The sequence below is a fragment of the Carcharodon carcharias genome, chromosome 1 (assembly GCF_017639515.1).
Source record: "Carcharodon carcharias isolate sCarCar2 chromosome 1, sCarCar2.pri, whole genome shotgun sequence".
Taxonomy (NCBI): domain Eukaryota; kingdom Metazoa; phylum Chordata; class Chondrichthyes; order Lamniformes; family Lamnidae; genus Carcharodon; species Carcharodon carcharias.
In genome coordinates this window covers 167,766,814-168,054,184 of record NC_054467.1, presented here as the reverse complement: position 1 = coordinate 168,054,184, position 287,371 = coordinate 167,766,814, and the positions used below count along the sequence as shown (strand labels likewise).

Here is a 287,371-nt window from a genome sequence, read left to right as displayed (position 1 = left end):
CAATGCATTGGAGCTCTGGGCCATGCAGAATGGAATCTGTGAGATCCTTGCATCCTTATTTGTGAGGGGTTGCCCTTTCATCCACCCACTCCTTCTCATGGGACCCATTTGTGCTGGGAATGGAAGCTAAATGTCTCTTGCCTCTTGGTCCCCGGTATGACACCAGGTCTCTTATTGACTGACCATATGGGATCTCAAGCCTTAGATGCCCCTGCCCTTGATCCTGCGCCAGCTGTTTTTTTTTCAAAAATATAATTTATCTATAAAACTTAGAAAAGCACATTACATGATTGTTCAAAGTTGACATTATATAAATTGAAAAACAAATCAGTCTCCTCCAATACTTTGTTATTAAATATGTTTAGAATTACAGTTAATATTTACAATATTCATTCCATGTCAAACATACAGCCTGAGGGGTTTTATATAATATACAATGGTGAAGAGGATCTTAGACAATGGCTTTTCCTATTATGCCTTTGTGGCAGCTATCACAATCTTTAATGTGTCCCTCAGCATGTGAATGGCAACACTTGGCTATCAACAACTCTTTGCGCTGGAAGGCCATCATATTTTAGGTGGACTAAATGTGTCTTTCACTGAGTTGATGGGCCTCCAGCATCTGTTGATGTTTATCTCAATGTGCGTTTTTGGGAAAAGCCCATGGAGCACAGAGTCCTGCGTTATGGAACTGCTCGGCGTGAACCTCGATAAAAATTACTGCATCTTTTTTCAGACCTGCTTTGTAAAGTCACATTCCCGAAGGAGGTGGACAACAGTCCCATCCCTACCACAGCTGCCTCAAGGGCAATGTTTGGAGGGGGTGAGACTTTGGGTATGCAGGATCTGACAGGGCCCTTCTCACCACAAACCAAACTACATCTTGGTGCTTGTTTGAAAGTTCTGACAATGAGGCATTTTGCCAAATGACTTTGACAGCCTGCTCAGAGAGCTATCTGATACAATCCACTGCTGCCTTTTCCCGCAGGGCCTTGAGGATGTTATGTGTAGACCATTGTCTGATGGGGTTGTGGTCAAAGATGTTTTTCTGCATTAAGCTTTTCACAAGGAACAAGTGGTCCAGCATGGTCAAATTGAATGGAGCTTTCCACAGCAACTTGACCAGACCTATCCTTGGTGTTTGTGTACTGAGGGCCTATGCACAGCTTGTTGCACCCACACACAAAGGTGGCTGTCAGGATATGTTTTTCGCCCCTTATTTAGAGGTTTGTACATTGTGTTCCTGCATACATGGTCTCTTTTTGATCTCCAGATAAATTGGAAGATGGCTAGGGTGACCACCATGGTGCAGGGGTGGGCCAGACCTGCACTATGTAGAGCAATACCAAGATGGCCTTTCACCATATTCTAGCCCACAATGGAGAGGAACATCACTGGCACATGCCCAGCAGGGCCTGGGAGAAGAGGGTGCAGAAAGTGCCAAACACTGGGGCCCAGGGTCTGGGCGCTCAGTGTTTCAAACAGTTTCTCGTGATCCACACTGAGCAGCCAGAGCTGCAGACCCGAAAGACCGGCTTTAAAAAACCGGATCTGTCAGGCTGAGAGCTCCGATATTTTTTAAGCCGGTCTGTCAGTGTCAGTTCCATTTCACTAGTTGCTGTTACTGCTTCTGACTTTAGGGCAGCTTCACAATTCCGATTTATTTTTGAAAGCCCACCAGGAAACCATGAACCTGCCTGGAGGTGAGAAACAGCAGCAACAACTGGGAGAGTTCCTGCTTGAAAAATGATAAGACAAATCCCTGTAACTTTAGAACCTATTGTTTGGGGGTGTGGGAGGGGTTGTGTGTGTGGTGGTAGCATTGGGGGAAAGTTGTGGGGGGCTTTGGGGATGGTTGGAGGGAGGTTGGGAGTAAGGATGGAGGGAAGGGATGGTTGAGTGGGTTGGGAGATGGGGGGGGGTGGTGTTGGGGGGATGGTTGGAGGCCAGTTAAGAGAGATTGGAGTGGGAGTTGGGGGAAGTTAAATGGGGTTGGGGGAAGATTGCAGGGGGGCATTGGGGTGAGATTAGCTACAGATTTGAATTGTTTTTTTAAATGTAGTGATATCTTTTGTAGCCACTTTCCTAAAATCAGTTGATTTATCTGTGATTAATTATCTATAGACAATCAGCATAGGTCCTCCACTTTCACCGTTACTACTGTCACTCTGCCCACTGCATGCAGCAATGGAGAGGACCATCATTTGTACAAAACCTACATTTATACAACATCTTTTGCAATGTCCTAAATCGCTTTACAGCCAATTAAGTACTTTTGAGTGTTAGTATAAGGTAGGCAACATTATCAAATGGCAGAGCAGGCTTGAGGGGCCGAATGGCCTACTCCTGCTCCTAATACGCATGTCCGTATGTCATTCTGGGTTGGATGGGATGAACTAGGCCCGATGGCCTTTGTCGTCCATAATTATCTTGTGAACAGAGGGTTGAATCATGGCTGAAGTTCTGTTTATTTTATCGCTAATGAAGGTTTACTGTGAGTGGGTTTTGTAAAGTGAGATTGCCAAGACTTGGAGTGCATAATTCAGTCATAGTGAATCAGTAACTTGTTTTACACTGCACATCATTCTCAAGAGTCTTTTTCATTGACTTCAATCTTGTCCTTTTGTCTACTTACCTATTATCCCACTCTATCTTGGTGCTTTTTGTGAGTTTTTTAAGATATTCAAATATCGTGATGAAGTATGTTGCATAGTAGATATTGAAAAGATATGAACTGATGAACCATTCTGATGCAGTCATATTAGACTCAAAATGTTAACTCTGTTTCTCTCTCCACAGATGCTGCCAGATGTGCTGAGTTTTTTCAACATTTTTTGTTTTTATTTCAGATTTTTTCGAGCATCTGCAGTATGTTGCTTTTATTTTAGGAGGTTATGGAGGCTGGACTTCAGGTAAGTCCCAGGTATCAGCTGGGCCTGGCTGGCAGATTCAAGCAAGGGGTGTGAGGGGTGGGGGACTGAGTTTGAGAGGCTGGAGGGAAGGGGGAAAGGTGCCTTTGATGGGCACAGGGACCCCCAAAGGAGGTTCCCCTCCATTCCCAACACCAGCTCATCCAGTAAAAGCTGCTGGACTACCCGCTTTGCGTGGGCCTCCCCCTGCCATGATTAACATAGCAGCTTGAGTGAGATGATTGGCTACTTAAGGGCCTCAATTGGCCCAAAGGCAGCTGGTCATCTGATGCCTCCACCGGGTCCCATAAAATGGGAGACAGGCAAGGCAGTGGGCTGTCTACACGCTGCATTTTCTGAGCCCCTGCCACCTTCAAACAGACCAGTAGGGGGGTTGGCATAAAACCCAGCTCGATGCTTTATTGTCCCATTGACCTAAAATATAGTTGAGGCCGGTGTTTTGTGGTTGTGTGATACTGATGAGATTCAGAGACAGGTTTCAAGGGCACCGATATGACAGCTCTATCAAATCTAGTTGAGGCCAAGGAAGTAGAAGTCTGTAAGGTTGAGTACAGGTTATGGTGCAAGAATCGCTCATATTTTGAAGGGAAGATATAAAATAATGCCCACTAGTCAGGTAATGCCAGATGGAGTGATTCAGGGAAATTTCCTGCAAGGAGAATATGTCTGAGTCAAGAAATGTACTAGAAAATAAGGGCAACGAGTTGATAAGTTTGTATTAAGAATGGTTCACATTTCCTCACCTGAGGCCAAAATATTTATTGCTAAAATGTATTTGGCTGCTTCTTACTCTTTTCTGCATTTATTGGTCCGGGTTGGGTAAGCTAAAGATACATCTGTATACCTAACGAAAGAAGTCTATCATATAATGTTGGTTACAAAGTGAAGCAGAGGCAGAACATAATTATGTCAGAAACCCTTTATAGTGCCACGTATCGACACCTACTGCACTCAAGTATTGACATGCGTAAAATGGATTTTCCCATACACAGCCTGATGTAGGAATTTCAATGCATTTTGAAACAAAGTGTTGCAATTCTCTCAGCTTTTTAATATGTAAACAGAGAAGAGACAAATAAGAAAAGGGTATTGCCATAATTATAAAGTAAGACCACAGGAGCTGTGCATAAAGAATAAAGTTAACCTTTTAAGTTAGTACTTAAAGTATTAAGAAATGAAAATTGAACCATTTGAATTCAGAATTATCCATGGGATCACCAAAATGATTGTTGAACACCTTCACATCAACTACCATTTTTGGATTTAGCAGCTGGTTTTACAGCCAGATGCCCTTCCTGCCACTAATCCTAACCATTTATCTGGTCTGGGGACCAGCACTGATACACACTGCACCAGTGGTTCAGTTCTTTCATAGCCAACAAGCCCTGGAGTGGACCTTGAACCTGGTATCTTTTGGGCTCAGAAGCAGGAAACCTATCCACTGAGCTACTCCAGTTCTGGCATGGCTAATAAATATTGATGACAAAATAAAAATTCAGCTGAGTTCTATGTTCATGCCCCATCATTTCTCATTTCTTTAAACAATTTACTTCAATTTATTACCAGTACAGTTGATTCTGATACATATTTGTTATGCATAAACTAATATTATGCAACTCACAAAAGTTAACATTTAGCAAAATGTTGCTGTTGATGGGACTGTTAAAGGGTATCTTGGTTGTCAATACCAGCCACTACACATACAACTGGACAATCAAATACATTTCAAGAGAAACCTTTGACACTGAATTTTGTCTCAAATGAAAGATGTAAAATACATGGTAGTCAGTAGTTTATTGAGAGGTAGGTACTTCAACATGTATATGTTTTTAAAATTCTTTCATGGTATATGGCATCGCTGGAAAGGCCAGCATTTGTTGCCCATCCCTTATTGCCCCTGAGAAGCTGGTGGTGAACTGCCTTCTTGAACCACTGCAGTAAAGCTAGTAAAGGTACACCTACAGTGCTGTTTTGGATAGGGTGTTCCAGGATTTTGATCCAACAACGACAAAGAATGGTAAGATAGTTCCAAGCCAGGATGGTGTGGCTTGCAGGTAAACTTGCAGGTGGTGGTGTTCCATTCCCATGTATCTTTTTCTTATATATTTTTTCTTGGGATGTATGCATTATTGACCATGTCAGCTTTTCTTGCCCATCCTTAATTTTCCTTAAATTAAGTGGCTTGCTGGGTCATTGCAGAGAACAGTTGAGAGTCAACCCCATTGCTGTGGATCTGAAGTCACATGTAGGCCAGGCCAGGTAAGGATGAAATATTTCTTTCCCAGAAGGGAATTAGTGAACAAGTTGGATTTTACAATGATCAATAATAGCTTCATGGTCACCATTACTGAGACTAGCTTTCAAGTCCAGTTTTTTTTAATTAGTTGAATTTAAATTCCCCAGCCACCATGGTGGGATTTTAACCCAAGTCCCCCAGAGCATTATAATCTGCACCTCTGGATTATTAGTCCAGTGACATTACCACTATGCTAACATCTCCCCTATATGCTGCTATTGTCCTTCTAGGTTAAAAGAGGTTGCAGGCTTGGAAAGTGCTGTCAAAGGAGTTTTGGTGAGCTGCTGCAGTGTATAGAGTACACGCTGCTACCATTGCGCATCAGTGGTGGAGGGACTGAATGTTCAGGTTGGTGGATGGGGTACTGATCAAGCAGGCTGCTTTGTTCTGGATGGTATTGAGCTTTTTGAGTATTGTTGGAACTGCATTCACTGAGGCAAGTGGAGAGTATTCCATCACACGCCAGACTTGTGCCTTGTAGATGGTGCTTTTGGGAAGCTTTGGGGAATCAGGAGATGAATTACTGGCCCAGACTTTCCAGGCCCTGACCTGTTCTTGTAGCCACAGTATTCATATAGCTGGTGAAGTTCAGTTTCTGGTCAATGGTAACCCCCAGGATGTTGATAGTGGGGAATTCAGCAATTGTAATGCTGATCAAGGGAAGAAGGTTAGATTCTCTCTTATTGGGCATGGTCATTGCCTGACACTTATGTAGTGCGAATGTTACTTACTACTTATCAGCTCAGTCCTGAATGTTGTCCAGGCCTTGTTGCACATAGACATGGACTGCTTCAGCATCTGAGGAGATACGAATGGCACTGAACATTGTTCAATCATCAGCAAGCATCCCCACTCCTAACGTTATAATGGAAGGAAGGTCACTGTTGAAGCAGCTGAAGATGGTTGGGCCTAGGACACTATCCTGAGGAACTTCTGCAGCAAGAGATGATTGACCTCCAACAACCACAACCATCTTCCTTTGTGTTAGGTATGACTCCAACCAGTGGAGAGTTTTCCCCCTGCAGCCCAAGACTTTCCTGGCTTGACTGGACGGGTGATTCAAACTGCATCCTCTCCCAGCCCAGAGCTCCAGCTATCTCCAGCCATCTCTGGTTCAACAGCTATCCACAGTAACTCCAATATATATTTTTTTTCCTTTCATCTCCATTCCATTGTTCTCACTGCTTTGAAACTCAAACCGTTATAATATTAAGATCATTCATGTTTCTACCTTGTCTTTGTTTTTGGGTCAATAAAATATAATATCCCTACTACTGTTTACCTATGGAACTCCTGCAAGATGCAAACTTGTTTCTTGTTACCTCTGACCCCCCTTTGATATTCAAACAAACTTTCAACTTATCTAAAAATGCAAAGTGTTAGATCTAACCTATTTGCTTATAGCTCAAACTTAACACCTCTGTCCCTTTTCATGTTTCAAATCCCCCCGACAACCTAATAACAACTCAAACTCTTCCCAGTTTAATTAAATCACATACACACACGCATGCACGCACGCATATATACACACATAGACACCCAACCTTCTTTACAGAATATCACAATATTCCCCAAAATATCAAAAAAAACGTCCATTCTCACATTTTTTCTGGTTTGGATTTTTACACTTATCAAGGTAAATGCAAAGGGCTGAAAGACCTTCCTCCCAGGCATTTCCAGAAAACCCCGCCCTCCATTTCAGACAGCCAGCCAAGGATATTTCCCACAGGCGTCAGGATCCCGACATCAGTGTTAAATAGGGGTCAGAAGCCTTCATTGTAGGAAAGCGGTCTGTGATTTTGCCTGAATTTTTAAAACCTATTTAACCTCTTTGACCAAGCTGGTCAAATGAACTAAAACTGCCTTATGTTGGCTCACCCTATGTGAAAAGTTTGACTTTTGAAAGTTTGGGGTTAGGAGCCCTGATTACACTCAACAGCAGTACTGCAAACATTTGCTCCAGAACCAGCCTTCAGTCATTTTTTGATATCGCATGTGCTGTATTGAGTTGGCTGAAGAATGTCACCTGTGGTGCTCGGAACCTCAGGAGGAGGTTGAGATGAATCATCCACTCGACACTTCTGGCTGAAGATGGTTGCAAATGTTTCAGCCTTGTCCTTTGCACTGATCTACTGGGTTCCCCCATCATTGAGAATGAGGATATTTATGGAGCCTCTTCCTCTGGGCAATTGTTTAATTGTCTGCCACCATTCACTGCTAGATGTGGCAAGACTGCAGAGCTGTGATTTGATTTGTTGTTTATGGGATCACTTAGCTCTGTCTATTGCATGCTGCTTACACTGTTTGGGATGCAAGTAGTCCTGTGTTGTAGCCTCACCAAGTTAACATCTCATTTTTATGTATGCCTGGTGCTGCTGCTGGCATGCCCTCTGGATTGAACCAGGGTTGATCGCCTGGCTCGATGGTAATAGTAGAATGGGGGATACGCTGGGCCATGAGGTTACAGTTTGTGTTTGAGTACAATTCTGCCGCTGTTGATGATGGCCAGTTCTGAGTTGCTAGATTTGTTTGAGATCTATTCCATTTAGAATGGTGCTAGTGTCACACAACACGATGGAGGGTATCCTCAATGTGATGACAAGGCATCATCTCCACAAGGACTGTGTGGTGAACATCCTACCAATACTGTTATGGACAGATGCATTTGCGATAGGTAGATTGTTGAGGACAAGGTCAAGTCGATTTTTCCCTCTTGTTGGTTCCCTCACCATCTGCTGCAGTCTGGCAGATATGTCCATCAGGACTTGACCAGTTCAGTCAGTAGTGGTGCAACTGAGCCACTCTTGGTGATGAATATTCAAGTCCCCCATCCAGAGTACATTCTGTGCCTTTGCCACCCTCAGTGCATATTCAAGTGAGTTCAACACCAATCAATTACTATGCTGTACAAACATCCGAAAAAGATCCCATTCATTAAGCCTCCATTAAAAAGAAATATTATGTTTTATAACTTTGATTACAGGTAGAAAAAAAAGTATATACTGGAAATGAAGTGGTTACTGCTCTTTAGAAGTGTCTGCCCTGTCCTCATCTTGCTGTCCTGCACAGTGCAATCTTTCTTGTGGACTCTATTTCTCACTTGAAGCAATTTTTTGAAGTGTTTGCCTGTCCTTCAACAGCTTGTTGTAGAGTGCAGAACATTCCAGGTCAAAATTCACTTGCAAAAACAAAATAGCCTTCATGGTAGAAACACTGACGTAATTTTTCAGGTGACCAAACTGCACTCATTAGTGAAAATTCATATTCAACAGGGAGACTGGTGCTTGGCAAACGCAAAGTGAACTCAACTGCCCTCACCACATTTGAATATTCTACTGCCTTATTGCCCATTATTGAAAAACGTTCCACTGCCTTTCAGAAACAGGTGTTTTCTGAGAGTTCCAATAGACAGGTGACAGGAGATTATTGGTTTTGCATTTACCCATTCATCAAAAAGGCGAGTCTTGTCTATCAAACTTAGGGCGGACCCGTCTGGCCCTATTGGCAGCAGGCGTCATGGGGGCTCGAGGATGGAGAATTCAGAATGAGGGGTAAAAATTGGTTTTATACTGGCATGAAATCACAGCAGGATCATCGATGGTGAAAATCCCACTGGAGGCTGGCATGAACACAACTTGCATCCTGCTAAATGGTGATTCCTCATGCACATGGCTGCACCGCGAAGCAGCTCTCAGAAGGTGGGAGGCCTCCTTTGATACTTTGGGTCTGCTTTGGAACATCACGGTCTTGGCCATGGGCTGCTATGATTGATCAGTGAAGTGGGAGGAGTGGAAAGTCTAGGTGTGAGTGGGAGAGGATGGTGTGCTGGGGCGAGGGGAGGGAGTGAGGTTGGGAGTCGGAGAATGAAGGTGTTGGGGGTGAGGGGGATTGAGGTTGGGAGGAGGATGACAAAAGTGTTGGGGGGGGTTTGAGGTTGGGAGGGGGTGACAAAGGTGTTGGGGGTTGAGGTTGCGAGAGGGGCCCAAGGTGTCAGGAGAGGAGAGAGTACGGAGGGAGGAGGATGTAACAAGGGAGGATGCTGCAAGTGGGGAGGTAGGTTTAAGAGAGTGAGTTGAGAGAGAGGAAGGTGTCTGGAGGAAGGAGGGAATTCAGAGCGGAAAAGGTGTCCTGGGGGAAGAGAGAATAAGGGCGGAGAAGAGAGTAAGGGAGAATGTCCAGGTGAAGGTGCAAGGGAGGTATCTGTGGAGTCAATGACTGCCTCTTAGGGAATGAATTGAGGGTGGGCACGGTAGGAGGGAATGGTGAGTATGAGAAGGGGCCCTGACATCACAGCAGGGTGGAGACAGCCTGTGCAACCGTTGGCCTTGTTGCCTCTGATGACTTTGGCATGCGTCCTCTGGAGAGCCGAGGCCTTGGGGGCTCTGGTTTGCTTTGGCTGTCCTCCCGTGGGTGTCCAGCTGTCACTCCTCCTCCCTTTGGGTGCCTGAGGGCCCCGGCCTCTCTCCTTGAGGGGAAGGAGCACCTGGAGGACGTTGAAGTGCCCTGTTTCCCCCTTGTGCTACTACTGCAGGAACTCAGCAATGGCTACCACAATGGAGTGCAGGTCTGTGCTGCTGGACCAGGGTCTCCGTGCTGTCAGCCATCATTCCCATGGACACCTCCAAACATGCACATGTGGGCACCACTTCATCAGAGAGCAGGTGGATGCACTCTTCCGACTCGTGTACCACTCTGTTGAGGGATTCCAACACTCTGTGTGATGTTTCCCCTCCTTCTGCTAACTCTCCATGATGAGTTGGAAGGCCAAATCCAGAGGCTGGTCATCTGACTCGGACCTCACAGATGCCTCTTCCTCAGCTGTCCTTCGAGTGCCGGGGAGCTTGGCTGAATCTGCCTCCTGCTGCTGTGGACGCATGTCCGTGAGGTGACACCAGGTTGTGAACCCGTGCCTGCTATAGATCTAGGTCTCATCGAAGTGTGTGTCTCTGCGCTGGTGCAGAGTGTGAGTAAGCACTATGAAGGGTCTTCCAGGCTGCTTATTTCCAGCTCTTCAATGGAGGAGGTGTCCTCTTGGCTAGAGGTGAGGTCATCGATGGATCTGAGGGACTGGCTGGCTGAGGGCGTTGGTCGCTTGGCAGAGCTCCCTGTGAACCAAAGTAGACATAATTAGTGCATGGCAGCAGAGTGAAAGTGGAAGAGGGAGCTCTCACATTTGGGTTGAGAGAGGGATGATGTGATGCAGGGTCCTCAAGTTGCCGCAGGCACAATCCACGGCCTCATTAGTCAGCATGATGGCAAACTCCTCAGTGAGTGAGGGGCCTAATGTGGGCCACTCCATTCCCAGTCTGGAACCTCTCTCTGCTGTTGTGAGCCAGCTTCTTCTGCATGAAAACAGATGGAGAGAGTGTGGGCAGGACACAAGGCACTGAGTGGAATGTTTGTGTGATGAGCAGAGCCATGGACAGAATGAGGATGTGAGCTCCAGAGGATATAAGCCTGATAGAGATGTGAGGGTGTGTGTGAGAGTTAGTGGTGTTGTCCCTTGAGGTGTGAGAACTCTGATGATATGTGATGAGTTTGGGAGTGTGTGTTAAAAGTGACTTACCCTGGCAGAACGGATGAGAGCATTTATCCTCTCCCTGCACTGAATGGCTGACCTCCTCTGTGTTCCAGCTGACTGCTGCTGCCACCGCCTCCCAGGCCTGATTGGTGACTCTGGTGGACATCCTGCAGCCAGAGTGGAGCTAGGGGACATTGCAGTAGCCTTCCACTGCATCCAGTAGGCACCCCAGAGAGGTGTCACTAAATTTGGGGGCTGCCGTCTTCCTGGATTTTGGGGCTATATGTTGCCTGGAGCAGTCCTAGTCTGTAGAAATGAAGAAGGCTGCGCTGTAGTGCACTTTAAATATGGCGCCCAGAGCAAGGAAGCATTGAGATCATGATGCGGTGGGCAAATTCGAGCGCAGCCGCCAGCAATCAGACGTGTTTCCTGTGAACGCATCATTCCTGAGGTGGAACATGCTGGAAGGGGATGATATGGTGTGAAAACCTGCCATTGCAGCCGACGGGTAAAACATCTTTTTTCACACTCGCTACCGCACTTAGTGCAAATCTGAGATGATTCTGCCCTTAGGGTGGGAATTCTTGTTTAGCAAGTGGAAAGGTTGCTTTGAATATCATCCCACACTATCATGTTTCTAAACAGGGCCCACACAAGGAAGTTCCAGTATTTTGATTCAGGGACACTATTTTGTCATCGGGGCTGCCATCCCTTTAAAAGGCAACCACCTATCCTCAAGAGATCTTGGCCAATTGGAAGGCAGGCAGATCAGCAGTGCCACCAAGGAGCAGTAGCCATTGCTGGGACAGTGCCGGGAAGAAGAGGACACCATGGATGTATGTCATTCTCCCAACCAGGTAAGTAGAGTGTGGAGGTGCCAGGGCCAGTCAGGCAGGTGCTGAAAAAAGAGGGCAACAGTGGGGGGCTGGTGAGGGAGGGGCTGGTTGCTGCGAAGGGTGGCCATTGCCAATGGGGGCTCCTCTGTGGCTCACGGAGTGCCCAAATAGGAGGCCCCCAACCCCCAAGTCTGCAGGGAGGCTGCCAGTTTACCATGCAGTCTCTGTATGTGACAAAGGGCCCACATGCCACATGTAAATGCCAGTAGTGATGTTTAGAGGCCCTTAATTGGCTTCTTTAATGGCTTAATTGGCCTCTGGGTGTGAGGGCTGTTTCCCACCTTCCCCGCCATTGGGAAAATAGCACGGCAGCACAAAGACAATGGGCATTTCATCCTTCATCTTTCCTTGTCGTTTTAGGGGCTTCCCCTGCTTCCCAGCCTGTCAGAGGTCAAAGATGCTAGAGGTCATTTTCAGACTTAGCACTTCTAAAATTAGACTGTTTTTTGTTTTTGCGTTTGATTGGAGGTTTGTAGGTCAGTTTACAAAGGGAGACGTAAGTCCTTTGAAGCCTTCTTATTGAACAGTGTTTTTCCTTGAGCAGATCTCTTTGGAGGCAACAGAGTGCTTTGCAGGTTCTACATACATAGGATTACATTGGATTGCATGGATATAGGTCATGGAAATAGCCTATTCAGCCCAATCAGTCCATGGAGGTGTTTATGTTCCACTTGAGCCTCCTCCCATTGTTCCTCATCTATTGCCGTAACCTTCTATTACCTTTTCCTTCATATGTTTGTCTAGCTTCCTCTTAAACACATCTAAACTATTCCCATCAGCCACTCGCTATAGTGGTGAGTGCCACATTCTGACATATTTGGGTAAAGGAGATTTTTCTGAATTCCTATTGGATTTCTTATATTAATGGTTTTTGGTTATACTCTTCCCAGAAAGAGTAAACATTACCTCTGTATCTACTCTATCAAAACCTTTCATTATTTTAAAGGCCTCTATTTCATCCCTTAAGCCTTCTCTTTCTAAGAGAAAATAGACTCAGTCTGTCATTCTTTCTTGATATGTATACCAATGCATTTTGGGTATCATCCTTGTAAATCTTCTCTGCAGCCATGTCTGGAGCATCTATGTCCTTCTTACAATATTGCGAATAAGACTATTGCATGTAGTTCAAATGTGGTCTAACCACAGTTTGATACAGTTAAGGATAACTTCTCTACTTTTCAATTCTATCCTTATGGAAATAAAACCTTGTGCTTGGTTTGCCAACCTATGGTGCAACATTTAGTGATTGGTGTATTTATATTCCCAGATCCCTTTGTTCCTCTACCCCACCTAGACCTATAGCTTCCAACTAATAAGTGACTTCCTTATTCCTCCTACCAAAATATACTGCTATACTATCTACATTGAACTTTATTTGCCAATGCTTTGCCCATTCTGCAAGTTTTTTAATGTGCTCCAGTAATTTGTTGCAGTCCAATTAAGTGTTGACTATTATCCACACCCACCCACTTCCCACCCACACCCCCCACTCCAATTTGGTGGCATCTGCAAATTTAGAAATTATGTTTTTGTTCTCATGGTCCAAATTGTTAATGTAAATTCTAAACAGAAGTGTTCCTTGAGGAACATCACTTCTCACCTTCTGCCACTCTGAATAACTACCCTTCACTCCCCATCTCTACTTTATGTCTTGAAGCCACCGAGCAATCCATTCTGCCACTTGTCCCCTGACTCCACATTTTCTGACCTTATTCATTAGTCTATTATTGGCACCTTACTGAAAACCTTTTGAAAATATAGATAAATTTAACCTACTGCGTTTCCATGCAAATATACAAATTAGGAGCAAGAGCTGGCCATTCAGCCCCTCGAGCCTGCCCTGCTAATCAATAAGATCATGTTTGTTGTTTACTCTCCTCAAAAAATTTAATAAGGTTGGTTAAGCAAAGTTTTCCCTTTTGAATCGATGCTGACCATTCATTATTATATTCTGGTGGATGGGAACTTCCCATTGACCTGCTTATCCCGAATCTCTTCTTTATCTCTTCCTCCTGCTGCTGTCTGCCTTCATTATAAGAACATATATAAGAATGCCCAAGAAAATGGTTTGATGACAGAATGGTGGAAAGCAAATGATTTCCCTGCCAGAAATTGTTGAAAGGCAGATCACAGAATCCTCTCTCAGCAGCACAGCTGAAAAAAGATCCTTTTAATCACTTCGGTCAAAGCTCAAATTTCAGACTAAGTTTGTGGACTTTTAAAGTCAGGGATCTCAAACAGGTTTGATAAGTCATGCATTAACTTACCCTCTTTGGAACAGGCTAAAATTAAGTCTGCTACAATTTTGGTAAAAATAATGGAATTTCTGGGATGGCAGCTTTTGCTTTCACCATTCTGTCATTCACAAACATCCACCATTTTGGAACTGGCAGATCTTCTGAATGCTACTGAAAATTAATATACATTTTATAAAGGTTAACTCTGCTGTATCTGATTCAAGCCCAAATTTTGGTCCTCTATGCCAGAACTACTCCACTTTAATCTCAGCAATCTGAGACTTCAGGATTTAAGATGCCCAACTACCTACATATTCTCTGATGGTTTAAATCCTAATACTGCATTCACTGTTATAACATCATATGTAGTCTATTAATAAAAAATGAAAAAAGGGACAAACTCATTTATCTGAACCAGCTAATCAGTACAATGAATAGTGCCGCAAGATCAAACTGTCAAAAATTACTTACCAGAAATTAAGTAACTCATTTTAGTTTAACAATGTATCCTATTTTTATGTATGCCACATTTTTAAGTAAATGAACATAGAAATTCCAATCAACAAACTTTGTTACAAAAACTAAGACCTACAATTTTTTTATGCTCGTGTGAACAGATAAACACATATGTATAAAGAATGTACAGGGGAATGTAGTATGAAAGCGTTTAGTGTTTACGCATGAAGTTCACCAATTGTAGTTTTATCCTCATATGTTTAAGTAGATTTGTAACCCATGTCACATTTGCTGATCTTAAATGTATCTCTGAAAGGCCCACCTAATATTATAGTACTAGTTTAGTATGTTGCAACAATTTAGCTGCTATAAAAAGACCATCAATTTGTCTTTGCACCAGCAATTGTTAAAATTCAGCATGCCGGGTCAAATGAAAAGCCTTCGAAAATTAGAAAAGTTTCTCCGACCTTTGTCTCTCTGTAGTACATTACTACTGAGCACATTCCCTGTAACCTAGGTAAAGGCTGTTTGGTTGACCTTTCCCAGAACAAAAGATTAGCAGCATCAAGCAGACCTAGTGTAAAGCCTCTTCCAGGCTATTTACATAGGAATAAGAACAAAAAAACTGCGGATGCTGGAAATCCAAAACAAAAACAGAATTACCTGGAAAAACTCAGCAGGTCTGGCAGCATCGGCGGAGAAGAAAAGAGTTGACGTTTCGAGTCCTCATGACCCTTCGACAGAACTTGCGTTCGAGTCCAAGAAAGAGTTGAAATATAAGCTGGTTTAAGGTGTGTGTGTGGGGGGCGGAGAGATAGAGAGACAAAGAGGTGGAGGGGGGGTGGGGGTGTGTGGTTGTAGGGACAAACAAGCAGTGATAGAAGCAGATCATCAAAAGATGTCAACGACAATAGTACAATAGAACACATAGGTGTTAAAATTAAGGTTGGTGATATTATCTAAACGAATGTGCTAATTAAGAATGGATGGTAGGGCACTCAAGGTATAGCTCTAGTGGGTTTTTTTTTATTTTTTTTTATTTTATATATAATGGAAATAGGTGGGAAAAGGAAAATCTTTATAATTTATTGGAAAAAAAAGGGGAGGGGGAAACAGAAAGGGGGTGGGGATGGGGGAGGGAGCTTACGACCTAAAGTTGTTGAATTCAATATTCAGTCCAGAAGGCTGTAAAGTCCCTAGTCGGAAGATGAGGTGTTGTTCCTCCAGTTTGCGTTGGGCTTCACTGGAACAATGCAGCAAGCCAAGGACAGACATGTGGGCAAGAGAGCAGGGTGGAATGTTGAAATGGCAAGCGACAGGGAGGTTTGGGTCATTCTTGCGGACAGACCGCAGGTGTTCTGCAAAGCGGTCGCCCAGTTTACGTTTGGTCTCTCCAATGTAGAGGAGACCACATTGGGAGCAACGGATGCAGTAGACTAAGTTGGGGGAAATGCAAGTGAAATGCTGCTTCACTTGAAAGGAGTGTTTGGGTCCTTGGACGGTGAGGAGAGAGGAAGTGAAGGGGCAGGTATTGCATTTTTTGCGTGGGCATGGGGTGGTGCCATAGGAGGGGGTTGAGGAGTAGGGGGTGATGGAGGAGTGGACCAGGGTGTCCCGGAGGGAGCGATCCCTACGGAATGCCGATAAGGGGGGTGAAGGGAAGATGTGTTTGGTGGTGGCATCATGCTGGAGTTGGCGGAAATGGCGGAGGATGATCCTTTGAATGCGGAGGCTGGTGGGGTGATAAGTGAGGACAAGGGGGACCCTATCATGTTTCTGGGAGGGAGGAGAAGGCGTGAGGGCGGATGCGCGGGAGAGAGTCTCTTTATGGGGTATGTGGAACATTCCTTGTTGCAGTCCTACTCCGGCCCCCTTCCACAACTCTTTCTCCGGTACATCGATGATTACTTTGGTGCCGCTTCATGCTCTCGTCAGGACTTGGAAAAATTTATTAATTTTGCTTCCGATCTCCACCCCTCCATCATTTTCACGTGGTCCATCTCTGACACTTCCCTTCCCTTCCTTGACCTCTCTGTCTCAATCTCTGGTGATAGACTGTCCACCAATATCCATTACAAACCCACCGACTCCCACAGCTATCTCGACTACAGCTCCTCACACCCTGCTTCTTGTAAGGACTCCATCCCATTCTCTCAATTCCTTCGCCTCCGTCGCATCTGTTCCGATGATGCTACATTCAAAAACAGTTCCTCTGACATGTCCTCCTTCTTCCTTAACCGAGGTTTTCCACCCACGGTCGTTGACAGGGCCCTCAACCGTGTCCGGCCCATCTCCCGCGCATCCGCCCTCACGCCTTCTCCTCCCTCCCAGAAACATGATAGGGTCCCCCTTGTCCTCACTTATCACCCCACCAGCCTCCGCATTCAAAGGATCATCCTCCGCCATTTCCGCCAACTCCAGCATGATGTCACCACCAAACACATCTTCCCTTCACCCCCCTTATCGGCATTCCGTAGGGATCGCTCCCTCCGGGACACCCTGGTCCACTCCTCCATCACCCCCTACTCCTCAACCCCCTCCTATGGCACCACCCCATGCCCACGCAAAAAATGCAATACCTGCCCCTTCACTTCCTCTCTCCTCACCGTCCAAGGACCCAAACACTCCTTTCAAGTGAAGCAGCATTTCACTTGCATTTCCCCCAACTTAGTCTACTGCATCCGTTGCTCCCAATGTGGTCTCCTCTACATTGGAGAGACCAAACGTAAACTGGGCGACCGCTTTGCAGAACACCTGCGGTCTGTCCGCAAGAATGACCCAAACCTCCCTGTCGCTTGCCATTTCAACACTCCACCCTGCTCTCTTGCCCACATGTCTGTCCTTGGCTTGCTGCATTGTTCCAGTGAAGCCCAACGCAAACTGGAGGAACAACACCTCATCTTCCGACTAGGGACTTTACAGCCTTCTGGACTGAATATTGAATTCAACAACTTTAGGTCGTAAGCTCCCTCCCCCATCCCCACCCCCTTTCTGTTTCCCCCTCCCCTTTTTTTTCCAATAAATTATAAAGATTTTCCTTTTCCCACCTATTTCCATTATATATAAAATAAAAAAAAACCCACTAGAGCTATACCTTGAGTGCCCTACCATCCATTCTTAATTAGCATATTCGTTTAGATAATATCACCAACTTTAATTTTAACACCTATGTGTTCTATTGTACTATTGTCGTTGACATCTTTTGATGATCTGCTTCTATCACTGCTTGTTTGTCCCTACAACCACACACCCCCACCCCCCCTCCACCTCTTTGTCTCTCTATCTCTCCGCCCCCCACACACACACCTTAAACCAGCTTATATTTCAACTCTTTCTTGGACTCGAACGCAAGTTCTGTCGAAGGGTCATGAGGACTCGAAACGTCAACTCTTTTCTTCTCCGCCGATGCTGCCAGACCTGCTGAGTTTTTCCAGGTAATTCTGTTTTTGTTTTTATTTACATAGGAACCTGTGAACAAGTATCATTGTACCCTTGGTACTTTGGGGAGCTGCAATAAAATGTATACTGACAACGAAATATGTTAAAAGACCATCTGGTCTGAAGCTACTGATGGGACATGGTGTTTTCTTAATATAAAGCTAACAGGTTTATACTTCAGTATTTAATGAGTTATATAGCCCTTTCAAAGCAATAGGTGAATTGATGATTAGCTGATAATAATACCAACTGAGAACTGATATAACCAATGAACCAACACTGCTAAGCTTAACAAAAACAGAATTACCTGGAAAAACTCAGCAGGTCTGGCATTGGCGGAGAAGAAAAGACTGCTAAGCATAGTTTTATTAAAGCCAACTTTTTCAGCTGAGATCAAAAGAGTTGGTAAGTTTACAATGCTTACAATAATGCTACATTTTCTTTATTTTTCAAATGCTATTGTAATGCCAGAGAACAATTTGAATCAGGGAGCAGGAAAACTAGCTTGCATGGATTTACTGGTGACTAATGATTTATTGCAATGGGGTAAAGGTCAAATTTCCATAGTTTCTTGAAAAATGGACAGAAGCCTAGATTTTCATTATAACCTGTTTATAAAAATAACCACTAAAGTGCTCCTTAAAATTCTGATAGGACTGAAGATGGAATAAGGGTGGGTTTTTGAGGAGACTGGAAATTTTAGTGAACCCTGGATCTATCGGAGGTCTGTCCATGTCGTATTCTCTGTTCCTGTTCTGTCACTGGAAAGAGATGTGTTCTCTCCTTCTTTGTAAATGAAGGATTTATGATAGCATAATATCTCTTGTTTTAAATCCTGCTATTTACATTCTTGACTCAGCCACTCACAAACTCTGTCAGTATTTAAGTGATGTTTCTCTACTGACCTTGATGACAAAGGTAGGCTTGTTTTCTTAATTGCAAGGCCAAAGTCGATTAAAACGTTTGGATGGTTGGAATCATAAAATGGTAAAAGTATTTATCCTTGAATCCCCTCAAACCTCCACTCACTTAATCTATCAATGTCCTTAGCAACTTTCTGCTGCTGTCTACAATTCTCACTGTCAGTGTTGTAAGCAACCTTGAATATACAGTTCTCTATTCCTTCATCCAAGTCATTGATAGATATAGTGAATTTTTAACCTAAACTTTTTTTAAAAAAGTGACATTTACTAAGTTTATAAAAGCTGGTTTTAAATGATCAATCAATCAATTCCTATTTGTTAGAATATAGTTGTATCTATAGTAATGTCCCTGATTAGCGTGCACATTTGTTAACAGGATAAGTAGCAATCAATCCATTCTTCAAAACTTTCTGCTCTATAAGGAAATTTGGTATATGAGGTGTAAAAATAGCATTGCTTCTGCTCGTGATTACGCACAATTGTAAACTGCCCATTTGATTATAATAATTTACTTCATGAACTTAATGTCTTGTGGAAACAATCGGTTCCTAACTTTTGAAGTTGTGTTGAAGAGTAATTGTAGAAGAAAACAGTCTGGTTCCCAATTCCATTAGTACATTGGGTGAAATCGTCCCAGATTTGCACTAAGCGTGATGGTGGGCGGGAAAAAGGATGTTTTGCCTGCTGGCCACAATGGCTGGTTTTCACGACGTATCATCCCAAACCCACCTCAGTAATCATGCATTCCTGGGAAACATGCTCTTTTGCTGGTGGGTGGCCTCTGATTTGTCTGCCACATCATCAACTCGCTGCTTCCTCATGCTGGGCGCCATACTTAAAGTGCACACACCTCTCAGTATTTCAGTCCATGAGGGCACCGGTGAAGACATGGCCCCAAAAACCAAGAAGAGGGCAGACCCCCGATTCAGTGACACATCCCTGGGATGCCTTCTGGACACCACTGGAGCCCGTCATGGGTCCTGTACCCCCACTCTGACCGCACGAGGCCCATCAGTGTCACCACTCCGGCTTGGGAGGCGGTGGCAGAGGTGGTCAGTGCACAGAAGAGGTTTGCCATCCAGTGCAGAAAGAGGCTAAATGATCTCATCTGTGCCACCAGGGTAAGGCAACCATCTCATTACTCTAAACTCACACCCTTACAAGCCCATCATACATTCACTGGCATCCCATTCACTGCCAGCTCAAGGGACATCACCACTTGCTGTCTCACATATACCCTCACATCTCTACCTGGCCTTATCTCCTGTGGAGACTGCCTCCCAGCCCTCACCCTCTTGAGGCCACTTGCACAGATCAACATGTTTCCCCGCACACACCCTGGGATACCCTCCTTCCCCAGTAATGCCCTAGCCCTGCAGCCTCTTCCCTTGCCTGAGGCCACTTCTCCCCCTTTCCCAAGCAAGCGCTAGCCCTGCAGCCATTGAAAAGCCACCCTTGCCTTACAACTGATCTCCTAAGTAGAGACGTGCTTGTGAGTCCCCTGAAAAGTGATGTAGTGCTGCCTGCAAAGCCTGGCGCTGATGATCGCAAGTACTGCCCGAAGCAAGGTAGGCAAACAAACCTCAAAGTCCTGAGCCAAGTGCAGCTCATCAGATACAGGTCGCTTATGTTCAGTTGTGAAACACATTGGCGTGCAAACAAGTGCGGGGTAGGGAGGGCAGATATGCAGCCCGCCATTGACGGGTGGAGCGGTCGATTGCCGACTGGTTTCACGACATCGTGAAACCAATTTTTGGCCTTCCTGCCATATTGCCTGCTCATGCTGTTGGGCACGCCCAATGGGAGCGGACGATTCTGACCATTATGTTGAAATGTGATACTATGTACTTGACTCCAGAGAGTGTCAGAAGGAAATTCATTGTACATTGACCAATATCAGAACATAATGGGCCTTAACTTCTGAACCATCGATCTGGTAGCATACCCGAAAGGTGGTGTGTTGGGACCCTGTGGAAGTCCTGACGGATGTACATGTGCGTAAATTCATGTTACATTCGAACTTCTTTACCAGGATTTTGCACTGCCCAGCTGTGAATGATACTTTAAAGGGCTTCAGTTTAAAGAGATATATCAGTGCAAAAAGTTATATCAGTGAGGTCAGTCATCTCTGATCCAGGAGATCACTGCAGGAGTTCCTCAGGGTAGTGTCCTCGGCCCAACCATCTTCAGCTGCTTCACCAATGACCTTTCTTCCATCATAAGGGCAAAAGTGGAGATATGCACTGATGATTGCACAATTTTTAGCACCATTCATGACTCCTCAGATACTGAAGCAGTCCATGTCCAAATGCAGCAAGGTCTGGACAATATCCAGGCTTGGGCTGACAAGTAGCAAATAACATTTGCGCCACACAGGTGTCAGGCATTGACAGTCTCAAGGAGGAGAGAATCCAACTATCGTCCCTTGATGTACAATGAGATTACCATCACTGATTCCTCCACTATCAACATCCTGGGGATTACCATTGACCAGAAATTGAACTGGACTAGCCATATAAATACTGTGGCTATAAGAGCAAATCAGAAGCTATGAATTGTGTGATGAGTAACTCACCTCCTGACTCCCAAAGCCCACTGTCTACAAGGTGCAAATCAGGAGTGTAATGGAATACTCCCCACTTGATTGGATGAGTGCAGCTCTCATAACACTCAAGAAGCTTGACACCATCCAGGACAAAGCAGCCCACTTGATTGGCACCACATCCACAAACATTCACTCCCTCCACCACCAATGCACAGTAGCAACAATGTGTACCATCTACAAGATGCACTGCAGGAATTCAGGGCTCCTTCAACAGCACCTTCTAAACCCATGACCACTATCATCCTGCAGGACAAGGGAGCAGACACATGGGAACACCACGACCTGGAAATTTGCCTCCAAGCCACTCAGCATCCTGACTTGGAAATATATCACCGTTCTTTCACTGTCGTTGGGCCAAAATCCTGGAACTCCCTCCTTAATAGCACCGTGGGTGTACCTACACCACATGAACTGTAACAGTTCAAGAAGGCAACTCACCACCACCTTCTCAAGGGCAGCTAGAGATGGGCAATAAATGCTGGCCCAGCCAGCGAAGCCCACAACCCGCGAATGTATATAAAAAAAATTCAGCTGGATTCCTCTAAGATACGAAAGATTTACATGGGTTTTTTTTTTAACACCTTTTCATTCTTGGTTTAACAGCAATGAAGAGAGGCAGCAGACATTTTGGAGAGATTCTTAACATGGGTGAAAACGATCTTTTTTATGGGGAGAATTTTCACCCCGTTGGGGGGCTGGTCTGGAGCGGGCACAGAGCCAATTGCCAAGTTGCCATTTTGCATGACACGCGTCTGGTAGCGCTCACCTGTGTGGGTGGGGGGAGGAGGGAGAGTTGGGGCATGAGCGTGAAAGAGCGCAGAAATCTCCCTGAGGCACGGAGCTGCCTCAGAGAGATTAAGTTCAGTTTTTAAGTTTAAAATAAAGAAAGTTAAAAATCATTTACACATGTCCCCTCATGTGACAGCATCACATGAGCTGGGACATGTTTATGAAATGTATAAAAAATATTTATTAATTTAATAGACCCTTCATGAAACCTCATGGATAAAGTTTCATGAAAAATGCAAAGGCCGCCTGGGCTCTTAAGGTTGGATGGGCAGCCCTGTCAAATTGGTTAATTGTTTTATTAATAGCCTTAATAGGCTTTTGACAGTTTGGCGTGCACACAGCCGACTCCGGTGTGCGCTTGCCGAATGAAAGATTGGACTGACGTGCGGTGATATCGGGATGCAAGCCCAACGTCACCGTGCGTCATTTTACATGTCGGTGTGTGAGGGTAGGCCCCGCACACCGAACAGAAGATTCTGCACCATGTTTAATAGATGTTCAGAGTAATTGTGCGGAAAATGTAATGATGGAAATTTAAATCTTTTTACAACTTTTCCTTGCCATCCTGCTGTTTATTCTTTTAGAAAGTGCTTTCATATGTAGCGCAGGGGTTTAGCTCAGGCTTGTCCAACCTTTTCGCCTTGGGGGCGGCCACATTTCAATTTTTTCTGACTCAATGAGCCAAAGAGCAAATTTAGAAAGATAAGGTTTGGCACAACGTTAAACATGAATTTCAAAACAAAACTGATGTGTGAAAAAGAACAATTTGCTGAGCAAAATAACAGTGTCAAAGCAATAAACTGATCATTTAAAATAATGAGTAATAAATAAAGATGATGATTAGAGTGTGAGAGGGTGTGTATGTGTGTGTCTAGCACACTCCCAGACTTAAGGTGCTCACTCACTCACCCACTGTGAAGGTGGGTGCGTGTGCATGTAGGTGTGAGGGTGAATGAGAACCATGAAACTGGGAGTGAGTCAGACACACACACAAACTTACACTTTCCCCTCTCTCTCCCTCTCTCCGTCTCTCTCTCACACAAACACACTCTCGCCTCCCACTGTCTCGCTCTCTCTCTCTCACACACACACACACACACACACTTTCACCTCTCTCTTTCTCTCACACACACTCTCCCCACACTCTCTTTTCCTCACACATACACACAAACACACTCTCCCCCTCTGTCTCTCTCTCACACACACACATACACACACACTCTAACCCCTCTCTCTGTCTCACATACACAAGCACACACACATACACAACCTCCCCTCTCTCTCTCACACAGACAAACTCTCCCCTCTCTTGCCTCTCTCACACACACACTTGCCCCTCTCTCACACACACAAGCACACACACACATTTCACACACGCCCCCTCACGAAAACACACACACTCTCTATTCCCTCATTCTCTCTCTCACACACACACAGTCTCCCCTTACTCTCTTTCTGACACATACACACACAAACACACAACCTCCCCACAGTCTCTCGCATACTCTCTCACTCCACACGCGCGCGCGCCCACACACACACACACACACACATACACACACACACTCTCCCCTTTCTCTCTCTCTCACTCACACACATACACACACAATCTTCCCTCACTCTCTCTCACACACACAAACACATTCTCCCCTCTCTCACAAACACACACACACACATGCTCTCTCTGTTATGACACAGCAGTTGGTAAAGGCAGTTACTTAAAATCCCAGGGGGAAATTTTAAACAACTGTTATAACATATATTTTCAATTGGTATGTTTGAAATGCAACTCTGTATTCAGAAATGAAACCATCAAGCCTCCAGATGTATTTTATATAAATTAAATGAAACATTTATTAATTTTAATAAGAAATTAAACATATACAAGTCTGCAAATTACTACCATAATAACTATTAAACAAATCTCCAAATTAATCACTCCTAGGTAATCTTTCCCAAGGCAATAATAACCCATAGACTTGAACAGACACCAGGCAAAGCACATTTTATCTTACAAATTCAAAATGAGATTCCTTTCAATTTGTTTCCTTTGCAGACATTTGCAGGCTTACAGGAGTCTTAGATCTCTCATGCCTCTGACTTGCACACAAAACTCTTTGCTGTATGTACTTAGCCTTCCCTTTGAATGCAAATTCTCATTGTATCACCAGGCTCTTTGAACTCTACCTCTCCTAACAATAAAACCTCTTTCATAGCACCAATTTTATTAGTAATATAAACATATTGCTTCGTGTCTCCTAGCTAGGTGCAAGATTTCTCACTCAGTCTTTGAATGGTTTATTCAACAAAATGCAAATGTCCCCTCTTTACCTGACTGTTTAACATCAGAAAACTACTATACATCAAAGCACCCAGACTAGCTGGTTTTAATCCAGTTTGGACACATATACTCACACACACAGGTACAGACCCTACTACAAGTCCAATTTAAAATAATTTCCAATAATATTATATACATTAATATCTCTCATGACACTCTCACAAACACACTCTATTTCTCTCTCTTACACACACACACAGACACACATATATATACACACTCCCTCTCTCTCTTGCACACACCCACATCACACCACACACTCTCTCTATTCCCTCACACACTCACACACACGTCTCCCTTCACTCTCTCTCACACACAAACACACACACAGTCTCCCCACACTCTCACACATAAAACTCAGGCATACTCTCTCACTCACACATGCACACACACTCCCCTCTCTCTCTCACACACCCAAAAACTCTCCCTTTACTCTTTCTCTCACACACACACATACACACACACAATCTCTCCTCACGCCCTCTCACACACACACACTCCCTTCTCTCTCCCTCTCTCTCACACACACACTCCCCCCTCTCTCTCTCACATACACACACACACACTACACACTCACTCTCTCTATTCCCTCACACATCCACACACACATCTCCCTTCACTCTCTCACACACACAAACACACACACACACAGTCTCCCCCCCGCTCTCTCACATAAAACTCAGACATATGCTCTGACTCACACATGCACACACACTACCCCCCTCTCTCTCTCTCACACATACCCAAACACTCCCCCTTTACTCTCACACATACACACACACACACAATCTCCCCTCACTCGCTCTCACACACACAAACACACTGTCCCCTCTCCTATACACATATGCACACACAGACTCGCGCTCTCTCTATCCCTTCACGCACTCACATACACTATCCTTTTATTCTCTCTCTCTCTCACACACACACACACAGTCACACATAAAACACACACACACACAAAACTCACACATAAAACTCAAATCACACACAAACACACAGTCATACATAAAACTCAAACACATAAAAAACACACACACACTCATGCATAAAACCCACACACACACAGTCACAGATAAAACTCACACACACAGTCACACATACAACTCACACTAACACACGCACATATTTGTTAGGACTGTCCCCAGGCAACGTCTACCAATTTGTTATGATCCCAGATGAGATACCCAAATTGTTAACTTCCCGAAGGGTACCCCAATTTTCTTATGCTCCTGAGTAAGGAGGAATGAGCTGGCCCCCTTCTGTATTCAACCCCCTAGGTTGGTTACAACAAGGTTAATTTAAAAATGATCCCACCCTCATGGATACCTTTTCCCAGTCCAAATGTATTTATGTTTTCAAAGGGGCCAATTTAACCAGGCTTTCTTGAGTCAAAGAAAGAGTAAGTTTACAAGTTACTAGGGACAATACCACTATGTCATTACCTCTCCTCTTATTAAGTAGCCTTGTGTGCGGTTCCTTTTCGAACGCCTTTTGGAAATCCAAATATCTACTGGTTCCTCTTTATCTATCCAGCTTGTTACCTCCTCAAAGAATTCTAATAAATTTGTCAGGCATTATTTCTCCTTCATGAAGCCATGTTGACTCTGCTTGATTATGTTATGTATTTCTAAATGCTCTTCTATTACATCCTTTATAATAGACTCTAATATTTTCCCAATGACAGATGTTAAACTGACTGGCCTATAGTTACCTGTTTTTTGTCCCCCTCCTTTTTTGAATAAGGGTGTTACATTGGCAGTTTTCCACTTCTCTGGGACTTTTCCAGAATCGAAGGATTCTTAGCAGATTAGTACCAGTGCATCCACTATCTCTGTGGTCACTTTCTTTAACATCCTCAGATGCAACCCTCAGGTCCAGGGGACTTACCGACCCTCATCCCCACCAGTTTCCCCAGTATTTTTTCTCTAGTGGTAATTATTGTATTTATTCCACCCCTCCCCTCCCCCCACCTTTTCCCCCTTGATTATTTAGTATTTTTAGAATGCTATTAGTGTCTTTTACCATGAAGACTGATGCAAAGTATTTATTCAGCTCCTCTGCCTTTTCCTGGTTCCCCATTATTATTTCCCCAGCCTCATTCTCTAAGGGGCCTATGTTTACTTTGGCCTCTCTCTACCTTTTTATATATTTAAAGAAGCTCTTAATCCCCATTTTTATATTACCTGCTAATTTACCCTCAAAGTTTATTTTCTCCCTTTTTATTGTTTTTTTTGGTCATCTTTTGTTGGTTTTTAAAACTCTCCCATGCTCTGGCTTACCACTAATCTTTGCCAAGTTGTATGTTTTTTCTATCAATTTGATACCATCCTTAACTTCCTTGGTTAACCAAGGTTGGTTTATCCCCTTCCTAGAATACTCCTTCCTCAACTGTTGTGAGTCATGAACTATTTTCTTAAACATTTACCATTGTTCTTCAACCATATTTTCTGCTAAACTCCTTTCCCCGTCCACTCCAGCCAACTCTGCCCTCATTTCTTTGTAATTACCCTTATTTAGATTTAGTACCGTTGTTTCCAACCCGTTTATCACTCTCAAACTGAATACTAAATTCTACCATGTTATGGTCACTCTTTCCTAGGGGATCTTTTACTCTGAGATCACTTATTAAACCTGCCTCATTACACATCCCCAGATTCTACATAGCCTGATCCCTGGTTGGATAGCCAGATTTCCTGGTAGGAAATTGTCCCGAATACAATCTATGAATTCTTGCTTGTGGCTACCTCTGTCAGTTTGATTTTCCCAGTCTACATGAAGATTAAAGTTACCCGTGATTAATGTACTGCCTTTTTTATATACCCTCATTGTCTCCTGATTTATTCTCTGTCCTACAGTATAGCTACATTAAGGGGGCCTATGGAGTACCCCCACCAGTGTCATCTTTCCCTTGTTATTTCTTACCTCCACCCATATGGATTCTGCATCTTCTGATCCATGATCATTTCTTGCTATCATAATTACTCCACTTCATACTAACAAACCTACCCCACCGCTCTTTCCTTCCTGCCTGTCCTTTTGAAAAGTCAGATACCCCTGCATATTTAGTTTCCAGCTTTGATCTCCTTGTAACCAAGGGCAGAATTTTCCTGTTGGCATGCGAGGGCGGGCCCTGCACATCCACACATAAAATGACTCGTGGTGACATCTGCCAAGCGTCCCAATGTCACCATGTGCCATCGTGAAATTTCGTTGGGCGGGCGCGTGATGATATCCGTGGCATGACTGCCATTAATTAACGGGCCGCTTAAAGCCCTTGACTCACCAATCGACGCTGATTTTTCGGTGCCTGTGTAATCTTCGGGTCGGCACTCGGGTGCAACGGGCAGTCGAGTAGGACACATTTGTATAAAGCTCATCCACAGGTGGAATAAGAGGGCTCACCGGGGTCGTGAGTGTGCTCTGTCAAATATTGATTTTCCAAAGTTATTGAAACGTGCCTGTGTGATCTGCAATACTTCAAAAGGCATACCAGCTGCTTTGTCTGGACTCTTAACCTTCAGGTCAGCACTCTGCAGTGAAGAATCTTTTTTGGGCCTGCAGGTTTCAGGAAGCCTTCCCATAGCCTCGGAATGGGAACTGAACTCTCCACTGGAACCACCTCCTTTAAGGAGGAAGGGAGGGCTAGAAAGGGGAGGAGGCCAGAAGTGCACATTCAGCCTCCAGGGGAGTCAGCTTTGGGAGGACAGGTGCAGGCACAAGGGGCGCGGGGCCAACAGGTAGACCAAGGTGGAAGGGACCGCAGAAGATGCCACTATCCTGCTGCCAAGGTATACAGGCGGCGAAGCAGCTAGCTCAATACTTCTGAGGTGCAATGTCAAAGGAGGCTCCGTCTCTCAAGGGAGACAGTCAATTATCAGATGACTGGACCTGAGATCTCCACTAACTGTATGTGTGGACACCCAATGCCAGTGGCTCTGAAGGTCACAGTTGCCCTCATTTTCTATGCTTCTGGCTCCTTCCATGGGTCGGTGGGTAATCTTTGTGGTGTCTCCCAATCAGCTGTCCACACTTGTGTCAAGCAGGTTACAGATACTGTGTACATTGACCTTCATCTACTTCTGTTGGGACCAGGCAAGCCAGACACAGCGAGCCTGAGGCTTTGGGGCAATTGCTGGCTTCCCCCGTGTCCAGGGTGCTATAGACATGTGGCCATCAAGGCGCCAGCAGGTGAGCCCGGTGACTTCGTCAACAGGAAGGGCTTCCACTCCATGAATGTGCAGATAGTGTGTGATCACAGGATGCTGATTCTACAAGTCTGTGCAAGGTACCCAGGCAGCTCCCACGATGCCTACACCTTCAGACACTCCCAGGAGCCGGGGCTCTTCAGTGCTCCAGCCCGGCTTGATGGTTGACTACTGGGTGACAAGGGCTATCCCCTGCGAAGGTGGCTCATGACACCTCTCCGCCATCCAAGAACAGAAGCTGAGCAGCGGTACAATAGAGCCATGGTTCCACAAGGGCTGTGGTGGAGAGAACCATTAGTCTTCTCAAAATGCCTGGATTCCAGTACCCCCCAGACTGTGTGTCGGTGATAGTGGTTGCATTTTGCGCTCTCCACAATCTTGCTCTGGAAAGGGGGTCGCAGTGGACGCAGGGAAATTCTGGGGAGGTAGATGCTGACCCGGGCATGCTCCAGGGAGGCAGAGACACCTGGGAGGCTTTAATCCAATGCACCTTCAGCTAGCACATCACAGATGGACCTCCAGGACAAGACTGGGCTGTAGGCTCCATACTCGATACCTAAGTGCCAAATCTTCCAGGTTAGGAACAGTAGCTATGGGCCTTGTTAATAAAGCACTCCTAAAATTTTTGGAAACCCTACACATGCAGAAGAAAAGAGGCACCCTCAGCCATGGTGACATGTCTGAATTTAATATCACAAACAAAGAAACTTAAGCCAAAAAAATGACAATGGTGTTCCAAATCAAAACAAATTATAAAGACCTCATCTTGGGCCAACACAAAAGCACCAGTTATAAACCTGTGGTGTGCCTAATGTGCCTTATGTTTACATTTTTAGGTGCTACATCTTGGTGCTGCCGCATCATTGGGAGTGGCATCTGAGACAGCCTGCTGATTCTGCTGTCTTGTTGGACTCGATGACCTTGGCGGGTGTCCTCTGGCCCGTGGAGCCTGTGCTGGCTGTGCCTGGGAGGGAGCTGCCAGTTCCACAGTTGGCATTGCTCCAGTCTTTGCAGCCCCACCGGATGCTACGGTCATTGGCAGAAGGGCGGAGGAACTGCTGCCCTCATCCAGAGTGCCCTGAGAGGAGCCCGAAGAGATGACAGGCAGCTGCTGAGCCAGCGTGAGGTCGCTTCGGACCTCCCTGCTCACTGTGGATGGATGGGCACCGAGCTAGGAAACTTGGTACCCAGACCATCTCCCACTGGCAATGACCAGCTGAGGTCAATGCCGATGTGAGTGCTTGCTGGTCAGAGTGCATCTCCAGGAAGCCCTGATGGGTCTCCTGGAGGAGGCTCTCCATGAGGGTCACCACTCTCTCCATGGAGAACGCATGGCACTTGGACATGTGGCTCATTGCTTCGGCAATCATCCGGGTAGACTCCTCCACCGTGGAGACCAGGCCAAGATTTGCCTTATGTATCTCCCCAATATGCTCCTGCACACCTGGCCGCATTTCCTGCATTTGCTGCGTCTCGGACGAGTCCAGAGGCACATCATCAGGCACCGTCTGAGCATGTGCCTGGTCCCCTGCAGTCATCCGACTGCTGGCGCCATGGGCACTCTCTGTCTCTATCAGCTCCTCTAGCGACTGTGAATTGCCCTCACCGCTGTGCCCCGGGACACTAGCCGATGTTCTAACTCCCATCGAGGTGCTAGTATCTGCGCTGGTACCTGCCCAGCAGAGATAGTGTGACACTGGTGAGACTTCAGGCCCTCAGGTGTGAGAGGGGGCCTCTGCTGCTCCTCCTCCCAGCCCTGCTCCGCTGATGCTGCAAGGAAGAACATGGGCATTGGATCAGTTAGCGTGAAGACAATGTCAAAGTGCATCCCTGTCCCCCGGATCATTATGCGCTCATCTTTCCACAACCAATGGTCAAGCCATGTTGCAAAATTAGATCACTTAACATTCAGCACTGCCATGGCTGTTGGGAGAACAATGCTGACCTCACTGCTGGACATACATACCTGGCCGTGGCACCCCAGCCTCACCAACACCAGTGGGCCTGGGCACATGGCGCCTCTCCAAATCCAGGGCCTCCTGCTCAAACCGGCTGAGAATGGCTAACTGCGCCTGGCCGCTACCAGTCCTCACACGCTCTGCCGCGTTATGAGCATTCTCCTCCTGAAAAAGAGAGACGAGCATTGATTTGTGCAAATTGCACATGGACTCTGTTCACGCACAGCCCACCCCAACCAGAGTGGAACATATCAAGGCTCCAGTGCCTCCTCACCCCACTGCTGCCGAACACTCACACAAAGGTGCTAGGCCTGTTCTCCTCTCCCCCCATCCCCCCTTGGCCACATGCTGCCTACATCACATTAGGCACTACACGGTATATCCTTCCATAGCAAGGAGGCACAAGCACATGGAGCACAGAGGGCAGCAGATGGCTCGTTGCCACACCACCTTGAAGCTCCCCTCCCAGCATCTCATCACCCTGACTTGGACATGTCCTGCAGTTCAAACACAGTGCCTAGGTGCAGCTCCTCCAGGTTGCCCCCAGAACAGTCATGTGGGTTTCAGTGTAACACATGCTGCAGGTGCAGAACCCATCTCTTCACCACCCTCTCAGCCTGACCTCGGCATAGGCAATATCTGTTGGCCCACCCAGCGAAGGACACATGCCGTCAATGATTCAATGCAGTCACTGCACTCAGACTTGTGGGGAGGAGGGATGGGGCAGCGGAGGAGAATCTGGCCTGCTGGGTTAAGTGACCAATGCCAACATTGTCCTCACCCTTCCAGAGTGCAACAGGTCGTTGAAGCGCTTGCGACACTGGATCCAGGTGTGTCGCACCATGTTGCAGGAGCTCACCACCTCCTCCCAGGCACGTTTCGTCATGTTGGGCGGGGGGGAGTATCCTCCTCCTGTCCTGAGGAACCAGCAGCTCCCACTTTGCTGCCACCTCCTCGATGAGGGCAGCAAGGCAGTCATCGGAAAACCGAGGGGCACACTGGCCTGGCCTGCCCTGACGGCCTACCCTCTGGACTTGCATCAGCTCCATTGCCCCTCTGCAGAGCCCTTCACCCAGCCATTGTGAGCAGCCTTTCCAAGGCTGCCAGGCCTTCCTTTATACAGGCTGCCGGGTCGCCTTTGGACCTGACGGGCTTAGTGCGCCCACCGCCATCCGCCCACTCCCGCTATGCATGGGAGTCATGAAGTACCCTGGCTGGGCCTTAAATGGCGGTGCGGACCCAATCACGAACGGCAATCAGGTCCACACCTGTTCCCGTTCTGCCCCCCATCCCCCTGCCATCCAGAAAATTCTGCCCCAAGTCTCCGTACTGGCTATAACATCATACCCATTAACCTCTACTTGTGCCGTTAATTCATTTACTTTGTTCCGATTACTATGTGCGTTTAAGTAAAGAGCCATTAATTTTGTCTTTTTCCATTTTTTTCAGCCTTTGACCCTATTTGCTGCTGTTTTTTTATGTTTCTCACACTCCGGGTATCAATACCTAAATAGCTCTGCAATGCTTCCATATCCTTTTGCTTTGTAAGCCTATGTATCCCCTCTCCAGAACCCTCCCCCCATCTCTTTAGTTGAAAGCCCTCTCTACAGAATAGTTATTCGATTTGCCAGGACACTGGTCCTAGTATGGGCCAATGAAGCCCATCCCACTGGGACAGCTCCCTTCTATCCCAGTACTGGTGCCAGTGCTCCATGAACTGAATCCTATTTTTCCCACACCAATTTTTGAGCCATGCATTTAACTCCTTGATTTTATTTACCATATGCCAGTTTCCCAGTGGCTCAGGTGGTAATCCAGAGGTTATTACATTGGAGCTTCTGCTTTTTAATTTAGCTTCAACTGTTCAAATTCTTTCAGCAGAACCTCCTTTCTCGTCCTATCATTGTTGTTGGTACCAACTGTATCCCTTCCCGCCCACCCTACCTCACACTATGTGTGTCACATCATTTGATCATAGGGCTGAGTGGCTCTTGTTCAGTTTAACTCCTCCCTGCCCACCTTGGTAACCCTGTTGATTCAACTGCTCAAATCCAGTTACTATGGTTAGGCTGATTGTTGGGATATTGGGATGTTTTAATGGTACTTTAGCTTGTTTTGGAGAATCTGGTTCAGTGTCTGGCTCAGTCCTAGCACAGCTGGGGCATTCCATTCCAGCTTCTATTGCTTGGTGCTTTGGGTTGGCACTGCAACAGGCAAGCAACCTGCTTTTGATCTTGGGCCAGCCTTTCTGGGCCCAGATGATAGGAAGAGTGCCTTCTGGAAGGGGCCTCTCCTGCATCCATACCATTTACGGCTACAGTGCCTGGTACTTGTTACGGATCATTTTAAATGCAGTGGACAACCCTCAGGTTGCCTCAAGATTCTGCATTAAGGAGGGGGAGAATGGGATACAATCTGGTTGGGATCCCTTTCTGGTCATTTGGGTAATAGGCTCTTTGTCCTTTGGAATGCTACTGCACTCTGGTGAATGGTCAACCCTCGCTGTACCTCTTGGTGGCTTTTCAACGAGTGAGGCACTACCCTCACTCTTTCTGGGCCAATTTGGGAACTTTCCTGGTCCCAATTTAAATTTGCCTTAAAGCTGTCAGCTGAACCAATCAATTGGCTTCCTAGCCGGGGCCTTTGACTTTGAGGGGGCGCTCTCCTAACTTGTTCCATGTCTCCTAGAACACTTCTGCCCTCAAGTGGATGAGTAGCTCCGGGTATACTTCCTTGTGGCTTTTCAACTGGGTGAGGTATCTCACTCCCTATCTGTTCATTTGTTTGGGGACTCCCTTTGTTCCTCCTTAAATTTGGAAAGAAGATGTCCTGCCAGCCATACTTCAGGCAACTCCTTAACAATTTTCTTTCCTGGTTTAAAACATTGCCTTTCTTCAGGGTCTTAAACTACGTGGGGCATCTCCCTCACTATCTCCTTCCCTGCTCTGGGACTTCTCTGGTCCCTCATTAATTCTGGGAATTAATTCTAGTAAGTTTATTTTTAATTCTATTGGCCCGTCCTGGACCTGGTTTAACTTGACTGGCCTGACTTTGATCTTGCTACATTTAAGCAGTTCTTGGTCAAGGTTTATGGATGCTACATCTCCCTTTTGGGCCTCTGGACCTCCCCAGCTTTCTGCTGTCCTGCAGATTTCTGTTGGTTGACTCTATCCTCCTTTCTTTCACTGGCTAACATTTTGCTGCCAGTCAAATCGTTACTGAGGAGGAAATTGACCCCTGCTTCTGGTAGTTCAGGGTGAACTCCTACCATGACAGACCCTGAAACGAGGCTACTGTTCAGGGTCTTTGGCCTTCAATGTGGACTGGGGGGGAAGGGTGGGGAATGGGGGTAGGTTTAGGTTTCCCTCCAACGTCAAGGACTGAGTGGCCCCAAGTCGCCTGGACTTGCTCAAATATTTGGGATGGTTAGGGGGACATTATTTCTGAAAGGACAAAACTCCAGAAGCTCTCTGGGAGGTTGTTCAGTTGAGATGCACATAGTGCCTTGCCCCCAAAAGGTAGTTTTTGGGAACAAGAGTCTCTATCTGTTCTGTTGTGCTACTGATTGGGTGCCTTTCCTGGGATTACTCATAAATTAAACTTGAGGGCCTCGGAGAGTGGTTCTGGGTTACAGAGATAGGGGTGCTAATGGATAGAGAGAGGGTTTTCCCTCGCAGCTTCCAGCTGTCTGCTCCCTCTCTCCCTTTCAGCTGCTAGATCCATTTCCAATTTTTGGAGCTGAAATTCTCTTTCCCTTTCCTGTTCCCTCTCCAGAGATTCTAGCTGTAATCTGAGCTTTTCCAATTTGAATTTGGCTGGCGGTGGGGAGGATGGGATTTGGAGTCATGGTTGACCTCTACATCCAACTGCTCTATTGGTAACGTGAGATCCAAATGTTCTACCAACAACTAGATCAGTTCAATTTACTTTACTGGGTAATTTTAACTGTACCTCCCTAGCTACAGCTTTCAGTTGCTCTGACCTAAGGGATGCTAATGTTTTACTGTTCAGGTCTCCATGTTTGACCCACATCTGGGCATCAAAAGTTGCCATTTTCTTAGTGTGAGGGAAAAGGAATTTGCTTTGGTAAGTTACTGTGTTTTAAAATTCGTTCCTGGCACCGGGTTTTTGCTTTTGGCTTCCAATTGACTCTTTTATATCAGATTTTGCTCATCTTAACTTGCCGTCTGGCCAAATTCAAATAGGTGTTCCCAGATTTGAGCTCCCAATTTCTGTTACGGAGTGGAGGGGTGTTAATTTAAACAGCACTAATTTCTCCTTTCATCACCAGCCCATAAACAGAAAGGAGTTTTGCTTTGTTTCCCTCTTTATAAGCAGAGACGTATTTCCCAACCCCTCGGTTTTGGTGTGATCCGATTTTCTATTAATAACCCCAGAACAAACTCGAGATAGGATGAACTCAAAGGGTTAGTTTATTTGCACACACTCAAAACATAGGTGGAGGATTGCAATGTTGCCTCCTTTGCATTCACACAGTAAAATACGGATGGAAAAAAGAAAAATTTAAAGCTCAGAGACCACAGATAAAAGAAATATTTTATGTGGGCTCCAGAGTCCAGAACTAAAGCCCAGTGAGGTATCCCTTTACAGATGTCAGCAGATTGAAGACCGAAGCTCTATAAATCAGTTTCCCAGTGGTCTTGACTTCACATGATAAGATGACATGCAGAGATGAATCAATCTTGTAAGCAATGGTACAGAAGTTCCAGCAAAAACAATGTAAATGGGGCCAGGTATTTGATCTGGGTAGAACTCCTTTTCTGTGATGCTGCTTGTAAACCGCAGACTGACTTTGCAGTTCCATAAAGCAAGTACTGATTCTACAAACCAGAGGCCATGTCACATGACTCTCATCCCTCCACACTGCTTTTACCAAAGGACGTGTATCCCTCATCTGGGTCCCCAAGATTGTTGAATGTCTCAACCATTAAGAGGTGAAAGGAAGGTTGCAGGGTCCTTGGTCTTAGCAGATAAGCAGACCCCGACTTGCCATCCTGGCTTATAAAATGCAGATAGCCGTTGTATAGCTCTTTTTGAATTTGGTCTGTGCAGTCCACAATGTGTTGTTAGTGGGTCTTCAGTGACAAGGATGTGCGAGTTTCCCTAATGCTGCCAGATAGCTCCTTTTGTTCGAGGGTCACAGACAAATATAGTTTCAGTCATTTGAAGGTCTTTGTCCAGTTTTAAATTTTGCAGAGATAGCAGTGAGAATACCTCTCTACATATATATCTATTATAAAAAATATACAGGGTGAGGTCTCTGTCCCCTCATAATTATTTTTTATTACAAATTAACTGTCATTTTGATGGTGTGAGTACTCTGCATTTTTTACATCGCCCTCATTCATCCCCACATCTGATAAAGCACCGTTTATCATGGAGTTGGACTCACCAATCAGCCTCCATGCTTGCACCTCCTGTTCTGTTAGGTCCTTAATGTATGGCACCCCCCTCCAGTCAATGAGTGCTCCTGGGTACTGTGGGCCAACTTTGTCCAAAGGAAGAAATAAAAATTTTTTTAAAATCTTGCTGTCCTGTCCTGTGACATATTTTACGACTTCTGGAGACAGCTGAAAGCTTGGACCCTGGGAGACTTCTTGTTCCCCGATAAGCCTTATAACAAAGGCAGAGTCATCTTCAAGAGAACTGTATTTTATGACACTTCAGAAACTTAATACTCTACCTTTCTCTGTATTGTCAAACCAACAATATTGGTTGAAAGTAATTCAAGGCATCTCCAAGGCAATGGCATTTTACGAGACCTCTGATACTTAGTACACAAAACAACATTTGTGTGCTTTTTGAATTTTTAAACTGAGACTAGGATTTTAGATTTCAGAAATTCCTTTATGTATTGTTAAGACTGGTACCCAGAAAAGGCCCCTCAATTTGTTAACTTCCCAGACAGGACCCCAATTTTGTTACATAACTGGGTGAAGAGGAATGAGTTGGCTCCCCTTCTTTACTCAATCCCCTTGGCTGATCACAAAAAAGTTAATTTAAAAGGGATCCCTTCCTCTTACCCTGGATACCTTTTCCCAATCGAAATGTGTTTATTTTTTGAAGGAGTCAATTTAAGCAGGCTTTCTTGAGTCAAAGGAAACATCAGCTTATTTGTCACTAAAACCCGAGCAAAATAATAAAAACGCAACACACATACACACAGATCAGAAAGGAGTAGTTAAGAGTCCAGATAAAAATTAAAAAAAGGAATCAGTCTTTGGCTTGTCTGTGAGGCACAGATGACACTACGTTGCAGCCGTTAAGTTGGGTGATTCCAGTAGAGCTGACTTTGGCAGTTTTGCAGTTAGTTTGGAGACACTTGGCTCTGCAGGGTGGCCAGAAGGCTTTCCCATTTCCTTTAGATTGTGGCTTCTGCTGAGCATTGCCTCCAGCAACAGAGATAGAGAAAGTGATCTTTTGCCTTTAAGCTGCAAGGATGTGCCTATCTTGTTCTCTTACTTGCTGTCACATGCCAGCACACCAGCTTTTTAACTGATTTTGCCCTGTGTATTCAGAAGGGAAAGACTATAACTCGCACCCAGAATCCATGTTCTTTTTATCTCAGACCAATTACACATTCTGAGATATAAATCAACAGGAGGTGGATTTCGGAAGTCTGATGAGACGTGTAAACCAGTCTTTTGTCTCTGCAACCACAGGAAATTAAAGTTCAGTCTTTTCCATCTTTCTTTTATCTCTCTTTCAAGTGTCTCTGCTTGAAGAAGGCCATGACACCTTTTCAGATGTGACATTCCATGTTCCTTCAAGACAAGTCTGTTGGTATAATCCAGACAGAAATTTTCCAGAAAGTGGTCACTTTACATTATCAGCCATCTTTTGCACAGGTCTTGCCTTAAAAAGTTCAAATTGCCCATAGGTATTTTGTGCTGTTAGTCTGCTGTCATAACAGTATGTAGATATATACATACCCTGGCAGAATGCATTAAATCATGCAACTTCTTATGGCACTGATCCACCATCCTAGGCATGATGCTGTTTGCATTGACTATGCTGCCACTTCTTTCCATGCAGCACTCTGAAGCTTCCTTGGTCATTTTGACTTCCCTCGCCCTAAGATGTAGGTGTGCCTGCCTTCCACCTCATTTAAGAGGATATTCAATTCCTCATTAGAAAAGTTATGACTTCTCTTCTTCATCACAATCTCCTGTGTTGCCATTTTCTACTTGCAAAAATATGAAAACATTGAAGCATGCTACACATAAAGCCACTTTACAGATATAAAATAAATAAGAAAAACTAAGCTCACTTATAAGTATTGACTTACAATTATATTCAATCACTAAAGGAAATACAAAAAATTAAACTTTGGACTAGTCAATAACAACAGCATTAAAGGTTTAAAAGAAATACAAAAAATAATTTTAAAAAACTGTGCAATACCTGTGAAATTGCAAAGATTCTTCAGAACTTAAAACTCTTTAAACACCTGTATTGTCTGGGGCTGCCCTCTTGGGGCACTCCCAGGTCAGTTTACATCATTGGGTGACGTGGCTTCGATAATCTTACACTTTGCTGTGGCTTGTGTGGATTCCTTCGCTGCAGGCCCCAGGGAGATGCAGGGATCGGGAAGATGAGGGGAACAGTCTCGTGTAGGTGAGGGTGTATGTACTTCTTTCAATTCCGTTGGTCGAACTTGTTCTGGTGCCAGTCAGAAGTTACAGCCCAATGTCTAGAGGAGCTAAAGTGCACTTAAATCCCACAATAACTAGGAATCTTTTTATTCTGAGTTCACCTGAAACAGAATTAGCATCCTGGACTGATAGGCACCGGTTTGATGGCCAATAATTCATCATTTTATTATTATCATTCTAATCCATGTTATTTTACCACCAATGAAATTTAGTGGTGGAATCAACAAATTTAATAGCTGTTCAGCAAAGTATTTTGAATCAGTGTGTAATAAAACCAAATAATCAGAAATAATGGTGTGCAAGGTAGCTACAGGAATACTAATCTACAGGGGCCCAGGTTAATTTATAAAATACTCAAGTTATGCTCTCATGAATTATGAAATAATTGTATTTGATCCAGCTTTAAAACACATACATATTTTACTGTGATCTCTGAAAGACCTTGTCTTTGAATTATATAAAGACAAGAGCCCAGAAACTTAGCTCTGTTTTGGGGCTTAATGCAGGCAGAAGAAGAGAGACGAGAACTTTGGATGGAAGTTGACTATTGATTTTCTTCCCATACAAGCAGTGAAAGCAAATCACAACTCAGGTGTGTGGGGGTGGAGTGGACACTTTTTCTGTTCACACCCTGGTAAGTCGCAATTTTGGTTTTGGAGCATTCCCAACAGGAATCCTGCCAGTTATGCTGCCATCCTGAATTGGAAGTGAGCTGCAGCAGGAAAGAATCAGATTGTCATTTGATCCCGGGTCTGTTAACAGCAACAAATACCTTTCAGTCTTTGGTTACCAACCTGTGGACCCCCTCAACCACCCCCGACACTCCCGCCCCTCCCCCCCATCTTGAAGTGACAGGATTCATTCACACTGCTGGGTGGCACCCCTGTTGCATCGCTGCTGCTACAGATGTATGCCTCTATTATGTTACTGATTTGGGGCAGAGTCCTGGTGGAGCCACGTTCCAACCACCCTCTGGTTGAAAAAATGTTTCCTCAAATCCCCTTTAAACCTCCTGGCCTTTACCTTAATCTGTGCTCCCTGGTTATTGACACCTCCAAAAAGTTTCTTCCTATCTATTCTATCTATGACCCCTGGTTATTGACACCTCTGCTAAGGGAAGTATGAGCTAGATGAAGCAAAGCAGATAGCAAACCTAAGCAATGCCAAAGATAAAACAGTGGAAATATATACTTTGAAGGAGAATGGAAAAGCTGAGTCCAATGCCTCCCTGGTGGCACTGCCAAGCAAGGAAGAGCTGCCAACCTCTGATTGGCCAGCAGCTCTTTGGTAGGCAGGACTTCCATCTTTGGGGTCCTTGATCCCAGAGAAGGCCTGTCTTTGCCTACTTAAGTGCCTGCTTGGCACTTAATTTAGAAGGTCTTCCCGAAAAATGGTGACGTGGGCTCTCTAGCTGACAAATGAGATCCCCGTGTCCTCCATTAAATATTGCTATTGTTAGAATTCCTACTTCAAGTTATTTCAAGAATTAGAAATTACTTTGTTATCATAAGAAAAAATGATTTTAATTTATGGCGAGGGGTGCATTGTGTAGCCAATATCTATGTTTGAAGTAACCCTTACATAAAAATAACTCAAGGTATTACCACAGCCAACAATTTATATACATGTTGCTCAACACGGATGTGACAAGATCTAGGCCATTCTACCTTCATAAATAAGGCAAAGCTAATTCAAGGGCTAAGTACAAATATTTCCACCAAACAACAAAACAAAAAGGTTAAAATTTATATCTTCACTAAACCTAGTGAAAAATTAGATATGTTTTATCAATCTTTCTCTTTTTTCACTCTAAAATGAATGATTTTTTTGCTTCAATAAGCTGTTTCTTTTACATAGCAATGAAATAGAAGCACTTCCTGAATAATGTTATGGAAGTCAGTGATCAACATTAGTGTAAGAATATCTAATTTCTGTGATGAAAATAATTTACAAACAATCACATGCTGTCAGTGTTAACTCTGCACATTAAGTGACATTTTAACAAAGGAATAGGGCCTATTTAATTTGGTTGATCAACTGATGTGTGGAGAGATTTTCAGTGATTCTGGCTCTCTGATGACAATGAGAATTCAATTCACTCTATGGGCAGTATTTAATGGAGGACACGGGGATCTCACTATGTCAGCTAGAGAGCCCACGCCAACATTTTTCGGGAAGACCTTCTAAATTAAGTGCCAAGCAGGCACTTAAGTAGGCAAAGACAGGCCTTCTCTGGGATTGAGGACCCCAAAGGTGGAAGTCCTGCCTACCAAAGAGCTGCTGGCCAATCAGAGGTTGGCAGCTCTTCCTTGCTTGGCAGTGCCACCAGGGAGGCATTGGACTCAGCTTTTCCATTCTCCTTCAAAATATATATTTCCACTGTTTTATCTTTAGCATTGCTTAGGTTTGCTATCTGCTTTGCTTCATCTAGCTCATACTTCCCTTAGCAGAGGTGTCAATAACCAGGGGTCATAGATAGAGTAGATAGGAAGAAACTTTTCCCCTTAGCGGAGGTGTCAATAACCAGGGAGCACAGATTAAGGTAAAGGCCAGGAGGTTTAAAGGGGATTTGAGGAAAAAAGTTTTCACCCACAGGGCGGTTGGAACCTGGAACACACTGCCTGAGGGGGTGGTAGAGGCAGAAACCTTCACAACATTTAAAAAGTATTTAGATGAGCACTTGAAATGCCATTGCATACAGGGCTATGGGCCAATTGCTGGAAAATGGGATAAGAATAGATAGGTGCTTGATGGCCGGCACAGACATGATGGGCCAAAGGGCCTGTTTCTGTGCTGTATAACTCTATGACTTCTTCTGCATTTTTAATTCAGATAGCTTTACATCGTTTCCAACTGTGATTAATTTTTCCTTTATAGCCTGCAGATGCTCCAATGTACCTTTAAAATTAGATGGCTGTCGTTCCAACTCTTTGGATGCATCTTTAGTTAAAACACTAATTCCCGTAGCAGGTTTACAGACAGTTGTGGATTCTTTTGAGTTTCACAGCTTTTCCTGTACAATTTCAGATTCAACAGCCTTTATGGGAATTTCCTGAAAGCACTGGAGTCAGCAATATCTCAACCCCGGCCAAGCTGTTTCCTAATAAGAAATCAACACCTTCACTGGGTAAAGTCAAACAACGCCCACAGTAACAGGGCTAGTGACCAAACCACATTTTAAATTAATCTTATACAAAGGAACGGGTAAACAATTTCCACCAATACCCCGAATCAATACCCTTTTATTCAGCAAACCTTTTGGAGAGAACTTGTATCCCAAAGGATAATAACCTGCCTCACCAGATGAACATGGGGACACTTTCCCTTCAAACAGAAAACTCCTATAATTACCTGTGCCCTGATTCACTCTATCAGTAAACATGGAGAAATTATTTGTTTGTTATAAGCTCTACCCACTTGGACAGTCTTTTCTGGAGCGGCACTGTGCAATTGTTCCAAGGCTACAGGCTTGATGTTTTTAATTTCCAACATTCAGTCCATATTTGCCTTTTCTTGTGACAGAAGTAGCAGGTTGGCCCCTTGAACTAAACCTGTCCTCTGATCCTTCACTTCTAGTAACCCGAGAAGGGCTTGGGCCTTTAGATTTTTCACCTTCCTCGGTAGGGACTGACCTCTCCTTATCAATGACCTTCCTTTCATTCAGTTTTTCTAGAAGGTTCCAAAGTGGGTCCTTCTATTAATCATCTTATGAGTTAACAAAGCAGCCCGCTTGACCCCACCCACAAACGTTCACTCCCTCCAACACCAATGCACATTAGCAGCTACAAAGCGCACTACAGAAACTCACCAAGGGTCCTTAGACAGCACCTTCCAAACCCATGACCGCTACCATCTAGAACAAAGGCAGCAGACGCGTGGGAACACCACCACCTGGAAGTTCCCCTCCAAACCACTCACCACCCTGACATGGAAATATATTGTTGTTTCTTCACTGTTGCTGGGTCAAAATCCTGGAACCCTCTTCCTAACAACACTGTGGGTGTACCTGCACCACATGGACTGCAGCAGTTCAAGGAGGCATCTCACCACCATCTTCTCAAGGGCAATTAGGGATGGGCAATAAATGCTGGCCTGGCCAGTGACGCCAACATCCCATGAATGAATAAAAACTAAATTTTTAAAAATCTGCCATCAATTAGGTATCCCTTATTTTATGGTCTTTGTGGTCTTCCAGTTGAGAGCTCAGCCCAAAAGTGATACTATTTTTGAGTTCATCCACCAACATCACCCCCCTAAGGTTATTGAAGTCAAGTTTTGCCTTCATCAACCTACACCACCTATTGAATGCCTTTTCCTTGGAAAATTCTATGTAGGTTTGCCCTGATCTCTCAAATTACTAAATTTCTGTTTATAGACCTTTGGTACCCAGTTGTAAGCATTGAGTACAGCATTCTTCACTTCCTCGTAACCACACGAGGGTTTTGCTGAAAGAGGTGAGCACACCTCCAAGGTCTTCCCTATCAAACCACATTGTAGGAGCATAACCACTGCTCTTTCAGCCAATTCAGCTTTGTGGCAATTTTCTCGTTGGACACTAAGTACATTTCCACTCCTTCCTCACTAAATTTAAGCATTAAGTGAAAATTCTTCACAAAATCAAAATTAAGAGGACAAAAGCAAAACACTGCAGATGCTGGCGATCTGAAATGGAAACAGAAAGTGCTGAATAAAAAACAAAAACAGAATTACCTGGAAAAACTCAGCAGGTCTGGCAGCATCAGCGGAGAAGAAAAGAGTTGACGTTTCGAGTCCTCATGACCCTTCGACAGAACTTGCTGAATAAAGTGCTGAATAAAGTCAGCTGATGTGGCAGCATCTGTGGGAAGAGAGATAGAATTAGCATCTTGAGTCCAATATGGCTCTTCAAAGAAGAAGAATCATATTGAACTGGAACCACTGGTCTGAATAAAATGGGGTGTGGGTAGGCCCCCTGACCGAAAAGTAATGTCAGCGTGGAGCCTACCTGCTGCATGTTGGCCCAACCCGCAGGTTTAATAAGGACAATGTGGAACTTCTGCCCCTCACCCGGGAAGAACTTCCACCCTCTGGAGCTGCTGGTCCATCAGGTTAGCCAACAGCTCCATCAGCCCCAACAGCACCAAGGGTGCATGAATGGCCACTGCTGGGACTGCAGGGAGAAGACAAAGAAGGCCCAGGGCTCCCCGAAAATGGTAAGTCTGGGGTCTTGACCATGGAGGGTTTTAGCTGGTCAGAAATGAGAGTGGGGTGTGGGGTGGTGGGTTGGGTTTAAGGCTGGTGAGGTGGTTAGGAAGATGGGGGGTTTTTGACCTTGGGAGGGGAAGCGGGCCATCCCGATCCACAAAGGGTAGCCCTGATGATCAAGCTCCCCCCTTCTTGCCCTTTGAAGTTTCCTTTTAAAAAACCAGGCTGCCTACTCTAGCTTGGCTGCCCATGCCAAATGTTTTATGCTGTGGGCAGCATATTATCAGGGCCAATTGGCTTGGTACAAGTTTAATTGACCCTTGATTACCTATTTGAATATTGTAGGCCGGCAACCAATTTTGGCGCCTGCCCGCTTCCCATATTATTGGGGTGAGTTTGGGGGCGGGGGAAGGTAGTGGGCCATTTACCATATTTTCATGCCCTCCCACCAAAACACACCTGCTAGGGCACATTAAGTGCAGCTCATTACCTCTGCTTCTCCCTCCACAGATTCTACGATCTGCTGAATTTTTCCAGCACTTTCTGTTTTTATTTCAAGATTAAAAGGGGGTATCTTTGAGTCAGCCTCACCCTGCTCATCAACTCAAGCTCACGTAATCAGAACTAATGCTCTGTTTTGAGTTTTTTCATCTGTCTCTTTCCTTACCTCGTTCCAGTCTTGCCAATTTCTCTCTTTTTTAAGTTAATCTTTCTTAGTTCAATTTTTCTTTCAATTCTTTCCAGTTGCACTCAATCACCAACTGGCCCTTTGTTCCTTGAGCCCCAGGTGCCTAGCCAATTTTTCAAGGATCCCGTATCTCTTAGCTCCTGGTCTTACATTAACCCCCATATGCTCTGCCACAACCTGTAATTTATCTTTTCTCAATTGTTTTATGTCTCTGACAGTCAGATTCTCCCTTTTGACAAAGGCTTGAGCCTCAAAGGTACTCATGTCAATTTCATAATAAAATATAACAAAAGCAAATGTGAAATGTGGTTTGGTTAAATGCTGGAAAGTTCCAGTGAACCGGTTTTACGGAGTTTGGGTTCGATCCCAGACTCAAGCCCCCAATTTTGTTATGATCCTTGTGGGAAACTGTAAATCAAAATAACCCAATTTACCAAATGATGCCTAAAGAAGAAATTACCAACAAGATTCCACTTTTTGTAACTTTTACTTTAACACGAATCAGAATCTGTGTAAAGTAAATCTGAATTAGCAGTCACATTACCCTCGGTACGAACTATAAATCATACATGGAATAACAAATACAATAAAGACTATCTCATGAGATTTCAAGCATTTGTACCACTCCCCACATAAATGTGGCACCATGTGCAATCTCACAGTGGTTCCAACTTAGCCTCCAGAATGTAGGATCTCTCAGTTTTCTTACTCAATGAATTTGGTCCTCAAGTCACATGCAATGGTCGCTCCACTCCATCCGAGTCCCCAAAGGGTACACTCCTGCAGAGCCTCCTTAGCTAAATTCACAACAGTCTTGATGGCACAGATTCCCCAGAGACTCCTTTGTCTTACATCATTAATTAACCTTGTTAAACATTCTGGTCGACTCCAGCAAAACTGAAGCATAGCTATAGAATTGTCCACATCACAATCCCCACTCTAATACTACCTTCAGATTTCTGTCCATTTTAACTGTTTTACACACACAGCTTCTCGTAAATGTGCCTTCTTTGTTCTTACCCTGCTGCTTTATTGCATGTAGCTCTCCTTTGTGTCTGTCAGCCACACGGCTTCTGGTCTTAACTTCCTTCCTATTGGTGCTGCTTCCAGATCAAGGGTGTATATAGACCAGTATTGCTTATTATCCAAAAAAAATTACAACCAATCCCTTTACAATAAATGCCAACTCATTCTTAATTACAGATTCCACTGACATTTTGAAGGAATTACAAATTTCCCTTATTATACTGCCTCTGGGTGAAAGGTTATCACAGCCATTGAGAGTGGAAGATTGAAAAATGATCCCTTAAATAATTTTATGCTTAGAAATTTTCTGTGCATGCATATTCGATTAATGTAGTGCCAGTGACTTTAGTATTGGAGGAGAAAATTGAGGTGGACATGAATGTGAAATGAAATGAGCGGCTGGAAACGAAACAGAAAATACATAAGGATCTGTACTGGGCAGTCTCCTGAGTCTGTTCTATTTCCTGTTCTTTGATTGCAAACCCCTCCCCCCAGATTCATTCTTTTTACGTATTTGATTATATTATGTGTATATGCATACAATTCAAGAACAAAAAAATTTTTGAAGAACAAAACTGACTGATTAATGATTTTGCCATGATAATGAAGGAAAGACACTGAATTGTATCAGAAATATTGGGCTTTAAAAATAAGACCTGAGTTTTTAAAAATGCACTCAAGCCACTGGCTGGAATGATGCAGGGTAACTCCCTAAGAGGTAACGGAACCCCACCCTGTTGCCAGACAAGGTACTCCTAAAGACATCCAGAAACCAGTTGCGCCCTCCAGTAGAGGCAATGGGATATAATGGGCCATGGAGTGTTAACTCATTAAGAAATCCTGTGGGCAATGCCCAGATAGATTTGTGAAGTTGCTTCTCACTTGGAATATACAAAGAAGGTGTTAAAACTGAGCTAAAAAGCTGCTCCGGTTTCTGTCTGTTGGTGGGTGTTCTGAGAGAGCACAAGTGCTGGAATTTGACTCAGAAGTAACAGCCACACACAGTACCCCTGCAAATAATCATTTTGCGGGTATCCTGTTCTCTCTCCCTCTCTACCAAATTCAACACTCCTGGAACCTCAAAACTGACTATTGCCTTTCCGAGTCAACTCTATTGGACCTTCAAAACCAACTATTCATCTATCGGAGTCAATTCTACTGGAATCTCGAATCGCAATGGCTGCAACACAATCACCTACTCCCCATGAGTCAAGAACTGTTCCGTATGCCTTTTTAAAATATATATACATTCACTTACTTCAAGATAAATTTTTACTTTTAACCTGTGTGACTGTATTAGCATATGTTTTATCCTTTCTTGCCTTTAGTAGTTAATAAACTCACTCCTACCTTTAACTCAAGAAAGTCTGATCAAATTGGTTCCTTCAAAAACCAGAATGATTGGGTCTGGGAAAAATGTATCCACGAATGGGATCCTTTTTAGATTAAATCTTGTTGCGATTAACAGAAGCGGGAGAGGCTGAATAAAGGCAGGAGGCAGTTCATCCCTCCTCACCTGGGCCATAACAGTTTGGGTGTACCAGCTAGACGGTGACAAATTAAGTGGTCTCGCCTGGATCAACAACTTTGAGGAACCTCACCTGGGGGTGGGTCATAACAAATTGGAGTGCTCATCTGGGATTTGAACAAATTGGGGGCTCGTAGCCTGGAATATTTTTTCCCAGAGACAAAATGAACGAATTGGAGTGGAGAAAGTAAATTGTCCTTTTGAAATCAATTTCTTAGAAACTGCAAATCTACTTTCTTCAGCCTATACCGCTGAAGTGTTAAAATGTCCACTATTGATGCCAGTCCTTTTCCAGTAGAACCAGAAACAGTTACTTTTGAGGATCTAAATGTTCTGTCCCTCGAACAGTTATAAGAGTTAGCGAGGCATTTAGGATTAGAATTTCGGCTGAAAGCCAGAAAATGTGAAATTTTAAAAGGGGTGGCCAATGGTCTACAGGTGGAATTGGGGACAATGAAATGGAAAGCTTAGCAGCAGAGAGATTAAAATTGGAGCAGTGCAAATAACACTTCAGGAAAGTGAACTTCAGGAAAGGGCACGAAGGAAAGCGAGAGAATTTCAGAAGAGAGAAAAGAGAGGAAAGGGAGTTTTAACTAAAACAGCTTGAACTGTGGAGTAGTCAACCCGCTGGGTCCCTTGAAGACACCATTAGCTCGGACTTAACGATTGAGGCAACCCAGTTTCCTCATCTAATTCCTAAGTTTTATGAAGCAGAGGTGGGGAAGCCTTCGTTAACTCTTTCAAGCATTAGCACAGCAGTTAAAGTCGCCAGTCCTTATTACTACAGAGTAAACTTTCAGGGAAAGCTCACGAGGTTTACTCCCTCTTGCCTAAGGAAAGTGCCACTGACAATGAGGCAGCAAAAAGGGCTTTTTAAAATGTGTATCAGTTAGTGCTGGAGGTGTACTGTCAGTAATTCTGTACCCTCAGGAAATGGCCTGGAATTTGAAAGGCTGAAGCAACTTGCCTTTGATCAATGGGTGCAGGCACTTAAAATAGAAACCAATTACAAAAGCCTCTGTGAAATAATTCTCCTTGAGGAGTTTAAAAACTCCCTACCCTTCCCAGTAAAAACACACCTAGAGGAACAGAGGGTAACTGGGGCCAGGCAGGCAGCTGCAGTGGCCAACAATTATGAGCTGATCCACAAACCCTTGTCCCAGAAGAGACCCTTCCCTAGACACCCCCAACTAACTGGATAGGATAGAGGTGGAGAGAGCGATAGGAAACTGAGCACCCATGGGAGAGAGGGAAATGCTGCGGGCCCTCCTCAGGACAGAAAGGGTGGTGCTGAGATGAAAAGTGAGGCCAAGAAGCCTGTGTGTTTTAACTGCTGAAAGATAGGACATCTCTGGAGGTTACAGGAAAAACCAGTGGGATGTATCAGGGCACATACACCCCGTGCACAGAATGGGAATCAATTAGACAGCATAGCAGACCAGGGTATGGCGCTGACTGCGGCTGCGAATCCCTGTAGAGGCATTCCTGAGAGTGCGGATGAGGTTAAACAAATCCCTGAGAGTTACAAGGATTTTGTATCCGAATGAAAGGTGGCCACATTTCCCCAGGATAAGGCGGATAAGCCTGGGGTGATACTGAGGGATATAGGGACCATCCAAACTCTACTGCTGGGAAAAGGCATGATCTATCCGCCAGAGAGTGCAGTAAATGCCAATGTGTTGGTAAAGGGATTTGAAGGAGGGTACATACCCATTCCTCTATACTGAGCACATCTGGAGTGCGAACTTGTATCAGGGCCAGTGACCGTGGGAATCGTCCCGTTTGCCTGTGGATGGGGTTGACCTGCTCCTCGGCAATGACCTGGCAGGATCAAAGGTAATAGCATCTCCAGTGGTCTCAGAGAAGCCCATTGGGGTGAAGGAGACAGAACAGCTGCAGGAGAAAGTACCTGGCATATTCCCTGACTGTGTGGTAACCCAGCCTATGGCCCAACAAGCTCCAATAGAGGAAGCTGAAGTGGCACTGCAGACAGAAGACCCTCTGGTCTCGTTATCTGAAACCTCTTTTGGGAGTCCAAGAGACCCTAAGGAGATGATAAATAAATCTGCCTTGGTAACAGCCCAGCAAGCCGACCCACAGTTAAAAACATTAGCTCAGACTGCCCACACTGAGGCCGAGGCAGAAGCAGTCCCTGAGTTCTACTATATTACGTATAACATGCTGATGAGGAAATGGAGACGCCCCCTCATGGACCTGAAAATGAGAAGTGTACAGTGATCCACCAGGTGGTAGTGCCGCCGAGGTATTGTGTGGAAATCTTGCGGCTAGCTCACAAAATTCTGATGGCTGAGCATGTTGGTATATGCAAAACGCAAACCCACATCAGCTACACTTCTACTCGCCCACACCTCCACAGGGATGTAGTAAGGTTTTGCAGAACCTCAACCTGCATTATGACCTGCACCTATGATTCCCGTACCAGCTTTTGGGGAACCATTCAGCAAGGTGTTAGTGGGCCATGTGGGGCCTCTATCCAAAACAAAAGGGGGCCACAGGTATATCCTTACCATCATGGACACGGCTATCCGTTTCCCAGAGGCGGTTCCCTAAGAACCATATCCACCAAAACAGTGGTGAGGGAATTGACCCAGTTCTATGCCAGGTGTGGTCTACCCACCGAGATCCAGTCAGACCAGGGCTCAAATTTCATGTCCAAGATATTCCAGGAAGCCATGAGTAACCTAGGCGTGACCCAGCTGAAGTTTTCAGTGTGTCACCCACAGTTGCAGGGGGCAGGAGAATGGTACTACCAGACCCTAAAAACGACAATCAGTGCATACAGCCACGAGTACCCCCATGACTGGGATAAAGGACTAGGTTTCCTCTGTTCACTACCAGGGTATCATCCAATGAAACCACTGGGTTTACTCCGTTCGAATTAGTTTATGAGCATCAAGTGTGGGGGCTTCTGAAACTAATCAAGGAGAGGTTTTTAAAACAGGAGGAGGGGTTCTCCATGTTCAATAATGTAGCAGTGTTCCAGAAGCAACTCATGCGAGGCTGTGAGGTGGCCCGAGAGCACTTGAAAATCTTCCAGATGGCCTATGAGAAAACAGGCCGAGAGACATGGCAAGACCCAAACCTTTCAGTGAGGAGACTACGTGTTAGTGCTCCTACCAATACCAGGTCAACACTTACAGGCCTGATTCAGTGGCCCATACAGAGTAGCAAAACAACTCAGAGAAGTGAACTAACTAATAGAGACAGCAGATCAGTGGAAAAAGCACTGTCATGTCATGTCAAAATGATAAAGCGATGTCAGAGTCAAGGAGGGGACAGCAAGTAGCAGTCTGTCCCATTGTCACTGACATGGAGGAGGAGGGTAGCAGTAGGGATGAACTCGAGGGAGACGTGGGTGAAGTCCACATTGAACCCCCTATTAGCCGGCTAACCAATACAGAAATACTAGCGAACTTAGGCTCCTTGCTCTCCCACCTAGATGCAGAACAAAGAGCAAACCTGATGGGGCTGCTCACTGCATTTAAAGGCTTGTGAAGAGACAAAACAGGCTGTACCACACTAACTGTAAATGATGTGGATGTGGGAGACACCCCTCCCATAAGGCAACTTCCCTATTGTCTAGGCCCAGAAAAGCTGGCCCAGGATACTGGCAAGTTCCCTTGATGGCCCACGTGAAAGAAATCTCCTTTGTAACTCCAGACGGGTTATATCAGTGTCAGGTTATGCCCTTCTGACTCTGAAATTCCCCAGCTACCTTCCAAAGATTGAAGAAAAAGATGGTGGCATGCATATCCAACTGCGTCATGTACCTGGACGACCTCCTAATGTATAGCGTGGGAAAACCACATAGAGCAACTGGAAGCCCACTTCCAGAGAGTACAGTCAGCTGACCTAGTGGTCAATCTCGCAAAGAACGAGTTTGCTAAGGCTAAAGTGATTTATCTAGGACACGTAGTCAGTCAAGGGCAGATACAGCTCAGGGCTGCCAAGGTACAAGCCATAGCCCAGTTCCCCATTCCCACCACAAAATGGGAAATCATGAAGTTCTTGGGGATGTGTGGGTTCTACCGCAAGTTTGTCCCAAACTTCAGCACAGTAGCCTCCCCGCTGACAGACCTACTACAAAAAAAGCAAAGGTAGTATGGACTGAGAAATTCCAGACAGCCTTCGAAAAGCTGAGGCCATTTTAATAAGCGAGCCTATGCTTAGAGCCCCACACTTTAATCAGGCATTTAAAGTAGCCATTGGTGCAAGTGACATTGGGGTAGGACGAATCTGGAATAGAGAGACCAATCGATACGTTTCTAAGAAGCTCAACAAGCATCAGAAACGGTATTCCACAGTAGAGGAGGAGAACCTCAGTTTATCACTAGCCCTCAGGCACTTTGAGATATATGCTTAACATATGAGAAACGTTTGAGGACTCTGGGTCTATACTCGATGGAGTTTAGAAGGATGAGGGGGGATCTGATTGAAACTTACAGAATACTGAAAGGCCTGGATAGAGTGGGCGTGGGGAAGATGTTTCCATTAGTAGGAGAGACTAGGACCTGAGGGCACAGCCTTAGAGTAAAGGGAAGACCTTTTAGAACAGAGTTGAGGAGAAACTCCTTTAGCCAGAGAGTGGTGAATCTATGGAATTCATTGCCACTGAAGGCTGTGGAGGCCAGGTCAGTGAGTGTATTTAATACTGAGATAGATAGGTTCTTGATTGGTAAGGGGATCAAAGGTTACGGGGAGAAGGAGGGAGAATGGGGTTGAGAAATTTATCAGCCATGATTGAATGGCGGAACAGACTTGATGGGTCAAATGGCCTAATTTCTGCTCTTATGTCTTATGTCCAAAATGGGTACAGAGAGACCCACAGTCTTTACTGATCACAATCCATTAATTTTTGTGGAAAGCTTAAGACCCGGAATGCCAGGATAATCCATTGGTGTTTGTCTCTCCAGCTGTATCACTTAGAAATCACCCATATTCCTGGGAAATCAAATGCGATTGCAGACACCCTGTCCAGAACTTAAAGGAACCTAGTTAGAACTGGAGAAGATAAATTGACCATTGTTAGAAGAATGAATGTGTCTATGAGAGTGCTTTGTTGTTTATAAGTTTATGAGAAAGAATCTCATTTCATTCTGGGGAAGTGGGGAAGTGTTGTGATAAGGAAGGAAAAACACCAAATTGCATCTGGATATATTGGACTTTAAAAATAATACCTGAGTTTTTAAAAATGCACACAAGTCACTAGCTGGAATACTACATGGTGTGTCCCTAAGAGGTAATGGAAACCCACCCTGTTGCCAGACAAGATACCTCTAAAGACATCCAGAAACTAATTGCTCCCACTGGTAGCGACAATGGGACATAATGGGAGATGAGTATCACCTCATCAAGAAATCCTGTGGGCAATGCCCAGGCAGATTTGTGAATTTGCTCCCCACTTGGAATATACAAAGAAGAGGTTAAAAGTGAGCTGAAAAGCTGTCCCGGTTTCTGTCTGTTGGTGGTGTTCTGAGAAAACGCAAGTGCTAGAGGTTTTGACTCAGAAGTAACAGCCAGACACAGTACCCCTGCAAATTGTCATTTTGCAGGTATTCTGATCTCGCTCCCTCTCTACTGAAATCAACACTATTGGAACCTTGAAACTAACTATTCATCTACTGGATTCAATTCTACTGGAATCTCGAATCGCAATGGCTGCAACACAATCACTTACTCCCCCACGAGTCAAGAACTGTTCCGTATATCTTTTATATATATATATATATATATTCACTCACTTCAAGCTAAATTCTTACTTTTAACCTGCATGACTGTATAAGCATGTGTTTTATCCTTTCTTGCCTTTAGTAGTTAATAAACTTACTCTTACCTTTAACTCGAGAAAGTCTGATCAAATTGGCTCCTTCAAGAACCAGAACAATTGGGTCTGGGAAAAAGATATCCACGAATGGAATCCTTTATAGTTCTTGTTGCGACTAACAGAAGTGGGGGATGCTGAATAAAAACAGGGAGCTAGTTCATCCCTCCTCACCCAGGGCATAACAATTTGGGGGTGTCCCAGCCAGATGGTGATAGATTGAAGGATCTCACCTGGATCAACAACATTGGGGAACCTCACCTGGGGGTGGGTCATAATGATTTGTATACTGTCTAAATCTGTAATCTGCAATAATCATGTAATCAGATAATCTTGTGATTCTAAGGAGGCAAATTGGCCCTGTTCCAGTTCTTGAAAGGTCTTGCAAATTGGTCCCACTCTCCCTGCTTTTTTCTCCATAGCCCTGTAAGATCCAGAATTCTTGGCTTTCAATACAGCAACAATGAAACTGTTCTAAAATTAGTCAGCATCAGTGCAACCTTACAACTTACATGAAAGGCATCACAAGGAACAAATGGCACATAATTGCATTGTTGCAGCAACATATTTGTAGCATGATGTGAGAACTTGCAAGTAAAACCTGCTTTGAATTTCAAGCCAAATGACAGATCTTAGGCACAATACTTGATGTAACAAGCCCCTACATGCAGAAAACAAAAGCTTTGTGACCAAGTGACATTTTGTTGCCATTGGATCGTGCCTAAAGCATTAAACCAATATTGTTTAAATATTCAGTTATTTAGGGCTGTCAGGATGTTTCTGCTGTTGTGACATCATGGTTATATAATGACTGCAGTATTTGCCTTAGATTTAATTCCTTCACTCAGATGCTATAGCAATCCAAATGTACACAGTATAAATCTTTCTATTTTAGATGGCTTGCCCGCGTGAAACTTGGCAGCTACTTAAACAGATTTGTTTGATGGCTTGGAGTGGTTTAATTGTAACTTGTTTTGTATGTCCTATTCTCAGCTGTCTTTGTAGCCTGTCTTTCTGCTGGCAGACCCAGCAGTTCATCCCACAGCAGTGTTATTATATGTGAGCTGACAGCAACAATGCGTTTTCTTCAAATTGGCAAAAAAAATTCTGAATTATCTGTGATACCAACAACTTCCCAAAGATGTTTATTTATGTCATGTCTTCCGTTAGAAAGCACTTGGCAAAACTAGAAACTTCAATCTAATACTCTCAGCTTGTCTATTATGTCAATTGCATATTCATTGTTTTAATTATATGCTGGAGATGGACATTATGGCAGGGGGCGAGATGGGGGATGGCTAGTAAGGCTGGGGGTTGGGGAGGGGTGGTGTGGGGGCAGGGGTTTTTTGGCAAGACCATGGGAGTGGGTGGGGACTGCTTGGGGCATGACCTCTGGGGGTGTGGAGGGTGGTAGGGAGGGTCTGGCATGACCATGAGAGTTGGGGGGCAGGGGTTAGGGATAAGTCCTCGGCTATCATGCCAACCCTGCGACCCACTCCAAATCTGATACTCCCATCCCTTGGACACTCGCTGGACAGGCCCAAACACAAACCACTAACCTGCCATGGTCTTTGCTTACGCAGACACGAAGCCTCCATAGATGGAAGAAATCTGGGACAAAAATCATAATACAATCAGAGAGAGTCAACAAAGTTTTGTGAAAGGGAAATTGTGTTTAACAAGTTTATTAGCGTTCTTTGAGAATGTAACAGTTAATGGTGGGCAAGGAGAACCATTCAATTTAGATTTCCAAAAGTCATTCGATAAGTTGCAGCATAAAGATTACTGCACAAAATTAGAGTATGTGGTATTGGGGTTGACATATTTGCATGGATAGAGGGATGGCTAACAGGAAGCAGAGATTTGGGATAAATGGAGCATTTATAAGTTGACATACTGTAACAAGTGGAGTGCCACAGGGGTCAGTGCTGGGGTCTGAACTATTTACAAGCTATATCAATGACTTGGATGAAGGAACAGACTGTATTGTAGCCCCGTATGCCATAAGGTAATCGCAGGAATTTGTACCATCCAAAGGATGTGTTGAATGTTGTCAACAGCAAGGATTCCACAGCAAGCTTCATGTTCCAAGACCTATTTCTTGTGTCAAGGTGGCTGAAAACCTTCCTCCCTGCCAGGGCTGGTGTGATCTTTTCCAGTACTGGAATAGGGTAATGATTCCTCTTTATTGCCTGATTAAGATTTTTGGGATCCAGACAAATTCTTAGCCATCCATTTGGCTTCTCTCTCACAACGATAGAATTTACCTAATCTGTAAGTTCTATGGGTGGAATCTTCCACTCTAAAATCTAAGTTGTAATGTAAAGCTGCGGAAGCACAGATGATTCCTGCTGAGGGGGGTGGGAGGTGGCGGTACAGCTGAACCTGTGCGATCTTATGCTGTTCAGCTCATTACTTATGCATCTGTAGGGGGTAGTGGTGTGTGTGTTAGCTTCACCTCTGATTTCTGAGCGGTTCGAATCGCTCCCACTCCATGGGTTCTAGACCTTGAACTTATTTGGGGGTTGTGACAAAGTGCAGCAGACAACTGGTTTTGGTACAAGAAAAAAACTGAGTTTATTGAAGTCACAAATGAACTTATAACTTTAGGATTACACAGATTATACAGACCTACATAGTATACTTAGTTAAGAATGGGGAACACATGGCATAACGAGGGAAAATCACGCCACTAATCCCCTTATCCTTGTCCCACCCCCAAAACCTAACTAAATTGAACTAGGAGAGGTCAGGGATCATGCTCACCAACCAGGGTTCCTTGACAGTTCGAAATCCAGCCAGGTAAGCCGGTTGCAGTTTTGGGGTACTCTCTTTGTGGCTTCTGGGGCCTGATGTCCCCATGTGGTCCTGGTCTGTGGAATCTGTGATGGTTCTTCAGTTGGGTGGAGGGCGCGGTTGTGGGTGGTCGATCTTCGTGGAGGGCTGCTGGTGCGGCTTTGTTGTCTTCGGTTGAGCCTGCCACCCTGTACCCCTTGCCGTGATGTTGCCTGCGGGGCCTGCAAACCTCCAGATCTCCTTCCTCCGCTTGGCTCAGCCACCTGTTTAAACTCTGCAAAACCACTCCCAACTGCTCACTGCCCAAAACTGCTTTCAAAACTGTTCATCCTTCTGTGTCCCTGCCCAAAACCCTGCTCACTTCAGATCTCCTGGCCCAGTTATAATGTTTTTTTTCGAATTTCTTAGCTCAATCCAAATCAAGGTTAGTTTTTTGTTTGATTTTGGTGGGCTTCCCCAGGTGATTGTTGTCTCGTTGTTTTTAATGAGCTCACATGATGTTTATCATTGTCTTCCTGCCCCCGTAACTGGTCTTGAACTGAAAGCCATTGTATGTGTGGAGTATTGATGGGTTTGCATAATTGCATTGATTGTGGTCTTCCTGCCCCCTTAGTTAGTAGCGATTATTTATGCAAGATTTTCATGGGCTTTAGTTTCATGTTGAATGTTTTAAAGGGAAGAATGCATATTCTGTCTCCTCTCGTTGTCTGGATTCAGGTAAAAGTCCTAAAGTCGTATCCTTGTTGATGAAATGAAAAATGTGGGCATTTTGAAAACCCTTCACATCATTGCAAAGCACTGCAAATCTCGTTGTGGGGGCAGGCAGGAAGGCACCCTCCCCACTGTTACCTCATCGGGTCTGGGCACCATATTTAAAGGGCACCTGGATAGCCTGTCTCCCTTCCCCCCTTTGCCTCCCTCCTGTTTCCTGCTTCCATTCCACCCTACCCCCATACCTCCCTTTGAGCCTTGCTGCAGCTCTACAATTTGTGCTATTAGCACTCTATATGACTGAAGTTATAAGCAGTCTCCAAGAAGGCAAAAACAGTGTCTACTGACCTCAAAGTCGTGGAAGAAGTGATGCTCACCATGTGCATGTCACTTAGATATAGTCGTAAAAGTGAAAGTTTTAATTTCCCACTTGGGGGGAGCTTGATTTAGAAGGGGAACTTAATTCTGGCGAGGTGGCCTTTTAACGAACATGCATGACATGCAAAAGGGCTTCCCAAAATTGTTCGTCAGGAAGCTCGACCCACCTTTAACCTGCCTTTAAAGTACAGGGAACAAAATTCTGGCAGTTCATCCCAACATTGGGAAACTGAGTTTTGGCGTCATACCAAATTAAGTTCCCCTGCCTGCCACATTTCCCACAGCTGGTGGGACCAGGAGATTCCATCCTGTGACTCTGGCAATTACTTTCTTTTCTTCCATCTCTTGGAACTCCCTCTTTAGCTTTCCTTTAGTTCTTCTGGTACTTTACATGTGGGATGAATCACTGGTTTCCTAGATAGATCAATGGTGATGTGATAACTCAAAATTGTCAAAGCATCTAACTGCCCCAATAAAATACTCTGGATACATTTGGACCAGATCTTTCTTGCTCCTGATCGGAGGTTGCTTTCCACTGAGAGTACTAACTTCAACCCTCAGTGATTCCTCCTTCATCTCATGGGTTACTGAGATCAACTTCAGCTGCTTAACCACGACTGCTTAACCTCAGGATAGCAGGATCATCCTTTGCTTTTCTGTGTTCCTCTCATTCTCCCTATTGCTCTGTCTCTGATAACTCCTTCACCATCTTCATTCTTTGTTCTGCACACCTTTTCCCAGTGATTGATTGGGCTTTGCACAAGCTGTAAAGTTTGATCTGTATTCAGGACATTTTCTTCTATCTATTCTGTCCACAGCTCTTGTGCATCTTTCTCGCTGTCTGGTATGCATTCTTTTGTTGCTGCTTTACTATATCAACCCTGCTGCCTTTCTCTTGCCTTACCTGAAGGCCAGCCATTTGGGTAGTCAGTGTCCTCATCTGTCTATATATGGCTTTAAGTGCTCTAGCAGTGTCAACATCCTATGATATTGTGAGCTTGTCCTGTCCAATCAGAATTTTTTTTGTACATCTGGATGTCCAGAACCCTAAGTAAGCTGATCTGCCAGCCTTTCATCCATTTCTTTGAATTTACATTTACTGGCTACATTACTCAATCTTATTAAGAAATTGTCAATAGTCTCACCTTGTTCCTGCCTCAGACTTTGAAATTCATATCAGCGGATCTGATGGGTTGACTTTGGTTGGAGAATTGTGCTGAATGTCTCAAAAATTTTGTTTTGGTTTTTACTGTTGTCCTCATTCATCTCCCAGCTGTTGAAAAGACCAAAAGCTTATTCTCCTGTCCACAAAAGAATGCAGTTGATCTTTCCTCTTCATTAGTACCTTTTGTAACACTACTGAATGTCAAACATTTGTTTAAACTTCTCAAATACCTCTAAGACATCATCAGCCACACAATTCATCCTGATTGGCATGCTTAAGCCTTTGGCAGCAACCATTTAGTTTTTGCATGATTCAGTCAATTTTTTGTGATCTCCAGTACTAATTCAGGTTGATTTTTTCTATTCAATTCAGCGTTAAATCCATTTAAAATGTTTGTGTTTTACTCACAGACACCTGCTGCCACCATGTTATATCTTGTGGTTCCAAGAAGTCTGAAATAATCATACTTTTAGAAGCAGATATTGGAGCTTACATATATATATCTCCAGATCTTACTGTGAAATGATACATTGTTGCTTTGGTACGATCTCTGTAGTTTTTTTTTAATTCAAAGGATGTTGGCATCGCTGGATAGGCCAGCATTTATTTCCCATCCCTAATTGCCCTTCAGAAGGCGGTGGTGAGCTCCCTTCTTGAACCACTGCAGTCCATGTGGTGTCGGTATACCCACAGTGCTGTTAGGGAGGGAACTCTAGGATCTTAACCCAGTGATAGTGCAAGAATGGAGATATATTTCCAAGTCAGGATGGTGAGTGACTTGGAGGGAAACCTCCAGGTGGTGGTTGCCCTTGTCCTTCAAGATGGTAGTGATCGCCGGTTAAGAAAGAGCTTTCAAAGGAGCTTTGATGTGTTTCTGCAGTCGGTATTGTAGATGGTACACACTGCTGCTACTGTGCGTCAGTGGTGGAGGGAGTGAATACTTGTGGATGGGGTGGACTGCTTTGTCCTGGATGGTTTCAATCCTCTTGACTGTTGTTGGAGCTGCACTCATCCAGGCAAGGGAGAATATTCTGTCATACTCCTGACTTGTGCCTTATAGTTTGTGGATGGGCTTTGGGAAGTCAGGAGGTGAGTTACTCGCCACAGGATTCCTAGCCTCTGACCTGTTCTTGTAGCCAGTCCAGTTCAGTTTCTGGTCAATGGTAACCCCCAGGATGTTGATAGTTGGGGAATCAGCGATAGTAATGCCAATGAACGTCAAGGGCATGATGGTTAGATTCTCTCTTGAGGTAATGTGGCATCCTTGATATACATGTATATATGTGCACAACAATATAGCTCCTAATTCTTTTCAAATAATATAACAATATAACAAAGATAAATAATTCAAAATGAATTACAAGGAAATAGTGCAAATTGTGTTGTAATATTTTGCCGTCACTTCAAATAAGGGGCAACTTGAATCTAAGCAGCCTGTCAGAAAAGTGACAAGATCGGAGGCAATGGTTTTGCACTCTGCTTGATTTTATTGTCCATTGCTAGATATGAGGGGCTAAATTTTCCTGGCTCTGTGGAGTTGGATTGGAAGCAGTGGGGCCGTGAATCAAATGGGAAACCCTGTTGGGATGGCTCCCCAGTGCTATTCCTGCCTCCAGGTGACTTTCCCAGGGCAGCCAGCCATGGAGGCGAGTAGACAATGAAACCAATTAATGCCCCAATCAAGACCCATTGTTCCCCAGTGCTGCAACTCCCTCAGTTTTGCATGGACCCTCCTGCCATGTCACGCAACTGGCAATGCTGCCGAGGTTGCCTCTTGGTGGGGATTCGTCAGGCCCTGGGTGGCTGAATTAAATGGCAGTATCAGGGGGCTGAAGAACTCACAGGGGTCCAAGAGGTTAATTCTCCACCCCCTCATAGTACTTTGTCATCTTTTTTACAGCTGAAGTAATTCAGCTTTTCACCAAAAAAAGATTGAATTTTTTACATACTATTGTACAATAGAGCTTGACTCCAGAGTGTGAAGCTAAAAGCAGCTTGATTCATTTACAATCAAGCTGTTAAATGAAGACTCCATAATTAAAGAAAGCAAATTATTCCAGCTGCTATTCATCCATCTCATCTTCCATTCTGCCTTTTCTTTGCAGGTGATAGTATTCCTGTCTGAAATGAAATACCCTGAAAGATGAGTAGTTCGTTAGATCAGTTCCATCAGCTAAAGGTCACACAGGAAACCTCCACTTTGTTCTATTTAAAGGCCAGTTATTTTTGTGAAATTGTCAAAGAGAATTAGGCTTTTGGAGAAGTATAAAATCGTTAATTGCAATGCAGTGAATTTATTTTATCAAATAACTTGGTATTTTATATAGTCGATCATTTTTAAAATGATTCTTTCATGGAATGTGGGCACCGCTGGCTAGATCAGTATTTATTGCCCATCTCTAATTGCCCTTGAGAAGGTGGTGGTGAGCCACCTTCTTGAACCACTGCAATCCGTGTCTTGTAGGAATACCACAGTGCTGTTAGGAAGGGAGATCCAGGATTTTGACCCAGCGACGGTGAAGAAACGGTGATATATTTCCAAGTCAGGATGGTATGTGGCTTGGAGGGGAACTTGCAGGTGGTGGTGTTCCCATGCATCTGCTGCCCTTCTAGGTGGTAGAGATAGTGAGTTTGGAAGGTGCTGTCAAAGGAACCTTGGTGAATTGCTGAAGCACATCTTGTAAATGGTACATGCTGCTGATACTATGCGTCAGCGGTGGAGGGAGTGAATGTTGGAAACACTTGTCAGCCCAAGCCTGGATATTGTCCAGGTCTTTCTGCATTTGGACATGGACTGCTTCAGTATCTGGGGAGTTGTGAATGGTGCTGAACAGTGTGCAATCGTCAGTGAACATCCCCACTTCTGACCTTATGATGGAGGGAAGATCATTGATGAAGCAGCAGAAGATGGTTGGGCCAAGGACACTAACCTGACAATGGAGGATCATTTCAGAAGTTGTGAGGGTTTTACTACTTGTACTTCTGAATGATCACATCCAGCATGACACCTCAGAACATCGTGTTCTCAGGAATAGGAGGATCATCTGAGTATTGGTTGTTTTGGGGGGGGGGGGGGCGGTGGAAGAGGGGTGTGGGAGGAGGGGGCTAGCAAATGAACAAATGACCCTGGATCCTTACTATCTTCAGCAGTTACATCAACATTGCCCTTGCTCTTTAATGACCGAGGGTACTTGCAATTAATGCCTGTCGCCTTTACGCCATTAATGCGATAGACACAGGTTTCTTTGATCATTTCAGCAGCTTTAACATTCTGTTCACTTATTTGTATCAGGGTGTCACTCACCTGGTTCTGTGCTGTGAATTTCCTGTTTGCACGCTATTACTGCATTCTGAAAATATTAGATCACTATAAACCAAGTGGAGCTGTTTCACTCTCACCTAATTAAGTCACAAGGGAACTTTGCTGACTGATTTCTGCCTCACAGACTTCTATCAAATGCTCCTCAAGACCTCACAAGTGCAATCTGTATTGCTGCCACCCTGAGACCCTCACCCTACCCAATTGCGATCCCTTCCCCCACCTCCCTTGCAGTCATCTTTCTGGCGGCTGGAGTGGCCCAATATTGGGAGGTCACAATCCGTTGAGCTGCAATGGGATGCCCGCTTGCTGCCCTGTTGCCCACAGCCTGATGTTAATGTGGCTAATGCCTCACGGTCTCCTCCCCTGAGGGTATGGGCAGGCTTGGCCTTCTGAGTGAAAATTGTGGCACAGGAGCTAGAGTCAGTGCAAATTCACTGGAAAGAGAATCAGCAGCAACCAGAGCTTGATAACATGGGAACATATATACATATGTGCTATGCAAGTGCTATATCAATCCTTCATAGCTTCAGAATCAAGAAATCTGTTTCCTTACATGTTAAATAAGAAATAAGAACCACCCCTTCATTATTGGTAACAGACCAACCAGAAGTAAGTGTTTTGTTTTGCATAGCAACCTGTGCTGCTGCTGTCACCTGACAGGCATGCTAGCCAGCCAACTCTGTTTTTGACAGCAATCTTTTGTTCTTGTCCTCTGAAGAGAGTTATTACTTTACAACCAGCCAAGCAAGCAGGAGGGTTGCAGTTATTTCTTCATCTTAATAGCACAGCAGACCAAACAGCAAACTGGCAAACAAGATTGTGTTTGTTTTCTTAAACCATACCATGGGTACAGTGCGGCCTATTGGCAAGAACTGCAGTTTCTGTTCGAAAAAAGAAAAACTTCACAGTCCCTTGGAGACTCTGTAAAATCTACAAGACTGATTTCTGAAGAAACTGGTCTTTTATTTTTTTTCTATTGCAACTGATGGGAAGGTCAGATTGCATCAAATTTCTTCAACTAAAAACTGCAGGGTTCCTGTTACTTGGAGTCCTGCGACCGAAGCTGGCTTGCTTTAGTTTTCTTTAACAAAAAAATGAAGCTTGCAGTGTTGGACTTGGGAACCATATTTGCAAAGATTTTCAAGACTTCTGCTTCTCCGGTTGTCCCTCCAGCTAACTCCCCAAATAGCGGACCTTCAACCTCACCTTATGGACCATCACTGATATCAATACCTTCATCTAAAGCAACACCTCTCACTTCTTCCTTGTTCAATGTCTCAGGAAAAGCCTCTGTATTTTCTGGAACTGCCTCTGCTCCCGGTAGCCCTGCCACTGTTAAAAACAGTAGCACCTCTCTTCTAGCCTTGGCTAGTGCCACTAAATCAACCGGGCTGAGTATTGGTGCTGCAAATCAGTTAGCAGTCCGGCCAGCTCCAAACTCCAGTCTGGTCAGTTTAAATACAATGAAAACCATGCAGGCTCAGACTGGATCAAACAACAGTATCGCATCTGGTTCGGGAAGGTCCTCGGTATACGTTGCAGATAGCGTTACATGGAACTCGCCTAACAAGCAACAATTCACTTTGCCTGACATCGGTGAGGAATGGCTCACAGATACCGATTCAGTAGAAAGTAACAATGAAAAGTAAGGAGTTTGAATTCTATTCGGGCAGGGGATTTGGAAGGCGGGGAGGGAGAGACGCGCTGTGGATTTACTTTTTAAACGCAGGTTTGTTTTTATTAAGTCTGCAAAGGTTGTTTAACAGCTGCCCCGCCTTAAAACTAATCTTGATTCATTGGAGTTAATCCCTGGTCTTTGTTATCCTGTGATCCCTGATGAGAAGTGTTTATTTTTATATAATAACAACAACTTGCATATATATTGCACCTTTAATATAGTAAAATGTTCCAAGATGCTTCACAGGAGTGTTACCAAACAAAATTTGATACTGAGCTACGTAAGGACAGAAAAACAAAAGCTTGACCAAAGATGTAGGTTGTAAGGATGATCTTAAAGAAGGAGAGAAGCAGAAAGGTTTATGAAGGGAATTTCAGAGCTTAGGGCCTAGGCACCTGAAGGCACGGTCACCAGTCGTAGAGCAATGAAATTTGGGAATATGCTGGTGGCCAGGACTAGAGGAGCACAGATATCTGGGAGGGTTGTGAGGCTAGAAGAGGTCGCAGAGATGGGGAGGGAATTAAAGCCATGGAGGGGTTTGAAAAGAAGGATGTGAACTTAAAAATCAAGACATTGTTTAACTGGAAGCTAATGTAGGTCTGTGTGCATAGGGGTGACAGTTGAACATGACTTGGTGTGACAGATGGGCAGCAGGGTTTTGGATAACCTCATGTTTACAAGGAAGAGAGCGTGGGAGGATAGGGGGGGGCACCAGGAGTGTGTTGAATTGGTCAAGCCTAAAAATAATAACGGCCTGGATAAGGATTTTGGCAGCAGTTGAGCAGGGGTGGAGTCAGATGACGCTCTTGAGGTGAATAGGCAATCTTAGTGATTGCATGGATATGTGGTCGGAAGCTCATCCCGGGCTCAAATATGACACCAAGGTTGTGAACAGTTTGGATCAGCCTCAAAACAGTTGCCAGAATGAGGGATGGAGTTGGTGGCTAGGAAATGGAGTTTCTTGTGGGGACTGAAGTCAATTGTAGTGTGGTTACTGCATAGAATGAGGCCATTCGGCCCATCATGTCTGTATCACTCTGCAACAGCAACTCAGCTAGGCTCACTACCACTTCTCAAGGGCAATTAGGGATGGGCAGCAAATGCTGGCCTAGTCAGAGACACCTGCATCCCATGAACAAACTTTAAAAAGTCCCATTCCTCTGTCTTTACCGCATAGCCCTCCAAATTTATTTCTCTTCAAATAACTATCCAATTTCCTTTCTCAAGCCACGATTGAATCCATTCCCCACATTGTCAGGCAGTGTAATCCAGTTCCTAACTATGTGCTGCATAGAAACCTTCTTCCTCATTTCATCTTTGGTTCTTTTATCATTTACCTTAAATCTGTATCCTCTGTGTCACAACCCTTCCACCAATGCAACAGTTTCTCTCTACTCTATCCAGAGCCCTCATGATTTTGAACACCTTTCTCAAATTTCCTCTCAAATTTCTCTTCTCCAAAGCAAACAGCCCCAGCTTCTCAAATCTATCCATTGGATGGAAGTTCCTCATCCCTGGAACTATTATAAATCTTTCTGCACCCTCTCTAATGGCTTCACATCCTTCCTAAAGTATGGTACCTAGAATTGGACAAAATACTGCAGCTGAGGCCAAACCAATGCTTTATAAAGGTTCAACATAACCTCCTTGCTTTTGTACTCTATGCCTCTATTTATAAAGGCCAGTATCCTATGTGCCTTATTAACCACTTTCTTAACCTTACTTGCCACCTTCAGTCATTTGTACACATATGCTCCCAGGTCCCTCTGTGCTACTTTAGAATTGATTTTATATTGCCTCTCCTTGCTCTTCCTTCCAAAATGTAACACTTCACACTTTTCTGTATTAAGTTTCATCTGCCTGCCCATTCCACCGGCCTGTCAATGTCCTATTGTGATTCATCTCTATCCTCCTCACAGTTCACAGTTCCTCTAAGTTTTGTATCATCTGCAAATTTTGGAATTGAGCCCTACACACCTAAGTCTAGTCCATTAATATATGCTAAGAAAAGCAGTGGTCCTAATACTGATCCTTGGGGAGTCATACTGTATACCTTCCTTCAATCTGAAAAGCAAATATTCACCACTACTCTCTGTTTCAATGGTTTTGATCTTGCCAATATTAAGTTGGAGGAATTTTTTTCTCATCTAGTACTGGATGTTGGACAGACAGTCTTATAGTTTTGAGACAGTGGAGGGATCTAGAGAGGTAATGATGAGGTAGAACTGGGTATCACCAGTTTATACGTGGAAACTGACTTTGTGATTTTAGATGCTGTCGCTGAGGGGCAGCACGTGGATGAAAAATAGGTGGGGGCCAAGGATAGATCCTTGGGGAACACCAGAGGTAATGGTCCAGGAGCAGGAAGAGAAGGTGATTTACTGGCTATGATTAAATAGATAAGAAGTAGTAAGTTTGCAGACGATACTAAGGTTGGAGGAGTTGCAGATAGTGAAGAGGATTGTCAAAGGATACAACGGGATATAGATCGGTTGGAGACTTGGGTGGAGAAATGGCAGATAGAGTTTAATCCGGACAAATGCGAGCTAATGCATTTTGGAAGGTCTAATACAGGTAGGAATTATACAGTAAATGGCAGAACCCTTAAGTGCATCGACGGGCAGAGGGATCTGGGTGTGCAGGTCCACAGGTCACTGAAAGTGGCAATGCAGGTGGATAAGGTAGTCAGGAAGGCATATGGCATGCTTGCCTTCATCAGCAGGGGTATTGAGTATAAAAGCTGGGAAGTCATGCTGCAGCTGTATAGAACCTTGGTTAGGCCACACTTGGAATATTGCATGCGATTCTAGTCGCCACATTACCAGAAGGATATGAAGATAAGCTATTCTTCCACATCCTTCTCAACCCATCTGTAGCTTTTGACATGGTTAACCTCCAACGCCTCTCCACCATCATCCATCTGGATGGGACTTCACTCACTTGGTTTCATCCTTACATATAATATGGAGGCATTGGAGAGAGTGCAGAGGAGGATTACCAGGATGCTGCCTGGTCTGGAGGTTATTAGCTATGAGGAGAGTTGGAGAAACTTGGATTGTTCTCACTAGAGTGATGGAGATTGAGGGGTGACTTGATAGAAGTTTACAAAATTATCAGTGGCATGGACAGAGTAGATAGTCAGAAGCTTTTTCCCAGGGTGGAAGAGTCAATTACCAGGGGACATAGACTTAAGGTGAAAGGAGAAAACTTTAAAGGAGATGTGCGGGGCAAGTTTTTTACGCAGACGGTAGTGAGTGTCTGGAATTCGCTGCCAGAGGAGGTGGTGGAAGCAGGTATGATAGTGGTGTTTAAGAGGCAGCTTGACAAATACATGAATAGGATGGGAATAGAGGGATACGGACTCCGGAAATGCAAAATGTTTTAGTTTGACAGGCAATATGATCGGCGCAGGCTTGGAGGGCCGAAGGGCCTGTTCCTGTGCTGTACTTTTCTTTGTAAGAATGAAATCAAGTGAGTGAAGTCCCATCCAGATGGATGACGGTGGAGAGGCGTTGGAGGTTAACAATGTCAAAAGCTACAGATGGGTTGAGAAGGATGTGGAGGGATAGTTTATCTTCATCACAGTCACACAGAATGCCATTTGTGACTTTGATAAGAGCCATTTTGGTTCTGTGGCAGGGGCGGAAACATGGGCCAGGATTTTCCAGTGGTTGGGTGGGCTCGGCAGGTGGGCCCAGGAGTGGCCGGGAAGCTGCCCGCCACCTGCGATTGGGCTCCGACTTCAATTTTACGCTGGTTGGCCAATTAATGGCCAGCCAGCATGAAAAGCACGCTGCAGCACTGCTGGGGTGGGGGCAGGAGGAGTGTGAGTGCTGAAGTTCACGCATGAGCTTGGATGTTTGCAGTAAAAGCTCCCTGAGGCAGCTCGCTGCTCAGGGAGCTGAAGATTTTCAAAATAAAAAAATTAAAAACTTAAGCAATGTTAAAAACATGTCCCCTCATGTGACCCATGTTATAAATGAAATTTAAAAATTTTATTTAATTTGTATTTGCAGTTGGAAACCTCATACCGCTCGTGGATGAGGTTTCCTAAAAGATCCAAAGGCCACTTGGCCTTTTTGCCTGCCCACCAACCGTAAGGTTGGATGCACGGCAAAAGATTTCATTCAATTATTACTTTATTGGCCTTAATAGGCCTGTTAATCATCAGTGAGCATACAGCCGACTCCCACACGCGTCTGCTGACCAAAATATTGCGCGAGTGCACAATGACATAGGGAGGCTCGTCTGGCATCATCGCGTGTCATTTTACACTCATTCGGGTCGGGCTTGCCATGATTGGGGGGATTCAGCCATGATGTTTGAGGGACGATAGGCATGGATTTGGGAGAGTACAATGCGTTCAAGGACTTTGTACATTTTGATATCGAGATCAATACTGCTGTCTCCATTTTCATGGGATGGTGGACTGAATGTGTGGAATTGGCTGAGTGACAGGAAAGCTAGAGCAGTGGTTAATGGATGTTTTTTGTACTAAAGAAATGTTTGTAGTGGAGTTCCTCAAGGGTTGATGCTTGTTCTATCTGATATATTAATGACTTAGACCTTGGTGTATCGGGCACAATTTCAAAATTTGCGAATGATATGAAACTTGGGGCAGAATCTTGCCTTTGTTGGGCGGGCTCAGTGGGGGTGGGCGGGACAGCCAGGAAGCTGCCCACGATTGGGACCAGAAGACCAATTCAGGCCCGTCGAGCGTGAAACATGAGTGCCAGCGCTCAGCGCTGTTTGAGATAAAGAGCTGCCTCAGGGAGATGAAGAGTTATAAAAAATAAAGAGATTAAAAATATAATAAAACATATCCCCTCATGTGACAGAGTCACATGAGCAGGGGCATATTATTAATTAAATTTCAAAATTTAAGGTTGAACGGGCAGTGATAAATTTAACTTAATTGATAATTTTATGGCCTTAACAGGGCTTTTAATTGACAGCAGGCCCGCCGACCAAAATTTCGTGCAACTGCGCATTGACGTCAGGACACTCACACGACATCATCACCTGTCATTTCACGCTTTTGCGGGTCAGACAGGCGCCTGCGCGCCGAGCTAAAAATTTTGCCCTATGTAGCATTGTGAACTGTGAAGAGGAGAATGTGGAGCTTTAAAAGGACAAAGACAAGTTGGTGGCATGGGCAGACAAGTGGCAGATGAAATTTAATGCCAATAAATGTGAAGTGATTCATTTTGGTGGGAAGAACATGAAGAGACAATGTAAAATAACGGATTCAATTCTAAAGGGGGTGCAGGAATAAAAGGACCTGGATGTATGTGCGCATAACTCATTAAAGGTGGTGGAATAGGTTGAGAAAACAGTTCATAAAGCATACAGTGTCTTAGGCTTTATTAATAGGGGCACAGAATAAAAGAGCAAGGAGGTTATGATAAATGTGTATAAAACACTGGTTTGGCCTCAGCTGGAGTATTGCATTCAGGTCTGGGCACCACACTTTAGCAAAGTTGCAAAGGCATTAGATACAGTGCAGAAAAGATTCACAAGAATTGCTCCAGAGATGAGGACATTAAGTTACATAGATTGGAGAAGCTGGGACTGTCTTCCTTGGAGAGAAGGTTGAGAGGAGTTTTGGTGGAGGTATTCAAAATCATGTGAGGCCTGCTGTTGAATATAGCGTACAAGTATTTGGGGTGGGGGTGTTGGTGGGCGAGGGAAGTGGCCACACATAAAGTCACCACTCCTTTGCAACTGAGACTGTTCAGGTGCAGCCACATTGATATGATTGGAGTCAGGCTTCTAGCTTATCAGCCCATTCAAGCAATGCAGAGGCATCAAAGTGCTACCAAGTGCTCTAAAGCTTTGCAGTGTGGGTTAGAAGAATGTCTGCACCTGAGCTGACAGGACAGCATGCAGCCCAGTGGGCAAAGTTACCACCAATTGATCAGGTGGAGTGAGGCGGAGGTGGGTGGGGTTTCAGGCAGCCATGCAGCGCACTAACCTCTGGCCTTTCAAGTGGTGGCCAGCATTCTCTGGGAATCATTAAAGGGCCTTCACACTTAACCAGGACATGTTCTTAGTACACCCTTGCTGACCACGCGTCTGTCTCTTCCATCCTACACGAGTAGTACATCAGGATCATGGAGCCTGGTGAACTAGCTGTATGCTTCATAGAGAGTGAAGACGGTGGAGGACAGAGTGACTGAGGCTCCTGGCTGTGCAGAAGCAGGAGCAGCAACCTCAGGAAGAAGGAGTGGTTGGGGCTCCCGCACATGCTGCTGAAGGGCTACAGTGAGCCATTGCTGGTTGGTGTCTAGCGACACCCAGGGTCTATAGATGCCACCTGTCATTCCTGCAGATGACCAAGAACCAGTGTCGCCAAAGACTGCACATGCCTAGGGAACTGGTCACTCACGTCTGCTAGTTACTGTAGGATTTGGTGCCATGGGGACATGGAGGGCATCCACAGCCAGTGGCTGTGAAAGTGACCGTGCCACTTAATTTTTACACCAGTGGCTCCTTTCAGGGCTCCACAAGTGACCTCTGTGGATATCACAAGCCTCCACCCACAAATGCATCCATGAGGTCACAGATGCCAACTTTGCAAGGACACACACTTTGTGCATTTTGCCTGGGACCAGGACACAAGAGTGTTTGGATTTGCCCAGATCTTGGGTTTTCCACAGGTGCAGGGTGCGATCAACTGCACTCATTTGGTACTCAAATCTCCATCGCAACACACGGTCAACTACATCAACTGCAAGGAGTTCCATTGGCTGAATGTGAGGCTGGTGTGTGACCACCACAAACACATCCTGCAGGTGTGCGCATGGTTCCCAGGGAGTGTTTCCATAGAGTGCCTACATTCTCAGTTAATCACAGATCCCTGGAGTCTTCCAGGGTTCATAGAGGCTGCAGGGATGGCTCCTCGGGAACAAGGGCTATCCACAGAGGCTGTGGCTGATGACACCCGTGCAGCGGCCTCAGACTGCAGCAGAGCGACGTTATAATGAGGTTCATGCAGCAACTTGCAACTTGGTGCAGCAGACTATTGGGATGCTGAAGATACGGTTCTGATGCCTGGGCCGGTCTGGTTGAGCTCTGTAATATAGTCCACAGAGGGTGTCATGCATCGTCATCGTCTGCTTACAACCTGGTGCTGCAATGGGGCAATGAGCTGACTGTGGAGGAGATGGAGGAGCTGGAGGTCTCCTCCAATGAGGAAGATGCCGACAGGGATGAGTTGAGGGGGTCCACGGAGGGGACAATGATGGGGATGAAGCCCTCTCACTGCCTAGATGAGGCAGGCACACTCGGGAGGCCCTCATAGCTCCTAGATTTGTGGAGGATGATGGTGACATGCAGTGAGGTGACTCCTTAGATCCTCACGGCACATTTGTGAGCGTTTGACTCCAGTCTGACTTATGGAAGCGCGAATACCCTCTGTGAGAATGCTCCTGTCATGGAGATGCAGTGGAGGCTCTAATAGTCATTCGATCACAGGAGGATGATGATGACATGCAGTGAGGACACTCCATAGATCTTCACATAGCCTCTGAGAATGTCTGACCTCTGTCTGGCTGAGGACAACTTACTTGTGTTCTGTAAACAGGCTCATATCATAGAGATGCAGCCATAAAACATTAGATGCATCTGATCCTTTATCTGCCTTCAGCACAGCATCACTGGTCACAGATGCTAAAGAGATGGGGGGCAGCCCCACCTTAAAGGTGCTGAGAGCACACAGAGAGAATGGTGGAACTCTGTGATGCCTGCCCACTACATTCTGGCAGCAATGACCAGCACTGTCGAGGTGCAGGCATCAGTAATGTTTCCAGTGAGTGTGAGGCTGGACCATCACTGTGGTCTAAAGGCTGCACAAAGCACAGAGAAGAGGCCCTGGACTGAGACACCTGCCTTTATCTTGTGCAGAAAGCTTTTCACATCTGAGTGACAAGAACACTGCTCATCAGAACAAGGAGCCATAGACAGGGAGACAGTCTTGGGGGTTTATTGACAATAGTGAACATTATGTACAAGTGATTAACACCCATGCCCAGGCTGTGCAACTAGTTCTTAACTTTCCTAACCCTGCCGCTACGTCTTGGTGCTCCCTGGACATCCACAGCGGAGGTGGAGGCAGCCTGCTGACTGTGATGCCCTGTCTGTGATGACTTTAGTGGGTGTCCTCTGAAGGGCCGAGACATGGAGGGCCCCAGCCTGCTTTTGGGGTCCCACTGTGTGACAGTGGCACCCTCCTCGGCCTGTGAAGCTGGAGCAGGTGAGGGCACAGGAAGAGGGGAATCGGATGGGCCGGCACTCCCAGAGTCACTGGATGGATGGCCCTGGAGTGTGCACCTGCTGATCCCCCTCCCTATCGGTATGTGAGGGCCCCAGGCTGACACCTTGAGTAGAAGGGGTAGCCGGAGTGAGATTGAGCTGCCTGGCACACCCCTCTCGCGCATATACTGTTGGAGGCTAACTCTGGCACCAGTGATGGAGTTGAGCCCGTGCAGCAGTGCAGGAGCAATGTCCTGGACCAAGGTCTCATGTTAGTTGCCATCCTACCATTGTTGACCTTGGTGCATTGGCATGCTGGCACTATTACCTCAGCCTGAAGGTGGATGGACTCCTCCATTGTGCTTTTCAATCTGAGGAATGCAGCGGGCACCCCTTCCTGATGTTCTCTAGCTTGCTTTTGCAGCTCCAGCAACTGTGACATGGCTGAGTCCAGCTGCTCATCATCTGACTCAGATTCAGCAAACTTCTGGCCTCCAGCAGTCATTGGAACACCTGGGAAGTCCCTGCTGCCGCCTGCTTTGGATCAGACAGTGTGATGTGCTCACCAGATTGTGATCCCGAGGCTACTCTAAAGCTACACACCGAGGTACTGTGGAGGGTGTGGGTGAGCCCTCTGATGGGACTTCAAGGATGGTGCCTTCAGATTCCTCTTCAGAGGTTTCTTCGGAGCTTGATTGGAGGCCCTGGGCTATGGACTCTTGTCGGCTGTTTCCCAGATGTGCCTGCGGGAACAAGGGGAGATAATTAATGCATGGCAGTGGCCTGTGAAAGAGGACACATCACTCACAGCATGGTTGTCTGATGGATGTTGCACTGCTGGATCCTCACGTGGTAGAGCACCGCTGACCTCACCATCTGTACAGGACCGGTACAGATTATCACTGGCCAGCTGGATGGCTGTTTTTAAAGTTGATGAGGACCTTGATTTCAGTCATTCCTCCACTAGTCTGCGACCTCTCCCTCTTGTGTGCCAGCTTGTCCTACATGAATAGAGTTGGAGAGAGTGTGAGCGGGATGCCTGCCAGGACAGATGATAAGTATGCTTGGCCTGTGTGGGTGGTGAGTGGTCCCATGGATGGGATGAGGACAATGACGGTGATTGTGAGAGAGTGAATAGTGATGTCCTTTGAACTGGCAGTGACTGAGACCCCTGTGGTTGTGTGATGGGTTTGTGAGTGTATGAGTTGAGAGTAATGAGAAGAGTGACTTACCCTGGCGGAACGGAGGAGCCCATTCATCCTCTTGTGGCACTGAGTGGCTGTCCTCTTTTGAAGGCCATTGGCGCTGACCACCACTGCCACCGCCTCCCAGGCCAGATTAGTGAGGTTGCTGCCCATTGTGCGGCCAGAGTGGGGGTAGAGGACATCCCGGTGGGACTCCACCCAACCAAAAGGCATTCCAGTGACATGCTGCTGAACCTGGGGGCTGCAGTCTTTTTGCCTTTCAGGACCATGTCTTCTTTGCAGCAGTCCTGGGTTGGAAGCACTGAGATGTGAGCTTGCAGCTGCACGTTAAATATGGTGCCCCGCGTGATGAAGTGGAGAGGTGATGGTGGGTGGGCGAATGAGAACCTGCCTGCCATGGAAATAGCATGTTTCCCAGAAGTGCATAAATAATGTGGCGGGTTTGGGATGATATGGAGTAAAAACCCGCCATTGTAGCCGGCGGGTAAAGCATTGTTTTACCTGCCCGCTACCACTTCGCAAATCTGGGACGATTCTGCCCATTGTCTTCAGTCCTCACTACAAACTCTGTCACTAACCCACTGACCTCACCCTCTTCTTAGCATCTGTCTGGGTCTAAACCAGACTGTTCACTATTTTGTTGTTATATTTGATATCAAATTAAGCTTCTGACCTCATATCTGCACTATAACCGCCTATTTCTATTTTGATAATATATCTGACTCCATTCCTCCTCATCTCATGTGCTGCTGAAACACTCATCCATGTTTTTGTTACCTCTAGACTAGAGTATTCCAGCACCCTCTTGACTGGTCTCCCACATTCTACCTTCTGTAAACTTGGGGTCATCCAAAACTCTGCAACTGTGCCCTAACTTTCACTAAGTTTGTTCATCCATTACCCTGTGCTTACTGGCATACAAAGCTTAAGCAAAGTGGAATAAACAGTGCTTACAATTCTCATCCTTATTTACAAATTGCTTCAGGGCCTCACTTCTCCATATCTCTGTAACTCCCTCCAGATCCACAACCTATTTACAATCTACATCAATGATTTGGTTGAAGGGACCAAATGTACGGTAGCTAAATTTGCCGAAGACACCAAGATAAGTAGGAAAGTAAGTTATCAAGAGGAGGTAGAGAGTCTGCAAAGGGCTATAGACAGGTTAAGTGAGTGGGCAAAAAATTGGCAGATGGAGTATAATATAGGAAAATGTGAACTTGTCCACTTTGACAGAAAGAATAGAAAAGCAATATACTATTTAAATGGAGAGAAAGATTGCAGAACTCAGTGGTACAGAGGGATCTGGGTGTCCTGGCACATGAATCACAAAAAGCTAGTATGTAGATATAGCAAGTGATTAAGAAGGCAAATGGAATGTTGGCGTTTATTGCAAGGGGAATGGAACATTAAAGTAGGGAAGTTTTACTGCTGGTGTACAGGGCCTTGGTGAGAGCACATCTGGAATACTGTGTACAGTTTGGGTCTCCTTATTTGAAAAACTTTGTAATTGCGTTAGAAGCAGTTCTGAAAAGGTTCACTTGACTCACTCCTGGGATGAGGAGCTTATCTCATGAAAATAGGTTGAACGGGTTGGGCCTATACACATTGGAGTTTAGAAGAATGAGAGGTGATCTTATTGAATCATATGGGCCAGGATTTTACGGTGCCACTGTGGCGTGTCTCTCCTTTGGTGGATGTGGTGAGCCAATTAAATCTCCATTCAGTTCGGCAGGACTATAATATCCCGCCGGGCGGGAGGGGCAGTAAAATCCTGGCCATAAGATCCTGAGGAGGTTTGCTAGGGTAGATAGAAGGAGGATGTTTCCACTTGTGGGAGAGACAAGAACCAGGGGATACAGTTTAAAAATAAAGGGCCTACCTTTCAAGACAGAGATGAAGAGAAATTTCTTTTCTCAAACGGTCATTAGCACGTGGAATTCTCTTCCCCAGAAAGCAGTGAAAGCTGGATCATTGAATTTATTCAAGGCAGAATTAGATAGATTTTTGATAGACAAGGGAGTCAAGGGTTATGGGGTACAGACAACAAAGTGGAGTTGAGACCACGACCAGTTCGGCCATGATCTTATCGAACGGCTGAGCTGGTTCAAAGGGCTGAATAGCCTACTCTGGCCCCTAGAATCCTCCAAGACATGCATCCAATTTTGACCTCTTGATTGATAATCCCTGATTTTAATCACTCTACCATTGGTGGCCGTGCCTTCAGCTGCCAAAGTCCTATGCTCTGGAATTATCTCCCTAAACCTCTTTGCTTCTCTTCTCTCTTCCTTCCTTTAAAACACCCCTTAAAGTCTACCTCTTTGACCAAACTTTGGCCATTGGCCCCATTATCTCCTTATGTGGCTCAGTGTCAAAAATTGTTTGGTAATGCTCCTATGTTAAAAAAGCTAAATTAATACAAGTCTTTCACTTTCTTGAAAATGAAATACACAGTGGTGACAGTTGAGCAGAACGCACAAATGACTGATTGCCACAATCCACTGAAAAATGTGTCAATCAGGAACCTGGAAGTAAAGTCATCTTTGAATATTGTCCTCATTCAGTGACTCTGTAGAGCTCCACGGTTCATCTTGCAAAAAAAAAACGTGCACCCTGTATTCCTCCCAAGACATAAAATTGATTTGGAATAAACAGTGCTGTTTTATGTTCCACAATTTGTAGATGTTTTAAATACAAACTTTTATGCAGGTCATACTTTAGATAAAGTGTCACAATAGGAAAACGGCTCACAAGTTGAGAAACGCTTTCAAAGTGTAGGAAACCTCAGACAATTCAGACGTGGCCACTTGGAAAGAAATTAATTAAAATGGCAAACCAAGCCAATCTTTATTTGGTATAACATTTCTTCTTTGAAATGAAATATATAATACCCTGCCATTCAAGGACCCGAAAACTTGAGCTCAGGGTTAAGACTGAAGTTTTCAATATTTAATTGTCTCACTCCAATTTAAGCTCAGAGTGCAAGTAACTAATTAAAAAACTGTTAAAACAAGAACAGCTGGGTATAAGTTTTCATTTTGAATCTGGAAGATCTAGTTCCTTCTTCTTGACTTTAATATTTACTGCCTTTTATTCTATTCACTGCCTATTTTATTGTGTCTCTCAGAGCACTGATATTATCTATGGCGCTATTGCAATTGGAATGAGTGATGTGTTTCAATTTGTAAAATTAAATATGATATTTTGAGAAGATGACTAATTTCCCTTAGTGACTGAAAGGGGAAAGAATGTCTTAGCCTATTTCGTGAATATTCATCAGGTAGTAGAAACAGAAGATACTCCATGTGTAACTGGAGCATGAACTTTATCTCAAGAGTCTCAGCCATTGAGGTCATTGTGCTGTTTACAATATCTGTACCTTCCATTGCAGTATTAGCATTGATAAAAGATCATTTTCTTGCTTCACACTACCATTGAGGAGTCTCAGCCACCAGGAGCACATGTGAAAAATTTGGGCCTGCTGCATAAGATTTTCCAATCATATATTTAAAAAGGTGGAAAATCATGCTCAGCTGGCACCTGAATTTTCAGTATGCCCTTCGAAGGGGGAGATTCATATTGTGATGCCAGCGTACAAGAGTAGATTCTTGTTTTTAGTGCCTAGTTGTAAAGTCTTGAGTTCTCACAGAGCAATCTGTTTGTAAGGCTCTGCTAGATGTCTGCTGAAGTTTCAAAACCTTTAGTCAATGAAGGCTCGAACCACAACTTCTCATCATGTCACCTCTCAGCCACTTTTAACCAGAGTGTGTTATAAGCAGAGTAAAAAATACAGTTCACTGTAGGCATTATCATATCACAACTAGTGAAGACTCATAGTTTACAATCTGTCTGTCACAGTTTTTAAGTTCGCTCTCATTAATTAGCATGAAAATTTGATGTAGGGATTTCTCAGGATTCTTACTTTGTGGCACTTATGTGACAGTTTCTGTTTTTTTAACTTTCTTGTGGCTACTCTAAGTGAAACTGCTCATTTACTGCCAATTAATGTCCAACTGCAGCACCTTTGTGAATGGGATTGTGACCACTAAAATTGGAGTGAGATTGCCCAGACTCATTTACAGCCAACGGAGGGAGCAGAGCTCACCCTTACTATTTCAAGAATCCTTTGGTTACAGAGGGAATAGTTTATAGTGATTCTACGGTATGAGTGGGGCTTAACAATGTGCAAAAGCCCTAAAGTACTGTGGTACATAGTGTTGACACAATCATGTCACATGAAGCATGGTTTAGTTAGTAGCACTCTTGTAACTGAGTCAGAAGGTTGTGGCTTCTAAGCTGCACTCAAGTCCTACATTGTTGAAGCGCCACTTTGACATGATGTTAAACTGAGGTCCTAGCTGCTGATCCAGGTAGACATTAAAAATCCCATACAAAACAAAAACAAAAATACCTGGAAAAACTCAGCAGGTCTGACAGCATCTGCGGAGAGGAATACAGTTAACGTTTTGAGTCCGTATGACTCTTCAACAGAACTAAGGAAAAATAGAAAAGAGGTGAAATATAAGCTACTTTAAAGGGGTGGGGGTGTGGGGGGGCGTGGGACAGGTAGAGCTGGATAGAGGACCAGTGATAGGTGGAGATAACCAAAAGATGTCATAGACAAAAGGACAAAGAGGTGTTGAAGCTGGTGATATTATCTAAGGAATGTACTAATAAAGGTACAGATAGCCCTAGTGGGGGTGGGGTGGGGGCAAGGGATCGAAATAGGCTAAAAGGCAGAGATAAAACAATGGATGGAAATACATTTAAAAATAATGAAAATAGGTGGGAAAAGAAAACTCTATATAAATTATAGGAAAAAGGGGGCATCCGAAAGGGGGTGGGGATGGAGGAGAGAGTTCATGATCTAAAATTGTTGAACTCAATATTCAGTCCGAAGGCTGTAAAGTGCCTAGTCGGAAGATGAGGTGCTGTTCCTCCAGTCTGCATTGAGCTTCACTGGAACAATGCAGCAGGCCAAGGACGGACATGTGGGCATGAGAGCAGGGTGGAGTGTTGAAATGGCAAGCGACAGGGAGGTCTGGGTCATGCTTGCGGACAGACCGAAGGTGTTCCGCAAAGCAGTCACCCAGTCTGCGTTTGGTCTCTCCAATGTAGAGGAAACTGCATTGGGAGCAACGAATGCAGGTAGACTAAATTGAGGGAAGAGCAAGTGAAATGCTGCTTCACTTGAAAGGAGTGATTGGGCCCTTGGATGGTGAGAAGAGGGGAAGTAAAGGGTCAGGTGTTGTACCTTCTGCGGGTGCATGAGAAGGTGCCAAGGGAGGGGGTTGAGGTACAGGGGGTGATGGAGGAGTGGACCAGGGTGTCCCGGAGGGAATGATCCCTGTGGAATGCCGCCGGGAGGTTGAAGGGAAGATGTGTCTGGTGCTGGCATCATGCTGGAGTTGGTGGAAATGGCGGAGGATGATCCTTTGAATGCGGAGGCTGTTGGGGTGATAAGTGAGGACAAGGGGGACCCTATCATGGTTCTGGGAGGGAGAGGAAGGTGTGAGGGCAGATGCATGGGAGATGGGTGGATGCATGGGAGATAGGCTGGACACGGTTGAGGGCCCTGTCAACCACCATGGGTAGAAAACCTCGGTCAAGGAAGGAAGACATGTCAGAGGAACTGTTTTTGAAAGTGGCATCATCAGAACAGATGCGATGGAGGCGAAGGAACTGAGAGAACGGGATGGACTCCTTACAGGAAGCGAGGTGTGAGGACCTGTAGTTCAGGTAGCTGTGGGAGTTGGTAGGCTTGTAATGAATATTGGACCCCTCCCCCTGGATTCTTACCTTCTCTTGATCTTTTCACAGCTACCTCGACTATAGCTCCTCACACCCCGCTTCCTGTAAGGAGTCCATCCCGTTCTCTCAGTTTCTTTGCCTCCATCGCATCTGTTCTGATGATGCCACTTTCAAAAACAGTTCCTCTGACATGTCTTCCTTCTTCCTTAACCGAGATTTTCCACCCACGGTGGTTGACAGGGCCCTCAACTTGTCTGGCCCATCTCCCGCGCATCCACCCTCACACCTTCCTTCCCTCCCAGAACCATGATAGGGTCCCCTTGTCCTCACTTATCACCCCACCAGCCTCCGCATTCAAAGGATCATCCTCTGCCATTTCCGCCAACTCCAGCATGATGCCACCACCAAATACATCTTCCCTTCAACCCCCTAGTGGCATTCTGCAGGGATCGTTCCCTCTGGGACACTCTTGTCCACTCCTCCATCATCCCCTGCACCTCAACCCCCTCCCACGGCACCTTCCCATGCAACCGCAGAAGGTGCAACACCTGCCCCTTTAATTCCCCTCTCCTCACCGTCCAAGGGCCCAAACACTCCTTTCAAGTGAAACAGCATTTCACTTGCACTTCCTTCAATCTAGTCTACTGCATTCGCTGCTCCCAATGCGGTTTCCTCTACATTGGAGAGACCAAGAGCAGACTGGGTGACCACTTTGCGGAACATCTTCGGTCTGTCTGCAAGCATGACCCAGACCCCCCTGTCGCTTGCCATTTTAACACTCCACCCTGCTCTAATGCCCACATGTCCATCCTTGGCCTGCTGCGTTGGTCAAGTGAAGCTCAACGCAGACTGGAGGAACAGCATCTCATCTTCCGACTAAGCACTTTACAATCTTCGGACTGAATATTGAGTTCAACAATTTTAGATCATGAACTCTCTCCTTCATCCCCACCCCCTTTCCGATGCCCCTTTTTCCAATGATTTATATAGATTTTTCTTTTCCCACCTATTTCCATTATTTTTAAAAGTATTTCCATCCATTGTTTTATCTCTGCCTTTTAGCCTATTTCGATCCCTTCCCCCCACCTCACCCCCACTAAGGCTATCTGTACCTTTATTATCACATTCCTTAGATAATATCACCACTTCAACACCTCTTTGTCCTTTTGTCTATGACATCTTTTGGTTATCTCCACCTATCACTGGCCCTCTCTCCAGCTCTACCTGTCCCCCCACCCCTGAAAGCAGCTTATATTTCACTTCTTTTCTATTTTCCCTTAGTTCTGTTGAACAGTCATATGGACTCGAAACGTTAACTGTGCTCCTCTCCGCAGATGCTGTCAGACCTGCTGAGTTTTTCCAGGTATTTTTGTTTTAGTTTTGGTTTTCCAGCATCCGCAGTTTTTTGCTTTTATCTTAGTGATTAAAAATCTCACGCACTATTTGCAGAAGGGCAGGGAATTTTGTCAGTATCCTAGACAATATTTCCCCCTCATCCATGTATAGATTAATTAGTCATTCATCTCATTGCTGGTTGTGGGATTTTGCTGCATGCAAAATTGTTACTGTGCTTGTCTATGTAATAACAGTTACTAAATAGAAAACTCAGTAATGCTTTGCACCTGATGTGGAGCCCCAGCAGGGTTGCCAACTGGCTGCACATATTCTGGGCGACGTCAGTAGAAGTGACGGCATGGGAGGCTGGGGGAAGTGATGTCATGGCACAGAATAGTTCAGCTGAATGCAGTGGTGGATTTACAGTTAGTGTGCTCAGCTTCATTTCTGCCCTGCCCCCCACCCCAAGACAACCTAAAACTACAGTGCATTGGTTGTTTCACCAGCTTTTTAACAGTAATGTAATTACTTATGCACACTGTCATATAACCTCAGTTTCACAAGCACAGTATTTGAGTCTTCCCTGATTTTACAATCCTGAACTGACCATACACTTTTTCGTGGCAAATACCTGCAATGAGATCTTTTTCAATATATAATAAAATGACTGTCTCTGGCCCCTGGAAACCCCCTTTTTCCAGTCGCTGGGGGAATGGTCCTTCTCTGTATCAATTGATAATCAAGTCATGCTGCACATGTCTCACAGCCGGGAGTGCCTGATCACGATTTGCCTGTAAAAGCTGCAACAGTAAACAGGACCAAAACAAAAACAGAAATAACTGGAAAAACTCAGCAGGTCTGGCAGCATCGGCAGAGAAGAACAAAGTTGACGTTTCAAGTCCTCATGAGTGAACAGGACCACTCCGAGCTGGGCCTCTCTGCCAGAGGGATCACTCAGCTCTGCCTGAGATTGCTGCTGCTGCTGTGCTAGTTGAACAAGCTGCTTGTTGCCCCACCTTCTGGATTCGGACCTTTGATTAAAGCAAAGTCCTGCTGAGAATTTTGAGGGTATCATTATTTGCAGACTGTTACTCAGAGGTATTAATTTTTCGAAAAATAAATCGCTGTGTATTATTTATTGAAATTAGGCTTGGAGAGTTGAGCTGTTTTACTTTTGCAGTTTCGTTCACAAGGGTAAAATCCCACTGCAGTTTCTAGTTCTGAGCATTGAAAGGAGCTGTTTCAAGGGTTACTGTTTCTCATTGAAATGGAGTTAGTGTGGGAGTTTTGCAAGAGCTGATCATTCTAATACAGGGTAGCGTAATATACTCAGGTCTGTTTTACACACTCGGAGCTGCGTGACATTCGGGCTTTGAACACCCCATATCCAGTGCCTGTGCATGTGCTGCTGATATTCTCAAGAGAATCTCATTAGACCCAGCACTTATTGCATAGTTGCAGCAAGTCTTATCTTGAGCACTCATGCATCATTTTGGGGATCCCCTGTCATTTGGGGATGGCCATGGCACAGTGTGTTTCATTGTAAATCTGCCCGTGGCTGAATGGCACATTTTTGTGCTGTGTATTCAATGTAATGCATGTGAGTTTGACAGCTAAAAAGGTGCAGTGGAAAGTGGCTAAGGGCTGTGGTCCAACAAGCTTTTCTGTCAAGCTGGTCACCTTTGCTCGAGTCACATTAGCTGTTTACATTGACTGTGAACGCTGATTCAGTGTGTCACTGAGTGAGAAGGAATGAACCTGTTTCCACTAAATTCTGCTACTGAATCTGAACAATTCCTTCCCCTGCCAGTTGCTCTCAGGGGATGGAAATGTGCAGCGCGCCACAGTCTGCCTGGTCACCATCAATTCAATCCAACATTAATTAATAGCATAAATAACACTAATTAATCACTATACCAGCATCAGGCCACATTCAGCCGAGCCTAACCTTGGCTCATAATCAGCGCCCTTTCCTCCAGCTCTGTAGCGTGAGTGGGCACCGCCTCAACTGATTGGAGCACTGATCATGTGGCCTGTAGGCCATTTGGATATTTCCATCAAGTGGCCTCCACCAACACCAAGTCAGACTTTACTGAGGGTGGGGGAGTATGTTCCTGGTGTGGGGAAGGTCAGCTGGTATCTGAACATGGGCTAAGATTGGCGGACAGCCAGTCCCTGATGTAGGATAGGGGGTACCTATGATTGGCTGGTGGCTGATCCTGGCTGCCATTGCAGGAAGCTGATGTGCTCCTGGAATGCTTTGTTTGACCACTGTGAGATTAAGGCCAATTTCCAGGGTAGTCCCAGCCATTCCAGGAGGTTTGGCAACCCTAAGTTATCCTCAGTCAATCAAAGGTCACAATTCTAATAATGCTGTCAATCTTCTTCCTGCAGAACTCAGCAATGTCCATTTGACTCTGCCAATGGATCAATATTAACTGCTCCTCACTACATTTCCCTCCATAATGTCCATTTGCCCGTGGATCAGGTCCTTGACATCTACAACCTTTTAATGGATGATTACATTCACATCCTGGCTTTGACAGAAATTGGCTTACTGGGGGTGACTCTTATCTTCTTACTGAATCATCATTGCTGGGCTAGGTTTTCCACTGCCTTCCTTTTCCAAACTGCTGTTGTGGCAGTATCACTAAACTTTTTCCCTCCTTACTCCTCTAGCACCTTCTCCTCTTTTGAGTACTTCATTTTGTTTCAACCTTCTTGCTTCTTCTTTAAAATACTTGCTGTCCATTACCCTGAGGAGTCTCACCCTAAATTTCTCTGTGGGATATCCTTCCTCCTTTCCTCCCTCTGACTCTACTCTAAATGACTGTTCAACCTTAGTGATTTCAATGCCTGACTCAACTCACCTTGTCACCTTGTTCCACAAAAAATCTCCAACCCATATGCATCTCCTTGGCTTTGCCCTGTCATGTGACCCCCTTCTCCCACAGTCTTGATCACTGACAAAACTATCTCTGATCACTTCCTTCCAATCCGCATCAGCCACATCTTCGTAACTCATTTCCATCTGCAAACCCCTTACAAAAGCTCTCTCCCAACACTTACAATTGCACTCTATAGCTACCAACTGCCTAGTCTTTGACCTTCCATTTACCATAATGCATGTATAACAGTTGATTTTCTCAATTACTCCCTCAAGACCTTTGATGCCTTTGTCCGAAGTAAAGCCTTTACTCTCTCTTCTATCCTGGTCTTTCCTGGTATGGCCCCAGCATAGTTTCCTCAGTCCAACGGACACAGGTTTCGCCATATCTGTTGCTCAGCTGGCTTAGACATCCACAGCAGGATCTGGCTGGTCTAGTTCGAAGATAATCCGATGCATTTCCTGCCTTGTCTATCCTCATCTCCAACACGTGTGAGAAACTCAAGGACCTTCTCAAGAGCACTTATGGATGGGCAATCGCCTAGCCAGCGATGCCGACATGTCATGAATGAATTAAAATAACCCCTCTGTCACTAAAATTCTGTTCAACTGTCTCTTCATTTTCCCACCACCCATCTTTCCTGATCCCAAATCACCTTCCAGGCTACCTCCTAGTCTAGCCCTGGACTTGCTACTTTCTCTAGTTTTTCTCCTATCTCATCCTTACTTTGGTCTCATCTTGTCCATGAGACTCACTTCCTGCTTCCTTGGCCCTGTTCTCAATAATGTTCTGTCCGGCTTCCCTTTCTAACTAGCAGACATGGTAATTTTTTTTCTTATTCATTCACGGGAACGGGCTTCACTGGCTAGGCCAGCATTTATTACCCATCCCTAGTTACCTTTGAGAATGTGGTGGTGAGCTGCCTTCTTGAACCGCTGCAGTCCGTGTGGTGTAGGTACTCCCACAGTGCTATTAGGAAGGGAGTTCCAGGATTTTGACCCAGTGACAGTGAAGAAAAGGCAATATATTTCCAAGTAAGGATGATGAGTGGCTTGGAGGGGAACTTCCAGGTGGTGGTGTTCCCATCTACCTGCTGCTCTTGTCCTTCTGGATGGTAGTGGTCATGGGTTTGGAAGGTGCTGTCTAAGGAGCCTTGGTGAATTCCTGCAGTGCATCTTGTAGATGCACACACACTGCTGCTACTGTGCGTCGGTGGTGGAGGGTGTGAATGTTTTTTTTTTGGAGGGCCGAAGGGCCTGTGCCTGTGCTTGTGCTGTACTTTTCTTTGTTTGTGGATGTGGTGCCAACCAAGTGGGCTGCTTTGTCCTGGATGGTATCAAGCTTCTTGAGTGTTGTGGGAGCTGCACTCATCCAGACAAGTGGGGAGTATTCCATCACACCTTACCTTGTAGATGGTGGACAGACTTTGGGGAGTCAGGAGGTTTTTTTTATTCATTTACAGGATGTGGGCGTGGCTGGCTAGGCCAGCATTTATTGCCCATCCATAACTGCCCTTGTTCAAAGGGCGTTTAAGAGTCAACCTCATTGCTGTGGTTCTGGAGTCCAGGTAAGGACAGCAGATTTCCTTCCCTAAAGGACATTAGTGAACCAGATGGGTTTTTACAACAACCGACAATGGTTTCATAATCATCGTTAGGCTTTTAGTTCCAGGTTTTATTGAATTCAAATTCCATCATCTGCTGTGGCAGGATTTGAACCCTGGTCCCCAGAACATTACCCTTGATCTCTGGATTACTAGTCTATCGATGAGCTACTCATCGCAGGATTTCTAACCACTGACCTGCTCTTGTAGCCACAGTACTTATATGGCTAGTCCAGTTCAGTTTCTGGTCAATGGTAATCCCCAGGATGTTGATCGTGGAGGATCCAGTGATGGTAATGCCATTGAATGTCAAGGTATAAATAGTTCTGCCTCTTCTTTTACAAACTCACTAGCATCCCCCACTTCTCAAAAAGCACCCTGACCCATTTGTTCACTATCTTGGTATTTCTAACTTCACTTTCTTTTTCAAACTCCATGCCTACCTCTCTTTTAGTTTCATGTTTGAGCCTCTCCAATTAGGTACTCCAATCTGCACAACTCTGTTCTTGTAATAGTTTTAGTGTAAGCAGTAATGTCTTATGCTGATTCTGGTTGTTAAACAAAAGGATATTTGTGCAAAACATCCTTAAACGTTACCAAATTATCTTCAAATACATTATTTATTTTAAAAACACGCCAACATAAAAATATGTGCGTTTTTTCATGTTTGTTTGCTCAGGTACAGTTATGTTTCACTTACTATAGGCTACACCACTTTCTACACATGCACCAAGGGTACAAAAGGTTGTATTTTTAGAATCAGAAACTGAACTGGTAATAACCAAAGATATTGCCCTTTCAGTCTTAAATGAGTTAAAGAATAGGAACTGGAAATTGAAAATGCAGAGGGTGCTGTTCTCCAATCTTGCCAATAGATGGCTCAGGATTCAACCTCCTTCAATTCAGGGGTGCAGAATCCTCATCTTTGGAGCTAAACTGAGGCCTGGATTTTCGCTCCTGGGTTGAGAGAGCAGGGTGGGGACATTCCCTGGATCTGCAAACCTGACCTGGGAGAAAGTGGCCTGGAAGATTGGGTTCTGGGGTGGTGGGGTTCACTGGGAGTCAGGCTGGGTGACCCCAAGATGAGTGGAGAGGATGCCGGGTGAGGAGGCGGGATGGTAGAAGGTTTTAGAAACAATAGGAAAACATAAAACATCCTTCCAGCCCTCACCCCTCACACCTCCTCACCCCCACACACTCCCCAAGCCTAATCCACGCCAACCCTTGTTACCTCATGTCCCCCACCCACCCTATGGCCCCTCATACCCTCCATGCCAACCTATGCCTCTCCACCCACCCTCATACCCTTCAAGCCAACCTAAACCTCCACCCACCCCCATGGCCCCTCATGCCCTCCATGCTCTCTATGCCATTCTATTCCCTCATCCACCCCTCCTTCCATATCCTCCATAGCAACCTATGCTCTCTGCACACCCCCATGGCTCCTCATACCCTCCAAACTAACCTATGTCCCCCCCAACCACCCCATGGCCCTTTATAGCCCCTATGCCAATTAGAGCCAACTCATGCCGACCCATGCCTCCCACCCGCCTCCCTTCCTTACACCTACCATGCCAAATCGCCCAGTATCCAGTATGGGCAGACCTCAGGACCCATTCTGAGTTTAAATAAAATAAAGTTCCAAGCACTCGTTGCAGACTTTGTTGTTTTGAAAAACACTCTCATTCATAAAAACCCATTTAATATATTTACATTCCTTCAACTACCTTATTACTTATAACAACAAACATTGCATTAATTTGCATAATCCCCTATAAAAACAAGCATTGCAATTCATAGTCCCACTTTGAAGAGTCCATAACCACTTGGAGCTGTCAATCAAACTTTAAAATGACAGGCATCCTACTTTGATAATAGACTGTTGTGAAATGAGTCATGCAGCACTAATCCAGCATTGGAAACTCTAAGGCTTATGTCAACAGAGAGAGTGAAATAGTAAGCAATTAATTTTTTTTAACACTCCAGACAGCTTTCTTTTCGAAGATTTAGAGGGCAGGAGTTTTAAATGCCTTGACAGCTTGACAGGTTCCTTTATCAGTTCATCTTGACACTTTTGACAGTTGTTTATGGCAGCTCCTGACAGTTCATCTTGACTTTTGATGGTTCCAATGAGTTTCATCATTCCAATGCACTTTTATTCACTTTTTATGCATATTCATGCCTAATTTTAACTCCTCCAAAGGGCACCTGACCTCCCCAAAGGTATCCCAGGATCATCTCCAAAAGGGTACCCTGGCTATCCATGTGAATGCACAAAGTTCAGACCAGCTCCTACCAGATCTAATCTGTGCTAGTCCGATTTCAGACACCTCACACCAAAATCACGCAAGTGGGGGCAGCTGCTGATTTCTCTGGGCTGCTCTCTCCATGAAATGCAAATGTGCAAAACACAACCCAACCCCATTCCTATCCCCCCATGAAAATAGTTGGTGCCTTGTATGGAGGTGGGACTTTTGATTTTGGGCTCTTCCGCCATTTTATCCAGGGCTGCCGTCATTATGAAAATGCAGGCCTGAATTACTTAATGTAACAGTAATATTATGCTATATGAATTTAGGTGTGAAAAGCAACCTTTATAGTTGATAAAGCATATGAACTTTTTATGCATTCATATTACTGGGATTATCTTCATCTGATAACCTTTATAATCTAATATAAAATTAAACTAAAAATGTTTACATAATGCTGTGAGCTGCATTGGAATATCACAGGCGGCAGATCTCTTCATATACAAAGAGTTCTAAAATAATTGGAGCTAAATTTAATCAAGTGTTACATTCATTCTTTAATATCGATGTTTATAAATGACTGAACCAAACTGCAAAATGTTGTTCAAATAAGTAACAGTTAGAATTACTGTGTACAAACTTCCCATTTAATCACTTGAGGAAAGTTCTACATAACTACTTCCTGAACCCAAAAGTTGTCAGTAAAACTTAAGTATTTATCAATCCCCGCATCTCTGCTATTCTATAGATGGTTGTGCCTACAAAGCCCCCTAGCATTAGCTTCCTTAAGAGTATTCATGTGCTAACAAAGTGGTGTCCACTTTGTCTGCTAAGGGTAAAACAATAGTTGAAACATTACTTGGAGTATTCATTTAAAGGAGAGTTGATAGGTTGGATATTTGAAGGGATGTTGTTAAAAAAGCAACTTTCATGATTTTATCAGCAGGTATAGACACACCTACTTAGCAATGACTATGGGGAATTGTGTCAGAAAGGCTATGTGTTTTGCAGAAAGTCAAGAGTTAGAGCTTTGCTAATGTTGATGTTCAGCATGGGCCTGGCATTGTCAATGTTGCTACTCATCAGCTGTGGCCTCAATTTGCCTCCACATTCTTTCAGGCAAGCCCAGTAACGACAAACAAGGCCAAGCCTCTCACAAATACCTCATACAGCAGCATCTCCAAGATAGCAGCTGTTAAACAGCTGGTGTGGTGCTGGGGAGTTCTTTCACATGCAGCAGACTTTTCAGGGGTAGATTTTCAACCTGTTACCCAGGCCTTAAAACTGCCATTGCTGGTCAGCTATTTGTTTATAGAAACCAACTGATCAGTAAGGCTAGATTTACATCTAGATGGCAAGTTGAAAATCTAACATATTTCCACACTGACTTTCCTTTGGCTTCATTTTTGCCCGCAATTTGTTGCCCTTGTAACAAATCCAGCAGATTTACACTGCGTTGCTGCATTAGGTGCAAAAAAATGCAAATATCCCACTATTCCCAATATAAAGAGTTAACCTAAAGTGATCAAAAAATTTATGCCAGCCAATCTGACAATAAAGGGGCAATTTTCAGCAGCATGTTCAGGCGCTAAAGACCCTCTGAGGCAGTCAAGACTGAGTCTTTTCATGCCGGTTTAGCCTGCCGTTAGCTCAATACGTCATCTTGGTAAAGGAGTTGAAGCATATGCTAGGAACAGCCATCCGGAGGCTCATTAAGGGCATGATGGTCACTTAAAAAGCCTGCCAAAGCTCATTAAAGAAGCTATATCGCAATTTGGTGACTAACTCTTGGCCTTTTCTAATGGCAACAGATATTTGCAAAGAAGCAGCTTGTTGATGTAGATTTCAAGAACTAGTTAAAGTTATACTCATCATGAAGCAGTCCATGTCCATATTCAGCAAGACTTGGACAACATTTGGCCTGATAAGTGGCAAGTAACATTTACGCCACACAAGTGCCAGAATCTAACGACACAAATTCAGCAGGTTTACAATGCATTACTGTAGAGCATCTAACCATCTCCCCATGACATTCAATGGCATTACCATTGCTGAATCACCCACTATCAACATCCTGGGGGTTACCATTGACTAGAAATGGAACTGGACTAGCCATATAAATACTGTGGCTGCAAGAACAGGTCAGAGGCTGGGAATTTTGCAACAAGTAACTCACCTCCTGACTCTCAAAGCCTGTCCACCATCTACAAGGCTCAAGTCAGGATTGTATTAGATTACTCGCCACTTGTCTAGATGAATACAGCTCCAACAATGCTCAAGAAGCTAAATATCATCCAGGAAAAAGAAGCCTGCTTGATCAGGACTGCATCTATCACCTTAAGCATTCACTCCCTCCACAAACAGTGCATTGTGACAGCAGCATGTACCATCTACAAGATGTGGTGTAGCAACTCACTAAGGTCCTTCGACAGCACCTTCAAACCACGACATCTACCATCTAGAAAAACAAGGGCAGCAGATACATGGGAATGCCACCACCTTCAGTTTCCCCTCAAAGCCACACCATCATCTTGATGTGGAACTATATCACTATCACTATTCACTGTCACTCACTCAATCAAAATCCTGGAACTCCCTTCCTAACAGCACAGCATGTGGACTGCAGGGGTTCAAGAAGGCAGCTCACCACCACCTCAAGGGTAATTAGAGATGGGCAATAAATGCAAAATTTCACTTGTGTGGCTTGGCTCTTTCCTCAAGCTAATAGCCTTAGAGACTGCCAAATAAAGGTATTTGTGACATTTGCATTGAGTTAGGAGGAAGGCAGGATTCTGAATAGAGTGGGTTTCTAACTCTGCATTCTGACTGAATGAAAGAAACACAATTAAGCTATAGGTAGTCAAAAAAGCCTCCACATCAGTATTGAAAACAGAAGCAGTAAGGTGACAATGAATCTGTAGGCCATAATTAGAGTACTGTGTTCTGTCTGGGACTTTCCATTATAAAACAGAAGAATGGAAAGCTTGCAGCATAGATTTACTAGGCTGGTACTCAATAGGAGAGGGGACATTTGTTATGGGAATCTTGCACACCTAAAGGAAAAGAGTTGAAACATGTACTAGGAATGGCTACCCTGGGGATCGTTCAGGCTCTGATTGACAATTAAGTTGCTAGCACTCAGAAAAGAGATGCATGCCATAGTGCTTCAGTTAACAACCTTTCCTAACAGCAACCAGCTGAACAGAAGTAAACCATTCATTGCTGAAGATTTCGAGTGCTACTTAAAGGCATACCCCACTTTCACTGCTCACTAGCTGCTGGAGATGGATGGGCTACATTGTGATTGAAGAGGACTTTTGGGACTGTCTGGAAAACCTTGTCAAGAGTTCACCAAAATTCTTTTATCAATGTTTTTTCTGTAAATTCTATGAGGACTGTGATTAAGGTGAATTTGACCGACTCACTCAACATAAGGGGAGTTATTTTAAGGGAAGGGTGAAAACGGATGCTAAGTGGACGCTGTCCTAATGTGTGACACCTGAATTTGTGGTTTTTGCTCACAATGGGGTCCTTGCTCAGTGTCTTGATCTGGAGGAGGGATGCAAGGAGGGGATGAAGCTAGACAGAGCAGCTGCAGCAGAGAGAGACAGGAGGGTGAAGTGGGGTCTCTTCCCATGTTGGAACAGGATATCCCTCCACCGAGACTTCAAATGCTGCACCCAAGAACCTTTGCACCCTCTCCCTTTGTACCTGACACTGAAGGGGTGGTGACATGTTTCCAAGTCAGGATGGTGAGTGGCTTGGAGGGGAACTTGCAGGTGGTGATGCTTCCACCTACCTGCTGCCCTTGTCCTTCTAGGTGTTAGAGATCGTGGGTTTGGTAGGTGCTGTCGAAGTAACCTTGGTGAGTTGTTGCAGTGCATCTTGCAGAAGGTACACACTATTGTCACTGTGCATCGGTGGTGCAGGATGTTGAAGGTGGTGAATGGGGTGCCAATCAAGTGGACTGCTTTGTCCTGGATGGCATCGAGCCTCTTGAGTGTTGTTGGGGCTGCACTTATCCAGGCAAGTGGGGAGTATTCCATCACACTCCTGACTTGTGCCTTGTAGATGGTGGACAGGCTCTGGGGAGTCAGGAGGTGAGTTACTCATTGCAGGATTCTTAGCCTCTGACCTGCTGTTGTAACCACAGTATTTATATGGCTAGTCCAGTTCAGTTTCTGGTCATTGGTAACTCCAGGATGTTGATAGTGGGGGATTCAGTGATGGTAATTCCTTGAATGTCAAGGGGAGATGTTTGGATTCTCTCTTGTTTGGGATGATCATTGTGTGGTGTGACGTGAAAATTACTTGCTTCCACCGCTCCTGAGATACTCACAGTCAAATGGGGAGGCCAAAAGAGGGATCTGCACTGTAAATGCCCTCCTAAAAATCCCACAGAACTGATTACCTCCTGGTCCACCCTGTTACAATGTGGTTTGGTCTTATCTAAACTCCAAATGGGCACAAGGCTCCTCACAGCTTCAGGTTCTGCCAAGAAAAACTAATACCAGGGGTTGGTAACTAAGGATCACCAGGACATCCAAGCAAGAGAGCTCTCCTACAGCCTGCTTCTGGCTACAAGGAAAGGTACTGGATCAGGCACTTGCCACAACTATGAAAGGTCTGGATTAAGGACCTCGAGAGAGAGGGTACTATAATCAGGAAGGCTGATGATCAACTTCAGTCCTACCTGGTTTGCACCCCAGAGGATAAAGTCAGGAGAACCCATTCCCGCAGTACAGTGGAGAGACATCAAGGAAGATACCCAGATGCCAGAGCAACATCCAAATCAATAGAGCTTACCTGCAATGACAGAGCCTACCACTCCTCCGACAGTAGTGTAAATGACAAATGGAAGAGTTATAAGGCCTCCAGACTGCCTGAACCTATGAACTCAGAGACTTGAAGGGGGGAATGGGGTAGTAATAGCAATGTAAATACATGGGCTAAACTAGAATAACTTAAAATACATTGGACAAAAACTTGAGGGTGTGGTGTAGTATAAGGGTCTGGCACATATAGAGTTAATGTGGGATTGAATACAGGACCACCCACATTATGATGTAAGAGGACACATGACCAGCACCTAGGGGTCAGTCCAGTGTTGGACAGAGCCATGTGCGCAAGCAAGCATGGAGACAGCTCCTAGCTTGAACCCCTTACTGCATATATGTACTTAGATCTTGTAGTTAATAAATACAAATAGCTAAGTTATTTAAGACTATGTAGACTTCATTAAGATCTACCGAATGGCATCCAATAACCTACAACAAATAGGTACAAGCCTACTCCTGGCATCTTCGGCTCCCTCCTATCCGCTCCATTGTCAAGTCATACAACTCTGCAACCAGGGCTTTGCACTACAAGTTTTGTCCTTATGAATACTGTATATAAAAATCTGACTGCTTTGAGATGACATTAAGCAGTCTCAACATGATCAGAACTAACTAAAATTTGGGTGCTCACGAAATAATGTGAATTTGCCTTATTTAAATTTCTTAAGGCTCTGAATTTGCCATCTGTCTTCATCTTAATCTACTAGCATTATCAGGTTGACAGTTAATGCTACTTCTTCATGAGAAGGGGGCACATTTAATTAATGTAAAATGCTACATCTTCAGCCAGGTTCCTTCCTTCTTACAGAAGAGCCACCTGTCAGCTTCAAGGGGAATTAGTGTAAATGTCAGCAGACAGATTGCTAATAAACTCCTCATCAGCAGTTCAGTATTTTAGTGGTTAAACTGATCAACCATTGATCATTTCTTAAACTTCTGCATAAACTGAAAGGAAAATGTCTTTTAACCATTTTAAGTGGCTTCTTTTGCTGCAAACAATGAATCTTCTGCAGACCTCAAAGTATTACTGATGGATCTGAGAATATTTTTTAATTTGTACAAGTGAATGATAAATAGAGAACTATAGTAGAGGTCACACTGATGTTATATAATTTTAATGTCATACTTTAAGTTCAGAGTAATATTGTTAGTGAACCTCCAACAAGCAGGGCTTTTGCCATTACTGGTGAATGCAAGTGCCTATCACAACTACCCATTTATTTTCATGAACATGTTGGCTTCATCCAAGATTTTACTATTCTTTCGATTTATGAAATATACTTTTATATGTATCTTAGGCTTTTAAAAAATTTTCTACATAAGGCTTGGCAACATATGGGACCCAGTTTAGTTTTTTTACAAAATTGTTTGTTTGTGTTGTTTGCATCAGTTCGACTATAATGATTAAACTGAGCACTTGACATTTTGACAACCAGATAAGAAAAACAAAGTTGACCTTTCTTAAAATTTTTCTGCATTCTGAAGTTAATGGCACGCGCTAAGATATTTTGAACAATTACCATCAGCTCTGAGTGCCTGCCTGAGGTGGCAATCTTCATATGTGTCTCTAAGTGAGTGCTGTCAGGGTATTTAACCTTGGGAAGTATCACAACTCAGCCTAATACTGCTTCATCTGACATTCCCACATGCACTCTTCCCTGGATAGCAATCAGGGGCTGAAACCCAAGTTGTTTCTTCCCATATAATAAAAGCAAAATACTGCAGATGCTGGAAACCTGAAATAAAAACAAAAAATGCTGGAAAAAACTTAGCAGGCCTGGCAGCATCTGTGGAGAGAGAAACAGAGTTAATGTTTTGAGTCTCTATGACTGTTCTTCAAAGCTCTGAAGAAGCGTCATATGAACTCAAAGTGTTAACCCTGTTTCTCTACACAAATGCTGCTGGGCCTGCTGAGTTTTTCCAGCATTTTTTGTTTCTTCCCATCTCTATCTCAAAGTTATGGAGACCAATTGTAGAACTCCGACTATTGCCCTGGCTAACATCAGCTGACTCACTGCAGTTTAGAGATCACTTTGGAACCTTCTAAATCTGGTTCTGTCCCACACTGTGCAATGAACTTACTCACTGAGGCATTAGGGGAAGCTATATCAAAGCTGCTGCTATGCTGAATTCTGTCATTAAGGGTGCTATCAAGAATACATTCCAATTGTTCTGTGCCCCGGGCATCACAAGTAATGAGTTACATTCCATCCAAGAGAGGCCACTCAATATAGTGCATTATGCGACGCAAAAATTGCACAAGCTGTATAATTTAAAGGAAGCAAAGTCTAGATTTAAAGGACTGTGACTTTGACCTATTTCAGTTGCATAGTTAGAATTTGCTTCCAGGGTGTTTGGATATGAGGTTGCCAGATCAAAGAAAACTACTTCAAAAGGTACATTTTTCAAATAAAAAAATTAAAATAGGGTTCAGATAGGAACATTATGACTTCCATTAATCAAACAAGGGAAGTGCTAAGATAACCAGCCTTGTCAGACAAAAGCACAAAGTCCAAGCACTGTTTATGTGTCACGAGTCTATTTATAACTTCATTGCTATTCACTGCAATATCCTGATGAACATTTAGAAGCAGGAGCTCAGCTGATGGTTTGAATTGCATAACTGACTGGTTCAGTTGTTAAGGCAATGTCCTTTGAAAAGAGGGGTGATCCAATCAAAGAAAATGAGAAATGTTAGGGATGTTTGAATACTTTGGACACCCTCTTCCTAAGTCTATGATTTCTGGGATTTTATGTTGATGATAGCAACAGTATAATGTGGAGTATTTCATTATTTGGAAAGGTCAACTTTAAAGCTGCAGCCTGTCCCTTTCTGATGGTTAACTTACCAATTTCATAAATTCAAAATGAAGCAGCCAGTGATCTTTATTTACACTTGAGATGATGCTGCCATTGATCATAGCACATCAAATATGATTGGAGGAAGAAAATACACAAATGGGTATTACTATCCAGTAAGCTTTCTCTTTGCCTCCAACTTTTTTCTGACCCTTCCTATAGTCACAGACTCATATTGGGTCCTATTTAGGTTCTATTATCTAGTTGTTAAGTCTTCATTTAGTTTCTCAAACCTGTTCAAGATTGCCTGTAAATGTTACGGCAGCTAAGTCCCAAAAAGTGCTTAACTTTGTCATAATTTTCAAAGAATTATTTTTATAAATTCATTCATGGGATGTGGCTTTACTGACTAGGCCAGCATTTACTGCCCATCCCTAAGTACCCTTGAGAAGGTGGTGGTGAGCTGCCTTGAACTGCTGCATTCCATGTGGCGTAGGTACACCCACAATGCTGTTAGGGAGGAAGTTCAATGATTTTTACCCAGCAACAGTGAAGGAACGGCGATATATTTCCAAGTCAGGATGGTGAGTGGCTTGGAGGGGAACTTCCAGATGGTGGTGTTCCCGTGTATCTGCTGCCCTTGCCCTTCTAGATGATAGTGATTGTTCGTTTGGAAGGTGCTGCCTAAGGAGCCTTGGTGAGTTCCTGCAGTGCATCTTGTAGATGGTACACACTGCTGCTACTGTGCGTCGGTGGTGGAGGGAGTGAATGTTTATGGATGGGGTGCCAGTCAAGTGAGCTGTATTGTCCTGGATGGTGCCAAGCTTCTTGAGTGTTGTTGGAGCTGCACTCATCCAGGCAATTGGAGAGTATTCCATTACACTCCTGACTTGTGCTTTATAGATGGTCGACAGGCTTTGGGGAGTTAGGGGGTGAGTTACTCACTGCAAAATTCCTATTCTCTGACCTGTTCTTCACAGAATCACAGAATCACACAGTGCAGAAGAGGCCCTTCGGCCCATCGAGTCTGCACCGACACGTGAGAAACACCTGACTACCTACCTAATCCCATTTACCACCACTTGGCCCATAGCCTTAAATGTTATGACATGCCAAGTGCTCATCCAGGTACTTTTTAAAGGATGTGAGGCAATCCGCCTCCACCACCCTCCCAGGCAGCGCATTCCAGACCATCACCACCCTCTGGGTAAAAAAGTTTTTCCTCACAGCCTGCCTAAACCTCCTGCCCCTCACCTTGAACTTATGTCCCCTCATGACTGACCCTTCAACTAAGGAGAACAGCTGCTCCCTATCCACCCAGTCCATGCCCCTCATAATCTTGTACACCTCGATCAGGTTGCCCCTCAGTCTTCTCTGCTGCAACGAAAACAACCCAAGTCAATCCAACCTCTGTTCATAACTTAAATGTTTCATCCCAGGCAACATCCTGGTGAATCTCCTCTGCACCCCCTCCAGTGCAATCACATCCTTCCTATAATGTGGTGGCCAGAACTGCACACAGTAATCCAGCTGTGGCCTCACCAAGGTTCTATACAATTCCAACATGATCTCCCTACTTTTGTAATCTATGCTTCGATTGATAAAGGCAAGTGTTCCATATGCCTTTTTCACCACCCCACTAACATGCCCATCCACCTTCAGAGATGTGTAGTCACAGTATTTATTTGGCTAGTCCAGTTCAGTTTCTGGTCAACGGTAACCCCCAGGATGTTGATAGTGGAGGATTCAGTGATGGTAATGCCGTTGAACATCAGGGGGCGATGGTTAGATTCTCTCTTGTTGGAGATGGTAATTGCCTGGCACTTGTCTAGCGTGAATATTACTTGCCACTTGTCAGCCCAAGCCTGGATATTGTCTGGATCCTACTGCATTTGGACATGGACTGCTTGAGTACCTGAGGAGTCGTCAGTGGTGCTGAACATTGTGCAATCATCAGCAAACATCCCCACTTCTGACCTTATGGTGGAAGGAAGGTCATTGATGTAGCTGAAGTTGGTTAGGCCTGAGGAACTCCTGCAGCGATGTCCTGCAACTGAGATGACTGACCTCCAGCAACCACAACTATCTTCCTTTGTGCTAACCAACCAGCAGTGACTTTTCCCCCAATCCCCATTGACTCCAGTTTTGCTAGGGCTCCTTGATGCCACACTCTGTAAAATGTTACCTTGATGCCAAGGACAGTCACTCTCACCTCACCTTGGGAGTTCAGCTCTTCTGTCCATGTTTGAACCAAGGCTGTAATGATGTCAGGAGCTGAGTGGCTCTGGCAGAACCCTAACTGAGCACCAGTGAGCAGGTTATTGCTAAGCAAGTGCTGCTTGATAGCACTGTTGATGACCCCTTCCATCACTTTACTGATGATTGAGAGTAGACCATTGGGGCGGTAATTGCCTGGGCTGGATTTGTCCTGCTGTTTGTGCACAGGACATACCTGGGCAACTTTCCACATTGACAGGTAGACGTCAGTGTTGTAGTTGTACTGGAACAGCTTGGCTAGGGGCACGGCAAGTTCTGGAACAAAGTCTTCAGTACTATTGGTACACTGAGTCAAAACTGTGACCCAGATTTTTGCCAGGATGGAGAGCCCCTCCATTGTGATGAAAATAGCAGAACCACCTGAAAATTGTATGACCTGATCCTGAACAGGGCACTTCACATTTTCCTTAGATCAGGTATGTGGGTGGGCTGCGTTTCACGCATGTGCATTTTACTGAGGCAGCTGCACATTTATATCATCAGCTGTCTCTACTCTAGTCAGAGGGCATTTAAGAATCAACCATATTGCTCTGGGTCTGGAGTCACAGATTTCCTTTTCTAAAGGACATTAGTGAACCAGATGGTTTTTACAACAATCAACAATGGTTTCATGGTCATCATTAGACTTTTAATTCCAAATTTTTATTGAATTCAAATTCCACCATCTGCTGTGGCGGGATTCGAATGCAGGCCCCCAGGACGTTACCCTGGGTCTCTGGAATACTAGTCTGGAATGACAGTATCACTATGCCACATTCATCCTCTTTCTGCACTGTATGGTGAGCCTCCACTGTGCTGCGTTGGCACTGACCACATCTGCCACCACCTCCCAAGCCAGGGTGTTGACACTGATGGGTCTCCTGCGGCCAGCGTGGTGTAGAGGACATCATGGCGGACTCCAACAGTGTCCAGAAGGTGTCCCAGTGATGTGTCACTGAATTGGGGGCTGCAGCCTTCTTGCCTTTCGGGGCCATGTCTTCAGTGCACCAGTCCTGTGCTGGGAGCGCTGAGAGATGTGCGCGCAGCTGCACTTTAAATATGGTGCCTGGTGTGAGGAAGCGGTGAGGTGGTGACGTGGCGGGTGAATGAGAGCTTGGCCTCCGTTGAAATGGCGTGTTTCCCAGAAATGCATGATTAATGAGGCAGGATTGAGATGATATGGTGTGAAAAGCTGCCAATGTGGCCAGCGGGAAAACGTTCTTTTTCTTGCCTGCTACCGCACTTAGTGCAAATCCAGGATGTTTCCGCCCAACAGCTTCTCCGAGACACAGGGGTTTCATCATTGGCAGCCTACCTCTCAAGTGGATCTTTTAAACGGCCCACTTTTTATCTGCGCCTGAGTTGCCTGACCAGTACAGGGCCTGTCTCCAACCCCTCACTACTTCTGAGGTGGCCTGCCTTGACTCTTATTCTTGCCCACTCTCCACGAACCGAAAATTGGAAGTTCAGGCAGACATTTTTAGAAGTGGGGAGATGATAGCATAGCAGTAATGTCACTGACTATTAATCCAGAGGCTCAGGCTAGTGCTCAGGGGATGCAGTTTCCAATCTCACTATGGCCACTGGTGGAATTAAATTCATTTCATAAAAATATAGAGTATAAAGCTAGTATGAGTAATGGAGACCATAGAGCTATCATCAATTGTTGTAAAAACCCAGCTGGCTCAGTAATGTCCCTTAGGGAAGGGAGTCTGCCAACCTTACCTGCTCTAGCCTACATGTGAGGAATAGAGCAATATGATTGACTCTTAACTGCCCTCTGAAATGGCCTAACAAGCCAATAAGTTCAAGGACAATTAGGGACGGGCAGCAAGTGCTGGTCTTACCAGTGATATCCATTCCCCATGGAAGATTTTAAAAAGTTGCGTTGCGGAGCTGGGAATTCTCCTGTCTCTACGCACATGACCTGGGAGTGAAAATCTGGGCCTGTATGTCAGATGAAACTGGACTGGGTATTTTGTTTAAATGTAAAGTGATAGTGATTATAGTTTTACTTGCAGCATTCACATGAAAATGGTGAATTGGAATAAACACTGAATCTGACTTCAAATCCAAATAATTTGACTCTGATTGGTTCACATAAAAGGCAAATAAATTGGAACTTTGCAGGATTTGATTTGTTTAATTCAGATTTTAATTTGTTCGCTTTTGCTGGTTCTTTGAATTCCTTCAGAAAAAGCAATGAAAAATTGTGAGATCACTTTATGCTGATAAATCAAAACAGATTTATTTTAGAGAAGTATTATCCTATATCAGGGCATTCAATTTGAACGGGGGATTTTCCATCATTTTGATCAGGATGATGGCATTTATCCATAATAAACCCAAGTGTGAGAAATATACCTACAGCACTAGGTTTGGATGTCTGGACCATTGATTGAATATCATTATGGATGAGATTCCAGTTCATTTTTAAAATTAAGAATCAGTAAATTATGATAACAGTATAAATAGTTAATATGACTGTCAATAAGAAAAGAAAGACCTATCAAATGCTTACAATTGTCTGACGGGTGCTTTAGTGAGTGGGTTTTGTCAGAATGGGAGAAAAAGTTCCTACAAATTTAGTTTCTTTATGAATGAATCAATAGGGGTAATAGAGTGAATATTTTGTAAGGGTTCAGTTTTATACATGCACTAAGATATACCCACTATGATAAAATAAATAGAAAACGCGATTGATTAATAATAACAGCTTTTAAAATTGCTTTGAAACTCTCAGTTTTCAGGTTATTTTAACATGGCAAATCTAAAAAAAAAGTGCAAGCTGATTTGCTCCTGGACTATCAACAGGAAATAAAAGAATACATAACATGTTCTATGTGAAAAGCCGAAATATGTAAACATGCTATTTGCAGTTCATTAACATTGAGTGTGAAATCACAGTGGAGGAGGGGTTCCAGTGGTAGAGTTCGTAATTCTAATGTTACAGCCACTACTGAGTTGAGGTGTGATGTTAGAGCTGTGCACAGGCAAGTCCGAATTGATTATATGCCATTACAATAATAAAAAATATTGAAATGGAGTATATTGTAATCAAACATTGTTGGGTTTACTCATTAATTTGTTCCTTCACAGCCAAAGTGAAATATTTTATTGTACATCTATTGAGCACACAATATACAGACTGATGGACGGAGTAACTAACAACACAAGATAAGATTTCCTCTGTGTGCCTTGTGTTACAAAATCCTAAGCCAGTCTACACGAAATAATTTTAAGGGGAAATCTGTTTTCCTATTTTGCAATGCAGATGTAAACAACAGAGACATTGAGAGTTTTTTTTTCCCTATTTGTTTTCAGAATCAATGACAAAAATTTGTACTCAAGATACTGACAGATACAGGGTAGATATTGATTCTTGCATAATTGTGCATTTTCTGGATACAAGTAAATGTTTTATAAAAGTGCATAGAGATTTGTAACATTACTACTGACATATTAAGGAGAGCTACTGTCAAATTTGTTGTTCGTGTTCAGTGGTGATGCTTTTTGCAGGAGATAAATGATTAGAGATCAGCTGAGGTAGTTTATGCTGATCACCTGAATCTGAAATTGGATCCTTGTCTTAAATTTGTAGAGAACTACAGCAAGTCAGTCAGCATCTGTGGAATAAGTGGTCAGCTAAAGTTTCAGTTGCGGACTTTTCATCAGAACTGGACAAAATGAACAGATGTACAAAATTTAAAAAGGAACACAACTAAGGGAAGGGGTAGGAAAACACACTCACAGGGCATACACAATAATGCAGCAGAGAAGAAGTAGAACGAAGTAGCTAACAGGAAGGTGAAGAGCTGGAAAACAAAGCTGTGAGCTTAAGTATTCTTGTAAAACAATAGTACCCACTGGTCACTTGAATCTTGCCTAACTCGAATTTGGGGTCAAAATGTACAATCAGCATTGCTGCCTAAAACGGCAGGGAGCCCTATTTAAAGGCAGGTCCTACATCTGTGTTGATGTACATGTGAATTTCATGGTTGCTTTGTGCTCTGTAACCCCTTATGCACTGGTTCCTGGTTTGGAGCAGCCTAAGCAGGGACAGCTGCAGGACATTTCAAAAACTGTTGGATTTTTTTGTGGGGTCAGCAAGACCCCGGTGATTCAGGCCTGACAAAAATCCTCCAGCCAGCTGCCAGCCTTTATGTTTCCCTGCACCCCCCCCCAATTCTGTATTGTTGTCCAACTTGTTGTAGGAGTTGCCAATGTTCCGGTCTCTCTGAATGGTGAGCTGCTGATAAAGCCTTACCACTGCAATGGTCTGTGTTGCAAGGTGTTGGATGCAGTTCAGTAGGCCTTATTAAGATATTCATAGTCTTAGATAGTTCAACAGTAAGTATTAGTTATCCACTGGAAACAACATGCATAGGTTCAAGCTAGGAGCTGTCTCCATGCTTGCTTCTACACACACCTCTGTCCAACACTACACTGACCCCTAGGTGTGGGTCATGTGTTCTCTTACATCATTGTGTGTGCGGTATTATACTTAGTCCCACATTAACCCTTTATGTGCCAGACCCTTGTACTATACCTCCCTCCAAGTCTTTATCCAACGTTTTTACAGGTTATCCCAGTTTACCCCAGGTATTAAATCATTCCTACCTCCCCATTTGCTCCCTTAAGTATTTGAATTTATAGGTTCAGGAAGTTTGACGGCCTTATTACCTCATCCATATCTTGTTCTTACTACTGTCAGAGGCATAGCAGGCTCTGCCACTGCAGGTAAATTTTGTTGAGTTGGAGGTTGTTCTGGCATTTGGGTGTCTTTTCATCCTTTTTTTCTGTTCTTTGGTATTGAATCACTCTTTGTCGATTCCTCAATTGTAGTGATAGATGGCAGTTAGCTTATTCCACTCTTTAGAGGACAGATGAACTCTGAGCTTGTCTCTATAGTGTTTTTCTCTCTTACTTTGTGCAGCTTACTGTAACATACTCTGTTCAACAGTTCAACTACTAGGAACTGTATACACAGTGTTACAATCCCAGCTGATGTTATTACTGGTCAGATCCCAGATTGAAACCTGGCTTTCTTTTTCTGAAGTTTTTTTTAAGAAACTGAACAAAGTCATTGGAGCCTGCTGAGGAACATTTAATTAAAAAAAAACTTTTATTAAATAAGAAAAATGAACTATATTACACCAGACAAAAAGGTTGAAACAATCTCAATACAAATACAAGAAAATGATTCAAACATGCACGACTCCTTCGCTGCAGCTTTATATTTACAGATGCATACAAATTCGGAAAGATAAATAAATTTCTGATGTCTATCTTATACTCTAATATTCACTGTAAGTATGTGGTATATGTGAACCAATTGTGAATTGTGGTCAGACACACCACACTCCAAAGTAAATGACGGATGCAGCCAAAACAGATTCTATGGATTTCTCAACAACCTGTCAGATGCTTGTCATACTGTGAGCTAACCGGTCTCACTGAGACTCTTTCTTACAAGGTTTCCAATCTCCACATTTGAAGATCTCACTTTGGAATTCTCTTCAAACGTTGTTCCTACTTGGCCAGTTTCAACAAAGATCCACCTCTAGCATTTCAATCTCGACTTCTGAGATTCCTATTCCTGGATCTCTGTGTATATTCGCGCTCCACCGTCCAAACATACTTTCAGATCTCCAGCCATGCCAAGCAAAACATCACAACTTTGCCCTTACGGCCTGCAACACAGAGCCGCCAAACTTCGGCTGCCCTCTCGGATGTTCTGGGCTTCTCTCACTTTGCTTCAAGTTTCTTGCAGTTCTTTCTTTAATTTTGAGCCTTTTTCTATGTTCTTTTCTCTCAACTTTACCTAACAGGATCTGTTTCTGATCTTTGCCCTTGTCCCTTACCTGAGACTGTCTTCTGGGGCATCTTTCTGGGGATCTTCTTCTTGGTTTGTGGCCTTCTCCCTGTCTTCCACCACCCCCCCACCCACCCCCTGTCCGGTTCCCTGGGACACCTTCTCTCGACTGGTGCTCCGGTTCAGGTCACCTGACTTTCAGTTTTGTGCTGTTTCACTTCTTTTCCTTCTGCGTGGGTACACAGGGCCGGTTCCTGGTCTAAAGATGTAAAAGAAACAAACTGCGCATGCACGCAGGGCCGATTCCTGGCTCGAAGACGTGAAAAGACTACCTTTCTTTATTCATGGGATGTGGGTATCACTGGCTGGGCCAGCATTTATTGCCCATCCATAGTTGCCCTTGAGAAGGCGGTGGTGAGCTGCCTTCTTGAACAGCTGCACTCCATGTAGTGTAGGTATACCCACAGTGCTGTTAGGAAGGGAGTTCCAGGATTTTGACCCAGTGACAGTCAAAGAATGTTGATATATTTCTAAGTCAGGATGCTGAGGAGCTTGGAGGGGAACTTCCAGATAGTAGTGTTCCCGTGTATCTACATCATCTACAGCTTGCATATCAGAAAAGATTGTGGGTTAATGGGAAAGTGGGATATGAGAATGTGGCTTAGGTTGGAACATAAAATCATCTTCCATGGTTTCAGCCTCATTGATAGCCAATGCCTCAAATGATGGCCAACACTATCTTCTCCATTGGGGTGAGGGCAGGCATCTATGTCTGTCCGCTGCCGCTTGGGTGCTGCTGCCTCTGGTTCTGTACCATCTGATACTGCAAGAGAGTGGGAAGTGGCTCAATGAGTGTGGTACAATGTGTTCAGGTGATATCCATGTCATAGCTGAATAGCTGGCAATGTGTGAAAACTGACATGTGGGTGTGGGTCTTGCAGCAGTGCTAAATGTGGAAGGATCAGATGAAGTTATGAATGGGAATGACAGTGAGTCGTGGTTGGTAGACAAAAGCAAAAAACTGTGGATGCTGGAAATCCAAAACAAAAACAAAAATACCTGAAAAAACTCAGCAGGTCTGGCAGCATCTGTGGAGGGGAACACAGTTAACGTTTTGAGTCTGCATGACTCTTCAACAGAACTAAGGGAAAATAGAGAAGAGGTGAAATATAAGCTGGTTTAAGGGAGGGGGGGTGGAACAAGAAGAATTGGATAGAGGGCCAGTGATAGGTGGAGATAGCCAAAAGATGTCACAGACAAAAGGACAAAGAGGTGTTGAAGGTGGTGATATTATCTAAAGGAATGTGCTAATTAAGGGTAGAAAGCAGGACGAGCAAGGTACAGATAGCCCTAGTGGGGGTGGGATTGGGTGAAGGAATCGAAAAAGGCTAAAAGGTAGAGATAAAACAATGGATGGAAATACACTTAAAAATAATGGAAATAGCAGGGAAAAGAAAAATCTATATAAATTATTGGAAAAAACAAAAAGGAGGGGGAAAATCGGAAAGGGGTGGGGATGGAGGAGAGAGTTCATGATCTAAAATTGTTGAACTCAATATTCAGTTGGTAGACAATGTTGGTAAGTGAATGAAGAGGAGTGGTGAGTTGAGCAGGGTATGAAGCAATTGTTTATTCATAAGGATGTGGCATTTGAAGATGCATTCACTGATGTTGACCACTCTTGTGAGGTCTTTAAACCTCTTGCGGCATTGCTTCCAGGTCTTCAGGGACTGCTGACAGCAGTAGACTGCTGACATGGACTGCGATGGCTATCAGCTCCCACAGCCTTCTCAGTGTCTTCTGGCCCACAGTGTGTAGAAGACCTCTTTCCTCCCGTCCACCTCCAGCTTCCTTCTTCTTAGGCAGTCCCCCAGTATCAAGATGACTTGCTTTTCAATGGGTTCCAACATGTCTAATAAGTACAATGCATGATCTGCAGACTCTGCCATGTGCAGAGAAGATGGTGCTTTGAGGGTTAGGTGGATGGGTTGTTTGGAGGTTGATGCACTCTCTCTGATGCTTTGGCTTCACCTCTGCACATTCCCATGTGTCTCTATATGTTTGGCACATTTTTGAATGAACCTTTTCTATTTTGGTCAGTCACAAGCCAAGGGCTCCCACGAGTTTGCTGTCCTTCTGGGACTCTCTGGCAACGACTGAGTTCTGAGTAAAGCGTTGCTTTGGGAATCTAGTGTCAGGCGTACAAGTAACATGCCCTCCCTAGCGGTGCTGGTTTTGAGTGAGCGCCTACCTTTTTTTTATATTCATTCATGGGATGTGAGCTTTGCTGGCTAGGCCAGCATTTATTGCCCATCCCTAATGGCCCTTGAGAAGGTGATGGTGGGCAGCCTTCTTGAACTGCTGAAGTCCATGTGGTGTAGGTACACCCACAGTGCTGTTAGGAAGGGAGTTCCAGGATTTTGACCCAGCGACAGTGAAGGAATGGTGATATATTTCCATGTCAGGATGGTCTGTGACTTGGAGGGGAACTTCCAAGTTGTGCTGTTCCCATCTATCTGTTGCCCTTGTCCTTCTAAATGGTAGTAGTCATGGGTTTGGAAGGTGCTGCCTAAGGAGCCTTGGTGAGTTCCTGCAGTGCATCTTGTAGACAGTACACACTGCTGCTACTGTGCATCGGTGGTGGAGGGAGTGAATGTTTGTGGATGTGGTGCCAATCAAACGGGCTGCTTTGTCCTGGAAGTGTCAAGCTTCTTGAGTGTTGTGGGAGCTGCACTCATCCAGGCAAGTGGGGAATATTCTATGGCACTCCTGACTTGTGCCTTGTAGATGGTGGACAAGCTTTGGGGAGTCGGGAGGTGGGTTACTCGTCATATGATTCCTAGCCTCCGACCTGCTCTGGTAGCCATAGTATTTATATGGCTAGTGCAGTTCAGCTTCTGGTCAATGGTAACCCTCAGGATGTTGATATTGGGGGATTCAGTGATGGGAATGCCATTGAGCATCAAGGGGTGATGGTTGGATTCTCTCTTGTTGGAGATGGTCATTACCTGACACTAATGTGGTACAAAAGTTACTTGTTACTTGTCAGCCCAAGCCTGGATATTGTCCAGTTCTTGCTGCATTTGGACAAGGACTGCTTCAGTATCTGAGGAGTCATTGTGCAATCATCAGCAAACATCTCCACTTCTGACCTTATGATGGATGGAAGGTCATTGCTGAAGCAGCTGAAGATGGTTGGGCTGAGGATGCAACCCTGAGGAACTCCTGCAGTGATGTCCTGGAGCTGAGATGACTGACCTCCAGCAACAACAACCATCTTCCTTTGTGCTTGGTATGACTCCAACCAGTGGAGAATTTTCCCCCTGATTTCCATTGGCTCCAGTTTTGCTAGGGCTCCTTGATGCCACACTCGGTCAAATGCGACCTTGATGTCAAGGGCAGTCACTCTCACCTCACCTTGGTAGTTCAGTTCTTTTGTCCATGTTTGAACCAAGGCTGTAATGAGGTCAGGAGCTGAGTGGCCCTGGCAAAGCCCAAACTGGGCGTCAGTGAGCAGGTTATTGCTAAGCAAGTGCTGCTTGATAGCACTGTTGATGACCCCTTCCATTACTTTACCGATGATGGAGAGTAGACTGATAGAGCGGTAATTGGCCGGGTTGGATTTGTCCTGCTTTTTGTGTACAGGACAGATCTAGGCAATTTTCCATGTAGCCGGATAGATGCCAGTGTTGTTGCTGCACTTGAACAGCATGGTTAGAGGTATGGCAAGTTCTGGAGCACAAGTCTGCAGTACTATTGCCGGAATATTGTCAGGGCCCACAGCCTTTGCTGCATCCAGTGCTTTCAGCTGTTTCTTGATATGACGTGAAGTGAATCAAATTGGCTGAAGACTGGCATCTGTGATGCTGGAGACCTCTGGAGGTGGGCGAGATGAATCATCCATTTGGCACTTCTGGCTGAAGATTGTAGCCTTATCTTTTGCACTGATGTGCTGGGCTCCTCCATCATTGAGGATGGGGATATTTGTGGAGCCTCCTCTTCCAGTGAGTTGTTTAAATTGTCCACCACCATTCATGACTGAATGTGGCAGGACTACAAAGCTTAGATCTCATCCGTTGGTTGTGGGATCACTTAGCTATGTCTATCACTTGCTGCTTATGCTGTTTGGCACACAAGTAGTCCTGTGTTATAGCTTCACCAGGTTGACATCTCATTTTTTAGGTCTGCCTGGTGCTGCCTCTGGCATGCCCTCCTGTACTCTTCATTGAACCAGGGTTGACTGTGCAGTGGTCATTCCTACCGATACTGCCATGGACAGATGCATCTGCGGCAGGCAGGTTGGTGAGGATGAGGTCAAGTATATTTTTCTGTCTTGGTTCCCTCACCACTTGCCACAGACCCAGTCTGGCAGCAATGTCATTTAGGACTCGGTGTTACCGAGCCACTCTAGGTGATGGACATTGAAGTCCTCCACCCAGAGTACATTCTGCACCCTTGCCACCCTCAGTGCTTCCTCCAAGTGGTGTTCAACATGGAGGAACAATGATTCATCAGCTGAGGGAGGGCAGTATGTGGTAATCAGCAGGAGGTCTCCTTGCCCATATTTGATCTGTTGCCATGCGACTCATGGGGTCCAGAGTTGATGTTGAGGACTCCCAGGGCAACTCCCTCCTGACTGTATACCACTGTGTCGCCATCTCTGCTGGGCCTGACCTGCCGGTGGGACAGGACACACCCAGGGATGGTGATGGTGCTGCCTGGGACATTATCTATGAGATATGATTCCATAAGGTTGACTATGTTAGGCTGTTGCTTGACTAGTCTGTGAGACAGCTCTCCCAATTTTGGCACTAGCTCTGAGACGTTAGTAAGGAGGACTTTGTTGGGTTGATAGGGCTGTGTTTGCCATTGTTGTTTCTGGTGCCTAAGTCAATGCTTTTTGTAACTTTGTAGCAGTTTGGTACAACTGAGTGGCTTGCTAGTCCATTTAGGAGTCAACTACATTGCTGTGTGTCTGGAGCCACGTGTTGGCCAGACCAGGTAAGGACAACAGATTTCCTTCCCTAAAGGATATTAGTGAACCAGATGGGTTTTTACAGCAATAGACAATTGTTTCATGGTCATCATCAGACTTTTATTTCCAGATTTTTATTGAATTCAAATTCCACCATCTGCCATGGTGGGATTCAAACCCTGTGCATTACCTTGGGTTTCTGGATTACTGGTCCAGCAGCGATACCACTATGCCATCACCTCCCCCAGATACCCAGCATGAAGACCTCCAATGCTGGAACAGAGGAGTGCGATGTTTTCCCTACTGTCTTCCTGCAAGTCAAACACTGTTCCTCTGCCACATCTGCTGCACCCAAAATGCACCTACCCTTTTAGAGGCACAGGCTGTTTTGAGTACTGCAGACTAATTCTAAGTGGTGCTTGCCTCACATGAAGTTGAGGTGTGCAGCTACTAGGCAGTGTGTTTTGCGCTGCATGCTATTAACATTTAAAGTGCAACAAGTGGGCATGAGTTAATCAAGCATCGCAATTACTGCACCTATTTCTCGGCCTCATCCAAGTTTTCTCCTCCGTATCCAGTTCTTCTCTATACCATCCATCACTATTTGTAATACGTTTCACAATCCTTTCAATCTGTGATACATTTACTGGAAATGAGCAGAAGAATTTCACGTTAAGGTTCAGAGGAAGAGGTATTTGTTGATGTACATATCCTCCGTAACTGATTGTTTTAGAGGATTTATGTGTAGGATTTTTGAATGGCTGATTTGCATTCAAAACATGTCATCAAAATAAACAGGTAAAAAAGTTACAGTTTAAATTAAATCATGCAAAAAACATTAAGGCCAGAATTTTTGTGTTGGCGTGCAAGGGCGGGCCCCGCATACTGACGCATGGTGACGTCGGGCGAGAGTCCCAACATCACCGCGCACCATTGCGATATTTAGGTGGGGCGGGTGCACGATGTTCTTGAATGCATGCCTGCCATAAATTAATCAGGAACTTAAGTCCCTTGAGGCAGGTATTGTCTGCAACGGCCCATGCGATCTTCAGGATGTCGCATGGGCTCAACGGGCAGGCGGGTAGGAGACATTTGTATAAACCTCATGTACGGGTGGGTAATAGGGGTGAGTGGGATCTGTTGGATATTTAATTGTGAAAGTTACTGTTATTTGCCTGTGTGAGCAGGAATACTTCAAAACTCATACCAGCTGCTTGGACAGGAGTAACAGCCTTCAGGTCAGGAACCTACAGTAAAGATCATTTTTGGGGCCTGTAGCTTTCAGGATGCCTTCCCTTAGCCTCTCATGGGAGTTGTGCTCTCCACTCGAGGCATCTCTTCTGAGGAGGAAGCGAGGGCCCGAAGTGGGGGGAGGCCACATTCAGCCTCTAGGGGAGCCACCTTTGGGAAGAGAGGCCCAGGCACAAGGGGTGCAGGGCCAACAGGAAGTCCAAAGCGGAAGGGGCCACAGAAGACACCACTATCCTGCTGCCAGGGTATACAGCTGGCGAAGCAGCTACCTCAATATGTCTGAGGTGCAGTGCCGAAGGAGGCTCCATCTCTCAAGGGGAACAGTGACCTCCATCTGTCAGATGATAGGCCCTGAGATCTGTGCCAACTGTGTGGGTGGGCACCCCATGCCAGTGGCGCTGAAGGTCACAGCTGCTCTCAACTTCTATGCCCCTGGCTCTTTCCAGGGCTTGGTGGGTGATCTTTATGGAGTCCCCCAATCAGCTGTCCACACTTGTGTCAAGCAGGTGACAAACGCTCTGTTCAGGCGTGCATTGACTTTCATCCACTACCATTGGGACCAGGCCAGCCGGACAGAGCGAGCCAGAGGCTTTGCAGCCATTGCTGGCTTCTCCCGCATCCAGGGTGCAATAGACTGCACACATCTGGCCATCAAGGTGCCAGCAGGTGAGCCCGGTGCCTTTGTCAACAGGAAGGGCTTCCACTCCATGAACGTACAGATAGTGTGTGATCACAGGACACTGATTTTACAAGTCTGTGCAAGGTACCTGGCTGGATGGATGGCTGCTGGGTGACAAGGGCTATCCCCTCAAAAGGTAGCTCATGACACCACTCCACCATCCAAGAACAGAGGCTAAGCAACAGTACAATAGGAGCCACTCCTCCACAAGGGCTGTGGTGGAGGAGCCATCAGTCTTCTCAAGAGAGAACCATTGGCCTTCTCAAGATGCGCTTCTGATGCCTGGACCGTTCAGGGGCACACTCCAGTACCCCCCGGATCGTGTGTCACTGATAGTGGTTGCATGCTGCGCTCTCCACAATCTGGGGCTGGAAAGGGGGGACGCTGTGGATGAAGAAGATGTAGACCCAGTTGCTCTGGATGCACACGATGAGTCCAGCAGTGAGTCCGAGGATGAGCACGCACAGTAGAACGCTGAGGGGGTAGACGCTGACCCAGGCATACTCCAGGGAGGCAGGGACACCTGGGAGGCTTTAACCCAAAGAACCTTCAGCTAGCACACCACAGATGGACCTTCAACACAAGCCAGGGCTGCAGGCTCCATACTCAATACCTCAGTGCTAAATCTGCCTGGTTAGGAAAATTAACTAAGGCCCTTGTCAATAAAGCTCAATGTCAAACAACTCACCCATAACATCATGGTTTCCCGTCCATCTGCAGAAGTAAGGAATCACCCTGAGGCATGGCAGCATGTCAAAATTTAATGGTATTTCAAAACGGATTTCAGAAACCAAAAGAAAAAGGTGTTGCACATCACACCAAGTCTCAATTGGGACAACACAAAAGCACCAGTGAGAAACCCGTGGTGTGCCTAATGTGCCTTAAATTTACGCTTTTGGGTGCTACGTCTAGGTGCTGTCCCCTCACTGGGTGTGGCATATGAGACAGCCTGCTCACTGTGCTGTCCTGTTGGCCTCGATGACCTTAGCGGTCATCCTCTGACCCGTGGAGCCTTTGCTGGCCCCACCTGGGAGGGAGCAACCTGTTCCACAGCTGGCTTCTCCCTAGTCACCGCAGCCGTATCGAATGCCACAGTCACTGGCAGTGGGGTGGAGGAGCTGCTCCCCTCATCTGGAGTGCCCTGAGAGGAGCTCGCAGCAACAACAGGAGCTCCTGCGCTGACTTGGGGTCGCTTCGGACCTCCCTGCTCACCGTAGATGGATGGGCACCAAGCTGGGAAACTTGGTGCCCACACCATATCCCACATTGGCACTGACCAGCTGAGGTCAATGCCGCTGTGAGGACTTGCAAGTCTGAGTGCGACCTCAGGAGGCCCTGATTGTTCTCCTGGAGGAGCCTCTCCATGAGAGTCACCACTCTCTCCTTGGAGGAAGCATGGCGCTCGGCCATGACGCTCATTGCATCCAGCACAGAGACCATGCTACGCATAACTTCATGTATCTCCGTCAGATCCTCCCGCACACCCTGCTGCATTTCCAGCATTTGCTGCCTCATGGATGACTCCAGAGACACATCTTCAGCCATTGACTGAACATGTGCCTGGACCTCACCTGTCCTCTAACTGCTGGCGCCATGGGCCCTCTCTGTCTCTGCCCGCACCTCAAGCAAGTGTGAAGTGCCCTAACCGCTGTACCCTGGGACACTAGCTGAAGATCTAATTCCCACCGAGGTGCTAGTATCTGTGCTGGTGCCTGCCTGGCAGAGATGGTATGACGCTGTTGAGTCGATAGGTTCTGGGCCCTCAGGGGTAAGAGGGGGTCCCTTCCACTTCCTCCTCCTGGTCCTACTCCAGTGATGCTAAAAGGAAGAACAATGACATTTGATTAGTTGATGTGGAAACAATGTAAATTTGCATTTCTGTACCCCGGACCATCCTTCCATAATCAATGGTCAAACCATGTTGCAAACTTCAATCACTGAGCATTCAGCAGTGCCATGGCTGCTGGTACACACATGGTGACCTCAGTGCTCAGCAAACATACCTCCCTGTGGCACCCCAGCCTCACCACCACCGGTGGACCTGGGGGCACGGCGCCTCTCCAGATCCATGGCTTGCTGTTCAAAAGGAGTCAAGATGGCCAACAAGCATGTGGAGCGCAAAAACCAGCAGATGGATTAATGCCCCGTCACCTGAAAGCTCCCCTCCCAGCATATTAGCACCCTGACTTTGACACGCTTCCCAGTTCCACCACTCTGCCTAGGTGCAGATCATTGAATTTCACCCCGATTCTATACCCTGGGTGTCAGTGTCACACATGCTGTGGGTGCAGAACCCATCTCAGCACCACCTTCTAAGGGTGAACTAGGCATGGGCAATATCTGCTGGCTCTCCTAGCGAGGGAAACATGCCGTGAGGGATTGAATGCTGTAACAGCACTCGAAGAAGGGCTGGGAGGAGGAGGCAGAGGGGCCACCTCTCACACCTGACTCAACAGCTTTGCACCATCTCTGCCAGGCAGACACCAGCGCAGATACTAGCATTCGGTGGGAATTAGATTGTCAGCTAGTGTCCTGGGGCACAGTGGTGAGGGCATTTCACACTCGCTTGAGGTACGGGCAAAGACAGAGAGTGCCCAGGGCGCCAGCAGTCGGAGGATTGGTGGGGTCCAGGCACGTGCTCAGGTGGTGACTGATGATGGGCCTCTGGAGTTGTTCGTGAGGCAGCAAATGTGGGGGGTGCTTTTTGGGGGATGTGGGGGGGCCTTTGGGGGGAAAGGCTGACAGCTGCATTAAGTGACTTGAGGCAACATGGTACTCACCTTTCCCGAGAGCAGGAGATCGTTGAACCCTTTGCGGTGCTGGACCCATGTACGTCGCACCACATCATGGGAGCTCACACTCTCGGCCACCTCCTCTCACGCACGTTTGGTCAGGTGGGGAGGCCTCTGCCTCCCATCCCTCAGAAGCAGGACCTCCTACTGCATTGCCACTTCCTCCAGGAGGGCAGCTAGGCACTCTTCTGAAAGACGAGGGGCACACTGCCCCGTTGCCCTATCCTTCGGCCTGGCCTGCCCCGCTGGCTTACCCTCTGGACTTGCCTGCTCACCAGAAGCCCTCTGCTGTGCTCTTCTACCGGCCATTGTGAGCAGCCTTGCAAAGGCTGCCAGCGCTTCATTTAAGCAGGCCGCCAGGTCGCCATTGGATGCAGTGGACAGTGCACTCCCACCGCCACCCGCCCACTCCCGATATCCTCAGGAGTTAAGCAATATGCTGGATGGGCCTTAATTGGTCCTTCTGCGTAAAGTGGCGGCACGGACTCGATCGCGGGCGACGATCAGGTCCACGCATGCCTGCGTCTGCTCCAGCTCCGCCCACCCGACATGGGGAAAATTCTCCCCTAAAAGTGTACTTTTAAGCACTGATGCTCATTTTTCTAACATAAATTTGCTGGTAGCTTTCTGCAATACTAATGGTGTTTTGTAACTCTGTTAACAGTTTCATGGATGATCAATTCCATGCAGTTCACAGCAGCTGTTGTTATGGTTTGCTGCCTGCCCGAGGCTGGTGGGAGGAGAAAGTCTCTCGGTGAAAATAAATAACTCCATCCTATATTGATGTGGCTGTGAGTCATAGTGCAGCTGTCACTTATTGCAGAGTAATCTGCTCCATACAGCATAAATCGAACAAACGCCAGGCAGCAAACAAACAACTCTTTCAATGACACAAGTAAAGCACGGCTTCATTTCTGACAACACTGCCCATGTGCTCAGGAATTCAGCTGCAGCATGGTATGGACAGTGGATGAGGAAATGCAATACTTTGATGATTCTGAAGAGCTGACGTTGGTATCATGGGTATTTGATGTTTGCAAATTAGGTGAATCCTTTGGGAAGCTTCATCTATAATTTGCAATTTTTCTGAAAATCTGAAGACTGTCAGGTGGAGAAATCATGCCTTGGATCGGGCACACCAGCAATATTTGCCTTCTGACTTGCCTTTTGTGCTATGTGATCTGAATTCAGAAACACTTCTTTGATCTGAAGGGTCTGTGATTTAATGCTTGACTGATGCATGGTGCCAGCTCTCTGTTTTCTCCCAGTTTTGCCTGTCTTTCCAATAACCTCCAACAACTGTATAAGGGCAACAATAAGGAAGGTCAGCTGAACAAAAACCTGGGCCTTGTTGTAATAGGGTGAGTATAGGATACATCTACTGAGTGTTAAATTTAGTGATCCTTTGTTAGGCCTATTGAAGCATTGTGCATTTCCCAAAATAGGTCTGCATACAGTATTAATATCTATTCACAGAATATTAATGTATCTTTTTGAATACAGAATTAAACTTGCTGTAGTTATATAATGGGGGGCATGTTTTTTTAGATCATTTGTTTCTGATATTTTGAATGGAAAACGAATCATTTGTAAGTCCACAAAGTATGAATTATTAAGATTTACATGGCTGTGCTCCCAGACACTAAAAGATCGATATATTTCTCCTTTTCTTTTTTGCTTTTGGTACAGTGCTGTGATTTATTTCATATTAATCCTGGTCTGCCTTCCAGATCAAATAGAAATAAAACATACTTCGCTAGTATTGTTTATTTTTAGCCTTCTGGCACTTTTGGCAGTTAAAAAGAGCAAATAAGATAAGTCATACAATTGCTTTTTAAAATTTCATTCAGAACATGCAATCTTCAAGTAGAAGCCTCCCATTTTAGATATATGTGTTCATACATTTGTTTTTATTGTATTGCCCTATTTATTGATCCTTATGAGATTTACCTTTATTAACCTTTGTTTTTATTTAGAAGGAAACATGATTTCTTTTATTTACAGATAATAATTTGAAATTTAGTGGGAATAATGATTTTTTCCATATTGGAATAATATTCACCATTTTCCTAACCATAATTTAGATGCTGTTGTGTAGGAATCTCAGAGATCATATAGATGTGCAAAATTGACATTGAATTCACAATATGTTCTGCAGGATGTGTGTTTGGTTATTGCCATAAGCACCCCTCATAAATATCAAACAGTTAGAAATAATGGTCATTAACTTTAGATGTGTTTCTTCTGTCTGTGGTTAGTTATTTCAAAATATAAGGGTCAATAATTTACCGCCCGCTTGCAAAACTGATGTGGATCAACTGACAATTATAGAAATGGTTTGATTTTTATTTCTATTGAACTCAGTCGAAATTAAAATGGGTCAGTTCCTAGGATGGCAGCTGATCAGCATCACTTGTTTTGCATCCAGGCAGCTAGTTGAAAATCTATCTGATGATTTTTTTTAAACCGTGGCTGGAGTTTTGTGGTCATCGGAAAGGAACAGCGTTTGATGTTCACCTGAAAGGAAGCTGCCCACACAAAGCTTTGGTGGTCTCTGGAGCTCAGATTTGAGGGAAAAAAAATTGGATGAGGTCTGATAATGGACAGGGGATTGTGATGCACCATTAACCTGTGCTTGCTCGTTAATATGTAGGCAGCACAAAAACTTTGTGGTGCCTGCTAATTTTATTGAGAGTTACGGTCGGCCCAGCCATAAGCATGCAGCTTAGTGGCTGCATGCCTCAGCAGGGAACCCATGTTTGTGCGAATGTTGCACCATTTAAAGCTAGCCTGCATGGCTGACTGCACCACTTAAAGGGCAGGTGAATTTTCATTGCAGCATTTTCCTTGGAAGTGCCTGGAAAAGACCTCCTGGCCTCCAAGAAAAATGAAAATGGTGCAACAGGGCAGAGGGCGTGCTCCAAGGTTCCCTGATGCAGCACTGGATGTCTTGGTGGACAGGAGAAGAGATATTTCCCAAGGGAAACATCTATGATGTTTCATGTGGCAACATGACTCTCATTCCATACATATGGGCCAGGTGATTGGATTGTGCACTGGAGCCGTGAATCAGGTAGTAAGTTGATAGCCCTGCTCACCCAGCAGCCACCCTCTGGTTTGCCAAGGTGGCTTAAATACTGAGGAAACACTGGACTGAATAAACGTACCATGATATGCTGAGCATGGTTGCAACTTCATGTTCGGAGAAGGAATGCTTTGTGATTGCAGTACATTTGTGTAATTAGATGCACTGCCTGCAAAGCCAGGTTTGTGCAGTGGGAAAGCCCACTATCCTGGCAAGACCGTGTGCATGCTCTCCTTGCTTCTCTCTGGTCAGAAAGAAAACAATGAACTCTCCTCTTCTGGCATAAACAACATCAGTCACCTCACTTATGCAGCAGTGGACAGTGAATGGGGAGATGATATGTCACAGGTGTTGCCTGCTCCAGCCAGAAAGGTTCCCGAGCGCAGGAGGTCGTTGAACCCATTGCGGTGCTGGACCCATGTACGTCGCACCACAAAGATATTCATGATCACAACACAGCACCTTGCCCTGCCCCGAGGCTGTAAATCTACCTGTAAGAGGTGGCAGTTTTCAGGGAGTGCTTCCTTTGTAAAACTGAGCCGATGTGCACAGTGCTCTTGATTTGGGTTAGGTAAGAGAAATTCTCCTGGAAGATCTTGGATGGAGAAGGCCTTCTTCTTCTCTGTCTGAAAGAAGTTTGTCCTCTTCTGTACTGCTTTTGCTCCAGCTCTCTGCCATGCTGCAGATCAAGGAGATGGTTAATCTAGCGGCCATAATGGGAGCAAGTGATCTGACCAGAAACCTTGAAGTCAAAACCAAGGTCTTCTCCGCATGCACCACTCTCTGTTGACTTCACCAACTCTGTAAATGCCCAAATGCTTGTACAAACTGAGACAAAGTAAGTAAAAATTAATCACCAACTATGATCCCTATAAATTGCTCTGATGAGGGTGGAGGGTGTGTGTTGGTCGGCGTTTCAAGCTGTTGACCACATGTTCAGCAGTGTGTGTTTAAGAGAGGACATTAGGAACAGCTAAGTTGAAAATGGCAGCATTATATGCCAATTAACATAATAATTTGCCTACTTTACATACTTTTGGCACATGCTTCTAATGTTCCTAAAATTGTTTTATTTTAGATCTGCAGCATTTTAATTTTCTTCCGAGGGAATGAAATTCCACATTTGTAAACTTATTTCTTTCAGTAGTAGTTATTATGTAGTCCATTAGTAATTATAACTTAGTATGTTGTTCAAAGTGTAGCTACTCCTGATTGAATAAGGCTTAAGTTTTTCTACCATCTTTACAATGAGAAGAGTAGCTCATTAGTTTAAATTCATGCCAAGCCAGTGATTTCTATGCTGCTTCCAACTGCAAAAACTGCAACAATGGACATTGTGGAGGAGCAGGGTATGCCTGACAGCAACTTTGTATTTCTACATTTAACTGCACATGTGTAACTGTTGGAATTTGCTGCCTGCTTTACATAGTAATAACAGTGAGAACTGGCAGCTTCAGCATTATTGCTGCTGTAAATTCCAGTAAGTCTGATATTATTTGGTGCCTATTGACTTTGACCAGTGCATATCAATCATTAACTAAGGCTGTTTACACATGAACTTACCATTCCACTGCTGCGAAGTAATTCACCTAACAGGATTAGGTGCAATGGCTGAAGCTCACAGCTGCAAAACAGGTATGAATACATTCAATCAGGGAGACGTCAAGTAGGGTCTGTAGCATCTCCCAGCACGTCGGGACAATCAGAGAGGTGAACTATGTTTGTCTTTCCTGGCCCATGTTGGTGGCTGGTGTATGAAGCGTTTTCAGCAGTTTGAGAGATATTCGATTTACCTTCTGAGTTATCAGTTCACCAATCAGGCACCCAAAAGCCATTATTAAATTTAAAATACTTCTCCTTTTCCTTAAGCCCCTCCATGACCTTCCAACAGCTGATTTCTGCAATCTCCCCAAGGATCGTATGCAATCCTCTCCCCGCCCCTGCCCAATCTGTTTCTCTCACTTCAGGTGCTAGTAACCTTTTCACATGAGTGATGGCTGGCTATTCCACTGTGGAAGATGTCACAATGAGATTGATTCTGTCCTCATTCAGCATCCATGGACACGTTAAGAGATTAATGATTAGAAACCATGGCTGAATTTTCTATTCTTATTCCCAGGGTGTTTAGGCAAACAACAATGTCTCAAGCATGAGACCTGATAACTCTGCACAAACTGGGAGTCAAACCTGGGATCTTCTGGAATAAAAACTGAAAATACTAGAAGTACTCAGAAGGTCAGGCAGTATCTGTAGCTTAGAATCTTTTAGGAAAGGATGTAAGATGTCCAGAGGTATGAAAATAAACCTGACACTGGCATTCGATCTTAGTTGATGCACTATGTAATCATTCCTTACTATTACGTAGTGATATTAAATTAATTTTAGTGTCAGGAAATAGGTGGGTCAAAGATTAAACAAATGTCATACCACTAAGTGCAAACTTACAAATTGTATAGGCAAAGGCCATAGAGAAGTGTTTTTTTAGATATTGCAAGATGCAACCTGGTGTTGGAAGGCATCGAATGAAGTGAGTTTCTGACCTGAAACAACTTTAGCTTCACATTGTAAATCAGTAACCATGGAAACTCACCACTAACACATGTAAAATATATCTTAAAGTGATGTTAATTAATAAAGTAATTTAATCAAAAGCATGTTTGTGAGCACCATGAAATGCTTTCCTATGTTAAAGGTGCTATTTAAATGCAAGCTGTTTTTGTATAGTTGCTATTTATAAGGAAGAGAGACTTGCATTTATATAGCACATTATAATATTTCAGAAACATGTCAAAGCAACTCCCTCATAGACTCATAGATGCCTACAGCATAGAAGGAGGCCATTCAGCCCATTGTGTCCGAGCCATTCAACAGAGATCTGGCTACACTAATCATATTTTCCAGTGCTTGGTCCATAGCCCTGGAGGCTATGGCAGCGCAAGTGAATATCTAAATACTTCTTAAATGTTACAAGAGTTTCTGACTCAACCACCATTTCAGGCAGTGAGTTGCAGATTCCTGCCACCCTCTGGGTGAAAAGATTTCTCTACAGCTCCCCTCTTAGCCTTCTACCTCTTACCTTAAATCTATGTCCCTTTTCTATTAACCCCTCTACTAATGGAAAAAGTGCCTTCCTATCCACCCTATTTATGCCCCTCATAATCTTATTCACCTCTATCAGGTCCCCTCTCAACCTTTGCTGCTCCAAGGAAAACAACCCCAGCCCATCCAGTCTTTCCTCATAGCTCAGACCCTCCAGCCCAGGCAACATCCTGGTAAATCTCCTCTGCACCCTCTCCAGTGTAATCACATCCTTCCTATATTGTAGTGACCAGAACTGCACGCTGTACTCCAGTTGTGCCCTAACCAGCGTTTTATACAGTTCCAGCATAACCTCGCTGCTCTTGTATTCTATGCCTTGGCTAATAAAGACAAGTATCGCATATGCCTTCTCAACCATCTTATCTACCTGCCCTGCTACCTTCAGGGATCTGTGGATATGCTCGCCAAGATCCCTCTGATTTTCATTACTTTCCAGGTCCTACTATTCATAATGTAATCCCTTGCCTTGTTAGCCCTCCCCAAGTGCATTACCTCACACTTTTCCAAGTTGAATTTCATTTGCCACTGCTCTGCCCACCTGACCAGTTCATTGATATCCTCCTGCAGTTTACGGCTATACTCCTCACTATTTACCACCCTACCAATTTTCGTGGCATCCATGAACTTCTTTATCATACCTCCTACATTTAAGTCCAAATCATTTATGTACACCACAAACAGCAAGGGCCCCAGCACCGAGCCCTGTAGAACCCCACTGGAAACAGACTTCCAGTCACAGAGACATCCCTCTACCATTACCCTCTGCTTCCTGCCTCTCTGCTAATTTTGGATCCAACGTGCCACTTTGCCTTGGATCCCATGGGCTCTTACTTTCTTGATCAGTCTGCCATGAGGGACCTTATCAAAGGCCTTGCTAAAGTCCATGAAGACCACATCGAATGCATTACCCTCATCAATGCTCCTGGTTACCTCCTCAAAAAATTGATCAAATTTGTCAAACATGACCTTCCCTTAACAAATCCATGTTGACTATCCCTGATTAATCCATGTCTCCCAAGTGCAGATATATTCTGTCCCTCAGAATTCTTTCTAGTAACTTCCCTACTGCTGAGGTTAGACTGACTGGCCTGCAATTTCCTGATCTAACCCTTCCTCCCTTTTTTAAATAATGGGACAACTTTAGCAGTTTTCCAGTCCTCTGGCACCTCACCTGTGGCCAGAGAGGATTTGAAAATTACTGCCAGGACTGATATCTTTTCCTTTACTTCCCTCAACGGCCTGGGATACATCTCATCTGGTCCTGTGGATTTATCCACTTTTAATGCCACTAAACCCATTAGTACCTCCTCTCTCTCTCTATGTTAATTTCCTCTAATATTTCACAGTCCTCCACCCTGATGTCTTTACCTGCATCATCTTTTTCCATTGCGAAGACTGACGCAAAGTATTCATTCTTCTCAATATTCAACTTCGAATTCCATCTCAGCTTCTCTCCCCTCTGAGGACTGCATCCACATCTTCCGGGTCCACACACAGATTACCTCTATGGTCCCTAAATGGCCTTACTCTTTCCCTAGTTATTCTCTTGCTCTTTATATGTTTAAAAAATCCCTTTGGGTTTTCATTTATTCCACCCACCAATGCTTTCTCATGCACCCTCTCAGCTTTTCTAATTTTCCTAAGTTCCCCTCTGCACTTTTTATTCTCCTCTAAGGACTCTGCCGTATTGAGCCCCCAGTATCTGCCACAAGCTTCTCTTTTTTTCTTAATCCTAACCTTTATGTCCCTTGACATCCAGGGTTCTCCGGGCTTCGCCCCCTACTTTGTCTTTACGGGAACATATTCACCCTGTACATACACACCGATTAAAAATGAGAAGCAAATCCAGAAATAACAGTTAAAAAGATATACAAATCGGTCTTTGCTGGTCCGTGAGGAGTAGATGATGAAATGCTGTTGCCGTTAAGTTGGAAGATTTCGGTAGAGCTGACTTTGGGCAGTTGAGCAGTTGTTTTGGACATCCTTGGTTCTACAGGTTAGCTGAAAGCAGTTGTTCTGGTTTATCTTTGACTGTGACTTTGCTGACTTCTGACTTGCTTCCAGCAATCAGAGACAGAGGACTTTTTTGCCTGCAAGTGCAGGGATGCCTAGTTGATGTTCTTCAGTTGTGACCTTCACAGTTTTATGAAAGTATAATAATTTTTATAATGTTATTCTGGTTTATTGTCAAGTTGATTTATGGGTGTGAGTGTAAATGGTTCTGTCTGTGTGATTTAATTACATTTGGAGTCAGGGAGACTATAAGCTTGAAATTATAAAAAGAAGTTAGGCGTAGAAGTGTACTGGAAATGCTAAACATGGATGCTGTCTTAGCATATAAGGTGTGAAAGAAATTTGCATTTTTAGCTAAGTGAAGGAGTTGTTAGGATGTTTACAACTAGCCAGAGAAACAAGGCCAAGCAGTGTGTTTATTTTCCCCAAAGGTTACTGACAATATTGGCAAAATGAAAGATTTTATATTATGGGAAAAGTACATTTCCAAAGACATATGGAACAATGGAATTTACAGACTAAAGAAAGAGAAAAACATATATAAAGGGGAATGAAAGGCTGTGTTGGGGGGGCCATGTAAGATTTAATGGGAGTGTGTGAAATGGCCTTCGGGAAGCCTCCAGTCATTTGTGCATAAGCCTGCTGTGTCCAGTAACTAACATTGGAGACAAGCTTTTGGAATTCCACTATCAAGTGGGTATTGTGGTAACTTGCTGGCTTGCTTTTTAAATTTAAAATCTATTTTGGACTGTTGCCTTAAAAGGGGTGTGTAATTGGGAATCAGGTTAATTAGGAATTTTAGGATTTGTTATAGTATTAAGTAATTATAATCTAATGTATGAGCTTGAAATCTTTTCTTTTGTTAATAAATACTTTAATTTTTAAAATCTCTAAATGTCTTAGTGGACTCATTACTTCTGAATTCAGTGCACACATCTCACAATAAATACAAATTGCAAAACTGTTGTGACAGTGTGGCAAAGTTTCCCTTGTGGATTTGGTCTGCTTGGCACACATCATCTGCCACGTCATTCCAACAGCACATCTTTGCACACCAAACTTGGAGCACTATAACTAGCACGCAGAACTAGGGTTGCAGTTGGCTTTTTAACTCCTTTTCTTGTGTAGTCCTGGAAGGAGGAAACATGTCCTTCACCCAGATCAGCTTTCTTTTAAACTCACAATATGTCCACAGTCTGGGTTATAATTCATAGGAGATGATTTCTGCTGAGATGGTAATCAGCCTTCATTTTCTCTACAACCACAGGAGATTACAGTTCAGATTTTGCATTGCATATTTTCCTTTGAAGTGTCTCTGTCTGAAGTAGGCCTTGACATCTTTTTAGGAGTGACATTCTGTTCTCTGTACTAGTTGGTCAAGTGTAATCTACATAAGAATTTTCCAGCAAGTGGTTACTTTACATTCTCAGCCAGCTTAATCTTGCATGTCCTTTTTTAAAAAAAACACGTTTTACTTAAAAGTTCAAAATATCTGTAAGTAATTTGGGGCTATGATCCATGGTCATGACACAGTGGCATGCCTAAGCTCGACTGAGGGCAGAGAAATGGGAACTCAAAACTTAGGAAGTCTACCCCTTGCTTCTCAGCCTTGATGAGTGCACATTGGTTTCATTCCCTCCTCCCCCCACCCACAGAGCAGTTAAGGTGAGGTCCTGGTGAATCTGGGTCCAGGTAGAATTTGAAACTATTCCAGTGGTCTTTCAGTGGGACTCTGCTGAAACAGCCATGAAATTTCAGGATTTTTGTTTTGCCATTACCAAGTCAAGAAGTAGACTATGTTACTCTAATTACTTGTCTTTTACTTTCCAACAGAAAGGGAATATCAAAAGGAACAGCCGACTTTCACTGCTTTCCTGAGAAAACAAATGATTCTATTCCAGCTAATTTTACAAAACATGTTCAAGGAGCAATTCAGAATTACAACAGGTGAAATGTTTTGATGTATTATTCAATAGATAATTAGAAAGAAACTGTAGAGTTATGAATGATTAATGTACATGAGAATTAGTTTAGTCATGAGGTGCAGCCAGGTGTAATTGTTGAATATAGGTGTATTTGCACTGACAAGGCTTCTGGTAGATAGTATTGTGTTTTTTTAATAAAATCGTAAAGCAAAGGCAATAACCAGGATTTGATGGAGTCTGCAAACTTGATAACCGGGGTGAGGGGGGTGGGGGAATGCTGGGAGAATTGGGTGGGAGTATCTACTTTCGATTTTCAGCATCAGGAAAACTGTCCCCAGAAGGGCCGACATGGGAATCTCGCCTGCTGGTGCCTGGATGTTAATTAGGCTCATTAATGAGCCCTTTAGAACCAATTATATCTGAGATTGTCTAAATTCACATTAAATATCCAGAAGGGGGTCGGGAAGGAGGAGGACCTCCTCGTGAACCTGCTCCTGGGCCTGGCCAAGTTGGCCATTAACAGGTCCAGGCAGCGGGCGATCGACGGGGGAGTCCCGCCCGATTGTTTGTCCCTCTTCTGCGGCTACGTTCGCTGCCGGATGTCCCTGGAGAAGGAGCAAGCGGTGTCTGCTGGCACTCTCGAGGCCTTCCGTGCTCGGTGGGCACCGCGGGGACTGGGGTGTTTTGTTGACCCCTTTAATCACATTTTGATTTAAAGTTTGTAAGTTTCCTTTAAACTTTGTTCTTGGTTTTACAGCTGACCTGAATTAGGGGCTGTGCCTGATTTATCCCAATTTTGTTGATTTTGGTTTTAAAAGATTAAATATCCATGCGAAGCCAAGCTACTTCACTAGAGAGCAATGGAAAATTCAATCACAATTAAATATAGAAAGCTGAGAAAAATGTAATGTTCCAGAGTGCGAGAAATGGAGGAAGATGTGTTTCAAATAAGTGAACCTATAGGAGAGAATTTACTCCCAGTGATGGAGAACTCATTGGAAACCAGTGGAGCCCCACATCGCTTCTCTCCAGGAGGCCCAGTGCAATTTAATGCAAGCAGGCACTCAACTAGCCAGTGCCAAGCCTCCTATATGATCAAGGCCCCAGAGGGTGGAAAATCCATCCCCATGAGCTGCCGGCTAATAAGACTGGCAGCTCCCCATTGCCAGCAGCCCCACCAGGAGCAGCGGCTACTGCCTGTAATACTCCAAGACCTTCACCAAGGATCATCGCTGGATTGCTGGAGACAGCTGAGTGGGTAGGATGGGAATCGCGGGGAGGGGGTTGGCAGTGAGGAGTGGGGGGGGCGGTCAAAGGCAAGTGCAGGGGGTTGGCTTTCAGTGCCACCCTCATTCCCAAAGCTGGGTACCAGCTGCCACCACCCCCCTACTCCACCCCTCCCCCCACCAAAAGGCCACTCGATAACCTGACAATGTTTGCTGGGTGGCCTTTGGAAGACACAGGAGACCTGTGCAAGTCCCATTAATTCCTGAGCCACCATTGAATTCTATATCTGAGATTGCCAGAATTCATTGGTGGCTCAGGAATTAATGGGACTTGCACAGGTCTCCTGTGTCTTCCAAAGGTCACCCAGCAAACATTGTCAGGTTATCGAGTGGCCTTTTGGTGGGGGGAGGGGTGGAGTAGGGGGGTGGTGGCAGCTGGTACCCAGCTTTGGGAATGAGGGTGGCACTGAAAGCCAACCCCCTGCGCTTGCCTTTGACCGCCCCCCCCACTCCTCACTGCCAACCCCCTCCCCGCGATTCCCATCCTACCCACTCAGCTGTCTCCAGCAATCCAGCGATGATCCTTGGTGAAGGTCTTGGAGTATTACAGGCAGTAGCCGCTGCTCCTGGTGGGGCTGCTGGCAATGGAGAGCTGCCAGTCTCATTAGCTGGCAGCTCATGGGGATGGATTTTCCACCCTCTGGGGCCTTGATCATATAGGAGGCTTGGCACTGGCTAGTTGAGTGCCTGCTTGCATTAAATTGCACTGGGCCTCCTGGAGAGAAGCGACGTGGGGCTCCACTGGTTTCCAATGAGTTCTCCATCACTGGGAGTAAATTCTCTCCTATAGGTTCACTTATTTGAAACACATCTTCCTCCATTTCTCGCACTCTGGAACATTACATTTTTCTCAGCTTTCTATATTTAATTGTGATTGAATTTTCCATTGCTCTCTAGTGAAATAGCTTGGCTTCGCATGGATATTTAGTGTGAATTTAGACAACAGTAAAGCAAATGATGCATGTTCATGAAATATTGCAATGCCTGTTGTCTTTCAGATTGTGTGCTATTGTTTAAACTTCGCTGTGTTCTTGAGTCAACAAAAATAAGGCTCTGTGATTCCTAAGCTATATAAACCACTAATGAGGATTAACCTTACTCCATAGTAAATTAGTCAATTAAATTTTCAGAAAGTGGATATGTGAGATTGGCCCTAGTATCCTGAGTTAGTGAGGATAAAATCAACCAGATCTTAAGCCCCTGTCCAGCATATGTGAGTGGACATCAGATGATGACTGGATTAGTACCCGCTGTGATGCTCCTGTAGTGGGATAGCCTACTGACTGTTTCCTGACAAATTGATACTTGGAGAACCGATAACATAGTGGAAGCAAAGGAGTCATCATCTTCAGCAAGAAAATTGTGGGGGTGGAGGCATGATTAAAATAAAAGTTATGGTCAAAACCTTGACATAGCAAACTTTTCATCATACTATTTTCATTCTAAAAATTTTGACAAAATGTATCTTGTTTATGTGATGTCATAATTTGTTCCTATGCCCCAAGTGGCGTTATAGTAGTGATGCTGTTAAGTCGTTGACAAATTTCATTTTGCCACATTAGTACCCTGGCTGAGATATTCGTAACTGAAACCTTTTGTCAGCCTTTTGATAAATGTCTAGGATCAGGTTACAAAATGGAGATGGAGTTGGTGGGGCATTAGGGGCAGTGCAATAGACCTAAGGGAAATAATTATTTTTGTCTGTTGGTGCTGTAGGCTTCTCAGCAATTGCTCAATGCTACTTCTTGCACACACAGCCTCCTCCCCCCAACCCGCTTCAGGCTGCCACAAACTCCCTTTCCCCGAGAGACTTTGGCAGGGTCAGTGCTGGAAGTCACTGGAAGGTGCTCCTTCATAGTTATGCTGGTGAACTGACACCATGAACCTTTGGGACTATTATAACCACAAGAAAATGTGGATAACCTTGAAGTGCTGAATTTTTGTGGGAATAAATTGATTGTGAACTTGAGAGTTTAAACATGTACAACAATGTTAAAACACTGGATAAATACAAAACAGCTGCCCCTATAGTGGGGATGTTTCAACTATGGAGTAATGTGTGTTTAAAAATGTGTGCCAGTATATTTTTATCAAATCGTCCCACAGAAACTCTGATTGTGATAGCAAAATTAAGTAGAATTATTCAAGAGAGATTTGGATACCTGAATTTATATATTGGTGTCAACTTTGACTCAGTGGTAGCACACTGGCTATCGAAGGTCATGCGTTCAAGCCTCAATACAGAGACTATAGTACACATCTCGGCTGACAAGTAAATGTTGCACTGTTGGAGGTGCAGCCTTTCAGATGAGACGTTGAACTGTAGCCCTGTCTGTCCTCTCATTTGACATAAAAGAGCCCAAGGCACTATTTGAAGAAGAGTAGGGAAGTTATCCTGAAGCCAACACCAAAAGCAGATGATTTGGTCATTTATTTCATTGCCATTTGTGGGACCTTGCTGTGCAAAAAATTGACATTACAATAGCGACTACACTTCAAAAGTTCTTCATTTGCCATGAAGTGCTTTGGGACATGCAGAAGTTGAGAAAAGGTGCTATATAGATTGAAGTTCTTTCTATATTTTAATACCATACTGGGAGAAATACAAAGGGAATGTGGGGGTTCTATTTTAATTCTAATATTACAATGGCTGAGTGGATTCCTTAGCATGTGATGGAAAGTAACTTTCCTTTTCTTTTTAGTAATGAATCCATTGTATCTGAATCACCCAGTGGGCAGACCACACCAACATACCTTAATAATTCTTGGTCTGCAATCCAGAGCTATACAACAGGCCTGTCCACAGAGCGCAGTTCAGTCTACTCCTGGAGAGATGACGTGAGTATCGCAGGGTAACAAGGATTCTGGGAGTTATAGACAGGGTATGAAGGATGTTAGGGGTTAGAGGCAGGTGACAAGGATGCTGGAAGTTAAATATAGGGTGAGGAGGATGCTGGGAGTTATAGTTGGTGAGTAAAGGATGCTGGCAGTTACTGACAAGGTGTAAAGGATGTTCGGGGTTACAGGTGGGCTGTAAGGGATGCTTGGTACTGTAGAATTCATCTGAATTCTGAATCGGTTTTTTGTCTGGCCAAAGCTGATTATATCCTTCCAATTCTGAAATATTGTTTCCAATTTTCACCTTTTTTCTCCTCTTTCTCTACTGAAAGTCAGAATTCTTCAGGCACCTTCTGCCACCCTGCCCAAGTGCCTATTCTTCCTGTGAATGTGAGGAAACTATTCTACAGCAGGGGAATCAATAGAAAGCTAGCTGCTGTTTTCACCTGATGCTCACACACTGCACTTTCAGCAGGGTCACTGGATAACTCAGGAATAGGACCATATGAATTGCGAGATGATAAAAGACCAAGGGCTGATCCTGCTAGTCGCATGGTTAAACGATCATGGAATTGTTGACTGATCGTAGCAATTCATCTCTATCAATTAGTCTACAACAGACCGAACATGATGCAAGTGATGGAATGCTTTGGAAATCATTAATCCAAACTCACCTGTTCCCTCCCAAGTATGCTGCCATCTGTCATGTCTCAGATTATTCATGGACCATACCCAATATGTTATTTTCTGGAGGTAACCTACCTGATTTTCCAGGAAATCCTGGCTGCTTTTTACTCCCTTCTAATCCAGGGGCATGGAGGTCTATCCCACAGCCTCAGCATTGGCCAAATCGATCCACATCCGTCAAAATCTTAAGAGGTTTATACTCAGATTTGGATTTCTTCATATTGCAATAATCAGTTTTTGCTGTGTAAGTTTAGAGGCAGATTTTTGTGTTTCATATCTGATGTTATGTTCTCATGGACTGGGTCAACTGAAATCCAAGCTTCTCTAGATTGGATCAATCCAAATAAATTCAATTTGCACCAATTCACAACAGCTCTCATATTCTGACCCGATTCAGTCAAAGAGAGTACAAGTTACTTTCTTAAGAGACATCACTGGCAGACAATGACTCTCTATGCTTGGGTTTTAGGAATTTGACAAAGCAAACACGCGGACAGTACATCAGCTGTTCTGGGAAATCGATGAGATGCTATTTGAAGGAAAGGTGAGCAGTCGTACGGAAAGCATTCAAACTGAGTGTCAAGAATGGAGAGAACGTTCACCCCAGCTCAGGTCAGTACTTGAGAAACAAGACATCACCTATCTCGAGATAACAATTAACAGCAGTATCAATGGAAACAATATGCCAAAACTAGCCATTTATGCCGTGAGAATGAGAGAAAAATAGGGGGAGGGTATCTTAACCCTAGCTGTTCAGCAAAAAACAGATAGGTGAGCAATTAACATGCCCTATTTACTAATTAGCTGCTTCGTGCTGAGTAGGTTCAAAGACATTTCCTTAAAGCCGATGCTGTCCTTCAAATAAGCAGCTCAGGCCCTGACTGAAATTCTAACTGAACGTAGGCATCTATGGCTTACCTGCCAGGCTGAAGCTGCTCAGAAATGGATCATGATGTGAGGAAGCCCTGAAAGGTGAGTTGTTTTACTATTCTTTGTGGGGCAAAGGGGATCAGAAGGGCTCATGAATACCTTTAGGCCTCCCTTGCCCTGGACTCTTCCTTCCCATGAGACGCACCCCCCAACCCCCCAGAAGCCCCTTCCCATAACCATCTGCGAGCTCACAGGCAGTGCTTATTATGTTGTTATGTTATTCATTAAAGAGCTGAGAACCAATTGTTCTATGAATATATATCCCGGATTACCATGTTCACTGTGGCATTGCAGTCATGTGCCGAGTAGCAATACATCAGTCCACCAACCACATGGAAAGGGGAAAGAAATGCACTTGATGAGGGTCAGCATTTCGATTCTAAAGTCTGATTATCTCTAACTTATGGGAACCTGAAGGCATAGGGATGCCCAATTTTCCACAATCCAGCTGCTGATTCCTGGCCATTCCAGGTAGGTAATGAGGACCAGCATATAAAATCACCGTGGGCTCATGCTGCTGCTGGATGCATCGGAATTAACATGAGGCAGGTTTTAACTTCTGCCGGAGACCTTCTGGGATCTAAAATCCCACTCATGGAAGAGGGAAAAAAAAATCTGACACAAAAATAGAAAATGCTGGGAACACTGAGCAGCTCATTCAGCATCAGTGGAGAGCACAGCTGAGGTGATGTTTGAGGAGTAATTCTATCAGAATAAAACAATCACTTAAATGGAATCAAAATAATGAGAGCAAAGAGGGGCAAAATCCAAGGCTCCCCATCATGGCGAAAATTCCGGATATGGTTGAATTTTCTAAGTCCTACCCTCAACCCGACAATTCCCATCTTCACGGGGGCGGGACTGGAATTGGGCTGGGATTCACGCATACACAATTTGTGGAGGAAGCTGGCTATTGAAATCACCAGCTGCCTCCGTTGATGTGGGATTTTGAAAGGACAGGGATGTGGAATCTGAAGTGTGCAGAATAAAACAGGTAAGAAGAGGTTTAAACTTGGTGGATGCATTTGGAAAGCTAGGTTATCCCTTTGGAGAGGTAAGGTACCCCTTTGTATAAGTTCCCAGAAGACCTTTGGGAGAGGTAAGGTACCCTTTGGGATTGTTAAAGATGAACATGATTATGTACTTTTTATGCACAAACTGATTGGAACTGTCCAGCTGTCAAGGAGCTGTCCATCTGTCAAGGAACTGTTAGAGAACTGTGCAGGTGTCAAAGAACTGTCCAACTCTCAAGGAACTGTCTAACTGTTAAGGAACTGTCCAGCAGTCAAGAAAGTGTTCAGTCGTCAAGGAAGTATCAAAGCTATCAAAGCTATCCAGGAAGTGTCAAAGCTGTCTAAGCTGTCCAGGAGGTGTCAAAGCTGTCAAGGAATTGTCCAGGGATACTGTTACTAGGTGAGTTGGCATGGAGGGAGTAAAGGAAAAGGGTGCTGGAGGGGGGCATGGATTGGCATGAGTTGGCACTAAGTTGGCATGGGGGTATGGGGATGGGTAGCAGGGCACTAAGTTGGCATCAGGGGCATGGGCAATGGGGGTGGGCACAGGGGCACTAAGTTGAATAGGGGTATGGGAAGCCATGCGGGCAGGGTTGGCATAGGTTGTCATAGATAGGGCATAGGGAGTGTGAGGGGGTGAGGTGGGTTGAAGGCTGGAGAGATGCTTTTTATTTTTTTTAATTTATTTAAACACAGTGCTGGAGCACAGAAGTAGGACTTGTACCTCTGCACCCGGCATTTGCTCTGGGGTTGACTGCCCTGACTTCCGTTTCAGTCCGCCACCCTGGAGATAAAAATCTGGGCCCAAGAGAGTTTTACTAAGTGATCTATAACTGTATAAAAGAGAAACAGGAGCTCGTTGGATGATTTTGGAATGCACAACCTGAAAGGGTGGTGGAAGCAGATTCAAGAATAACTTGCAAAAGGGAATGTGAAGGGAAAAATTGCTGAGCTAAGGGGATTGGGAAGGGGAATAGGAGTAATTGAATAGCTCCTTCAGAGAGCTGGCAGAGGCACGTAGGACTGAATGTGTTCCATCTGTGGTGTATCATTCTATGATTCTTTGACCACAAAGATGCTTGCATCAAAGAACTAAAATGATGGAAACAAGGGATATGTGAAGAGCTAAGGTACTGAGATGTAATTCAGATCTGAAGCTGAAACAGGAGAAACTATTGAAACAAGAAAATTAAGGAAAATAAACAGAGCCAAAAAGCACTGCCGGTTCTCAGTAGGTGAGGCAGCAACTAAGGTTTTATCCCTGAAACAACACTGAACTCACGCTTTATTGACAGAAACTGCCTGACTTGATGAGACTATCCAGCATTTATCTTTTTTACCAGCACCTGTAGTCACAGACTCCTTTATCAGCACTGCGCTCAGACAAAGGGTCTGTTTTGTCAGATTTTTCTGTAATGAATGCTCCTCCTAGGCCTTTGTATCTGTTGTCGCTTCTATTCTCGAATACTCTAAGCTTTTCTTTGCAGGTCTCCCACCTTGTGCATCCATATACTTGATCTCATCCAAAAATCTGCTGCCTCTGTCCTACCTTGCACCAAGTTCCTTTCACCCCTATTAACAAACATACAATCATATGAATTAGGAGTCGGAGTAGGCCACTCGGCCCCTCGAGCTTGCCCCGCCATTCAATAAGCTCATGACTGATCTGATTGTGGCCTCAGTGCTACTTTCCTGCTTGCCCCTGTGCTCAGTGCTCTACATCGGTCCCTCTCTGGCAAAGAATCGATTTTAAAATTCACTTTTTTCAAATCCCTCCATAGCCTTGCCCCTTCTTATCTCTGTAAACTCTTCCTGCCCTAGAACCCTTTGAGATCGCTGCTCTCCTCCAAATCTTATTTCTTGAGCATCTCTAATTTTAATTGCTTCACCGTTGGCAGACATACCTCTATCTGCCTAGGCCCTTATTTTTGGAATTTTCTTTTCTCCTTTGAGATGTTCCTTAAAGCCGACCTTTGTGACCAAGCTTTTGGTCATCTATCCTAATATCTTCTTCAGCTGAGCTTCTTGGGAAGTTTTACCACATTAAAGGTGCCATGTAAATATAAATTGTTGCTTGTTTTCATATTTTGCTACGTGCAGCTTCTAATCTTGATTGACCCAGAAATGTTGTTAGGTGAAAAGTATTATAACCAGCTGGATTGTTTGCTTTCCGTCTTTTTGTACATGATGCAGGATTTTGGGAACCCAGCTCTTGCTGCCAAAAGATGAAGGCTTTCAACATTTCCAGAGTAGAGGAAACAGCTCCGTGATAACGAGGGCATTACCTAGTTTCTGTGATAGCACCAGCGACATGAAAGAGTAAGTCCTTAACTCATAGATTAAATAGACCTTCAATCAACATTGTGAAAGATTTTCTACTATCAGTTGTTCTCTTGTATAATTTATGTATCATAAAGGTCCCGTTTCCCTTTGTTCTGTGTCCTTTTAAAATGCTATCCGCCTGTAATTTCTTCCAGTTCTGATAAAGGGCCTACACGTGAAGGGCTAACTTTTCTGCTCTTTTGCCTACACACTGACTAACCTGCTGACGGTTTCCAGCATTTTCTGTTTTTGAAACAGGACATTGTCGCTTAGCCAGTGATGCCAGCAACATGGGAAGAATTTTCTCCCCATTGTGGGGTGGGGGGGGTTGTGCAGGATTGGGTGCGTGCAGTCGCGCCTCCGATCGGCGCCCCCGATTTGGGACGCCCTGCTAATTTACGTGGGCAGGCCAATTAAGGCCTGACGTCTGCCAGGAAGTGCTATGCGCTCCCTGTGCAGGTGGGGCGGGGGTTAAATTTTTAAAAACCTACTTGAAACCTCATCCCGTCCATGGATGAGGTGTCATGCTTTTTCTGAAGCCCACCAGGACTCCTGGCCTGCCCGCCAACCTTAAGTTTGGATGGGCAGGTCCATTAACGACCTCAATTAGTTTTTAAATGGCCTCAATTGGCCGTTGACAGGTCGGCGGGTGCACAGCTGATTTGCCTGCGCCCCCGCCGACCTGAAAATGGAAATGATGTGGGGTGACGTCGGGAGTTGCACCTGACGTTATCCCGCATCATTTTACGCGTCAGCGAGCGGGCCCCGCCCCCTAAAGATCCTGGCCATGTTTTCCAGCTTTTAAAAAAATCCATTATTTATAATTTGGTTTTATTGACTTACACATAAGGAATAAGTGCACCGAACACTGTAAAACTGCCCTGTTAATTGCAATGGTGTGATTGAATAAATTCTTCTTGTAGAACGTATAAGCCCTAAAAACATTTTTCTTCTCTCAGGCTGAGCCTCTCAGGCCTACGTCTGCTTCCGGCCCAATCTCCCTTCCACAGTGGATCAAACTCCACTATGAGTTCCCTCGACTCAGACTCCTCTATTTTCTCATTCCTTGAGGAGGAGATCTATGATGTGGACGGAAACATTGAAGAGTATTTTGCATATGACAGTAAAGAATGGTAAGCGGAGGTTATGTATATGCAGAAAATAGTTTTACTTTCATGTCTCAAATAGTAAATGTTATAGTTTGACTGAAATTGTATTTGCGTTTGATCAAAATTATTCAATCCAATGATGATTTTATTAAAATACAGCCTGCTGCTTCTGGGAATGGGTTCAGGCTAATGTAAACTAAAAGTAAATTACCATGGATATTGGAAATGTGATATAACAACAGAAAATGCTGGAGATACTCAACAGGTCAGGCAGCATTTGACAATGAATGATCATTGATCTGAAACATTAACTTTGTTTCCCCCTCCACAGATGCTCCCTGACCTGCTGAGTATTTCCAGCATTTTCTCTCTTCATTACAGGTTAAGTTGTGTTTCTGTTTAGCATTCCTCAGAGTGTAAAAGTAACAGTACAGGGGACACCACCTAAGGTTCAGCAAGGTTAATGGTGGTGTAGTGGGCTCATGTATGAACGTGCTGCAGTCTCAAATTCAAGTTGCCATTGTCATCTAGATTGTATGGAGCTGTTTGGAGGGACAGAAAATCAGCAAATAATCTCACATATTCCGAGAACTTTTCCAGGTTTCTGGGGTGCAAGAGGGGAGGTGGAAACATCGAAACAAAAGTTCCAATAAAACTTGAGCTAGAAATCAGGCAAGTGGGGTTCAAAGTAAGCAACAAGTCATCCCAAACCTTGGCAGCATGAGGCTCAGGCTACTTTAACTTCTGAGTCTCATCTACAATTCCTCAATCAGTTGCTGACCGAAAATGAAAGGGAAGCGGCATTCGGTCAGCTGGAGGGAGTGGAATGTTAACCAGCATGAGACCACTGGCAGGACCAGAAGAATCATCCCCAGCAATTGGGTAAATAGTGGTTTGGTAGTGCAGAACTTGGATATTGCTGAAAAAAGAGACATGTTGAAGCTTTTCATCTTGCAGTCCTAAGGACACTTCATAAAATATCAATATAAGGGGAAAACAACAGTTTATACTGTATGTGAAGAGGGTGCTGATTGGTTGGCTAGAGGAATCCGATCGGTAGAGGCATTGCTGTGGCAAAAGCACCAGTAATGGTGGCTGACGGTTAACTGCCAAACATTGTTTGAAATTTAAACCAGGTAGCTTGATTCTGATTGGTCAAGGCATTGCCCTGAGGAATGAGTCAGTGAATGGCTGTCACTTATTTTGTTTAGCTGAAATGGGCACAATGTGTGTACATGTTCTTTCTATCTGCAAAGAAAAAGGGTCCTGTGTATTAATATACATAGCTTTCAGGACACGCAGATGCATCACACTGAGAGCCCAACTGACAATCTTAACTTAGCTGTCAGTGTACTTCTTAGCACACTGAGGGTTGTTTAGAAAAAGTTGTCCAATTGTGGAATCACATCTAATGGGTATGGTATCTTGCTCCTTGCAAATAGTGGCTGGGATATGCTGTTTGACACGATCCACCAGTCTTTGGGATGTACGGCCTACATACCTAGCATCACACTGGCACTGAAATTCATATACCACATTACTCATTTGTGTGATAGGCAGAATGTAATGTGGTATTTGAATTTCAGTGCCAATGTGATACTTGGTATGTAGGTCATACGTTCCAAAGACTGGCAGATTGTATCAAACAGGATGTCCCAGCCGCTGTTCGCAATGGGAAAGGTACAGACTGCACCCAACCAGCCCGTGCTTGCAAAACTCAAAACACAGTGTCCAACATTAGATGTGATTCTGCAATTGGACAACATTTGCTAAATAATCCTCAATGTGCTAAGAATTTAAGATTGTCACTTGGGCTCGCAGTGTGGCACATTTGTGTGTACTGGAAGCTACACATATTAATACACAGGGTCCTGTTCTTTGCAGACAGAAAGAACATGTACACACATTGTGCCTGTTTTAGCTAAACACAATAAGTGACAGCCATTCGCTGATTCATTCCTCAGGGCAATGCCTTGATGAATCAGAGTCAAGCTGCCTGGTTTAAATTTCAAACAATGCTTGTCAGTTAACTGTCAGTCATCAGTAATTGGTGCATTCTCCTTGACAATGTCTCTACTAATCAGAGTCCACTTGCCAACCAACCAGCATTCACTTCTTAGACAGTATAAATTGTTGTTTTCTTCTTATATTGGTATTCTTATGAAGTGTCCTGATGAGTACAAGACGAAAAACTCCAACATGTCTGTTTCAGCAATAATCAGGTAAATCAATGGGGAGGGGCTTTGAGGAGCATCTCATGATCAGGAGAGAGGGAGGCCCAGCCAGAGAGGCTGAAACCTTCCTTGTGGGGTCTGGAGGAGAACGCTAGTTTCAGTGGTGGCAAAGTTGCAATGATTTCCCCACTCAGGGTGCTGGTTAAATAAACAGACAGGTCTCAGTGTTGTCATTTGAAGCTAATTTGATTATTTAAAGAACAACCCTATTGATTTCCAGTGGGTATCCTTCCCACTTGCTTAGAGGAGCAGGTTAAATTTGAGCAAAGCTTCAACATTAGTGGTGATAATAAATTTAGAATTTAAAAGTTCCTGATGGCACTTAGCTTTTAAGGTAACTCTTCCTTAATGTCTATTCTGGATACAAATTAAGTGATTGCAGACAGTCTGACTTTAGTGGCTTGAAGCTGATGATACCTGATGTGGGCCAAGATTTTTCACTGTCTTCAAGTTCACGTTGTTTGTTTTCATTAGTTCAACATAATAAAGTATGTGGAATCAGTTTTTTAAAACGGAATTGGTTAAGTTCTTCCTTCTACATTTTCATTCCTTGAAGTAAACCATCCCTGACCACTTTACTGCGCATTGTTAAAAATTAGTTTTTATTTTAAAATGGTGCAAAGAACAAAGTGTACACATTTAACATGTACAATGTGCATCACTTGCCACTTCTAACTCCAATTTGATGTAGCAACTCTAGCTTGTGGAAATTTCCTTCGCTGCATTTTTATTGCTGCTTTATAATGTTGCAGTTGAGCCAGGTTACATGGATATTCTCCAACAGCTGTTGTTTGCTACTCCTTTCTTCCTGATATGGAACACTCTGCTCCTTCTAATGCTCTGAGTGAGAACTGACTTAAGCCATCGGACTAAAACAGGTAGATTAAAATCACAGGCAGCATGGAAATTTTATGGGGGAAGATAGAGTTTTCCTCCCTCTGGTTTTAAAAACATAGGCCGGAATTTTAGGTCCCCATTGCAGCGGGGATGAGGCCGCAAAATGCAGCTAGCCCTTCTAAACTCCATTGACTTCGGCAGGGCAGTAAAACATCACTGACGTAAAATTACGCCCACAATAATACAGAAGCTGGAGTAGGCTATTTGGCCCCTTGAAGTTATACAGTTATTCAATAAGATCATTGTGGATCTTTTACCTCAGTTACACCTACCCACGCTATCAAAGTCTGATGACCTTTGTCTTGAGTTCATGGCTCTCTGGGGTAGAGAATTCCAAAGATTCACAACCCTCTGAGTGAATAAGTTTTTTCTCCCTTCAGTCCTAAATGACTGGCTCTTAAACTTGAGAAATAATTCTAGACTCACCAGCCAGGTGACACATCCTCCCAGCATCCACCATGTCGAGCCCCTTAAGTATTTTATAAGCAGGATTTTGCCCTTGCGGGTGGGCCTGGCAGGGGTGGGCGGGAGCAATCGGAAAGCTGACCGTTGCCTTCCATCGGGGCCGGACCGCGATTTCAAGCTGGTGTGCCAATTAAGGCCCGCTCAGCGTGAAACGCGTGCTTCAGCGCTCAGCGCTGCCTTGGTTGGGGGGGGCGCCAGGAGGGCGGGTGTGTGCTGGAAAAGCTCCATGAGGTACAGAGCTGCCTCAGAGAGATGAAAATATCAAAAATTAGAAGTAAAGATTTTTAAAATGTTATAAAACATGTCCGGTCATGTGACTTTGTCACATGAACAGGGACATGTTATTAATGAAATGTTGAAATGTTAAAATTTTTTGTTTATTTTTACTTGCTGTTAGAAACCTCATCCCATCTGTGAATGAGGTTTCCTATAAAATGCAAAGGTCTTTTTGCCTGTCCACCAACCGTAATGTTGGATGGGCAGCAAAAAATTTCTTTCAATCGTAACTTTAAAGGCCGTAATAGGCCTTTTAAATGTCGGCGGGTGCGCTGTCGACTCCCATGCGCGCCCGCGGAGCAAAATATCACGTGAGTGCGCAAAGACCTCAGGATGCTCGCCTGATGTCATTGCGCATCATTATACGCTCATTCGGGTTAGGCGCGTGCCCGATGAGTGTTATATTCTGGCCTATATGTTTCAATCAGATCACTTTTTATTGTACTAAATTCTAGGGAATATGGACCTAGTCTACTCAATCTCCTCCCAAAAGATAACCCCGTCATAAGACCATAAGACATAGGAGCAGAAATTAGGCCATTTGGCCGATCGAGTCTGCTCTGCCATTCAATCATTGCTGATAAGTTTTTCAACCCCATTCTCCCGCCTTCTCCCCGTAACCTTTGATCGCCTTACCAATCAAGAACCTATCTATCTCGGTCTTAAGTACATTCAATGACCTGCCCTCCACAGCCTTCTGTGGCAATGAATTCCATAGATTCACCACTCTCTGGCTAAAGAAGTTTCTCCTCATCTCTGTTCTAAAAGGTCTTCTCTTTACGCTGAGGCTGTGCCCTCAGGTCCGAGTCTCTTCTACTAATGGAAACATCTTCCCCACGTCCACTCTATCCAGGCCTTTCAGTATTCTGTAAGTTTCAATAAGATCCCCCCTCATCCTTCTAAACTCCATCGAGTATAGACCCAGAGGCCTCAAACATTCCTCATATGTTAAGCCTTTCATTCCTGAGATCATTCTCGTGAACCTCCTCTGGACCCTCTCCAGGGCCAGAACATCTTTCCTGAGATACGGGGCCCAAAATTGCTCACAATATTCTAAATGTGGTCTGACCAGAGCCTTATAAAGCCTCAGCAGCACATCCCTGCTTTTATATTCTAGTCCTTTCGAAATAAATGCCAACATTGCATTTGCCTTCCTAACTAACGACTCAACCTGCAAGTTAACCTTAAGAGAATCTTGGACTAGGACTCCCAAGTCCCTTTGCACTCCAGATTTCTGAATTCTCTCCCCATTTAGAAAATAGTCTATGCCTCTATTCTTCCAGCTAAAGTGCATGATCTCACACTTCCCCACGTTGTATTCCATCTGCCACTTCTTTGCCTATTCTCCTAACCTGTCCAAATCCTTCTGCAGCCTCCCCGCCTCCTCAATACTACCTGTCCCTCCACCTATCTTTGTATCATCTACAAACTTAGCCAGGATGCCCTCTGTTCCTTCATCTAGATCATTAATGTATAAAGTGAAAAGTTGTGGTCCCAACACTGACCCCTGTGGAACTCCACTAGTCATCGGCCGCCATCCTGAGAAGGATCCCCTTATCCCCACTCTCTGCCTCCTGCCAGACAGCCAATCTTCTATCCATGCTAGTACCTTGCCTCTAACACCATGGGCTCTTATCTTACTGAGCAGCCTCCTGTGCAGCACCTTGTCAAAGGCCTTCTGGAAGTCCAAGTAGATAACATCCATTGGCTCTCCTTTGTCTAATCTACTTGTTACCTCCTCAAAGAATTCTAACAGATTTGTCAGGCATGACATCCCCTTGATGAAACCATGCTGACTTTGCCCGATTTTACCGTGCACTTCCAAGTATTCTGAAATCTCATCCTTAATAATGGACTCTAGAATCTTACCAACGACCGAGGTCAGGCTAATCAGCCTGTAATTTCCCATCTTTTGCCTCATTCCCTTCTTAAAAGGGGGGGTTACATTAGCGATTTTCCAGGCCTCTGGGACCCTCCCTGACTCCAGTGATTCCTGAAAGATCACCACTAACGCCTCCACTATCTCTTCAGCTATCTCCTTCAGAACTCTGGGGTGTAATCCATCTGGTCCAGGTGATTTATCCACCTTCAGACCTTTCAGTTTTCCTAGCACCTTCTCCTTGGTAATGGCCACCATACTCACCTCTGCCCCCCGACTCTCTTGAACTTTGGGGATGTCACTCTTGTCTTCCAATGTGAAGACTGACACAAAGTACCTATTCAGTTCCTCTGCCATTTCTTTGTTCCCCACTACTACTTCTCCAGCGTCATTTTCCAGCAGCCCAATGTCCACTTTTGCCTCTCTCTTACCCTTTATATATCTAAAAAAACTCATGCAATCTTTTATATTACTGGCTAGTTTACCCTCATATTTAATCTTCTCCCTCCTTATTTCTTTTTTAGTTGTCTTTTGTTTGTCTTTATAGGCTTCCCAATCCCCTGGTTTCCCACTGCTCTTCGCCGCATTGTATGCTTTCTCTTTAGCTTTTATGCTGTCCCTGACTTCCCTTGTCAGCCATGGTTGCCTCGTCCTCCCTTTAGTATGCTTCTTCTTCCTAGAGATGAATTTTTGCTGTGTCTCCCAAATTACTCCCAGAAACTCCTGCCATTGCTGTTCCACTGTCTTTCCAGCTAGGCTCATCTCCCAGCCAATTCTGGCCAGCTCCTCCCTCATACCTCTGTAGTTGCCTTTATTCGACTGTAATACCGTTACATCTGATTCCAGCTTTTTCCTCTCAAATTGCAGGGTAAAGTCTATCATATTATGGTCACTATTCCTCCTAAGGGTTCCTTCACCTTAAGCTCCCTTATCAAATCTGCCTCATTACACATCACTAAATCTAGAATTGCATGTTCCCTAGTGGGCTCCACCACAAGCTGCTCCAAAAAGCAATCTTGTAGACATTCCACAAATTCCTTTTCTTGGGATCCACTACCAACCTGATTTTCCCAGTCTACCTGCATATTGAAATCCCCCATGATCACTGTAACCTTGCCAATCTTACACACCTTTTCTATCTCATGGTGTAGCTTGTGCCCCACATCCTGACTACTGTTTGGAGGCCTGTACGTCCCATTTATAACCTTGGCTGTACTCCTTCTAAGGGAAGTAGATACTCCCTTATATAAGAAGACCAAGACCGTACACCATAGTCCATGTGTGGCCCTACCCAATTGTTCTAAGTGTGGAATCGTCCCAGATTTGCACTAAGTGTGGTAGCCGGCGGGAAAAGGACATTTTACCCGCTGGCTGCAATGGTAGGTTTTCACACCGTATTATCTTATTCCTGCCTCATTCATTATGCATTTCTGGGAAATACGCTAGGTTGCTCGTGGGGCATCCTCTGATTCGCCTGCCCTGCTGTCACCTCAGGCCTTCAGTTTTTACGCAAGAGAAGCTGGCTCACAACAGCAGGGAGAGGTCTCAGACCGGGGATGGATTGGCCCACATTAGGCCCCTCACTCACTTTGAGGAGAGTGCCACTGCGTTGACTGGTGAGGACATGGACCATGTCTGTGGTGACGGTGAGGTCAAAAGCAAACACCCATGTGAGGATCCTGCACCCACAACATCCTTCTCTCAATGCAACTGTAAGTGCTCTCTCTCCTGCTTTTGACTCTGTTGTCTTGTACTAATTATCTCTACTTTGGTTCACAGGGAGCTCTGCCAAGTGACCGAAACCCTCCGCCAGTCAGTCCCTCAGCTTCATCCATGTCCTCACCTCCAGCGAAGAAGACACCTCCTTCGTTGAAGAGCTGGAAATAAGCAGCCTGGAAGACCCGTCACAGTGCTTACCCACATCCTCCACCAGCGCAGAGGCACACACCTCGTTGGGACCTAGATCTAGAGCAGGCTCAGTTTCATAAACTGGTATCACCGCATGGACATGTGTCCACAGCAGGAGCCAAGATCCCCAGCACTTATAGGACTGCTGGGGAAAAGGCATCTGTGAGGTCTGAGTCAGATGATGAGCCTCTGGATTTGGCCTTCCAACTCATCACGAAGAGTCGGCAGAAGTTGAGGGAACATCATGCAGAGCTGTTGGAAGCCCTCAACAGAGTAGCACCTGAGTTGAAGGAATGCGTCTGCCTGCCCTTTGATGAAGTAGTGCATGGATGTGTCCATGGGAAGGATGGTGGACACCATGGAGATCCTGGTCCAGCAGATTGTGGAGATGCGTGCAGACCTGCACTCTATTGCAGTAGCCATGGGTGAGTTCCTGCAGTGACAGTGCAAGAGGGAAACAGGACACCTCGACATCCCTCCAGGTGCTCCTCCCCCTCAAGGAGTCAGTCCAGGACCCTCGGGCTCCCAAAGGGAGGAGGAGCAGCAGCTGGTCCCCGCTGGGTCATCCACTCAGGAATCCTAGATGCTGTACTCTCCCTCCGAGTTACCTTTGCCTGTGACACCCTCAACCTCATCCTCTGTCACTGCAGAGGGAGCAGCTGGCCCACAGGAGGACAGTCAAAGCAAGGCCTCGGATCTCCAGAGGACCCACACCAAAATCATCAGAGGCAACAGAGCCAACAATTGCACCCCTGCTGCGGATGTCAGGGCAACATCTAGAAGAAGTGGTAAGCCTAGAAACGTTAAGAAATTCTGATCACAAGTCGTTGCACAGGTAATCATATTTTGTCATTTTATAACCTGAAAATATATTCACTTTCACTGAATAATGTGTAGTGGTGGGTGGAATTTTCCATGCCTGCCAGTGTCGGGCATGCTTGGTGGTGTGAGTGGACAATATGGTGTGATTGGTTTTACCACGGCGTGAAACCAGTTTGCAATCGTCCACTCAGCCTGCTGATAGCAGGCCGCGTTTCCTGCCTACGGATGTTGGAAACCTCATTGTAACACATCATTATTAGGCCTGCCTGCTGGAGTTGCCCCTCCTGCTGGACCGTCCGTCCTTCACACTTAACCAGGACAGGTTCTTAGTACACCCATGCTGACCACGTGTCTCCCTGTTCTATCCTGCAGGAGGACTACATCAGGATCATGGAACCTGGTGAACTGACTGTATGCCTGAAGGCCCACAGAAAGCAAAGACTACGGAGGAAAGCATGACTGAGGCTCCTGGCTGCACAGAGACAGGAACCTCAGGAAGAAGTGTTGGCCGGGGCTCCCACACATGCTGCAGGAGAGCCACAGCGAGCCATCGCTGGTCGGTGCCTAGTGTCACCCAGGGTCACCTGTTGTTCCTGCAGATGACAAAGAACCAGACTGAAGTCTGCACATGTCTAGGGAACTGATCGCTCACATCTGTCAGCTACAGCAAGATTTGACGATATGGGGACATGGAGGACATCCACTGCCAAGTGAAAGTGACTATGGCGCTCAATTTCAATGCCAGTGGCTCCTTTCAGGCCTCCACAGGTGACCTCTGTGAGATATCAGAAGCCTCCACCCACAAATGCATTCATGAGGTCACAGATGCCATCTTTGCGAGGGCACACAACTTTGTGCATTTCACTTGAGACCAGGAGAGACGGATGCAAGAGCGATTGGATTCGCCCAGGTTTCGGGATTCCACAGGTGCAGGATGCCAACAACTGCACTCACGAGGTGCTCAGATCTCCATTGCAACACGTGATAAACTACATCAACCACAAGGGATTCCATTCCCTGAATGTGCAGCTGGTGTGGGCACGGTTTCCAGGGATTGTGCACGACACCTACATTCTCAGTTGGTCACAGATCCCTGGAGTCTTCCTGGTTCCACAGAGGCTGCAGGGTTGGCTCCTTGGGGACAAGGGCTGCCCGCAGAGGCCTTGGCTGATGACACCCATGCAGCAGCCTCAGACTGCAGCAGAGCGACATTATAATGAGGTTCATGCTGCAGCTCGCAGCTTGGTGGAGAAAACCAATGGGATCTTGAAGATGCGGTTCTGGTGCCTGGATGATGAATAAAATGGAAATTAATAATAGTAATGAAAATAATTTCTTCATTTGTATTTTTAAATTTTTATTTATTTAATTATTATTATTTCTTTCCCACTTATTTTCATTATAATTATTTCCATTTTATTCATTGTTTTATCCCCAGCTTTTAGCCTTTTCAATCTTTTTTCCCATCACTGTCCCCTCCCCCCACCCAACCCCCACTAGGGCCATCTGTCACTTTCCAAAGTGCTTTAAAGTGCTTGCCCTGGTCCTGCCATTATCACATTCTGCTTTCCACTCTTAATGTCACCATTAGCACCTCCTTTAGCCAGTACCACCACTATTAACAACCCTTCGACCTTTTGTTTATGACATCTTTCGCCATCTCTCCTTTGCCTCCACTTATTGCTGGCCTTCTATCCAGCTTCGCCTGTTCCGCCCCAGTTAAGCAAAATATATTTCACCACATTTCTACTTCCCTTTAGCTCTGAAGAAGAGTCATTTGGACTCAAAACGTTAACTCTGTCTTTCTCTCCACAGATGCTGTCAGACCTGCTGAGTTTTTCCAGTATTTTTTGTTTTTGTTTCAGAACTCTTTCCAGGATTTCCAGGTAAATGGGCACATTCCCAATCCTCCCGAGAATTCCACCCCCATCTACATTGACCTTCCCAACCTCCTCAGTTTCTGAAATCATCACCCCTGCAATGGAGCCGCAAATGTCAGATTGCTGAGTGCAGGATTGCTGCACTCGTGCCTTTTAACCCCAGCCCTTGAATATAGCACAGGATGAAAATAAGGGCGGAAATCCTGGAATCAGGTCTCGCTGCCTCTTCTCCCCCTGCAAACCTGCATTGGGAGGGCAAAATCCATCTGACTATCTCTGTAGTCACCTCTATCAAACCTCCAAGTTGTCGGACATCATGTCCCAGTGATTTATTGCTTTTTAGTTCTATTACCTTATCCAGTACTATTTCTTTATTAACATTAATGTCCTTAAGTTCCTTACTTCCTCTAGAGCCTTGGTTCCCCAATACTTCAAGAATGTATTTTTTGTTTCCCCTAGAATGAAGCAGATCCAAAATATTTGTTTAATGTCTGTGCTGTATCCTTACTTTCCATTATAATTTCGCCTGTCTCTGTCTGTAAGGTACCTGCATTTATGCTTGCTAATTTTTTCTTTTTCAAATGCCTGTAGAAGCTTTTATAACTTATTTTTATGTCTCTAGCTAGCTACTCTCATATCCTACTTTCTCTTTCTTTATTAATTTCTTGATCCTCTTTTGCTGAGCTTTAAAATCTCTCCAATCCTCAGGCTTAGAACTCTTTCTGGCAACATTTTAAGTCTCTTCTTTCAGTCTAATTCTAGCTTTGAATTGTCTGGTTGTACCATTTTTTTCTGAGGATCTTATATTCTTTATTTAGTTTTTGAGTGGGGCCTTTTGAAAATGCTATAAATAAAACTGGGCACTAGCAGAAAGTTTCTCATAAGTTTGTGTTTCCCACTTACTTAAGATGCAGAGGCATTAATTATTGAAGTCAAATGACATTCCTCTGGCTCTACAGAAGGCCTCAGAACTGGAACCGTGATTCCATCCTCACCCTTCCCGAATGTTTTCAATCATAAGGCAAAAGCTTCACTGATTTAAATAAATTTATATTAATAGGAGAGATAAAGAAGGATCATTTACCACCTAAGTTGTACAAAAAGCTCAGTGATACTGTTGTACTAATGTCTCTGTATGAAGAGAGTTACAATTAAGTTTATGTTAATTCTGCTTTGCTTCAATTACAGCATCAGCGATGATGAGAGTTCAGAACAAAAAGAAGTTCAGCTTGCTCGAAGGAGAAATAAACGGGGCATTCCTCCCATTTCTCCCAATGCTTGCATTAAAGACGCTGCATCAGCGGAGATATTTGATGATATCTGGCGGGATGTGATTGAAATGTTGGAAGAGCTAATCAGGAAACAGTGGGAAAATACCCTTTCAGGTATTGGAGATCAAAGACTCAGAAGCTGCTGGTTTGATGTTAAAGTAGTTCAAACTATTCTGAATTCATTTTTTGTAAATGTAGAGCACAAATTAGTTTATTTAAACGCTGAATGCTATCTGGAATACAGTTGAACCTGTACTTGCAGTCAACTGTGATGCCACATCTTAGAGTCATACGATCATAGAGTTATATTCTCTGCACTCACCTTCTGATTCAATATTACAATCAATTCATCTAGCCAATCACAAATTGCAGCAATTAATTTCACCTAAATAAAAAAAGTTGCAAAGATGTTTCACTGTCATGATAAATATATTAGATTTAGCCATGTTAGATGGTCAAAATTCATAAACTGCAGATGTTAGACCAGAACTTAATGTAAAAAGAAATGTGAACCTAATGACCATTATTTATTTATAAATCGTTCAGCATCCTCAGGTCAGCACAGGTACATGGTTAAAGATGAAAATGCAGAAGTTGTCCTTAGCTTATTGCTCCACCATAATATGCACAAAAATGGATTCTTTGCGCAGCTCCCCATTTAGATGTATTGAATGATGGAGTCTCATTCTTTTAGATTTCGATGGTTGTTGAGACTGTTTTTTACTTTTTCTTTCTGTCCCTCTTAACTCCACCTTTGCTTCCTTCTTTATTTCACTTTCTGTCCCTGATTTGTATCCTATCCTAGCTGATTTCCTGATTCAGACTCTGAATGGTTCATTAACTATTCTTCAATCTGGTTTAAGAGACCTATAATTGTTTGCCCTGTTTGCACATGTCTCCAACGTTCTGTACAGGAAGCTGTGTTGTTTCAATCTCCCACTTGTGGCAATTTTTAATGTAAAAGCTCATGGATATTTAACAGGCAAGAGCAAGTATAACAAATGTGGGTGGTGTTTGTGTGTCAGTTACAGGTCTTCTATCAGGCTAATTGGTTAAATAAGTTAAAATACCCCTTTTTCAGGTTAACAGAGAATCAGTGCAGATCAGAGATACATGCATTTGTAGTTTGGGTGGATCTTTTCTTACAGTGGTGACTTTGATTTGTTTTAGTTCTTCATGGTATGTGGGCATCACTGGTAAGGCCAGCATTTGTTGTCCAATCCCTTGAACTGACTGGCTTGTTAGGCCATTGCAGGGGGCAGTTAAGAGTCGACTGCACTGGAGTCACATGTAGGCTAGTCACATGCAGGTATGGACAGTAGATTTCTTCCCCTAAAGTGTATTAGTGAACCAGATGGGTTTTTACAACAATTGATAGCCACCATTACTAGCTTTCAATTCCAGATTTTATTGATTCATTGAATTTAAATTCCAGCTCTTTGGTGGGATTTGAACCCCTGTCACCAGAGCATTATTCTGGGCCTCTGGATTGATAATCCAGTTACGTTGCCACGAAGCGACTTTCTCCCCAGAATGTAACCAAGCTGTCTGCTCCCACAGGGCTTTGATGTTGTGCTGTAAATTGATAGGATGGGATTGTCCCTGCATATGCATATAGTGCAACTTTCTAACCTCAGTCTGGGGCTTGTTGATTGGATGCAGCAGAGGTGCTTAGAGTGAAATGGAAGCAGATCAAGGTGGAAAGGTAGAGCAACATGGGCCTTAAAGTTACTTAAGCTCTGGGGTAATATTTATATAAAACATTCAACTTGTTTATCTGAAATTCCTTTGTCTGCCATTTTAGTTACTCATTTAACGTAAATGGGTAAAAGCCAGCATTAAAATATGAAATGTTGTCCAGTTAAGGAGTTGTACATTGTTGCCCACAAAGTAATTACAAGAGCATTTAAAAGAATTAGAAAGCATTTTAACTTATCTCTCTTTTAATCTCTCCAAATTCACAATGTTAGCACATGATTAGAAGAGTGCAATCTGCTGAGCAGATGGCAGCAGGGGAGTGCATGTGAGGAGCTAAGCAATAGAGAAAGGTGACAGATATCCAAGGCCCTCTAGGTTTACTCCCAGTATGTAGTAAAGTGAGGTACCCTGTCCCTTTAAGAGAATGCAAGTGTACTGATCATGTGACAGCACTGACGAGCCACTGGACAGTGCAGGCAATTGAGAACTGTAAGTCTAGTTCTGGAGGTTTCTGGGTAAGCACGTATGATCTGGTGCTCTGCCCTATGTCTCAATAAACCATCGCTGTTTATTCTTTCATCAGTCTCTCCCCATTATTGATTGCAAGCAGATGAGAACATGGGAAGGCATGCAGTTAGAGTTCAGTTGGCCAATGAGCTCATTTACCCAAGACATCAAATTGGCGATGAGGATAAAGAACAAAAGAAAATAAATTTCAAGATGGGTGAGCAAAGCATTGGAAAGAGCATCTGTACTTCCCTTATGAAATAGGTGACAGCTGGCAATCAGAGCAGAAAGCAGTGCTGCAGTTTAAAATAAAAAAAACCCTGCAGAATCACGATCGCAGGGATCCCACCAAAGCTCAAAAAGAGCACGAAATGCAGTAGAGAAAAGCTGACAGCTGCAGAGACAGAGCTAAAAAAAAGCAGTGACTGTTCTTAAAGTGGCAATACATTTGGCTATGGACAGAAAATTATAAGAGACCCTAGAGAGAACGCAACTCTGTGGTAAGCCAAACACCTAAATTCGTCATTACCTAGAGAGCCTATTGGAAGTGCAGTCCCTTTGCAGTCATTCGCAATGCTGCATTTTGGATGTGCGGATCCATTTGACCCCATTACAGATAACTGGTCTAAGTATGTCGAACGCCTAGTGTTCTTTTTTACCGCTAACTACATCATGGGGAGGGAGGAGAAGAAAAGGGTGATTATTTTGTCCTTATGTGGAAGCAAACCATACAGGCTGATCTGCAGCCTTATGTCACCTAATGCCCCACATCAAAGGCTTTCAACGAGTTGATAAAAATTGTACAGAGCCACCTGAGACCAAAGCCCTCAGTTACTATACAGAGCTTCAAGTTCAATTCAAGGAACAGGCTTCCGGAGGAGACAATAGCTGACTATGAGTCTGTTTTAAAGGCATTAACTGAGCATTGCGAGTTCGTAACGTCCATTAGTGATTTGTTGAGAGACCGGCTGATATGCGAGATTGGAGATGATACTATCCAAAGGCATTTGCCAGCTGAACCTAGTCTAGACTTCAATAAGGCTACTGCGATGGAGAGTGCTATTAGAATTTCCGAAGTTATGAAAGATACATAAAATGGCGGCATCCATCTGTTCGAGCTGGACAATCCTGCAACAAAAGGAATGAAAACTTCAGACTCCATGGAAAGACAGGAAATGCTCTCTAGCCCAAGGCCATTGAAAAACAATGGTACTGCAGTGAAAACCCACAGAATGAATGAGAGAAATACGTCCAGACATCCAGTGAGCGAACGACAACTCAAACAAGTCAAGTGCTTTTTCTGCCACCGCTATGGCCACATAATGTGGTACCACAGAGAAAGGCTAAAACAACACTATAAAGGCAGAAGGAAAAATGAAATATGCCTCATGGAAGAGCCAGAAGAAATAGAATCAGACATCCATTTGTTATATAACCTCAAAGTGGGTAGAATTGAACCAATCCAAGTAGCTATAATGATCAACGGACAGCCTATTAAGATGGAAGTTGATATGGGAGCATCAATGTCCATCATTGGAGGGCATACATTTAGATATCTAGAAGGCTCTGATTTCTCAGAAGAGTTGTCAGAAAACCCAACTACTGAGCTCATTCACGCTCAGCTCGCGCCTGAGTCTAGTCCAGCCAACAGTGAAATTTAGGTGAAGATAGAGATATGGGTCAGTGCTACCAACAAAAGGACACTCAGGAAGAAAAAGTGAAATTATCGACAGTCATCAGAAAGAAAAAACTAATTTTTTTTTTCCTTTCCCTCTTTCTCATCACACGTCATGTAGCACATCACTGTTTTGCTTTGAGCTTGTTGCCCTTTATCTGTTTCAGCAGGAGTAAACGTGACTGCACCCGGAAGATGGTGAAATCATCCACTGAGGGACATAGTGGGCAACTGCCCCTGAAAAGGAGGTCTCAGAAACACCAGCTGAGGTTGTTGGGCTACAACTCTCAGCCCGCCAAAGAAGGCCTTCTGAGAGACTTGACCTGTAAAGAGTTATCGTGAAAATAGTTAATGTACTTTAAGCTTGTTAGCTGTATATTTAAGTAAAGGATGTGGTAAAGTGAGGTACACCTCTGCTGCCATAAAACAAAGTTACCATCTCAGCCATGCTTTCTGAAGCTTTCTGAGTTAGCAAAAGTGTCATCCTCATTAGATTTTGCCACAGATGGTTCAGTTTTCAGCTTGAGAAGACTTCAAGCTAAGACCAAAGTCCATAAAACTGTGATTAGTGACTTTCGTTTCGCTGATGACTGTTCCCTAATTGCCCATTCAGAACAAGAAATGCAACATAGCATGGACTGCTTCTTATCTACATGTGATCCTCCGTCTCATGATCAGCACCAAAAAGACTGAAGTCATATACCACCCTGCCCACAAAAACAGTACATGAAGCCAACTATTACAGTCAATGGTCAAAGGCTTCAAGCAGTCAACAAATTTACCTGCTTCAGCGCACCCTTTCCAGAGTAGTTTATATTAATGTCGAAGTGAATGCCAGAATAGCTAAGGCTGGCGTTGCCTTTGATAAATTACAAAAACAGTTTGTGAGTGAAAAGGAATTATTCTCTCAACAATGGTGAAGGTATACTTAGCAGTTGTCCTATGGTATGCTTGTTAGACATGGAGAGTTTACTCCAGGCTTTAAAACAAGCTACATCACTTTCACATGACCTGCTTGAGAGACGACTGAAGATTAGTTGGCAAAACCAGGTTCATAATACTTAGATTCTCTCCCTGACTGATGTGCTTAGCATCTACACTCTGCTGAAGCAAACTCTGATAAGCTGAACTGGATATGCTGCCAGAGGGCCCAATTACTGCTTGCCAAAAAAGCTGTTCTACAATGAGCTACTTGACGGAAATGCTGACATGGAGACCAGAAAAAAACACTTCAAGAACATCCTGAAGATATCACTGAAGAGGTTCAACATCACTCCTGAGACATGGGAGAACCTCACATAAGATCGCCTTATATAGTGCAGTCTCAGCAGCAAAGACGTCACCTTCTATGAACAGAACAGAGTCACAAAGGCCAACAGGAAACATGAGCTTCTGCACCAAAGATACCTATGTATCCAGCATGCAACAAATTCTTTCATGCTCAAAATGTTCTGATTGGTCATCTTTAAACATATTGCACGTGAAATTTAACCCATTGAATTCTAGTCAATTTCATAGTTATCTTCAACCAAGAAAGACAAATACAGTCATCATCATAAGTATTCCACCTTCCCCAGAATTGGCGGATTGCACTGCAGTGTCCCGGAGTAAAACAAAAACAGAATTACCTGGAAAAACTCAGCAGGTCTGGCAGCATCGGTGGAGAAGAAGAGTTGACATTTTGAGTCCTCATGACCCTTCCACAGAACTGAGTGAATATAAGGAGAGGGGTGAAATACAAGATGGTTTAAGGTGGGGGTTTGGGGCGGGGGGGAGAAGTGGGGGGGTGGTGGTGTGGTTGTAGGGACAAGCAAGCAGTGATAGGAGCAGATAATCAAAAGATGTCACAGACAAAAGAACACAGGTGTTGAAGGTAGTGATATTATCTAAACAAATGTGCTAATTCAGAATGGATGGTAGGGCACTCAAGGTACAGCTTGAGTGGGGGTGGGGTGGAAAGACTAGCAGGGCATAAAAGATTTAAAAATAATGGAAATAGGTGGGAAAAGAAAAATCTATATAAATTATTGGAAAAAACAAAAGGAAGGGGGAAGAAGCTGAAATGGGGTGGGGATGGAGGAAGGAGTTCAAGATCTAAAGTTGTTGAATTCAATATTCAGTCCGGAAGGCTGTAAAGTGCCTAGTCGGAAGATGAGGTGCTGTTCCTCCAGTTTGCGTTGGGCTTCCCTGGAACAATGCAGCAAGCCAAGGACAGACATGCGAGCAAGAGAGCAGGGTGGAGTGTTAAAATGGCAAGCGACAGGGAGGTTTGGGTCATTCTTGCGGACAGACCGCAGGTGTTCTGCAAAGCGGTCGCCCAGTTTACGTTTGGCCTCTCCAATGTAGAGGAGACCGCATTGGGAGCAACGAATGCAGTAGACTAAGTTGGGGGAAATGCAAGTGAAATGCTGCTTCACTTGAAAGGAGTGTTTGGGCTCTTGGACGGTGAGGAGAGAGGAAGTGAAGGGGCAGGTGTTACATCTTTTGCGTTTGCATGGGGAGGTGCCATAGGTGGGGGTTGAGGAGTAGGTGGTGATGGACGAGTGGACCAGGGTGTCCCGGAGGGAACGATCCCTACGGAATGCCGCCGGGGGGGTGAAGGGAAGATGTGTTTGGTGGTGGCATCATGCTGGAGTTGACGGAAATGGCGGAGGATGATCCTTTGAATGCGGAGGATGATGGGCTGATAAGTGAGCACAAGGGGGACCCTATCATGTTTCTGGGAGGGAGGAGAAGGCGTGAGGGCGGATGCGCGGGAGATGGGCCAGACACGGTTGAGGGCCCTGTCAATGACCGTGGGTGGAAAACCTCGGTTAAGGAAGAAGGAGGACATGTCAGAGGAACTGTTTTTGAAGGTAGCATCATCAGAACAGATGCGACGGAGGCGAAGGAACTGAGAGAATGGGATGGAGTCCTTACAGGAAGCGGGTTGTGAGGAGCTGTAGTCGAGGTAGCTATGGGAGTCGGTAGGCTTGTAATGGATAATGGTGGACAGTCTATCACCAGAGATTGAGACAGAGAGGTCAAAGAAGTGAAGGGAAGTATCAGAGATGGACCATGTGAAAATGTTGGAGGGGTGGAGATTGGAAGCAAAATTAATAAATTTTTCCAAGTCTTGACAAGAGCATGAAGCAGCACTGAAGTAATCATCGATGTACCGGAGAAAGAGTTGTGGGAGGGGGCCGGAGTAGGACTGGAACAAGGAATGTTCCACAAAGCCCATAAAGAGACAGGCATAGCTGGGGCCCATGCGGGTACCCATAGCCACACCTTTTATTTGGAGGAAGTGAGAGGAGTTAAAGAGAAATTGTTCAGTGTGAGAACAAGTTCAGCCAGACGGAGGAGAGTAGTGGTGGATGGGGATTGTTCGGGCCTCTGTTCGAGGAAGAAGCTAAGGTCCCTCAGACCATCCTGGTGGGGGATGGAGCAGTGTCCTGGAGTAGATGGGTGCCCAGGATGCACCTCTAGGGATGATACAAGTTAGTTTACTTAAAATAGATGACCTCCCCACTGATGTCGGTTGCTAGCAGGTGAGCTAAAAGAATTATAGAACCATGCAGTGCAGAAAGATGACATTTGGCCCACTGTGCCTCTGCTGGCTTTTTGAAAGAACAATCCCATTCGTCTCACTCCCCTGCTCTTTCTCCTTAGCCCTGCAAAATTTTCCTTTTCAAGGGATTCTGCTATTATTTAGTCAGCTTTGCTCTCTTTGTAATCAGGGAGAACATAATGACACATAAAGGAGAGGATTTATACAGGTTAATGTTCCAAAGGTAGGAATACAATACCACAGTATTTCAGGTTCTATCTAATAATGCGTATGACATTTAGGGACTCTTTAATTTCAACTTGGAATACTGGTCAACATATGCATAAATTCCATTGACACTTGTAATTTGGATGCTTAATGTGATGCTTTTATTTTAAGAGATCCTGTTATAAGCTGTTAAAAAAAAACTTTGAACTGCAAGATCTGTACTCTGTGTGGTACTTTTCTGTTGATTTAACCAATTTATATTAAGCACCTTAAGCACCTGGCTCCTTTCTAATTACATTGAAGCTACCAGTGAAGACTTTAGCACTATCTGACACAATGTAATCTTTGTGTAGGTGACACTGTATCCTCTCTCACACGGTGTAATGGGTAATTGTTGTATTTCCTTTTATCTCCTATGCTGGCCACAGATGAGGATAAGCAGACAGTGAACATGCAGAGTACAATCATGAGCAAACTGCCTCATATCAGTGACTCTCGAATCATCTTAACAAACTATAGCATTCCACCGTCGAGAGGCTCTGAGACACGTGTCTTGGCATTAGGTACATCCTTCATCCACTCTCAGGTACAGTTCCAGTCTGTAATGCGCTTATAGGTGTGATCATTTAAAAATTGCAGAACTGTCTAAATTTCATGGTAAATGCATGACAGATTTGAATTGCGAAGCACATATAATGCATATTGTGATTTGACAGAAAGTTGTCTTAAGAGGTTCACAGTACTTAAGAGGTATAGAATAACAGAATCAAGCAGTCATTAATAGCTTATATAAAAACCTCCTGTTCCCTTTGGCAACTTAGTTGGTAATTTTGTTTATCCACTGTAAAACTGATTGATATAAGACCGGGAAAGCCCCAAATTCAATCCTAGTCTTTGCTGTGTGGTCTGGCCTCAGCTAGGAAAGAGAGAATTTAACAAGGCTTCTCACTCTTGATCACAAGCTGGAGACACCTGCTGGAAAGTGTGTCTGAGTGTCTGTCAGCCTAACACAATAATAAGTTGGATGTGATGACGCTGAGCGGAATCTTGTGTTCTCCCCGTGGCAAGTTTGGTGGCAGAATGGTGGCAGGTGGGGACCCCACTACTTTCTAGCCTCCACCCCGATTAAGTCCGTGTGGGGCAAGGCCCATGGACGGCCTTCCCTCCATGCCACCAATTGAGGCCTTTAAGTGGGCAACTAATACGTACTAAGGGCCTCTTCTCACAGCCGCTGATATTAACCCGCGTGGGGTTGTAATGTGGGCTCCTGGGGGTGGGATGGCAATGGTGGATGGTGTCCTTCATTCAAAGTCAGTAAGTGCCTGATCAAGGGACCTGGCATCAGAAAGAGGGGCCTATTGAGAACCAACCCACTACCCTTGCTGCTGACCCTCCTCATCCACACTCCCCCACCCCTTGGCCCCCTCCTGCCATGACTCACCTGTGGCCTGGGATTCAGAGATGATACTAGTCCTTGGGTGAGTGTCTTAACAACAGCAGCCAAAGCCTCCCCAGTGGTGCTGCCATTCACTAGAGCTGCCGATCTCTGATTGGTCAGCAGGGCATACTAGGTGGGACTTCTTCCCCCTAGATCCTTGATCCTGAGGAATGCATGCTGAGCCCAGATAAATGCCTGATCTGCATTTAATAATGCTGGGCCTTTCCTTAGTGAGGCAATGCGCATTCCAGTTGATGGCAAGACCTTTGTTGCCTCCATTAAATTCCACCCACCTATTGTGAAAAATAGTACATGGCCAGGTATTGAAATACAGCTGTCATCCATGGGATCAGTATAGATCAACAACTTCAGAATTTTTAAAGATTTATTCATTCATGGGATGTGGACATCGCTGGATTGGCCAGCATTTATTGCTTATCCCTAATTGCCCTTGAGAAGGTGGTGGTGAGCTGTCTTCTTGAACCACTGCAGTCCATGTGGTGTAGGTACACCCACAGTGCTGTTAGGAAGCAAGTTCCAGGTTCTTGACCCAGCAATAGTGAAGGAACAGGGATATATTTCCAAGTCAGAATGGTAAGTGACTCGGAGGGGGACTTCCAGGTGGTGGTGTTCCCATCTATTTGCTGCCCTTGTCCTTCTAGGTGGTAGTGGTTGTGGGTTTGGAAGGTGCTGTCTAAGGATCCATGGTGAACACCTGCAGTGCATCTTGTAGATGGTACATACTGCTGCTAATGTGCGTCGGTGGTGGAGGGAGTGAATGTTTGCGGTTGTGGTGCTAATCAAGTGGACTGCTTTGTCCCGGATGGCGTCAAGCTTCTTGAGTGTTGTTGGAGCTGCACTCATCCAGGCAAGTGGGAGTATTCCATCACAATCCTGACTTGTGCCTTGTTGATGATTGACAGACTTTGGAGAGTCAGGAGGTGAGTTACTCTCTGCAGAATTCCCCAGTCTCTGACCTGCTCTTGTAGCCACAGTATTTATATGGCGTTGGTAATGCCATTGAATGACAGGCTTACCACCACCAGCAAACCGCTGCCCCCCCCCCCAACAACCCCCTCCCCCCCCCACCTCCACCCCCAATCATCCCAAAACAGTGGTGGCCTGGCTGCAAAGGCCATTTTTTAAATGTATTTTTTTGAAAAATTTGAAGTGAGCTTACCTCCGTATTGAAGCACCACCTTCTTCACTTTCCGGCCATGGAATTCTGCTGCTGCTTTCAAGCTGAAAGGCCTCTGTCCTCCAGCTTCAAGAGTCCACCTGGCAACCATTAATTGGCCACTCTGGGGAATATCAAATTGAGTAACTGATGCCTGCAGGGAAAATCCTGCATAGTATTTCATTAAATTGTATCAAACAGAACAAAATACTCTGTTTTGTGTATAAATAGATTTGTAACATTCCTTACTATTGTTCATAAAATTCCTGATAACAAATAAGGGCCCATGTTCATATTGTTAACATCTACTGCAATAGGTCGAATAATTCAAATGGTGAAAGTGAAAATGAATTTGGGATTTATTCTTCATAGAGTTATGGGCAGGAGGGGGGTTAATTTAAACTGCACTGATTTCCCCTCTTGCCAGCCGTCTGTAAACAGAAAGGTGTTTTGATTTGCTTTTCCCTTATAAGTGGTGGCATATTTCCCAACCCCTTGGTTTTGGTGTGATCCAATTTCTATTGATGTCTCCACACCAAACTTGAGATAGGATGAACTCAAAGGGTTAGTTTATTTGCACACACGCAAAACGCGGGAGGGGTTTCGCAATGTAGCCTCCTTTTGCGGAGACCTGCAATCTGAAAACCGATGCTAGTTAATTCACTTTTCTGGTGGTGATGACTTCACACAATGAGATGAATCAGTCTTGGAGGTGATGGTACAGAATTCCCAGTAGTGGCAATGTAGATGGGAGGGGGTGGAGTGGGGGTCAGGTAGGCTGCTGCTATTTAGATGGTAAGATGGCAGACTGAGTTTATAGTACAGCAAGGCCCTTTAACTGGTTCCACCTGCTAAAGTTTCATGTCACCTGACTCACACCTCTCCATTTTGTCTTTGTGAAGGGATGTGTACCCCTCATCTGGGTTCCCAAGATGGTTAAAGGTCCCAATCATTAAGAATTGAAAGGAGGGTTGTGGGGTCCTTTGTCCTAGCAGCTGAATAGACTCCAGTTGGCCAACCTTGGTTAGGAAATGCAGATGGCCTTTGTATAGTTCTCCTTGACTCTGGTCTGGGCAGCCTGCAGGGTGTCATTAGTGTCTCTTCAGAAATAACGAAGTGGGTGTTTCCCTGATACTGCCAGAAAGCTCCTTTAGTTCGAGGGTCACACAAATATATAGCTTCAACCATTTTGAAAGGTCTTTGTCCAGTTTTTAAAGTTTTAGAAATAACCATAAGGATATATATGTCTATTTTATGAAAGATATACAGGGTGATGTCTTAGTCCCCTCACAATAGACATGAATTCCCAAGTTGGTTCTTTTTGAGAATTTACAAATGTGTTTCCATATTAGTGGAGAAAGACCCAATCTAAGTTTGCTTCCCCAGCTCAGTCTGAAACCCTAGAAAATAGTGCCAGTTCTTGGACCTTTTTTCTGGTCAGCTTGCCAAATGACACAATCCAAAACCTACCCCATGGGCAGGACTTTCCCTTCATCTGGTGGGTGCGTGGGCGGGCCTGGGAATGGCCACAAAATGGACTGCTGCCTGCGATTGGGCTCTGACCATGATGTCATGCTGGCTGGTCAATTAACAGCCAGCCAGTATGAAATGCACACTGAGACGCTCAGCACTGCCGGGGTGGAGGCAGGATGAGCGCGAGCACTGAAATCTGTGCATTCACAGGGGAGCATGCACTGAAAGCTCCCCGAAGGCACAGAGCTGCCTCAGGGAGCAGAAGAATTTTAAAATGAAAAATAAAAATTTTAAAAATAAGGGAAACATGTTTCCACACGTGACTCTGTCCCATGAACAGGGACATATTAAAAATGATATTTCAAAATTTTTTAATAAATTACTGTTGGAAACCTCATCCTGCCTGTGGATGAGGTTTCCTCAAAAATGCAAAGGCCGGCTGGTCGATTCGCCTGCTCACCAACTCTAAGGTTGGACGGGCAGTGAAAAATAGAATTAAAATATTTGATTAATGGCCTTATTGGGCCTCTTAATTGTCGGCGGGCGCACTGCCGACTCTTGCCAGTGCCTACCGACCAAAATATCGCGTGAGTGTGAGATGATGTCGGGATGCTCGCCTGACGTCATTGCACGCTATTTTACTCCCGATCGGGCTGGATGCATGCCCGCCCGCAGGACATAAAATCCAGCCCTATGTTTAAAATTATTTTAACCAAACAATGTCAATGTCAAAGAAGTAAAGTTCCTCTTTGTCTGATCTGAAGTACACACTCCCCACTTAGAAAAACTTTAATTTTGCTCTTAATTAAACATAGCATCAGATCCGGATGGAAATTTAACAGCAACCTTGTTCTATATTTCCCATGCAAGAACTTGCCACCAGGTAAATGGAAACTGTTACACAGGAGATATCATTGTGAAATATAATGCTCTGAACATTGACTCACTGCACTTATTTACTACAAAAAATTAGAAAAGACAATCTAGAAATGACAATGGGAGGTATTAGCAGATGAATTTGTTTATGTGACAGGTGTCTGTGTTTTTAATTGCAGGCTTCACCCATTAAAAATGTCTGAATTAATACCTGGATTAAAATAGTGGACATAGGGATGTCCTATGAACCCATTATACCTTTGCCCGTTGATTCTACACAGTAATTAAAATCAGCAAAAAGATAATAGAGAATGTAAAATCACAAGTGGAACTAAAGGAATCACTGGGACATTAGGGGGTGCTGTTGAGTACCTCTAGGTACTAAAGTACTTCAGAATAAGTGGGGCCCTTGAAATAAGAGAAGTGGGAGAAACAAACAGTCGTGTAGAAATTAGCATTTTTAAACGGTGTCCTCTCCTATAAATGGAGAGGTATGAGCTGTATCCAAGTATATGAGCAAAAGGGATTAGGAACATGATTATCAGAGTGTTTTAATATTCAGAAGCAAACAAGCAGATGGACAGCAGCTGCAAATATTTCAGGAAAGACAGTAATAATGGAAACTGAAAATATTTTTCAGTTTATTCAAAAAAGAGGAAGCATCTGGAAAGATGTGAGCATTCCAATTTTAAAAAACACACACAGATTAGAAGCATAATCTTGAGGGATTATCGATCTGCATAGGTATGCTCATTATGCAAGATATAACAAGAAAGCATTGGCCTCCATCATACAGGAAGTAATTCAAATAATTTTAACATGGAGCGATTTACAAGAAGTGCCCAGAACAGGGGCAAAGTTCATGATGCAGCCATTTGGTCCACCCATTCATGCCAATGTTGGGCACAAGTCACTTTGAGGTTCAGTGAGCTTGTTTTGGAAAGGCAGGGTGTAGATGTGGGTAGTGTAGTTGAGGTACTTTATGTGGGTTTCAGCAAAGCCTTTGACAAGGTCCCACATGGGAGACTTATAATGAAGGCAAAGGCACATGGGATACAGAGTTATTTGATAAAGTGGATTCAAAATTGGTTTAGTTGTAGAGACAGAGGGTGATGACAGAAGTATGCTTTAGTGACTGGAAGCCAGTGTCCAGTAGTGTACCACAGGGATCTGTGCTGGGTCCCCTATTATTCATCATTTATATAAACGACATAGATGACTATGTGGAGGGTAGGATTAATAAGCTTGCAGATGACACAAATATTGGCCAGGTGGTTAACAGTGATGTTGAGTGTCTTGGGCTACAGGAAGATATAGATGGGATGAATGGGCAGATAAGTGTCAGATGGAATTTAATCCTGAAAAATGTGAGGTGATACACTTTGGAAGGAGTAATTTGACAAGAAAGTATTCAATGAACAGCATGACACCAGGAAGTTCTGAGGAACAAAGGGACCTTGGCGTGTGTGTCCATAGATCTCTGAAGGTGGAGGGGCATGGTAGTGGGGTGGTAAAAAAGGCATATGGGACACTTGCCTTTATCAATCGAGACATAGATTACAAAAGTAGGTAGGCCATGTCGGAGTTGTTTAGAACCTTGGTGAGGCCACAGCTGGAATACTGTGTGCAGTTCTGGTCGCCACATTATAGGAAGGATGTGATTGCACTGGAGGGGTTGCAGAGGAGATTCACCAGGATGTTGCTTGGGATGAAACATTTAAATTATGAAGAGAGGTTGGATAGACTTGGGTTGTTTTCGTTGGAGCAGAGAAGATTGAGGGGCGACCTGATCAAGGTGTACAAGATTATGAGGGGCATGGACAGGGTGGATAGGGAACAGCTGTTCCCCTTAGTTGAAGGGTCAGTCATGAGGGGACACAATTTCAAGGTGAGGAGCAGGAGATTTAGGGGGGATGAGGGGAAAAACCTTTTTACCCAGAGGGTGGTGACGGTCTGAAACGCGCTGCCTGGGAGGGTGGTAGAGGCGGGTTGCCTCATATCCTTTAAAAAGTACCTGGAAGAGCACTTGTCATGACATTCAAGGCTATGGGCCAAATGCTGGTAAATGGGATTAGGTAGGTAGGTCAGGTGTTTCTCACATGTCGGTGCAAACTCGATGGGCCAAAAGGTCTCTTCTGCACTGTGTGGTTCTGTGATTCTGTGAAATCAGTCATCATAGGTTGTGGTAAGAGAAGAAGGTAATCCAGGAAGTGCTGTGGTGTGGGGAGTGTGGTGTCAAATGGGCCTGGACCAGGTGGATATTTTGTTTGGCGGGGCCTTCCAAAAATCTTGGACATTCCCTAGGTCGTTTTATTGCGAGACATCCAGTGGAACATTCACACTCAGTATAGGTCTCTGATTTACATATTTAAGTGTGCTCCTACCTGTTTCAGATGGGCAACCTGTTCAGCTATTTGAAGGACCACCTGGCAATTGCATTAGGCAGATCTTAAGTGTCCAAGAGAGACAGTATGGCTGACGTGCACATCCCCCAACAATGTTAAAATGCTGGATGACTATTTTTAGATTAATCATAGACAACCACCAGTTTAAAATTTTCTGCAAAGTTTCCATGGTAATCAAGGTTCATGAGAGAAAGTCTGTATTGCTAAATGTTGCAGTTCTTTGAGGAATGACTTGACTAAGTGGATTTTCTATAGAAGAACCATTTCATAAAATGACTCAAAATGGTATTATCTATAATGAGAAAGCTTTTGAGATTGAGGAGAAAGTTGAGAATTGGGTAATAAACTGGATGTGTAAGAGGAAACAAACAGAAGCTAAAAGTACCTAATGCTTCTCCAATTGCCTTGGTGTGGTCCAGTAGTTGGTGACCAGTGCTCTGTTCACCAAGGAAATAATGTGCAGTAAAATCCTTCCTTGGTGGGTGGTCAGAACCTGAATGTTAAAGTTATGTCCCCTGAGTGCCACAAACTTGCTGTAGTGACTTTTTTATGCTGACAACATATTGTTTCTCTCAGCCAAAAAGCAAAATATTACAAAGCTGGTTAAACTGAAATACAATCAGAACATGTGGAACCACTCAGCAGAGCAGACAGCATCGGAGCAGAAAGTAAAGCCTGGTCAACATTACATGTCAATGACCTCTTCTCAGAGCTAATGTTTGTTGGATGGAAGTTGAGTGCAAGTGAAGGCCTTATTGTGGTTCAGAGAGGGAGGAGAAGGGGTGAGGGTGGAAATGCAGGAAATCGGAAAGACATGATCAAGGACTGTTTACCATGTGGAAGGGAATCCTTGGTAGCAGGAGAAGACGACCATTTCAGAATTTCTAGTGTGAATGGTCACCAGAACAGATAGGATGAAGGAGTAACTGAGAGAAGGGAATGGAGTCCTTACAGGAAGCAGGGTGGGAAGTTTTCCTTAGTTTACGACTGAGTAAACATCCCATCCACATCCTGTCACCTCTGTTAAACCTAAGTCATTTTTTCACTTTTCCTTGCCAGAGCTTGGAATCTACATTGTTCTGTTTTTACCACACTCTTTTATCTAATGCCACAAGTTCCAGCATTTCAAACCTTGGATTGACTAGTCACGTTGTACGCATTCTTCTGTCGACCCATTTAGGCTTATCGCATGACAAGCACTTATCGTAATGATTTAAATGGTGTGATGACAATTCAAGCCAAGCCACTTCAGCAGAGACACGCAGGATTACCTGACAAAACACAGTGAGTAGTGCAGTAAAAAATATTGCAAACAGAAATTTGTAGTTTGTGATGTGAAAACTCTTGAAAGAAAACATTTGACCTGGAATCTGTGAGATGTTTAATGGTGAACTGTCAACATTCACCATCATTATCCCACTGAATCTGACTACAAAATTAGGATTTAGCAAAAAATGCAGATTAACGTGGAAATCCTGAAGTTGTGCTCTGTTATTCACTGCTCTGCCGCAGGCTTTGCTGAGCCCTACCTCCCTCCCAGTGTTGGCAATCAGTGAAATTTAATTGATCTCAGTGAGAACTTCCCCTTTACTGCTCTCATATTGCTGATAGAAACCACATATAAAGTTAGGCCTTGTTCAGTTAGGTATGACTGAATTTTTAGCGTAAGTAGAAACAGATAAGTACAATTGATAGTCATTCCCGAGACATGGCTGCAGGATGACAAGGATTGGGACCTGAATATTAAAGAGTATATGACAATTAGGATGGACAGGAAGCTTGGGAAAGGTGGAGGGGTGGCTTTGTTAATTAATGATGGTATTAGCACAATAGAGAGAGGGATGACCTATGTTCAGGAAACCAGGATATAGAAGTGGTTTGGATAGTGATGAGAAATGATAAAGGCAAGAAGTCACTTGTAAAGTAACCACATGATAGGACAGGGTATAAAGAAAGAAATAATGGGATAAAAGCAAAATATTGCAGATGCTGGAAATCTGAAATAAAAGCAGAAAATGCTGGAAAAACATAACAGGTCTGGCAGCATCTGTGGAGAGAGAAACAGAGTTAATGTTTCGAGTCCGTATACCCTTCTTCTAACTCAAAAAAAATTACAATCACGTGGAAGTAGCACTGAGAAATTTGTTGGACCTGCAGGCTAATAAACCCCCGGGTCCTGATGAACTTCATCTGAGGCTCTTAAAAGAAGTGGCTAGTGAAATAGTTGATGTGTTGGTTTTAATTTTCCAAAATTCCCTCGATTCAGGGAGTGTTCCATTTGATTGGAAAATAGTGAATGTAACTCCTTCATTCAAAAAGGGAGGGAGACAGAAAGCAGGAAACTTACAGGCCAATTAGCTTAACATCTGTCAAAGGGAAAATGTTAGAAGCTATTATTAAAGACGTTATAGCAGGAAACTTAGATAAATTCAAGGTAGTCAGGCAGAGTCAACATGGTTTTGTGAAAGGGAAATCATGTTGAACCATAACACGTGCTGTGGATAAAGGGGAACTGGCTGATGTACAGTACTTAGATTTTCAGAAGGTATTTGATATGCTACCACATCAAAGGTTATTGTAGAAAATAAAAGCTCATGGTGTATGGGGTAACATATTGGCATGGATAGAAGATTGGCTAGCTAACAGGAAACAGAGAGTAAAGATAAATGGGTCATTTTCTGGTTGGCAAGATGGAACAAGTGGCGTGCCACACGCATCACTGCCACGGCCTCAACTTTTTACAATTTATTTAAATGATTTGGTTGAAGGGACTGAAGGTATGGTTGCTAAATTTGCTGATGACACAAAGATAGATAGGAAAGTAAGTTGTGACGAGGTCATAAGGAAACCACAAAGGAATATAGATAGGTTAAATGAGTGAGCAAAGATCTGGCAATGGCTTATAATGTGGGAAAATCTGACATTGTCCATTTTGGTAGGAAGAATAAAAAAGAAGCATATTATTACATAGTATAGATTGCAGAGCTCTGAGATGCAGAGGGATCTGGGTGTCCTAGTGCATGAATTGCAAAAGGCTAGTATGCAGTACAGCAAGTAGTTAGGAAAACTGTTAGAATGTTATTGTTTATTGCGAGGGGAATTGAAAACAAAAGTAGGGAGGTTATGCTTAATAATACAGGGCATTGGTGAAACAACATCTGAAGTACTATGTATAGTATTGGTTTTCGTATTTAAGGATATAAATACATTGGAAGCAGTTCAGAGAAAGTTCACTAGACTAATACCTGGAATGGGTGTGTTGTCTTATGAGGAAAGGATGGACAGGCTATGCTTGTATCCGCTGGAGTTTAGAAGAGCAAGAGGTGACTATAAGATCGATACCTATAAGATCTTTAGGGGTCTTGACAGAGTGGATTTGGAAAGGTTGTTTCCTCTCGTGGGAGAATCTAGAATTAGGGGTCACAGTTTAAAAATAAGAGGTCACCCATTTAAGATAGATGAAGAAATTTTTTCTCTCAGGGGGTCATGAGTCTTTGAAACTTCCTTCTTCAGAAGCATTGGAAGCAGAGTCTTTGAATATTTTTAAGGTTGGACAAGATAGGTTCTTGATAAGCAAGAGGTGAAAGGTTATCGGGGGTAGGTGGGAATGTGGAGTTGAGGTTACAATAGATCAGCCATGCTCGTATTGAATGGCGGAGCAGCTCAAGGGGCTGAGTGGCCTACTCCTGCTCCTAATTTGTATGTTTATTTAATGGCAATCTTAATCATAACAGATTTGGCCCAGAAAAAAATAATTTTATATTTGTGGGAAGTTGTTGAATTCCCCCATTATGAATTAATGGTTAGATTTTTAAATGCTTTCTTTTAATTTTGTTCATGATACAGCTTCTACCTTCACCCCATGTGTGTGCCCTGATCTTTATTTTGCTCTCTGTAAAGCCTTTAAAAATGGTTTGATTTTGATGGTTTTATATTCCTGGTTGGCTTTCTGTGGAAATTTGTTAATGTCATTGGCTGCTGGAACAGCTTGATGAGTTCATTGCAGCTCCACACTGGGAATCCCCATTAAATTATGCTACAGTCCGCTGCACGGCAAGAGAGGTAAAGTTCTTATCACCGAGGTCGCTAGATCTCTCAACGAGGCTTTCTTCAAGGTCAGTCATGAATGTCCTTGCTTCACCATAGACTGGAAAATCTGAGTATTCAATAATAAATATTCTCTTTAAATATGTGCCATTCCATGGTTGAGGGGCTAGATTGGGTGAATAATCTGCTCTCAGGCCTCTGAAAATACTGTTGCTTAGGTTGATATCAGAAGGCATACAAGCAATTGCAAGAAAGTTGCAATTTTTCATTTGATGTTTCCATGATTTCTCTTCCTTCCCTAAATCCCTTTACCACTTAACCTCACTCTCCTTACAAGTTTCCTCAAAATTCAGCTCCTCCACCAAGCTTTTAGCAATCTCCACTTTCGCAGCTCGATGCCTTTTTCCATATACATATTTATGAAGTGCCGTGGGTATTTTTTTTAATGTTAGAAGCACTATATAAATGCAAATTTTGTTCTTGTTCTTGCTGTTATTTCTGGAGAATTCAGCTGACCATAGAGGATTCATAAAGAAGAAAATCACAAAGAAAAACCTGGGTCCTACTATTCCACAGCACGACACTGGGTGTTGATAAGTCAGTAAAAGACTGATTGTTCCTTTCGAAGTTTGAGTGAAATATTTAAAATAAAATAAACCCTGGAATTCACCTTTTCAAAACAAAATAGTTTACTTGTAAATCTCTGAGAAGGAACCAATCAGTTTGAAAAATATGATTTAGTTTGGATTTTCAAGGAACTGTTTAAGCAGGTTCCCACTGTGACAAAAAATTCTAGAAAAAAGTATTGATAATTAATTTAAAATTATTTGGGAAGGATTAACTTAGTTCTTGAGTTGTGTTTGCTTTATGACTTAGTTGGATGTGATGTTTTCCAACACTCTATTTGCCTTTTTGGTTGCTTTTTGTACCTTTCCGTAGCTTTTTATGATTTGTGCACTTACACTCCCAAATCTCATTGTTCCTAGCTTCTCACCATTAAGACAATAAATGGATTTATCTTTCATAAGTTCAAATTGGATGACTTCACATTTGCCCACGTTAAATTCCATCTGTCATATTTGTCCTCAATCATTTAATTTGTCCATGCCCCTTTGCAACATCTTGACCACACCTGCATTTCTTACTTTCCCTTCTAAATCAGTTTTTTTTCTTTCAGGACAGGCTAAGGGAAGTAAATTAATTCTTCCTAAAAATGGGAATCAATTTGGATTTTCTTATGACCTTAATTCACAGGAGCTTTCAGTGAGCAGCTATCAGATGTGATCTGTATTTTTTTCCCCACCTAAAGGTGTGACCAGGATGAAAAACAGTTAAGTACAGGCTCCAGTATTTTATCCACAATACGAAATCGCCAGGGACGTACTGTAGATCACAGTGTGCTTTCAGCATCCCGCATCATGCAGGCATCTTCACGAAAGACAGGTACACAACGTAAGCTGCCATCGCTTGGTTCAGAGCTGTTAAAGGCGAAAGCTGCCAATGTCTACAGTGATGAGATCCTTCGAGGAACTAAACTGTGAGTGGCATTTCTTTTTTCAGTAATGCTTTAATTCAGGTTTGAAAAGTAACAGTGTAGCTCTTTTAAAGCCAACCAACACAATAAAATGAGGGATAAAATAAAACACAGCCCCTAAGTTAGGGTCACTGCAAAACCAAAGATATAATTTAAAGGAAACTTACAACATCAAACCAAAATGTGAAAGTAACAGTGTGGATGCAAAGAGAATAACTGGGAGTGAATTGAAGATGATTATCTACAAAAGTTGAATCAAAATGGTGAATCCGAGTCACTTAACCTCAGGTTAGTTAACAGCCTTAACTCTGTCTGTGAGGATTCTTCAATCTGATCGGCTGATTAGCTTGCTTGCTACCTGCCCTGTTGCTGGACTCCATAGATCTCATTAAGATGGCGCTAAATTCAACATGACATCTGAATAGTGAAAGACTATGCCCTAGAGTCTGCAAAATCTTTGTGGGCAATTTTTCTCAAAGTCAGCAGTGCCAACCACAGAGTTCAAGCCAATATTTTAGTTTCAAATCTGTGCTTGGATTTTCTTCCTGTTTTGTGTCATCAGTAGCCAACTATATGGGCAATGAATGCCAGTGTGCTTGTTTCTCAGGCACTGGTTTTCACACATTTTCGTGTCACTTTCTTTAAGAACTTTAATGGGGGATGGGGGGAGTCGGGGAATTCTCCTGATTTCATGCTATAACTAACATTCCCTTGAAGGGGCGCAGTCATACAGCAATCTAGAACTTAGTGTGTAGGGATCAAACAGACTGCACACAACTAATGTCCCCTTTAAGATGTGCACATGAGTGACCAAATTGCAATCTTATAGAGACTTTGCAGTACAACAGCGAAGCCAGGCACAACAAAGAGAAATGACAGGGAAATTGGCTATAACCCCAAATATACGGATTATTCAGGTTTTCCATCAACGTTCGCTAAAGTTACAGGAGTTAATTAAGAGAACCCTTGAGGAAATACCCGGTGGATAAGTTTATAAAGAGACAATTTATGATTGATTACAGGAAGTTTTATGTGCAAAGGCAGAACCTGCATTTATAAAGCACCTTACCACACCAAAAATGTTAGATTTCAAGTACGATTATTTTGTGGCAATTTAATTTGGACACTGTAAGTCTTACAAAGAGCAAAAGAATGAATCATTAAAATCTGTTGGTGGTGTTCATTCATGGACAAATGTTGGCCAGAATACCAGGAGATTCCGCGAATAGTGGGACTTTTTAATGTCCATCTCTGCAGGCAAACTGGGACTTTGCTTAACCTGTCACCTCCAACGATACAGCACTCAATATTACACTGGAGTGCCAGCTAAGATTATATGGTCAACTTGTGGAGTGAGGAGACAAGAATTCAAGCTTATGCTTATATATATTAAAAATCATAATGCTCAGTTAATTTCAACACTAATTTGTAATATATTTATAATATAATTTTGTAGGCAACAACGTAATGAACATTTATATTTATTAGATAGTAGAAAATGAGAGGTAACACTTCTGATAGCTTAGTTTGTAAAGGTTATGTGTGGTGTGAATCTAAGTTATACGTGCCTGAATTTCCTTGGGGATCCCTGATGTATGGTGAGGTAGATGCTCTCAATTAGGAGAGCCCTTTTAAAAAATTCGTTCATGAGCTGTGGATGTCGCTGGCTAGGCCAAGATTTAATGCCCATCCCTAACTGCCCTTGAGAAGGTGGTGGTGAGCTGCCTTCTTGAACCGCTGCAATCCAAGCAGTGTAGGTACACCCACAGTGCTGTTAGGAAGGGAGTTCCAGGATTTTGACCCAGCGACAGTGAAGGAACGGAGATATATTTCCAGGTCAGGATGGTGAGTGGCTTGCAGGAGAATGTCCAGGTGGTGGTGCACTGTCTGTTGCCATTCTAGATGGTAGTGGTCGTGGGTTTGGAAGGTGCTGTTCAAGGAGGCTGGGTGAATTCCTGCAGTGCATCTTGTACATGGTATGCACTGCTGCTACTGTGCATCAGTTATGGAGGGGGGTGAATGTTTGTGGATAGATTGTACCAATCAAGTAGCTGTTTTGTCCTAGATGGTGTCAAGCTTCTTAAGTGGTGTTGGAGGTGCAGACATGTGGAGAGTATTCCATCACACTTCTGACTTGTGCTTTGTAGATGATGGACAGGCTTTGGGGAGTCAGGAGGTAAGTTACTCACCTCAGGATTCCGAGACTCTGACCTGCCCTTGTAGCCACTGTATTTATATGGCTAGTTCAGTTCAGTTTCTAGTTAATCATAAGCCCCAGGATGTTGATAGCGGGGGATTCAGTGATGGTAATTCCATTGAATGTCAATGGGTGATGGATAGATTCTCTCTTGTGGTAGATGGTCATTGTCCAGCACTTGTGTGGCGTAAATGTTACTTGCCACTTGTCAGCCCAACCAGCTCTTTTCTCCATGTTTGAACCAAGTCTGTAATGAGGTCAGGAGCTGAGTGGCCCTGGCAAAACCCAAATTGAGCGTCAGTGAGCAGGTTATTGCTAAGCAAATGCTGCTTGATAGCATTGTTGATGACCCCCTCATAACTTTATGATGATGGAGAGTAGACTGATGTGCAGTAATTCGTGGGGTTGGATTTGTCCTGCTTTTTGTGTATAGGACTTTCTGGGCAATTTTCTACATAGCTGGGTAAATGCCAGTGTTGTAGCTGTACTGGAACAGGTTGGCCCGAGGTGCGGCAAGTTCTAGAGCGCAAGTCTTCAGTACCAATGTTGGAATATTGTCAGGCCCCATAGCCTTTGCAGTATCCAGTGCACTCAGCTGTTTCTTGGTATCATGTGGAGTGAATCAAATTGGCTGAAGACTGGTATCTGTGATGCTTGGGACCTCAGGAGGCCAAGATGGATCATCCATTTGGCACTTCTGACTGAAGATTGTTGCAAATGCTTCATTTGCACTGATGTGCTGGGCTTCCCCATCATTGAGGATGGGGATATTTGTGGAGCCTCCTCCTCCAGTGAGTTGTTTAATTGTCCATCACCATTCACCACTGGATGTGGCAAGACTACAGAGCTTAGATCTGATCTGTTGGCTGTGAGATCGCTTAGCTCTGCCTGTCACTTGCTGCTTGTGCAGTTTGGCACACAAGTAGTCCTGTGTTATAGCTTCACCAGGTTGACACCTCATTTTTAGGCATGCCTGGTGCTGCTCCTGGCATGCCCTCCTGCACTCATCGCTGAACCAGGGTTGATCCCTTGGCTTGATGGTAATGGTAGAGTGGGGAATATGCTGGGCCATGAAGTTACAGATTGTGGTTGAGTACAATTGTGCAGCTGCTGATGGCCCACAGTGCCTCATGGATGCCTAGTTTTGAGTTTCTAGATCTGTTCAAAACTTATACCATTTAGCATGGTGGTAGTGTCACACAACATGATGGAGGGTATCCTCAGTGTGAACTTGGGACTTTGTCTCCACAACGACAGTGCAGTGGTCACACCTATGATACTGTCTTGGACAGATGCACCTGTGACAGGCAGGTTGGTGAGGATGAGATCAACTATGATTTTCCCTCTTGATGAAGGACCTGCCGCAGACCCAGTCTAGCAGCTATGTCATTTAGGACTCGACCAGCAGTGGTGCTAACTGAGCCACTCTTGGTGATGGACATTGAAGCCCCCCCATCCAGAATACATTCTGCACCTTCAACACCCTCAGTGCTTCCTGCAAGTGATGTTCAACATGAAGGAAGAACTGATTCATCAGCTGAGGGAGGGTGGTACGTGGTATTCAGCAGGAGGTTTCCTTGCCCATGTTTGGCCTGATGCCATGAGACCTCATGGGATCTGGAGTCAATATTGAGGACTCTCAAAGCAATTCCATCCCGACTGTACACCACTGTGCCACCACCTCCGCTGGGTCGGCCCTGCCGGTGAGACATGCAGAACAGACCCTAGTGATGGTGATGTCTGGAACATTAGCTGAGGATGGCTATGTCAGGCTGTTGCTGTGAGTTAACTCTCCCTCCAAATGTTAGTAAGCTGTAGATGGCAGGTTTCCAATCGACAATGGTTATCAATAGACTTTTAATTCAAATTTGAATTCAATTTTCATCATCTGCCGTGGTGGGTTTCAAATCCCGGTTCCCAGAGCATTACCCTGGGTCTTTGGATTACCAGGCCAATGACATTACCACTACGCCATTGCCTTCCCATGTGCTTGCGACATAAACAATAAACCTCAGTGCCCTTGGGCAAGGTAGCAGCAAAGGTAAATGAGTAAAAGACCAGATTTTTCTCCCATGTTGAGCGTGCAGAGACTGGAGAAATCCTGTCTCTGCACCTGTCTCTGTGAACTGGATCTTTAAAAATGGCTGATCGGACATTGGATTTTTGGTCTGGAGGTGAGGAAAGGCTGGATTAGAAGTCAAGATGGGCAATCTGGGAAGAACTGAGGAGAACGCCAAGTGTGGAGGCGGGCTGGGTGGAAGGCCTGTCTTGGAGCCCTGGCACTGTGTCCAGGGTTTAAAAATAAATATTGAAACATGGAACATCCCTCTCAACCCCCTCACTCTCCCACACACTCTCCATGCCCCATCCCTGCCAACCCATGCCACTTCATGCGCCCACCCACCACCATAACCCCTTGTACCCTCCATGCCAACCTACACCTCACTACCTACCATCCATGGCCTTTTTTAGCCCCATGACATCTTAGTACTGACTCATGCCAACCCAAGCCCCCCCACCCACCACCCTTTGCTCTTAAACTGACCGTGTCAATTCACCCAGTATCCACATGGGCAAACCACAGGACACATGCAGAGAAGAGATAAAATAATTTTCTAAGTGTCTATTGCAGACTTCACTACATTGAAGAGAAACAGTCTGGTGAAATCGTCCCAGATTTGCACTGTGCGATAGCGGACGGGAGAAACAACGCTTTACCTGCCGGCTGCAATGATGGCTTCTCATGCCGTGTTGTCCCAATCCCACCGCGTTAATATGCGGTCCCAGGAAACACGCTGTTTTGATGGCGGGCGGACTCTCATTCACCCACCATGCCATCAACTTGCTGCTTCATCACGTCGGGCATCACATTTAAAGTGCAGCCGCACAACACCTCTTATTGCTTCCAGCCCACAACTGCTGCAAAGACGACATGGCCCTGAAAGGCAAGAAGACTGCAGCCCCCCATTTTAGTGACGTGTGCCTCGAGTGCCTTTTGAACGCAATGATATGATGTCCTCTGCCCCTGCTATGTCCGCAGGCTGGGCAGCAACATTACTAATCTAGCATGGGAGGTGGTGGTCAGTGGTGGTCAGCGCCAGTGCCCTGCAAAAGAGTTCAGCCACCCAGTGCTGCAACATGATGAATGGTCTCATCCATTCCACTAGGGTAAGTCACTCTTTTCATCACTCTTAACTCACACTCACAAACCCATCACACATCCACAGGGATCTCACACCTCAAGGAACAACACCACTAACTTTCACACACACCCTCACATCTCCATCGGGCTCATATCCTTTGGAGCTCGTGACCTCATCCCATCCATATCTCTGCTCACCACACAAACATTCCACGCAGTGCCATGTGCCCTGCTCACATTCTCTCCATCTGTTTTCATGTAAGAGAAGCTGGCTCACAACAGCAGGGAGAGGTCCCACATTAGACCCCTCACTCGTTTGAGGAGCGTGCCATCGCACAGACTGATGAGGACGTGGACTGTGCCTCCGGCAACACTGAGGTCGGCGGCAAACACCGTCATGAGGATCCTGCACCACATCATCCCTCTCTCAATGCAACTATGAGTGCTGTCTCTCCTGCTTTTGACTCTGCTGACATGCATTAATTATCTCTACTTTGATTCACAGGGAGTTCTGCCAAGAGACTGACACCCTCAGCCAGTCAGTCCCTCAGCTCCATCCAAGTCCCCACCTCCAGCCAAGAGGATACCTCCTCCATTGAAGAGCTGGAAATAAGCAGCCTGGAAGACCCGTCACAGTGTTTATCCACACCCTGCACCAACGCAGAGACACACACCTCAGTGGGACCTAGATCTAGAGCAGGCTTGGGTTCAAAATCTGGTGGTCACAGCGCGGACATATGACCACAGCAGGAGGAGGCAGCTTCAGCCTAGCTCCCCGGCACTCGCACTTGAGCTCGCAGGACTGCTGGGGATCAGGCATCTGTGAGGTCCCAGTCAGATGACGAGCCATAGAAACATAGAAAATAGGAGCAGGAGTCGGCCATTCAGCCCTTCGAGCCTGCTCCGTCCTTCATCATGATCATGGATGATCATCGAACTCAAAAGCCTGCTCCTGCTTTCTCCCCATATCCTTTAATCCCTTTCACCCCAAGAGCTATAACTAACTCCTTCTTGAAAACATTACAATGTTTTGTTCTCAACTACTTTCTGTGGCCGTGAATTCCATAGGCTCACCACTCTCCAGGTGAAGAAATTTCTCCTCAACTCAGTCCTAAATGTTCTACCCTCAGACTGGGACCCCACCATCAGGAACATCCTTCCTGCATCTACCCTGTCTAGTCCTGTTAGAATTTATCGGTTTCTATGAGTTCCCCCCTCATTCTTCTGAATTCCAGAGAATATAATCCTAACCGACTCAATCCTTCCTCAGATAAGTAGACCAAAACTGCATACAATATTCCAGGTATGGTCTCACCAAGTATAATTTCAGCAAGACATCTCTGCTCCTGTACTCGAATCCTCTGGCTATGAAGGCCAACATACCATTTGCCTTCTTTATCGTCTGTTGCACCTGCATGCTTACCTTCAGCGACTGGTGTACAAGGACTCCCAGGTCTCGTTGCACATTCCCCTCTCTCACTTTATAGCCATTCAGATAATAATCTGCCTTCCTGTTTTTGCTACCAAAGTGGATAACCTCACATTTATCCACATTATGCTGCACCTATCATGCATTTTCCCACTCATTCAGCTTGTCCAAATCACACTGAAGCATCTCTGCATCCTCCTCACAGCTCACCCTCCCACTCAGCTTTGTGTCATCTGCAAATTTGGATATATTACATTTAGTTCCCTCATCTAAATCATTAATGTACATTGTGAATAGCTGGGGTCCCTGCACCGATCCCTGGTACCCCACTAGTCACTGCCTGCTATTTGGAAAAAGACCCATTTATTCCTACTCTTTGTTTCCTGTCTGCCAAATAGTTTTCTATCCATCTCAATACACTATCCCCAATCCCTTGTGCTTTAATTTTACATGCTAATGTCTTATGTCGAAAGCCTTCTGAAAGTTCAAATAAACCACATCCACTGGCTCCCCCTCATCAACTCAACTAGTTACATCCTCAAAAAGTTCCAGTAGATTTGTCAAGCACGATTTCCCTTTCGTAAATCCATGCTGACTCTGTCCAATTCTGCCACTGTTTTCCAAGTGCTCAGCTATTAAATCTTTTATAATGGACTCTAGAATTTTCCCCACTACCGACGTCAGGCTGACTGGTCTATAATTCCCTGTTTTCTCTCTGTCTCCCTTTCTAAATAGTGGGGTTACATTAGCTACCCTCCAATCATAGGAACGGTTCCAGAGTCTATAGAATCTCAGAAGATGACCACCAATGCATCCACTATTTCTATGGCCACTGCCTTAAGTACTCTGGGATGTAGATTATCAGGCCCTGGGGATTTATCGGCCTTCAGTCCCATCAATTTCCCTAACACCATTTCCCTACTAATACTGATTTCTTTCAGTTCCTCCCTCTCACTAAACCCTGTGTTCCCCAACATTTCTGGTATGTTATTAGTGTCCTCCTTTGTGAAGACAGAACCATAGTATGTATTTAGTTGGTCAACTGTTTCTTTGTTTCCCATTATAAATTCCCCTGTTTTTAACTGTAAGGGACCTACATTTGTCTTGGCCAATCTACGTCACTGTCCATCTTGATGAAGAATTCTATCATATTATGGTCGCTCATCCCCAAGGGGCCTCGCACAACTAGATTGCCAATTATTCCTTTCTCATTTCACAATACCCAACCAAGGATGGTCTGTTTTCTAGTTGGTTCCTCAATGTATTGGTCCAGAAAAACATCCCATATACACTCCAGGAATTCCTCCTCCACGATATTGTTACTAATTTGATTTGCCCAATCTATATGCAGATTAAAGTCACCCATAATTACAGCTGTTCCTTTTTTGTATGTGTCTCTAATTTCCTGTCTAATGCCATTCCCAACATCACCACTACAGTTTAATGGTCTATATACAACCCCCACTAACGTGTTTTTCCCCGTAGTGTTTCTCAGCGCTACCTATACAGATTCACATTGTCGGAGCTAATATCTTTCCTCACTATTGTGTTAATTTCCTCTTTAACCAGCAATACAACTCCACCACCTTTTCCTTTTTGTCTGTCCTTCCTAAATACTGAATACGCCTGGATGTTCAGTTCCCATCCCTGGTCACCCAGCAGCCATGTCTCCGTAATCCCGACTATATCATACCTATTTACATCTATTTGCGCGGTTAATTCATCCACTTTATTGCAAATGCTCCTCACATTAAGGCACAAAGCCTTAAGGCTTGTCTTTTTCACATTACTTGTCCTGTTCCCACTATTTTTCACTGAGGCCCTATTTAATTTTTGCCCTTGATTTCTCTGCCTATCACTTTTATTATTCCCCTTTCTTTCTTTTGTCTTGTCCTTGACTCCCCCTCCACTGACTCCTTGCATAGGTTCCCACCCCCCTGCCATTTTAGTTTAAATCCTCTCCAACCGCGCTAGCAAATATTCCCCCTAGGACATCAGTCCTGGTCCTGCCCAGGTGTAACCCGTCCAGTTTGTACTGGTCCCACCTTCCCCAGAACCGGTCCCAATGTCCCAGGAATCTGAAACCCTCCCCCTCACACCATCTCTTCAGTCACGTATTCATCTGATATATCCTGCTATTTCTACTCTGACTAGCACATGGCACTGGTAGTAATCCTGAGATCACTATCTTTGAGGTCCTACTTTTCAACTTACTTCCTATATTCTGCTTTTAGGACCTCATCCCTTTTTTTACCTATGTAGTTTGTACCAATGTATACTACAACCACTGGCTGTTCACCCTCCCCCTTCAGAATGTCCTGTAGCTGCTCTAAGACATCCTTGACCATAGCACCATGGAGGCAACATACCATCCTGAAGCCTCATTTGCAGCCACAGAAACGCCTATCTGTTCCCCTTACAATTGAATCCCCTATAACTATTGCTTTCTCACAATTTTTACTCCTCCCCTGAGCAGCAATGAATTTGGCTGTTGCTGCTTTCCCCTGAGAGGCCATTACCCTTAACAGTATCCAAAGTGGTATATCTGTTTTGCAAGGGAATAGCCATAGGAGATTCCTGCGCTGTCTGCCTCGTCCTCTTGCTCTACCTGGTGGTCACCCACTCCCTTCCTGCCTGTGGACTCTTAGCCTGTGGTGTGACCACCTCTCTATACGTGCCATCCATGTTACTCTCCATCTTGCAGATGCTCCACACTGTCTCCAGCCGCTGCTCCAGCTCCAAAATCCGGGCTTTCAGGAGTTGCTGCTGGAGACATTTCCCACACACCTGCTGGCCCCGGGCAATGGAAATGTTCCTGGTTTCCCACATAGAGCAGGAGGAGCACACCATGGCTTTGAGCTCTCTTGCCATGAAATACCCCTTTAAATTAAATTAAACCTTTTCGAAGATACTTAATATCAAATAATATCAATTACTCTAGGGCCCTTCTTCCCTGCTCCCCGTTGTTACAGAATGTAGCCTTTACAAATGATGAACCACAAAATAAGACCTTAAAAACTATAATCTATAAAAGTAGTAAATACTTACCTGACTGTACTCCCGGTACTCAAAGGATCACCTCGTTCCAGCCTCACTAAACTCCCAAAGCAGCACTCCAGTGCAGACTGTGATGCTGACTGCAGGACACTCTTCCCAGACTGCTTCACCACGACGCTGACTGCAGGACACTCTTCCCAGACTGCTTCACCGCGATGCTGACTGCAGTACACTCTTCCCAGACTGCTTCACAGTGATGCTGACTGCAGGATACTCTTTGCAGCCTCTGGTTTTGGCCTTCCAATTCATCCTGGAGAGTCGACAGAAGGTGGGGGAACATCACACAAAGCTATTGGAGTGGCAAGTGAGTCAGTGTGCTCTCTGATGAAGTGGTGCCCACATGTGCATGTGTTGAGGTCTCCATGGAGAGGACAGTTGATGCCATGGAGACCCTGGTCCAGCAGAATGCAGGTATGTGTTCAGACCTGCACTCCATTGCATTAGCCATTGTTGAGTTCCTGCAGTGGCGATATGAGAGGGAAATGGGGCACCTTGACGTCCCTCCAGGAGCTCCTTCCCCTCGAAGAGTCAGGCTGAGGCCTTCGGGCATTGAAGAGAGGTGGAGAAACAAATGGACACCCATGGGTTATCCACTCAGGAATCTCAGAGGCTGTCCTCTCCCTTTTTGTCCCCTTTGCTTGTGACTCCCTCAACCTCGTCCTCAGTCACCGTAGAGGGAGCAGCTGGCCCACAAAAGGATAGCTAAAGAAATCTAGGGCCACCAAGGACTTGACTCTCCAGATGACTTTGGGGGGGTGGTGGGGGAAGCCACAGGCATCAGAGGCACAGGGCCAACCATTGTGCAGACTGTCTCCACCTCTGTCAGGGTAGCACCTAGAGGTCTAAGGTGTGTAAAAGTCAAGAAATCTAGATCACAGCTGCTTGCATGGGTAAACACATTTTGTCACTTTATAATCTGGAAATATATTCACTTTCACTGAATAATGTTTAATGGTGTCTTTCAGCTTCATTTACAGGCTTCACAAGTCTTCCCACTGCTTCACCCCCACTAGCAGTTCAGCTGCACGCAGTTGGACCCACAAGTGATTCTGGAGGGAGAAATGGGCGTGTGGCAGGGCTTTCAGAGCCTGGGGCAAACACTCTCCCAAGCACATGGATCCTTCCTGTATCACACTCACCTCAATATCCTGAGCATTTTCAATGCTGTCTGTTGGGGTTTGCTTTCAGTTGACCATCTGAGCTGATCTGCATCTCTGCCCACCCACTGTTTACACTCCCAGTCAGCACCTGATCTCACCACCATGACTCTTCTTTCACTTTCGATTTAGCCAGCATGGTAGTGGTACAGTTTTTCTTTTGCTCCCCTATCCTTTCCCTGCCCAAGTCATCCATCACTGTTGACCCCCCGGCATCACCTTCCACCTCCCCTCCGTGACCGACCACCCACAGCCCTTTTATTTTGGTGATGTCCAGGTGAATGTGCACGTTCTATTCCTTCCTGAAAATCCCACCCTCATCCAAATTAACCTTCCCAACCTCCTTCTTCCCATCCTCAGGGCCCATGTCTGCCTCTGAGTCTCCACCAACCACCCTCGCTATCCCTTCTACCCTCCCGCCCTACCCCCTCACTCTGCCCTTGGTCATTCTCACCATCCCCTCATTCCACGCCCACCCTCAGTTCACTCCATAGGAGGCAGTCATGGACTCATCAAAGCCTTCCCTTGCCCTGGACACCGCTGGTGGAGATTGCCGATATCTGATGGTGGGAAACACAGCCCACCCTTCAAGGGCAGAGCGGACGACTGCAAACTAGTTTCACAACGTCATGAAACCAATTTTTGGCCTTCTCACCAAATTGGCAACTCATGCCTCTGAACACCTTCATTGCCAGCAGCACAGAAAATTCTGCCCCCTCATGAAAACCCATTTACTACATTTACATTCCTTCAACTAAATAAAGCCTTATCACAACAAACATCTCATTTAAGTGTACAATCCCTTATACAACAATCATTGGAATTCATAGTCACACATGAAAGTGTCTATAACTGTTTTTTAATTCCTTCTTGGGATGTGGACATCACTGGCAAGAGGAGCATTTGTTGCCCATCCCTAATTACCCTTGAATTGAATGGCTTGCTAGGCCATTACAGAGGGCAGTTAAGAGTCAACCACATTGCTGTGGTGCTGGCGTCACATGTAGGCCAGGCCAGGTAAGGATGGCAGATTTCCTTCCCTAAAGGATAATAGTGAACCAGATGGGTTTTTAATGACAATTGATGATGGTTTCATGGTCATCATTACTGAGACTAGCTTTCAATTCCAGATTTTATTAATATAATTTAAATTCCACGAGTGGTGGGATTTGAACCTGTGCTCCCCGATTGTTAAGCTGGGCCTTTGGATCACAGAGAGCTTGACAGCTCCCCTTGACAGGTCCCTTTGAAAGATGCTTTCAACAGTTTTGATAGTTGATTTTGAAAGGTCTTTTGACAGTTCCAATGATTTGACCTACTTGTAACAATTCTGAAGGGCAGCTGGCCTATCACAAAGGGCACGTGAACACACCAAAGGACATCTTACCTTCCCCAAAGGTGTGCCAAGATCATATGTGAAGTGGTATTAACTCTCCAAAGGGATACCTGGCTATACAAATGAATCCACAAGGTTCAGACAAGCCCTGACCTGGTCTAAAATGCACACTTGGGTTTCATACTCCTGGCCTACCAAATCGTACTTCAGTGATGGAAGATGATGAGTTAATTAGCCAGTTGTCTCTGTGTAGTGATTGAGGGAATAACCTTTCCTACTGCCTATCAGGGGTCATGTGATTGTTCTTGATGAATTAACCCTAAGCGTGGGTAATCTGGGGGGTGGTGCTTTCTAGTTGTGCACCTGGTTCAAGCATGTAACGTCTACAAGTGCTCTGTAATAGTTATCTGTTTCAAGGAGAAACCTATCCGGTATGCCAAGTCATTACGTTTGGCTACGAGGGTAAAATAGCTCCGATGCTGCACCTCACCTTGTGAATGTCATCAGTTCTTAGGGAAAAAAGAAAAGTATACTCACCAGTCATGCCACTCTTCGGCAGAATCAACCTTTATGACGGGACTATGGAAGACTGGAGCTAGTTTGTAGAGTGCCTTGGTTTTTATTTCGTGGCAAACAAAATAACTGCAGAGGAGAACTGTTAAGAAATACAATAGTGTATTTTGTGACGAATTGGGAAAAATAAAAGGCTTACAAACAAAAATATAGGTAGATTCAGAGGCGACACCCCGTTAATTTAAGGCCAGACCATCAACACGCACAAGGGCCTGTACCAATGTACACACCATCCCTTTGGAGTATCATCTGCATGCGCAATCTTCCAAAGGAGCATGGAAAGTCAATTGCAAGGACTTCCCTGAGTAGTACTATACCTGAATGATGTCCTGATCACAGGGTCAACAAAAGCCGAACATTTGGTCAACCTACAAGAGGTTTTAAGAAGATTTTTGGTGTACAATTAAAGAATAAGAAGTGTACATTCCAAGCACCAGAAGTCACTTACCTGGGTCATTGAGTGGATGCCATGGGGTTGCATCCAGTACAGGAGAAAGTTAGGGCCATCAAAGAGGCGCCCTCTCCTTCCAGTATCACTAAGCCCAAGTCTTTTTTGAGTGTGATCAATTATTATGGCTTAATTATTATGGCTGCTTCTCGCCAAACTTGTCAACAGTGTTAGTTCCATTGCACTTGTTCTTGAAAAAGATTCATCACTGGCCATGGGAATGCACAAGAAGAAGAAGCCTTGGTAAAAGTTACCAAGCTATTACATTCATCGTGTCTACTGGTACATTATGACTCATCGAAAGAATTAATATTAACCTGTGATGTATCTCCTTATGGTGGGGGAGCTGTGTTATCACATAGGATGGAAGATGGTTCTAAAGGCCAATTGGCTATGTCTCCAGCACCCTCTCTGCATCCTAGAAGGGTTATTCCCAACTAGAAAAGAAAGGTTTATCGGTAATATTTGGAGTGAAGGAATTCCACCAGTATCTGCATGGATGACATTTCACCATTATGTCGGACCATAAACCGTTAATGAGTTTATCCAGTGAGGATAAGGCTATTTCACACATAGCCTCAGCAAGAATTCAACATTGGCATTGATATTATCTGCGTTTGAGTATACATTTCTGTACCATCCTGGCACGTATGTTGCAAATACAGACACACTCAGTTGTCTCCCGGCACCAGGTAGCATTGTATATGTTCCAGTGCCACAAGAAGTTGTGCTTGTGCTGAATTTCTTGGACTCTTCACCTATGTGTGCAAAGCAGATATGGAATTGGACAAACAGAGATCCAATTTTGTCAAAAGTCCGAGATCTTGTATTGCAAGAATGGTCAAATTCATCGGTGTCTGAAGAGATAAGACCATTCCATGCCCGTAAAACAGAGTTAAATTGTCAAGATGAAATCTTATTGTGGGGATCAAGAGTTGTTGTCCCTTCGCAAGGAAGAGAATCACTCTTGACAGAGCTTCACAGAGCAGATCCAGGCATATCGAAGATGAAGATGGTTGTGCGAAGTTATGTCTGGTGGTCAGGACAATGACATTGAGAGCATGGTCAAGCACTGTCTCCATTGTCAGCAACAACAGAATTTGCCCATTTCAGTTCCACTGCAACTGTGGGAATGGCCTGGTTGACCCTGGATTAGACTACATATTGATTATGTAGGTCCATTTTTAGATACTTTTTTTTTATTGATCGTTGATGCGCGTTCTAAATGGATGGATGTGTATGAAGTTAGATCACTGACTTCGAGGGCAACAATTGAAAAGCTGCGCCAATGTTTTTGTATACATGGCCTACTAGAGGTCATTGTTTTGGATAATGGTACAGTCTTCACTAGTATAGAGTTTCAGAGATTCATGAGTTTAAATGAAATCAGATATATTAGAACAGCACCATATCATCCCTCATCAAATGGGTTAGCAGAAAGAGCAGTGCAAAGTTTCAAATCAAGAATGAAGAGGTTGTTCGAAGCTACGCTAGAAACTTGACTTTCCCATTTTCTTCTCAATTATCGTACGACTTTCCATTCAAATATGGGTTCAATGCCATCTGAATTACTGATGAAACACCACTTACGCACAAGGTTAAGTCTGGTGTTTCCAAACTTAGAGAGGAAGGTAGAAAAGAATCAGAGTAATCAAAAATTGAATCGTGATATTCATAGCAGGGCTTGAAGATTTACTGTAGGAGATGCAATTTTTGTGCGGAAATTTGGAAATGGGCCTAGTTGGGTTCCTGGTATAATTGTCTCTAAAACTGGTCCCTTGTCATTCCAAGTGGAAGTGAAAGACCGAATTGTTCAAAAACATGTGGATCATCTAAGGAGCAGAGTGACATTCCAACAATCAGCTATCCTGCCTGTAATTGATGTCAAACCTTTAATCCCCAAGGTGACAGATCGACCTAGCATAGACATACCTGATGTCTCTGTTGAATTGATTAATCCTGAACTGCCACTTTCTAATGATGTACCTGATGCCGCAGTTCCTGAGTTCCTGATCGTGTCGATCCAATGGGAGAACCTCAAGTGGTGGAGTTACGCTGCTCTAACAAAATTAGAAAACCACCTCGGAGACTTAATCTTTAATCACTTGACTTGTGTGTGTGTATATATATATATATATATATATATACACATATGTTGTGGATTAAAATGTTCTTTGTAAATAGGAAATGTAAAAAAATGGGAGAGGAAAGGTAGTGATTGAAGGTAAAGCCTTTCCTACTGCCTATTGAGAGTCACGTGACTGTTCTTGATGAATGAGCCCCAAGCGCAGGTAATCTGGGGCGGCGGAGCTTTCTTTTCGTGGACCTTGTTCAAGCATATAGCTTCTTAAAAACTCTCTGTAATAAAGTTATCTGTTCAAGATGAAATCTATCTGGTACATCAAGCCATTACATTCTGTAATCCACGCATGCATGAAATGTGCCCCACCCCCACTCGTGCTCCCGTGAAAATGAGAAGTGCCATGATCAGCGGCGGGGCTTATGATTTTTGGCCACTTCTGGCATCTTCACCACTACGAAGAGTCTCTCTGTCATGGCGAAAACCTGGATCAAGTTTCCTCCTTCTAACCAATGCCTTGATGTGACTATCGTGTGTGCCTAAGGACATCATTTGGGAAGAGCATCAAGCTTGATTGTCGTATTGCTTGCCAATCATTTAAGCTTACAAATGAAGAATGATCACATATGACTATGTGAAAGAGGTACTGGAGCATCACCAAGGTCAGTGCTTTCAAAAGAGCAAAAAAAAACTTTAAAAAAAAACTCACATACAGCGAGCATGTTATGGGTCAGTCCAGATGGTGCGTTGCATCAGAGTGAGGAGAATTCTATTTGTTTTATGTTTTACAAATCACAAATACTAGTTCAAAGGAATGCTTAAAGGAAGGCTTCCCAGCCATATTTGTAATCCTGAGTCCAAGTACTTTGAGCTTTTAATATATAAAATAAATGTTAAAGTTCACCTTTCTATAGATCTTACACACAAACATTCCAGAGAATGTCTTGTGGCCATAATATGGTCCCTGATCACAGTTATTCTAAAAAGATGTACTGTGATGCGAAATTGTTAGTCTTATTCCCAGCTTCAGCACAGAAGGGGATATTAAATTCATCAGTTTATTGTTCAGTGAGAGACAGTATAGTGCTGAAATAGAGACTGCTCAAAGATAAGGGAAGGCTCACAATATTATTCAACGGAACTGATCCTTTAGTGATATTATAGCTGTTCATGAGAAAATGGCAAATATTTTACATTCCATACATTAATTTTATGTTAAACATTTAATAAACTGTGTACAACATAATAGCTGGTCTGTTGATAATGCAACATTAAATATTTTGCATGCTTTTTATTAGTTCAAAGCAATACACAAATATTGAGGATTATTATGGTAAACTATTGACTTGAGGATTACAGGGGTGACTAAAGTCACTACCAGAAAGATTGAAATTATTGTGTGTACAGACTTGCAAAACGCATGTTCATTTCCACACCCGAAATTCTTTCGACAACATTCCTACAATGCTGAACACGTCATAACTAATGGCACTGAAAAATCTGGCCCAATATGTTGAAGGAAAATTTCTAAAGCAATTCACAACATGTGTTGCTCCTGATAAATGCACATTATTGTGCATGAGTCCACTGAGCATACCAACGTGATTTTTCCGCTTATCTCACAGTGCAAACACTTCTACAACTTACAAGAGCAGTCAATATGTTGAAATTACCGCAAAAGTCCACAGTGGAGCAAGGCACCAATTATATCAACACTTCACACTAAAGAGGTAAGATTAAACATTAATCAGATTATACCTGTGCTGTGTCTTGAAATGAGAACAACAGTCTGGCCAACCTACCATCAATTAACTGGTATAATGCATTACTTAAAATAAAGTATGAAGTAGAAGGAAATATTAGTAGGTGGAGTTTTGTATCAACTACAGTGCCCTTCATCACCCCAACCCCACCCCCGGCCCAGTTATCTAAACAAAATGCAAGATTCCTGGACATTTTTTTTATAAACACTAATATCAACACCATCTAAAAAGAGACACTTTTTTTGTTGAAGCTTTCTGATATGTGGATGATATGTTTGCTATATTTAAATCCGTAGCAGCATGTAATAATTCCCTTACCTGTCTTAATGGGCTCCATCCTGCACTCAGATTCACCTTTGAAAAGGAGCAGTAAAATTAATTCCCTTTCCTTGACGTATTAGTTGAAAAAACTGCCTGGGGTTTCTCTACTACTGTCTATCACTAGCCTATCTTCACTGGTCAATACACTGGTTGGGACTTTTACAGTTCCACATGCTATAAGATTGGCCTTATTGGCAACCTTGTGAATAGGGCCTGAGTCATTTTCTTACCATGCAAGCTTGGTGCTGAAATAGGGCACATCAATGGCATCCTGCAGAATAAAGGCTACCCTGACCGAATCATTTCGTGCTATATATGGTGTTAACTCATGAACGGGTCAAGGCCTTCACTTTTGGCCCTAAAAAGTGCCCTGTCCACCTCAGATTACCCTGGAAGGACAAGGTATCTCAAAAATTTGAGCAACAGCTGAAGCTGTTTCATGCTGCTACTATGCAGAAGAGACACAAGTGGCATCCACCACTAACAGGATGGTGCCATTAAGCCAAAAAGATGTTCTGCCTATCGCACAAATGAATAATGTGTATGAATTTCAGTGCCAGTGTGATTCTAGGCATGATCTTTGCAAACAGCATGTCCCTTCTGCTGTTTGCAATGGACAATGGGCAAATTGATACACTGGACTCAAACAACCTGTGTGTGCAAAACACAAAACACAGTGTCCAACATTCGTTGTAATTTCGCAAGTGGACAACATTTGCCAAATAATCCTCAGTGTGCTAAGAATTACGCTGACAATCAATTTAAGATTGCCAGTCAGGCTCACAGTGTGGTGCATTTGTGTGTGCTGGAAGCTACATACATTAATACTCAGGGCATTGTTCTTTGCAGACAGAAAGAACATGTACACACCTGTTTCAGCTGAACAAAATAAGTGACAGCCATTCGCTGGTTCATTCCCTAGGGTAATATCTTGACCAATCAGTGTCAAGCTGCCTGCTTTAAATTTCAAACAATGCTTGGCAGTTAACTGTCAGTCACCATCCACAGGTGCATTCCCCATGGCAACGCCTCTACTAATCAAAGTCCACTTGCCAACCAATTAGCACTCTCTTCTCATATATTATAAATATGTTGTCTCCCCGATATACTGAATTGTCCTAATGACTGCAAGATAAAAAGCTTCAACAAATAAAAAATATCTTTTTTTTCAGCAATACTCAAGTTCTGTACTACAAGCAACTATTTATAAACACCATCCTATTTGCGGCCAACAATAGCAGAGCCCCAGGGCCAGTGCTGCATGTGCTGCTTGTATCTTGGTGACCAGTACTGAATGTAGTGTACAAGATGAAGCCTGACCAAAACACTGGACAACTTCCCATGACAGCCTCAGTCTTATACTTGACTGGTTTATCAACATAGCTTAACATTCTGTTTGCATTGTTCTGATATAACTGGACATTGTTAATGTTAAATCAGCTGTCATTCCAAGATCTCCTCAGCTTAGCCTCCGTAAGATTTAGGGTTTGAGAATCAGATTACCTAAGATAGGTGGTTGAAAATTCATAAGAGATTTTAAGGTAGGTTATTAAGAAGCAACAGTTTAGATAAGATGCATTAGCTAAATAGACAGGAAAAGTACACGACTTGTGACAGTTGAGAGTGGTTCAATGATCCCAGAGGATGAATGGATGGTTGGCACAGACTGTGTTATCTCAGTAGCTTGTGATGGCAACATTCTGCTCTCCAACTGAACTAATAGGGAACTCCTCCCCCAGTCATCTTCCATTTTCCCTTATCAATCTGCCATCTGAAGAGGGTGGCTGACTGATGAGGACTGCCCCTATTGCCAAGCATTCGTTAATATACTTTATTTCTAGGGGCTGGCAGTTTACTCTCTGTCAATCAGTTGTTTGAACCTTTCCAACCAATGAATACAGGACACGTACCCAAGATGTCAGGGTGGTCACTTCTCCCCTTGTCCATCACTTTAGTTCGAGGTCAGCTTTCAGTTTACCTCATGCTGGAGTGTCATTTGTTAGCCTTTAGCAGACATTTGTATTTCTAAGAGGGTAAAAGACATCATATTATCAACTTAGGAATGTCAACATGGAATCCTGAACCAAGACCCCAACATTTCTGTGGACTGTTTATCTATTTTTCCAGAGAGATAAAGAAAACAGTATTCTTGCCAAGATGGCCTTATGCTATGTCTACAAATTCCATAAGAATTCTACACTTATTCTGGACCATATCATTTATTAAATGTCCCATTTCTTAAACCCTAGTTAATACAATATCATTTAATAAATATGTCACCCCTTTCTTCTAATGTGTAAGATTCATTATTTGTATTCTATCTCACATACCATAGTTTAAATATTATTTAGGTCCATCTGTAATTACTCAGCTGTTCTCTATGCCCCCTCCCCCCTCCCCAGTTTGGTATCACCTGTGAGTTTTAAGAGTGTACATTGTATTTCCAAATCCAGGTGATTTATGTAAATTTGAAACCCAAGGGCCCAAGAACTGATCCTGGGGAAGAGGTAACTGAAGTGTGTGGTATATAAACACAAGCATTGACCAGTTAGGCCAAATAACCTGGTTCTGTACTGTCGATTCAATGGCGACTCTATTGGCTGGATTTCACCCCCCACTGGAGCTGGGGTCAGAGTGGTGGTGGTGGGTGGGGTTGTGGGTATAGGAGCCAAAAAAGCCCCATTCCTTGCCTTGTCCTTTTCATCATTCTTCATTCTGAGGGTTGGCTGCACTGTGAACAATCTTTCTCTCATGGTTTCTATCCTCTGCTGTCCTAACTGCCTGTCCCTTAGAGAGGCCAGTCCACATTCTGATATTATCCATCTTGGGTCTTCCTTGTGCATGTTTTCCAGGTATTTTGCCTTGCATTACCTCTTTTTACAAACACTTCCCTCCTGCTGGCAGCACATGTCCAAATTATGTGAGCTTCCTTGATATCACTGCCTCAAACAAGTTCCTCTTAACACCAGCTTTCTCGAGCACCCATTCGTTTATCTGTTTGGCCATCTATGACACTTGGAATATCCATCTGAGGCCTTTCATTTCCAATGCTCTTATTTGAGCCTTGTCACTCTTCTTGATGGTCCAACTTTCCCAGCCATACATTGTCATCAGCCACACAAAGGCTTTCAGAAGATAAATTTTCATTGTATTTGAGATGCTGTGGGTACTCCATACTCCAGGCTATTTTTGTGGAGGTAGGGTAGGAGCTGATAGGGCTGCCCACCAGCAGACGGCAGGTAGCCGAGTGGGCTCATTAAGAACCTGTTGAGATTAAATAAAGGCCTAGTGAGGCCAATTAAAGAAGGCCAACTAGGATTTTCCAGTTTAGGTGCCTGCAGGGTAGCCAACTTTTACGAAGAAAATAAGGGATGCTTGGACCATGCAAGGGAACGCAGTGACCAAGGCCGAGTTACTGAAGCAGGAGGAGACTTTGGCAGTCCAGGAATATAGCAACTGACCTCTGTGCCTTCCATAATGATGACTTGACCACTAGAATGACCTATGGACAGGCCCTGCTGGTAGCACTGAAGGTGACCATGGCCCTCAACTTCTTTGCCTCAGATTCATTTCAGGTACTGCTGCCGACTTCTGTGGAATTTCTTGGGTGGATGCTGACTGCTGCATCCACACCATGACAGATGTCCTTTTTGTAAAGGAAGCTGACTTCATCAGCTTCCCACGGATTCAGCCTCACAAATACGGAGGGCAATGCGTTTCACTTCGATAGCCAGCTTCTTCCAGGTCCAAGGTGTCATAGATTGCATCTCTGTGGCTCTGGAGTAATCCATGGAAAGACTGGACAGATCCATTAACAGGAAAAAATACCATCCCATCTATGTCCAGCTGGTCTGTGACCATAGGGAGAACCTTCTGCATGTCTGCACATGCTGTACAGGAAACTGCCACGACTCCTTTATACTCTGCAAGTCAAAGATGTCTCAGCTCTTCTACCCCAACCCCATGGTATGCCGATGGATTCTGGGTGACAAGGGCTACCCTCTGTTGATGTTGCTTCTGACCCCACTGAGGGATAGTTAGACAGAACCACAGCATAGATACAATGAGAACCACCTGCATGCCAAGACGCTTACCGAGGTTATGATATATTGACTGATTTGGTGGAGTCTTACACTCAACTGCCAGGCTGTCCCCAATGGTCATCATGTGCTGGATGATGCACAACATGGTGCAGCAGAGGAGTGTGGAACTTGAGGAGGCACATCGTGTGGAAGGCCTCACATCATCACCACCAGAGGAGGAGGCTGGAAAAGAAGGGCCAGGGGACTCTGAGGCAGAGGAGGCAGGACCGCAGGGTGGACCACAGAGGCATGACGCAGCATGTGCTTGGAGATGTGGCAAGGAAACCATGCAGGACATCTTTGTTGCGAGGGACCTACTGACTCAGCAACAGTTCAGCTGAGGACACTCTGAATGGTTAATGATGGAACATATGCCTGACACTGGAAGAAGCCTGAGCCTTCACATGGACAGCAACCTTTCCAATACAGGTGTCACATAAAGGTGGCTTACTGGCTGCAGTCTCCAATGACACTGTTGAGAAACTGATCGCTTCTGTTTATATAATAAACAGTCTACATATAGATCTGTAGTTTATAGCAAACCATTGCATAAATCAATGACTTTGATAAAGCATTGAGTGAGGTAATTTTCTTATCTACATACATATATAACACACCACAGTGACCCACTCAGTGTACAAGATGCCGTGGTGTCCTCCAAACATGCACATTCTTACTCAGTGCTCCCCTTGTTGCTTGGGAGGAGGTGGAGACAGCCTGTTCATGTCTTTGGCCATGCAGCTGTGAGGATTGTGATGGTTGGCCTCGTCTTGCAGGGACCCGTTGGGGCCCGTCCTGCAATTGGAATGCCTGTAGATTTGTTGGGGCAGCCGCTGTCAATAGGTCTTGGCTCACAGAGGCTCTCCCTGTCAGACGGGCCGAGGATTGTGAGGTTCCCTCAATCTGCATGGAATCCTCATCCTCCACTGGATCACCCTCAGACCTCAGTGTGTGCACCCACTGATTTGAAAGGGTCTGCTGCTGGGGCACAGCTGGCACCCCCCCCAATCACCATTGGGCCATCAGTGAGACTGTCCTGAACCTCCTCACATACTCATTGGACATGACGCTGAGGCTCTTAATGGCTATGGAGGGAGCCGTGCACCCAGTGCGGGGGGAGCCACGCGCCTTGTGAGGAGGAGCCGCGCGCCCTGTGAGGGAAGAGCCGTGTGACCTGTGAGGGGGAGCCGTGTGACCTGTGAGGGGGAGCCGTGTGACCTGTGAGGGAAGAGCCGTGTGACCTGTGAGGGGGAGCCACGTGACCTGTGAGGGGAGAGCCGTGTGACCTGTGAGGGGGAGCCGCGTGACCTGTGAGGGGGGAGCCACGCGCCCTGTGCGGGGGGAGCCGCACGCCCTGTGAGGGGGGAGCTGCGCGCTCTGTGAGGGGGGAGCTGCGCGCTCTGTGAGGGGGGAGCCGCGCGCCCTGTGCGGGGGGAGCCGCGCGCCCTGTGAGGGGAGAGCTGCGCGCTCTGTGAGGGGGGAGCCGCGCGCCCTGTGAGGGGGGAGCTGCGCGCCATGTGCGGGGGGAGCTGCGCGCCCTGTGAGGGGGGAGCCGCGCGCTCTGTGCGGAGGGAGCCGTATACCCTGTGCGGCAGGAGCTGTATACCCTGTGCGGAGGGAGCCGTACACCCTGTGCAGAGGGAGCTGTATACTCTGTGCGGAGGGAGCTATATACCCTGTGTGGAGGGAGCTGTATATCCTGTGTGGAGGGAGCCGTATACCCTGTGCGGAGGGAGCCATATACACTGTGCGGAGGTAGCTGTATACCCTGTGCGGAGGGAGCCGTGCACCTTTTTTATTTTATTCATTCACGGGATGTGGGTGTCGCTGGCTGGGCCAGCAGTTTTTGCCCATCCCTAGTTGCCCTTGAGAAGGTGGTGATGGGCTGCCTTCTTGAACCGCTGCAGTCCATGTGGTGTAGGTGCGCTCACAGTGCTTTTAGGAAGGGAGCTCCAGGATTTTGATCCAGCGACAATGAAGAAACGGTGATATATTTCCAAGTCAGGATGGTGAGTGACTTGCAGGGGAACTTCCATTTGGTGGTGTTTCCATATATCTTCTACCCTTGTGCTTCTTTTTGGTAATGATCGTGGGTTTGGAAGGTGCTGTCTAAGGAGCCTTGGTGAATTCCCTGTGTGGAGAGGGTTGACCACCCAGTGCATGATATCGCACTGCTCCTGCATGCACTCCAGGTGCTGCCATGTGTGCCTCTCCATGAGGTTGGCCACACTCTCATGGGTGGAGCTCATGCATTGGATTCCCAAGACATAGTCAAGCTCACCTGCACTGGGGACCCCTCCATTTGCAGTGAATGTGCTCTTGCTGCCTCAGGGAGCTCTGCTAGATGGCCATACATCTACTGCTGCACGTCCAAATACTTAACCCCAAACTGACACTCCTGAGGCCCCATCTTAATGTCCCTCAGAGCATCATTGCAACTGTCCTCCCCTCTCCGAGGGGCCTGTCCACAGATGCCTCTGCCTCTGATACCTCCTCCTGCACACTCTTACTGTGCTCCTTGTCCAGTGCCCTGACTTTCAAACTGCACATGGACCCACCAAGATGCAAGTATCTGAGCCAGTCCTTGGTGAGCTAGTCTGGAGTGATGCTGCTTCCTCAGACAGGTTTCCCTCCTCTTGCTTCTGAGGCATTGCTTGGCTCCTGGGGGTGGGGTCACAATGCTGGGATCTATGAGAGACAAGAGAAGCGTATGAGAGGAAGGTCTGGAAATCCTCAATGTTGCTCACTAATGGGTCATTCTACTGCATGCTGTGAAATTGAGCTTTCCTCACAGACTCAGTGCCACTCCTCTGACCTTGCAACCCCCCATACCACCCCTCACCCCAAACAGCACCATTTCCCAAGGTCCACCACCATGATAACCACTACCACACTATTCCCACAAATGTCTCTTCCGTGACCCTGTGCACCTGGAATAGGGAATTTGCTGTTACCCACACATTCTTACAATGGAGCCAAGGCAATCTTTATGTCTCTTCCCTCCATAGTCCATATTTCCGTTAGCATTGGGGTCCCTGTGGCTTGTAGTCTTTTCACAGGCATTCTGCGCCTGTTTCTGATGGCGTCTGACTCATGGTGAGAACAGGCAGTGAATGTGAGAGGGATAGTGTCACTGCCAGTTGAATGCTGCTTCTGATGGCTCTGGTACCAAGATTGATAAACAGGGATAAAGTGCCAGGAATACAGAGATCGCCAGACCAGAGTGTGAGAGGGAGATGGGGACAGAGAGTGTGTGAGGCAGAGAAAGGGAAGGACAGATGTACAGAAATACAGTTGAAGAGTGAGTTGAGGCCTCAGTCAGATCAGCCATGATCTTATCAAATGATGATGTGGTGTAATGGTAATGTCACTGGACTGGTAATCCAGAGATCCTGGCTAATGCTCTGGGACATGGGTTCAAATCACACCATGGCAGCTGGTGGAAATTGAATTTGGTTAGTAAATCTGGAATTACAAAGCTTGTCTCAGTAATGAAGTCATTATTGCAAAAACCAATCTGGTTCACTAATGTCCTTTAGGGAATTTGCTATCTGCCATCCTTACCTGGTCTGGCCTGCATGTGACTCCAGATCCAAGAAATGTGGTTGACTCTTAGCTGCCCTGTGAAATGGCTGAGCAAGCCACTCAGTTCAAGGGCAATTAGAGATTGCAACAAATGCGGCCTTGCCTGTGATGCCCGTGTCCCATGAAAGAATAAAGAAAAATAAAGCAGGCTCAATGGGCCGAATGGCCTACTCCTTTTTCCTAATTCATATGTTTGTATGTTTCTCCTGCAAGGACAATAACTAGAGGGAGATGAGGTGGTGCATTGCTGGTTTGAAACAGCATCTCCTATTTGCCCTTGTTACGCATTAGCATTGAGTGGTGCAGCAGTGATCTTGGCACACACACCTCCAGAGTGAAGGAGCAGCATGTGCCCAGTATCCCACAGATGCTTTGCATGTTGCATGTGTGATCCAAATGGGATCTCACTCATCTTGCCAGACGTAGCAGGTCACTGAATCGCATGTGGCACTGTACCCTGGTTCGTTGTGCTCACCAAGGCACTGACCACCTATGCTGTCTGCTTTGATGCCCTCTTAGTCATGATTAGCAACATCTTTCAGCCTGCTGGGTAGAGCATGTCCCTCCTATCACTGACCCGCCTGTACCAGCATAGGTTACGGTCACTGAAGCATGGAGCTGGTGTACTCTGGCTTTCCTGGCTGCTTTCTGGTTCAGGCATCCTGGCATAGATGTAGATGAATTACGTAGGTCAGTTTATGTGTTGTCCACGTGTGTGGTACATCATGATGGCGAGGAGAGGTTTGGTGGCCTCGCCATTGCTGTGCGAGTGCCTAGATGGCAGCTGTTGACACTGTGCAGCAAATTTCTAGGGGGCCAGACCTCCTTGAGGGGCACACATGCCTTGGGATGAAGTGAGGCTGGGAGTAGCCAGGGCTCACTGGTTGCCCTCCTTTGTTGAGGTTGGAGGAAATAAGTTGTGCCATGGATTGTAGAGTTGAGGTCTGAGTGTGTGGGCTGCTGTGCACACTTGTAGAGCTGTGCTGTGAGCTACTGTGTACTCACTGAGCTGAATACAGCCACCTGCAGAGAAAGGCTTGTCTAGCAGAATCGTCAGAGCTCGGCCCTCACAAGTGTCCTGATAATAGTTGATTGTGGTAGTAGACTCCAGTATTAGATACCAAACAGTACTCTCTTCTAGAGTTGGGGTAACCTGACCTGGGAATTGAAGGTCATATAGCACATGTTGGAGCCTGTCTTGATAGAATTCAGTTACTGCAGATATATGTTTATGTTAGCAAAATGTGTTATCAATAAAGTTAGCCCAGCTACAATGTTGACGGCATGTGTGCATCATTGAAACAAAAGCAAGACAACAGGTAGCAGATCATGACAACAATGGATCATGCAATGGGTGGGAAGTTCACGGAGGGTTTCTTAATACTGGGCCAACTTTCATAGAGGCTGTTAGCCAGCAATTATATCATTAATGACATTAAGTATGCACAGGTCAAAGCTCAGCCGACAGTTCCAGCACTATTGATGAGTTCTTCAGAATCCTTCCTCCAATTTTTGAGACACCAAGATAGTGTTGGAGGTGGGCCTTTTACCAGTCCTGAGATGGAATCGATCCGTCTCCATGCCTGACACCATTTTTGTCACTGGTTGTGCCTCTATGTTGACATGGAAGGTGGCAGGCCCGACTCTAGCCTGTCCCCGCTATGAAAATAGCATCGGCATGCACTTGTAAGGAGGAGCGATCACGACATCGGGAAATCTTCCAACCCCCATTTCTCATCTCCAAAATGAAAATCTGGCCCATTAGTTCCTGAAGTTTGAGCCCTTTAAACCTCTCTCCATTCATACAATTAACATCAAAGTTGTGTTGTAGAATTTACTGTAATGGGTCACCATACTTGTGAGTACAGCAAAGGAATGATTTAATAATAAAGGAGAAAATGTTGGAAATTTCTAGTGTTCTCTGCCCATTTTATTGATATGAATACCAGTGTTCATCAATGACAAGTCAATCAGTTCTGCAATGGCAACTACAACAGCTGCCAGGGGAGCAAATTAGTACAATATAAAACTCCTTATGAATTTAAGCAAGCAGCAACATATTTAAATAATCAGTCTCAGAGAGTTTGTTTCAAAGCTGTAAACAAAATATAGATATTCAAATGATAGTCATAAACTGTTCAAGCTTTTCTTAAAATTATTTAGGACATTAATTTAAAGCCTCTGTCAGATTACTTACATTTAATCAGTAAGTGACATTCCAGTAAGTAGTATAAAATTGGACATTACTATCCCAGCATTATATCATTAATAGATAATTGGAGCTCATTTTTTAATTTTATCGACATGTTTTGTACTGGGCAGTTCCTGATTATTCAGCAATTAAAATCTTAAACAATACCATAAGAACACCTGATTTAAAGTTTATGCAATATTGTTACTCTGCTAAAGAGGATTCTAATTCTCATCTATTCAGACACATTGGCACTGATCGGCTATCCTCTCCTCCAGTACAGACTGCTCGCACTAACCAATTGCCACCCATTCATTCTGAATCAACAGAAGCACAACCTCCCTTGCCTGGGTCAAGATACCAGTTGGTAAGATGGGAGCCTTGATAGATTCACATTTTATCAGTTAAACCTGTGTCCTTTACCAGGTGGCATAATTATGTCACTTATTTTATGAATTTGTAATTATGTTGGTGCTGTTAGGCTATTGCAGCCAAGGTGCTGATCATCATCAATGACCCCCTATTGTTTAAAATTTACTGTGATGTTCCCTCCATTTTCAGTATTCACCAACACTGTCTAGGTGTACACATGGTGAATGGCCAATTAGCAAGGCATCAATATGGCATCTGATTTTATACTTGGCAACTTTCCCAAACATTCCACAGGGGCAAATCTTGCTCATACAAACATTAGACTGTTAATCATCATTCAGTTTAAAAAATAAGCAAAGAATTGTATTCCACAGAGAGGAAGATTTCCACGTAGCAGAGTGTCAAGTGCTATTGGGGAAGGAACAAGCCGACGACCTCTCAGGGAACGACCTATCACTATGGATACTTCTTCACGACCGAATACAACACATTCATTTAGGGTAAGGCCTTTGATTTTGATACAGTTAAATAAATTACTTAATATAAAGCCACCGTAGCCTGGAAATAACTATTAGTGAATGCATCTTTTGTTTGTGTGTTCTCAAGAAGCATAAATAGTTTTCATTACGGAAATGCATTGTGCCTTAACTGTCTTAGATACCTGATGAAAGAAAAAGGCTAACCACTTGTCACAAGTTACACAATATCCTATGGAAAATCATTTTCCAAACCTCAATCTGGATTTTTATGACAAACTCAATGAGGAATAAAAATCAAACATCCTCAGGATGCTCTTATGATCCAGGGACTTTAAGGCGGCAGAAAATAACAAAGATAAGGTCAGATGAGAAATTGCTCCACCAATTTTAATGGATGAAGAACTTACCCCTACCTCAACACTCATATTTCTTTTATGCATTTCCAGTGGGCAAAGCTCTTTACCAGAAGCACATACTCATAAAATAAAGAAAGAAGCGTTTGTATTTGTACAATGTATTTCATGACCTCAGGATGTCCCAAAGTGCTTTTCAGCCAATGAAGTACTTTTGAAATGAAGTCACTGTTGTAATGTAGGAAATGGAGCAGTCAATCTGTGCACAACAAGGTCCCCCAAGCAGCCATGCGATAATGACTAGATAATCAGGTTTTTGTTATATTAGTGGAGGGGTAAATATTGGCCAGGACACTGGGGAGAACTCCTTTGTTCTTTTTTGAAATAATGCCACTTAAACCCATTTCAGAGGGAAGATACAGCCCCGTTTAACATTTTATCTGAAGGACCCAATTGCCTTTCAAAAGCATATTAATGAATTAAACTGGTATACTGTTGCCTTAAAAATATCATTTATCAAGAGGATTAAATAACATTTAACTTCATTTTTTTGTGTGAACTCTGGTGCTCATTAAATTGAGATGCTAGTATTAGGGAATAGTTATGTTTAGGTACACAGCATTACGCTTAGTCGGTTAAGGAGCAAAGCTCCCACTCTCTGCTGCCTCAGTAACATATCTTAAATCCACTTTGGTATAATCCTATTGCACAAGAGTTACTTGCTCTATTTTCTACATTAGTCTCATTCCAGATTCCTTGAGTAAGATGTTAATTTGGAGCAGAATCATCCCAGATTTGCACAAAGTGCTTGAGTGGGCAGGAAAAAGGTTGATTTACCCGCCGGCTGCAATGGTGGGTTTTTGTGGCGTATCACCTAATTAATTATTCACTCATGGCGTTTCACTGGTGGGTGGCCTCTGATTCTCCCACCACACCGTCATCTTGCCGCTTCCTCACGTCAGGTGCCATATTTAAACCGCAGCCACACGTGCACCTCTCAGTGCCTACAGCCCAGAACTGCTGCACAGAAGACATAGCCCTGAAAGGCAAGAAGACTGCAGCCCCCTGATTCAGTGACGCGTCCCTGGAATGCCTCTTGGACGCTGTAGAGGCCTGCAATGGTGTCCTCTACTCCAGCAATATCACCAAACTGGCTTGGGAGGTGATGGCTGTGGTGGTCAATGCCAACGCTGTCCACAAGAGGTTGGCCATCCAGTGCAGAAAGAGGATGAATGATAAATGCCGCCAGGGTAAGTTGACCATCTCATCACTTTCGCTCATCACACATTCACAAGCCCATCACACACATTCACTGGCCTCTCACTCACTGCCAGCTCAAGGGACATCACCACTCACTTTCTCACACACACCCTCACATCTTCATCTGGCCTCATCTCCTCTGGAGGTCGTCTCCTCATCCTGTCCATGGCTCCACTCAGCATGCACACATGCCCACCAGGCATCCTTCCTATCTGGCCGGGCATGTGCCTTGGCTCACACTCTCTCCATCTGTCTTTATGCAGGACAAGATCGCACACAATAAAAGGGAGAGGTCCTAGACCAGGGTGGAGTGCCAGACATCAAAGTCCTCACTCCCTTCGAAGACCGTGCGTAAGAGCTGGCCACAGAGGACGTGGACCATTCCTGTGGCGATGGTGAGGTCGGCGCCAAACATCCAATTGAGGATCATGCCCCTGATCATCCCTCTGACAACTCAGCTGTGGGTCCATTGTTCTGTGTACCACAGCGGCCATGCACTAATAATCTCCACTTTCACTCGTGGGCACATCTGTCACATCACCCTCAGGCAACTTTGGTCTCGACTTCAGCGCCGACAGCACCTTGGATGAAGACCCTGAGGACAGCATCCTCGAAGACCCGTCACAGTACTCACCCCCACCCTCTGCCAGTGCAGCGACACACAACTCGTTGGGACCTACATGTACAGCAGGCTCATGTTCGCTACCTGGTGAGCACAGCACACAATCTGTTCCACAGCGGGCAGAGGCAGGGACACCGGGGTCGCCGGCATTTGGAGGACTGCTGGAGGCAAGGGATTTGCTGAGTCCGAGTCAGATGATGAGCCTCTGGACTCAGTCTTCAATCAGTTGTTGGAGCTGCAGCAACAATCACGGGAACATCAGGAAGGGATGACAGCTGCACTCCTCAGATTGCAAAGCATGATGAGTCCGTCCGCCTTCAGTCTGAGGTGATAGTGCCGGCATGCCAATGCACCGAGGTCAACATTGGCAGGATGGTGGCTGTCATGGAGACCTTGGTCCAGGACATCTCTCCTGCACTGTTGCATGGGCTGAACTCCATTGCTGACACCATAGTTGGCCTCCAACAGTGTCAGCATGAGAGAGGTGCGGGGCAGCTCGATCTCACTCCAGTTTCCCCTTCTCCTCAAGGAGTCAGCCAGAGGACCTTGGACAACCGTAGGGAGGAGAATCACCAGATGCACCTCCCGGGGCCATCCATCCAGCTGACTCCGGAAATGTCCAGCTGATCTAACTCCCTTCCTCTCACAACCCCATCAACTCCAGCTCCACAGACCAAGGAAGGTGTACCTGCCCACAGCAGGAGACCCAAAACAGGCTGGGGCCCTCCAGATCTGGGCATTCCAGACGATGCCCATCAAGGTCATCAGAGACAGAGGTTAGCAGTCAACAGGCTGCCTCCACCTCTGCTGTGAGTGTCGGTGAAGCACCAAGTCGTAAAGTCGTAGCAGCAGTGTTAGGAAGGTTAAGAAAAGGTAGTTTCACCACATTGGCACAGATGTTAATCACTTGTGCATAATGTTCACTATTGTAAATAAACTCCCAGGAATGTCATGCTGTCTATGGCTTCTTGTTCTGATGAGCAGTGCTTGTATCCCTCAGATGTGAAACCTTGGTCCCTGCAGAAGATAAAGGCAGGTGTTTCAGTCCAGAGCCTCTTCCCTGTGCTTTGTGCAGCCTCCCCAGCACACTGATGGTGCGTCTTCACTGTCACTGGTCACATCTGTCATACCTGCACCTTGATGGGGCTTATCATTGCTGCCAGAATGTCCTGAGCCAGTGGCACAGAGTTCCGTCATTCTCTCTGTGTGCTCCCAGCACCTTGAGGAGAAGTTAAAGTTTCCCCACTATATCTCCATGATATGACCCTGTTCACAGAGCACAAGCGAGTAGCCATCAGCCAGACAGGAGACAGACATTCACATAAGGTATATAAGGATCTATGGAGTGTCCCCATTGCATGTTGTCATCATCCTTCAGGAATGTAGGGACTATGGGCATCCGCTGTGTCTCCATGATGGGAGCCTTATCACGGAGGGTATATGCGCTGACATCAGCCAGACAGAAGTCAAATTCTTATAGGTGCAATGTGAGGATCTATGATGTCTCCTCACTGCATGTCATCATCATCCTCCAAGAATCTAGCAGCTATGAGGGCCTCCTGCCCGTGCCTGCCTCGTCTGGCCAGTGGAATGGCCTCATCACCATCATCCTTGCCTTTGAGGACCTTGTCTCCGTCGATGTCCACCTCATCAGAGGAGATGTGCAGCTCCTCCATCTGCTCCTCAGGCAGCTCCTCCCCGCCATTGCAACCAGGTTGTAAAGGGCACAGCAGGCAACGACGATGTGTGACCCTCTGTGGACTGTATTGCAGGGCTCCACCAGACCGGTCCAGGCACTTCATTTTCAACATTCCAATGGTTTGCTCCACCAAAGTGCAGGTTGCAGCATGAGCTGTGTTGTACCATCTTTCTGCTGCAGTCTGAGGCTGCCGAATGGGCATCATCAGCCACGGCCTCTGTGGGTAGCCCTTGTCCCCAAGGAGCCAACCCTGCAGCTTCTGTGGACCCTGAAAGGTGCCAGGGACCTGAGACCTGCTGAGAATATAGGAGTTATGGTCACTCCCTGAGAACTGTGCACAAACCTGCAGGATGCGTTTGCTGTGGTTGCACACCAGCTGAACATTTGACGAGTGAACACCCTTGTGGTTCTATACTGCACTGCTTGTTGCCATGGAGATCTAAGCACCATGTGACTGCAGTCAATGGCACCCTGCAGCTGTGGAAAATGAGAGATCTATGCAAATCCCAGTGCTCTTGCTTCCTGGCTTGTCTGATCAAGGTTGAAATACACAAATTTGTGCGCCTTTACGAATATGGTGTCTGTGACCCCCTGGGTGCATTTGTTTGTGGAGGCTTGTGAGATCCTGCAGAGGGCACCTGTGAAGCCCTGGAAGGAGCCACTGGCATGAAAATTGAGCGCTGCAACCACTTTCATGGCCACTGGCAGTGGATGCCCTCCAAGTCCCCATGGCACCAAATCCTGCAGCAGGTGGCATACGTGACCGACCAGCTGCCTGGACATGCACAGTCTTTGGTGACACTAGTTCTCAGTCATCTGCAGGAATGACAAGTGCCGCCTGTAGACAAACGGACATTCAAAAGTATGAACATACGAACAAGAAGCAGGAGTAGGCCATTCAGCCCTTCAAGCTTGCTCCGCCATTTAATAAGATCATGGCTGATCTGATAGTAATCTGAAATCTGCATCCGATCCACTGCCAATAACCTATCACCCTGTTGCTTAACAAGAACCTATCCACCTCTGCCTTAAAAATATTCAAAGGCTCTGCTTCCACCACCTTATCAGGAAGAGAGTTCCAAAGACTCACGACCCTCTGAGTGAAAAAATTTTGCCTCATCTCTGTTTTAAATGGATGCCCCCTTATTTTTAAACAGTGACCCCTAGTTCCAGATTCTCCCACAAGAGGAAACATCCTCTTCACATCCACCCTGTCAAAACCCCTCAGGATCTTATGTGTTTCCATCAAGTCACCTCTTACTCTTCTAAACTCCAGCAGATACAAGCCTAGCCTGTCCAACCTTTCCTCATAAGACAACCCACCCATTCCAGGTATTAATTTGGTTAATGCTTCCAACGCATTTACATCCTTCCTTAAATAAGGAACACAGTGCTCCAGATGTGGTTTCACCAGTGTCCTGTACAAATGAAGCACAACCTCCCTACTTTTGTATTCAATTCCCCTCGCAATATGTGATACTATTCTATTAGTTTTCCTAATTATTTGCTGTACTTGCATACTAGTCTTTTGTGATTCATGCACAAAGCACCGAGATCTCTCTGCACCTCAGACCTCTGCAATCTCTCACCATTTAGATAATAAGCTTCTCTTTTATTTTTCCACCCAAAATGGACAATTTCACTTTTTCCCACATTAAACTTCATCTGCTAGATCTTTGCCCACTCACTTAACCTATCTATATCTTTTTGTACCCTCCTTATGTCCTCTTCATAATTTACTTTCCTACCTATCTTAGTGACATCAGCAAATTTGGAAACCATCCCTTCATCCAAGTCATTTATACAAATTGTAAACAGTTGAGATCCCAGCACTGATCCCTGTGGCACACCACTCGTTACATCTTGCCAACCCAAAAAAAGACCCATTTATGCCTACTCTCTGCTTCCTGTTACCCCCTATACCATGAGCTTTTATTTTCCGTAATAACCTTTGATGTGGCACTTTATCAAATGCCTTCTGGAAATCTAAGTATAGTACATCCACCGGTTCCCCTTTATCTACAGGACATGTACTTCCTCAAAGAACACCAATAAGTTGGTTAAACACGATTTCCCTTTCACAAAACCATGTTGACCTGCCTGATGACCTTGAGCTTATCCAAGTGCCCTGCTATAACTTCTTCAATAAAAGCTTCTAACATTTTCCCCATGACAGATGTTAAGCTAACTGGCCTGTAGTTTCCCACTTTCTGTCTCCTTCTCTTTTTGAATAATGGAGTTACATTTGCTATTTTCCAAACTAATGGGACCTTCCCCGAATCTAGGAAGTTTTGGAAAATTAAAACCAATACATCAACTATCTCACCAGCCATTTCTTTTAAAACCCTAGGGTGAAGTCCATCAGGACCCGAGCACTTGTCAGCCTGCAGCTGCTACTATTTACTCAGTCCCACTTCTCTGGAGACTGTAATTCTCTTGACTTCCTTCCCCTCTTCCATTTCCTGGTTTATTGCTGCTTCTGGGGTGTTATTTGTATCCTCCATTGTGAAAACTAATGCAAAATACCTGTTCAATTCATCTGCCATTTCCTTGTTTTCCATTATCAATTCTCTAGACTCACTTCCTATAGGACCAACGCTCACTTCGTTAACTCTTTTAAAAAAATATTTATAAAAACTCTTACTATTTGTTTTTATATTTCTGGCTAGCTTTCTCTCATACTCTAATTTTTTCCTCCTTATTAATCCTTTAGTCATCCTTTGCTGTTCCTTATATCCTGCCAAATCTCTTGGCCTTCCACCTATCTTTGCACAATTATATGCTTTTTTTTCAGCTTGATACTCTCTTTAACCCTTCTGTTAACCATGGATGGTGTCTCCATTCCTTGGACTTTTTCTTACTTGTAGCAATTGATGTATTCTGTGTATTCTGAAATACTCCTTTAAATATTAACCACTGCATCTATATTGCGCAATCCCTTAATCCAATTTGCCAATTCACTTTCACCAGCTCAGCTTTCATGACTTATAATTGCCCTTATTTAAGTTTAAAAACTTAGTTACAGACCTCTCTCCCTCAAACTGAATGTAAAATTCAATCATATTATGGTCACTGCTACCTAGGGGCGCCTTCACTATGAGAGCATTAATTAATCCCTTCTCATTGCACAATAACAGATCTAGTATAGCCTGCTCTCTGTTGGCTCCAGTAAATGCTGTTCCAAGAAATTAACTCGTAAACATTCAATGTACTCCTCATCTAGGCTATCTTTGCCCATCTGACTTTTCCAGTCTATATGTAAATTAAAATCACCGATTTTCGCAGTGCCTTTCTGACAAGCTCCAATTCTTTTCTTCCTTTATGCTCAACCCTACCAGATAGTTACTATTAGGGGGCATGTACACAACTCCCACAAGTGACTTCTTGCCTTTACCATTTCCCATCTCTATCCAAACTGTTTCCACATCCTGGTTTCCTGAACTTAGGTCATCCCTCACTATTGTGCTAATACCAACATTAACTAACAGAGCCACCCCTCCACTTTTTCCTCACTTCCTGTCCTTCCTAAACATCCTGTACCCTTCAATATTCAGGTCCCAATCCATGTCCTCCTGCAGCCATGTCTCTGAAATGGCTATCAAATTGCACTTATTTACTTCCATGTGCGCTCTCAGTTTTTTTTTCATTAATTCACGGAATGTGGGCATCTCTGACTAGGCCAGCATTTATTGCGCATCCTTAGTTGCCCTTGTTCAGAAGGCATTTAAGAGTCAACCACATTGCTGTGGATCTGGAGCCGCATGTAGGTCAGACCAGGTAAGGATGGTAGATTTCCTTCCCTAAAGGACATTGGTGAACCAGATGAGTTTTACAACAATTGACAATGGTTTCATGGTCATCATCAGATTTTTAATTCCAGATTTTTTTTAATTGACTTCAAATTTCACCACCTTCCATGGTGGGATTCGAACCCGGGTCCCCAAAGCATTACCCTGAGTCTCAAAAGTTCATCTGTTTTGTTTCAAATGCTATGTACATTCAGATACAAAGCTTTTAGCTTCATTCTTTTCATAACTTCTAGTTTCATCTGTTGATTTACTGTTAGATTTGTTCCCTCTATCCCTTCCTGTCACAGTTTGTTTTTCATTCCCCGTAATAATACTTTTCTCTTTTGCCTTGACTCTAGTCTTTGATTTATCACATCTTCCCAAATTTGATCCCTTGCCCCACTACTTAGTTTAAAACCCTCCCAACTTCCCGAGTTATGCAGCTCGCAAGAACACCTGTCCCAGCACGGTTCAGGATTAGACCGTCCCGATGGTACAGATCCCACTTTCCCCAATACTGGTGCTAGTGCCCCATGAACTGGAACCCACTTCTCCCACATCAGTCTTTGAGCCACACATTCATCTCCCTAATCTGATTTGTCCTATGCCAATTTGCATGTGGCTCAGGTAATAGTCCAGAGATTATGACCTTTGAGGTCCTGCTTCTTAATCTGGTGTCTAAGTCCTCATACTGACCTCCTCCTTTGACCTGCCTGTGTCATTGATACCTACATGGACCACGGCAACTGGGTCTTCCCACTCCCACTGCAGGTTCCCCTCCAGCCCCAAGCATATGCCCCACACCCTGGCTGCAGGCAGGCAACACAGCTGTTTGGACTCATGCTCTTTGCTACAGAGAATGGTGTCAATCCCTTTGACTATACTATCCCCTTTACCACTACATTCCTTGTAACTGCCCCCACTTGAATGGCTTCCTGTACCACAGTGCCATGGCCAGTTACCTCATCCACCCTGCAGCCCCAACTCTCATCCAAACAAGCTGAAAATACTCAAACCTCTTGGACAATTGCAGAGGCTTACACTCCCATGTTCCTGCCCTCTAAGTCCCCTTACCTGCCTAACTCGCAGTCACACTCTCCTGTCCCTAAACACTGACCAAATCAGAAGACCCTGTCCTAAGAGTTGTGACTACCTCCTGGTACAAAGAATCCAAATAACTTTCCTCCTCCCTGATACATTGCAGTGTTTGTAGCCCCAGCTCATAAACTCTGTGCTAAATCTGCTCAAACATCAAATAGCTAGACTCCAACGCACGACAGCTCACTGTGGCTCTTCAGCAGCATGCACAGGAGCCCCAGCCGCCCCTTCTTCTTGAAAGTGCTACTCCTCTCTCTCTACCCAATCAGGCACCTCCGTCACTCTCTTCTCCATCGTCTCCACTCCCTGTAAGCTATGAGGCATACAGCTAAGTCACCAGACTCCATGCTCCTGATATACTCCTCCTGCAGGTTGAAAGAGAGAGACCCATGGGTTAGCATTGGTCTCCTAGGGACCTCCAATGCTTACATGTGTGGCTTTGGCTCCATCTCAAGGCACCTTAACACATGACAGAGAGTGCTGGCCACTACTTGGCCATTACTTAGTGCACTGCATGGCTGCCTGAAATTTTAACCACCTCCATCCCCACCGCCTGAACAATTGGTGGCAGTTTCACCCACTGGACTGCATGCTGTGCTCTCAGTTGAGGTGCAGGCATTCTCCTGACCTGCACTGCAAGGCTGTGCTGTTAGCCTGAACCATGGGGAAAGCTGTTCCAAACCTGAATGAAGACAGTGTAGGTGGCTGTGAGCGCCTTCACCAGTAACTGCTCCATGACCAGCTTTTTCAAGAAGATTGTACAACATGCCCAGTTGCCAACTGTTCTGCAGCCCCCTAAAATGCTCAATAGTTTGCAGTCTGTACCCAAGGGGTGAAAGGTTCAGGAGCATTTGGTGACTCGTTCTTGCCTCTGCATTGCTTGAGTGGGAAGATAAGCTAGAGGCCCAACTCCAAGCATGTCAATGTAGCTGCACCTGAACTGCCTTAGCAGTGGAAGAATACTCAAATTCTCAAGTGCCTGGCCGCTTCCCTCCCCACCCAGCATTTGATTGTGTACTACCATCCGACCGTGCTGTCTTGCACCCCCACAAACCTTTGCCCCAACCACATTGCAGCCCTTGCCTGGCACCGCACTGTCAGCCAGCTGGGAAAAAGTGGCTTACCTGTGCCCTCAGCTGAATGCGCAGGGCCTCTTCCTTGAAGTCGAACAGGCGACCCTTGTGAGTGCTGTGCAATGGTAGTGCGAATTATTCAGAGGTAACTCACCTCTGAGTTCCCCTCAAAGTTCAGCTCACCAGGTGCACACCTTTTAAATGCTGTTGTGAATCACATCGTTCTGAAGTCACACCGACGTGGGAGGTAAAGTCGACGTGGGGGGATGATTCTGGTGGGCAGGCAAAATGATGAGCTGCAAATGCATTGAAATTATATTCCTGGTAGTGGACGGCAGGAGAGGTGGCCTGCCATTGATGGATGGAGCGGACAATGGCAACATGAAACCAATTTTTGGCCTTCCAGCCATATTGTTCCCCATCCACCTACCATCTCGCCTGCAGCCAATAGGAGCAGAAAATTCCACCCTTGGTGCCTGCAACCACAGAGGCTCAGACAGTCCAAACTTTAATTTTGTATAGGGCGTTTGCAGTCAGTAAAGAAGTGATTTTATGAATCTCAGGTGGATTCAAAACTTATTTTCCACAGTGAAAGATCAAATGTAAATCATTCTGTCCACTAATAATAAAACAAGATCAGCTTTATTGAACTTCCTGTATTTTTAAGTTTCCAGTCATGTCATCAGTGACAAGAATCCATTGCAGACAATCAGGAACAAAGATTTTGGGAAAACTGACAAAATTAAATGTGTTTCTAAATTGGTGTTAGTCTTGATTCTGTGGAATCACTCTTGCCCCTGAGTTGCAGATTCGAACCCTACTCCAGGGATTTAAGCGTATAATCTACACTTCAGAAGTCTCCTTTTGCCTGTGAGGTGATTTGGGATGCCATGAGGTTGTGAATGCTGCTTTATATATGCAGGTACTTTCTTTAAATTGCAAAATTATTTTTGCACTGGCTTTAACAGGGTATTGGTGTCCCATCAGAGAGAAGATTAATTAATGCAATAATTCAGCCTATCCTAAACTGCTATCAATTACACTGTTCAAAGTAGGATCCTGAGTCTGTTAATATTTTGTTAATAGTGCAAGTTTACATGACTCCAATGATTAACTACTGTTTAATGTCCTTGAAAATATACTTGTTGAAAATATGGTAGAAGCCTCATGGTCTATGGTCATATTGTGTGACTTCTTTAAATCAGGAATTTCTGAATTCAGCTGGAATGACCTGAATACAATGACCATTAACTGTTGCAAAATATGTTACATTTCAGTCTGATACACCATTCAAACGGTCTTTCACACCAATGGACTATGCCAGCCATACTCGGACACGGCGGGCTTCCTTTACAGGTAAACAAACAATGCTCTGTGAAGCATATATTTTATCAGAAACCTGGGAGTATTTATGTGAATTCTAGAGCTATCTCATTGCAGACCTTTAGAATATTATCTTCTGATTGCTAACCAATGACCCCTGCTAGAAAAGGCGAAAGTGAACTTTGAGTGCTGACAAAATGGAGCTCAGTCATAATGATTGCCATTGTTTAATACTCTGACACAAATTACTCTCTATGCTAACTACTGAAGAGTGGCCATTTGGATGTGGTATTTGTGGCCTTTTGGTACCCATGGATCAGCATCTCAGCGAGAAGGGGAGAAAATTTAGGTAAAGCTGCTTTTGTGCTAATAATGTGCAGACATCCATATGCTTTTATTGCATCAAAAAAGGTTCTTAATAAAGTGGAATCTTTATAAAAATAATTTCCTGGTATCCTAAGTAAATGGACTAGTTGCTGATGTGGAAGTGAAAGTATCACCAAAGATGATAGTACACTTAGTACTTAGACATATTAGAGGTCAAAATCCTTCTCCCAGCATGAAGCCTCATTCTTGAGGCAGTATGCATCAGGGATTTAGGCGTTGAGTCTGTAAGATGTTCCATCTATTAATTTTGATGAACATAAAATTGCGCATAATAGAGGCTCGGATCTACTGTCCTGACCAGGAGCACAATTTTGTAAGAATGACCTCTAACGTGCCAAGGTTGGAAGTTCGAATAATTGCCACTGCTTGGTTTTGTTGACGAGATTAGATAGCCCAGCTACATTTTTAAGTTGATTATCTGAAGGTTCAGCTTTTGAGGACTAGTGTTATATTGCTATACTATGTTGAAAAAGATTTTAAAATAATGTAAGAGGCTTATTTTTTTCATTTTATGAATAAATGATTAATTGTCCATTTATTGTAGATAACAAGGGAAGATATAAAATATTTAGCCTCTTGAAGTTTCTGTTTAACTGGAACCTGTCACGGTGAACAAAAGGAAACCATGCAAAAAGAATCCATCTTTAATAATGTTACTTTCACATCTCTTAAGCACCTAAAATATCATATCATTGGCATATAAAATCCTGGAACTCCCTCCCTAACAGCACTGTGAGTGTATCTGCACCACAGGGATTGCAGCGGTTCAAGAAGGCAGCTCACCACCACCTTCTCAAGGGCAATTAGAGGTGGCCAATAAATGCTGGTCTAGCCAATGATGCCCACATCTCATAAATGAATTTAAAAAATATTTTGTTCATCTAGCTGCAGAGTGTATAAAGCTTAAAAACCAAATTGTCCCAATAAGATTTGCTGTAAAGATTGGTCCTGCCTCATTGAGATCCTTTTAGTATGCTCACAATGTCTGGTTATTTTGAGGCAGGGGGCTGACCCACTAACATTTAAAATATGTAGCTGTGACACATTTAGACAAGTTCAGCTGGCAGTTGCCATCAAACCACTGCTGACAGTCCCAATCTTACTCTTAATGGGAGTCCCAGCCCAACGTCCTGTAGTGGCTCATACACTCAGACAAATTAACTTATAGCTGATTAGTCCACCAATGTTAATATGGAGAAAATGGACATATATGGAAATGTAATGATGTGTATTTTAAAAAATGAATAATATACTTACATTTTCAAAGGAATCAACTTGTGTCTAACATGCCAGCTGTAAGGTCATTTATTGTGTCATTTTATTTAATTAATTCCTTTAAAACCTGAAACAACTTATTCCTCATGTTAGCCTATTACCTTCGTATGAAGATTGATAAATCTAAGACAGTATCATTTATATGATATAATTTGTTAGATGGGAGGAGACAGGAGGTAATTTCTCAGGAAAGCAATGACCAAAAATGTTCTTCTATACTCCCTGCCATTCACTGTGTACATCAGTGATTTGGGTATATAGGGCAATAGAAAGGCTACAGGGCAAATTCAGTGGCATGCTGCCTTGTATAAAATAAAATAAATATAAAGACCCCCAAAAATTGGAGCTACTTTCTTTAGAACAGAGGAGATTATGGGGTGATTTCTGAAGCTGTTTGAAATTATGGAAGGATATAGGGCTGAATTTTTCCATCGGTGAGCAGGGGGTGGGGCCCGCTCGCCAATGTGAAAATGATGCCCCCTGACATCATCCTGCCCCATTTAAATCTTCAGGAAGGTGGGTGCACAGCACAATCAGCTGTCCACCTACCGACTTGTCAATGGCCAATTGAGGCCATTGACAGGATAATTAAATCAATTAAAGGTTACCTTAAGGTTGGCGGGCAGGCCAGGAGCCCTGGCGAGGAATAGAAAAAACATGAAACCTCATCCACTGGCGGGATGAAGTTTCATGCAGGTTTTAAAAAAGTTTATTAATGTTTTTGTGAAATTTATTAACATGTCCCATCTCGTGTGACACTGTCACATGAGGGGGACATGTTAATGATTTTTTTATTTTTCTATTTTTAGAGCTTGAAAAACTTTCAGCGATCTCCCTGAGGCAGCACTTAGCCTCAGGGAGATGTGTGCTCTTTTGCGCATGCGTGAAAGAGCGCACTCTCGCATTTGGGGAATTCCACCCATCCCCCCGCCCCCACAAGGAGTGCATTGTGCTTTCCAGCCTTAATTGGCCCACTCACTTAAAATGGCAGCAGGGCCCGCTTCTCTGGCGGGGATCGGCTCCCTGCCCGCCAGAGATTGGGTTGGGCCCGCCCGCCCGACAAGCAAAAAATTCAGCACATAGAGTTGATAGAAACATATTTTGCTTTCAATTATTAAAGGATCTAGCGTGAAAGGGTCATAGATTTGAGATTAATAAATATAAGAGATTAGAGATAGGACAGAGAGCAGGAGAAACATTTTAAACAAGAGGGATGTGGGTAAGTGGAATGAACTACTAAAGTTAGTCATTAAATCAGAGATTGTCACTGAGTGGTCTAAAGTGCCAGACTCAAGGATTCAGTCCTTTCCACTGCGGGCGGGTGTTCTGGTCTCCGACTGGAGGCACAAGTTCGAATCCCACTTCTGACATTAACTTTTCACAGAGGCCTTGCCAACATTTAACAATAGATTAAATAGCTGATTGATGGAAAGAGCAATAAAGTGACATGGGAACAGAGAAGCACTTGAGATTACGATTATGGCTCATATAGAGGAGATACACTAGCATGATTGGATTGTATGGCTTCTGTGTTATCATTTCTATGTAATTCTAAAATGAGAGGGTGTTGGTATTCAGAGGAATTTGGGTATTCTAGTACCTGAATCACAGAACACTAAAATTCAGCGCAGCAATCAGTTAAGAAGGTAATGGCTTGTTAGCCTTTATTGCAAGGAGGTTGAAGTATAAGAGTAAGGAAGTCTTGCTGTAATTATACAGGGCTTTGGTGAGACCATACCTGAAGTACTGTATACAGTTTTGGGCCAGGATTTTCTGGCCCTGTTGCGGGCGATACGGTGCCCCAGCCAGAAATCCATTGACTTGCATTGGGACTGGAAGATCCTGGCAGCGGATGGGTGTGGAAAATCCCACCCTTGGTCTCACTTATCTTAGTTAGAATGCAGCGATGTTCCACCAGTTTGATTCTTGGGATGAGAGGGTTGGCCTGTGAGGAGAGATTGAGTAGAATGGGCCTATTTCCCTGGAGTTTAGAAGAATGAGAGGTGACCTAATGAAACATGTAAAATTATTGGAGGGCTTGACAGGGCAGATGCTGAGAAGTTGTTTCCCCTTGCTGCACAGTCTAGAACTAGGGGTTCTCAGGATAAGGTATCGGCCATTTAAGACTGAGGTGAAGAGAAATTTCTTCACTCAGAGGGTTGTGAATTTTTGGAATTCTTTTCCCCAGAGAGCTATGGAAACTCAATTGCTGAGCACAATCGAGACTGATAAATCTTTGAGCACTAAGAGATTCAATGGGTATGGGAAAGTTGTGTTGAGATCAAAGGTCAGCCAGAATCTTACTGAATTGTGGAGCAGCCTTAAGAGACCGTATAGCCTAGTCCTGCTCCTATTTCTTATGTTCTTATATAATAATAGGATAGGATCAAAGCCGTTTTTACCAAAGGAAGCTAAAGCCATTTAATGTTACCGATACTTTAGAATTTTCTTTACAGATCGTGCTGGAATTGGTGTGACTGGCATCAGCCTAGGGATTTCTGCCTCTAGTTCTAATTATCCCACAGATTTTGCACATCACCATCATCATCTATTAAACCAACCACCCATTGAAGGTGACGAAGATGAGTATCGAACAATGTGGGGTACTGTAATTTTTATTTCTTATCAGATATTCAGAAAGGACAGAGTAGCTTCCTTGTATGACAAATGTTGTGTTATTTGATGAATGAACAGGTCTTATGTTGGAATAATGCCAAAATGTCACCTAAAAAGTTTCCTGTCAGAATATAAATGTGAATTTGTGTAAGCCCAAGATAGGGTAGATGGCGCATGGCTCTGAGAGGAATTGAATGGCGTTGTCAATTAGTGTGTTGTCCTTTTAGCTCTGGAATCTGCATTAAGTTACAGACTGAACTGACGAGATGACACTCTTTGCACCTATTGGCCACGAGGATTTTTTCTAAAATTAGTTTGAGCAGTCATTATCCAGTTGATTAGATGCAGGTCAGCTGTGGTGTTGAAGATCTCAACTTTCTCTCCAAAAGTTGCATGTTTCAGTATAACTAAATTCTCAGAGAATCTAAATTGAGGTAAAGAACCATGTAGGATTGGGTAGCCTTTTCTGGAAACTCCTATGAAATATTTACACTGTAACTGGAACTATATCTGCTGCTTTATAAATGTTTTCAATTTTTAATCTTTGTGTTGGTTTCATTGTTTCAATAAAATTTTCTCCAGGTTCGATCCTCTCACAGCGTAATGAAATTTCATCTTTAGAGGCCATCAGAAGATTTGTTTGCTTTGGATTTTTAATGACTCACTAAGAACACTATGTTTTCTGAAATTACAAATTTCAAACCGGTGCATAACTGGGATTTTATTAGAGAGTCATTAAATACAGAGAAAAATGAGGAATCTTCCAGTTTTCATTGAAATGACTCCCATTGATAAAGCACCTTTCATAAACCCAGAATGTCCCAAGGTTCTTTACAGTCAATTAAATACTTTTGAAGTGAGGTCACTGCTTTGATGTAAGAAACACAGAAGCCAATTCATACATACCAAGTTCTCACAAACAGCAGCGTAATTATGACCCAGTAATCTGTTTTTGTGATCTTGGTCAAGGGATAAATATTGTCCAGGACACCAGGGATAGCTCTGCTACTCTCTTCAAAATAATGTAGTGGAAGATGTACTGATGTACCTGAAATGGCAGATTTGGTTTAACGTCTAAATGATGACACATAAGCACATAAGAAATAGGAGCAGGAGTAGACCATACGGCACCTCAAGCCAGCTCCACAATAGAATACAAGGGCAGAATCTCAGAATAAGAGGCCAATCATTTAGGACAGAGATGAGGAGAAATTTCTCCATGCAAAAGGTTGTGAATCTTTGGAATTCTCTATCCAGTATTCAATACGATCAAGACTGATTTCTGTCTCAACTCCATTTTCTCATCCAGTCCCCATATCCCTTTATTCCCTGAGTGACCAAAAATCTGTGTATCCCAGTCTTAAACATATTCAATAGTGAAGCATCCACAGCCCTCTGAATAGAGAATTCCAAAGATTCACAACCTTTTGCATGGAGAAATTTCTCCTCATCTCTGTCCCAAATGATTGGCCTCTTATCCTGAGATTGTGCCCTTGTATTCTAGGTTCCCCAGCAAGGGAAAACAACCACTCAATATCTACCCTGTCAAACCCCTTCAGAATCTGTACTGTTTCAAAGACATCACCACTCCTTCTAAACTCCTGAGAGTATAGTCCCAATTTACTCAGCCTCTCATTGTAGGCAACTCATTAATTAATCCCAGAAACCAATGTAGTGAATCCTCATTGTACTGCCTCCAATGCAAGTGTATCTTTCCTTGAATATGGAGACCAAAACTACACACACACTAATTCAGGTTTGTAGTCTCCCCAAAGTCCTGTACAATTCTAGCATGGTTTCTTTATTCTTGTACTCCAATTCCTTTGTAATAAAGGCCATCATGCCGTTGCCCTCCTTATTGCTTGTAGTACCTACATGCTAACTTTCTGTATTCCTTGTATGGGGATACCCAAATCTTTCTGAACATTAAGTTTACGAATTTTTAATGCCTCCAAAAGTGCAGCATTCCCTCAGTCCAGCATTGAAGTGTTAGCCTAGATTGGGTGCTCAAGTATCTGGAGTGAGATTGGGATTTATAACCTCGTAATTCAGAGGCAAGAGTGCTACCACTGAGCCATGGCTCACATCTATTGTCATTCCTCTGGCTTACTCTAAAGAACGTAGAGTTTCTTCTAAAACAGTTAACTTTCAAGACTGCCCCTGAAAATTGTATTTGAGAACCATAATACTAAAAAAGAAAACATTGATGACTTTTATTCATGACATAGGTTTATTTGTATATTTGTATTCTTGGATGTGGTAAGGCCACAGTTACTGCTTATTTGAAGTTGTCCTGAGAGAGTTTACTAATGAGAAGTTGCTAATGGCTCTTCTACCTAGTGACAAATTGTTTATACAACTTAAAGGCTTGCTACTCCCTTTCAAAAGATTATTAATATCAGTCACACTCTAGCTCAGCACAAGTATATTTCTGGTTAGAAACTTAGGAAATCCAGCCTTTTGGGGAATTGATTACACTTCAAAAACATTCATCCTCTTAATGAAGTTCCTACATATTTCCTGGCTCCTGGGTGAACAGGTGAGATTGGTGGGATCCAACCTACCAACTGCAAAGTTGTTCCCTTTTACTTTCTGTGGGAATAACTGTATATAGTAGTTCAAATGATTGATGATTTGTAAAGCCATTGTATTTTTTTTTAGATTTAGATTCTACAGTTCTAGCTATATATTTCAGGATTGTGTTAGGTCGTTTAATTACCTTGCAATGTGGTGTAGCCATTGAACATTGCATATCCACTATTACTCCCTGGGTGCCCTTTATAGTTTCCTGTGCCAACTTAATTTATTGCATACTTGCATTCTGCAATTTTAATCCATGTTTAATATTTAATATTTATTTGTGGCAAATTTCCATAACAGCCATTCATAATCCTTTCGTGATTCTTTTTCCACATTCTTGTTTCTAACAATCCTCCTAATTTTCTCCTGTCAGTATAATTGACCATTATTTACTGATCCTTTGTACGCCTTGAACATGCACTTATCCTGAATGCTAATAATACAAGATTTTTTCAGGATTGTGGACAATATACATATTTCATTATTTAGAATGTTTAATTTGAGTATCTTTCCCAGCAGTTTTTTTATGTTACGTGGCTTCCTATAATGAGAATATTATGCTGACATTGTGTGTTGCAGATGCATGGGTTGGATTTAAATTGGTTAGCTAAATGAACTTGTACATTATTTGAAACTACTTCATTTGCAAAATTAAACTTGATTCTATAATTATATTGCTCTTTTCCACTCTTCTCAATTTTTTCAACTCCTGAATTGATTAAAAAAATGTCTTCTCATTTGGTCATCTGTCTTTGTCCATTCTAGGTCCACAAACCCATTTCCAGTCCAAAACATTCAATCGTCTTCCTACAAATTCTAGAAAGTGATCCCAAGTGTTTTCATTGGTAAAGTCAGTTCAAAGACTGGAGAATGGGAAGCTTGAAAACGAATGAAGACAGTCTGCTTACGTCAGGTCACAAACAGGACAGGAGAAAGCCTGATTAGAAGAAAACATGAAATGGAAATTCAGAGAATTTTGAAGTGGTGAAAGGCTTGTATTGAAGCATTAACGTTGAGGCAATGATCAATGGTATACAGTGTCAGTTGGCTGTCTCCGTATTAATTAATACTATTTAGCAAACTATGCAATACTATTTGCCAAGGTAGCAGGTACTAGACTTTAGGAAAGCAATATTTCTTGGTTTCATAACTAGTGACTTGACACTTTAATTCTGTTGCCCTGAAATTGCTCATTAGCTCCAACATGATATTTATACCTCAATAACCTCTTGACAGGCAGCTACTACAAGTACATTTTGTGTTAATTAAGGAACTAGACTGCTTTAACAACTCAAATCTGCAGTCTTTGAAAGTCTGCACCATGTGCTTGTTGAATTCAGTATGAACAAGGTAAAGTGAAATGATAAGTTTGCAGTTATGCCACAGAAATGCAAGTTATTCCTATTTAGATGTGCGTGCTTTCTTGTGGATTGTCAGTATTTATGTGAAGACAAAAATCTGTGGCATGTGCTTGTCATCTCTTTCTAATTTCACAATGATGTAACATATTCTTATGTTTTATTTTCCTGTTTATATTATTTATAATTCAAAAATGGCATTTATAAGGTATTCTAATATCATTTAGTAATCATGTTGCACATATCAGTCCATAAGAGATGTAGTGTTACATATATTGTATATAGCGTTCAAGTAATCTATGCAGTGACAAGAGTAGAGATCTAGAGTACTAGATGCCAATAATATTCCCTCTAATTTGTTCAGATATTATTAAATTATACACCCAACACTCAAACGTAATTCAGTGGGTCAAATCTGGCTGGCGTGGGGCATCTTGTAATGTGTGCCGTTAAACTTTTCTCTGCGCTATAACTTTCTGGAAATGTGAGCTGATAACTGCTGGTGAGGGCACCAAGGCATCTGGGATCTGAGTCAACAATGAGACTGAATGCATAACCCTTTTATCAATGGGATTTAGGGATTGAGAATGAAACAGTGAAGCAAAGAAGAAAGAGAGTGAATTAGAGTCAAATCACATACAGAAAGAAATAATAACTGCACTGAGAGAGGAACAAAAGAGATAGAAAGGAAAATTAAGAAGTTTTTAAATCTTTAATCTCTAAGAAGAATTTACTTACATGCAGAATTGAAACTGAACAGTTTAGATTGTTTCTTTTCTGAGTTGCTATTGATTCACCGACATTGCATTAACAATAATCGCATCACTGAAAAGGTATTTACACTGTTAATAATGAGACTTAAAGTTCTGTGGTGCATTTAATGGGTAAATAATGTGCAAAGCCAATAAGTTCTTGACAATATCAAAGAAGCTAAGGAAGAGATGCCATTTATGCAAAGCAAATGGCAGAATGTTGTGAATTAACCAACCAATTCAGGAAAATCATAAGTCATGATGTATCTCTTCATTCCCTGAACTTGGTGGCTGATTTGCGTATTAATTACATTATGCATCATGAACTCACTGCTCTTTTACTGCTAAGAGTTCCATTATTTAGTAAAACCATGTTTGTGTGAAGATTCTGTTTTTACAATGTAATGGTATTTTTAATTGTATTTTAATGTGTGAATTTGCCAAATCTTTTATGTTGTTCAGAATTTGTGTGTGTATGTGTATGTGTAGATACATAATAGTGTAGAATGTACTATTTTTAATATAGGTAGATGAATACTTAATTAACTTGTATGATATTTCTCTGCTTGCCAGTTTATCTGAGGTTTTTGTTACCAAATAAATAGGTTCATGCCAGTCCTAAAACAGGAGGAATTTCAGAGAGAGGAATTAGATATTCACGTGGTTTCCCCAAAAGTAAATTTTAAACTAATACTGCTTGGATTTTATGGTATATCATAAAATGTTTTATTTATACATTCAAATATTTTTGGTATGTCAGATTTGCTTTAATGTTTTGTGTAAATAAACAGTTTATCATGATGCAGCAAGAATTAGCTTTTGCGTTAGTTTTCTCTTGGTTGAAAAGTACCAATGCAAAATTGCTTAGTTTTACCTTGGATCAGTTGACATGTTTCAGAGTTAAAAGTTTGAAAATTCAATTTCCTGTATGAGACTGAGCAAGTAATCTAAGCTGCATTCAAATGCAGTGCAGAGGGACTGCTGTGTTTTTAATGTCCTTCAGATCCGACATTAAACCTGACCTCATTTGTCTGTTCCAATGAAGGTTGGATGTTAAAGATCTCATGACAGTATTCAATGAAAAGCAGGGTATTGCTGAAAAAGACATGCTGTTGAAGCTTTTCATCTTGCACTTGTCAGGACAGACGCAAGAATGCGACAATTTAAAGGGGGCTGATTGGTTGGCAAGTTGACTCTGTTTGATTGAGGTGTTGCCATGGAAAATGCACCAGGGAACTGTTGTCCCTCATGCTTTTGTTTAATTCAATAAAGCCGCAATACCTGGACATGTTCTTTATGCTTTCAAAGTACAGGTCCCTGCTTATGAATATATGCAGCTTCTAGCAAGTGTGAGTGAGCCACCTTGCAAGCCTGACTGATACCTACATTGGCTGTTAGTGCAGTTCTTATCACACTCAGGATTGTTCAGCAAACGTCCAATCACAGAATAACATCTAACGTTAGACATTATGTTCTAAGTTTTGCAAGCAAGGGTTGGTTGAATATGATCAGCACACTGCCTATTGTGAACATCGAAGGAACGTGCTGTTTGATATGATCCACCAGTCACTGGGGTGTCTGGCCTATGCACCTGGCACTGACACTGAAATTCATATACCGCATTATTCATTTGTGTGATAGGCAGAATGTTCCCTGGTGAATTGGAGCCAATTTTGGATCCAAACTGGTGGATAGGCAAGACCTATTCCTGTTGCAGAGAGGTCTTTTTTTATTCATATGGCTGGGGAAACAGTTATAGTTCAATTCAGCAGCTTCACCTGACACAGTGCGATGTGACCAGGAATGGATCATTCAAAGTAGAGCTTCAGTATATGGGTAATGGTCTGACTTGGATGGCCACAGTTTGAGTTGTTCCTCAAGTTCCACTAGTGGAGCAAGTAGCCACATCTCCCCTGGCCCATTCTCCAGTGTTTGAGGGTTGTCCAGATTTTTTATGGAAGAGTGAAATCTGGGACTTTACCACTTGGGTCTGTTATCAGGTTGTGGTTGGTGATGTTTTCAGTCAACCAGAGGTGTGTCATTGAGAGGTGGGGTTGTCATCAGTTTGTAGGGCGTGTGTATGTGTTCCGGTAGGAACTGGGGCATTCCAGACAAGTGTGTGTTTTTTCTTGAGGTCCTATGTCTATGGAAGTGCTTAATTAGCTGTCAGCCGATGATGTTCTTTAAGGTGAATGTTTTCCCTGTGGCTATCAGGAGGTTCAATGTGTGCTCGCACAGGAAGTCACTCAAGCTGTGTTGGTCTCAACGCCTCAGAAATAATCCTCATGACTTCCTTGTCAATAGGAGGTCAGTAACCAGGGAAGCACGTTCCTGGCATCATTACACCAGTTTCGTATAATATAGCAGGCTGGTGGGTGGGCTTAAAAATCAGGAGCCACAGCTTTATTAAAGTTTTTTTAAATAAGTATTTAAGGTTGTCAACGATCCAGTTGACTGCAATAATATATTCTGTCAGCAATAAAACACTTGCAGAGTCTATTTAATGCCATGTGAGTTTCCTGTTTTTTATGAGGAAGCTTGTTAGGGCGGGTTTAAAAGGTTCAACTGAGCCCTAAGTCTCATCTTAGCAGTTTGGAACTCTGTAACTGCTGGGAGTGCTTCATTCAAGGAGTAGAGTTTCCTTTTAAAACTTATATTAATTAGAGGCCTTTTATCTGCCTGCTGAGTGCTCTGCTGAATGCTCTATTTATTCCTTGTTCATCAACCAAGGCATTAAAGTAACTGGGAAAAATGGGCATCGTGGTCTCGGTGGGAGGCACAACCTCCAGTGAGGAAGATGGAGAGGAGGAGGAGAGTGAGAGGAAGAAGGGCAGAGTGGGAGATCCAAGAAGCACTGGTAGTGCATGAAGAGCTGCACCAGACCCCGAGGGTAATGAAAGCATCATACATCCTCAGCGGAGGCATAGAGCGTCTAATGCAGCCCCTTGAATCTACAGGCAAAGACTGAGCTACATGCTGATGTCAGAGACTCAATGCAAGAGCAGGCTCAGGCTATCTAGAGCCACAGTCACGTCACTCTGTGACATGCTCACGAGGAGATCTCCTCCAACTGCCTTGGAGGTCACCAGATACTTGTAATTCTAAAGGTCACAGTCACATCTTCACAACAGGCTCCTTTCAGGCAGCATGTGGAGACCTCAGTGGCAAAGTTCAGCCTTCTACACACCGCTGCATCAAGGTCTTCACTGATGTTATATTTCGAAGGGCAGGAAATTACACAGTGTTATGACCCCAGCTCAGGTTAGCCCTTGACAAGCCTGATCCCAGGGTGGAACCCAGCTTGATAGATGCCAACTTTTATTTGTTTGTTTAGATATGTGGAGAGTAGCTACTGAACAGAGTCACAGGCGTCAGTGGATTAACTTTTTAACAAAAGAATAAAACATTTATTCAACAAGTAAAGATTAACTATATTACAATAGTCTTTCACTCACAACTATACCTTTACAGATATATACAGATTTGTAAGGATAACACAAGTTACAAAAACTATCTTATACTTTAACGTCCACAGTTAGTACACAGTCCATGCAAACCAGTAGGAACCCTGTGGTCAGACACACCACACTCTGAAACCAAGTGACAGATGCCACCTCAACCAGATGCTATGGATCTCTTCTCACCTCCCCCAGATGCTTGTCACAACCTGAGTCAACCAGTCTCACTGAGTTCCATCCTTCACTTGAGGATTTCCAATCTCTCCTCTCCAAGACCTTGCCTTGGAATCTTCTCCCAAGCCAACGCTTTCTCACAGATGCCTTCCGCAAGGATTCAGCTCCAGGTTTTCGAACTCTCCTTCTGATGTTCCTCTCCCCTGGGTCACCACAGGCATTCAAGCTGTCTTCCACACACTCTCTCTCATCAACTCAGTATTAACAATACACCACTGCTTCACATACCCATAGCAAAGAGTTACAGACCTTCAGATGTCTCCTTGGACCTTTTGGCCTCTTGCAACCTTTTCTTGCTTTAAATCTGCTTCCTGCAGCTTTTTTCTCTTTAAATATGAAGTTTGGAGCCTTTCTCTCTGTCCCTCACCCTTAACAGGACCTTTTCTAGGTTCCTGCCCTTCCTTTGACTAGAAGGTCTTCTTTAGACTTGCCCCTCTCCCATTCCCCTGGGGTTTTTCCTTAGCCTTGCGGCTGGCGATCTGTCCCCTTTGCTCTGGTATCTCCTGGCAGCAATTTCAAAACCAGTTGAACTCCAACAGCTTCTAAAACAAAACCACTGTTTTTATTATGTCTGTGGGAAGGACCTGCCTTCCTGGCACCCTGTTGCTTGGCATCAGTCCAATACTTCCACCCTTGTTTATTTAACTTAGCTGCAACAGCTATTAAAAAACGTCATTAGAAATGCAAGCTCCTTTTGAAAATGAAGCTAAAGCTCCATTTGACCTTTCTTAACACAGATACAGAAATACAAATCAAACTTAAACTTTAAAGTTAAAAATCATTTACACCCACAAATATAATTACAACTTCTTAAGCTGTTTCTATTTCCTCACAACAGGATGTCCAGAGTCAACTGGAAAGGACCTGAGTATTTGCAGTGATGGCAGGTTTTCCCGGGGTGCAGGGAGCCATGGCTTATACTCACATTGCCAGAAAGGTTCTTGCTGGACAGCCCTTCAACAGGAAGGCCTTCCACAATTTGAACCTCCAGCTAGTCTGTGATCATTGTGGCTGGATCATGCAGGTATGCGCCAAATACCTGGGCAGCAGCTACAGCTCATTCATTCTTCGAAACTCACAGGTGCCAGCATTTGAAACAAAGATGGGACTGGAGTTGCTGCCTGAATTGCTGAATTTTTCCAGCATTTTTTTTTTATTAAAAAGGAGATTGCACTGGTTAAGGAAACGTACAGAATTGATCAATATAAAAATGCCAAGTAAGATATGCATGGGAGAAATATCAAACGAGGGCAGGGAAAATAGTAACGGCAATCTTCGATATCTTATAATCAAAGCAACAACTTCCAAAACTTCTCTCTTATTCACTGCAAATAGGAGCAGCCAGAGTGGATGGAGACAGGAATCTGAAACTAACTTTGGACAGGAATAAAGGGAAATCAGGTAAAGCAGAAAACTATAGAGGACAATTCCAAATATTTGAATAGTAGAGAGAAATTGGAAAGATAAAAAAGACACGGGTATTTCTGAAGTAGATAGTGCAGATAAGGGATACAATGCTGATCAAGTGTATATGGGAGGCAGAGAGCCGAGACACAGAAAGATCTGGAGCAGATAGGAATGTTAGAGAAACAACACATGTTGGGAGAGATGACATAGGGGTGTGAAGGAAGATATTGCAGCCTAAGACTCATTCAAAGCAGCTCATTGCTTGGGCAATGATAGGCTAGTGAAGAGGTCCAATTTCTCTGGATTTATTAACACAATTTTTCTGGGATTTATTAAAGGTATTTTTCCACTAATTACATATTTAACAAAATGAAGAGGCACTCAGTGGACTGCATATCTCTGCCATGCTGTGTTAACTCAACATTATGCAGATCTTCCTTGAGGCTTTTCCCTGCTGGTTGATGCTTTATATCTACAAACATGAAAGAAAGAGATCTTTTGATTAATAGCTTCCATCTCACTGAGGAGGCTTCAAGCCAATTCACATGCAACAACCTGCTCTGAAAACTCTGCTCACATTTTGACAACTGTGACAACAAACTAATCAGTTCTTCCTTGTGCCATACCCTATCTGTGTACCAAGTTTTGTTGAAATCCGTTCATTAGCTTTTGAGATATATGCCCATAACTTCCAATGGAGTGGTATTTGAGTCAGATTGCCACTCCGCTCATGTTTACTTACCTTGAAATCCAGCCGTTACTATCTTGCTAGAACTTCCTACTCAGCCCAGGTGAGATCTGTGTAACTCAGTGGGTTCCCACATCTTCTGTCCAGGGCTACAGCATTGGAGAGAAGGAGGACATGCCCCCTTTTTATGGCACTAGCTGCCATAAACTAGGTCAATTCAAAGGTCCAGTCACTTTGCCAAACCAGGGAGAAGTAAATGTATAACGCATATAGGTATGATTTGTAAGAGGTGGGTCAGGCTTGGGGAATGGAGGGGGTGGGGCGGGGGTGGGGGTGGGGGGGGGGGTGGTGGTGGTGGGGGTGGCGTGCAAGTGGCCAGGTCGGGCTTGGGGCAAGGGTGAGTGTTGGTTCAGGCCTGAGCGTGGGGCTTCAGGTCGGGCCGGGGGTGGTGGGGGGGGGGCTAGTTGGGCCAGTGGTTGGGAGTGCAGCAGTGGTTGGACTCCGGTAGGGTTTAGTGGGGTGTGGAGAAGTTGGGGAGAGGCTGGGGGGAGGTAGGGTGGGGGCAGTACAGTGCAGGATAGTTAGAATGGGGAGTGCTGGGATGGTAGTCAGGGTGATAGTGGGGTGTGGAAGAAGACCTGTGAGGGGCAAGGGGAGTCTTGTGGGGGGTTTGGGGAGGTCAATACAATAGTTCCCCAGAAGCTATAAGTGGTTTTAACTTTTTAAACATTTTCTGGGTAACTATTGCTGTAAGCCAATCCGAACCATCAGGTGTTTACAATTTAACTCATATTTTCGGATGGTCCCCTGTCTAGGGCAATCGCCCATTGGAAGTTTACACTTCCAGGCAATTGCCATGCAATCCTTACCTGGGAACTTCCAGTGGTGGGGGTGAGACAGGGGCGGGGTGGAGGGGTGGTGGTTGTGGGGCGGGGGGGGGGGGGGTTCCTCAGCACATCTTTTGGGGACAACCCAGATATATTGCCCCAGAGCTTGGAAGTTATGGCCCATGTTGTTTACAGACTGACAGGGGTGAAAATATTACCTCTGCCTGCCTTCAGTGGCGAGTAGCTGGGACTAGCTGAATTGTTCTTGCAGAAAGTCAGCTTGGACTCGATCTACTGAACGGCCTGCTTCTATGTTGTAACCATGCTATGATTTCTATATTTAACTTCTCATCCAAAAACAGCACCTCTGACAGTGCAGCACTCCCTCAGAACTGCATTAGATTTTATGAACAAGCCCTGGTGTGGAACTTGATCCCAATATCTTCTGGCTGGAAGGCAATCATGTTACCCAATGAGCCTTAGCTGACACTAGGGATCAACCCCACTTTCTCTAGTCTCTCCACGTGATTGAAGACTTCCATCCCTGCTACCATTCTAGTGAATTTCCTAAGCACCCTTTTTAAAGGCCTTGACATCCTTATTAAACTATGGTGCTCAGAACTCTTCACAATACTCCAACTGGGGCCTAACCAGTGCTTCATAAACCTTTAGCATTGCCATTTTTACTTTTGTACTATTTGCCTCTGTTCATAAAGCTGAACTTGCTATTTGGTCAAGTGTATATAGGAGGCAGAGAGTGGAGACACAGAAAGATCTGGAGCAGATGGGAAGGTTAGAGAAACAACACATGTTGGGAGAAGTGACATAGGGGTGTGAAGGAAGATATTGCAGTCTAAGATCCATTAAACGCAGCTTGTTGCTGGGGCAATGATAGGCTAGTGAAGAGATCCAATTTATCTGGATTTATTAACACTTTTTTTGTGATTTATTAAAGGTATTTTTCTACTAATTACATATTTAACAAAGTGAAGAGGCACTCAGTGGAGTGCATACCTCTGCCATGCTGTATTACAATTATGCAGATCTTCCTTGAGGCTTTTCTCTGCTGGTTGATGCTCTGTAACTACAAACATGAAAGAAAAAGATCTTTTTATTAATAACTTCCATCTCACTGAGGAGGCTTCAAGCCAATTCACATGCTCTGAAAACTCTGCTCACATTTTGACAGTTGTGACAAATTTTACCACAACAGCTGCAACAATTCATGACATTTTGAACCAAACAGCCAATAACATTCTAAAAGAAAAAGTCAATTTTCTCTCTATCTCCCAATGTTAACAATGGATCCCTTAAAAAAAATCTAGGGTCTGGATCTGCATCTTTGCAAACCAACTAATCAGTTTTTCCTTGTGCCATACGCTATCTGTGTACCAAGTTTTGTTGAAATCCGTTCATTAGTTTTTGAGATATAGGCCCATAACTTCCGATGGAATGGCATTTCAGTTAGATTTCCACTCTTCTCATAGTTACCTACTTCGAAATCCAGCCATTACTATCTTGCCAGACCTTCCTACTCAGGCCAGGTGAGATCTGTGTAATGCAGTGTGTTCCCACAGTCTACATACAAGCCTAGGTATCTCTATTCCTGCCAGGGCAACCAACTGTTCCAGATTTTCCGGGACCGTTCTCTAATTTTTGTCCCATGCCCTGGGTCAGGCTTTTGCGGGAAGCATTTGATCCTGGATTTCTTATTGTGCAGGTTTCCTTGACTCTGTGCACATGTCGAGCCCGACATATTCTTCTTCTGTTTCTTCCCATGTGTCAGGCCTGACACATTATTCTTCCATTTCTGTACACATGTTGGGCTTGGCATGTATGTAATTTGAGTTCTAGAATGCCGGGATGGAAGGCCTGGTATCCCCCTGCTCTTATAGGCCCTGCATCCAGCTCCCCCACCCACCACTCTCATGTAGTTCTAGTGCTATCCTCTCCCCTTCCAGCAGCTCTTTTAGATTCACCCTACAAAATTATTCACCAGATGTTGGTCACCTGCACCCACTTTAATATTATACCATTTTGTTTATATTGCCTCTCATTCTTCTTAACAAAAGACCCTGAGGGGTCTTGACAGGGTGGATGTGGAAAGGATGTTTCCTCTGTGGGAGTGTGGTAATTATGGTTTTATCTAATGTGTAATATACCTTTCAAGAGAATGCTAGTAGGAAGATCACATGATCTGAGTATCCAATAGGAGAGTAGCGTGGGCTTCCTCAGTAGTTAGTAGTATTGAGATAGAGTTTGAAGTGAAAGCACATGCTTAGTTGCTGCTGAGTACCTTTGTAAATAAAGTAAAAGTTTCCACCTAAAAAATGTCTGCTGATCAACTCTATCAAAAGTACCAACTCGGCCACCACTCACAACAGGCAACTGGGGGAATCTGGAATTAGGGGTCACTATTTAAAAATAAGGGGTTTCTCATTTAAGACAGAGATGAAGAGTATTTTTTTTCTCTGAGGGTTGTGAGTCTTTGGAAAACTCTTCCCCAAAAGGCAGTGGAAGCAGAATCTTTGAAAATTTTTAAGGCAGAGCTAGATAGATTCTTGATTAACGAGGGGATGAAGGGTTATTGGAGATAGGCGGGAATGTGAAGCTTAGGTCAGCCATGATCTTATTGAATGACGGAGCAGGCTCAAGTGGCTGAGTGGTCTACTCATGCTGCTAATTCATATGTTTGTATGTTCATATGTGAAATGTAGCACTTTATATTTCTCTGCAAAAAATTTTGTCTGCCATGTGTCTGTGCATTTCTCTATGTCCTGAAAAAAGTTCTCAACAGGTCAGGCAACATCTGTGAAAAGAAACAGAGGGCTGGATTTTACAGGGACAGATTTATCTGCCTCCCCTCCTATTCCCTCCCACCCTCTCAGAATAGGACTTCTGCCCTTCAGGGACAGCAAGTCCAACCCTAGAGAGCCTCTATTGTCTCAGCATTGGTGTAGTAACCACTGCTGGGACTACAAGCAGTACCAAGGAAGAAGTGAAGGTGCGATACCGGACTCCAGGTAACTCCGGGGATTTTCAGTAGGCATGCTGGGGAAGCCCCAGCGGTGGGGGGTGGGGGGCTGTTGTCGAGGGGCTAGTTTATAGAGGCTGGAGGGAGGGACAAATGATGATACCATCTGGGGGTTGGTGGGGTGCCCTGAATGGGCACAGGGGACTCTCCCTGAAGGAAGTAAACCCCCTCCTGCCTGTCAACAGCCTGTGCAGTGAAAACTGCCGGGCTCTTCTCCATTCCATGCCTTTCCCCACAGACTGGAAAACTCTAAAGGCGGAATGCAGCCCTTAAGTGGCAATCAAATGTTCACTTAAGGGCCTCAATAGACCAAAGGGCAGGCGGGCCGCCTGACGCTTTACCCACTCCCTGTAATATAGGGGACAGGTCCGGGTAGGATGGGAAGGCAGTGGGCTAGCAACCCACTTTATTTTATGTGCCCTTTGCCTTCAAATATGTCGGCAGCGACTGTAAAAGTCACCTGAGAGTTTTGGGCTGAATTTACCAGTCCTTGCCCGTTAGGTCCCAACTACCCCCAACCCCTCTTTGAGAACACCAGCTATCGAGGCACCCTCATCCTGCAGGTACAGCCCCAGCAATGGCCACTGTTAATAGTGGCACTGTTGAGCTGCTGGTCCTCTGATTGGGTCAGCAGCTCTCGGAGGGCGAGCCACCATCCTTAATTGGCCGTCAGTCCTGATGGCAGTCACATAATTGACTGCCACTGGCAATAGGCTTTCCCAAGTCCTGCTGCCCATTGAAGCAGGGTCACCTCCAGCTTTCAGCGTTGGCTGTGGAACTTCAGCATCAGACATCAAATTCAGCCTAAAGTTTCAAGTCGATGACCTTTCATCAGGATTGCAAAAAGTTCAAGATGTAACAGGTTTGAAGCAAGGGGGGGAGGGGAACAAAAGGGAAGGCATGTGATGGGGTGGAAAGCAGGAGAAATTACTTGACAAAGGGATGTTGGTCCAAGGTAAAAAGGAGATGGAATGGAGAAAGAAACAAAAGTCTAGAGATGTAGTTTGGAAGGTTGTAAAGTGTCTCCTGAAGTCTGTTCCTATCCTTTTCACTGTTTACTACATTCCTGATTTTAGCAACATCTGCAGACTTTCAAATGACACCCTGTACACCCAAGTCCAGATTATTTATATAAATCAAAAAAAGCTGTACTCCCAACACTGACACCTTGGTGACACCACTGCATACTTCACCCTCGCCTGTAAAACAACGTTTCACTGCTGCTCTCCGCTATTTGTCTCTACATAATTTCGTGTGAAGTCCAAATACATATGACTGAACGTCCCAGAAAGGAAACTCAAGTGCAACTGAGAGCCAGCCAGCAGGGAGAGGAGGGCAGCGTCACGTGACTAGACACTCACATGATCATATTTCCAGGAAAACATTGAAGTGGAGTTGGTAAACCCTGAACTGGAAATTGTATTAACGCTTTTAGGAATTTAAATTGCACGGCAGCAATGTCCTAATAATAACTAATAAAGATAATAGCAGGGAGAGTTTGAGAGTTTGCCAGTGACACTGCACTGAGACGGCGGATGCAGTCGTAGCGGGAGCCGCTCCTGGGACAGTGGATGCGCGGCGGTATGGAGGCGCTTCCCCCGAGCGCTGCGCTCAGTGCCATCTTCCTCACTCTCCTGGCTGTGCTCGCTTTCCACTTGTTCAGCGACTACGTGCGTAAATGGAACAGGATGAAGCGAATCCCCGGGCTCAGTCCGACTTACCCGATACTGGGTAACGCACTTCTTTTCAAGCCCAGCGGAGAAGGTGGGATACACAGTGACAGAGCTGCCTGTGCTTTCGAGTGTCAGTGGAGTAAAAGAGGAGAGAAGCCAAGTTTTATAGCATTTTCTGTAGTTTTCAAGTTGAAATTTTTTGTAACGTATCTTTACAAGTGTTATGAATAAAGTATAGTTTTGAAAAAATGTCAATAAAAAGTAACTAATAGTAAAGAATTTAATTATGATAATCGTAAATGGAGTTTTGCATGTATTTAAGTATATTTGTAACCCCTCTGCTTTGAGCACAGATCAGTATTATTATGGCACATACTTGATCAAACAGGTTCCCAGTATAAAGAAGAGTAGAACTTAAGAAGTAGCTTGTGGTTAATAGAATAAAAGTGGGTTAAATGTATTTTTCTTTATGTTTATAAACAAATACCTTTTTCAAACTTTTTAAAATGAAGTTTTGAAGTGTCTTGCATATTGTACAACCTGCTTTTCATTTTTGGGAACTTAATTTCTCTGACTTTTGAAGAGAATTAGATTCTTGGAGTGATCATAACAACTATAGACATAGGGGATGATGTAAGTAATAACAAAGATCTGAGAATTAAACTGGGATGGTTTCTAATTCAGTGGCTTAGTTATTCCTGTGCATGGTATATACACTAGTGTTTTCCACTTCTGCAATTGACAATTATTTTGGGTTCTTTTAGACTTTTTTCTTCAACTGATTGAATTTACCACCAAGTGCAGAGATGAACCATTGATGAAATTGTGGCTAGGACCATTACCCTTTATTGTGTTGTTTCATGCAGAGACTGTGGAGGTAAGTTATAGATAAATGGTCTTTGGACCTGTGGTTGATTTTAAAAATGCGTTTTTAATTTATTCATTTACAGGATGTGTCACTGGCAAAGCCAGCATTTGTTGCCTATTCCTAATTGCCCTTGCGAAAGTGGTGGTGAACTGCTTTCTCAACAGCTGCAGCCTAAATGGTAAGGTACCCCACAGTGCTGTTAGGGAGGGAGTTCCAGAATTTTGACCCAACAATGATGGAGTGGTGATATATTGGTGTTCCCATGACCCTGCTGCCCCTATCCTTCTAGTTGATAGGCTATGATTTGAGATCCCGTCAACAGTACACTTTATAGCCACAGTGCACTGGGGTAGATATGGTGTCAATTAAACAAGCTTCCTTATCTTTGATGGTGTTGAGATTTTTGAGTGCTGTTGGAGCTGTACCCACCTAGAAACGTTAAGGATATCCAATAACAATGACTTGTGCCTTGTAGGATGGCTATGAAGGCATAGTAATTGTGTAAATGGCCTGGTTCATGAATTCTGGAGAATTCTCAAATCCCACCCATTTATATTTTGTTAATTAAATCTAGAGTTTTCTTCATGATTCCAATTAACTTCAATTTTCCTAGGGCTCCTTGGTGCCTCATCAGTTTAAGGCTTTGAGGTCAAGGGCAGTTGCACTCATCTCACCTCTGGAATTCAGCTCTTTTGTCCATGGTTGGACCAAAGCTGTAATAAGGTCTGGAGCAGAATGGTTCTGATGGAACTTAAACTGAGCATCTGTGAGCGGGTTATTGGTGAGTAAATGCTGCTTGATAGCACTGTTGATGCCACGTTCATTGCTTTGCTGCTGATTGGGTGGTAATGGTCTAGATTCCATTTTCATGGAGTCATAGCAAAGGCCATTACTCCTCTATGGTTCTTTGCTAGAATATCCAATTAATCCCATTTCCCTGCTTTCTCCCTGTAGCCGTATAATCTTTTTCCCTGATCAAGTATTTGCCTCCTTCTCTATCGAAAAGCACAATTGAATCTGATTTTTCAGGCAGTTATTCCAGATCACAAGTCACTTTTTAAAAAAACATTGCCTCATGCCACTCCTGGTCTTTTGCTGTCCTCTGAATCTGTCTCCTCTGCTTACTGACCCCTCCACAACTGGAAACATTTTCACTTTCCTTACTTTAAAATCCATGACATTGAATACCTACCAAATCTTTTCCTGTAAGGAGAGTGACCTTGTGGGCAGGACATAACTGGGCAATTTTCCACTTTGTCTAGTAGATGCCAGTACTGTAGCTGTACTTGAACAGCTTGGCCTGGGGCATGGTTAGTTCTGGAGCACAAATCTTCAATAATATGTTTTTGGGGCCCATTGCTTTAGCTGTTTCTTAATATTATGTGGAATGAATTGAATTGGCTGTAGATTGGCATCTGTGATGTTGGGAGGCTGAGACTTGGCACATCTGGCTGATAGTTGTAAATGGCTCAGCCTTGTCTTTTACACTTGCATTAGGCTCTGCTCTTGTTGAGGATGGGGATGTTCATGCAGCCTCCTCTCCTTTTGGTTGTTTAAATGTCCACCATCCACCAAATGTCCACTGGATGTGACAGAACCACAGAGCTTTGACCTGATCTGTGATCTGTGGGATCACTTAGCTTTGTCTATGGCATGTTGTTAGACCTGTTTGAATCTTTCCCATTTAGCTCAGTAGTAGTGATATACAACATGATGGAGGATGTTACCTGTGTGAAGGTGGGACTTTCTCTATATGGACTATGTGGTGGTATTTCCTGCCAATGCAGTCATGGATAGATGCATCTGAAAGAGCTTGATGAAGACAAGGCCAAATGGGTATTCCTGTGTATCTCTCCTCCTGCACAGGTCCACTCTGAAAGAGTTTTGCTGTCCCTGGGACTGTGGCAACTATTGGAAATTGAACCATTGATGAGCAACATTTTAAGAAAAATAGATTATTGGTGTACTCACTGCTTCTGTACTTCACCAGCCCTGCTTTAAGTACAACATTATGATACAATTAATTTTGCTGGTGTGCTGATATAGAAAACTTTTTTTGTGGGGGGAAAAAGGAATCTATGCATTAATAGGATTTAAAATGTTTTGAACTGAAAATGAACCTTTCAGAATCTGACAGTGTACCTGAAATTTGTAAATGTCCACTATAGAATCAAATCATAGAAACTAGGAGCAGGAGTAGGCCATTCGGCCCTTCAAGCCTGCTCCGCCATTCGTTATGATCATGGCTGATCATCCAACTCAATAGCCTGCTCCTGCTTTCTCTCCATACCCTTTGATTCCTTTCGCCCCAAGAGCTTTATCTAACTCCTTCTTGAAAACATACAATTTTTTGGTCTCAACTACTTTCTGTGGTAATGAATTCCACAGGCTCACCACTCTCTGAGGGAAGAAATTTCTTCTCATCTCAGGCCTAAATGGCCTACCCCATATCCTCAGACTGTGACCCCTGGTTCTGGACTGCCCCACCATCAGGACCATCCTTCCTGCATCTACCCTGTCTAGTCCTGTTAGAATTTTATAGGTTTCTATGAGATTCCCCCCTCATTCTTCTGAACTCCAGCAAATATAATCCTAATCGATTCAATCTCTCCTCATATGTCAGTCCCACCATCCCAGGAATCAGTCGGGTAAACCTTCGCTCCACTCCCTCTATAGCAAGTACATCCTTCCTCAGATAAGGAGACCAAAACTGCACAGAATATTCCAGATGTGGTCTTAGTAAGGCCCTGTATAATTGCAGCAAGACATCCCTGTTCCTGTACTTGAAATCACCTAACATTTCCTTCAAAAGTTAACAAATCACCCTTGTCCTTGTGTATTCCTTCAGCGCTTCTCTTATGTAGCTTTGCTTGTTTAGTGCTCCTATGCAGTGCTACCCCAGTGGCTAGCTGGTTTCTATACGAGACAGTAGCCACAGGCTTTCCAGCAGGACTGAAATGCAGCAAGCATTTCAACTTTTTCCTGGAGATTGCACCAGCAAAGTGTTCACCTAAAGCAGGAGAACTCATGTGTGACCTTGTGCACTGGAAAGCTGGCACAAGTGTTACTCATACCTGGAAACACACCACATGCAGATCCCGCCTCAAAGCTACCCTTTGAGTTACACACAGTGTTAGCATTTGAGCTGGTGGCTGTGAGTGTGAGAGCAAGTAACGATGTTCCTTCTTCGTCAGCCTCTTCTCCTTCTTCCACTTCTTGCTTCTGCAACACTGCCTAGCCAGATTTCAGTTTTTGGGTTTCTCGAGGGAGAGATGTTCAAGAGATAGGTGCAGCCTTTAAGAGGCTCAGGCTAGTTTTAAGCAGTGCTATCCTCTCACAATCACGTGTGGCTATTCAACAGCATGTTTAGTGCTGGCTGCACACTATCATCAAGGTAATGAGCAGGCTGAACATGTCAAGCAGGGCATTGCCGTCTGCATCAGACAGAAAGCAGGCACATTAATCGCACATAGTGATACCCATGCCCATTTTCAGGCTATATTCAGGATTTTGTGGCCATTTAGTATTCTGATATTGTACATCAGTGGAGTCTGCACACTGCATAGTTCATCCTGAGTTAACAAAACTGTAAAGTTGGCAAAGTGTTTTTCGTTCTTCTATTTTGAACTGCTAGAATAGAACATGATATTTCTTTTACAAGCACATAAACATTAATTAAGATTCTATTAAAAATACAGACTGTGAAGAATCTAACAGTGTGTTGTCTTGTAATCCTATAGGTCGTATTGAGCAGTTCCAAGCACCTTGATAAATCCTATGCATACAAGTTTCTTCACCCTTGGCTTGGTACAGGGCTGTTGACAAGGTATTGTTAGTACATCTACATATATCTGATATAGCCTTTGCTCTGGTCAGACCATAATGCAAAAATTATAGAGTAATTTTTGCAGTGTTGTCATAGTAATACAGAGATAATCTTTAATCATTGGAATTTTTACTGACAAAAAGGGATAGGTTTGTCCACTACTATCATAATGAAAGGCAGCTTTTTTGTATTCACAACTGAGCTGCCTTTTGTAGGCCTGTAGTGAAGGAATGTAGTAATAGTGCAAGATAATTTTTAAGTATGTTCAGATTGTCATAGTTTGGTAATCCGGGTATATTTTAAACATTTTGTTTCCCTCCCTCCTCTGTTTCAGTTCCTCTGCCACTCTTCCTTTTGCTGGGAAGAGGTCAAGCAGGGGTCTTGTTGCCATTTTATCATTGTTCCCTTTAACCAAGACATGCTCAAGAATGTCACTGAGTTACTGAGTTTTTTTTCCCCATCTTTCTCGGGCATAACCTGAGCTTTGCTTACCTCACTTGTGGTTTTACGTCTGTGAAGTGGGGAATTGCTCCTCAACTTGTGGCAAGGGTCATGTTACGCCTGCTGCTGCTTCTACTAATGAGTGACAGAAATTTTTAATAAAAGCCATTAATTATGGTTAGAGTCCAGTAAATTTGGCCACTTGTAGTCAAAACTGAGCATCAGGTGATACTTTGGAACAAGCATTTATTTAAAGTAACCTTACTGAATTTGTGGCATTACCCACACAAACTCTACAAGTGGCATATACACAAGGCCTGGAGACACATACTCTTAGGCAAAAGAATTGTACTCGTAACCAGAGGTATATTATGTTCCTCTTCATCTTTTTGTGGGAACATTGGGACATGGAAAGTGATAACTTGAGAGGGAGTTTCCTGAAGTACAATTAGAGTTGTATAATGTTGTGCTGAAATTGTCTACGATGCAATGAGTCATGAGTTTTGGATTTAAATCTGTTTGATCTCACTAATGTTGAGAGCATGTTACTAACCTTTCACTATGATCCCTTGTGTTATCATCAGGCTCAATTATACAGCTATTAGAATTCAGCACAACTATCTTCTCAAATGTTGGAGATACAATCGGGGAGTCATTTTGATTTTGTGAAACAGGTGCTAGCAGTCCAGTTGTCTGTTCCTCATCTCTGCTGATTTTCATTGGTCAGTGAAAATCAGAAGAAATGTACAATGGGCAGCTAAATAAATGTCACCTACTTTGCACTATTTCCCAATCTGTTTTGCTATGAAATAAAAGTAATTTAGAACCGGGATTATTTTTTTTTAAATTCATTCACAGGATGTGGGCTTTGTTGGCGGGGCCAGCATTTATTGCCCATCCCTAGTTGCCCTTGAGAAGGTGGTGGTGAGCTGTCTAATTATTAGAACTTCTCTCCAAACATCAGTGCAGTTCAGTGATCAAGCATCTAAATGTTTATTTTTATATTAAATATAAATTGTTTACTTAAAACATTAATCTGTTTGTGTCAACAAAGCTGAACTTTGTTCAGTTCTTTTAGAATACATAAAGTGAACTGTCATAAATGAGTTAATTGCTGTGCTGTATAATTCGGAAATAAATTGAGCTGAAAGTTCAGCTATTTTGGCAGGTTTGGTAATCAGTGAACATACTCTCTGATATTGACTAATTTCTTTAATTTCTGTCCTGTCCGTATGATGGCCTTTCTTTTACCCTTTCAAGTGTTTATTTTTTTTCTTGAGGTGAATGTTTGGCTATTATTCAAGGGATGTGGATGTCACTAACAAGGCCAGTGTTTGTTGCCCATTCCTAATTGCCATTAAGAAGGTGGTGGTGAGCTGCCACCTTAAATACACTGAGTAGCTGTTAGGTCATTTCAGAGGACAGCTAAGGGTTATCCATGTTGCTGTCAGTCTGGAGTACAGAGTAAGGACAGCAGATTTTCCTCCCTAAAGGAAATTAGTGACAATTCTGCAACTTCATGGTCACCATTACTGACACTTTTTGGTCCAGATTTATTTAAATTCCCCAATTCCCGAAATGGGATTTGAACTTGTATCTCTATATCATTAGTTCAAGCTTTTGGATTATTTTTCAGTAATATAAACACTATGCTACTGTACCCTATTAATCTTCATTTAATCTGGTATAATATAGAAATAGGGAAGGTCTTGTGGCACAGTAGGTAGTATCCCTGCCTCTGAGCCAGAAGCTCTGGGCTCGAGTACCACCCCATGACTTGATGGCCAAGAAAGGTATGTTCATAACTCAGCCAAGCAGGTTGAATATCAATCTGTAAATCCTTCCAACATGCACCAATAGCGGGTGGAAGAGCGGGAGAGATACCTGGCCAGCCATTTGATGGAAAGAAAGTTGGAGCCTCTACCTTTACTATCCATATCTTCAGATTACATTATGCTTGTAAAAAGTGCATATTATCACAGTAGCTTGGACTTTGCGTGAACTGTAACACACCACACTAAAGTAGAAATGATTATTTAAATTTGATATTAATATCAAAAAGGGTCTAGCACTTGGCTCTGCACCATGAATACCACTTCATATATGTTTGATGTGATAAGACAACATCTTGCAACACCCTCCTTCTGATAACATTGAAGAAAGCGCCACAAATTCCAACTAACATGCCCATTGTTCAAGTCAATTGCTTTTTTTAAAGGAATTAAATGAAACACATTCTGCCTTGGTCCTCTTGGATTATATACTCCCGAATAGGAAAAATTAGCAGGGCTTTGGCGAACGATTAAGGAAGTAACCAGAAACTTACTGGACCAGCCACATAATACTGTGACTGGAAGAGTTGATCAGAGACTAGGTATTCTGCGGTGAGTCATACACTTCCTAACTCCCTAGAGCCTTTTCACCAGCTACAAAGCACAAGTTCAAGAATGTGATGTGTGACTTGTCTGAATGAGTGCAGCTCCAGCCACACTCAAGAAGCTCGAGGGCTTGATTGGCACTTCATCTAATCAATTAAACATTTGCTCCCTTCACCACCTATGCACAGTGGCAGCAGTGTTATATACAAGACCCACTGCAGCAACTCACCAAAGTCCCTTTTTGCAGCACTTTCTAAACTCTCAAACGCTATCATCTCGATGGACAAGGGCAGCAGACACATCAGAACACCACCACTTCCAAGTGTTGCACCCATCTTTATTTGGAACTATATCGCTGTTCAAAATCATTTGGATCAAAATCATGGAACTTCCTCCCCAACAGTACTGTGGGTATACTTGCACTACATAGAATGCAATGGTTAAAGCAGACAGTTCACCAGCCCCTTGTCAAAGGCAATTGGGCATAGGCAACAAATGCTGACCAGCAACATCCGCACCCCATGAACGAACAAAACAAAAAGTGGGACTAACTGCTTATTCAAAAAGCTGGCAGAGACACAGTTGGCTGAATAGCTGCCTTCTGTGCTGTATATTTCTATACTTAACAGAATAGCAGCATTTTACTTTTGAATGAAAGAGTCACTGTATCATTGTTTAATATCAAATTAAGATCTAAACAGCTGATTTCTTTTTTTTTAAAAAAAGTACTGTTCCATGATATAAGTTTGCATAAAGTGCCAATGATTTTCAAATTCTTAGTTCACTTGCATACAACTCTCCCTATCAGTTTGTTGGAAGTGTTGTCCTGTTTAATTTAAAAATGGTTTTTCAAAATGATCAGCAATTTGGTGTAATTGCCTTAAGATTTTGTTCAGTAACATCACTGATTAGTAATTTTTAGTCTATATTCAGTGCTATACATCCAATTTACTTCACATCATTAAAGTAGATAAATATAAATGATTTTATTTGTGGAATTTTGAGGCTTGGCCTCATCCCTCAATCAGCATAAATAATCGGCTTCAAATTGTCACGTTGGCCAGTACACAAGTTTGTGCAGCAGACACCTGGAGGCATTAATATTTTTATCATAGCTTCTGATCTGAAGTTGGCATTCTCCCTTTATAGTTACTTTATTAAAATGCAATAAAATAGTGCCTTATTATGTAGAAATAATTTCCTATTCTTTGCTTTGTAGTACAGGAAATAAATGGCGTGCTAGGAGAAAATTGATAACTCCGACATTTCATTTCACAATTCTGATGGAATTTCTAGAGGTTATGAATGAACAGACCAATATTTTACTGGAAAAATGGGAGAAGAAAGTGGGCAAGGGACCTTTTAACTGCTTCAATGATATCACACTCTGTGCTTTGGACATTATCTGTGGTGAGTTTGGGAAAACTGTTAGAATGGGAAACATGTGTAGATGCATAAGAGTTTACAGCTCAGGAGGAGGCTATTTAGCCTATTATCTGTGCTGGGCCTTCACTATAGCAATTAAAAATTAATCCTTCTCCCTCCGTAGCAACATATCTTCTGTTTCAAATATTTGTTTGATTTTGTCTTCAAAAGATGCAGTGGTCTCCATCTCAAGCACACTCAGTGGCAAAGCATAAAATATTTTTTCCCTAAACTTTCTTTTTCCTCATGCTTTTGTGATTCCTGGTCACTGATGGATCAGCTTGAGGGAAGCCTTTGCCTATTTACTATATCAAGGCTTTTGGAATTTTAAAAGAACTATTTGGTCTCCTCATCGACTTATCTGCTCAAATAGAAATATTTGTGTTGTCTCCTCAACCATAATTTCCCATCCCTGGCATCCCCTTGGTGAATCTGTGGTTTTAATATTATTCTCTAATGGGTCATGCATAATTGTATGCAGATTACTAACTGGCCTAAATAATCAATTAATTCTGAAGTTTTACTCTATGATCCCATTTAATGCCTGAACCACCTGCATTTTCACATTTGGGAAATTATGTATTTAAATCCCTAGATATCTCTTGATCAACAGCCTTGAGTATCCTTCTGTTGAGGGAACTGTATACTCCAATGTCTTGTTTTAGTTTTAAAAATGAATACCTCCTGTTTCCCTGCAATTAAATTATATCTTCCACTTACCTACCTATTTTGCTAACCTGTCTTCCTGAAGTCTTTTACCTACTTCCTCACTGTTGACCAAAAAGTAACCCAATATTTTTGTTTTGTTCTTGTATGTTTTTTTGAACTGTCTGAAGACTGTCTCCTCTAGTGCAACTTGACTCCTTGGTGAAATCAATACTTGTACTAGGAGTGGAAGTTCTCAGTTGGGGAGAGACCAGTTTCACTCTGTTGATGTGCGATTTGGCAAAAGTGAACTGGAAACAGTTACTTGGAGGAAAATTTGTATTGTGAAGGTGGGAAGCATTGAAAGAAATGGTAATAGGGAATAGAAAAAGGGTGGGACTCCCAAATCTAGGGCCCCCTGATGTTAAGGAGCAGTAAAGGAGATAAAATAAGCCAAAGAAAGGAAGTTTATGTTAGATATTGAGAAGTAAATACTGCAAAAAGCTTGGAGAAGTATAGAAAGTATAAAGGTGAAATTAAAAACGAAATTTTGAAGTACAGAGAGGGGATGAAAATATTGGCAAATAAAATTGAGGACAACCTAGAGATGTTCTATAAATAAATTAACAGCAAAAGGACAACTAAAGAAAGAATAATACCAATTAGAGATCAAAAAGTGGAGGGAGTGTGTGGGCATAGTAAATGAATACTTCATGTCTGCTCTCACAAAAGAGGTTACAATGCAGATATTGTAGCTAAGGAAGAGGAGTGTGAAATATTGAATGGGATAAACATAGTGAGAAAGGAGATATTAGGGGTTTAGCATATTTGAATATGCTAAATGAGCGTGAGTATAAATCGCCAGGATGTTAAGAAAAGCAAAAGAGGAAATCGATCCATCATATTCCAGTCTGCTCTTTCTGCAGGTTTGGTAATGGAGGCCTGGAGGACAGCTAATGTTGTAACCTCGTTTAAAAATGGGGAAAGGGATAGACAGTAATTACAGTTCAGTCAACCTAACCTCAGTGGTTGATAAACTATTGAAATAATTTCTGACCTTCAATATACACCATCACTTAAGACACCACTTAATCAAAGGCAGTCAGCCTGGATTTGTTAAAGGAAGGCTGTGACTGACTTACTTGATTTAATTTTTTTAAGCAGCAATTTAGAGTTGATGAGGGTAGTGCTTTTGATATAATCCACATGGATTTTAACAAGGTTTTTCCCAAGATCCACATGGCCGACTGGTCAGAAATGGGATCCAAGGGAAGGTTGCAAGTTGGATCCAAAATTGACTAAGTGGCAGGAAGTCTAGAATTGTGGACAGGTGTTTTTTGTGACTGGAAGGCTGTTTCCAGTGGGGTTCCTTTGGACTTAGTATTAGGTCTCTTGCTTTTTGTGATATATATTAATGATTAGATTTAAATGTGGGGGACATGATTAAGAAGTTTGCAGATGATGAGAATATTAGCCAATTGGCTGTGTGGTTGATAGTGAGGAAAAAGCTGTCTTCTGCAGGAAGATATCAATGGACCGGTCAGGTGGATAGATCAGTGACAAAATTGAATTCAGTGCAGAGAAGTGTGAGGGCAAAATCCATGGTAGGATTTGAACTCATGCCTCTGAAGTATTAGTCCGGGCCCCTGGATTATTAATCCAGTAAAATTACCACTGTGCTACTGCCCCTCCAATGTAAAAGCAGGAAGGCCATGCTAGACCTCTATAAAACATTAGTGGGGCCACAGCTAGAGTACTACATACAGCTCTGGCCATCACATTACAGGAAGGATGTGATTGCACTAGCAAGGGTAGGGACATAGGGACAGGAGAAGGCCATCCGTCCCTTGAGCCTGTTCCACTCTTCATTGAGATCATAGCTCATCAGTGACCTGTCTCTGTAAACCCACCTTTGCCCATAATCCCTTAGATTTTTGTTAGTCAAAAGTATTATCAATCTCAGTTCTAAAATTAACAGTTGATCTAGCATCAATTGCTCTTAACAAAAGAGTTTTCCAAACCTCTGCCTAATTTCACTCCTGAAAGGTCTGGCTCTATTTTTGACTTTCACCAAAAGGAGTAGTGGGAGTCTGTCAGCGGAGAATGATGTAAGTATATGGGGTAAAGAGAGGAAGAGGGGAATGTGTTTGAAATGAAAAAGAGGCCTGTCCTTGTGATTATATGTTTAAGGATTTGGGGAGAGGTTGACAGTAGCATTCTGAGGTGCTTTTGAGAAAGGTGAAGTGAAGAGCTGTACTTACCCTTGCTACTCTTGTGAGGTCATTGAATATCTTCTTGTATTGAATGCAGGTTCTGGAGGTGATGCTGCTAGCACTGACCCTGTTAGCTGCCTTTTATTTAGGCCTGCTTCATCTTGGCATTAGGAATGCATTTGTGTTTTTTGGGGAAGTGTTGCTCCTTATGGTGGTCCTCACTTCCTCCACTAGGACCTCCCAAGGATGTATCAGAAATGTAAATGGCGTATCAATCTTGCCAACAATCTTTAAAAATTGTTGAATGAAAAATACAGACAGACAATGCAACTTAGCATTGAGCTTGCCTTGTGACTTGTGCTGTAAATTACATGCATCGCATGGGTGCTACTTAATTCGTGACTGATTAGAAGGGCAGCTCATCCATCAAATTTAACAGCGGGCCAGGGGTTGAAATCGTCCAACTGTCATGGGGGCTTGCCACCCACCTGATTCCTCCCTGGGTTAAAAATGGGGTTTAAATGTTGAAAACTCTTTAATGTTTGACACCTCAGATTTTTAACCTAACAGGATTTTTTCAGTTTATGTAATCTAATTTAAAATGTTTGCAAATTAAAGCTAAATTATAATCTTCGACAACTCAAAGGTTTATCAGACTAAAGCAGTTCTAAAGGTGTATAATTATCTTTTATAAATAACTATATAGGCAGTGCACAATGAGGAATTGAGGAATAATGTAACTCATTCCCAATTGTTAATTGTCGTTATGGTCACTATCACGACTGAGAGATTGTCAATAACTCAGAGCTCTTCCTCTTGTATTCTCACAGAGAATAATGATGTATGAATTGTTGAGTCAGTTGTTTTGGTAATTTTGTGTTGACACATTCAGTCTGCTTGTTCTCATGTCAAGTGTTTATAAATCTAAGCTTATTTGGGTATTGCTAATATTAGGGTTAAATGATTTGATCAGTGTGAATATGTTACTTACCATAAGGATTTTTTATTCTAGAAACTGCTATGGATAAGAAGGTCTATGCTCAGAGTAACAGTGACTCGGAATATATACGTGCAATTTACAAGTGAGTTCCTGAATAGTTTTCCCTGATTGTCATTTATGTTTCTATGTCTTCTGATGTGAAGTAAGGGATGACCCTTCATGATAAAGTCCATTCAGAAGGATTGAGTGGTGACGGGATAATCCATAACTTTCTGTCATTAATGTTAATTATTATGGTTTTCATTGCTTTTAATTTGATCTTTTGAGAACGTCTTGTTCAAAATTATAGTGTATAGAAATATCAGAAATAAGGATGAAAAGCAGATTTAAGGACAGTGACAGGTAATGGTGCTTAGTTGTTGCATTTTAACAATAGGTATGGATATTTGTTTTATCTTTTCCTTTCCATCCAGGCAAAATTCAGCTTTTTTAGGGTGTACAGATATGGGGTGGATTTTAAGTGTATCCACCTGCCTTCTAACAGGCAGTGAGCAGTTTAAGAACCCACCAAATTATCTGTGTGCTTTGCAGAAGGTGACAACAACACCCTCTGTAAGCCAGAGAGGTCATTTTGTAATATGCAGATTGGGGTCCAATGATGTCAATAAACCTCAACTGCAGTTTTCATTTTGCTGAAGTGAGAAAGCTGGTTAAGGGAAGATCAGCACCCATGGAGACTCTGAAAGGTATGTTTTTTTTTTAAAACTTTGTGGGCCCTGAAAGGCAGACGTACTCCTCTGGGCCCCACAAAGAAAGCTCAGATAACCCCACCCATATCCTTCCTGACACTCCTGGACGTCCCCTTTCCACACTTGCCTGAATGCCCTAGCAGCAGTGCCACCAAAACAGTACACATTTATTGAAGGAAATCATACTTGAAGCACGTTGTTCTTCAGGTATTGTGACTCACGTAAAATGCTGCACACAGTAGCAGAACATTAGAAAATTGGGTGTGTGTGTGCATTGCCTATTCCTATTGGCTACCTCCTTGAACTGCTGCTATCTCTGATTGTGGCGTTTCCACAATGGTGTTAAGAAGGAAATGTGAGGATTTTCATCCAGTGACTGAATTCCTGCAGTGCATCTTGTAGATCTTATACACTGTGCTATTGTGCTTTGATGGTGGATGGAGTGAATGTTTGTGGATGTGGTGCCAATCAAGTGGGCTGCTTTGTCCTGGACGGTGTCAAGCTTCTTGATTGTTGTGGGAGCTGCACACATCCAGGCAAGCGTGAGTATTCCATCAGATTCCTGACTTGTGCCTCGTAGATGGTGGACAAGCTTTGGGGAGTCAGGAGGTGAGTTACTCATCACACAATTCTTAGCCTCTGACCTGCTCTTGTAACCACAGTATTTATATGGCTGGTCCTGTTCAAGTTCTGGTCAATCGTAACCCCCGGAATGTTGATAGTGGGGGATTCAGTAATAGTAATGCCAATGAACATCAAGGGTCGATGATTGGTTTCTCCATGTTGGAGCTGAGCATTGCCTAACACTTTTGTGGCATGAATGTTCCTTGCTACCTGTCTGCCCTGGATATTGTCGAGGTCTTGCTGCATTTGAACAAGGGCTGCTTCAGTATCTGAGGAGTCGTGAGTGGTGCTAAACATTGTGCAATCATCAGCGAGCATCCCAATTCTGACCTAATGATGGAAGGGAGGTCATTGATGAAGCAGCTGAAGATGGTTGGGCCTAGGGCACTACCCTGAGGACCTCCTGCGGTGATGCCTTGGATATTGTAAGATCTTTTTTGAATGTTATTAACACTACATTCATCCAGGTGAGTGTTCTATCACAGACCTAACTTGGGCCTTGTAGATGGCAAGTAGGCCTTAAAAGGGCAGTAGGTGAGTCACTCATCACCAGAGTACTGAGCTCCTATTCATCTGTCATAGCCACAGTGCTAATGTGAGCGATTCAGATGAGCTTTTGATCAGCACTAATTTGTTCAATGAGTTTATGTCATAGATAGGCATTGCCCAGTGTAAAATACTATCTGCCACTTGTCAGCCAAGCTTGAATGTTGTTCAAGCCCTGCTATAGGCTAATGTAAAACAGAAGTCATATTTTGCAGCTGTGAATAAGTGAGTAGAGTGGAACTTGATGCTCTAGTGAAGATAATGATTTCTCTTTGCCTAGGATGAGTGATTTGATTCACCGCAGGCAGAAGATGCCTTGGTTTTGGCCAGACTTTCTATTCAACACATTTGGGGAAGGAAAGGAACATGACGAAGCTCTCAAAATCTTGCACACCTTCACAGAAAAGGTAGATTTATAGTAATATTTTAAAAATATGCAAAATATTGGAAACCCTCAGGTGAGGCAGCGTCAATGGAGAGAACAGAGGAACCAACATTTTGTGTGAAAGCTGAATTTTTTTACAGGTGAGGACTGTTTAAATATTGATGTACTGTAATATATTACAGTTTTAACAATGGGTTTGCATTCAAAATGCTAATTCCTCCTCTTCATTGATGCTGCCACATCTGCTGAAGGTTTCCAACAACTTGTGTTTTTTTTTCAGATTTCCCGGATCTGCAGTTGCTTTTTCCATAATTTTCTTTGTTTTTGTTAAATGATCAAAATTAATTGAAAATAAAGGAAAAGGCAATTATCAAAATATAAATATTTCATAAAAGTAGAGTGTGGCAGACTGTAGAGGTACTGAAAACCATTTATAGGCATATGAACATTTTATGTGCCAGCTTTGATTCAAAAGAAATCTTAATTCATTAATGAGGAATTTTATGCCTTTTTATTTTATGTTAATTAATTCTCGATCTGCATACATTGCTTTTATGCTCTCAATTAATGGCCTGGATTCTGCGGTCAGCAGCAAAGCAAGGGAGATTGCCACTGAGATAAAAACAAAAAACTGCGGATGCTGGAAATCCAAAACAAAAACAGAATTACCTGGAAAAACTCAGCAGGTCTGGCAGCATCGGCGGAGAAGAAAAGAGTTGACGTTTCGAGTCCTCATGACCCTTCCACAGAACTGATAGCCACTGACCTTGAAGAAAGTCAATCTCTGTGTTGTTACGACCTGATGTTATTTGCTGAGCAAGCTAAATCCCAGAGGGAAACTTGTCTTACTGATCATAACCTTTATTTTTATTTGGAAAATGTATTTATTTTTTTATTCATGAAATGTGGGTGTTGCTGGCTAGGTCAGCATTTATTACCCATTCCTAATTGTACTTGTTCAGAGGGCAGTTAAGAGTCAACCACTGCTGTGGGTCTGGAGTCACATGTAGGCCAGGTCAGGTAAGGACGGCAGATTTCCTTCCCCAAAGGACATTAATGAACCAGATGGGTTTTTACAACAATCGGCAATGGCTTCATCATCATCATCATTAGACTTTTAATTCCAGATTTTTAAAAATTGAATTCCACTATCTGCTGTAGCAGGATTCAAACCTGGGTCCCCAGGGCATTACCCTAGGTCTCTGGATTACTAGTCCAGTGACAATACCACTACGGTATCATCTCCCCGAGGGGGAAACTACTGATTCCAGAAGCTTAGAATCTCAGTAACACTTTTAAGATTTTAAAATTAAAAGATTTATGAACAAGAAGAAAAAATACTTGAGCATACAAGAGTAAAATTACACATTAAAATAGTCTTACAAAACATTCCCCCAAAAAATCTGCTTGGTTAGAACACACAAGTAAACTCCTTGGTAACAGCTCCCTTTAGATTTTTAACCATAAAAATCTAGTAATATTACCCAAGGCAAAAACCCCTGTCAATTTAGTAAAGGTAGAGCAGACGACTTCCCACTCCCACTCTGCTGTGGAAATCCAAAAGAAAGGTTGCTTTCAAAAGACTTTTCTGCCTTGAAACTGGATGATTGCTTCAAATTCAAATCCTTCACAGTTTTTAAGCACTCCAGCACACAGAAGTTGTCTTCAGTGGATTCTCCCTCGGAGCCACCACAACTCAACTAAGTATCTTGCTTTAAATTTTTTTTACCCTTTTGTAGGTTCCATTCCTCCCAAGCACTCCTTTTAACTCAGCTTTTCCAAACATAAAAATCTTTCATGTTTTCCATTTGCCTCTACTTTCTGGTCAAATAAAATTTAATAACCTTCCCTTGTTTACTTACAGCATCTTTTTAAGTTGTAGAAGTCCCTTGTCACTTCTAAACTCTCCTTTGAACTTTAAGAGCTGAAAAGTCAAGTCCCTACCTATCATCTAATGCAAATTTAAAAACCTAACCTATTTACTTTTAAGTCCACTTCACCAGAGCCTCTCATTACAAGTTAGTTATTTACCTTTTCATCTCTCAGTTCCTACAGACAAGCTGTCTTTACTAACCTTCCACCAATTTAATTAATCATGTTCTCCCCCACACTCCCACACAGCCTTCTTTACAGAATACCACCATGTTCTCCAAAATCACATCCCTCTTCACAGTGTGGAGAATGTTACCTCTCTTGCTGTGCAGTGGATTGTAGTGTCATTTAATAAGGATTCCCAGTGTGGAGCTGCAGTGATGTTAACAAGCAACTAGTCATATATAAGAATTCTCTTAGCCAACCAAGAAATGAAAAGCTATAAAAACAAAAAAACTGCGGATGCTGGAAATCCAAAACAAAAACAGAATTACCTGGAAAAACTCAGCAGGTCTGGCAGCATCGGCGGAGAAGAAGAGAGTTGACGTTTCGAGTCCTCATGACCCTTCGACAGAACTTGAGTTCGAGTCCAAGAAAGAGTTGAAATATAAGCTGGTTTAAGGTGTGTGTGTGGGGGGCGGAGAGAGAGAGAGAAGTGGAGTGGGGGTGTGGTTGTAGGGACAAACAAGCAGTGATAGAAGCAGATCATCAAAAGATGTCAACAACAATAGAACAAAAGAACACATAGGTGTTAAAGTTGGTGATATTATCTAAATGAATGTGCTGATTAAGAATGGATGGTAGGGCACTCAAGGTATAGCTCTAGTGGGGTTGGGGAGCATAAAAGATTTTTAAAAAAAATTTTTTTTTTAAAATAATCGCAATAGGTGGGAAAAGGAAAATCTTTATAATTTATTGGAAAAAAAAGGAAGGGGGAAACAGAAAGGGGGTGGGGATGGGGGAGGGAGCTCATGACCTAAAGTTGTTGAATTCAATATTCAGTCCGGAAGGCTGTAAAGTGCCTAGTCGGAAGATGAGGTGTTATTCCTCCAGTTTGCGTTGGGCTTCACTGGAACAATGCAGCAAGCCAACGACAGACATGTGGGCAAGAGAGCAGGGGAGCAGGGTGGAGTGTTAAAATGGCAAGCGACAGGGAGGTTTGGGTCATTCTTGTGGACAGACCGCAGGTGTTCTGCAAAGCGGTAGCCCAGTTTACGTTTGGTCTCTACAATGTAGAGGAGACCACATTGGGAGCAACGAATGCAGTAGACTAAGTTGGGGGAAATGCAAGTGAAATGCTGCTTCACTTGAAAGGAGTGTTTGGGTCCTTGGACAGTGAGAAGAGAGGAATTGAAGGGGCAGGTGTTGCATCTTTTGCGTGGGCATGGGGTGGTGGCATAGGAGGGGGTTGAGGAGTAGGGGGTGATGGAGGAGTGGCCCAGGGTGTCCTGGAGGGAACGATCCCTACGGAATGCCGATAGGGGGGGGTGAAGGGAAGATGTGTTTGGTGGTGGCATCATGCTGGAGTGGGCGCTTGTCGCTTGCCATTTTAACACTCCACCCTGCTCTCTTGCCCACATGTCTGTCGTTGGCTTGCTGCATTGTTCCAGTGAAGCCCAACGCAAACTGGAGGAATAACACCTCATCTTCCGACTAGGCACTTTACAGCCTTCCGGACTGAATATTGAATTCAACAACTTTAGGTCGTGAGCTCCCTCCCCCATCCCCACCCCCTTTCTGTTTCCCCTTTTTTTTTTCCAATAAATTATAAAGATTTTTCTTTTCCCACCTATTTCCATTATTTAAAAAAAAATTTAAAAAATTTTTTTTTTTTAAATCTTTTATGCTCTCCCCACCCCTACTAAAGCTATACCTTGAGTGCCCTACCATCCATTCTTAATCAGCACATTCGTTTAGATAATATCACCAACTTTAACACCTATGTGTTCTTTTGTTCTATTGTTGTTGACATCTTTTGATGATCTGCTTCTATCACTGCTTGTTTGTCCCTACAACCACACCCCCACTCCACTTCTCTCTTTCTCTCTCTCTCTCTCCGCCCCCCCACACACACACCTTAAACCAGCTTATATTTCAACTCTTTCTTGGACTCGAACTCAAGTTCTGTCGAAGGGTCATGAGGACTCGAAACGTCAACTCTTTTCTTCTCCGCCGATGCTGCCAGACCTGCTGAGTTTTTCCAAGAAATGAAAAGCACTGGCCATTCTTGGGTTCTTTGTTGAACCAAGGTATAAGTAATTGGTACTTAATCAGTGAGTGTCAGCAGGATATGCAACTGAGATCATTGACATACACACGCTCAGATACACATTCTAGTAGGATTTGTTAGATGGCGTTTAGGCACAGGAACTGTTTGATTTTTATTTCCCCCTCTTTATTTCCAAGCATTGAGGGCGCTTAATCTGATTAAAGTGTCAGCTGAGATCAGGTAATTTAACACTGCATAAGTACTGGTCCTGTTACCTACCTGGTCTGTTCACACTGTGTAGTCCCTGCTATTAATTGGACTGATAGGGAAGAATTTTTTAATGCATCTATTGTTTTTTTTCGGCGTGTCAAAATAGTGCAAAATGATCCCACCTCCCTTGATAGTTTATGGTAGCTCATGAGGATTTTGTTTGAATATTGATGTAAGCGATAGGTATGTCAAATTAGTGAAGATTAAGACTATGTAGAATTGCTCTGAAAAGAGCAGTTGTTATCTTAACAGAGTTCCTTAGAACTGGTAGGCCTTGACGGCTCAGCAGCATAATTTGCCTGTCATTTGGAGCAATGACTGGAACTGGTGATAGAGGTAATAATACATAGTGGAGGATCGGAATATGGGTGGGATCTTACTGCTGATTGGTCATGTGTTGTGATGGTTCAGTACGTTACCATTCTTGCTGCTGATTGCAGGTAAGCTATGGAGATCTACCAACGTCACATTTATGAGAAGCCCGCTGCCTTGAGGCAGTGACATCTGGCCACCCTTGCTCAAGAAATATTTACCATCCATTCTGCACCAATCAGCAACAAGGGCAGAGTACCCTGCATGAAACGTCGAGACCTGTCAATTTAAAAAAAAAAATCATTCAGGGAATGTGGGCTTTGCTGGCTGGGCCAGCATTTATTGCTCATTCCTAATTGCCCTTGAGAAGGGGAGGTGAGCAATGTTCTTGAACCACTGCAGTGCATGTGGTTTAGGAACACCCACAGTGCTGTTAGGGAGGGAGTTCCACAATTTTGACCCAGCGACAGTGAAGGAACGGCAATATATTTCCAAGTCAGGATGGTGAGTGACTTGGAGGGGAACTTCCAACTGGTGGTGTTCCCATCTGTCTGCTGCCCTTGTTAGTGGTTGTGGGTTTGGAAGGTGCTATCGAAGGAGCCTTGGTGAATTCCTGCAGTGCATCTTGTAGATGATACACAATGCTGCTACTGTGCGTTGGTGGTGGAGGGGGTGAATGTTTGTAGATGTGAAGCCAATAAAGCGGCTGCTTTGTCCTCATCCAGGCAAGTCGGGTGTATTCCATCATCCTTCTGACTTGTACCTTGTAGATGGTGAACAGGCTTTGGGGAGTCAGGAGGTGAGTTACTCATCGCAAGATTTCTAGCCTCTGACCTGCTTTTGTAGCCACAGTATTTATATGGCTAGTCCAGTTCAGCTTCTGATCAATGGTAACTCCCAGGATGTTGCTAATGGGGAATGCAGTGATGGTAATGCCATTGAACGTCAAGAGGTGATGGTTAGATTCTCTCTTGATGGAGAAGGTCATTGCCTGACACTTGTGTGGCGCGAATGTTACTTGCCACTTGTCAGCCCAAGCCTGGATATTGTCCAAGTCTTGCTGTATTTGGACATGGGCTGCTTGAGTACTGAGGAGTCACGAATAGTGCTGAACATTGTGCAATCATCAGCAAACATCCCCACTTCTGACCTTATGATGAAAGGAAGGTCATTGATGAAGCAGCTGAAGGTGATTGGGCCAAGGACACTACCCTGAGGAATTCCTGCAGTGATCTCCTGGAGCTGAGATGACTGACCTTCAACAACCACAACCATCTTCCTTTGTGCTAGGTATGACTTCAACCAGTGGAGAGTTTTCCCCCGATTGCCATTGACTCCAGTTTTGCTAGGGCTCCTTGATGCCACACTCGGTCAAATGCTGCCTTGATGTCAAGGGCAGTTACTCTCACCTCACCTCGGGAGTTCAGTCCTTTTTGTCCATGTTTGAACCAAGGTTGCAATGAGGTCAAGAGTTGAGTGACCCTGGCAGAACCCAAACTGGGCATCAGTGAGCAGGCTATTGCTAAGCAAGTGCTGCTTGATAACATTGTTGATGTCCCCTTCCATTACTTACTGATGATGGAGAGTAGACAGATGAGGCGGTAATTGGCCGTGTTGGATTTGTCTTGCTTTTTGTGTACAGGACATACCTGAGCAATTTCCCACATAGCTGGGTAGATGCCAGTGTTGTAGCTGCACTGGAACAGCTTGGCTAGGGGCGTAGCAAGTTCTGGAGCGCAAGTCTCAGTACTATCGCCAGAATGTTGCCAGGGCCCATAATCTTCGCAGTATCCAGTGCCTTCAGCCATTTCTTGATATCACTTGAAGTGAATCGAATTGGCTGAAGACTGGCATCCATGATGCTGGGAACCTCTAGAGGAGGCTGATGATTGTAGTAAATGCTTCAGCCTTATCTTTTGCACTGATGTGCTGGGCTCCCCCATCACTGAGGATGGGGATATTTGTGGAGCCACCTCCTTCAGTGATTTGTTTAATCGTCCACCACCATTCACAACTGGATGTGGCAGGACTGCAGACCTTAAATCTGATCCGTTGGTTGTGGGATCGCTTAGCTCTGTCTATCACTTGCTGTTTATGCTGTTTGGCAATCAGGTAGTCCTGTGTTATAGTTTCACCAGGTTGACACCTCATTTTTGGGTATGCCTGGCACTGCTCCTGGTGAGCCCTCCTGCACTCCTCATTTAACCAGTGTTGATCCCCTGGCTTGATGGTAATGGTAGAGTGGGGGATATGCCGGGCCATGATATTACAGATTGTGTTCGAGTACAATTCTGCAGCTGCTGATGGCCCACAGTGCCTCATGGATGCCCAAGCTCGAGTTGCTAGATCTGTTCGAGATTTGTTCAAAATCTATCCCATTTAGCACAGTGGTAGTGCCACACAACACGACAGAGGATATCTTTGAAGGCACAACAACAACTGTGCGGTGGTCACTCCTACTGATATTGTTGTGGACAGATGCATCTGCTACTGGCAGGTTGGTGAGGATGAGATCAAGTATGTTTTTCCCTCGTGTTGGTTCCCTCACCACCTGCCGCAGACCCAGTCTAGCAGCTATGTCCTTTAGGACTCAGCCAGCTCAGTCAGTAATGGTGCTACTGAGCCACTCTTGGAGATAGACATTGAAGTCCCCCACCCAGAGTATGTTCTGCACCCTTGCCACCCTCGGTGCTTCCTCTAAGTGGTGTTCAACATGGAGGTGGACTGATTTGTCAGCTGAGGAAAGCGGTACGTGGTAATCAGGAGGTTTCCTTCCCTATGTTTGAACTGATGCCATGAGACCTCATGGGGTCCGGAGTTGATGCTGAGGACTCCCAGGGTAACTCCCTCTTGACTGTACACCATTGTGCCACCACCTTTGCTGGGTCTGTCCTGCCGGTGGGACAGAACATGCCCAGGGATGGTAATGGTGGTTTCTGGGGCATTTTCTGTAAGGTATGATTCTGTGAGTATGATAATGTCAGGCTGTTGCTTGACTAGTCTTTGAGACATCTCTGCCACTAGCCCCTATTTGTTCTTCTAAGGATCCCTTTTAAGGCAACAACTGCTCTTTTCAGAGCAAATTCCACGTGGCCTAACTGTAAAATCATCTTGCTCAATGTTACCGCTCTCACCAAGAAATGCTTCAAGCAACTTTTAAGTGAAGATTGTAATCCAAATCAAAAACATGGTCATATATTTGCTACTTAAACTGCTTAATTCATGGCAGTGGCCCATTAAACAGGTAACTGATTGCACCGTCTCATTGATTCTTTGTGGCAAATATGGTGTGGTCTTCACCTGTATTCACACCGAATTGGTGCCTTCACCTAAAAATAGTTGTGGTTGGCACTGATTTGCAAATGGATGAATATTAATTGTTTGGTGCACAATTTATTAGCTGTAGAGCACTTAAATTTTAGTAACTTACTTTTACCATGGCATCTTTGGGAAAACTGATACTTGGAGGTAGTAGATTCATGGGAGTTTTCCAATCTCTTGCTGTAACTTCAGTGGGAGATCAGGGAAAACCCTGGAGAAAGGCAGAAATGGCTGTTTATGCCTCCTGCCTAGCTAGGGTTTCTACAGATCTTCTCTGAGAATTATTATGGGTAATTGGGGCACTCCTATGGGAATTCCAGGCATTGGTATATGCTGATTTGTTGGAAAGTTTTGATGATTGTTGGATGCTATACAAAATAGGAGCATAAGTAGGCCACTCAGTCCCTTGAGCCTGCTCTGCCATTCAATAAGATCCTGGCTGATCTGTTTATGTTTCGAATCCCACATTCCCATCTACCCCTGAAGATCTTAGATCCTTATTAGGCAAGGGAATCAATCTATCATTGTCTTAAAAACATTCAGTGACCCCACCTCCACCGCCTTCTGAGGCAGACTGTTCCAAAGTCACACAACCCTCGGAGAAAAAATTCCTCCTCATCACACCAAAAAGTGTGACCCCTAATTTTAAGAGTACCCCCAGTTCTGGATTCTCCCACAAGAGGAGATATCCTTTCCGCATCCGCCTTGTCGAGACCATTCAGGATCTTGTATACCTCAATCAAGTCACACCTCACTTCTAAACTCTAGTGGAAACAAGCCCAGTCTGTCCAATCTTTCCTCATAAGAGCTCATTCCAGGTATCAATCTAGCAAACCTCCTCTGAACGGCCTCCAATGCATTTACATCCTTCCTTAAATAAGAAGACCAAAACTGCGCACATTATTTGAGATGTTGGGTGGAATTTCCCAGATTTGCACTAAACGCAGTAGCAGGCAAGTAAAATGATGTTTTGCCTCCCGGCTGCGATGGCGGGTTTTTACACCGTATCGTCCCAAAGCCACCACATTATTTATGCACTCCTGGGAAACACGCCATTTCCATGATGGGTGGGCTCTCATTTGCCCATCCGCCATCACCCTGCTGCCACATCACATCAGGCGCCATAGTTAAAGTCCAGCTGTGTGTGCACATCTGTGCTTCCAGACCACGACTGCTGCAGGGAAGACATGGCCCTGACAGGCAAAAAGACTGCAGCTCTCTGGTTCAATGACACGTCACTGAAATGCCTTTTGGATGCCGTGGAGTCCCACCAGGATGTCCTCCACCCCTGCTCTGGCCGCAGGATGGGCAGCAACTTAAATAATCTGGCTTGGGAGGTGGTAGTCAGTGCCAAAGCCCTTCAAAAGAGGACAGCCACCCAGTGCCACAAGAGGATGAATGATCTCTGTTCCGCCAGAGTAAGTCACTCTTCTCATTACTCTCAACTCCCACACTCACAAACCCATCACACATCCACAGGGCCCTTATTCACTGCCAGGTCAAGGGACATCTCCATTCACTCTTTCACACACACCTGCATTATCCTCATCCCGTCCATGGGACCACTCACTGCCCACACAGGCCAGGCATATTTATCATCTGGCCTGGCAGGTGTCCTGCTGACACTCTTTCCATCTCTATTCATGCAGAACAAGCTGGTGCACAACAAGAGGGAGAGGTTGCAGACCAGTGGAAGAATGCCTGAAATCATGGTCCTCACTGACTTTGAAAACACAGCCATCCAGCTGGTCGGCGATGACTAGGACCGGTCCTGTGCTGACAGTGAGGTCAGCGGCACTCTACCAAGTGAGGATCCAGCAGTGCAACATCTATCAGATAACCATGCTGTGACGGTCAGTCCTCTTTCACAGGCCGCTGCCATGCACTGATTATCTCCCCTTGCTTTCACAGGCACATCTGGGAAACAGCCAACAGAGTCCATGACCCAGGGCCTCCAATCAAGCCCCAAAGAAACCTCTGTAGAGGAATCTGGAGGCACCCTCCATGAAGTCCTGTCAAAGCGCTTACCCACGTCCTCCACCAGCGCAGAGACACACGCCTTGGCAGGACGTAGCTTTAGAGTAGCCTAGGAGTCACAATCTGGTGAGCACATTGCACTGTCTGATCCACAGCAGTTGGTAACAGGGACTTCCCAGGTCCCCCGGCACTTGGAGGACTGCTGGAGGCCAGAAATTTGAGTCCAAGTCAGATGGTGAGATTCTGGACTTGGTCATATAACAGTTGCTGGAGCTGCAAAGGCAAGCTCAGGAACATCAGGAAGGGATGTCCACTGCACTCCTCAGATTGAAAGGCACAATGGAGGAGTCTGTCCGTCTCCAGGCTGAGGTGATGGTGCCAGCATGCCAACACACTGAGGTCAACACTGGTAGGATGGCAGCCATCATGGAGACCTTATTCCAGGACATTGCTCCTGCACTGCTGCGTAGGCTCAACTCCATCGTTGATGCCATAGTTGGCCTCCAACAGTTTGTACGCGAGAGGGGTGCTGGGCAACTCGATCTTGCTCCAGCTACCCCTTCTCAAGGAGACAGCCTGGTGCCCTTGGGCACCCATAGGGAGGAGGATCAGTAGGCGCATACTCCAGGGCCATCCACCCAGGTGACTCCGGGAGTGTCCAGCCCATCCGAATCCCCCCTTCCTGTGACCTCACCAGCTCCAGCTCCACAGGCCGAGGAGGGTGTCATTGCCACACGGCAGGATCCCGAAAGCAGGCAGCCTCTAAGTCATGGCCCTCCAGAGGACGCCCACAAGGACATCACAGACAGTCAGCAGTCTGACTCCACCACTGCTGTGGATGTCTGGGGAGCAACAAGACATAGCAGCAGGGTTAGGGAAGTCAAGAAGAATTAGTTGCACAGCCTGAGCATGGGTGTTAATCACTTGTACATAATGTTCACCGTTGTCAATAAACTCCTAAGAATGTCTCCCTGCCTATGGCTCCTTGTGCTGATGAGCAGTGTGCGTGTCACTCGGATGTGAAACCTTTCTGCAGAAGATAAAAGGCAGGTGTCTCAGTCCAGGGCCTCTTCCCTGTGCTCTGTGCAGCCTTCAGACCACAGTGATGGTCCAGCCTTACACTCCCTGGACACATTACTGATGCTTGTACCTCGGCGGTGCTGGTCACTGCTGTCAGAGGTCTGTCATTCTCTCTGTGTGCTCTCAGCATCTTTAAGGTGGGGTTGCCCTTCCTCTCTTCATCTATGACCAGTGACACTGTGCTCCTGAAGGGCTCAGGTGCTGAAGGCGGATAAAGGATCAGATAGTTCTAAAGTTTCATGGCTGCGTCTCTATGATATGACCCTGATCACAGAGTGCAAACGATCTGCCCTTGGTCAGACAGGAGTCAGTCATTCTCAGAGGCTATGTGAAGATTTATGGAGTGTCCTCACTGCACTTCGTCATCATCCTCCTGCGATCGTGCGACTATTAGGGCCATCACTCCGTCTTCATGACAGGAGCATTATCACAGAGGGTATTTGTGCTGTCATAAGCTAAACTGGAGTCAAATGTTCACAAATGTGATGTGAGGATCTATGGGGTCACCTCACTACATGTCGTCATCATCCTCCACAAATCTAGCAGCTATGAGGGCCTCACGAGCACCTGCCTAATCTGGCCAGTGCGAGGGCCTCATTACCGTCATCGTCGCCTCCGAGGACCTCCTCATCCTCATCCCTATCAGTGGCATCCTCCATTGGAGGAAACATGCAGCTCCTCCATCATCTCCTCAGCCAGCTTGTCTCCCTGTTGGAGCGCCAGTTGTGAAAAGCACAGCAAGCATTGACGATGTGTGACACCCTCTGTGGACTGTATTGCAGGGCTCCACCAGACCAGTCCAGGCACCGGAACCACATCTTCAGCATCCACCAAGTTGTGAGTGGCAGCATGAGCCTCATTGTAATGTCGCTCTGCTGCGGTCTGAGGCTGCTGCACGGGTGTCATCAGCCATGTCCCCGAGGAGCCATCCTTGCAGCTTATGTGGACCCTGGAAGATTCCAGGGATCTGTGACTGACTGACTGAGGATGTACGCATCGTGCATACTTCCTGGAAACTGTGCCTAGACCTGCAGGATGTGTTTCTGGTGGTCACACACCAGCTGCACATTCAGCTAATGGAACTCCTTGCATTTGATGTACCGTATGTTGCTATGGAGCTCTGAGTCCCACATGAGTGCAATCGATCACACCCTGCACCTATGGGAAACCTGAAATCTGGGCGAATCCAATCGCTCTTGCATCCTGGCTGTCCTGGTCCCAGGCGAAATGCACAAAGTTGTGTACCCTCACAAAGATGGAATACATGAGCTCATGGATGCATTTTTGGCTGGAGGCTTGAGAGATCCCACAGAGGTCACCTGTGGAGCCCTGAAAGAAGCCACTAGCATAGAAATGGAGCGCCGTGGGCATTTGCATGGCCACTGGCAGTGGATGCCCTCCACGTCTCCGTGGCGCCAAATGCTGATGTAGCTGGCAGATGTAACCAACCTGTTCCCTGGGCATTCGCAGTCTTAGGCGACACTGGCTCTCGGTCACCTGCAGGAATTAAAGGTGGCGTCTATAGACCCTGGGTATTGCTAGGCATCGGCCTGCGATGGCTCGCCGTGGCTTTTGGGCGGCATGTGTAGGAGCCCTAGCCATCCCTTCTTCTTGAGGTTGCTGTTCCTGCCTCTGCGCAGCCAGGAGCTTCAGTCGCTCTCTCCTTCATCGTCTTCGTGCTCTGTAGGCCATCAGGCATACAGCTAGTTCACCAGGCTCTGTGATCCTGATGTACTACTCCTGCAGGATGAAAGAGAGAGAAGCGTGGGTTAGCATGGGTGTACTAAAAACCTGTCCTGGTTAAGTGTGACAGACCCTTAATGTTTCCTGGAGAGTGCCGGCCACCACTTGAATGGGCAGAGATCAGTGCGCTGCAAGGCTGTACTGTTAGCTTGAACCATGGGGGAGACTGGTCCAAACTGGGATGCTGACGTTGCAAGACGCTGTGAGTGCCTCCAGCAGTGACTGCTACAGGGCCAGCTTTAGCAAGGAGATTGTACAACGTGTGCAGTCGTCCAACTGTTCTGCAATCCACTAAAATGCTCATGAATTTGCAATCTGTGTTGGGGGGAAGCTCTGGAGCACTTGGTGACACTTTGATGCCTCTGTATTGCTTGAGTGGGCAGATAAGTTAGGAGCCCGACTCCAATCAAATCAATGTGGCTGTGCCTGAACTGCCTCAGTTGTAGAGGAGTGGTCGCTTTATACAAATTTCCTGAAGGGAACTCGGAGGTGTTACCCCAAAACAAAATGAGCTTTTTTCCACAGTAATGTTTAATGTGGCACCTTATCAAATGCCTTCTGGAAATCCAAGTACAGTACATCTACAGGCTCCCCTTTACCCACAGTGCACATAACTCCTTCAATGAACTCCAATAAGCTGGTTAAACATGATTTCCCTTTCACTAAAACACGTTGATTCTTCTCGATTATATTGAGCTTTTCTAAGTGCCCAGCTATAACCTCCTTTAATGATCGATTCTAACACCTTGCCCTTGACAGACATCAAGCTAACTGACCTATAGTTTCCTGTTTTCTGCCCCCCTTCTTGAATAGAGGGGATATATTTGCTACTTTCCAGTCTGATGGAAACTTTCCAGAATCTAGTGAATTTTGGAAAATTAACATCAATACATCAACTATCTCATTAGCCACCTCTGTTAGGCCCTAGGATGGGTCCACCTGGACCTGGAGATTTGTCAGCCCGCAGCTCCATCAGTTTGCTCAGTACCATTTCCCTAGTGATTTCAATTTCAGCAAGTTCCCTTCTCCCTTCCACCATCTGATCTGCAGCTATTACTGGAATATTTTTTGTATCCTCTGTAGTAAAGACAGAAGCAAAATATTTATTCATTCCATCTGCAATTTCCTTATTATCCACTATTAACTCCCCATTATCACTCTGTAGAGGACCAACACTCACTTTACTTATGCTTTTCAGAACTTGAATATTGCTGAAAAAGGAGGCATGTCGAAGCTTTTTGTCTTGCGCTCATCAGGACGCTTGCAAGAATACCAACACAAGGGGGAAAACAGCAATTTATCCTGTATGTGAAGAGAGTGCTGATTGGTTGGCAAGACTCTGATTGGTAGAAGCGTTGCTTTGGAGAATGCGCCAATGATGGTGACCCAACAGTTAACTGCCAAGTGTTGTTTGACATTTAAACCAGGCAGCTTGACCCTGATTGGTCAAGGTATTGCCCTCAGGAATGAGTCAGCTGAAACATACTGAAACATATACACACACTGCTTGTTTCAGCTAAACACAATAAGTGACAGCCATTCGCTGGTCAAGGCATTGCCCTGAGGAATGAGTCAATCAGGGTCAAGCTGTCTGGTTTAAATTTTAAAAAGTGCTTGGCAGTTAACTATCAGTCATCATCACTGGTGCACTCTCCATGGAAATGCCTCTACCAGTCAGAGCCCACTTAACAACCAGTCACACTCTTTTCAGATACAGTATAAATTGTTGTTTTCCCCTTTTTTATTGGTATTTTTGTAAAGTGCCCTGATGAGTGTAAGACGAAAAGTTTTGACTTGTCTCTTTTTTAAGCAATACTCTTTTCTTTTTTGAATACCTGTAGAAACTCTTGCTATCCGTTTTTATATTTCTAGCTAGCTTCCTCTCATAATCTAATTTCTTTCTCCTGATTAACCTTTTAGCCATTCTCTGCTGTCCTTTATATTCTGACCAACCATCTGACCTGCCACTCATCCTTGTGCAGTTATTTGCTTTTTCCTTAAGTTTTTGCTGTTCTAAAATTCTTTAGTTCATCACAGATAGCAGGTCCTCCACTTAGAATTTTTCTTTATAGAAGGAACATACTTATTCTGAAATGTCCCCTCAAATGTCTGGCACTGCTTCTCTATTGATCTATCCCCTAGCCTAGTATCCCAGTTCACTTCAACAAGCTCAGCTTTCATCTGTTTCAGATGAAGTTACATTGTTCGCCATTGTGAGATTTGAACTCTTGATCTTGGGGTTACAAACCCAGTACCATAACCACTTGGCTATTTAGGCCAAGCTAAAATTCAACACAGATCAGGAATTGAACTTGCAACCTGCATGGCTTAATGCTACTTTAGGTGGTGCCTTTACTCATTGGGCCATCAGGAGCTGGTAAAGACTTCACCAGGACAAGCATCATAGTTTGCCATTGTGAGATTTGAACTCTTGATCTTAGGGTTACAAACCCAGTACCATAACCACTTGGCTATTTAGGCCAAGCAACATGTTTCCATCTGCTTCAGATGAAGTTACATTGTTTCATAGTTTGCCATTGTGAAATTTGAACTCTTGCCCTTGGGGTTCCAAACCCAGTACCATAACCACTTGGCTATTTAGGCCAAGCTAAGCTCAGCTTTCATGTCCACATAATAGATCACGTTGTACAATGATGTAAACTGAATTGTTGCATGCAATCTCGTTAGTAATTTGATTTAATAATGCTCCATTTCAATCTAGCCAAATCTCTCTCCTCTCTTTGAATAATGGTAGGACAAGAAGCACTTGTTGCTTGTCCAGTTGGGCTAGGGTTTTAAAACATGAGCGCTTTCCATGAGTCAGCCTGGTTAATCCTGATATACTAAGTTTTTTACTGTTCTGAAACTTACTTTGGATGCTCAGCTTCAGCAAAATCTGACAAGCAAGTGTTTGTATCTCCCTAAACCAATGGAGAAGTAGGGTGAGAAAAGATAAAAGATCTTGTATTTAAAATAAATACTTAGCCGATTGGAATAGATAAGTTAAAATAAAAAGACACCAAAGTGGAGCGGGGGCTGGGAGAGGGTAGAAGTTGCATCTTGGGTCACACAGGTAAATGGGGTCATTTTCATGCTTTGATTCCCAACAGGGATCCTTGTCTGATCTTACATGTACAAAACTCATGTGAATTGTTGTTATGATTTTCCAACTATTATTGTGACGTGGAATGCACTGCATGAAGGGGTGGTGAAAGAAGATTAATAACTTTCGAAAGGGAATTAGATTAGATTGAGGTGAAACATTTGCAATTCTATTGGGAAAGAGAGTGGATATGGGACTTATTGTACAGTCCTTTCAAAGAATCAGCACAGGCATGATGGACCAAATGGCACAGGCATGATGGACCAAATGGCACCCTTCTCTGCTGTAAGAATCTATGGTGAGTTGGAAGTGTTTATGAGACAGATATCACAGGAAATGAGTGTGACATCTATAAGCGGTAGACAATGAAAGAAGACTACTATGTACAGTATTCAAACTGATATCCCATGGTGTTGCTGATGGCAACGCTCAGGTTTGGCAAGATTAAAGTGTTAAGTATCATTGTAAAGGATGTTGATTTTTCAACATAAGGGTGGGTGGCTTTGAGAGCACTACAAATGGACCAAGCTCTGTCAGTTCTTGGGTGTGGGATTACTGATCCATCACTCTTCTAACTAGGTCCCTGGGGTCTACTAGAAGAGGGAGGCAATCCCTGTACTCTAGTGATTGTACCCTCCAGAGAGGTAGTGTAAGAGCATCGTCGAATCTGAGTTGGCTGGGGAGGGGTCTTGGGATCTGTAGCATTAGGCAGTAATACCTTGGAAATTGCTGCCAGCTGGCAGCAATAGAAAGACAATCTAGGTCTATGGATTTGTGAGAACTACAATTATTATCCATTCTAATCACTTGATAAGCCTACTTCTAAGAAAACTCATTTGTTGTTTCTTATTAGGTGATTGAGGAGAGATCTTGTAAAACAGAGAATGCTGAAGAATTTAACCATTCTGATTCAGACTCTAATTCATGGAGGAAAAAGAAGCGCAAGGCCTTTCTTGACCTGATTCTCAGCACAACTGATGAAGGTGGAAATAAGCTGAGTCAGCAGGACATAAGAGAAGAGGTGGACACTTTTATGTTTGAGGTAAGATATAGTATTCAGTGAAGTGCAAAACAGTTTTATACTTTAATTGATGCAATTAATGCCTCCAATAAATAGTGGATCATTTGTTTATCTGCTAATATTGACCACTGAAATTTCCAGGCTGCAAATAACATTAATATTGTTTTAAAACAATATTAAAGGCCAATTACATCATTTTATTTGCAGATTGGTTGAATGGCTTCATTTTAGAAAGGCAAAGAGCATTGAATTAACAGTGTTTAGAAAAATATATGGCAGGATTTTTCGGATGGCGGGGTTTCCCACCCCACCACCTGAAGAGCTGGCAGGGAATGCCAATTAGAGCAGCTCTGCAACCCGCCGAGGGGCGTTAATTGGCTGGTGTTGGGATCCTGTCCTTCACTTGAGCATAAATCCAGTCTGAGAGCTGCTGGCTAATCAGATTGGCCGGCAGCTCTGAAGCCCCAGCAGTGCCAGTGGCAGCAGTGGCCTGGACTGGGACTACAGGCAGTCTTCAGATTCAAACTCTTGAGTCCAGGACCAGGTAAGAATGGGAGGTCTTACAGCAGGGAGGAGCGGTGAGGCGAAGAGGCAGGGGGCTGCAGGTCTTGATGGAGAGGCCAGGGTGGGGAGTGGTGGGAGGCGGCCAATGTGGAAAGGGGGCCCTTGAGGTAGGTGCCACCCCCTCACCCTTCCTGTGCGAGGCCTGAGCAGGGTGGCCTGCTGGACTTCCCTCTTGCCAGCCTTAATGTTGAGGCCGGGCGAGAAGCAGCTCTTTGGTCAATAATTGGCCTCAATTGATGAGACGGTGGGCAGCCTGAGGCACATGTAAAATTGTCAAGGGAGGGTAGCGGGAAGGCCGCCCGGGGAATCTTAGAGTCACCCTCCAAACTCGCCAGTGGTGACCGTAAAATTCTGCCCATGGTTGGTGTGGAATTGATGTCCAATGTGCCTGTTTCTACTGACATCATTTCAAGTAAAAAGAGCATCTTAAGTGTAGAAGAATATGAGAGACTGTAGGAAAATAAACATTTGCTATGGAAGTGACCAGTTAAATGGCAATTGATCGTCAATATAGATAAATGAGAAAAAGGTAAGTTTTGTGGTGGGGAAAGAGAATAAATTGCACCTCAAATAGTAGCATGCTCATTGGGGTAGAGAAATAGAGATGGTTGCAGTTGGAGAAAAACCTGAGGGGCGAATTGATTTGTGGATTTTACATATGTGGCCAGCAAATACATAGGAAAGGAGGCGATGATGACTCAGCACAGGTTATTGGTTAGACCACAGTTAGATTAGTGTGTGCAGGCTATCAATGAATATTGAAGCCTCAAAAAAGGCTCAGTGCAGATTTACTAGAAAATATTGGCTCTATTGAATACAGCCGTAACTTTTCAAATCTCTAACCACAACTTCTTTCTAAAGCCCTGCAATAAAACCTCAACTGCATTCACTAAAACAGAGAAGGTTAAAGAGGAACTAATAGAAATGTTTGACGTTTTTGCAATGGTTTGAAAGGGTAAATTGTGATAGGTAATTCTTGTTGGGTATTGAATGAGTGACAGATGGACATAAATTTACAATCATAGAAGAAATATTTTCAAGCAAAGGATTATTGGAAGATCTAATGTGATTCCTCAAATTGCTATGCAAGTAAAATATTAGATGAAGACCCAAAGTCAAAAACTTGGTGTGAATGAGAGAATAAGCGAATGGCATTAGAATTGGTAGGTCCATAGGAGGAAATAAGTACAGGCACAAAGGGCTGAATGGCCTGTGCATTTTTTTGTGATTTTGATACTTTAAAGGATGTTGTCTGAAACTACATGAATTTTGAAAATGATTGTTGTGTGATGGATCAGTATAGGTTACCTCTTCCCCACAGAAGAATCAGACTGATAAATAGGGGACTGGGGGATAGGGAGACATCTGGCCTGTCAGCACTGGTTTTTAACTTGCTCAAAAGTTACAGAAAATGTTACATTTGGTATCTGTGATTGGTAGTTTATTTATGTAAATATCTTTGTCTGTCTCTTTATATCTTTAGCTTAGTGTGTACGTCTCCCCCGATTCTCAGATGTCATAATTCAAAAACTGTTGTTTTCTATTCACAAAATACAGATCAGATCAGTTTATGATTGGAAGCTTTCTCTTTGTTTTCAGAATCCTTATTTTTATATTTTTTTTATCTTAGAATTCTTTTAAGAAAAATAATTGTAATTAGGATGAGGAAAGACAAGCTGTCTGCCTATCTCTTATATCTGTTGTTCATTCCTCTGGTATCTACAAAATGCTAGTAATTGGAATGTTTGCAATTTCTAATGATCAAAAAACTCAACTGATAATTAGAAATTTTCAATGGTGAACTTTTTTTTGACAGAACCCAAATTAGGATGAGGCCAAATGTAGGGGGAAAATTCAAATTCAGTAGGATTGCAAAACGGGCAGTAGCAGATCAGACACCCAGTGTACACTCTGGAAAGGAAAACTATTCAAAGTGCTTCAGGATCAATTGGTCACATCATGAACAGTGGAAAAAAGATGAATATTTCTTTAGAATCAAGACAGTGGTATTGTTGTTCTCACATTGATGGTCAAAAACAACATTTGTTAATAGCATTTTTATTACAAATTACCTTTTTTAGAAATGCTGTAAAGAAAATCTGCATGGTAGAGTGGGGGTTGGTGAGGGGAGGGTGGGGGTGTTGGCGGTGGAAAGAACTGAGAATAATCCGTTGTGTCGAACAATTAAATCACGGTACTATTGCAACCTTCTGGTGTAAAATGGAACTGCAGCATAAATAGCCCTTGTGTCTTTCAGCTGTGAAAATACTTACAGCTGCTAGTTATTTTAGCTATTTGTTTTATTGTTTCAAATTCATTTCTTTTAATCAATTGCTGAGCATTAATAAACATAGGAACATATTTAATATTAAACACATTTTCTTTTTTGTTTGTTCAGTGGAACAAGTGAGAGTTTGGGCAATCCTATTTTTCTCTTCAGCTTTCAAACTTGAAGTAGGTAGCACATGATTTATAAGTGATCGCAGTGTCTCCTTTTCTACCTTCTAGGCAGGTTTTAGGCATTTTTGCAATATGATAAAAGGTTCTCCTCTTTCGTTATTGTGTAAACCTGGAGTGCAATAAAGAATAAAAGGCTTCCAAGAATCCAAATTGAAGCATCACCCTACTCCTCCAGCCCTCCCCCACCACTAACCTTTTGAGTGCTTTTAATGTAAGGATAGATGGGCTATTCTCTATTGTCTTCAAAGTTCCTTCTTATTTATACACACACTACTTCAGTTCTAGGGAAACTGTGCCCCAGGTAACGAGGATTAGAATGTAAATTAAAAACACAAATGCTGGAAATATACAGCAGGTCAGGCAGCACTTGGCAAGAGAAACAAAGATAACATATCACTTTGATCACCTTTCATCAGAACCCAAATACCTAATTGAAAAAGCCTTTTGTTTAATTCTAAACCAGAACAAAACATACTATTATGTTATGAAATCACGGTATGACAAGAGGAGATGTTATGTTGTGGTCGTTGCTACAGTTGTACCTCTTCCTTCAGATACCGTGCCCTAACTTGGCAATGGTGACCACTGAATTGATCCATGATTATGCTTGGTAAAGTACTGCGGTGGTTTGCCATTGCCTTCTGCAGTATGGCTGATCAGTAAACTCCTGCCCTTGCCACCTGCTTTCAGGTGTATTGGAAGGATTTACAGACTGATAATCAACCTGTTTGTCTGCTGTGTGGCCGTCAAGTCTTGAAGTGGGACTTGAACTCGGAGCTTCTGGCCCAGAGATGGGAATGCTACCACCGTGCCAAAAGACCTCCACTGATTAATTTTCATTTTAATTTCAGTAGTTTATAAAATATCACTTGTGGTTAAGTGCGCTTACAACTTGTGGATTCTTCTAATGGAGGCAGATTTGTGATAGAGTGTGGCTTAATTAGTTGTTAACCTGAATGGAAGCCTATATAAATAAAAACAAAAAACTGCGGATGCTGGAAATCCAACAGGACTCGAAACGTCAATTCTTTTCTTCTCTCCCGATGCTGCCAGACCTGCTGAGTTTTTCCAGGTAATTCTGTTTTTGTTTTGAATGGAAGTCTACTTATAAACAACTTGTTTAATAAAAAAGGTAGAAAAAGCTGATTCACCACAATAAAATCCAAGTTCGGTATTTATCATGGCTTAGGGTATAGCTCCATCTAGTGATATTTGTATTGTGCTAACTTTGGTCAGTGATTTATTTTCCCCTGGTTTCACAGGAAGAATCAGTGTATTTGTTAGAAAAACTTATCTTCGAGTTGGTGTTCTTGTATGTTGTCATATCCCCATTTGAACATAGATGATTAAGTATTTTATAGTCTGATTTTTCAATCAAACTGTTCTCCAGTTTTTACAAGAATCATGCTATTTGCCATTGCTACCTGCGTTACAGTGATATCTGATTTTCCAGAGTAGGTGCTGTGACTTAATAATGAGATCTATTGATTAACGTTAACAATGAGCTGCACTGAAAGGTCTAAATCCTATTTTGCTTTAAACTAATTGGGGGCCACTTAATGATCAGGCTTTGGAAGTGCTGCTCAAAACGTGACTCTTCTTGGATAAAATTTATATGAAAGATGGCTTATGGAATGCCTAAGGCTTGGTCGGACTTTTGATAAATTAAAATAAAGCATGATACATCCATAGAGGAATACATTGTGGAGTTTAATTGACTATATACAAGATTGCAGAGATTCTGCTTGGCAATTCCTAAATCAGTACTTGCCTTTAAATTATTGGACTGTGCCAGGGTATCAAACGTTTGTTTAACCAGAGTTAAATTCAAAGAGAGAAGATATACTTTTGAATCAAATGTCTGAAGCTTTAAAAAAATTATTTGGGGAAAGCATTTGTTTCCGGCTGCTGTTATGGCGCAAGTGGGCTCTTTCGCAGTGACAGCAAAGATATAGGAAACAATGCTAGCAGCATTTTGAGACTGTTCGAATAAATATCTGTAAGAAAGAAGAATTACAAACAAAAAATGAGGACTGAGCCCCTTTTGGGAGCTAGAACAGGCAGTGGGAATTAGGCAATTTTGGAAGGAGAATAACTGAGGGGTGGTCAACAGGCGCTTCAAATGCGACTCTAAGTATCATTATGTGTTGAATTGCCCAAAAATAAAAAAAACAGGGTTTTTGGGACAACACATGATACAGAAGGCAAGGAGGACAATACTGACCAATCAGAGAATGAATCATATCGGTCACTAGCATCTTCAGTGGCAGATTTGTTCAATTGTGCTGTTCTGGATAGTGGGTGTGCATCCGTGGAATGTAGAGTGGACTGGCTAAATGTTACATGGATTCTTTAAGTAAGGAAGACCGAAGTAAAGTCAAAGAATATGACAGGTCTGCTTGTTTCAGGTTCGGTGATGGTAACATGTTGAAATCACTATAAAAATAATAGCAATTCCATGTAAAATAACATACGTGAATCGCTTTTATCAGTACTGATGTGGTATCAAGTGAAACACCTTTACTGTTAAGTAGACCTTCAATGAAAAAGGCCCAAATGAAATTGGACCTGGAGCATGATAGAACGATTGTTTTTGGTAAAGCTGTAGATTTGCAATTTACACAGTCGGGACATTATTGCATTCTTTTAAGATCTGTCAACTCCAAAAAGAATGTTAGAGATATTAATGGCAGCTAGGTATAGGGATTTAAAGCAGAAGTAAATTATCAAACTACATCGACAATTTGTGCATCCATCTGGCAATAGGCTGAAGATTCTCTTAAAGGATGCAGGGGTACTGGATGAGGAATACACTAGACTTGTCGAGGATATTACTTATAAAATGTACAGGAGAACACCATTGCAACCAGTAGTAAGTCTTCCATTGGTGAGAGACTTTAATAAAACCGTAGCAATGGACCTCAAAGTATGGGATAAAGAAAAAAAATACTGTATTTTGTAGATGTAATGACTAGATTTAGTCTGTCAATGGTAATTTTTAGTAAAGACAAAAAAGTATCATGCCCTCTCCTCCCTCCCAGAAACATGATAGGGTCCCCCTTGTCCTCACTTATCACCCCACCAGCCTCCGCATTCAAAGGATCATCCTCCGCCATTTCCGCCAACTCCAGCATGATGCCACCACCAAACACATCTTCCCTTCACCCCCCTATTGGCATTCCGTGGGGATCGTTCCCTCCCGGACACCCTGGTCCACTCCTCCATCACCCCCTATTCCTCAACCCCCTCCTATGGCACCACCCCATGTCCAAGGAAAAGATGCAACACCTGCTCCTTCACTTCCTCTCTCCTCACCGTCCAAGGGCCCAAACACTCCTTTCAAGTGAAGCAGCATTTCACTTGCATTTCCCCCAACTTAGTCTACTGCATTCATTGCTCCCAATGTGGTCTCCTCTACATTGGAGAGACCAAACGTAAACTGGGCGACCGCTTTGCAGAACACCTGCGGTCTGTCCGCAAGAATGACCCAAACCTCCCTGTCGCTTGCCATTTTAACACTCCGCCCTGCTCTCTTGCCCACATGTCTGTCCTTGGCTTGCTGCATTGTTCCAGTGAAGCCCAACGCAAACTGGAGGAACAACACCTCATCTTCCGACTAGGCACTTTACAGCCTTCTGGACTGAATATTGAATTCAACAACTTTAGGTCTTGAGCTCCCTTCTCCATCCCCACCCCCTTTCTGTTTCCCCCTTCCTTTTGTTTTTTTCCCCATAAATCATATAGATTTTTCTTTTCCCACCTATTTCCATTATTTTTAAATATTTTTAAATCTTTTATGCTCCCCCCACCCCCACTAGAGCTATACCTTGAGTGCCCTACCATCCATTCTTAATTAGCACATTCGTTTAGATAATATCACCAACTTTAACACCTATGTGTTCTTTTGTTCTGTTGTTTGTGAAATCTTTTGATGATCTGCTTCTATTACTGCTTGTTTGTCCCTACAACCACACCAATCCCCTCCACTTCTCTCTCTCTCTCCTCCACCACCACCCCCCCCCCCCCCCCACACACACACACACACACACACACACACACACACACACACACACACACACACCTTAAACCAGCTTATATTTCACCCCTTTCTTGGACTCACTCAAGTTCTGTCGAAGGGTCATGAGGACTCGAAACGTCAACTCTTTTCTTCTCCGCCGATGCTGCTGGACCTGCTGAGTTTTTCCAGGTAATTCTGTTTTTGTGTCAAAAAAGTAATTATTAATTAAAAAACATGGAACGATGGAATGGGCTTGGGAGCATTGACTAAATTCTTAATGGATGATGGGGGAGAATTTGTCACTGATGAATTGAGGATTGTGTGTGAAAATCTGAATATTGTAGCAATGCACACAGTAGCAGAAAGTCCTTTTAGCAGTGGGATATGAGAGAGAAATTATGCCAGGATTGACGAAATATTCTGAAAAATTTTAGCTGACCAACCGAGCTGTTAATTGACAACTGGCCTAGTGTGAGCAGTGCATGCAAAGAAACATGCTCCAGGTAGTTGAGGACTAAGCCCCTATCAATTAGTTTGTGGCAAGAATCCGAGGATACCTTCAATAATGTGGGACCATCCCCTGGCTTTGGAGGGGACTATCGTTAGTCCCATTTTCGCAGAACATTTGAATGCTATGCATGCAGGGAGGAGAAAATTTATTAAGGCAGAGGTTTCAGGAAAAATCAGGAGAGCTTTGAGGTATCCCATCAGGCTGTCAGAAATTAATTTTAAGCCTATGGACATGGCATATTATTAAAAAAAGGAAGGTAGTAAGAATGAAGAAGCCCGGAAAAAGTTATAGGCACTGATGGCAAAATTATACTCTTGCAACATGGTAACCAAGCTGTTAGAGTATATTCCATGCTGCTTATTGGCACTGATTAACTGTTGATGGAACCTGAACAGAGGATGGAAACTGAAGATGCATCATGCGCTTTGCACGTCGATATGCTGGACCTGTACAACAACTGATTGTGGTAGATAACAAATTAACTGAGAGTAGACCAAGTGATGATGAAGATCAGGATAGGGCCATTTATCACAAAGATTAGCGATCAAAAGTTGGAATTAGGGTGGCATATATGCTAGAAGGGGCTATTGGGAAGAGGAAAGGCTATGGGGAAGTACAAAAGCTGGCTGAACGTACAAGACAAGGGGCAGAATATCAGATCTATGGATTGGCAGAAGGAAGTAAAACTGTGGAAAGCCAGGACACGTTGTGTAAGCTCAGACAGTGGACCTCCTGGTGATCACAGCCCAAGGAAAAAAATCAAGGTGGGGGGGTGGGGGGGCAGATGGGATCTGCGACATTTGAGAAGTTTGTGATAGATAAAATTATAAAGAAATTTAAAATTGGAAGTCAGACTTCTGGAGCTTTGAAGTGTATAGGGTTGGACATAAGACAGACTAAGTAGGGAATAACCCTAATTCATCAGTCTTTTTTTATTCATTCACGGGATGTGGGCTTCACTGGCTGGGCCAGCATTTATTTCCCATCCCTAGTTTCCCTTGAGAAGGTGATGGTGAGCTGCCTTCTTGAATCGCTGCAGTCCATGTGGTGTGGGTACACCTACAGTGCTGTTAGGGAGGGAGTTCCAGGATTTTGACCCAATGACAGTGAAGGAATGGTGATATATTTCCAAGTCGGGATGGTGAGTGACTTGGAGGGGAACTTCCAGGTGGTGGTGTCCTGATCTATCTGCTGCCCTTGACCTTCTAGATGGTAGTAGTTGTAGGTTTGGAAGGTGCTGTCTAAGGAGCTTTGATGAATTCCTGCAGTGCATCTTATATAAGGTACACACTGCTGCCACTGTGAGTTGGCGGTGGAGGGAATGAATGTTGATATGGTGCCAATCAAGCAGGCTGCCTTGTCTTGGAAGTGTCAAGCTTATTATGTTGTGGAAGCTGCATTCATCCAGGAAAGTGGGGAATATTCCATCACACCCCTGACTTGTGCCTTGTGGATGGTGGACAGGCTTTGGGGAGTGAGGAGGTGAGTTACTTATCACAGGATTCCTAGCCTCTGACCTGCCCTTTTGGCCACAGTATTTATATGGCTAGTCCAGTTCAGTTTCTGGTCAATGGTAAACCCAGGATTTTGATAGTGGGCGTTTCAATGATGGTAATGCAATTGAACGTCGAGGGGCGATGGTTAGATTCTCTCTTGTTGGAGATTGGCATTGCCTGACACTTGTGGTACAAATGATACTTGCCACTTGTCAGCCCAAGCCTGGATATTGTCCAGGTCTTGCTGCATTTGGACATGGATTACTTCTGTATCTGAGGAGTCATGAATGAGGCTGAACATTGTGCAATCATCAGCAAACATCCCCACTTCTGATCTTATGATGGAAGGAAGGTCATTGATGAAGTAGTTGAAGATGGTTGGGTTGAGGACACAACCCTGAAGAACTCCTGCAGTGATGTCCTGGAGCTGAGATGATGGACCTCCAACAACCACAACCATCTTCCTTTATGTTAGGTATGACTCCGACCAGTGGAGAGTTTTCCCCTGATTCCCATTGACTCCAGTTTTGCTAGAGACTGTTAATAAGATCGCCATAAATTGGGCCAGATCCTCTCAAAAGGAAAATGTTACAGCCAAAGAAGAAGCAGTTCAATTAAGAAGCTTAACTGTGCGCTTAAACAGGTTATGCACAGAAATAGACCAAATGCATGCTATGATGTATTAAAATTGAGCACCATGTTGAAATATGCTGCCGTTGGGGAAGTTATAAAAGCAAATAAAACATTGAAGAAATTAAGTTGAGAAGAATGTACGCTCAGATTTCCAGACTGTGTGACCTAAAAGGGATAAAATTAGTTGCTTTTAGGTCTGCCTTAACGCTAACCTTCCTGATTGTTGTTCGAGCACAGTAGGATTCATTATATTTTTGGTGGGCAGAAACGATAAATGTTGTCCACTAGCATGGGAATCAAAGAAAATAGAGAGTAATTAAAAGCACCCTCGCTGCGGAGACACTTGTGTTGGTGGAAGCAACAGATATGACTATGCATTTATTGAGTATTTTGAAAGAACTCCTATATAAGAGACAAACAGAAAAATGTGCCGATAGAATGCTATATAGATAATCATTTACTCTGGGACAATGTCCATACGATAAGGAGCATCACGGAAAAGAGGCTGAGGATTGATCTTGAGTATAAATGAGGTGTTGGAAAGGAAGAGTCCAAAATAAAATGGGTCAGCACAAGTCACCAGTCGTCGGATTGTTTCACAAAAAGACCTGTTTGTCCAAAGAAGTTGTTGGATGTCCTCAAAGAGGGACATCTTGTGTTTATAATGGATTATGAGAGCACAGAAATTTTCATATGTAATCTTTTTTTTTGTTTTCAAGACAGGAGGGGGGGAATATGGAGCATGTTAAAGATTGATTGTACGATAAGATGACCTGTTATCATGTTGTACTGTTTCTTATGAATAGTTTTTGTTCAATTTAATTTAAAGAAAAGAGGGGAATCTGTAAGTATCTAATAGGTTCTGTTGATGGATGTTAAATCCCCAGTAGTGTAAGGTAATAAGGTGAATAGGCGTTGGGTATTGATTAGTTAATTATACTCAGATGTGTATATAAAGAAGAGTTAGCCTGCACTGGAGGGGATGGTGTTAGAATGGAGAAGTAAGCTCTGTGGTAAGCAATAAACCATCTCCACCAAAGCATCCTAGCCTGTCTCTTCTTCATAACCAGACTTGGGAATTGCACTGACATAAAGATAAGACCAGCAACTACATGCCAGACAGTTTAACTTTGGTGGTGGGGGACCCTCTAGAGACAATAATTCTGAGACAAAATTAATAGTCACTTGAGAAAATCTGGGGTAAATAAGAAAAGCTAACATGGATTTGTTAAGGGCAAATCATGTTTAACTAACTTGCTGGGGTTATTTGAAAAGATAACGCAGACGGTTCGTGAGGGTAATGATGTTGATCTGGTGTACATGGGCTTTCAAAGGGCATTTTATTAGCTGCAGCACAACAGACTTGTGGCAAAAGTTAGAACTCATGGAATAAAAGGGACAATAGCAACATGGATACAAAATTGGCTGAGTGATAGGAAACAGAAAGTAATGGTTAGTGTTTTTTGGACTGGAGGAAGGTTTGGTGGAGTTCCCCAGGGATCAGTGTTGGGACCCTTGCTTTTCCTGATAAATTTTAATGACCTAGAACTTGGCGTACAGGACACAGTTTCTAAATTTGTGATGGTATAAAACTGTGAAGAAGATGTAATTGAACTTCAAAAGGATACACAAGTTGGTGGAATGGGCAGGGGGATGACTGATAATTCAATGAAGAGAAGTGTGAAGTGATTCATTTTTGGTAGAAAGCATGTGGAGAGATAATATAAAATAAAAGGGGCAATTCTAAAGGGGGTGCAGAAGCAGAGGGGTAAATTGCTGCTTTGGAGAGTTAGCACAGACACGATGGGCCTAATGTCTGCCTACTGAGCTGAAACAATTCTTTGACTCTGAGGTGAAGGCAACATAGGAATTTTAAAAAAATCCATAGGTGAAGTACTCACCGTGCATTCCTCATATTCTCTCTCTTCTTTATATTAACTTAACAATTCTTTGTTTCATAAAATTTGAAATCTTTATCTTTTCTATATTCTACTGCCGTCCTGGTCCTGATGTTTATTTTGAATGTGAATGCAATGCTTTGTTTTTAGAGAAAAGGCTTTTTCATTGTCTTATTGGCCTTGAAATATCTGGTTATGGCATTTTTAATAACGTACTTTTAAAGTGTAAATTGATCTTTCGATATGTTTACCTCAATATATTATTTCAATCTAACTGTGGAATAAATAGGTAAGAGTATGTTTCATAAAAGCAAAAAACTGTGGATGCTGGAAAGTCAAAACAAAAACAAAAATACCCGGAAAAACTCAGCAGGTCTAACAGCTTCTGCGGAGAGGAACACAGTTAATGTTTCGTGTCTGTATGACTCTTCAACAGAACTAAGGAAAAATAGAAAAGAGATGAAATATAAGCTGGTTTGGGGGGTGGGGTGGGGGGGGTGGGGGGGGGTGGGGTGGGTGGGACAGGTGGGACAGGTAAAGCTGGATAGAGGGCCAGTGATAGGTGGAGATAACCAAAAGATGTCATAGACAAAAGGACAATCACTGGCCCTCTACCCAGCTCTACCTGTCCCACCCCCCCTTAAACCAGCTTATATTTCACCTCTTTTCTATTTTTCCTTAGTTCGGTTGAAGAGTCATACGGACTCGAAACTTTAACTGTGGTCCTCTCTGCAGATGCTGCCAAACCTGCTGAGTTTTTCCAGGTATTTTTGTTTTTGAAGATTATTTTTGAGTTTAAGTACAAGATTTGCTAATAGAGTAAATAAATCATACAGAGCAAGTTGGTGACTAAAGAACAGATTTGTTATACTTTAGTTAGAATAATTACTCCAACTATTCGGTTATGGTTGTGAAACAAAACCACATTAATATACCAGATTATTTTAAGTATTAACTCCTGTGTTTAATCTCAACTGTTTTCTGTTAGTCTGTTCACATTATAGTGAGAATGCATTGTATCCAGTCTATGGAAAAATGAGTAAGTGCAATGGTGTGTGTCTTCAAAAATATTGCATTGTTTTTGCCATCAGGGCCATGATACTACAGCCGCTTCAATAAACTGGACCCTTTACCTCTTGGGGTCCCATCCTGATGCATTGAAGAAAGTACATGAAGAGCTGGATGATGTTTTTGGTAAGGTTTTAAAGCAAATAAATCTCTTCATTTACTTTATCCAAGTGCTTAAATTAAAATGCATCTTGGTAATGTAAACACCTAAAATTTTCCTGTATTGGTAGTTGATTCCACATGATGTCAAGAAATGATTGAAAGCGGTGGATAGATGAAAGGCTTTGGGTCCTGCACAATCCCGAGTGCAACACTGGAGACTTGTGCTCCAAAACCAGCCGCGCCTCAAAGCAAGCAGTTTCAGAATGACTACAACACTGGCATTTACTGGACAGTATGGAAGATTGCCCAGGTATGTCCTGTCTGCTAAAAGCAGGACATATCTAATCCAACCAATCACTGCCCATCAGTCTACTCATTCATCAGAAAAGTGATGGAAAGTGTTATTGAGGTTGTCATCAGTCTGCACTTATTCAGTAATAACCTGCTCACTGCTAAGACCATAAGATTTAGGAGCAGAAGTAGGCCAACCGGCCCATCGAACCTGCCTTGCCTTTCAATGAGATCATGGCTGATCTGATAATCCTGAACTCCACCTTCCTGCATTTTTCCCCCATAACCCTTGAAATATTTAAGATCCTGAGGGGACTTGACATGGTGAATGGTGAGAATATGCTTTACCCTCATGGGAGAGACTAGAACTAGGAGGCACAGCTTAAAAATAAGGGGTGTCCTATTTAAGATGGAGATGAGGAGAAATGTTTTCTCTCAGAGCTGTTAGTCTGTGGAATTCTCTTCGTACCTCCAAAGCTCTCTGAGGGCGGGGTGGGTGGTGCACAGTCATTGAATATTTTTAAGGCTGAGTTAGATAGACTCTTGATCAACAAGCATGTCAAGGAGTATAGAAGGTTGGACAGGAAAGTAGAGAGTTGCGGCCAGGATCTTATCAAATGGTGGAGCAGGCTCAAAGGGGCTGAATGGTCGACCCCTACTCCTAATTCGTATCATCAGGAATGACTAGAATAAGAAGCATTGTGAAAGACAGAGTAGTGAGACTTCAGGAAAAATAGATTTAAAAAGTAGTTAACATGGTTTTACAGATCATGGATCTTACTGTACACATCCAATAAAGTTCATCAAGATAATTATAATATATCTATTATTTAGAATAAACTTGAAGATGATAGGTAAAATAATAACCTGATAAATAATGACCAACATGGATTCAGAAAGGCAGGATCTATCCTGAACAACTTGCTTGATCTTTGACAATTTGACATCCTACTTCCTTTCTCTGCTTCCCCTGTCCCACTTTTGATCCACTTCCTTCTCCCCCAGTGCTACCCTTTCACTCCCCTCCAAGGGCAATATTATTACTCCTGCCTGTGCCTCGGCTGAATTATTTTTAGAATTCATTTTTCTCTGACAATTCACTTCTTTAATTTGATTACACTTTGCATCAGGTAATTCTGATCGTCCAGCTACGATGGAAGACCTGAAGAATCTCCAGTTTCTTCAGTGTGTTATTAAGGAATCTCTGCGCTTGTTCCCTTCTGTTCCAATTTTTGGCCGTACTTTGCTTGAGGAATGCCATGTGGGTAAGTGCTACAGCTTTTATCCTTTTGTATTTTTGAAGTAATGGAAAGTAGGTATAATTTTATCATTTGTAATAGGAATTCCATTATTTTTCCAACTGCTGATATTAAGGTGACTAGCCTATAGTTGAACTGCAACCTTTACCAACAATTAAAAAAAAGTGGTCTGCAAACAATTATTGTAAGTTTGAATATTTTGAGCCTCTAATATACCACCTCTCTGATTCCATTTCATCCCACTGCACTTGAACTTCTGATTCATGCCTTTTTTAGACTCTGTTTCTCTAATCCTTTCCTTGCTGGCCTATCATTCTCTACTTAAACTTCTACTCATCCAGATTTCTGCTGCCCACGATTTGACTTCAATAAAATTCCATTCACCTACCGCTCTTGTCCTCCATTGAACTTAATTGCCTCCCCTTTCCTCAGTGGGACAATTTCAAAATTGTTGTCCAAATCTACAAATCTCTGCAAGATGAGGAAGAAGTGTTTTGCAAAGACTGGGGAGCAGAGGGTGCTGGCAGAGATGTATAGATGGGGCAATTTACTCAGATGGAGTGGAGTGAGGCCATGACGGATTTGAAAATAAGGACAAGGATTTTAAAGTTGAATTTGTTCGTGCACAGGAGCCAACGGGACATGAGGAGGACAAAGGTAATGGGTGATTAGGATCGAGTGACCAATTAATAAAATAGTGAAAAAGTTCAAGATCACTTTAAAAGTGACATCCTATCTGTTCTGACATAATGATGTGCACATATTTTATATATTTGCGCTGATGTTCCTTTATTCCATACTCTCCATAAATCCTGAGCAAATATTGACTTCATAATGGGGTAAAGACTTTAACAGAACTTTATCTTTTTTAGGCCATATTTGTTCTATTGAGCAATGCAAATTTACTGTTTTGTTGAAATTGTGAAACTGCAGCTGATAAGTGAAGTAAAGATTAAAATGTCTTCTACTTTGATGCTTGTGGCTATGTTGTCTTTTAAACTGTGTTTTTAGTTTTGTTATTTTCTGTCAATTTTATTTTCAAGCAGCAGTGAAGTGCAGCTAGTATACAGCATAGTGAGGGCCACCTAAGCTTGGACCTGGTGATACCATTATCACAATACACATGGCCCCAGTCATTCCCATTTAATCAAAGTTCTTCCGAACCTTGCCAAGAAAGATGTCTGCAAACACGTGGGAAGTAACACACATCAAGTTGATGGAGAATTGGCTGCCTATTTTACAATGCGCCAGATTTTCTTTTTGGTTGAAGCACTAGGATGAACTTGGTTGCAGACCTCTCTTTGGAAGCTTCAATGCCCCTCTGACTAGCCAATAGCTACCAAATAGCTGGTGGACAGGATTTATCTCAGAGTTGGCAACATTTGTTCAATTAAGATAGCCCAGCAGAGTTACTGGAGAGTATTGGAGTTTAACTGGTGATATGGCTAGAAATGATAAACTTAACAATGAGAGCTACCAAATTGCCTTGTCTATGGTTTTTTTGAAGAAATTATTTTCAGATTCGTAATGCCACAATCTAAAAAGAAATCCATGATGACGTGTTACACAACTGTGATGTATTGGTGGGTTTAGTTGACATGAAATAGGATCATATGGTGCCCAAATTTATATTGCTGTTATAAACTGCTTGTTGGTTAACTGGTAACAATCCTGCCTGTGTGTCAGAAGGTGCAGGGTTTGAACTGTTCGCCAGCCATTTGTGGCTCTGAATTCTTAATTGATGTCCAGAAGTATGTTTAACCCATCCCAACCTGCCTACTGTTCCTATACTCTATAAAACTCTCGCAGCGTGTAGGACTAACCATCCTATTGGTTGGTGTAAAGATGGTTAGGCCATGGCAGGAGCATTCACATTACAATTCATCAGATTATCAATCAACCTGAAAATTCTCCCACTACTTTTCCAGGGGAAGAGGGATGATCGTATTGCATGTGTATTGTGATTCTTCAATGTTTTGCCAGCCACAAGCTAGCATTTTACTTTGTAATTTTTTTTTCACAAAAGCAACATAAAACTTACTACTATCCTAGAATGATTTTAATTTCTGTGTAACATTTTCTTAAGGGTATCTCATTAGTTAATGTTTTAACTTATCAATCAGTGCTATATTATTCAACTTCTGTCTTTCAGGAGGGTTTAAGGTACCCGAAGGAGTCAACGCTATGATCATTCCTTATGCCCTACACAGAGATCCCAGGTACTTCCCAGACCCTGAGGAGTTTAGGCCAGAGCGATTTTCACATGAGAGTTCAAGTAAAATGAATCCATATGCATTTATTCCATTTTCTGCTGGAATCAGAAACTGCATAGGTATGTATGCCTCACAGTAGAAGAAACATCCTGCTGTTGTGCAGTACATGTATGCTTGGAGTTCAGTAGGTTTGAAAAACCAATGCAGCTATATGTGAATAAGTATAAACCAAGTTTTTAACATAATCATATTGCTTTTATTTTGATCTTTTACAGCCAAATGGGTAGAGTTTCTGCTTTGGGTGTAATCAGAAAACTGGGCACAAATTGTGCTAGAAATTTGCTCTTTTTCCAAAGTGAAGTTGTGGTTTAGGTTTCCACCCACTTCGGTTTACATAATCACAAGTATAAAATCTTACAAGAACCAGCACAACAATCGGGCAGTATAATAGGATGCTGTTTGTTTCTTTTCTTTGCAATAAAAAAACTAATTGTATTCAAGAGTGGTAACCTGATGATTTATTAATACAATCGAAAAGAGGTTTATTACAAAAAATAAGCATTTTTAATAAGTGTATAGACTCCCACCTGTGAGTAACCTGATTTTAGATGATTGAAAATGACTATTTAGAATTATTTACTAGTTTCATTCGTGTACACTAGTCAGTTTCTTCGTAAGTAAAATATTTTTAACATGTAAAATATTCTTTTGAAAAGTGCTGACTATTGCCTGAGTGGAGAAAAAAGATAAATTTTGATCTACGAGAGAGTCAATAGTTATGGAGGGCAGACAAGAAAGTGGATTTGAGGCCACAATCTGATCAGCCGTAATCTTTTTGAATGACAAAGCAAAAGGGAGCCGAATGGTCTACTCCTGCTTCAAAGTCTTGTATTCTTGTGAAGAGCTTCATCGAATGGCCATAAGCAGGCACAATTGGCAAAAACTGGCCACATTTGTAATTTCAATCTGGGTATGTAGTCAAAACAAAAACAGAAATACCTGGAAAAACTCAGCAGATCTGGCAGCATCGGCGGAGAAGAGCAAAGTTGATGTTTCGAGTCCTCATGACCCTTCAACAGAACTAAGTAGAAATGGGAAAGGGGTGAAATATAAGCTGGTTTAAGGGGGTGGGGGTGGGGGGAAGAAGGTGGGGGGTTGTTGGGACAAGCAAACAGTGATAGGAGGAGGTAATCAAAAGATGTCACAGACAAAAGAACAAAGAGGTGTTGAAGGTGGTGATATTCTCTAAAAGAATGTGCTAATTAAGAGTGGAGAGCAGGACAAGCAAGGTAGCTCCAGTAGGGGTGGGGTGAAATAAACGATGGGTGGAATACATTTAAAAGTAATGGAAATAGGTGGGAAAAGAAGAATCTATATAAATTATTGGAAAAAACAAAAGGGAGGGGGAAGAAATGGAAAGGGGGTGGGGATGGTGGAGGGAGTTTAAGATCTAAAGTTGTTGAATGCAATATTCAGTCTGGAAGGCTGTAAGGTGCCTAGTCGGAAGATGAGGTGCTGTTCCTCCAGTTGGCATTGAGCTTCACTGGAACAATGCAGCAAACCAAGGACAGACATGTGGGCAAGAGAGCAGGGCGGAGTGTTAAAATGGCAAGCGACAGGGAGGTCTGGGTAATGCTTGTGGACAGACTGAAGGTGTTCTGCAAAGCGGTCACCCAGTCTGTGTTTGGTCTCTCCAATCTCGAGGAAACCACATTGGGAGCAACGAATGCAGTAGACTAAGTTGGGGGAAATGCAAGTGAAGTGCTGCTTCACTTGAAAGGAGTGTTTGGGCCCTTGGACGGTGAGGAGAAAGGAAGTGAAGGGGCAGGTGTTGCATATTTTGCGTTTGCATGGGGAGGTGCCGTAGTTGGGGGTTGAGGAGTAGGGGGTGATGGAGGAGTGGACCAGGGTGTCCTGGAGGGAACGATCCCTATGGAATGCCGCCAGGGGTGTGAAGAGAAGATGTGTTTGGTGGTGGCATCATGCTGGATTTGGCGGAAATGGTGGAAGGTGATCCTTTGAATGCAGAGGCTGGTGGGGTGATAAGTGAGGACAAGGGGGACCCTATCATGTTTCTGGGAGGGAGGAGAAGGCGTGAGGGCGGATGCGCAGGAGATGGGCCGGACATGGTTGAGGGCCCTGTCAACTACCGTGGGTGGAAAACCTCGGTTAAGGAAGAACGAGGACATGTCAGAGGAACTGTTTTTAAAAGTAGCATCATCAGAACAGATGCGACGGAGGTGAAGGATCTGAGAGAATGGGATGGAGTCCTTACAGGAAGCGGGGTGTGAGGAGCTGTAGTCGAGGTAGCTTTGGGAGTCGGTAGGCTTGTAATGGATATTGGTGGACAGTCTATCACCAGATTGGGACAGAGAGGTCCGGGAAGGGAAGTGTCAGAGATGGACCATGTGAAAATGATGGAAAGGTGGAAATTGGAAGCAAAATTAGTAAATTTTTCCAGGTCCCGACAAGAGCATGAAGCAGCACTGAAGTAATTATCGATGTACCGGAGAAAGAGTTGTGGGAGGGGGCCAGTACATCGATGATTACTTCGGTGCTGCTTCATGCTCTGGCCGGGACCTGGAAAAAATTATTAATTTTGCTTTGTGACATTAGTCATCTCAATTTCTCTGCTCCTCTCACCCACTCTAACCTGTCTATCTCTGAACTTGCTGCACTCCATTCTCTCAGGTCCAACCCTGATATTGTCATCAAGTCCCTCTACACTTCCATCCCCCACTGGGATGGTCTGAGGGCTCTCCGCTTCTTCCTCGAACAGAGGCCCGAACAATCCCCATCCACCACTACTCTCCTCCGAGGGCTGAACTTGTTCTCACGCTGAACAATTTCTCCTTAAACTCCTCTCACTTCCTCCAAATAAAAGCTGTGGCTATGGGTACCCGCATGGACCCCAGCTATGCCTGTCTCCTTGTGGGGTATGTGGAACATTCCTTGTTCCAGTCCTGCTCCAGCCTCCTCCCGCAACTCTTTCTCCGGTACATCAATGATTACTTCGGTGCTGCTTCATGCTCTCGTCTAGACCTGGAAAAAATTATTAATTTTGCTTCCAATTTCCATTCCTCCATCATTTTCACATGGTCCATCTCTGATACTTCCCTTCCCTTTCTGGACCTCTCTGTCCCAATTTCTGGTGATAGACTGTCCACCAATATCCATTACAAGCCTACCGACTCCCACAGCTACCTCGACTACAGCTCCTCACACCCCGCTTCCTGTAAGGACTCCATCTCATTCTCTCAGTTCTTTCGCCTCCTTCGCATCTGTTCTGATGATGCCACTTTCAAAAATAGTTTCTCTGACATGTCTTCCTTCTTCCTTAACCGAGGTTTTCCACCCAAGGTAGTTGACAGGGCCCTCAGCCGTGTCTGGCCCATCTCCTGCGCATTCGCCCTCACGCCTTCTCCTCCCTCCTAGACACATGATAGGATTCCCCTTGTCCTCACTTATCACCATCCCACCAGCCTCCGCATTCAAGGGATCATCCTCCGCCATTTCCGCCAACTCCAGAACTCCAGCATGATGCCACCACCAAACACATCTTCCCTTCAGCACACCACCCCCCCCCCCCCCCCCCCCCCCCCCCCCCGGAGCATTCCGCAGGGATCGTTCCCTCCGGGACACCCTGGTCCACTCCTCCATCACCCCCTGCACCTCAACCCCCTCCCACGGCACCTTCCCATGCAACCGCAGAAGGTGCAACACCTGGCCCTCTACTTCCCCTTTCCTCACCGTCCAAGGGCCCAAACACTCCTTTCAAGTGAAGCAGCATTTCACTTGCACTTCCCTCAATTTAGTCTACTGCATTCGTTGCTCCCAATGTGGTTTCCTCTACATTGGAGAGACTAAACGCAGACTGGGTGACCGCTTTGCAGAACACCTTTGGTCTGTCTGCAGGCATTACCCAGACCTCCCTGTTACTTGTCATTTCAACACTCCACCCTGCTCTCATGCCCATATGTCCTTCCTTGGCCTTGTTCCAGTGAAGGTCAATGCAAACTGGAGGAACAACACCTCATCTTCCGACTAGGCACTTCCCAGCCTTCCAGACTGAATATTGAATTCAACAATTTTAGATCATGAACTCTCTTCTCCATCCCCACCCCATTTCTGATTCCCCCTGCTTTTTTCCCAATAATTTATATAGATTTTTCTTTTCCTATCTATTTCCATTATTTTAAATATATTTCCATCCATTGTTTTATCTCCACCTCTTAGCCTTTTTCGATTCCTTCACCCCACCCCACCCCCACAAGGGCTATCTGTAACTTGCTTGTCCTGCTTTCTACCCTTAATTAGCACATTCCTTAGATAATATCATCACCTTCAACACCTCTTTGTCCCTTTGTCTGTGACATCTATTGGTTATCTCCACCTATCACTGGCCCTCTATCCAGCTCTACTTGTCCCGCCTCCCCATAAACCAGCTTATATTTCACCTCTCATTTATTTTTACTTAGTTCTGTTGAAGGGTCATTCGGACTCGAAACGTTAACTGTGTTCCTCTCCGCAGATGCTGCCAGACCTGCTGAGTTTTTCCAGGTATTTTTGTTTTTGTTTTTAAGCTGTCAAGGGAGTAGACAGCTGTGTGAAAATAGAGAAGTCCTCAGATATGTTAGAATACGCTGCTATTCTGCATTGTACAATAGTGAATATTATATTAGTGAATATTGTACAATTAAATTACATGAAATGTTTACATTGCTTGATTTTTTGCCTCCTTGAAGTGAAGCTTCAAGTTGTTTCAAAGCTCTTATAGACATTGAGCTTCTGACTGTTCAACACTTTTAATGGATTCAATTCAGGAGGGTTTGTTTATACAGTTATTCAATGGAATGCCATTATGAATACTTGGCTGAATTCCAACCCACTAATGGATTCTGCTCATCTGGGGTTGTTGACATAGATGTCAAGGGAATGTGTGACTTATTTATTTTGACAGATATATGAGCTTGTGAAACACTTTCCAATAACATAGGGCTTGGTGAGTTCTGCTTATAGTGGATAATGGGTGAGAGGGTTGGGAAGTTGGGGGGTCTCTATGACAGGGTGAGAAGATGGGGGATGGGGGATGAGGGTTAGGGGACCTCCCATTCCTCTGCAGAACTGGGCCATTATGAGCCTTTTAACCTGGTTGCCTTGGCATCGGCCAGCCTCCATCTCTGCCCCAGGCCTGCTGTGGGAGGCAGCACACTCAACTTCAAGCTGTTGTCTCCAAATGGCACCAGTGGGTATTGCTGGGTAGGAAATGGGATTACATTTATCATGAAATCTCCTGACTCCTGATTTCTGCCTCAAAGATGAAAACCTGGCCCGCTATTATTCTGCAAGTTACAGTGATGCTTTGAAATTTTATACCTAATGACTTTTTAAAAATTCAATTTAGGCCAAAAATTTGCACTACTTGAAGAGAAGGTAATTTTGTCCTCTGTTCTTCGACGATTCCATGTGGAAGCAAAACAAAGTCGTGATGAGCTCCACCTTGTGGGTGAATTGATTCTGCGTCCACAGAATGGCATTTGGATAGAACTTCACCACAGAACAGAATAAATATTATCAGGAGCAACACGCCCAGAATACCAGTTAAAATGATGCAGCACAGTTTGTTCTGTGATTTTTCTCCTCAAACTGAGGGACAATCATTTTATGAATCCAAAAATATTTCTATTTTGTTAATATTAGAATTTGTATGCTGATCTTATTATTTTCAAGCTGCCACCAATGAGCCTTAAAACATTTAGCACCAGTTGTTTACATTGCTGTAACTTGGATTCTTATATGGTTTTGATTTGCAGTTTCTGCCTGTATGCCAACAGAAGTTTTATAAGAAATGATGGTATTGCTGTTAATTTCCTGATAAATCATTGTCTTCTAATGCATTGTTACCAGCTCGTATCTTTTAAAAACTGAAAGAGATTGAGATTGATGCTGTTGTAATCATGTGGATTATTACAATTTGAACTTTTCCCTCAACACTTTCTTTTGTGTTTGTGGAACTGCTGTCTTGCAAACTGGTTCCTTTATAAGAAACAAATTAGACCTTTTTAAAAAAAAAAACAAGAGTCTCAGCTTATCTTGGGTGATAGTTAATCGGGAGCCTGTCCTAGAGTCTATCCATTTTCTTTTTCATTGAAATGGACAGCCAATTTGTAAGCACCCAAGATGAATATATATTCATAAGTGTCTTTCTAAGATGGTTGATTTTGACTTGGGTGTTTAAACTTGCTGCAGAAATGAGTTGAGAAAATGGATATTTGCGAGCAAGTAGAGGAGACAAATCGAGCAGTTTATGCTGCTAGAAACTTAGAGCTAGAATATTGAAAGGAACTGAGTATTTGTTCTGCTATTGGATGCCCTTTGAATATCTGAACAAATCACAAAAACAGATTAAGCACAGAATGTCAAAATAAATATTCAAGAAATATCGATGTGTCAATTTAAATATTACATTTTTCCAATTATATCAACTTTTGTTTTCTGTAAAGCTACAAAGTTGGTTTAATGTGATGACCAAATCCAGCTTTCTTACAAGCTGTGCTTTCTAATAAAAATACAAACTGTCACACATTTATGAGCCCAGTTACATTTCTTTCTTAGAGGAATATGTTGAGAAAACAAAAGGCAGATGGGGAATGACTGTCAACAAAATGGCCCTGGTTAAAATATTCAGCACTGTTTCCTATGGGTTCAAATACATAAGGAAGCATCCAGGCCTGATATTCCAGGAGTGAAGTGTGAGCAGCAGTGGAAGAATGTTTTTTTTAAGCTTTAAAACCTTTCCTTCAAAACATTTTACATTTAATTTGGGTCTTTGGAAAGAGCTTTCTTTTAAAACTCAACTGAAAAATATTAACAGATTCCTCTGCTACTCTAGTTGGTACCAAAATAGATTATCCCTGATTTTAAAAAATATTTGTTAGTGGGTGTTGTCAGAGAAAAATGGTCTCTTATCTCTATAGTGAGCCATGTACTTTGAATGGCAGATTGACAGTACAACATATTGTGATCAAGCTGTATGAAGGTAAAATCTGAGAACCAAATCAGCTTTTCCACTACAGTCTTTTAGAAGATATGGGCCAGAATTTTACCCTTGGCGGGGGCAGTCAGGAATCTGACCGCTGCCCGCGATTGGCCCCGCGCTGCAATTTTACTTGGGCTGGCCAATTAAGGCCTGCCAAGCGTAAGACGTGGTTGCGGAATGAGCGAGAAGGGGAAGATGCCATTGGACTTGGCGGCCGATTCAAAAGCGGCCCAGGCAGTTCCTGGAAGGCTGCCACGGAGGGACGCAAAGTCTCCATGGATCTGGTTGCAAGTGGACACGGCAGGTGGGAGGGCAGGTCAGCGGGGCAGTTGGCTCTGTGTCTCTCTGAGTGCCTCGCTGCCCCTCCTGGAGGAGGTATCAGCCAGGACGGACACCCTTATCCCCAGAGATGGGAGGAGGCAGCCCCCGCACCTCAATTAAAAGGCCTGGGAGGAGGTGGCATCCAGGGTCAGCAGCCTTGATGTGGTGAGGCACACATGGATGCAGTGCCGGAAGCATTTCAACGATTCCCTGCGATCAGGAAGGGTGAGTACCATGTTGGCATGGGTCACTTTAACACAGCAGGTAAGAGTTGCCTAGCCCTGCCCTTGGACCTCAGGGGTGTTAGAGTGTGAATGGCAAATGTCAATGAGGTAGCATTTGGGCAAGGGGGTCAGCCCTGGCTGCTGGGACTGTCTTGCAGCTCCAGGGTCACGAATGTGCTGAGCCCTGTGAGGTGTTCCTCAGGTGCGGTTGGCCAGGCTGAAATGGCAATGCAGGTACAGGGTGTACTAGTCAATGGTCCTCTATCCTTTCAGGAGAAAACATCCAGTAACAATGCCGAGAAGTTGCAGATTGGCAGGGGACTGCCCTGCTACTCATCCTGACCCAATATGAGCAGGCGGCCATGGAGCTGGAGAGGCGCCATGCGCTTAGGTCAAGTGGCTGCGGTGAGATTGGGGTGCAACAGGGAGGTTTGAGTGCAGTGTGATGATGTCATTGCAACCATTCCATTGTAGTCTGTATATTGATGTGAGCCTTGAACCTGTAATCCCCATTGATAATGGAAAGATAAGAGCACCATGATGCATATCTCTGCCTCATCCGGGTAACAGTGTAATGACTTCAACTAATGACATGTCCTTTTTATTCCTTTCAGGGTCCCCACCAGCCCATCTGGGTGAGGAGCCTGAAGGCCCACCACTGACACCAGAGGACAGTACCCAACATAGAGTCACAGAGGTCAATAGCACAGAAAAAGGCCCTTCGGCCCCTCAAATCTGTGTTGGTCAAACAAGTACCTAACTATTCTAATCCCATTTTCCAGCACTAGGCCCATAGTCTTGTATGCCATGGCATCGCAATTGTACATCCAAATACTTCTTAAATGTATAAGGATTTCTGCCTCTACCACCTTTTTCAGGCAGTGAGTTCCAGATTCCCACCACCCTCTGGGGAAAAAAAAATCTCCCTCACATCCCCTCTAAACCTCCTGCCCCTTACCTTAAATCTATGACCCCTGGTTATTGATCCCTCCACCAAGGGGAAAGGTTCCTTCCTGTCTACCCTATCTATGCCCCTCATAATTTTATACACCTCAATCATGTCCCCCCTCAATCTCCTCCGCTCCAAGGAAATCAACTCCAGGCTATCCAATCTCTCCTCATAACTAAAACTCTCCAGCCCAGGCAACATCCTGGTAAATCTCCTCTGCACTCTCCAGTGCAATCACATCCTTCCTATTGTATGGATTCAAGAACTGCATGCAATACCCTAGCTGTGGCCTAACCAGCATTTTATACAGTTCCAGCATAACATCCCTTCTCTTATAATCTATGCCTTGGCTAATAAAGGCAAGTATCCCATATGCCTTCTTAACCACCTTATCTATCTGTCCCGTGCCTTGTTTGTCCTGCCCAAGTGCATCATCTCACACTTATCTAGATTAAATTCCATTTGCCATTGATCAGCCTGCCTATATCTTCTTGTAATCTAAGGCTATCCTCCTCACTATTCATCACACCACCAATTTTTGTGTCATGTGTGAACTTGCTGATCAACCCTCCTACATTCAAGTCTAAATCATTTATATATACCACAAGCAGCAAGGGACCCAACACCGATCCTTGTGGGACCCCACTGGGCACAGGCATCCAGTCACAAAAACACTCCTCGACCATCACCTGCTTCCTGCCACTCAGCCTCTTCTGCATCCAATTTGCCAAATTGCCTTGGATCCCATGGGCTCTTACCTTCCTTATTAGTCTCCCATGTGGGACCTTATCAAAAGCCTTGCTGAAGTCCAAGTAGATTACATCAAATGCATTGTCCTCATCTACACACCTGGTCATCTCATTGAAAAATTCAAATTGGTCAGACATGATCTCCCCTTAACGAAACCATGCTAACTGTCCTTGATTAATCCCTGCCTCTCTAAGTGTAGATTAATCCTGTCCCTTCGAATTGCTTCCAATAGTTTCCCCACCACTGAGGTTAGATTGACTGGCCTGTAGTTCCCTGGTTTATCCCCTCCTCCCTTTTGAATAACGGTACCACATTGGCTCTCCAATGTCCTCTGGCACCGCTCCGGTGGCCAGAGAGGTATTGAAAATTATTACCAGCGCCCCTACTATCTCCTCCCTTGCCTCACTCAATAGCCTGGAATACACTTCATCCGGGCCTGGAGATTTATCTACTTTTAAGCCTGCCAGACCACTTAGAACCTCCTCCCTTTCTATGCTTTCTTTAATTATATCACAGTCCTTCTGCCTGATTTCCATACTCACATCGTCCCTCTCACTTGTGAACACCAACACAAAGTATTCATTTAGAACCCTACCTGCATCTTCCGGCTCCACGCACAAATTACCACTGTGGTCCTTAATGGGCCCTACTCTTTCCCTAGTTATCCTCTTACTCTTAATGTACTTGTAAAATAACTTTGGATTTTCCTTTATTTTACCTGCCAATGTTTTTACATGGCCCCCTTTTTGCTCTCCTAATTTCCTTTTTAAGTCCCCCCCCCCCCTACACATTCTATACTCCTCTAGGGCTTCTGCTGTTTTGAGCCCTCACTATCTGCCATAAGCCTCCCTATTTCTCTTCATCCAATCCTATATATCCCTCGACATCCAAGGTTCCCTGGATTTGTTGGTCCCACCCTTTATCTTTACTGGAATATGTTGGCCCTGTACTCTCCCTATTTCCTTCTTGAATGAGTCTCACTGCTCTGATGCAGATTTACCTAAAAGTAGCTGCTCCCAGTCCACTCTGGCCAAATCACACCTGATCTTAATAAAATCAGCTTTCCCCCAATTTAGAACTCTGATTTATGGCCCATCCTTGTCCTTTTCCATAACAACCTTGAACCTAATGGAGTTATGATCACTATCGGCAAAATGCTCCTGCACTGATACCTCTACCACTTGCCCAGCTTTATTCCCTAAAATTTAATCCAGAACCATCCCCTCTCTTGTAGGACCTTCTCTGTACTGGCTTAAAAAGCTCTCCTGGATGCATTTTAAGAATTCCGCTCCCTCTAAACCTAGCACACTATGACTAACTCAGTTAATGTTGGGGAAGTTGAAATCCCCCATGATTACTACCCTATTATTTTTACACTTCCCTGAAATTTGCCTACATATCTGCCCTTCTATTTCTCTCTGACTGTTTGGGGCCTATTGTACACTCCCAGCAATGTGATTGTTCCTTTTTTGTTTTTCAATTCTACCCATATGGCTTCATTTGAGGAGCCTTCTAAGATGTCATCCCTCCTTACTGCTGTAATTGATTCCTTGATCAATATTGCAAAACCCCCTCCTCTTTTACCTCCTCCCCTGTCTCACCTGAAGACCCTATATCCTGGATTTATTGAGCTGCCAATCCTGCCTGTCTCTCAACCATATTTCTGTGACAGCAATGATACCATACTTCCATGTGTTAATTTGTGCCCTCAACAGAACGTACCTGCATCACACCCTCTCTGCCAAGCAGGCACCAGCACAGATACCAGCAACTCAATGGGCATTAGATCGGCAGCTAGTATCTCTGTGCATATTGGTGAGGGCACTTCACACATGCTTGAGGTGTAGGCAGAGGCAGAGAGTGCCCAGGGCTCTGGCAGGCAGAGGACTGTTGGAGACCAGGAACATGCTCAGTCAGTAGCTGATGATGAGCCCCTGGAGTTGCCTTTGAGGCAGCAGATGCAGCATCCAGTAGGGAGGATTTGGTGGGGATACATGAGGGAATGTATGTATGTATGCATACCATGTTCTCTGTTGTGGAGGAATCCTTGAGGAGCGTGAGCAATGCAATGACCCGCATGGTCAAATGCAATTTCTCCTCTATGGAGAGAGTGGCAACTCTCCTGGCAAGGCTGCTCCAAGAGCTGAATCAGGGGTTCTCGGGGATGTGCTCAGACCTTCACACCCTCACACTGGCGATGACCTCGTGGTCACTGTCAGTGTGGGAGATGGATTGGGCACCCAATATCCCAGCTAGGTGACCGTCCATCAATGGTGAGCAGGGAGGTCCAGAGCAACCTCACATTGTCACAAGAGCTGCCTGTCATCTCTGCAGGCTCCTCTCAGGGCACTCTGGATGAGGGCAGCAGCTCTTCCACCCCTCTGCCAATGACCATGGTATCCGATGAGGCTGTGGTGACTATGGAGATGCCAACCATGCCACTGGCCGCTCCCTCCCAGGTGGGGCCAGCACAGGCTCCATGGGCCAGAGGATGCCTGCCAAAGTCATCAAGGCCAACAGGACAGCAGAGTCAGCAGGCTGACCCGCTGGCGCCTTGATGGCCACGTGTGCAGTCGATTGCACCCTGGGCATGGGAGAACCCAGCAATCACTGCAAAGCCTCTGCCTCACTCTGGCTGGCCTCGTCCATGCGGTAGTGAATGAAAGTCAATGCACGCCTGAACAGATCTTCTGTCACCAGCTTGATGCTACTGTGGACAACTGATTGGGAGACTCCACAAAGATCCCCCACTGACCCCTGGAAAGAGCCGGAGGCATAGAAGTTGAGGGCAACTGTGACCGTCAGCGCCACAGGCATGGGGTGTCCACCCACAGTTGGAGCTGATCTCAGGGCCGATCCTCTGACTATTGGAGGTCAATGTTTCCCTTGAGAGGTGCAGCCTCCTTTGGCATTTCACTCAGACGTATTGAGGTAGCTACTTCACCGCCTGTAAACCCTGGCAGCAGGATAGTGGCATCTTCTGCGGCCCCTTCCCCCTCGGACTTCCTGTTGGCCCTGCGCCCCTAGTGTTTGTGCCTGTACTCCCACAGGTCGCTTCCCTAGAAGCTGAATAGGGGCACCTGGCCTCCTTCCCCTTCTGCCCCTCTCTTCCTCCCCAGAGCCTCCAGCAGAGACCACAATCCCCATTCCCAGGGTAAGGGAAGGCTGTCTGATACTTGGAAGGCCCCAAACTGTGTGAATCCTCCGGGGGCCTGGAAAACAACACTGAGTTCTGAACTGAAGCCTCTTATTTCTGACAAAGTAGCTCTGAGGCGAAATGAAGATGCCCTGTTCACAAGCAAGCATCAGCAAGTTATAAGCTAAAGTAGAAACTACTCACATTGACAAGCACACTCATCCTGCCAGTGGGTGAGGGTTTTGAAAATGTGGCCTTCCCGCCTGCCCGTTTAGCCCATGTGACTGCCTGAAAATCGCACGGGCAATGTAAACTCCGGGACAATTGGTGAGTCAAGGGCCGTAACTGGCCACCTAATGAAAGATCACGTGGGTGTGTGTTGATGCCGGCACGCTCGGCCGATGTTAACGCACTTCGTTTCTCGGTTGGATGTGTCGGGCGAGCACCCACACGTTGACCTAAAAATTCTGCCCATAGCATGCTTGGAAATCTCAAAAATCAGATAGCTATTAATTAAAACTTTGTGAGAATAAAATGATCATTGTTTAAAATAAGTATAACCAATGTAATGGGACATTTAACTCTACCTCATTCATTTTGTTTGTAATTTACTTTAGCATATCTAACCAAGTGAAAAAGAAATTGCATTAACTGAACCACCCTAAACTGATGAGATTTTACTTAACTTTTCAATACATCTTATCCCTTGACAGCAATTTCATTGAGCATTCAAACTAAGTTGTCCTAACCATCCTTGCACAGAATGTGCCTACCTGCAGGAGCTAATCCATTTTGTACTAAATTTAATTTAAAGAAATGAACATGAAGTCGCAGTGGTAGTAGCTCTGTATGTCAGTGCTGACCTGAGTGAAGTTTGATTTCAGGCCTTGTTTAAATGTTGCCTCCAGTGAGCCTCCATGGCAAACAGATGCCACTGGTCAGGCAGGGCTGAAAATTGTTCAACTCACAAGTGGATCCAATCGACAACAGTGATGTGTGGGGTGGCCAACCCGGTGCAGTTTTACTGCTGTGACAGCAATTGATTTATTATTAAAGCTCTGCACTGATATCAAAAGTTGAGAATTGCATCTACGGAGGGACCAAGCTCGCCAAACAGAACATCAATTAACTTGTCACAATCTATAACAAATCAGACCATGGAAATAGCAAAATAAACGAGCTCATTTGAACACTATTTCTCCCTCAGTCTGTTAAAGCTTTGCGCAGGGAGCCTTTCATAGCCTTAGTTGGATGATAGTTGGACTCTGAATCCCAGGAACATTGTTTCGAATCCTACACAAGATAATAAATTTCTTCTTAAGAATTTCATTCAAAAAACTTGATTATTGATTTTTACAAAAAAAAATGATTTGCTGTCTCAGTTGATTGGAAGTTGGGAATCTCATTTACTGAAATATCCTGTTTATTATTTCTTCGGCATTCATTAAACTTTCCAAACATATTTTACCGAGGGAACAGTTAATAAATGATAGGTAAAGTAGATACAATTGGATACAATTGCAATTGCTTAAGGACTGTGCAATATTGTTAGCCTGTGTCAAGCCAACTTGTTCATTTTAATATAGCAGCTGTGCATTTGCAGGAAGTGCTCCCCCTAGTGTTAATGCACAAATAAACATAGCCTTACAAATTACAATTAAATTAAAAATCAATATTGTCTTCTAATCACCGAACTTGGTGGCTATCCATAGAGAAACAATGGAATACTTACATGCCCACCATCTGCCTATAGCTGGAGGTTGGAAAACTAATGATTTTGGGAGCCTGAAGTCTATCTGTTTTCCAGCCCCTGGTAAGAACAGCATGAAAAATTGATGTCCATACAAAAAGCAGATGGTAGGCATCTATGTGGATTATGTATACATTTAAAAACTTTTATAATTGTGGACCTCTTGATGCACATTAAAAGCTACAGTGTTTTGTTACGCCAGTTCAAGTTGCATTTTGTGAAGAAAAATTGGGAGAGGTTCTCATAGACAGATCTTTGAAAAAGACAGAACAAGTTGATGAAGCTCTTAATAAAGCATATGGAATCCTTGGCTTTATAAATAGGGGCATAGAATACAAAAGCAAGACAGTTAAGCTAAATCACTAACTAGGCCTTAGTTGGAGTATTGTGTCCAATTTTAGCCACCACATTTTGGGAAGAATATCCAGGCCTAGGTGCAGAAGACATTTACTAGAATGATACATTGGAGACGGACTTTGGTTAGTAGAGAAACTTGCTCGCTTTGCAGCAGAGAATGTTAAGATGAGATTTAATAGAGGCATTTAAAAAGTATGAATGGTTTTTGTAATAAACTTGGTATACCAGACAGGTTTCTTTCTTGAAACAGATAACTTTATTTACAGAGCTCTTGTAAAAGCTATATGCTTGAACCACGACGAGGAAGCTCCACCCCTAAGATTCCCCACACTTAGAGCTGATTCGTCAGTACAATCGCATGACTCCTAAAGGTAGAGAAACAGTTTTACCTACAATCACTACATTTCCTCCCCCTTCAGTTTTTCACATTCCTTATTTATGAAGAATATCTTAATTCATATATATATACAGGTCATGCAATTAAAGTTTAAGTCTCAGGTGGTTTTCTAATTCGGTTAGAGCAACATAGCTCTATGACTTGAGATTCTTCCACTGGATTGACATGTTCAGGAACTGCAGCATCAGGGATATATTTAAACAATGTAGTTCAGGAAGAGGTAATTCAACAGAGATATCAGGTGTGTCTTCTAGGTTGATCTATCACCTCAGGGATTAAAGGTTCGGTATAATTTACAAATGGGATAATTGGTTGCAGGAGTGTCTCTCTACTCCTTCAATGATCCACATGTTTTTGAACAATCCAGTCTTCCACTTCCACTTGGTTTGACAAAAGTTCAGTTTCAAAGGTAATTACTCCAGCAACCCAACTAGGAGCATTCCCAAATTTCCACACATAAACT

The 287,371-nt window shown here is 43.8% G+C and overlaps 2 protein-coding genes across 2 annotated transcripts; both read left to right on the top strand.

The window, feature by feature from the left end:
- The first annotated feature begins 62,008 nt into the window (after positions 1–62,008).
- LOC121275632 (protein FAM149A-like) lies at positions 62,009–212,995 on the top strand. The gene is made up of 16 exons (XM_041183130.1): positions 62,009–62,559; positions 112,550–112,642; positions 121,312–121,425; positions 125,392–125,527; positions 126,684–126,826; positions 130,351–130,476; positions 131,439–131,612; positions 143,144–143,334; positions 151,286–151,443; positions 159,407–159,510; positions 163,583–163,810; positions 191,412–191,535; positions 191,915–192,040; positions 203,190–203,268; positions 207,354–207,500; positions 210,859–212,995. Exons 1-16 carry the CDS (start codon positions 62,009–62,011, stop codon positions 210,918–210,920), a joined length of 2,556 nt encoding a protein of 851 aa, XP_041039064.1. The 3' UTR covers positions 210,921–212,995.
- A 10,224-nt stretch (positions 212,996–223,219) lies between these two features.
- Positions 223,220–278,570, top strand: LOC121284707 (cytochrome P450 4V2-like). The gene is made up of 11 exons (XM_041200264.1): positions 223,220–223,615; positions 224,289–224,401; positions 228,133–228,218; positions 232,257–232,447; positions 236,333–236,402; positions 238,460–238,586; positions 255,305–255,493; positions 268,144–268,246; positions 269,644–269,778; positions 271,925–272,104; positions 277,390–278,570. Exons 1-11 carry the CDS (start codon positions 223,423–223,425, stop codon positions 277,551–277,553), a joined length of 1,551 nt encoding a protein of 516 aa, XP_041056198.1. The 5' UTR covers positions 223,220–223,422; the 3' UTR covers positions 277,554–278,570.
- The last annotated feature ends 8,801 nt before the right edge of the window (positions 278,571–287,371 follow it).

Bases quoted from the DNA above. Each gene is read 5' to 3' on its own strand.
- LOC121275632 (XM_041183130.1), top strand. From the start codon at position 62,009: ATGAAGCTTGCAGTGTTGGACTTGGGAACCATATTTGCAAAGATTTTC. The intron at 126,827-130,350 runs GTCAGTACTTGA...TACATGATGCAG, and splicing joins GAACGTTCACCCCAGCTCAG to GATTTTGGGAACCCAGCTCT. The intron at 159,511-163,582 runs GTGAGTAGTGCA...CCCCACCTAAAG, and splicing joins GGATTACCTGACAAAACACA to GTGTGACCAGGATGAAAAAC.
- LOC121284707 (XM_041200264.1), top strand. From the start codon at position 223,423: ATGCGCGGCGGTATGGAGGCGCTTCCCCCGAGCGCTGCGCTCAGTGCC. The intron at 268,247-269,643 runs GTAAGGTTTTAA...ACTTTGCATCAG, and splicing joins AGAGCTGGATGATGTTTTTG to GTAATTCTGATCGTCCAGCT. The intron at 272,105-277,389 runs GTATGTATGCCT...AATTCAATTTAG, and splicing joins TGGAATCAGAAACTGCATAG to GCCAAAAATTTGCACTACTT.